The sequence below is a fragment of the Leopardus geoffroyi genome, chromosome B2 (assembly GCF_018350155.1).
Source record: "Leopardus geoffroyi isolate Oge1 chromosome B2, O.geoffroyi_Oge1_pat1.0, whole genome shotgun sequence".
Classification (NCBI taxonomy): Eukaryota; Metazoa; Chordata; class Mammalia; order Carnivora; family Felidae; genus Leopardus; species Leopardus geoffroyi.
In genome coordinates this window covers 67,992,621-68,248,843 of record NC_059332.1, presented here as the reverse complement: position 1 = coordinate 68,248,843, position 256,223 = coordinate 67,992,621, and the positions used below count along the sequence as shown (strand labels likewise).

The following is a 256,223-nucleotide window of genomic DNA, read 5'->3' as shown; positions in this document are numbered from 1 at the left end:
GGTGCTTGGGGCAGTTGAACAAGGCTCAGATTATATAGTCAACTTCTCTCTGTTTCCTACCACTTTCCATCTTTCAATCCTCAAAAATGATATTTTTGGAGCTTGCTTACTAATGAGGAAAATGTTCACAAATTGTTAGGAAAAGAGCAAAGGTAAAAACTTGCACATTTATTATGATCTGTGTAAAAATTATATTTGAGCAGAATGTTGGTGGTGGTATTAGATGATTTCTTAAAACTTTCTGTGTATTCTAAATATTAAAGATTACTTACAAAATTTGGCTTATATTTCTTCTTAAATTTAATGACCATGGTATGCATATGCATAAAGTGTAGAGAGCTGGTTACCAGGAATGTTATTACATTCCTTACTTGACCTCTACTCTACACCAGATGAATTTTTTTCCTGTCAATTTCACCTTACTATATTTGTGCTTATGAGACAGAAACATATATTTTGCTTATATATTAATTTAATCAACCAATGTTCAAGTTAAATATTTGCAAAATTTTATTTATGTTTGATCATTTTTAGTTTTTTTAATCATGAAAATTTTTTTCCAGCTTATTAAGATAGAATTGACATATAATGTGTTAGTTTAAGGTGTACAATGTGATGATTTGATACATGTATATATTGGGAAATAATTACAATGTTTGTAAAATTTTAAATTCAAACAAACTTTTTTCTCTGTACATTTACATAAATATTTTCCTCACAATCGAAGAATCGAGATTGATAGACTTTAAATCCTACAAAAATACAGCCACTCCTTTAGTGAAAAACAAAATCTGACCTATAGTGTATAATTATATTATATAACGGCAGCACACAAATATTTGAACAAATAAAATTTGAATTATTCAATAACATATTGGATGGGAATTTAATGTTTGATTTTACCCAGTGTCTAACCTAAGATTATTTTAGTGGAAAGTATCAAACTTGCTGGGGCAAGATTTAGCAAGGAGGGCAAATTTATTATAAAGATATCACTTAAAAGTCAAGGGCAGGGTACAATTCCGACCATTTTCATATCTTGAACCAAGAGTTGGAAAACCATTAGGACTCCGGGGAGCCTGTTCCTCAAGAGAAAATTCTGTTTCTCTGGAGACACATGGATTCTTTCATCTCTGCCTCTTTCTGCTTGTTTTTTTGTTTTTGTTTTACCTCTGTAGGCAGGCTTTTCCTGTTTATCTGTATGCATGGCTACCTTGCCACACAACAGTTTACATTCTTGGCTCAAGTAGACATCTCAGATTAAGGAATATATCAAAATTTCCAATGCAAATTTCTAGAAGAAAAGAATTGATGGGCCCTGCCTGAGGCAGGTGTCCAACTCTGGGTCATGTATTATTGACCCAGAGTGTCACCCAGAGTGACTGGAGTCATAGACTACTAATACAGTTGTCAAAGGTCTATATCTGGGGAAGGAGCATTTCTTACAGAAAACATTTAGTAGGAATTGATGTCTCTGTTTTGTGTGCCTTCCCCATATCTACTAACCATATTTATTGTAGACCTGTTAACATTTTGAGTTTTTTTGTTTGTTTCGTTTTCCTTTTTCACTTCTGCACCTTGTGCACAAGGACAGCTTGCTTAATGGCCTTGTCATCTAGCAGACATGAAATTAGGCAATAATAGGAGTTAACATTTATTTAGCATTTCTATGCTTTTAATTTTTAAAAAAAAATTGTTAAAATATTTATTTTTGAGAGAGAGAGAGAGAGAGCGCGAGTCAGGGAGGGGCAGAGGGAGAGAGAGGGAGACACAGAATCTGAAGCTCTGAGACACAGCTCTTAGGCTCCAGGCTTTGAGCTGTTAGCACAGAACTTTACCTGGGGCTTGAACTCGGGAATGGTGAGATCATGACCTGGGGTGAAGTCGGATGCCTAACTGACTGAGTCACTCAGGTGCCCCCTTTCTATTATTTTTAAAAATTTTTTTGGCACAAAAACAGACACATAGACCAATGGAATAGAATAGAAACCCCATGGGTTTCTCAAACGTATGGCCAACTCATCTTTGACAAAGCAGGAAAGAACATCCAATGGAAAAAAGACAGCCTCTTTAACAAATGGTGCTGGGAGAACTGGACAGCAACATGCAGAAGGTTGAAACTAGACCACTTCCTCACACCATTCACAAAAATAAACTCGAAATGGATAAAGGACCTGAATGTGAGACAGGAAACCATCAAAACCTTAGAGGAGAAAGCAGGAAAAGACCTCTCTGACCTCAGCCGTAGCAATCTCTTACTCGACACATCCCCAAAGGCAAGGGAATTAAAAGCAAAAGTGAATTACTGGGACCTTATGAAGATAAAAAGCTTCTGCACAGCAAAGGAAACAACCAACAAAACTAAAAGGCAACCAACGGAATGGGAAAAGATATTTGCAAATGACATATCGGACAAAGGGCTAGTATCCAGAATCTATAAAGAGCTCACCAAACTCCACACCCGAAAAACAAATAACCCAGTGAAGAAATGGGCAGAAAACATGAATAGACACTTCTCTAAAGAAGACATCCGGATGGCCAACAGGCACATGAAAAGATGTTCAGCGTCGCTCCTTATCAGGGAAATACAAATCAAAACCACACTCAGGTATCACCTCACGCCAGTCAGAGTGGCCAAAATGAACAAATTAGGAGACTATAGATGCTGGAGAGGATGTGGAGAAACGGGAACCCTCTTGCACTGTTGGTGGGAATGCAAATTGGTGCAGCCGCTCTGGAAAGCAGTGTGGAGGTTCCTCAGAAAATTAAAAATAGACCTACCCTATGACCCAGCAATAGCACTGCTAGGAATTTATCCAAGGGATACAGGAGTACTGATGCATAGGGGCACTTGTACCCCAATGTTCATAGCAGCACTCTCAACAATAGCCAAATTATGGAAAGAGCCTAAATGTCCATCAACTGATGAATGGATAAAGAAATTGTGGTTTATATACACAATGGAATACTACGTGGCAATGAGAAAAAATGAAATATGGCCTTTTGTAGCAACGTGGATGGAACTGGAGAGTGTGATGCTAAGTGAAATAAGCCGTACAGAGAAAGACAGATACCATATGGTTTCACTCTTATGTGGATCCTGAGAAACTTGGCAGGAACCCATGGGGGAGGGGGAGGAAAAAAGAAAAAAAAGAGGTTAGAGTGGGAGAGAGCCAAAGCTTAAGAGACTGTTAAAAACTGAGAACAAACTGAGGGTTGATGGGGGGTGGGAGGGAGGAGAGGGTGGGTGATGGGTATTGAGGAGGGCACCTTTTGGGATGAGCACTGGGTGTTGTATGGAAACCAATTTGACAATAAATTTCATATAATAAAAAAAAATAAATAAATAAAAATTTTTTAACATTTATTTTTTATTTTTTTGAGAGACAGAGACAGGGTGCAAGCAGGGGAAGGGCAGAGAGAGGGGAACACAGAATCCAAAGTAGGCTCCAGGCTCTGAGCTGTGCGCAAAGAACTTGATGTGGGGCTTACGAACTGTGAGATCATGACCTAAGTCAAAGTCAGATGCCCAACAGACTGAGCCACCCAAGTGCTCCTGCTTTTTCTTTTATTAACTTATTTACTTTTCATAGCAACTCTAGGGAGCAATGCTAATGTTCTTTTTTTTAATAAAAATGATTAGATGGAAGATGGTATTGACAATGAATCTTAGACAGTAACGTAACAATGATTATATAAATTATTTGGTCTACCAAATACCCTAAGTACCAGCTCAGCATTTTTTTAGTTACAGAGCTTATACCTTTTATTTATTTATTTATTTATTTATTTATTTATTTATTTATTTATTTATTTTACCACTTGGTGTCAGAGTTGCACTATTTGAATATATTGTTAAAAAAAATTTTTTTAATGTTTTGTTTATTTTTGAGAGACCGAGAGAGACTGAGCATGGGTGGGGGGGTGGGGGTGGGGGAGGTACACATAGAGAGAGGGAGGCACAGAAATCAAAGCAGGCTCCAGGCTCTGAGCTATCAGCACGGAGCTGGACATGGGGCTTGAACTCATGAGCTGTGAGATCATGACCTGAGCTGAAGTTGAATGCTCAACTGACTGAGCCACCCAGGCACCCCTTGAACATATTGTTTTATTTGGAAATCTTTTGGGGGTTTAGTTGTGTGTTTTAAGTTTTTTGCTGTTTTTTTAAGAATTTGTTAAAAAACAAATGTGTGTGTGTGCTTTGTTTTTTTGTTTTTTGCTTTTTGTTTTTTTGTTTTTTGGTTTTTGTTTTTGGAATTCACTGAGGAGAGAAAATGTTTCTCTTTGTCTTTCTTTGATATTTTTAGGTTAAACTGCATCTGCTACCGAATTAGAAGAAAAGGTTCCTGCCATGAGAAGTGCACACAGACTTTCTAAGAGAAGTCCTGGAGGCTCAAGGAACTTTTTCTAATCTTTCCAGGAGATGGGAGTAAGTTAGTCTCTCAGATTAATCTGCTATACAGGAACAAGCTGAATACTTCTCCTTCCTAGTGGAATCCAAGAGCATTTACCTCTCAAGGCTTATGACAAACTGATCTCTAATTGATGGGAGAAGTAGGATATAATTTTTTTTAAGTTTATTTATTTATTTTGGGGGGGGGGCAGGGAGAGAGGGAGAGAGAATCCCAAGCAGGCTGTATGCCTCACATGGGGCTTGATTTCACAAACCGTGAGATCATGACTTGAGCCAAAATCAAGAGTAGACGCTTAATGGACCGAGCCACTCAGCTGCCCTGAGAGGTGGGATAAATACTGGATGAAAGAGTCAAGCATTTAAAATATGAAGACAGTGCTAAATGATGACCAGAAGTAATTGACTAATTCATTCAACAGAGATTTATTGATGTGTTATAATGTACTTCTCTTCCCAGCCCACCCTCGGCTTCTTTCTATGCCAGTGTTCCTCACACATCCTGGATTTGACAAACACAGGGAAAAAATTGCCTGTTATAGAGAATCTCAGTCCAGACTTATTACAGGGAAAAGAATCATCTTGGTGCTCAGAATACTCCAGGTATTTTTTTTCTTTTTCTAAAATTGTGGTAACATAGACATAACATAAAATTTATTATTTTTGATATCAAGATATTCTTAAAATTTGACTATTAGTTTTAAGGGTTTTGCTGTGAAATTTTAATGAAAATGGAGGGTTTCTTTTACATGAGCAAACTTTTTTTTTAATGTTTATATTTATTTATTTTGAAAGAGGGAGAGAGAGAGCAAATACTAGCAGGGGAGAGGTAGAGAGAGAGGGACAGAGAGAATCCCAAGCAGGCTCTGTGCTGATGTGGGGTTTGAACTCGCAAACTGTGAGATCATGACCTGAACCAAAGTTGGATGCTTAACCGACCAAGCCACCCACGTGCCCCAAGAGGCCCATTTTTATATGTACTAACAAATTATTTAAACATTTTTGATGGTCTACATATATGTCTGTTCTTTAGATTCTTCTTTGAACCATTTGTAACATCTTTATGGCTCCCTCATAAATCATTGAGCTAAATCTTTGATATATGTGTTAATTTTTATTTGTATAATAGTCATAAGTTTACCTTTGAAAAAATAATCCTTAACAGTTTTGGTGATCTGCGATGACCAATTACAAAGCCAGGTAAACTGCATTGCTAAATAAGCATACCTCATGGGTTACATAATTTCTCAATGCCCTTGCTGTCCATAAAATGTTTTAACCTTCAAGATTCAGCAGAAGAATAACATAGGTTGAATGAACTGATGAGAAATTTATATTTTATTATTATTTTTTAAAAATGTTTATTTATTTTTTAAGAGAGGTTGCGGGGGTAGAGGAGGACTGCGTGTGAGGGAGGGAGGGTAAGAGAGAGAGGAAGACACAGAATCTGAAGAGGCTCCAGGCCCTGAGCTGTCAGCACAGGTGATGAACCAAGAGATCATGACCGGAGACAAAGTCAGATGCCCTGAGGTGCCCTGAGAAATGTTATTTTTATTATTTATTTATTTTAATTTAAAAAATTTTTTTTGTTATTTTTTTTGAAATTTATTGTCAAATTGGTTTCCATACAACACCCAGTGCTCATCCCAAAAGGTTCCCTCCTCAATACCCATCACCCACTTTCCCTGCCCCCCCACCCCCCATCAACCCTCAGTTTGTTCTCAGTTTTTAAGAGTCTCTTATGCTTTGGCTCTCTCCCACTCTAACCTCTTTTTTTTTTTTTTTTCCTTCCCCTCCCCCATGGGTTTCTGTTAAGTTTCTCAGGATCCACATAAGAGTGAAAACATATGGTATCTGTCTTTCTCTGTATGGCTTATTTCACGTAGCATAACACTCTCCAGTTCCATCCACGTTGCTACAAAGGGCCATATTTCATTCTTTCTCATTGCCACGTAGTACTCCATTGTGTATATAAACCACAATTTCTTTATCCACTCATCAGTCGATGGACATTTAGGCTCTTTCCATAATCTGGCTATTATTGAGAGTGCTGCTATAAACATTGGGGTACAAGTGTCCCTATGCATCAGTACTCCTGTATCCCTTGGGTAAATTCCTAGCAGTGCTATTGCTGGGTCATAGGGTAGGTCTATTTTTAATTTTTTGAGGAACCTCCACCCTGTTTTCCAGAGTGGCTGCACCAGTTTGCATTCCCACCAACAGTGCAAGATGGTTCCCGTTTCTCCACATCCTCTCCAGCATCTATAGTCTCCTGATTTGTTCATTTTAGCCACTGTGACTGGTGTGAGGTGGTATTTCAGTGTGGTTTTGATTTGTATTTCCCTGATTACGAGCAACGTTGAGCATCTTTTCGTGTGCCTGTTGGCCATCTGGATGTCTTCTTTAGAGAAGTGCCTATTCATGTTCTGGCCATTTCTTCACTGGATTATTTGTTTTTCAGGTGTGGAGTTTGGTGAGTTCTTTATAGATTTTGGATGCTAGCCCATTGTCTGATATGTCATTTGCAAACGTCTTCTCCCATTCTGTCGGTTGCCTCTTAGTTTTGTTGGTTGTTTCCTTTGCTGTGTAGAAGCTTTTTATCTTCATGAGGTCCCAGTAGTTCATTTTTACTTTTAAATCCCTTGCCTTTGGGGATGTGTCAAGTAAGAAATTGCTACGACTGAGGTCAGGGAGGTCTTTTCCTGCTTTCTCCTTTAGGGTTTAATGGTTTCCTGTCTCACATTCAGGTCCTTTATCCATTTTGAGTTTATTTTTGTGAATGGTGTGAGAAAGTGGTCTAGTTTCAACCTTCTGCATGTTGCTGTCCAGTTCTCCCAGCCCCATTTGTTAAAGAGACTGTCTTTTTTCCATTGGATGTTCTTTCCTGCTTTGTCAAAGATGAGTTGGCCATATGTTTGTGGGTCTAGTTCTGGGGTTTCTATTCTATTCCATTGGTCTATGTGTCTCTTTTTTTGACAATACCATGCTGTCTTGATGATTAGAGCTTTGTAGTAGAGGCTAAAGTCTGGGATTGTGATGCCTCCTGCTTTGGTCTTCTTCTTCAAAATTCCTTTGGCTATTCGGGGCCTTTTGTGGTTCCATATGAATTTTAGGATTGCTTGTTCTAGTTTCGAGAAGAATGCTGGTGCAATTTTGATTGGGATTGCATTGAATGTGTAGATAGCTTTGGGTAGTATTGACATTTTGACAATCTTTATTCTTCCAATCCATGAGCAGGGAATGTCTTTCCATTTCTTTATATCTTCTTCAATTTCCTTCATAAGCTTTCTATAGTTTTCAGCATACAGATCTTTACATCTTTGGTTAGATTTATCCCTAGGTATTTTATGCTTCTTGGTGCAATTGTGAATGGGATCAGTTTCTTTATTTGTCTTTCTGTTGCTTCATTATTAGTGTATAAGAATGCAACTGATTTCTGTACATTGATTTTGTATCCTGCAACTTTGCTAAACTCATGTATCAGTTCTAGCAGACTTTTCGTGGAGTCTATCAGATTTTCCATGTATAATATCATGCCATCTGCAAAAAGTGAAAGCTTAACGTCATCTTTGCCAATTTTGATGCCTTTGATTTCCTTTTGTTGTTTGATTGCTGATGCTAGAACTTCCAACACTATGTTAAACAACAGCGGTGAGAATGGACATCCCTGTCATGTTCCTGATCTCAGGGAAAAAGCTCTCAGTTTTTCCTCACTGAGGATGATGTTAGCTGTGGGCTTTTCATAAATGGCTTTTATGATGTTTAAGTATGTTCCTTCTATCCCGACTTTCTTGAGGGTTTTTATTAAGAAATGTTGCTGAATTTTGTCAAATGCCTTTTCTGCATCGATTGACAGGATCATATGGTTCTTATCTTTTCTTTTATTAATGTGATGTATCACGTTGATTGATTTGTGAATGTTGAACCAGCCCTGCATCCCAGGAATGAATCCCACTTGATCATGGTGAATAATTCTTTTTCTATGCTGTTGACTTCGATTTGCTAGTATCTTATTGAGAATTTTTGCATCCATATTCATCAGGGATATTGGCCTGTAGTTCTCTTTTTTTACTGGGACTCTGTCTGGTTTAGGAATCAAAGTAATACTGGCTTCATAGAATGAGTCTGGAAGTTTTCCTTCCCTTTCTATTTCTTGGAATAGCTTGAGAAGGATAGGTATTATCTCTGCTTTAAATGTCTGGTAGAACTCCCCTGGGAACCCATTTGGTCCTGGAATCTTATTTGTTGGGAGATTTTTGATAACTGATTCAATTTCTTCACTGGTTATGGGTCTGTTCAAGCTTTCTATTTCCCCCTGATTGAGTTTTGGAAGTGTGTGGATGGTTAGGAATTTGTCCATTTCTTCCAGGTTGTCCAGTTTGTTGGCATATAATTTTTCATAGTATTCCCTGATAATTGCTTGTATCTCTGATGGATTGGTTGTAATAATTCCATTTTCATTCATGATTTTATTTATTTGGGTCATCTCCCTTTTCTTTTTGAGAAGCCTGGCTAGAGGTTTATCAATTTTGTTTATGTTTTCAAAAAAACAACTCTTGGTTTCATTGATATGCTCTCCAGTTTTTATAGATTCTATATTGTTTATTTCTGTTCTGATCTTTATTATTTCTCTTCTTCTGCTGGGTTTAGGGTGTCTTTGCTGTTCTGCTTCTATTTCCTTTAGGTGTGCTGTTAGATTTCGTATTTGGGATTTTTCTTGTTTCTTGAGATAGGCCTGGATTGCGATGTATTTTCCTCTCAGGACTGCCTTCGCTGCATCCCAAAGCGTTTGGATTGTTGTATTTTCATTTTCATTTGTTTCCATATATTTTTTTATTTCTTCTCAAATTGCCTGGTTGATCCATTCATTCTTTAGTAGGGTGTTCTTTAACTTCCATGCTTTTGGAGGTTTTCCAGACTTTTTCCTGTGGTTGATTTCAAGCTTCATAGCATTGTGGTCTGAAAGTATGCATGGTATGGTCTCAACTCTTGTATACTTATGAAGGGCTGTTTTGTGACCCAGTATGTTAGAGAATGTTCCATGTACACTCGAGAAGAAAGTATATTCTGTTGCTTTGGGATGCAGAGTTCTAAATATATCTGTCAAGTCCGTCTGATCCAATGTATCATTCAGGGCCCTTGTTTCTTTATTGACCTTGTGTTCAGATGATCTATCCATTTCTGTAAGTGGAGTGTTAAAGTCCCCTGCAATTACCACATTCTTATCAATAAGGTTGCTTATGTTTTTAATTGTTTTTTATATATATTATATATATAATTGCTCCTGTATTTGGTGCATAGACATTTATAATTGTTAGTTCTTCTTGATGGATAGATCCTGTAATTATTATATAATGCCCTTCTTCATCTCTTGTTACAGCTTTTAATTTAAAGTCTAGTTTTTCTGATATAAGTATGGCTACTCCAGCTTTCTTTTGACTTCCAGTAGCATGATAAATAGTTCTCCATTCCCTCACTTTCAATCTGAAGGTGTCCTCAGGTCTAAAATGAGTCTTTTGTAGACAGCAAATAGATGGGTCTTGTTTTTTTATCCATTCTGTTACCCTATGTCTTTTGGTTGGCACATTTAGTCCATTTACGTTCAGTGTTATTATAGAAAGATATGGGTTTAGAGTCATTGTGATGTCTGTAGGTTTCATGCTTGTAGCGATGTCTCTGGTACTTTGTCTCACAGGATCCCCCTTAGGATCTCCTGTAGGGATGGTTTAGTGGTGACGAATTCCTTCAGTTTTTGTTTGTTTGGGAAGACCTTTATCTCTCCTTCTATTCTAAATGAACAGACTTGCTGGATAAAGGATTCTCAGCTGCATATTTTTTCTGTTCACCACATTGAAGATTTCCTGCCATTCCTTTCTGGCCTGCCAAGTTTCAGTAGAGAGATCGGTCACGAGTCTTATAGGTCTCCCTTTATACGTTAGAACATGTTTATCCCTAGCTGCTTTCAGAATTTTCTCTTTATCCTTTTATTTTGCCAGTTTCACTATGATATGTCATGCAAACGATCGATTCAAGTTATGTCTGAAGGGAGTTCTTTGTGCCTCTTGGATTTCAGTGCCTTTTTCCTTCCCCAGATCAGGGAAGTTCTCAGCTATTATTTCTTCAACTACACCTTCAGCACCTTTCCCTCTCTCTTCCTCCTCTGGAATACCAATTATGTGTAGATTATTTCTCTTTAGTGCATCACTTAGTTCTCTAATTTTCCCCTCATACTCCTGGATTTTTTTCTCTCTTTTTTTCTCAGCTTCCTCTTTTTCCATAATTTTAACTTCTAGTTCACCTATTCTCTCCTCTGCCTCTCAATCCGAGCTGTGGTCATCTCCATTTTATTTTGCAGTTCATTTATAGCATTTTTTAGCTCCTCCTGACTGTTCCTTAGTCCCTTGATCTCTGTAGCAATAGATGCTCTGCTGTCCTCTATACTGTTTTCAAGCCGAGCAATTAATTTTATGACTATTATTCTAAATTCACTTTCTGTTATATTGTTTAAATCCTTTTGATCAGTTCGTTAGCTGTTGTTATTTCCTGGAGATTCTTTTGAGGGGAATTCTCCTGTTTCGTCATTTTGGATAGAACTGCAGGGCACTTCCCCTCTGCCTTCTTGAATAACTTGCGTTGGTGGGCGGGGCCGCAGTCAGACCTGATGTCTGCCCCCAGCCCACTGCTGGGGCCACAGTCAGACTGGTGTGTGCCTTCTCTTCCCCTCTCCTAGGGGTGGGATTCACTGTGGGGTGGCATGGCCCATCTGGGCTACTTGCACACTGCCAGGCTTGTGGTGCTGAGGATCTGGCGTATTAGCTGGGGTGGATGGGCAAGGTGCACAGGGGTGGGAGGGGCAGGCTCAGCTCGCTTTTCCTTTGGTGATCCGCTTTGGGAGGGGCCCTGCGGCACCGGGAGTGAGTCAGACCTGCCAGAGGGATGGATCCACAGAAGCACGGGGTTGGGTGTTTGCAAGATGCAAGCAAGTTCCCTGGAAGGAACTGGTTCCCTTTGGGATTTTGGCTGGGGGATGGGCAAAAGAGATGGCACTGGCGAGCATCTTTGTTCCCCGCCAAGCTGAGCTCTGTCATCCGGGGCTCAACAACTCTCCCTCCCATTGTCCTCCAGCCCTCCCACTCTCGGAGCAGAGCTGTTAACTTATAACCTTCCAGATGTTAAGTCCCACTTGCTGTCTGAACACACTCCGTCCGACCCCTCCACTTTTGCCAGCCACACTCGGGGTCTCTGCTTGGCTGGCAGGCTACCCCTATGCCCAGGCTCCCTCCCGCCAGTCCGTGTATCATGCCCCACCTCTCCGCCCTTCCTACCTTCTTCCGTGGGCTCTCATCTGCACTTGGCTCCAGAGAATCCGTTCTGCTAGTCTTCTGGTGGTTTTCTGGGTTATTTAGGCAGGTGTGGGTGGAATCTAAGTGGTCAGCAGGACGCGGTGAGCCCAGAGTCCTCCTACGCCGCCATCTTCCTCCCCTCAAACGAGAAATTTTATTTTTAAATGAAATAATAGAATATCATTGTTTTCATGTTCTACTTACTGGACATAGGAGGGAACTCTTTATCTCTCTTCTTAGAGATAGGGTTAGCCCTATCTCTAATTCATAATTTATTAGATTGTGCTGTTGTAAATTAAATGAAATGAAATATTTAAAAATGATATCTGATTCTTATGGACACCCTATTTGAATTAAAAACTTACTGAGAACTAAAACTATAAGACTAGTAGAAGAAAACATAGGTATAAATCTTTATGACTTTGGATTAGGCAATGGTTTCTTAGATATGACATCAAAAACACAAGCAATAAAAGAAAAAATACCTAAGTTGGAGTTTATCAAAATTAAAACTGATTGTGATTTCAAGGACCCAAAAAAGTGAAACATTTTTTGTGAAAAGTGAAAAGGAAACAGTTTGGAAATTCCTTGAAAAGCTAAACATAGAGGTATCAAATGACCTAGAAATTCTACCCCTAGGTATATACCGAAGAGAAATGAAGACAACTGTACATACAAACACTTGGGTACAGGTATTCATAACAGTGTTATTCATAATAGTGAAAAAGTAGAAACAGCCTAAATGCCCATTAATTGATGAATGGATAAGCAAAATGTAGTGTATCTATGCAATGGTATATTCAGCTACATGAAAAGGAAATATGGATTCATGCTACAACAAGATGAACTTTGAAAATATTATGGTAAATATTATGGTAAAGCCAGACAGAGCAAGCTACATATTATATGATTCAATTTATATCAAATGTACAAAATAGGCAATATTTAGAAACAGAAGCAGATTAGTTGTTGCCAGGGGCTGGAGGTGAGGGAAAAGGAGAGCAAGTACTAATAGATAAGGTGTTTCTTTTTGGAGTGATGAAAGTATTATGGAATTAGATGGTGGTGATAGTTGCACAACTTTGTGAATATCCAAAGCTGCTGAATTGCATATTTTGAAATAGCATATATATGACTTATATCCTCCCCCCACCAAAAAATATAATAAGGTTAAAAAATGCAATAAAACTTTACTGAATCTCCTTTTCATGGAAAAATATTGTTTGCATGTATTTGATAAGAATCTATTCTCTTGGAGTGCATGGCTGGCTCAGTTGGTAGAATATGTGACTTTTGATCTTGGGGTCATGAGTTCGAGCCCCATATTGGGCACAGAGATTACTTAAAAATAAATAAATAAATAAACGACCATACTTAGAAAAAAAAAAGAAGAAGACTATCCTCTTCTTTTTCTTTTTTTTAGGTAGGCTCCATGCCCAACTTGGGGCTTGACCCTCATGACCCTGAGCTCAATAGCCACATGTTCTACCAAATAAGCCAGCCAGTCACCCCCATCCTCTTCTTTACCAGAATATAATTAGACAAATTATGCAACAAAGGCCCTAGCTAGAATGTCATTTTTGAGAATAATGCTTACTTAATCAAGTATGATAAGCCACTTTAAGGAAAATAAGTTAACTTTATTTATGGAAGAAATGCCTACAAAACCCTCCAAGGAAACTTAGCTTTGTGCCTAGTTTATAGTATCCTAAGTCATAGTTGATAAGGAAGGTTACTTAGGCCAGGAACCTAAGATAATATTTGGGACCTCAAGAAAGAGACTCACCGAACTCATAGATATTGCAGGTGTAATGTGGTAAAAAAAAAATTTCCTGGGCTTTGTTTCATAGTTTCAGGATAGCAAAAGAGAGGCTTTTAGAAGTTCAGTTCAAGATTCCTTATGAAAACTTCCAGGCAGAAGTTAATGTGGTGGTCTTAGTACTGTTCAATACCTATGACTACAGATTTGTGAAGCAATCTCAAGGAGGCCTGTATGGTTAATTAATACTCGTTGCATCTTTATAAATAATTAAGCCAAAACTACTGAGACTAGCTCTTTTTTATGTGTACAAAAATAAATTTTGAGATTATTATGATTATAAAGGGGGTAAGGGAGATCATTAGAGAAAATCTTTGAATTGGGCAAAAAAAAAAAGAGATTACTGGGTTTATTTTCAATAAATACTGGGTGTTGTCTAGTGTACCTTCCCAAGTTATCTTTTTCTACAGGGTTTTTCACCTTTTCTTTTTTTAATAGTGTTTATTTATCTATTTTGAGAGAGAGGGAGAGAGTGAGCACAGGGGAGGGGCAGAGAGAGGGGAGGGGGGAGAGAGAATCCCACGCAGGCTCCATGCTGTCAGTGCAGAGCCCCATGCATAGCTTGAACCCACAAACCATGAGATCATGATCTGAGCTGAAATCAAGAGTTGGATACTTAACCAACTGAGCCACCCAGGCACCCCCACCTTTTATTTTCTTTAAATGAGCAATTTCACAACTCTGCAATTGTAGAAAACAGTAATTCAAATGTATTTTTTAAATCACAAATAAGAGGGGAGAAGTAACAACAAACATCACAGAAATCTAAACAATTATAAGAGAATATTACAAAAAAACTATATGCCAACAAATTGGACAACTAGAAGAAATGGATAAAATCCTAGAAATGTATAACTTACCAAAACTGAGACAGCAAGAAATAGAAAATTTGAACAAACTGATTACCAGCAAAGAAATTGAATCAGTAATCAAAAAACTCCCAACAAACAAAAGCCCAGGACCAGATGGCTTCACAGATGAATTCTACAAAACATTTAAAGAAGAGTTAATATCTATTCTCCTCATACTACCCCAAATAGTAGAAAGGGAAAGAAAATTTCCAAATTCATTCTATGAGGCCAGTATCACCCCGATACCAAAACCAGATAAAGACACCACAAAAAAAGAGAACTACAGTCCATTATCTGTGATGAATGTAAATAACAAAAATCCTCCACAAAATATTAGCAAACTGAATCCAATAATAAAAAACTATTTAAAAATTTAATAAAATTAATAAAATAATTATTCACCACAATTAAGTAGGATTTATTCCTGGGTTGCAAAGGTGGTTCAATAGTTTCAAGTCAATCAAACACGATGTCACATCAATAAGAGAAAGGATAAGAACCATATGATCATTTCAATAGACTCAGAAAAGCATTTGACAAAGTACAACATCCATTCTTGATAAAAACCCTCCATGTAACAAAGGCCATATAGGAAAAACCTATAGCTAACATCATCCTCAATAGGGAAAAACCGTGACCCTTTCCCCTAAGGTCAGGAACAAGACAAGGATGTCCATTCTCAGCACTTTTATTCAACATAGTACTGGAAGTCCTAGCCACAGCAATCAGACAACAAAAAGAAACAAAACGCAACCAAATTGGTAAGGAATAAGTAAAACTTTCACTTTTTGCAGATGTCATGGTACTATATCTAGCAAACCCAAAAGACTCTACCCAAAAACTGCTAGGATTGATAAATGAATTCAGTAAAGTCGCAGGATACAAAATCAATGTTAAAAAATCTGTTCCATTTCTATACACCAATAATGAAGCATCAGAAAGAGAAATTAAGAAAATAATCCCATTTACAATTGCACCAAAAATAATAAGATACTTAGGAATAAACCTAACTAAAGAGTTGAAAGACCTGTATTCTGAAAACTATACAACACTGGTGAAAGAAACTGAAGATGATACAAAGACATAGCAAGATGTCCCATGCTCATGGATTTGAAGAAAAATATTGTTAAAAAGTCTATACTACACAAAGCAATCTACAGATTTAATGCAATCACTTCCAACATACTACTAGCATTTTTCACACAACCAGAACAAACAATCTTAAAATTTGTATGGAACCACAAAAGATCCTGAATAGCCAAAGCAATTTTGAAAAAGAAAAAGCTGGAAGCATCACAATTCTGGACTTCAAGTTATATTACAAAGCTGTAGTAATCAAAACAGTATGGTATTGGCATGAAAATAGACATATAGATCAACAGAACAGAGTATAGAACCCAGAAATAAACTCACAATTATATGGCCAATTAATCTTTGATAAAGCAGGAAAGAATATCCAACGGGAAAAAGACAGTCTCTTCAACTAATGGTGTTGGGAAAACTGCAACATGCAAAAGAATGAACCTGGACCACTTTATTACACCATACACAAAAATAAATTCAAAATGGATTAAAGACCTAATTGTGAGACCTGAAACCATGAAAATCCTAGAAAAGAACACAGGCAGTAATTTCTCTGACATTAGCCATAGCAACTTTTTCCTAGATAAGTCACCTGACACAAGGGAAGCAAAAGCAAAAATAAACTATTGGGACTACATCAAAATCAAAAGCTTCTGCACAGTGAAGGGAATGATCAGCAAAACCAAAAAGCAACCTGTGGAATGGGAGAAGATATTTTTAAATGACATATCTGATAAAGGGTTTAGTATCCAAAATATATAAAGAACTTATAAAACCCAATACCCCAAATCCAAAAAATCCAATTAAAAAATGGGAAGAATACATGAACAGATGTTTCTCCAAAGAAGACATACGGATGTGGGAATGCAAGCTGGTGCAGCCACTCTGGAAAACAGTATGGAGGTTCCTCAAAAAACTAAAAATAGAACTACCCAACAACCCAGCAATTGCACTACTAGGCATTTACCCACGGGATACAGGTGTGCTGTTTTGAAGGGACACATGCACCCCCATGTTTATAGCAGCACTATCAACAATAGCCAAAATATGGAAAGAGCCCAAATGTCCATCGATGGATGAATGGATAAGGAAGATGTGGTATATATATATATATATATATATATATATATATATATATACACACACACACACACACACACACACACACACATACATACATACAATGGAGTATTACCTGGCAATCAAAAAGAATGAAATCTTGCCATTTGCAACTATGTGGATGGAACTGGAGGGTATTATGCTACGTGAAATTAGTCAGAGAAAGACACAAATCATATGACTTCACTCATATGAGGACTTTAAGAGACAAAACAGATGAACATAAGGGAAGGGAAACAAAAATAATGTAAAAACAGGGAGGGGGACAAAACAGAAGAGACTCATAAATATGGAGAACAAACTGAGGGTTGTTGGAGGGGTTGCGGGAGGGGGGATGGGCTAAATGGGTAAGGGACATCAAGGAATCTAGTCCTGAAATCACTGTTTCACTATATGCTAACCGATTTGGATGTAAATTTTAAAAAATAAAAAATAAAATTAAAAAAAAATGACAGATGGCTGACACATGAAAAGATGCTCAACATCACTTATCATCAGGGAAATGCAAATCAAAACAACAATGAGCTATCACCTCACCACTGTCAGAATGGTTAAAATAAAAAACACAAGAAACAACAGATGTTGGTGAGGATGTGGAAGAAAAACAAAACAAAACAAAAAAACCCCTCTTGCTCTGTTGGTGGGAATGCCCACTGGTGCAAGCACTCTGGAAAACTATATGGAGTTTTCTCAAAAAGTTAAAAATAGAACTACTCTATGATCCAGCAATCACACTAGTGGGTATTTACCCAAAGAAGACGGGTAACACTAATTTAAAGGTATACATGCATCCCTATGATGCAGCATTATAGTAGCATTATTTACAATAGCCAAGACATGGAAGCAGGCCCTGTGTCCGTTAATTGATGAATGCATAAAGAAGATGTGGTTTATACACACAGTGGGATATTACTCAGCCATAAAAAAGAATGAAATCTTGCCATTTTCAACAACATGGATGGAGCTAGAGAGTATAACGCTGACATATCATATGATTTCACTGGTGTGGGATGTCAGAAAGAAAACAAATGAGCAAAGGGGAAAAAGAGACAGAGAGAGAGAAAAACCAAGAAACAGACTCTTAACTAAAGAGAACGAACTAATGATTATCAGAGGGAAGGTGGGTGAGGGGATAAGTCAAATAGGTGATAGGAATTAAGGAATGCACTTGTGACGAGTACTGGGTAATTAAAATAAACTTAAAAAAATTTTTTTTTCTAGTAGAGGTCAATTTTGCATCTATTAGTGAATTCATTTTAGCATTTTTTAAAAAAAGACTTTATTTTTAAGTAATCTCTACATTCAACGTAGGGCTCGAAGCCACAGCCCTGAGATCAAGAGTCGCATGCTCCACCAACTGAGCCAGCCAGGTGCCCCCATTTCAGCATTCTTGATTGCTTATATGGATGCCTGCTCTTTGGCTTCTCCTTTGAACTGGTTGTAACATCTTAATCATTCTCTCATTAATTAGTATGTTAAGTGAAATATTTGATACATATTTATTGTACATATTTGCACAAGAGTCATGATTTTACCTTTGTCACGATGTGCTGGGACAATGAATTAGAAAACCTTTTTTTTTTCTTTCTTTTTATTTGAGCATAGTTGATGCATGTTACAGTAGTTTCAGGTGTACAGCATAGTGATTTGACAAGTTTATACATCATGCTATGCTTTCTGCAAGTGTAGCTACCATCTGTTATCATATAATGCTATTACAATATTATTGACTGTATTTCTTATGCTGTACCTTTTATTCCCATGACTTATTCATTCCATAACTGGAAGCCTATATCTCCCAATCCTCTTTACCCAGAAAGTGTTTCTTTTGTCTTAAGTAATTGTTCGGGAATTGTGCTCTATGCTGGTAGAAGTTTATTCTAAGGAATGACTTTAGTAGGAATTATCTAGCAGTGTTGGAGGAGGAAAGTGCCATCTGTGCCTGTGATAGTATACACAAAAACCTGGGCACAAGTCAACTTTTGAGACATGAGATAAAACCATGCTGGTATTAGCATGGTATTGGAGTGAAGTGCAGTTTGGTGCAGTTTGCGTGTTTAAGTTAGCAGATGAAATATACTCAGTGGGAACTTCTTTGGGACCTTGAGTTGATCTAGTCCCAAAGCTGGCAGCACAGATATGTCATTCTTAACAGGCTTACATACCCATACATTTGATGGATTAGGCTATGATCCAGAAAATGTAAGATGCAAGAAAATGTTTGGTAAGAGATTGTTTACATTTTTCTGGTTAAAGAGGGAGATTAACATGTTTGAAGCAGGAATGTTTCCTTACAGAGGGATTTTATTTTATTTTATTTTATTTTATTAATTTTATTTTTTCACGAAAAAAGATAATTTTTCATTTTATTTATTAAAAAAATTTTTTTAATATGAAATTTATTGTCAAATTGGTTTCCATACAACACCCAGTGCTCATCCCAACAGGTGCCCTCCTCAATGGCCATCACCCACTTTCCCCTCCCTCCCACCCCCCCCATCAACCCTCAGTTTATTCTCAGTTTTTAAGAGTCTCTTATGCTTTGGCTCCCTCCCTCTATTTTATTTTCCTTCCCCTCCCCCATGGTCTTCTGTTAAGTTTCTCAGGATCCACATAAGAGTGAAAACGTATGGTATCTGTCTTTCTCTGTATGACTTATTTCACTTAGAATCACACTCTCCAGTTCCATCCACATTGCTACAAAAGGCCATATTTCATTCTTTCTCATTGCCAAGTAGTATTCCATTGTATATATAAACCACATCTTCTTTATCCTTTCATCAGTTGATGGACATTTAGGCTCTTGTTAAAATTTGGCTATTGTTGAAAGTGCTACTATAAACATTGGGGTACAAGTGCCCCTATGCATCAGCACTCCTGTATCCCTTGGGTAAATTCCTAGCAGTGCTATTGCTGGGTCATAGGGTAGATCTATTTTTAATTTTTTGAGGAACCTTCACACTGTTTTCCAGAGTGGCTGCACCAGTTTGCATTCCCACCAACAGTGCAAGAAGGTTCCCGTTTCTCCACATCCTCTCCAGCATCTATAGGCTCCTGATTTGTTCATTTTAGCCACTCTGACTGGCATGAGGTGATATCTGAGTGTGGTTTTGATTTGTATTTCCCTGATGAGGAGCGACGTTGAGCATCTTTTCATGTGCCTGTTGGCCATCTGGATGTCTTCTTTAAAGAAGTGTCTATTTATGTCTTCTGCCCATTTCTTCACTGAATTATTTGTTTTTCAGGTGTGGAGTTTAGTGAGTTCTTTATAGATTTTGGATACTAGCCCTTTGTCCGATATGTCATTTGCAAATATCTTCGCCCATTCTGTCGGTTGCCTTTTAGTTTTGTTGTTCCTTTGCAGTGCAGAAGTTTTTTATCTTCATGAGGTCCCAATAGTTCATTTTTCTTACAGAGGGATTTTAACTAAACAAAAGAAGTATAGAATGTTTTGGGGTAGGTGAAAGAGATTCTTGAATAGATTAAAGTTGGCTACTGGTTAAGAAAACAATACAAATTCCTGTACTGTTTGTGCTCATGGTCATTCTCTGGATCCTACACAACATAAAGTCTAAGGTTGGAGAGGGGAATGGAAGATAATGTTATACTGTACTGCTTTGGAGCTTTTGGTTGGGGATATTAATCAAAAGGTAATAAAATCAAGGCAACCTGAATAGAGCCTTTGTACTCAAAACTAATTCTGACAGAGAGGAGGACAGAAACTTTGGGAGGCGGTACATGATGTACAAGTAGCTAAAGGGTAGCAGGGTATTGTTTGTGGAAGTAATTCTCAGAAGAATAAAGAGTTGATGAATTTGAACTTGTATTACTTTTTAAAAATTTTTTATTACAAAAAATTTTAATGCTTATTTATTTTTGAGAGACAGAGAGTGAGACAGAATGCAAGCAGGGGAGAGGCAGAGAGAGAGGGAGACACAGAATCTGAAGCAGACTTTGGGCTCAGAGCTGTCAGCACAGAGACCAGTGCAGGGCTTGAACTCACTAACTGCTAGATCATGACCTGGGCCGAAGTCGGATGCCCAATTGACTGAGCCACCCAGATGCCCTAGAACTTGTATTACTTTTGAAAAAAAAAAGGAAGAGAGGGGAAAAAAAGGAGCTGAATCAGTATCCAAGTTTTGTCACCTTTTGGCACTCTGGCCAGAAAGTGTCTTAGGAAGAGGAGACTCTTAGGAATTTCTTTAGAGTAGATGGTAAGGCTTGACCTGTCCCAAGTGGATAGAAGGTTGGGGACCTGGAGGTTTGTAATATCTGTAATTATTTTCTATCCTCATCTCTGATTGATTGAATGTTGTCACCAGGGACATTAATTCCTCTGCCCTTTTGGCCTGTGCCTGTGTGTGGATTGAGCAAACTTTTCAAACTTTAGAAAGCAGTGGGCAGAAAAGTAGAGAAACATGGGGCTGGTGGTTGAGGAGGGGTGGATTCAGCATGTACAGAAGTTTCTATCACAGCTGAAAATGAAATAAGAAGAGGGACAAGGGGGTACCAAAGTATCTCCTACAATAGCTTAAGTGGGTGATTCCATCCTGTGTTCTAGGAGTGGGAATATGATTTAACTGGAAAATCAAAATATTGCATTCTCCCTTCCCCCAAAATATTACATCTCTGAGGTGATTGGTTTAGGAATGGGCATGTCACCCATTTACACTAAACAGAGTCAGAAGTTTTGTTTGTCTACAGTGAAAAAGAAGCTTTCTTATTTGTTGGACAAGAAGCAGTAGAACAGTAAGCTTAGAGATGCTGATTGCCATCTTGCTATGAGGTGGAATAAATCTCCATGTAGAAAGCAACATACAGAAAAGAAAAGTTGAGAGATGGATCAAGAACAGGTCATATTGACATCATTTGAGTGTGGAATCCAGAAAGAAGGCCTTAAGTCTCATTTACATAGTCAGGAATTCCCTCTTCCTCCTCGCTCACTTTTCCCCATTCGCAACTCAGTTTTCATTGCTTATAATAGAAAGAAACATGACAGACACAGAATCTTTTCCCAATTGGGTAGGGCTTTAAAGAATGAATGAGAGGTCAAGAATGTCTGTTAGTAGAAAGGAGACCATCTTGTAACTATGGGACCTGGACTTTTTCTGTCAATCAATTAAGTCAAGACCCTGCTGAGTTGTAAAATCTATTCTTGTCCACCTGCAAATTTCCTTCCCTGTAGCTGTAGCATCAGGTCATTTGATTGCCACTTGGATTTTTTGTTTCTGGTCCTTTTTTGTGGAACTTGACTGTGCATTAAAAAATGTTTATTACATTTGTCTACTATTTCTAAATGTTTGTAGCAGAAAAGTTTTCTGTTTATCTTATTTCGCTGAGACCATTATTTTTCTCTTAATAAAAATTTGTATTTATTTAGAAACATTCAGAATGTCAACAAAATAGCTGCAACATTTTTTTTTGTAATTACAAAGTGGTATTCAGTTAATAGAACAACAATTATTTCACATAAGCTGCATCAGAGACAACTGAAGATCAAAAAACTACCATCCCCCTACATAAGTAGTTTCTACCATGTACCAGTAAGAACCTGCTTTAAATTTCCATACCGATTTAAAAAAATTTTTTTTTAACGTTTATTTATTTTTGAGACAGAGACAGAGCATGAACAGGGGAGGGGCAGAGAGAGAGGGAGACACAGAATCAGAAGCAGGCTCCAGGCTCTGAGCCATCAGCCCAGAGCCCCACGCGGGGCTCGAACTCACGGACCGTGAGATCGTGACCTGAGCTGAAGTCGGATGCTTAACCGACTGAGCCACCCAGGCGTCCCATAAATTTCCATACCGATTTTAACCCCTGTACTGTACCAGACAAAGTTAGTGGTTACTGCAAATACATCCAGAACAGGGCTACCTAAAGACACACTTGGTAGTGTGTTAACTATACAAAAAAGGACACTGTACAGTTTAAAAACAAATCTTACATAGCCTTACATTTCAATTTTTTTTCTTTAAAAGGTATTAGTTGTGTACAAGGGGGTTAAATGTTTTGTAGACAAGAAAAAAAAACTGCACTAGAACCAACTTATTCATCATCATCATCTTCTTCATCTGCATTTTCTTCATCTTCTTTCTCCTCATCTCCTTCATCTTCCTTGTCTTTCTCCTTTTCTTTCTTCTCACTTTTTTTGGCCTTGATGACTTCCATTTTTGCTGCTGCATCAGGTTTTCCTTTAGCTCAGTATGCAGCAGTATCTTTTCCATAGTTTTCTTCAGCTTAGCAGCCTTCTTTTTGTAAGGCTGCTCGTCATCTGTTGCAGTGTTATTATTCCACATCTCTCCCAGTCTCTTTGCAATGTCACCAATGTCACCAATGGATAGGCCAGGATGTTCTCCTTTGATTTTGGGGTGATTCTCAGAACAAAACAAGAAAAAGGCCAGAGGAGACCTCTTGGGTGCCTTGGGATCCTTGAAATTCTTTTTTGTTTCCTCTGTAAGGGGGGCGGGTAATAAGTTTTCATTTCTCTTTTGTAATGGGCCTTGTCTGCCTTTTTCATGTCTTTAACTTTTCTTTCTGTTTAGCAGACATAGTCTTCCACCTCTCTGAGCACTTCTTAGAAACTCTGAGAAGCTGACTGAAGCATCTGGGTTCTTCTTCTTGTGCTCCCCCCAGAGTTTGCATAAATAATGCACATGATGGGCATTGAGGAGGGCACCTGTTGGGATGAGCACTGGGTGTTGTATGGAAACCAATTTGACAATAAATTGCATAGAAAAAAATGCACATGATGACAGTTGCCTCTTGGCTTCTAAGGATCTCCTCTCCATGTTTATTTTCCTCAGTGAGGCACAGAGTCACCAGGTGCCTGTCTGGCTCTCACTTGCCACAGCACTGTCTCTATACAACTCATTGTATACTGCAATGGCTATGAGACCACTATTTATTAATTGATTTATTCATTCACTTTGTAGTAGATGCCACTGATAGCTTCTTCACATCCCCTTGGCTCAACTAAATTCACCTACAGCAGCACACAGTTTTTGACACTATGTCTGTCACTGTTTTTCTTTCTGAGCACTTTCCTCTGTACCAAAAGTGCTTGTTCCAGTGAAAGCAGAGGTGACTCTACCTTCCTTGTTCTCTGGTGGGATGCTTTTTGAAGTCTATTTTGTCCAATATTAATATAGCCACTCTAGTCTTCTCATGATTATTATTTGTATGGCATATCTTTTCCTTCCATTTCCTTTCAACCTGTGCCTTTATATTTAATGTGTATCTCCTGTAGACAGAAGATTGTTGGGTCTTACTTTTTTATTCATTTTAGCAATCTGTGCCTTTTTTTTTTTTTTTTTTTTAATTTTTTTTTTTTTCAACGTTTATTTATTTTTGGGACAGAGAGAGACAGAGCATGAACGGGGGAGGGGCAGAGAGAGAGGGAGACACAGAATTGGAAACAGGCTCCAGGCTCTGAGCCATCAGCCCAGAGCCTGACGCGGGGCTCGAACTCACGGGCTGCGAGATCGTGACCTGGCTGAAGTCGGACGCTTAACCGACTGCGCCACCCAGGCGCCCCACAATCTGTGCCTTTTAATTGGAGTATTTAGTTCATTAACAGTTAATGTAATTATTGATGTGGTTGGACTTAGGGATGCTATTTTATTATTTTCTGTTTGTGTTCTCTATTATTCCTCTGTTCTTCCTTGTCTGCCTTTTTTTGATTATTTGAATATTAAAAAAAAAATTTATTTTAGTGCTCCTGGGTGGTTCAGGTGGTTAAACATCCAACTTCAGTTCAGGTCATGATCTCACAGCTTGTGAGTTCAAGCACTACATCACGCTCTGTGCTGACAGCTTGGAGCCTGGAGCCTGCTTCAGATTCTGTGTCTGCTTTTCTTTCTGCCCCTCCCCACTTGCATTCTGTCTCTCACTCTCTCTCTCTTTCTGAAAAATAAATAAACATTAAAGGGATGCTTGCGTGGCTCAGTCAGTTTAGCATCCGACTTCAGCTCAGGTCATGATCTCATTGTTCGTGAGTTCGGGCCCCGTGACGGGCTCTATGCTGACAGCTCAGACACTGGATCCCACTTCAGATTTTGTGTTTACCTCTCTCTCTGCCCTCCCCCTGCTCACACACACTCTCTCTCTCTCAAAAATAAATAAACATAAAAAAATTTAAATAAACACTAAAAAAATGTATAAAAAATTTATTTTCTTAACAACTTTTTGGCTAGACCTCTTTGCATTATATATGTATATGTATATATATATGTATATTATATATGTATATATGTGTGTATATATATATTATATAAATAGGTCATGATATATAGGTATCTGCTTGACATAAAAATGTCAAAACCGGGGTGCCTGGATGGCTCAGTTGGTTGAATATTCAACTCTTAGTTTTGGCTCAGGTCATGATCTTATGGTTTGTGAGATCAAGCCCCACATTGGGCTCCAGCACGGAGCCTGCTTGGGATTCTCTCTTTCTTGCTCTTTCTGCCCCTACCACACTTGCTGTCTCTCTCTGTCAAAGAAAATAAATTAAAACTTAAAAAAAAATGTAGTACCCATGCAACTTTATAGATCCTTTTCCATCTTTTATGCTACAGATGTTGTAAGATTTACATCTATATATATTATAAATTGCACAAGACAATATTATATTTGCTTAAGAGAGTCATTTTTTTAATGTATGTTTATTTATTTTGAGAGAGAGAGAAAGCATGAGGGGAGGGGCAGACAGAGAGGGAGAGAGAGAATCCAAGCAGGCTGTGCATTGTCAGCACAGAGCCCGATGTGGGGCTCCATTTCATGACCATGAGAACTTGACCTGAGCTGAAATCAAAAGTCAGATGCTTAGCTGACTGAGCCACCCAGGTGTCCCAATAGTCCTATGTTTTAAAAGAAGAAAAATAGTCTCATATTTATCTATAGTAATCATTTCTGAAGCTCCTTATTTCTTCTTGAAGATTTGAGTTTCCACTGGTTTCACTTTTTTTTAGCCCACAGAAATTTAGTTTTACTTGTTTTTTTTTTGCATTTCTTGTAGTACAGTTCTTTCAGTTTTCTGTTACATGAAAATATCTTTATTTTAACTTTATACTTGAAAGACATTTTCAAGTATATCAAGAAAGATATAGACTTATGAATTGATAGTTTTTTTTTCTTTCAGCACTTTAAACATTGTTTTACTGTCTTCTGATCTCTATAAGTTTCTGATGAGAAGTCAGTTCATAGTCAAATAGTTATGCCCCTATTGGCAATGTTTCATTGTTTTTCTGACTGCTTTAAAAATTTTCTCTTTATCATTGCTTTTTAGCAGCTTGCCTATGATGTGTCCAGGTGTGGTTTTCTTTGCATTTCTCCTGTTGAGCATCTTGAATCTGTAAATTTTTGTCCTTTACTAAATTTGGAAGATTTTGGCTATTATATTTCAAATATTTTTTCTCCCCTTCTCTTTCTGTGCTTTCCTTTGGGGATTCTGATTCATGTATGTTAGACTTCTGTTATTGTCCTAAAGTGTTTTGAGATTTGATAATATAAAACAAAAAAATTTTTGTCCTTCAGATTGGATAATTTCTATTGACCTATCTTCAAGTTCACTTATTCTTTCTTCTATCATATCCAATGTGATGTTAAGCCTGCTCATTGAGATTTTATTTTCAAAAGTGCATTTTTATCAGTTCATGATTTTTCTTCTGGTTCCTTTTAAAAATAGTTTCTATTTTTTATGCTGCGATTCTTTGTTTTTATTAATACAGGAATATTTTCTTTTATTTCAATGAGCAGAACTACAAAATCTGCTTTAAAATTCATGTCTGCTAATTTGAACATCTAGATCATTTTGGGATTGGTCTTGGTTAATAATCTTGTCTGTTGAAAATAGGCCACACTTCTCTGATTTTTTATAAATTGAGCAATTTTGGATTATATCTTGGACATTGTAGAATGTTATGTAGTGAATACTCTATATTTCTCCAAAGATTGTTAATCATATTTTTAAGTGGAAAATTAACTGGCCAAATTTAAACTGTAAACACTTTTTTCTTGGGCAGCAGCTCAAGTTTTTGTTCATTCCTTTTGTCCTTAGCTGAGGTATTGGATTCTGCCCCATTCATGTGTGGTTCAGAGACTTGGGCAGAGTTTATAAATGGAATTCAGGGCTCTTCCTTTCTGGTTGACTTATTTTTCCCAACTTACCAGGATCTGTGGCTGCTCTAAATTCCATCCTCTGATTTTCAGGCCAGAAAGACTGTTTTGTATTAGATTTTAGACACACTGTTTAGTGCTAATGTTACCCTGCTCTCAGGATAAAATCTGTAATGATGGGAAACTCATCTCTTTTGATCCTTCTTCCAAGTTTTGATTCTTCTAAAATCCACTTGTTCACTTTTTTGGTTCACTTTCCAGTGACTTTGCTTCCTTTTTTTTTTTTTTTTTCGGTCTGGGGTTTGTTGTTATTTGTGAAAGGGTTGGGCCTGATAGGAACTTACTTGACCATCTGATACATATTCCACATATACCTATCTTTGTGGGATTGAGCCCATTTCCCCAAATAGTAACCTAATCATTTTATTCACTTTTCTCATTCTCCACCTCATTTCCCCCACTTTGTTACACGTGTTTCCTAAACTACCCACACCAAGTCTTTATCTCAGGGCCTAATTTAGAGATGACATAAATTAAAACTCACTAATTTATTAAATTATTTGGTCATTCACATTATTTAATTTAATCCTTCCAACAGCCGTTAGAAGTACAGTGAGAATATGTGACTGAGTTCCAGTGAGATTATATTATGCCTATGATACTATATTCAGTAAGTGACAGAATCTAACTTCAAAGCTAAATGTGTCTGATTGTAGAATTTTACAGCATTGTGTGTTTTGGATTAGTTACCTTATCTCTCTTATTCTCATTTTCTCATATGTAAAATGGGGATAATAAAGTATGCTAACACATAGGATTATTGTGTTGGTTAGATGAGATATTGTGGATATAGGACATAGTACCTAAGAAATAATAGTTATTATATCAGTTGTCTTTCACTATGTGATAAGCAATCTCAAATTCTCGGCAGTTCACAATAATAAATATTTATTTCTTGTTCAGGTCCATATTGTCAGCTACTGGTTGGATGTTGTGATTGTTCTACAAACTGCAGGCTGAATTTCCTCCACATATCTCCTTATTTTAGGACCTAAACTAAAGGAAAACTTTATGTACAACATGCTTTTCTGAAGGTGGAGGGCATAGGAGGTAGGAACTTTTGGAATATTGCAATTCCTTTAAAAGCTTCTGTTTGGAAGTGTTACATACCAACTATTTCATTGGTCAAAGCAAGTCAAACACCAAAGTCCACACGGGTGGGGGTGGGGGAAACATTTTATTAACAAAGGAGGGAGTGGTATACACTTGCATTTTCCCACAGCTGCAGTAGAAGGTGAATCATAAAAAGACATGGCAAGGGTACAAGAGAGTATTTTATTAAATACCAAAAGAAGAGTTCATACAAAAGCTGCTATGGGCATTCAGACAGAGCTAATGTGTGAACCACAAGGACTAGGAAAGGTCTTATGAATGAGAGAGGGCTTGAGCTGGGTGTTGACAGATGCTTAGGATTTAGACAAAAGTCATTCTAAGCAGTTGTAGCAGGATGAGCAAAGTACAGAGGTGGACTAGTTTGGCCTTGTTATTGGGGGGCTTTTGGTGGGAGCAATCACTAAAGTTGGGCTGGACAGCCTGGCTGTCAGGCAAAAGACAAAAGGAAGACTTTTGGAAATTTTGAGCAAGATTCAGAATTCAAAGTTATGTTTCAGAAAGATTGGCCTGGCTATCCTGTAGGAGGGAAGCTGGATAGCAGGGAGTATTTTTCCAGCATTATACACAGCAGTTATTCTTCTTTCTTCAAAGTTGTACACTGGCTCTGTGAGACAAGTATATAACAAAAATGTGGTGAGCATGACAAATATTTCTTCAATGCAGACTTGACTCCCACTAGTAAGAAAATGAAGATTGCCTTACTTGTTTTTCTCTGAATCTTCTGTTTGACCAAATAAAGAGCATGCTTTGGTAAGAGACATTACTTCCCACACAAAAACATAGAGTAACATGTCAGATAGACTGGATGGATGTACTATGCAACTTTGCAAACTGCATGAAAATATTTGTGCACTATCATTTTATTTTGCTTTTGAAATAACCATGGAAAGACAATTTGACCACAATTTTCTGTTTTGCACTTAAAAAGAAAGAAACAATTTTGAAAAATTTCCATCATTGAATTCCTTAGCAAAATACAATGCCCAGAAGCTTTTGGAAAGCAGTGACAGTGGCTGTGGTAAGATCCCTACCTATTATTATTTCATTATTTTTCTATTTTTATTGTTGTTTTTGACTCGTTAATGGCCTCTGATAAATATTTGTTGTGTTAACGTTGCTTTATTCTGGATTTGAAAATTAGTAACAGGTTCAGATGAGATCATTTGATTTTCAAAATTGGATTTTTGACTTACCTAAGTGAAAAAAAAGTGATGTATGTGTTACCAATCACCTAGAAATTAAGATTTCTCTTCAGATCTATTGGGTCACCATTCTTTATGCCATGAGAGTAAATACTTTCATAATTAATATGGTATGGAAAGTAGGTGTCACAGGAGAAAAGCACTTTAAAAAACTTTATAGATTAACATCTGCAATCTTTGAGTGTAGAATTGAGGGAGAAGGCAGAGACTGAACATTTATTTAGCTTTTTCTTGTGCAGACACTGCATTAAGTGTTTTACTCATTTATTGTGGCAGTAATTCTGTAAAGCCTTTATTATTGTTCCCATTTAACAAATGAGGAAACTCAGGTTCTGCAAGGTGAAGGAGACTGCTCATGACTTCACAGCTAGAGGCAGGTAAAGCCGGTACTCAATGTGTGGGTTTGGCCCTGTGACCAATCCCTTTCCACTACATGTTTTCCATATTGCCCCTCTCTCTTATTTCCTAATCCTGTGTAGGGACTTGGGTTCCACCTAGAGCCTACAATATCTATTTTAGTTAGTGGATGGTTTATGGTGTCAGTGATCTTGATTTTTATTATTCATATTAAGAATATTGAATTAGTACCATGAACCAGAGAATTACATTTATAATTTGGCACTTAAAATATTTACTTATTATAAAAACAATTTTATTATAGCAACAATAATCAGTAAAAAATGTTCGAGGGGCGCCTGGGTGGCTCAGTCAGTTGAGCCTCCGACTTTGGCTCAGGTCATGATCTTGCGGTCTGTGAGTTCGAGCCCCATGTCGGGCACTGTGCTGATAGCTCCGAGCCTGGAGCCTGCTCAGATTCTGTGTCTCCCTCTCTCTCTGCCCCTCCCCTGCTCATGCTCTGTCTCTCTGTGTCAAAAATAAATAAACATTAAAAAAAATTTTTTTAAAACTTTGAATACTACAGTAAATAATCTCCTGTTTGTCCATGTTCTCTTTTAGTTTTTGTTTATATGCATACATGGTTTGGAAACAGTTGTGTTCTTTAATTAAACATTTTAGGGCACCTGGGTAACTCAGTCGGTTGAGTGTCCAACTTTGGTTCAGGTCATGATCTCACGATTCATGGGTTCAAGCCCCACATCAGACTCTGTGCTGACAGCTCAGAGCCGGGAGCCTCCTTTGAATTCTGTCTCCCTCTCTTTTTGCCCCTCCCCCATTCACGCCCTGTCTGTCTCTCTCTCGAAGATAAATTAACATTAAAAAAAATTTTTAAAGCCATTTTAATAACTATTCCACTAAATGGACATATTATCATTCAGTAAAGCATACCTAGATTATTTAAATTTTAGGTTGTTTCAATTTTCTACTATACTGCAATTAGCTTTTAAATTAAGATATGGCTTTCTTTATTTCATTATGATTTCTTTAGGATATATTTCTAATAGATATTAAGTTGAAGGGCAGCAGAATGAAAAATTAATACAGAATGTTTTATTTAAACAATATTTAAGCTTACTTGAATTGGAAGCCACACTGAAAGTGTAATGTTGAAATGCTGATTGTGTCAAGGGTCTCCAAGACCAACCTCAGATTTGATGATTTGCTAGAAAGGCTCACAGAACTCAGAAAGGCTGTTATATTCATGGCTATGGTTTATTACAGTGGAAGGATGAAGATTAAAATCAGCATTGAGAAAATACACATGGCTGAAGTCCAGGAATGAGCTTCTAGGTGTTGTCTTTTAGTGTAGTTGTAGTTGGATGCTCTTTTCTCCCATCAATGATGTGTGACATGTGCAAAGTAGTGAACCAGGGAAACTTTCCTGAGCCTTGGTATCCAGTATTTTATTTTGGGATCAGTCAATTGGGGATTAGTATTTTTATGTGGGGATCCAGCCTCACAAAGGCCAAACTGATGCAACATGTCCCAAGGCCTGAGGTATATAAAAACCCTCTCATCTGGCAGGATATCCCAAGGCAGAAGTAATTTTCCAGGGCCATCAAGGGATTGCCCTTTCTTTGGAATGGGCAGGGTTGAGTAACAACCCAAGCCTGCTGAATTAACCTTTTACTGCATAGGGATGTAGAAATATTTCAAGAAACAGGATTTAAAAATCATGGTATTATAATGTTAAAGGAGATTAATTATTAGTCCAAATTTTACTTTTCACAGACTGGGTAGCTGTGGCCCAGAGCAGTTAAATTATTGACCCATCACTCTGCTAGTTAGTAGTAACAGACAAAATGCATAAGGATTAAGTGGGAGGTTTTTAATTATCTAAAACATTTTGGAAATGTATACTGTTAAACATTTTTCTTATTAAAATTCTACCCTATTTGTTCTCAGCTTTTAGAATGTAGAAATAATGCCTGTGGTGCTTCTTTCTTTCTTTTTTAAAAAAGAAAAAAAAATTTAACATTTATTTATTTTTGAGAGACAGAGACAGAGTGTGAGTGAGTGAGGGGCAGAGAGAGAGGGAGACACAGAATCTAAAGCAGGTTCCAGGCTCTGAGCTGTCAGCACAGAGCCTGACATGGGGCTTGAACTCATGAACCATGAGATCATGACCTGACCCAAAGTCAGATGCTTAACCAACTGAGCCACCCAGGTGTCCCTGTGGTTCTTATTTCTAATGCAGCTATCTGTGACCCACCTTTAGAGATTCTCATTTGATAAATTTGGGTAGGACTCAGGATTTTGCATTTTTAACAAAGTACCCAGATAATTTCTGATGTTGGTGGACCTAGGACTACACTTTTATACACTGATGACTGATAACCTTCCCACAACCCAAATTAAATCATGCCATTGTGTGCTTGTTTTTAAAGCTGGTGGCTCTCCACTTTCTACCTAATAGGTACCACTTTCTTCTGCCTGACGTTTCACTATTTTACTAACTTTCACAATATAGCCCCAAGTACCTTTTCTCTCATTATTCCCTGGAACCCTACCAGAACTGAGTTTGTACTACTTCCTGAATAGTTCATATGCATTTTTACCTTTATAATTTGTTCCTGTTGTTTACTCACTGTAGTTATTACCTCTTTCTTTCGTTTTTGTCTGCCTGGTGTTCCTTTTCACCTTCATCTTAGGGAATCTGCCCTTATCTTGCTCCATGTGGTTGGTGGGGTTGAGGGTAGGCAGGCAGGAGTGATAGGGCTGTCAGTTACGTGTCAGCTTACTAGTGGACAGTGGGGTTGCACGTGACCCAAATCTGGCCAAATACAGTGTTCTGACCCTCAGGCCAGGTTTTGTTTTTTGTCTTTTGTTTTTTTGTTTTGTTTTGTTTTTTTTACATGATCTGATCTGGGACAATCAGTAACCTTCTATGTGATATTACATATGGACACTAAAAGGGAGGTCCTCTGTTTTCTTTAATGTTGTTGAGCTGAGTAGTAGTTCTGGAGTTTCCTTGGCTGTATCCATCCTCTGTGACATGAAGGAAATCTGTCTCTAAATAGAAACACAGAGACCCTCATACAAAGAGAGGTACAGCCAAAATATGAAGAGAAATAGTAAACATAATCTGAGTTCTATTCCAGTGGTACCTGAGACCTGTTTCAAGTCTCCACACCTGCCCTTTCCAGTTATATGAACTAACAAATCCCTGGTTCCTATTTTTGTCCAACCATTGTTTAAAAAAATTTTTTTTTAGTGTTTATTTATTTTTGATAGAGAGAGAGATAAAGTGCGAGCAGGGGTGCGAGTGGGGGCAGAGATGGAGGAGACACATCTGAAGATGTGTGAAGACAGAATCTGAAGCAGGATCCAGGCTCTGAGCTGTCAGCACAGAGCCCGACATGGGACTCAAACTCACAAACCATGAGATCATGACCTGAGCCAAAATAGGATGCTTAACCGACTGAGCCACCCAGGTGCCCCTATTTTTCATAGACCGTTTTTTTTTTTTTTTTGTAAAGGTTTTTAAAAAATATTTATTTATTTTTGAGAGACAGAGAGTGAGCAGGAGAGGGGCAGAGAGAGAGGGAGACACAGAATCTGAAGCAGGCTGCAGGCTCTGAACTGTCAGTGCAGAGCCCGACGTGGGGCTCAAACTCACAAACAGCAAGATCATGACCTGAGCCGAAGTCAGATGCCCAACTGACTGAGCCACCCAGGTGCCCCATAACCATTTTTTTTAAAAAACAATACGAATTTATTATTTTACAGTTCTGTAGGTCAGATGTCTACTGTGAGTTTCACTGAGCTAAAATCAAGGTGTCATTAAGGTTGCATTCCTTTCTGGAAGCTCTAGGGAAGAATTCTTTACCTTGCTCATTTAGATGCTTGGCAGAATTCAGTTCATTGTAGGTGTGGATTGGAGCAGTCACCATTCCCAGCTGGCTATCAGCTGAGGCTGTTCCAAGCTTCTGTAGCTGTCCATGTGCCTTGGCTCATGAACCCCTCCATCTTCAAAGCCAACATTTCTGCCTTCTCCTTTGCTCAATCAATTTTAAATTTAAATTTGAAATTTGTAATGATTGAGTTATATATGCATTTCCTCATTTAGTATGTTCTTGGTTCATCTCAAATGGGAAGTAGGACTGCTTGGCATATAGGAGTTGCTCAATAAATGGATTAATGGAAACCACTATGGATTGTATACTTTAGATTTCACAGCTTTTGCACTAAACATTTGTTGAATTTGGACAAGCCACTGAATCTCTGAATCAGTTTTCTCATCTACAAACTGAGGAGGTTTAGTTAGGTGATTTCTAAGGTCATTATTAACTCAAAATCTTTTCATTTAGATATGCAATTTTGGGGGCACCTGTGTGGCACAGTCAGTTAAGCATCTGACTTCGACTCAGGTCATGATCTCACAGTTTGTGAGTTCGAGCTCCACATCAGGCTCTGTACCAGTGGTTCAGAGCCTGCTTGGGATTCTCTCTCTCTGCCCCTCCCTAGCTGTACATAAAATAACTTTTATAGCTGTTTTTGCTTTTTTGGGTATGATCAAGATTCATACATCATATTTTGTTGCCATGTCTCTTTAAACTAGAACATTCCTTCTACCTTGTTTAGTTTTTCATGACATTGTAAATGTCTCACATTATGAATTTGTATTATGATTTCCTTTTGATTAGGTTTAAATTAAATATTTCTGGTGAGCCTGAATCATAGTTGATGTGTACTTACTACATGACATCAGGAAGCTCAGTAGGTCAGTTTGTCTTCCTACTGGTGATGCAAAATATATAATCATTTGGTTAAGGGCAGACTGCCAGATGGCTCCTTTCTGAAGGTATATTCTCTTTGAAATTAGTAAGTATTTCATAGGGTACTTAGAGACCATGTGAATATACTGTTTCCCATCAACGTTTAAGCAATAGTTTTATCATCCATTAATCATTCTCACCTAAGTCAGTTATTAGGCTATGGAAGATAAAGTGATTAGTTTAAGAAAATTCTTTCACTCCTTTATAATTATTAGCTGTCATTCCTCTATCAAGAAAAGTTTTTCTTCCTGTCAACATTCTCCCCACCTCTTTTACCTCTCTATTTCTTTTGTGTGCCATTAGGAACTCTATTTTTAACTTGACCTTTTAATCCTTTACTGTTTTTGGTCTTCTTTGATGCTCAGATTATCCCAGATTTAGCTAATGGAAGCCTCTTCTAATCAAGACATGCCCTCACTAGTCTTTGAGCATTTCCTTGCCTTGTGGTGTAAGAGGTTCCAAGTTTGCTTTATATTATCTCTGCCCTAGACCTGGAACCAGCTACTTCTCTTTTTTTAGAGTGAAATGGTATTTAGATTAACATAGTCTAAGCTCCAGGGATGCTCATTACCAATGATACAATCATTGTTTCTGGCCTTTTCAGTAGAGAAAGCTAGGAATTTCTTTTTAAGAAGAATTATATCCTCGATTATACTGAATAGTACATCCAATAATATATCCTGAATAATACAACCAATTCAAATTTAAGACTGTAGGGTTTTTACTAAAAGCTTCTGTCTTACATTTTTATTTCTTTTCCTCCATGCCAAGAACCTTGGTTCTCAGTGACACCAGGAATGAAAGAATTAGCATATCGCATAGTCATTGGTTTTATCCTGAATAACAATTTCAGAATAACACTATTGTCTACAATATGATTACTGAAAATAGTTACTTTTTTTTTTATTTTGCAGTTCTTTTCATCCTTAGGGTATATTTCTGTAGAGATATGCAATCACATTTTATTTTTAAAAGTTACTTGGAAAAATTCTTTTCTATGTGATTGTAGTTTCAATTGGATATACTTTTATTTTTATGGGCTAAGAGATTGCTTTGTTTTAATTTAGTTTTTAAAATATTACGAATTTAACATTTTAGGGTTTAGCTTTGCTTTTGTTTAATATATATGCTTGCCATATATATATATATATATATATTATATATAAAAAGTTATATGTAACTTTTTTACACTGAAAATCTTGGATCATAGTAACAATAATACGTTATTTACAGTATCCTACCATAGAATAGTTTTAGAGTTTTAATACAATATGACTACTAAGAGTAGTATAGTAAGTAAATATTTCTTTTCTTTTTGTTCATAGAATATATCCCACTAAGGATGTATAGTAGGGGCACCTGGTGGCTCAGTTGGTTAAGCATCCAACTTCTGCTCAGGTCATGATTTCGTGGTTTGGGAGTTTGAGCCCTGCATTGGGCTCTGGGCTGACAATTCAGAGCCTGGAGCAGGTTTCAGATTCTATGTCTCCCTCTCTCTCTGCCCCTCCTCCACTTGCACTCTGTCTCTGTCTCTCTGTCTCTCTCTCAAAAATAATAAAAAAAAAACATTAAAAACATTTTTTTAAAGCATGTATAGTAATGTGTTCAAAAGTTACTTGAATTAATTCTTTTTTCTGTTTGGTTATATTAAATATACTTTGATATATTTGGGTCCATTTATTTGTGTTTATGGCCAATTTAATTTTTTTTTCATACTGTCATTTAATTTTTGATTATGTAAAAACATTTATATGATTCAAAGGTTGAAACTATGTGAGATGGTGTGCTCACAGAATGCCACTCCATCCTTATTTCTTCCATTTCCCACCTGTCTTCTAAAGGTAAATGTCTTCATTATTTTGTTTATTCTTCATTTCCTGTTTTTGGCAAAACAAACATGTATTTCTCTTTCTTTCTTACACAATAAGGAGTATAGAATAGACATTTCAGACCTTGTCATGTTTACTTATCAACATATGGTGGAAATAATTTCGTAGTAACTCATAGAGATCTCTCTTATTTTCTTTTTTATGCTCACATGGTACTCCATACTATAATTTATTCAACCAGTCTCCTATAAATAAGTATTGGATTATTTCTGATATTTTTCTATTATAAATAATATTGTGATTCATGATTTTATGTATGTGTTGCTATATATATAAATTTGCCACAATGTAGTTCTTAACTTAAAAAATATCTGGATACTAAATTTTTTTATTGAATTGCATGGAACTGAGTGAAAAAGGAGCTATTTGTACCCTTAGTTTGTCTTCTGGGGAATGGGACAATGGCATACTCTTAGCAGAGCCCATGAATCAAAGATTCTGCAGATGGACCAGTTCTTGCCTTGTTTTAAAACAAACATGTAGACTCTAGAGTTGCTTTATCTTTGTCACATATATTGTTTTCTTAGTGTGTTCAACACAATGTACTTTCTCAGAGATGAAGAAGAAATAATTCTCACCTTTCAAGAACAGACAATCCTTTACAAAATGACCTGGCTCAGTTTACAATCACCTGGAGAGCTTTTAAAATTTACTGATTCATGTTGCCCCATTCCAGACCTATCATAGCAGATTTTCTGGGTTTGGGCCTCCGTCATTTTTTAAAAAACACTCAATATGATTCAAATAGCATTCAAGATTGAGAACCACTGATCTAGAGGCAGCTGTGACTGCAGCTATAAATAACAGGGTAGACATCACAAAATGTGAAGAATGTGTAGAAAATGCAGAGTCTCTCAGGCTGGGAATATTTGGACTTGAACATACAGGATTTGAACTAGTATGAAGAGGATGAATATGAAATAAAGATATTATTGTGTTATGAGGTTCAGGATGCTACAGTCTTTGAGTAGTCGATCTATCTGTCTGGCAAATAATGTCTTATTTTAATTTGGCATCTGGAATGCCAGGCTGGTGCAAGGGTTTTCTCAGGCCCAGGATCAAAGGGAAATCCTGCTGTATGGAGGCAGAGAGCCACCAGGTGGCACTCAAGCACAATTCATCGATGTTAAGAACAACCTGATCATTTGCTGAAGCAAATGATTTTGTTGAAAAACAAATGTATTAATTTTAAGAACTTTTTTCTTCAGATGTAAATGAGGCCTAACGTAGAACCACAAACCCCATTGTTAAAATCCATTTAAACTAACATGAAATTCTATTACTTACCTGCCATGAATGCATATTTCATTTCTCTTGCATGTTATAAACAAGAGATATGATTTAGTAATTATATTATATATTATTGACCAGATGCTTGAAAATATGTATCAACAAATGCTGCCTAAAAACCTCTGTCAGAAAAATGTCCAGAACTTCTGTGCAAAGAGGAACTATAGACAGGGTTACTGAATTGTTAAGATGCACCTGTATCTGGGATTTCTCTGGGATTTTTCACCCCAGGGGCTGTCCCACTTTGTAAATCCCTTCCAAACATATGGAAAATGATAGAGATGAGACTATTTTACTTTTATAAAAAGATCATATTTTTAGTTCCAAAGTTGACTTTTTATAAATACTTTAAGATAGCTTTTGAACATATTTAAGAAAGATGTAGTTTCCATATGTAATTAAAATCTTTCAGATGCATGCTAAATTAATACTATCACAGAAAGTACCTAATATGGTCATTGTAAAGCATAAAACCAAAATTACACCATCTCTATTGATATAAATTGCTGTATCTCACTGTTACTGCTCCTAACTTTCTCTTTTAAATAGAGACTGTGTGATTTTTATTCAGTTAATATTTTTCTTGTTTTATGTTTTTATAATGGAAATTTAAAACATATATAAGATGAGAGAAAATAATATAATGAGCCCATTCATGCTCATTTTCCACCTTCAATAATTATCAACATTCTGCACTGTTGTTTCATCGATACCCCCAAACTTTTATTTTTTCCAAAGTATTTGAAGCATTGTAAAGCAGACCCAAGAGATTGTGTCATTCTGCCTGTAAATGCTTGTTATATCACCAATAAATGAGAACTTAAAAAAACAATAATAATCACAATACTACTATCCCATTACTGATACTCTTAATGTTTAACTTTGTTTTAAAACTCAGGCAATATAACATTCTCAATGAAATAATATTTAAGTCTTGAGAGCTTAAAATGAGGATATGTTATGGAATGTTGAGTATTTTTTTTTAAATAGGCAAAATTAATTTTAAGATGAAATATGTTTGGTATATATATCTTCTACATTTCACGACTTAATTAAACTTTATGCAACCTCATGTGTGAGTCATTAGAGAAATGAAAAGCATGTACATTTCTGGAGACAGGCAAAGTCCTTTTATTTACATGTGTACATAAAATGTTATACACTTTATGAGGTAGATAAATATATTCCAATGTGCATATTTCTGTTTTATTGCTGTAGTCTGGATAAAAAATTCTATGAATATGACTACATTAGCTACACTGTCTGCTGTGAGACTTAAGACTTTTTGATGCATGGCTCTGTTTATTCTGGCTTCCATTCTTCTTCAGACTTTATGTGATGTAATGTTCCCTATAAAAATCTGACATCAATAAGGGTAGGAACTGACTCATTACATTTTGTGAAGATAATAAGTGTTTTGGGGCGTTTAGTTTCTCCTCCGTGCCTGTCCTTATTGACATTAGCTTCACTTGAAACAGGCATGACCACAGGGTTCGTTTACCTCAAATAACCAAAGCTTACGTTCATGTTGCACAGTTCAGCAAAGACCAGGAGAGAAATGCAATTGCCTAGGCTGAATGTAAGTGACACTGCATATCCTTTCAGGGAAGTAATGTTTAGATTATATCTCGTGGTGGTGAAGAGTAAACAGCTTTTTTCTCTGAGATCTCCTAACACTTCCATGCTATTTCCAACATTCTATTAACCTGGTATATTGCCCGTGTGTGACAACTTTGCAGGGTGTTTCCTGGCAGACTGTTAACTTAAAATCTAAAAAGAATGCACAGATTAAATTGCTAATACAATACATGGTAAAGAAACTGTCATTTCCTTAAATTTTCATGATCCTCTCTGTGTGCCTGCTTCCTATAGAATTAGTCTTAAGAGTACTTGCATTAGGGAGAGTGTAGGAAGGTTAACTTTGTCTCATCAAATATCTCAACATTTATTTGTTGACTGACTTCTGAAATCCTAAAACCAAAATTCTATTAATTCCATAGGTAGATTGATTAATTGTTCAGATACAAAAATTCCTGAGCCCCAAGCCTTATGAATTATTTATGTCATGATGTGTATTCACCTACTACCTACCGTTTTCTCTATTAAAGTCTTGATAAGGAAGTGAGTAGAGCTAAGTTGCCAAATGAAAGAATCTATACAGACTCTTAAGAAGTAGATTTATTCAACCAAAGTAGCTCTGGTGAGGATTTGACTAATTTAAATAGGGCTACATAATATGTACTAGCAAGCAGCTGGAAATTGCTTTTTTTTTTTTTTTCCTGTTCAGGCTAAAAAATGTCTGTTTAACAAAAAATGTTACCAGATGTCTTTTTTAAAACACAAAATATTATAAGCTAATGTAGAATCTATTTTGTCTAATTTCCCTGAAAATATATCATCCAATCATAAAACTTCCAACATCATCATCTACTGAAAGTTGAATCAATAGATAATTAGAAAACTTCCAGTTCTGGTAGAGCCTAGTATATTGGAACGTGCAAAAACTTATGAGTGAGATAGTCCTGAGTTCCAACTAATTCTAGTTCTGACACTCACCTTGGTCAAGTTCCTTACCTCTCACAAGTTTTATTTCTTCATCCATAAAAATAACATAATACTATCTAATAATAAAGACTATATTGAAAAAATTGTTTTGGCTGGGCGCCTGGGTGGCTAGTGGGTTGAGTGTAGGACTCTTTAAAAACAATTTTTTTAAGTTTATTTATTTTGAGAGAGAGAGAGAGAGAGACAGAGTGTGCTAGGTAGGGGTAGGGGCAGAGAGAATCCCAAGCAGACTCTGTCAGTGCAGAGCCCAATGTGGGGCTCAAACTCACGAAATGCAAGATCACAACCAGAGCCAAAACCAAGAGTCAGACGCTTAACCGACTGAGCCACTCAGATGCCCTGGGGTCTGTCTCTTGATTTCAGCTCAGGTCATGACCATAAGGTTGTGGGATTGAACCCTGCATCAGGCTCCGTGCTGAGCATGGAGTCTACTTGGGATTCTCTCTCTCTTCTGCCCCGCTCCCCAACTCGTTTGTGTTCTCTCTCTCTCTAAAAAAGAAAAAAGAAAAAAGAAAAAGAAAAAAAAAGAATTGTTTTAGCTGAGATGGTGAATATGAAGTAGCTGGCTATGTTAATTTGGGTTCTCACAGGCAACTCCAAGGCAATGATTTGAGTGAAATTAGTTTTTTTGGGAAGTTCAGAAATATGGTAGGGAAGTAGAGGCAAGTGACTGAGTGACTGGAAGACAGCCAATAAAGAGTGCATGGATAAGCCAGGTACTACAAAAGGTACCTGGAGCTTAATTCTATAGAGAAACTCTGCAAAACTGGTGCAAAGCACACACCTTAAAGCCATTTCACCCAAGCTGTGAGGGAGTGGGGATGTTAATACACCAACTCCTGGGAGGTCATTGGTTAATGGCTGCTCTTGAGGATATTAATTCCTTAGCACTTAAGTCTGCACCTGAAAGAAGAGCACTGAGGCACAGGGATGCAGATAGCAGCAGTTGGAATTTCACCAGAGCACACTGAAAAGTCCCAGGAATATGGGATGGCCACTAATATGGCTTCTATGCTAGTACAATGTTCAGCTAGGGTTCAGTAAAAGATAGCTATGGAAAAAAAAATTAAATTTATCTCCTTTTAGAATATATTGTTATTGAATACTATACCCTTCCCTTCATAATATACTTTCTCTTCTGAAACAGTCTGTGTAAGGCTAAGCTCCTATAAAAAAGAGAACCCAAAGAACTCACCAAACTCCACACCCGAAAAACAAATAATCCAGTGAAGAAATGGGTAGAAAACATGAATAAACACTTCTCTAAAGAAGACATCCAGATGGCCAACAGGCACATGAAAAGATGCTCAACGTCGCTTCTCATCAGGGAAATACAAATCAAAACCACACTCAGATATCACCTCATGCCAGTCAGAGTGGCCAAAATGAACAAATCAGGAAACTATAGATGCTGGAGTGGAGAGGATGTGGAGAAATGGGAACCCTCTTGCACTGTTGGTGGGAATGCAAACTGGTGCAGCCGCTCTGGAAAACAGTGTGGAGGTTCCTCAAAAAATTAAAAATAGACCTACCCTATGACCCAGAAATAGCACTGCTAGGAATTTACCCAAGGGATACAGGAGTGCTGATGCATAGGGGCACTTGTACCCCAATGTTTATAGCAGCACTTTCAACAATAGCCAAATTATGGAAAGAGCCTAAATGTCCATCAACTGATGAAAGGATAAAGAAGATGTGGTTTATATATACAATGGAATACTACTTGATAATGAGAAAGAATGAAATCTGGCCATTTGCAGCAACGTGGATGGAACTGGAGGGTATTATGCTAAGTGAAATAAGTCAGGCAGAGAAAGACAGATGCCATATGTTTTCACTTATATGTGGATCCTGAGAAACTTAACAGAAGACCATGGGGAAGGGGAAGAAAAAAAAAAAGGTTCGAGAGGGAGGGAAGCAAAACATAAGAGACTCTTAAAAACTGAGAACAAACTGAGGGTTGATGGGAGGTGGGAGGGCGGGGAGTGTGGGTGATGGTATTGAGGAGGGCATCTGTTGGGATGAGCACTGGGTGTTATATGGAAACCATTTGACAATAAATTTCATATTAAAAAAAAAAAGGTTGGGAGGACAAAGAAGGCTAAAAGAGAATCAGAGAAATGATACTACCTGAAAGGATTCTCTTCATCCCTGGTGATAGTCTTTGCTCTGACATCTACTCTGTCTTACATGAATATGGCCACTTTTGACTAGTGTTTTTATGGAATATCTTTTTCCGTCATTTTACTCTTTTTTTTAAGTTTATGTATTTGTTTTGAGAGAGAGACTGCGTGTGAGTGGCAGAGAGAGAGAGGGACAGAGAATCGAAGCAGGCTCCTGACAACAGACAGCCAAATGCGGGCTCAAACCTATAAACCATGAGATCATGACCTGACCCAAAGTCAGATGCTGAACCAAGTGAGCCACCCAGGTGCCCCATTATCATTTGACTCTTAAACTATCTCTGCCCCTATATTTAAACTGAGTTTCTTGTAGCCAGTATACAGTTGACTATCACTTTTTTGTCCAATTTGACGATCTTTGACTTTTAATTGGGGTGTTTAGGACATTCATACTTCTTTTGACTGTTGATAAATTTTGCTTGTTCAGTGCTGGGTATTTTTGTATTCCTATAAATAATCTTGAGCTTTGTTTTAAGAACATGGTTAAGCTAGGAACAATAAACTGGGAAAAGTTTTATCCTCTTAAAGAAATAAAAAATAAAATAAAAAAGAGAACCCAGGGGTGCCTATGTGGCTCTGTCGGTTAAGTGTCTAACTCCTGATTGTGGCTCAAGTCATGATCTCATGGTTTGTGGGCTCCACACTGCATTGGGCTCCACACCGAGCATAGAGCCTGCATGGGAGTCCCTCTTTCCCTCTCTCTGCCCCTCCACCACTTGTTCTCTCTCTCTCAAAAACAATAAAATAAAACATAAAAAAAAAAAAAAAAAGCCCAAAATACAGTGGTTTAAAGACTAGAGAAGTTTCTTTAGGTGAGAAGTTTCTCACCTAACAGTCTAGAGTTCAGTGGGACAGATCTGTGGGACTCAGATTCAGAGATTCATGTTTCTTTTACTGTAATGTCTTTGTTTATGTGGTCAAACTAGAGTGTGCCATGTCTAGGTTCCAGCAGTGGGAAGGGGAAGAATGGGGACGACCTTATGTCCCTTGTCTTAGGCCCAGATTCAGAAGTGGCATGCAACATTCTCGCTCACATGGAGAGAGCTTAGTGAGGAGGCCATATCTAACTGCAAGGGACTGTGGGAAATACCAGGGTAATCAGAACTCAGCTATTACACAATTAAAGGAAAAAGGAGAATGGGTTTTTGTGGGCAGTCAGCACTATCTTTCAGAATTTGGTTGTATAGTATCTATTTTAGGCTTGATTCAGCTTTTTGTAAATCTCAGTAATCACACGAAGAGAAAGGATATGAATCTGCTCACCCATTTGGTATTTTTCACTGAATTTGAGTCACAAAGCTAATGACAAAGGTGTGGATTTCACATCTCTTTTCTTTACTCAACCATATACCTAACTAGAACTATTCCTACTTTTCCTCATATACATTTGTATACTTCAGTGTCTTGATTTTTTCAGCAATCTGTGTTGGAATTGAGGCTTATCTATTTTTTAATATTTAATTTAAAATTTGCCTTTCTTCTATCTCATACTGAATAACTCCTACTGCTTCACTGATAAAAGTGAAACGGGAATGAAGGAAAGTCACCACAGGAGTCCCACAATTTCATATGTAATAACTTTTAAAAGTTATTTTAGAAAATAAAATACAATTTCGGAAAATAAAATGTCTGAAAGTCCCTGGTATGCTCATGTATTACACAAGGGATTCTATTCTCAGAGTTATAAGAAATAGTATGCAATCTCTAACTGTGTTAAAAAAAAATGCTGCTTTTCTTGAATCTAAACAACCCAGATGGTAGATGAGGATCTTTAAAGCTGCTGGGACCTCTGCTGCCTGTTCCCTGTGTTAAGGATGGTCCATTTTCCCATGAGTCTGCTGCTCCTCTGTAGCAGCCTGAGCAGGTGGCTGTGTAGTCAGTATGATTTAAATCTCACTATCAGGTCTCCATACATTTCTAAAGCAGAGATAAGGGAAAAGGCCTTTTGTTACCCCATCAACATACCACCATCTGGTGCACATGTGACCATCTACTATTTGCTTGATGCTCCTTTGGAGATGGAAAAAAGGAGAGGAAGGTGGAACATGAGGTTGCTTGGAGAGATTGTTTTAGGGGAACAAAACTTTTGGCTTCTGGGTGGGGCTATTGAGAGCTCAAGAGAGGAGCTCCAGAAGTGGGGTGGGTTCTTAGGCTTGCTAGAGAGGACATCTGTGACTTTTTACCAGGCATGAGATGGAAGGTGGGAGGGACTGGTGGAGAGTGCATCTAAAGTCATAGGTTGGTCCCCACAAACATGGGTCAGTGAGAGATCCCCTACTTGCCACTGTAATGGTGGCCAGGCCTTTTCTCCCAGCAGTGCACAAAATACTGCCTTATATAGCCTATATAGCTTAACATAATTTTTACTCAAGAGGTGCCTGGGTGGCTCAGTTGGTTGAGTGTCAACTCTTGATTTTGGTTCAGGTCATGATCTCTAGGTCGTGGGATCGAGCCTTGCATCTGGCTCCACAATGAGTGTGGAGTCTGCTTAAGATTTTCTCTCTCTTGGGGGCGCCTGGGTGGCTCAGTCGGTTAAGCGGCCAACTTCGGCTCAGGCCATGATCTCGTGGTCCGTGAGTTTGAGCCCCGCATCGGGCTCTGTGCTGACAGCTCGGAGCCTGGAGCCTGTTTCAGATTCTGTGTCTCCCTCTCTCTGACCCTCCCCCATTCATGCTCTGTCTCTCTCTGTCTCAAAAATAAATAAACGTTAAAAAAATTAAAAAAAAAAAAAGATTTTCTCTCTCTTGCGAAAAAAAAAAAAGATTTTCGCTCTCTGGGGATGCCTGGGTGGCTCATTCGGTTGAGCGTCTGACTTCGGCTCAGGTCATGATCTCACAGTTTGTGGGTTCGAGCCCCGCATCAGGCTCCGTGCTGGCAGCTCAAAGCCTGGAGCCTGCTTCGGATCTATGTTTCCCTTTCTCTCTGCCTCTCCCTCATTCATGCTCTGCTACCCTTTCTCTCAAAAATAAATAAACATTAAAAAAATAAAAAAAGATTTTCTCTCTCTTCCTTTGCCTGTCTCTTCTACTCGAGCTCTCTCTCAAAAAAAAAAAAAAAAAATTTTTTTTTTTTGGTCAGGTGATTGGCAAAACTCTGATTTAGACCCTATCATTTAGAGAAATTAATGTATGATGTATGAAAGTATGGGATTTTTGAAATTTGACTCTATAAAACTTGAGGATCTCACAGATGTATTTCAATCACCTACACAATTTCTGTCCTTATAGTCATGAATATTTTGAGATTGGCTAATCTCCACTTCGTGGATGCAATGCATGCTTTTTGTATCTACATCTATCTGAATCTCTGATTTACTCAGACCCTTCTAAAAAAGTTTCTCTTCCTTATAAGCTCTTGCATTAGAGGAGAATATTTATGATTCTTTGTCCTAATCCTATTATATGTTGCTCTAATTATAATGTGTGTATTCTAATTATATATCTATCACATTAACTAGATGAAATATCTTAAAAGAAGGGACAAACATAACTTTTTACTTCTAGGTACAAGCCTTGCTCACTGCTGATACTCAGTGAGCATGTATTGCTAATGTTATCATTTATAAAGCAGACTGTCTCCTCCTTTACTTGACTTCTTAAGCCCCTTTTCAATCATATGAATAATCTCAAGAAATTTTGCAGAACTATCCAGATTTCCATACAGTTTCCTTTTGTTAAGCTCTGTCTAATCTGGATATGCAATATGGAGCTTCATTTCTGGGAATGTTTAGTTGTGCAAATTCCTAAGAAGTTACCTTGGAAATCCAAGGGTTTAAAGTTTGGGAGGACTAGCTGGAGTTGATGAGTTAACAGAAACCCTTCTAAACTTGTCAAACTCAACCCTCTCTTCTTTTCTATATAATTTATTGGGAGTATAGGATTCCTTTTTCCCCCCAGTGAGATGCTGCCTCACATACTTTACCACTCTTTGAAGCACAGTTGTTCTCCAATAGTTCATTCTTAACATTTCAAAGAAGCTTCAGATGTTTTCCTTAGGTTTATTAATCATAAAGGCATTATAAAACCTTTCCAGACAAATTCCACCTGGCCTCTTCTTGTTTGGTCCTTCCATAACCCTGATTACTCAGCATCTGTGTATTTTTCTGCTTATATTTAGAAACTTGCACATTGGTAAAGAGAATGTTTTTAAGTTAGGGTTATCCAAAATCAACTAAAGTAACGGTATACATAAGATGCAACGGTTGCCAGCGCCTGGCACTAAATAGAATAAATAGAACAATGAACCCATTAGAATGCCCCTGTGAAACATCACGAACTTTGGGGACCTCTCAAGAATCCCTCATCAATATTGGAACACCATTTAATGCCACTCTAAAACATTAAGACTTGCAGTTTAGATTTGAGACACTTAAATGAGTAAGCAAAGCCCTAAGTGGAAACCTGATACATGATACTTTTTGGCCTTTCAGAGATAAAAATCACAGAGCCATAGAATATTCAGAACGGGATCTTAGATCCAGAATCAGCTGAACTTTGACCTCTGGAGAGCTACTCATTCTGAGTATCTTACAAAAGGCATTTGTTTATTCATCTCATCAAGTCTGTGTTAAGAATCTTAATTTTGAATGACATTAAATACTTCTTTGACTGTAGGCAGAAATGATGGAGAACCAGAAGCCTTCAATATGTTAGTTATTTTATTTTGCAAGAACTAAACCAATGCATTTTATTTTCCACATCATCTCTTAAATCATTTTTCATTTGCAGTCTTTTACTTCTAAAGCTGAGTCTTAAGGCTCAGAGGTTGAGGATAAGAGGGCAGGCACTAGACTTCTTACCAAGACAATAGCGTTGAAAGCAAGGCTTTGTGAAGTTGAGAGTTTTGTTTTTTCCCCCAGTCTCCTTTAGCTTCAGATTTAACTTACCAAAGGGAAAGTGTGGAAAACTTGAGTCACAAAATTTTCCCATAGTGAAGAGAAGATACCTCTTCCCCTGTAGCATTTGAGCCATTTCCCTTTCTGGGCTTTCCCAGAAGAGGAGCAGGTGTGTGGGGGGCTTATTTCCATTTAGGATCTGAAAGAGACTGCCTTGTGGGCTCACTGAGACTAACATGGGACTAAACCCCATTATTCTGAACTTGATTGTGCAATGTTGCTAGGGAGAGACCTCAAAGTTGAGCTTTCCTGGACCTCTCCTCCATCCTGTGCAGCATAAATACAACCCAGGAGTTATTGAAACTTCTGGAAGGGGAACTTGCAAAACAGCTAGTTTGAGAGCCAGGATCTACTCTGTGTCCCAGCTTGAGACTGTCCTAGTTTACCCCAGTTGTTCCACTGTAGTTATAATATACCTTCCTGTCACTCCCACAAGTGTCTTGATTTGGATGGTAAATTTTATTGTCAGTGTAGCCCTGGAGCCTACTGAGACAGGAGCAGTTCTGAAGCAGAGACAGGAGATGGGCTGTTGGGCGAGGTGGCTGGATGTAGGAAATGTCACAGATGTGGGGAGCTTTACAGAACTGCCAGGGCTCCATTAACTAGGGAATACTGTTCAGTTTTTAGTCAGCTAAGAGACCAGGATCAAGGATGATTCCAGCAAAGGAGTTTAGCCATAAATGCCAGCAGAGCAGCAGCAAGCAGATGGACCTGGAAATCAAGCCCATGATTGGGGAACTTCAGTGGTTCTCTGTCCACACATAAACCACATCCTTCCCCCATCCATTCCAACACCATCTTGTACGTGCATATGTGCTGGTTCACATGTGTGTTGTGGAAGGTTGAGAAATCCACATTTCTTTTCTAGACAGGTCAAAACATTACCTAAGAGACTGTTTCAAATACTGAATGGAGCTAAGTTTTAAACAGTCTGGAGGACACTTTAATTCCCTTTCCTCTATCCAACTGATAGAGGCTTCTGAGGAAGCAATTTCAGCCAAGTTAAAGGAGTTACATTTCTCTTTGCACATCTAAGTTGCAGTAACCCAAGTAACTTTGTGACTCCACTAAAGGTATATAAAGCAGTCTAGGGCACTCATTAAACAAATGCCTAGTGGAGTCAGTCCACTTGGGTCCTAACGTCAGTTCTGCCAATTACAAGCTCTATGATCCTGTACTAGTTACCTAACTTCCCTGAGTTTCTATTTTTCCATGTATAAAATGGGAATGACAATAGTGCTTAATTCCAGGTGGTATTGAATGAGATGTATGTACTGGGTATGTAATATACCCTTAATGAATGTTACTATTACTCTAATAGTTACAGTTGTCTACTACATTGTATAACTTATAAATACATATATTTGCATCAATCCTACTTCTACTAATAGAATTCAAGCTCCTTAAAAGCATTAGAGTTACTTTTATTTGTACCCCCCACAATACAAGTTCTCCATGTACTAAGGATTATCAGTAAATGTCCCTTCAGTGGTTGACCACAAAAGCCTCAAGTTCTTTATAATATAGTACAAGTCATTTTTGATTATCTCTCTCACATTCAATATAGAATCTATCAAAAAATACTGTATTTTCTTATTCCAGGCACACTTTAAATCCAACTACTTCTCTCCGTTTCCATTGCTCAGCATTCCATTTCAAGCCACTGTAATCTTTCACCCAGATTCATGCAATTGTCTCCTCATTTGTATCCTCTTTTTCATTCTTGGTTCTCTCCAGTCTATTTGCTTTTTTTTTATTTTTTATTTTTACAATGAGTGGAGTATATGTAAATAGATCATATCATTCCCTTGCTAAAACTATTTAAAGGGTTTAGAATAGGATCTAACTTTTTAAAGGTTTGTTGATTCATTTTGAGAGAGAGAGAGAGAGAGAGAGAGAGAGCTCACATGTGCAAGCAGGGGAGGGGCAGAGAGAGAGGAAGAGAGAGAATCCCAAGCAGGCTCCATGCTGTCAGTGCATCATGGGGCTCGATCCCATGAACTGTGAGATCATGACCTGAGACAAAATCGAGAGCTCTGTTGCTCAACCCACTGAGAGCCACCCAGACGCCCCAATTATTTTTTTTTAACCATAACTTATGAAGTCCCAAATTAGGAGCTATAAATTCAAACTCCCATAGAATCTAAATCAGAAACATAAGTGAATGAAAAAGACTGGGTTGGGATGGTAAACATGAATGGTAAACATGAGGTCACAGACCTTGCCTCGAGGAGGTAGATCCAGCTGAGGAGTGCTATGTAAGAATACAAGCCCACTGCTGACAGATATTTTGAATTTTTTGAAAATCCAGAAATTATTATGTGATATCTGCTTACTTTCAGCTTTGGCAACTAATGTAAGAAAACACACACACAGCTGTGAACAGAGTCCAAGACTAAGACCTCTGTTCTACATGACTGGGCATGCATCTGTCCAGACTTCCCTCTGCCATTACCTTCTTTATGTTTCTTGAAGATTCTGTGCTCTGTTCCACATCAGAGCCTTTGGGCATGCTGTTCTCTCTACTGGATGACTCTTCCCCTCAAAAGTTTGCATAGGCTTCTTATCCTTCAGGTCTCAGTGTAGAACAGTAGCTCCTCAAATAGGCCTTCTCTTACAAGAGTCCCTAACTTAGTTTGGGTAACCTAGAAGGCAGAACCCATGACAAAGATTATGTAGTACGTTTTATTTGCTAGGTATAATCTCAGGGTTTTATGAAGAGATACAGCTGGTCATAAGGGATAGACTGCATGCATAAACTGTTAGGTATTCTGTGGGGATTACCTATTAAGGGCTTCTTATGTTAAAATTCTAGATTGGGGATTTTCAGACAACATGAGTGTACATTTGCTCATCGAGCCTACTAAAACCTGGTTTGTGGTAGTGAATTCTTAGCATAGGCCATTTTTTGCCTTTATCTGGAGTCAGGCCAAGATGGATAAGTTTCCTTCTTATTTTCCTATGTCTGTAATTTTTTTTTTTTTTAAGTCCAAGGGTCTTAGCTTTATTCAGAGGTCTCAGTTTCAGATTCTAATCTCTGAGACCTGAGGCTGCATGTCCTATTCCTACCTAGTCACCAAAATCTACTGGTTTCTGAGACTAATTGCCCTCCTCCTCCCCAGACCTCAGGGACCTCACTGTCAGTTTATACTCATTGTTCTGTTTTTCCCTTTTTGTTTTTGGCCCTTACAGCTTTTCCATAACTTCTTTAATGTTCAGCTAGGTTTCAGAAAGCATGTTGGTGGTATTTTAGCAAGAATTTCTAGGTGTTTTCTAATAGGGAGGTTTTTAGACTTTCCAGTATTTTTGGAAACAAATCACACACCGAAATCATACATTTGTTGGTCTGATTTTTTCCCCTCCCCCAAATGGCATTTCTACAAGAGCAGAAAACTTGCCTGTTTCAAGTCCTGTGCCACACAGTGTTTGATATATAATTGGTACTCATGACATATCTGAAGGAATGAATCTTGATAATGTTAATGTGGAATTAAAGATGTAACTCCGCTCTGAGTTCCAGAGAATAGTGGCTCTGTTTTACTCAGCTTTGTCTTTTTGGAGAACTTAATACACTTTCAAGAACAGAGGGGATGTCTTCTACAAGTATTTGGTGGTTAGTTTATCTTTATTGATGTAAAAAAGAATTATAAAAATTAATAGTGCCTTAAAATTAAGTTATTTTAGGGATGTTAAGATAGATACATATAGTATCATTTTTCAAAGTTTTCCCTGAGTCCTGAAGCTACAAGTAATTTTTTCTCTGTGTATTTCTTTTCGTTTTTTTAAGGGAGTTTTTTTTAAGGTTTATTTATTTATTTTGAAAGAGAGCACAAGCTTGAGCCAGGGAGGGGTAGAGAGAGGAGGAGAGAAAGAATCCAGGCAGGGTCTTCATTATCAGCCTAGAGCCCAATGTGGGGCTCAAACCCATGAACCATGAGATCATGAGCTGAGCCTAAATCAAGAATTGATGATGAAATGTGGGGCTTGAACCCATGAACCACAACATCATGACCTGAGCCAAAGTCAAGAGTCAACGCTTAACTGACTAAGCCACTCAGGTGTCCCTCTGTATATTTCTTAGAGCTTTCTTGCTTTGTCCATTTTGCTGTGTATCTGCCTCATCTTCATTGCTAGACTAAGCTCTTGAGGGTGGTTCTTGTTTGTGTTACTCTTTTTTTTATCCTGTAGTGCACGCAGGGGTTCCAACCTTGGCACTATTGACACTATGGCTGGATAATTCTTTGTTTTGGGCAGTTGTCCTGTGCATTGGAGGATATTTAACAGCATCATTGGCCTCTACCCACTGGATGCCAGTAGAATCCTCAGTTGTGAAAACCAAGTGTCTCCAGACATTGCTCAATGTCCTTGGGGAGACAAAGGTACTCTCTGTTGAGAACCATTGCTTCTGAATGCCTTACACAGAGCACATGCTCCCTGTTTATTACTGAAATTCTATAGCAAATTTTGATTGAATCCCACAAAGGCAAACATAGGATTCATATTTTCTTGAGGAAAGTGGTCTAGTGTCTTGGACTAGCTAGTGGACTAGCCTTCTTGTTTGCAGGTCTGGCTCACCACTAGGATAAGTTATGCTCCTGTCACCACTCACTGTCACCTCCCTCCTCAAAGCCTTGTTTTTATACCTATGTATTTATACCTGAAAACATCTGGAGGTTTATAGTTTTGGTGAGTAGCTTATGTCCATTGCTTCCATAATGCTGTATTCATTTTCTGATAAATGCTGTCAGTCACATTTACATTGAACTGCACTTGCTTTAAAGAGGACAGAATTTCTAAAATGTACCCAGACCCAGAAGATTAGGATACTATTTACTGGCATAAATGAGCAAAATTAGGCTCTGGAACCATAATATTGTTTCCCCTTTAGCAAGACTACAACTATTGTAATCAGCATTTTTGAAAATAAACATTCCTGCTTTCCTATTTTTGCAATTTTTACAGTGTTTTTAATAGTTTAGGATTATGTATAAAAACCTAAGCAATAAATTATGTTTTGTAGAAAAAAAAAGATGTTTATATCTGAAACAAAGGTTATAACAAGTAACACATTTTTAGGTAAGAGAAATAATTTTAAGCAATAAAAATAATTTTAGATAATTAATTTTAGCTGGCAGTGGGCCCCACGAATGCCTGTTGCCTTTCTTTTTTCTCACACTTCATTCCCACTCTGTGACACTGGCTCCCCATCTTCTTATGTACTGTGACTGGCAGTTGCCGAGGTGGCGGTGGCGGTGGTGGGAGGTCCAGAATGGTGGTGGGGTGTGTAGATTAAACTCCATTATCTGTATTTGACAATTGAAGAAATAGGCTCAGAGAGATGAAGTCATTTTTAAAAATTATCTTGCTAGTTGAGGTCAGAGAAAAGTCTCTTTTTTCCCAGGGCTCTTTCTGCTATAAGACATATTCAGATAGTGATGTCGTATTTCAGATATTGCTGTGGGAGTGCAAAAAGTGTTTCTCCATCCCCTATCACTTAAAGTCAACAACAGCACAATGGCTGGACACTTTCCTCAGGTAAGCTCTAAAGGTGAAAACATTTCCCCTTTTCTGCACTATGCAGAATGTCTGCACTCTGCAGAATTTCCAGGAAGAACCCAAACACAATCTATGGCTCAGAGGGAAAATGCCAGAGGAGAAAGTTATAGAAGCAAGCATAGTGATGTAATGTTATGAAGAATTAAAACATTCGCAAGGATGAAAGAGTAGAAAAAGCATGGAGAGCAGAGCAACCCTCGTTCATTTTGAAGAATCATGAAAAGATGACCTTTTTCTTTTTCTTGTGAGCAAATATTAAGAGGAATTTAATAAATGAAACTGAATGCCAGACTCACACCAGACAAAATTCAGCTGTGTTTGTTTAATTATTACATTATCTTGAGGCAAATTCACTGAACTCCTGAATAATAACAGGAAAGAGAAATCAGGCCAAACACAGGTCTGTATGTTTCTACCTCCGCAAAATATTGGAAAACCACTCCAGTGAAAAATAATTTTAAATAATCTTATTTTCCTACTACAAAAACAAAATGTCAATTAAAAATTTTAGAAAATATATGGATGATAACCATGTAAGTATTATGGTATGTATTACAGATATAAATATACACTTACATGTATATACATATATGTGTGTATTTATATATTTCTGTAGAAATACATATGCATAGTATGTGAGGAAATACCTATATCTATATTTATTTACCAGTTTCTATATCCCCATTGAAATAATACTAATTCATTAATGCTATTTATTGACTAATATCTTCACTTAACTTTCAGTGAGCTTCTTTCAAGTCATTAAATAATTTAATATTCTGTAATGTTATTAAAAACATTTTTTTAATCTTTATTTATTTTTGAGAGAGAGAGAAAGAGACAGAGTGTGAGTGGGAGAGGGGCAGAGAGCGAGTGGGAGACACAGAATCTGAAGCAGGCTCCTGGCTCTCAGCTGTCAGCACAGAGCCTGATGCGGGGCTCAAACTCATGTACCATGAGATCATGACCTGAGCCAAAGTCGGATGCTTAACCAACTGGGCCACCCAGGCGCCCCTGTAGTGTTATTTTTAATGGCTAAAGAGTCAATAAGGATACTGTGATTGTCTTAAAGAGTTCAATTTATTTTTTAAAAAATTACTGCTTTGTAATTTTCATTCACTTTTTTATTATTTTGCTCTACCTAATGATTCCAATTTCTACATTCATTTTATACTCGCTGAACACTAGGCTTTTGAAAAAATTTTCTTCATCATTTCCTCATATGGTTAAATTACCTCATGGTCCTGAAGATGGGTGACCAAAAGGAAAGCTTTGAGGCACAGAAATTTTAGATTATTTCATTATTTCATTATTTAGATATTCATTTTCCTGTCCCTGATTATAATGTTTCAGCTCTCCCAGGAAGTGAGTGATGACCCATTTTCAGATGAAAGAAGTAAAGAATGCAAATATTAAGCACACAAGGCCTGCTCAGCTGTAAAATGGATATTAAATTCAAGTATTTCTGAGCATTTCTCACCCTGAACTTTTCACCCTGAGTGCTGAACCCTTGTGATCACATTTCCTCTTACTAACTGCTTGTTAGCTGTTGGCCCACAGCTTTTGCTGCCTAGACATCTTTATTTCTTGATATTTTTCTCTTTCATTATCAGATAGAATAACATGTTAATGAGTTTTGCTGATAAAAGCAAGAATGAAGCCTATTCTCCCTGTGGTTTTTAAGACTAATTTGCTTCAGGCAGTCCTTCCTAGTTTCCTTACTTTTTTTTCTTAATCCACTAAAAAAAATATATATATATTATATATATAATATAAAAAATATATATTTTATATTATATATATAATATATATGTTATATATATATTTTATATTATATATATATATATATTTATTTTGAGAGAGACAGAGAGAGAGAGTGCATGTGTGCTCAGGGGAGGGGCAGAGAGAGAGGGAGATAGAATCCCAAGCAGGCTCCCTTGCTGTCAGTGCAGAGCTCCATGTGGGGCTCAAACCCACAAACTGTGAGATCATGGCCTGAGCTAAAATCAAGACTTGAACTCTTAACCAACTGAGCCACCCAGGTGCTGGGTGATTTCCATGTAAAGACTTGATTGGATTCAAAGAATTCAGTTTGTATAGATATTTTAAGATGACAGCCATATTAATATTCATAATTAAAATAATAAGTAACATTTATAGTAAGCACTATTTTGAAGAAATTGTATGAAAGTAGAGAGAATAGTGTAATGACCACCTATTACCCAGCTTCAATAGCTGTCAACTTATGGGCAATCTTGTTTCATTATTCTCTTGACAACTTCCCTTCCTTTCCTCACACTGGATTGTTTTCATGTAAATCCAAGACACTATATTATTTCATCTGTAAATATTTCAACAGGTAAGGACTCTTAGATATTGTGTATTTTAAATAATGTTTAATTTTATACTTTTTATTAAATTATAACACAAAAAATTTTTTAATTAAATTATAACAGACAAAAATTCTAGCAAGAAATAGAATGTTACCAATGCCACAGAAGCCTTCCTTGTGCCCATGTCCAGTTGTGTCCCCACCTTCCAAGGGTAACTGCTATTCTAACTTCTAACACCATAGATTTATTTTGCCTGTTCTTGAACTTGGTGTATATGCATTCATATAATGTATTGCTTTGGGTCTGGTTTCTTTCATTTGACATTTTGTTTGAGAGATTTATCCATATTGTTGCATATAGTTGTAGACTGTTCATTCTCCTTGCTGTTTAGCATGCCATTATCTGACTATATCATAATGTACCCATTCAATTGTAGAAAGCACTCAGAGAAAGTTTCTAGTGTTCAGCTATTATAAATAGTCTTAAATTCTTTTATTACTCTTACAGAAGAGGTAGTCTTAGGTGAAATAAAGTAATTTTCTAAGTTCACACAGGTAATAAATAATGGAGTCTGAATTCAAACTAGTTTTGCTTGACTCCAGAATCAGAGGTCTTAACCACTGTGTTTTCAAGGCAGCCTGTTTTGCAGAGTTAACTGTAGTTTATCTATATAGTGTATACATACAAACCCATAAGCTCTGTGGAAAAAGGTGCATTATTATTCATAGTTCTCTGCCCAATCATTGGTTTCCCAATTCAGAGTCTATTTCTTGAAGACTTGTAGAAAATTGTCTAGTCGTCTATTACAAGTAAGAATTAAAGCATTGAACATGAGTGAGGAATGACTCTGGAATAGGAAGGAAGAAGGAAATACACTCAGGATAATGTTAGCTGACTCTGTTGTAAAGTAGGATGCTTGCGTTCTTTCAACGTCTGCAGAATATGGTCCTATAATAACTTTCAGAATTAAATTCTGTTCACCCAAATTCAAGCACATAAACAGGAAGTGAGGATTTTAATGTCTAATACAAGCATGTAAATGCTTCCTTTGCTCATGTAAATACAAAAATATAATTATCTTATAACTTCCTAAAAACCTAGTCTTGGCTCTCTTTTCTCTGAAGCTGTTGGGAAAATAAATGATTTAATTGAATATTTTATGAATAAATGTAGGTGTGACACAGTATTGGTTTTATAAATGAACAGAACAACGTAGTTATTTTATTATGAATATGTGTAGATATTACAAAGTAATAGCACTATTTCTTTTAAAGTTTTATAAGATCTAAATAGAAGCATATCTATATTAATAGAAAATGCAAGTATTTTTAAATTGTAGAACTTGACTATAGCAAGTATAAAACAATATCATTCTGATATCAAAGAGCTAGTTAATGTATGAGGATTCCTCCTGCCATCACCCATATTGTCTTTCTAAAAAAAATTTTTTATTTTTGAGAGAGTGCAAGCGGGGGAGGGGCGGAGAGACACGACAGAGGTTCCAAAGTGGGTTCTGCACTAGCAGCAGTGAGCCTGATGTGGGGCTTGAACTTACGAACCATGAGATTGTGATCTGAACCGAAGTTGGACACTCAACCAACTGAGCCACCCAGGTGCCACCCCTCATCCCCGCATATTATCTTATGTTTTTTCTTATTGTTGGTTACAGCTTTGAGAAGTTTTGGTTGTGAATGCATAGCTCGTAAACATTTAAAAATTGCTTATCAAATGATAGTCCAAAATTATATTCTTAGAATGTAATTTTAGAATTTCATTAGGCAGTGAACTCATTCATCATAGAACATCATGCATTGTTTGTTTTAGAGAGAATACTGAACAGCTCATATCCTTTGCTTAAAAATAGACAAGCAATTTTTTGCTTTTTTTTTCTCAAAGCAATTATCTTCTTTTCAGTCCAATTTTCTCTTCTCTGGTATTCAACAGGACTTCAGTTCCAATGAGCTTTCATTTTACTATGCTGATCATGTAGTTATGCCATTTTTTTTTTTCTATCTGCCTCAGAGCTGTAGAATTTTAAATATATTTTTTTGGCCAGAAGCATATTTATTCAGGTATAGCAAAGCCTGTATCTTTTGACTCTCAGTGATTGCCAAGAACAGGATACTCGGACTACTAAATGTAAGGAGGCAGTTACGTAGTTAGGAACACAAATTTTTGGAACCAGACTCTCTGGTTCAAATTCTGATTCTGCTACTTATTTGCATGCAACCTTGATCAAGTTACTTAATATCTCTATGCCTCAGTTTTCTTGCCTGTAAAATGGGGGATAATAATACCTGACTTAGTGGGTTATTGTGAGAAGTAATTGGTTATTATATATATGTTAAGCCCTTATAACTGTGCTTGGCACATATTAAGTGTTACATAAGCATTTTTATTATTATCCTGACATCTATTAACTTTCCCTTGAAATTTTAACAAAATTCAAAATAATTCACAATCAATGAATTTCTTTCTACAACTTTTATATGCAGGTAATAATGACCCAACTGTGTCCAGAGAACCTAGAAACATTTTCCATAGTTTTGGATAATATGCTCTAAGTTTTCTTCACCTTCATATGTTCATTTTCTCATTCAATCATTCCTATTTACTGAACGCTTATTGTGGTGCTTGAGTAGTCAGTAAAGAACAAACAAGAAATAGTTTCTACTACCTGGGAGCTTATATTCAAGTCTTATATCCAGGCAATCAACGTCAACAGAGATGTTTGTTTGAAAAAAATGTTAAACTGATTAATTTTTTACTTAAAAAAAAAAATCACTGTGCCTCTTTAAATGCACCAATGCAGTAAACTTTGGATTTAGAAATGGATGTAGAGATAATGTGCCAACTCTCTTAATTCATTTGCTTTTTTCTCATTGATATTATTAACCTCTCTTCATGTTAAAAAGTTTTATCATGACTCATTCTTGAAGTTGGGAAATTCAGCTATAGTTGTAAGTATCAGATGTTCTTAGAATGCTCACACTTAAGACTGTGGGAAAAAGGTGCAGCTGAACGGTAATATATTAACAATATGTGTTGAAAAATCAGTTCCTTGTTGACTGTATACAAAACACAAATTTCTAATAGCTCTTAATGGCACTACTTCCTCTGTGGATTATGTAGGAAATTCTTTTGTCTGAATAATTGTTCCCTGAGGAAAGCTTTCAAAATAATTTCACTTTATAAAGAGGGATAGAGAATCCAAGTGTATATATGTGTGCACATGTGCATGGGTGAGATAGAGAAAGAGAGGCTGATTATTGTGGAATACTGAGTTAAACAAGCACATGTGCCAGTATAATTAAAGAACATAATTTGAAGGTAGCAACAGTATCTAATTATATAAAATACTCTGTATGCTGTTGCTTGTGATCACATTGTTTAAAATAAACTAATGGCAATAATGGACGCTAATCCAAGTGTTATAGAAAACAATGGTGGGAGGACTAGATTTTCACTAAAGAAAAAAAAACAAAACAAAACACTGAGAACCCTAATTGTCTGGATAGTTAGAGAGGAAATAGCTTTCATGCTCATGATGGAATTATCTAGGCCCATAAAGGTAAAGTGGGCTATTTCCTCTCAGTTATCTTGGCTTGAGCTGTAAGTTCTCTGCTTCTATAATGTGAACTTAAAAAAAATTTTTTTTAATGTTTATTTATTTTTGAGAGAGACAAAGTGTGAGCAGGGGAAGGGCAGAGGAGAGAGGGAGACACAGAATCTGAAGCAGGTTTCAGGCTCTGAGCTGTCAGCACAGAACCTGACACGGGGCTCAGAACTCACAGACCATGAGATCATGACCTGAGCTGAAGTTGGACACTTAACTGACTGAGCCACCCAGGTGCCCCTAATGTGGACTTTTAGTAAGAGTGAAATGATACATTCCTGGAGTCCTCTGCAGTGAAATGGTTCTCAACCTGGTGGGCTATGTTGTGTGCGGTATGTACATTTTTGAAACAATAATCTCTCCACACCCCTTTGTAATTTTTAAAAGTTCTCGTGGTGATTCTGAACCATGTTCTAGCCCAGTCACACACTTCTACCTCCTATCAGAATCCACTTTTTAGGAACTGTGAATAGATTGTTTCTAAGAGATCCACTAGTGTTCTAGAAGAGTCAATTAATTTCACATAAGAACACTTCCATCTTAATAGAAGCCTTTTTAAAAAATCAAGCTTGACCTAGACCCAGAAAGACTAAGAATCCAAACAAATGCAATTTTATATGTGAATAGTAGTAAGTAAATTAAGAGTAAAGGATGAATACTGTTAGTGTGGTGGCTGGGATGGGAAGAAGGAAGATGTTTTCTAATGGGTTGAGGTATGGGGGGGGGGTCAGTGAATCTTGGAGGTGAGGGTAATTGTTTTAAAAAGAAGGACACAGACACACACACACACACACACACACACAAACCCCTCTTGTGAAAAGTGGTAGCCTTTCCCAGAGAGAAGTTAAGTGTTATCAAGTATATTGAGCACTTCTCACAAATTTACAATGCTCAAAATATTAAATCCATGCCTTTACATGTCTCCTTGGTCTAGTTTCAGTTTGCATGTCAAAAAAAGAGTATCATTAGACTGATAAACTGATATCAGGAAAGGGACCAACCTTTATAATGGTGTTAGTGAGGTTTTTGTCAGGGCAGTATTCTAGTGTGTTAACAAATAATGGCGTGTGTGTGTGTGTGTGTGTGTGTGTGTGTGTGTCCCTTCCTACTTTACCTGTGCTAAAGGGATCTCTCTCAGTGCCTCTTACATATGTAATAAATAGTCCCCAAAACTAGTTTAGCACACTTTTTTTCAAATAAGTCTAAATCTTGGCAGATTAATACTATTTTAGGATATAAGAATAAAATATCTTCAGACATTCTTCATGTGAGAGTGCAGAGTAGAAGTGACCCTTCTCTGGTTTTGGAGACTGCAGGGTTAATGATGAGGCAAGTCTGTCAACAGCTAGAGGTGTTTCAAGCCCTGGTTTTCCTGGAGGGTTCTCCATTTCTTACTTTGAATGAATGACCTGAGTGAGAATGCTAAGATTTTCCTTCTTAACCTTACTCCTTTCAAAAACATAGTATTACAGACATTCCTTTATGTTAACCTTATTTTAATAACATTCAGGTATTTAAACTGATCAAGTCTGATATGACAGGGTAGGTCATCTAGCTATGAAAGTAAAATACCAGTGTAAAACACTGTCTGGAATGATCACTTTCTGTGAAATTTCCCAACAGTTGTGATACATTTTAAAAAGGCTTTTTAAATTTAAGAACATTTATCTGAGAATGCCTAATTGAGAAAAGTACTGCACATTGGTAAATTGCTCTGCTCAAGACAACTGCTGCTATTTCTTCATCATATTTAAAGTCTCAAATCACAATTTGTATTTAAGAGCTTCAAATAATAATTACCTCTGTGTAATGAGCAGAAGTCCTTAAAAGGGTCTGCCGGTTTCCCTGAAATCTTTTACAGGGTGAGCAGAGCTATATCCACTGATAACCCAGCTGCCGAGGAACTGAGTAAAGCCGGCTCCAAACTTCTCAGCTGTTGACAGGCTTGACTTGCTGAGAACACTGGTTAAATATAGCACGCGCGAGCTCAGCTCCTCAACAAAGTCATTGCTCCGACAGTGTTGTGAAGGGAGCAGAAGACGAGAAATCTAATCTCAGAACCCAACAACACCTAGCAACAGTTGAAAAAACTTTTAAACAAAAGTCTGGGTGGGAGATATACAACAGCCTCCAATTTCTGCTGATCGGGATTTCAGGGAGAAGAAGCTGCTTTCTTTCCCCTTCTCTCTACTCAGTTTCCTGCATGACTTCAGCTATTGGCCAGTCCTAGGAAAGAAAGTGGGAAAAGCTTTTTCCTCTGTATTCTTTTGGGTTGGATAGTTTTCCAGGACTCCAGTCTCTCTTGGGCTGTGGGACAAGCCACTGGGTTCTTCAAAGGATAAACTACCTCCATAAAGGACATACTCTTGGTTAAACAAGCTGCCGTCAGGTAAGACCAAAATAAATAGCTATTTACTGTCTTAAGAAATTTCTGCTTCTACAAGAAGTGTTTTCTCTCAGATTCTGTGTTGTCAGTTTCCTTTGATTCTTACTGTTTCCACTGTGTGATAACACATTTAAGGAATTATCATAATTATTGTGAATTATTTTTAAAGAATCAGTACTGTCATCTCTCTCAGAATTATGCCAATTCCTTTTTAAACACAAAGATTGTTATAATGTTTTAATAGCCATCACAATATTTCTGCCAAGTTATCATTCTTTGGCAGGTAACAGAAATATGGCAAAGGACAAGTTCACAGCTCCTTTCACAGTTAAGACGGCTAAACAGTGGAAGAGATCTTTTCCCTAGGAGCAAAATAACGTTGATTTACTGAAACTAGCTGAGCAGCTTGTGTGGTAAATGAGAGGAGAGTCCTGTATGGTGTTTGTATTGCTATACTTAAGACGCCCTGCTATCTGCTTTTCCCTTTGCTTGATTCTCTGATTACACTGGTACACCTTGTGCTGGTTCTGACCTGGTTACGTTACAGTCACCCCAAATGCTTCTGACTAGGCACAAAATATGGCTGCTGTAAAATCACTACTTTTGCAGTTGTTGAATATAAACCATTCAGGAGAATGTTTTTTTTTTGTGTGTGTGTGTGATTTGGAAAATGATAAACTGAGTAATTGCTTGTGTATAGATAAAACAGATTCTGGTTTCTAAAATGGAAATTGAATTTATTAGAAAAAAATTCTTTCTAAAGTTGTATATGTGTGTATATGAGTGTATTTACTATCATGTGAAGGAAATCCTCCTTTTATCTGTTGGTATATTGTCTCCCCCTCCATGAGTTGCCATGCGATTTTATCAGAAATGCTTAGAGTGATCAATTTCACACTGATTCTGACAAAAGTTGTGGCTGAATGTTGGGATATGGTTATTGAGACGTGGTGTCTATAACTGGGCTAGATTTACATAAGAAATTTTGTTCCTTTAAGTGAACATGATGATTTGGATGAATGTTCTAAATCTAAGGATAATATAAAACATACAGATGCACATTTTGAAAGGGAATTATTTGAGTCTATATTGTTAACTTAAACAAAGAATTTACCCAAGACCAGTTTTGAACAGGTTGTTTATTGACATTAAGAATGTATCAACCTTTCAGTAAGTGTTCCTATGTTAAGAAAAATTCATTAAAGCTCATATATCGAATATGCAGGTAAATGAAATAGTATATACATTTCAGTATGCCCAATGCTTCATAATTCTGATTGCATGATTAGTTTATGAAGTAAATGAAGCTAGTCATATATAATGAATGTATACAAGTAATAGTGCAAAATGCATTCTGGTAACCTTGGTATCAGAGAATGAAGCTCCTGGTGCTTTAGTGGAGATGAAGTATCTTCGTCTTGAAAAAATTTTGAAAAGTCAGAACAAAATGCTTTACATTTTTCTTGTTTTTATCTTGGGAAGGGTCACATTGTTGGCTTACAAATGTATGTGTAAAGCCAAACTCTGCCATTAGTTCTAGGCATGTAATTTCTTTTGGAGTTAATGGAACACTGTGCAGATAACTGAGTACAGCATTTGGCCTTGAGTGAAATCTATTCTTCAAAATGAATCAATTTCTGAGAATCATTGTCTTCATGGCTGTAAATTTACTCATGAGAATAAAAAATAGCTGAAGTTAGACCGTGTGCTTCCCTCCAGTATATGAACAATGAAACCCTCCATGAACCGTGCGGATTCTGTTCTCCTGATCACTCAAATTCACGTTTCTATGTTATTTCGCAAACTACCCTTTCCCCTTTACCATAAGGGTTGTTAGATTCCATTGTTGTATCTCCTACCACACTAAGACCTCTTCCCTTTACTCTCAGTCTGGATTGTAACAACGCTGGCCCCCCTACCACCCCTTCTTGCCATCCAAACCACTTTGCCAATGACCACAGGGTTAATTTTCCTAAAACATTCCTCTACTTGTTTCTCTATTCTTCAGTTATCTTCTGGGACTCCTGGTTGCTGCCAAACACCTAGGCTGGGTATTTTGAAAACCTTCCATCATCTGGCATGTACTTAACTTTTCCAGTTTCACCTCCCATTACTCAACAAGTGTCCTTCTGCTTCAGATATTTCAGATTTGGAGCCATTCTCCAAACACATACACAGTGTGCATTTCAGTGCTACACCCCTGCCTGTTTCATTCCCCCTGCTTGGAATACCTTTCCTGCCTTTTCCTGTAGATACCTTGTCCACTCTTTAAAGCCCAGATCAGTGTCTTCTACTTTCACAATGAGTCTCTGACCATGCCTTTTAGAAGTGATTCCTTTTTAGTTTAGACAGTTTGGTGCTCTGTTAGAATTAAGGAACGTTGGGACACGGTTTGTGTTTGTAAATTCAGAACAATTTGATGAAGCAATTGGGTGCAAAGCGTTGTCCTAAGCATCGCTTGGTTATGGAGCTTTTTATCCCCATGCACACTGTGGATGTTCTATCAACTTTTTTGGCTCAAGATTTCTGATGATGAATACATGACAAAGTATAAATAGGTATAAAATCAAGAAAAGCCACTTACAGTGCAATTAATAACTTTTTATCTCAAAAATTTCTCAAGGCAAGTCTTCATAGTTTTATTATGCACAGAGAAGTTACAAGTAATTCTAACTATGCTCATGTACCTGATTGTGGAGATGATGTACCTCTTGAGAATAAAATAGAAACAACTATATATAAAGACTGTGTATATATATATGCTTGTCCTATGTATGCATCTACCCACCTAAATGCTATAACTCATAACTTTTATCATCTTTTGGTACCAGATTCAATTTATAACCACCTTTGGTACTGCTCATTCAAGTCATGGTATTTTGTGGATCGTCATGGATAACAATCTGGCTTGGAACATTAAAATATTTAAATATCATGTTGTGATCCCTTTTTTCTTTTTTCCCTAGATATTTAAAAATAGAGACATTTTTCAGATTTATTTTTAATCACTCATGAAGACCATAAGTAAGGCACTGTATGAGATAAAACATGAATTATGATTTTGAAGCAATTTTTTCTGTGTCCACCAAAAGAAAGGCATTCTCTTTATACTTTCAGATAGCAAAGGAAGTTAAATTTACTCTTCTACATGTGTTTAGCAAGAATCATTATAGGATTTTACCAATGAAATTTGTGAAATATTTAATATATTCATTTAGCAATGGTTTTCCTATGGTTATATTTTAAATTTATTTTGTTAGAAGCAAAACTTGGTGGCAAAATACACATTCTAAACTAATGCTGATGATGTGTTTCTTTTTTGGAAGATGAACATGTCTTTGTAAAACAGGCGCCTTAAGAAATAAGGTTTTACAGAGCTTGCTTAATCCATATTTTTACTTATTTGTCTCATGTAATTTCTCTATACATGAGGATTTTAGAAAAGCAGCAGCTTGAGAAGTGAGGGGAAAGCTTAGGTTGAGATCTGTTTTAGCAGAAAGATTTCAGAGAGAACACTGGTAACACCTTGTTAGAAATATGACATGTAAAAGACTGCAACATAAATTTGTTTATACATTAATTATTTTATTTTATTTTATTTATTTAAAAAATTTAAAAAATATATTTATTTATTGTTGAGAGAGACAGAGACAGAGCTTGAGAGGGGGAGGGGCAGAGAGAGAGGGAGACATAGAATCCAAAGCATGCTCCAGGCTCTGAGCTGTCAGCACAGAGCCCGATGCGGGGCTCAAACCCATGGACAGTGAGATCATGACCTGAACCGAAGTCGGATGCCCAACCAACTGAGCCACCCAGGCGCACCTAATTATTTTAAATATATATAGCAATCGAAAGATAAGCTAATAAAATAAATTTTGTTTCCTTAAATGTGAATTGAAAATACAGCAAGGATATTGGTATGAAGGAGGAGGTAAGGAAGGCTAGTAGCACAGACAAGTCAAATGGCCTGGATTCAGATCTTCACTCACTACAACCCCGGGCAATTATTCTCTGTGCCTCAGTTTCCTCATCTGTAAAATGAGGATAACAATACTATCTTCCTCATAGAGTTGTTTTGAAGATTAAATGAGTTAATAAAAGTTAGTTGCCTGGTAGACTTCTCAATGAATTTAAGCTATTATTGCTTTATTATCACATCTTAAACGTAGTTATCTGTTTATTTTAATCTTTGTTGCATACAAAATTCTTAGATATAGATATTCTGTGAACTCAAGTTCATAGATCATAGGAAAGGCAGAAGAATGTATTGTTTAAATTTGGAATCTTGTTTGGGACATACTTTGCTGCTGGGTACTCTAAGCAGACATAGTTTGAACTCCGGCCAATAATTTAGTATGGAATTTATGTTTCAAACCCTCTCTTATCTCAGCAGTCTGCTGTCTTATAGAATCATTACTAAAAAGGCTAAAAAATCACCCACAGCATAGACTCTTCTACGGTTTCTAAATTTGCACTTGGAGATAAAGTATGTTTATACATAGTGCTTGGGTGCCTCTTTTATAGCCTACAACACTGGGTAACGTATGGCAATGAAGATTTCCTCCTCCATAGAAAATATACTATTAAATTTATCACTCTTTATTTCTTCACTTAGATGTTTTGTTTTGTTTTACTAACCTAGTAACAGATAAAAATGAAAAGACCAAAAAAGGTCATCTCACGCTAGCTTTAACCTTACCAAATGGAAATGAATTCTTGCTATTCATTGTCCTTAATCCTATTCATTCTTAAACATGACAAGAAAGTATATTCCAAGGCAAACAAACAAAAAAAAACCCCTTATATCATAAAGATGTGTGTGTATATTATAAGGTACTTATATTCTGTATATTTAATTTAGCAAAAATATTTGAAACACTCTTATAAACAGGGAAGTTTCTTAGTAGCTTTAGCTCCAACAAACCTTATGCCGGGTAGTTATGGTTTCAACCCGACCCTTTGCTTTATTTTTCCCAATTGAAAGGGTGAGTTTCTAAAACATAAGGCAAACTGAGTTTTAGAATTGTCATTCTCTAATGAAAACCTTGCTATAGAAATAAAGTAGGAAGAAAAGAAGAGAAATAGGAACTTTTCCTGGCTTTACAGAATACATTATTAAGACTTGAGGGTAAAAATATAGGAACCTCAGGAAAATACATTGAATTATGTTCTTCTTTTCCCTTAAATGGTCAGTCCTACTCTTTGGCTAATCAGTGAAGGGGAAAGAGTACTAGTGCTTTCCCTGTGGCAATAGCTGACGCAGTTTGATTTCAAAGGCAAGGCAGGAATTATAGAAGAACTTGGAATAAGGAAAGTCAAACGTGAATTGAGCAGTTAGCGCTAGCTGGCCGCTAACCAGCTGATTGCAGAACTTGAGAAACTCCCAACAGAAATGAAGTAACAGGATGTTAACCAGCACCCCAGTCCCTGAGAGCTTTGTTTAAGCCACAGCAACACTGAAAAGTCAAAAGAAGGTTGGTGTTGCTTTTCCTTTTTGGGAAATGGTGTCAATGTGCATAATATTGGGTGATTTATGTGTTTCTGAGGTCTGTGAAAGACAGACTAAAAAACTGTAAAGCGAATGCAGAATTGATCTCAAGTGATCTGACTGTAATTGAGCCCTTAGGGTTAAGGGATATTTCTGTTTTTGCTTTCTTGCTTAAATTCTGCCACCTACTTCTTTTACTCAAATATAGATGAACATGATTGTTACCCGACTGGCCAAAGACCTTATATGTCTACACTTGAAAAAAGTCTTTTTTTTTTTGCAACAACTAATTGTAACTACCATCTTCCCAAGTTACTTTGAAGAGATGAATTATCTGCTGCTTATCTTTGTAAGGAAAAGGTGTAAGAAATCCATGAACTGAACACATCAGACTTGGCCAAATTCATTCTTTAAAAAATGATTTGCTGAAGATTTAATGCTGAAAGGCAATTTGATTAAAAACAGTAGACTGTTGACATCATCAAGACAATCAAGTTACTGCCAACTTGCCTTGTTTGTCTAAGAGATCTTTATAAAAAATAAGGTTTTTAGGAACACCCACACATACACACACAGAAATACATTCATAGGTGATATGGTAATAGGGATAAAAGGATTTTATTTTTTTTTATATCCCTTTAATATACTTATGTCTTAACTAATTCACTTTAGGGCCTGCTTCTTTGAGGTACCACAGCACAACAGGAAAGGAAGAGGCATTGCTGAGTTCATAATGCTATTTCAGTGTGGCAGCCTAAGTACATGAGGAAATGACGCCCTGGGCCTGTATTTGGAGCCTCACAGTTACTGTGACGACAACACACACACTACTGGAAAACAAAGATGGTCTGCTTGCCAGGTTGAGCCAGGAAGAGTTTGCCAGCTCAGATTTTTCCTAATTATTCTGTAAATCTTGAAATGTGACATTGGAGATATGCAAGCCTCTTTGTATTTCAAGAACTGTTTAGTAAGTGATACATACTTGAGCAGCATGGTGTTTGGATGAGGGAGGGGTCTTACACATAAGCTTAACTTTCACATGTTGTCTTGATAGACACCATCTTCTGGTTTGGACATCATCAAACCAACTGCTTTGATCACAGGCTGTTGTTTGCTATGGTGCATAAGGAAGCCAACTGCATTGGTAGAATTCACTCCTTAGGGGCTTCTCAACTTTGGGTTACATATCTCCACCTTCTGTATGCTGTTCATTTCAGAGATCATTGACCAACATACCAGGTGTTCCTACCAATGACTGGGCATCTGAATCCCAATTCTTATATAATGATATAATCCATTATATAATAATAATAACTGTGTAAAATTCACCTCATCTATATAATGTATATCATATAGCTATACATAATTATTTACTATATACAGATGATGACAATATTGGGTAGCATGTACTGGAGATTATTGTGCCAAGCACTTCACATGGATGATTTTATTGACTTCTCATAACAAGCTTGTGCGACATTAGTTTTCTCTCTGTTTTATGGATTGGAAAAATGAGGCTGGTAGATGGTAACAAACACGCCCACTGGTAAGGTGAACATTCAAACCTAGGCAACTTGACTTTAGCTAGCCATAATTTCAACCAGTTTCTTGTAATGTAGGCACTAGTTCAAGGAAGACCTCCACCTAGGTGACTGTGAGATGTTTTAGTGAAAATTGTAGAATGTAACACTGCAGGGAGTCAGGTGCTTCTGCAGTCTGAAAAGACTCACCAAGAGCAAAGAACAAAGAGATTCAGGGCCAACTGGCGACTCTTCTCCCAGATCCAGAAGTAGAAACAGAAGGGCTTCAGTGGCCCCTGGAGTTGGGCAACCCAGGAAAAGCCAGGCCTGGGTACTGGAATGCATAAGTTATTCTTCCACAGTTATTGATAGGGCAGTGTGATTCCCTGGGAGAGGGTGGCATGGAGCATTTGCTTTTATGAGTTATTAAGGCTGCTATTGTAGCCAAATCTATTGATACTATTGGGGTTTTGGTTTCCTTCTTGCCTCTGTTGACAACTCAGAACTCCACTTCCTTTTTTAAAAAAAAATTTTTTTTAACGTTTATTTATTATTGAAAGACAGAGACAGAGCATGAGCAGGGAAGGGGCAGAGAGAGAGGGAGACACAGAATCTGAAGCAGGCTCCATCTGAGCCATCAGCACAGAGCCCGACACGGGGCTCGAACTCACAAACCACGAGATCATGACCTGAGCTGAAGTTGGACGCTCAACCAACTGAGCCACCCAGACGCCCCTCAGAACTCCATTTCTGTAGTAACATTTGAAATGCTCTGCAAATCTCTGCCTTGGTGATAAACATTCAGTTTGTTAAGTGTGTTCAAAAGAGAGTCCTACAAAATACTTATTCCAGGTGTTGGTGTTCCTTGAAGAAGTCTTTGGTGGTGTGTGTATATTGGTTGGAGGAGGCAAGGAAGGAGAGGATAGAACGTTTTGCTTTATATAAGAGCATTCATAGGCTCCCCAAGACTTTGTTTAGGGAGTGAGTTGTCAATCTGGCATCATGTTGTTCCCTCAGAAAAAACCAGAGAGGTTGCTATAGTTTAAGGAAAATTATCCGATGCTTCAGCCAGTGGTTTGCTCCTGTGGAACAATAGTGTGAACTATTTTATTGGATATTTGATTTAATTCTTTTATCTTTATTAACCAAGAGTTAACCACTAATGATGCTAAGTGTCTGATCACTTGGATATAATTAAAATTTTTGAGTTTCTATTTACACGTACGGCATGGATTATCTGAAGTAAAAGGAGATAAATTCTAATAAAATTTTGATGGAACAGATAATGCTTTGCTTTTTCTTATGCCAGTGTCCATAAATACTCTATGTATCTAATATCCCAGGTGATGAGAGTGAATATTCCAGTAACGTAAATGTTTCATGTGAAGTGAGCACATAACAGAATGAATCTCTACATCTGAGAAATTTTATTCTATGAATTGTAGACAGTATCTTGTCAGAAATATATTAGCACACCTTGACCCCCCGCCTCTTGCAACATATAGATAAACATTCATTACTGGTCAATACACAGGACTTATACTACTGCTTACCTGACGGACTAAACACTCTTTGCAAATACACTCTTTGCACAGGTTTATTTAATCCAAAATAAAAGTACTGACCTATTTCATCAAGGTCCTCTGTTTCATTCACATGATCTCTCCTGATTTCCTTACAACAAGTAAACTCAGAACTTCCCTTTTGTCATCTCTTGTCTTTATGTAAAAAGGTGTACCAGTATCAAAGGAAGAAGAGAATTAGTGCTATATCCATTAGAGACAAAGGGCTTGACTGTTGGCTTCTGGAAGTTATTTTTTTCTTTTTTCTCATTCAGTTATTCTAAATTTCTCTTGGCAACAAAACTGAGATAGCCTCTTAAATGGAAGATATTAACAATTTATCATATTAATGCAAGAGCTATCTAAAACATTCTGTAAGAGCTTCTAGTTCTCTGGGTACTTTTGTACCTGGTCTGATTTCAAGCAGGAATGGGGGCTCTGAGTCTCACACTGTTGAAGATTATATAGCTTTGGTCTTGAAGCCAACCTTACCCAGCAGGAAACTGAACTCTGAGTTCACTTGGAATGGTCAGAACATCTAGTCTTGTGGTTCTCAATACTCTTTTGCATCAGGCTCACCAGGGATGCTCTAAAAATTCAAATGTCTGGGGATATGCTCCAGAGGTTGTGATTCAAGCTCCTGAGTAGGTGCTCAAGTACTGATCTATTTTGGAAGCTTTTATGTGATTGTAATGTACATCTGGGGTTGAGAACCAGTTATCTAGTTACAACCTCATCATTTAAAAGAAGATAGTACTGAGGTGAAGGAAGAGAAGTCACTTGGCAGAAGTTACAAATTCCTCTGAGTACCAGTCTACTACCCTTTTTATCACATGATCATTATAAATAATAATGTAAGTAATATTTTAATTTTTTTATGTCTATGTATTTTTGAGACAGAGACAGAGCATGATCTGGGGAGGGGCAGAGACACAGGGAGACGCAGAATCCGAAGCAGGCTCCAGGCTCCAAGCCATCAGCGCAGAGCCTGACGTGAGGCTCCAACCCATGAACCATGAGATCATGACCTGAGCCAAAATCAGATGCTTAACTGATCAAGCCACCCAGGTGCTCCTAAAATAGCTAATATTTAATGAGTGCTTTCTATGTATTAAGCACTAACACCTCCACAGGGCAGATACTCATATACTCTACATTTTACAGGTAAAAAAGGCTGAAAGAATTGTCCAAAGTCCCCTAACAAGCAAGTGGCAGATCTGGGATTTGAGTCAAGCAATTGGACTCCTCAGTTTGTACTCTTTTATTTTATTTTCTAGTTTTTAAAATTTACATCCAAATTAGTTAGCATATGTCAGTTTGTACTCTAAAGCTCTTCATTGCTTTGCTGTTCTGGAGCTAACTCTGAGACTGTAAGGTGTTAAATGGTAGCTGCTTCCCTGTTTCAGCATCAGCGATCTTGTGGCAGCTGACCTTGGTGCTATGATAACTAACTGGACTTTCTGCTTGACTAAAGATTGGTTCCTTGCTTTCTCTATTTGCCCAATAAGTGGGCCAATTGGAGACAACCCATTCTCTTAGACACTGTTCCAGGTTGCTCCATTTCCCCAGTGACTTTGTTTCTGTAACTGTATTTTCTTGCCCTTGTTCACTGATATAATATCTTCTGCCTTACTTTTGGGCACATATTCTTTTTATCGTTCCATGGAAATTCTAACCACAGACTCTAGTCTCCTGTTCAGACCCTTGACTTTTCCCCTAGTCCTGTGGCTTTGGCTGGTTTCACTTTTTTCCCTGGGATTCCCCTATCGGGATGTACATACCATCCGTTAACTTCTCATGATAGCAGCAACAACAGGAAGGGATTAATTACTTGACTTCTTCTATGACAGCAGGTGCATTGGAAACAAGCTGGTCTGTCCCATGGAACTGACTGGTCCCACAGCCAGTGGGTTAAATACCCTGAAGACCTTTGAAGTCTACATTTTTAGGCAGCATGTATAGAATTAATTTTCTGATTGATTCTGTAAGTTTGAAGTTCTAAAGAGCAGGATTTTTTACATGTAGGGGAAAATCTATAAGCATTGTCTGGTTAAATGAACCTTACCAAGATGAAAGTCATCAATGGCAAATCCTGTAACACAGATTATTCTAAGCAATAGAATCTAAACAAAAAGTCAGAGATTATAATTATTCTGATTAGTATTTACTTGTAAATTTTAAAAATAAACATGATAAATAGATTGAGATATGATTTGGCATGATCTTTAGAATCACATTGCACAAAATAAATGCTCAATAAGCATTTGTTAAATTGAATCCATTAAATATCATGAAACTGAGAAAGCAAACATTACTGACAAGTTTCCATTGATTGGATTTAACATGATTGTTTTTTATAAACATAGGAATAACAATCAGTGACCATGGGTGATTATCTCTCTGCTTCTCAGTATTCTCTTAACCTTATTGGTCACATGTTGCTTTTATTACGATACAAATTAAAAATCAACAAACACTTAAAATGTCCATTAGAGTATCAGAGAATAACCAACTCATAACTAACTGAGTGGAAGCTGTACTCTAGCTATGATTAGTAGGATATAGATGTATTTCCAATAAGAGACTAAAACTCTTCCTTTAAATATAATGGTATAATGGGGCAGCTGGCTGGCTCAGTTGGTAGAGCATGTGACTCTTGATCTCAAGGCTGTAAGTTTGAGCCCCACATTGGCATAGATATTTACTTAAAAAAATAAATATAGTGGTATAAGACAACTATTGACACAGACTAATTGCAAATATTCACCACTTATCTTTTCACTCATGCACTGAAAAACTCATGAAAAAAACATAACCAGGCTCTTATTGTGGTTTATTAGCTGGAAATGTTCTCATCCTCGGAAATCTATTTTGGAGTTAGGATTGCTCCACTCCCCTACAAGTGGTAAAGCAACAGCTGCCATTTAATTAATGTGTCTGCTGACAGCTCCAGCTGATGAATACCATTGAAGTTCCCTATCAGCATCAATACTACCCACACATTACTCCAAAAGGAAATATTGATCATAGTTGCTTGATTTTGTCTTAATTTCACCATAGCTTTCTTCCCTGCATCACTTCCCCCAAATTCCAATGATGCTGTTATTTACATCACCATTCACATCTTCCAGGGAATAAAGTCCCAGTGGAACACATGTGTTCCTGGTGATGTATTGCGATGGAATCTCACCAAAATGAACACGTGAAATGCTGAGCTCAAACAGAGGAGAAGACAAGGGAGAAAACCAGATGAAAGTGACTTGTGGTTTCTCGGAAAGTGAAGAATTTTGTCCTTTTGAGAGAGAGAGAGAGATTGGAGGGAAAAAACAGAGCTTTTCTTTTTCCACATAGTATGAATGCATAGTTAAAATCCTATGACTTGATTTATGTCTGGCTTACTTTAATATCTGTTCCCAGACACTTTCATAGGAGTTGGACTTCCACAGTACCGACACTAGTTTTGTGTGAGAATTGAAGAGGATTTGGGCTGTGTGAAAGCAACTAATTATAGAGTGAAATTCACTCAGTCTGCTCATGTTGAAAAATATGTTTTGGGCTCAAGCAGGCAAGGCCCATGTATATAGCTGGAAGAAGGGCTGGAGTGGTCCTGAACTGGGAACAGGTGGAGCACAGGATCCAAATGGCATGGGATTAGGTGATGAAGGGTAATCCAAGTTGGCAGTGGGCACCAGAAGGTCTAACATAAAGTTATGGAGTGTCCTGGCATGCAGGTAGAGCATGGCTGTGTCCGATACAGGTAGAGAGTCAACATTCAGGTAAGCCTGTGAGCAGGACCAGGGAGGAGAGCAGGGGGGTGAGATTTAGGGACAGGATAGTTCTGGTGGTGGAGTAGTCCTAGAGATTCTGAGTGAGATGCCAAAATTGTAATGAAATGTCAGAATAACTAAGATGATGCTAAATCTGAGAGTACTGGGCTAGGACATTCTGTGTCCTCTTTCACATTTAATATGTAGCAGTCACCCATTCACAAATATTTTAGATTCATAAGTGTCAGGCATTGAGCTAGAGATTGGAATACAACAGTGAATATTGTATTATTTCTACTCTTTAACAGGTGCTGAAGGTAAGAACAATGGCAATTTTGATGCCATGTGACCAGTGAGTAAATGGTATTGTGAGAGCACCCATCTGGTTTTGGGTAGTCAGTGATTGGTTTAGCAATCATAGGTGGGATGAAGTGACTCTTGCTGTGGGGAAGACGAACTTTTGAGGCTGAAAAGGAAATAGGGCCTGACACACAAGGTCTCAGGGAATGCAGCAGAAATGAATGTGATTAAAATTTCAAATATCTGATTTGTTGCAACAAGTCCACATAGCTTTACAAATGGTGGAGAATTTGTAAATTACATTCTTTCCACTTATATGATAATTTTAATGTTTTTTGAGAATAATGTGATGAAGAGGATGCACACTCTCTATATATTTTCATTATACTTAAATCTATGGTGGCCATAACAAGCCAGCCAAATATGCATCTTGTGGGCTAGAAAATTCTTGACCCTCGCCACCATCCACACTCTTTCACAACAGTGACTGCTCTTAATGTATCTAAAAGGGGTGATGACCACTTCCTATTAAATTATTTGCTTTAGGGCTTTCACAAGCTTGTGTACTTTGAAAAATTGTTACATATATTCAAACTTCACTTCAAGGGCTTAACTGCTGCTGGAGCAAGAAATCTGTGTGAATAGCCAGGAAATTTTTGAAGTGCAAGTTGGGAGGATTGCCTCACCACATATTAAAATAAATTTTGAAACCACACTCATTAAAACACTTTGGTAGTGGTGTCAGAATCAGTTCATATCCGATGAGGATATCAAGGGAAAATAATAGAAAGTCTAGAAAAACAGACACCTCCATATAAGAAGTTTGTGCTGGGAAGGAGAGACATTTCAAATTAGAAAAGAAAATACAGATTTTTCAATCAATGCATGTTGAAATAATTGAAAAAAAAAAAAGAAATTAATTATCTACATCATACCTTATACCAAAATATATAGTAGATGCACCAAAAATGTAAGTGGAAAAAATGAACCTGAAATACTTGAGAATAGATAGATAGATAGATAGATAGATAGATAATAGATAGATTGATAGAGTGGGGAAGATCTTCCTAAACAAGACAGAAAATCAGTAAAACAAGACTAAAATATTTGACTCCATAAAAACTGAAAATTGGGGCGCCTGGGTGGCGCAGTCGGTTAAGCGTCCGACTTCAGCCAGGTCACGATCTCGCGGTCCGTGAGTTCGAGCCCCGCGTCAGGCTCTGGGCTGATGGCTCAGAGCCTGGAGCCTGTTTCCGATTCTGTGTCTCCCTCTCTCTCTGCCCCTCCCCCGTTCATGCTCTGTCTCTCTCTGTCCCAAAAATAAATAAACGTTGAAAAAAAAAAAAAAACTGAAAATTTTACACAGGAAAAAACCTATCTCATGAATCCAGTTACAATACAAGCAGCAAGCCAGACAAAAATATTTTTGACCCAAATAGTCAAGGGCAAATATTCTTAATATAAACAGCTCTCTTAAATGAATAAAACAAAAGAGATACAAAAGAAACATGGGCAAATAACATAGGTAAACAATTTATAATAAATGTGTGGAAAACTAACCTCACTGATAATTAAAAACTCAAAGGAAGGTAGTATTATTTCAACCGACACATTGACAAAGACTGTAAAGAATACAATGCCTTGTATAGTGAGGATGTGAGGAAATGGACACTGTACACTGCTGGTGGGAAAGTCAACTAAGGAAAGCTTCCTGAAAAGCAATTAGACAATATGTGGTAAAAATCCTTATAATTAGAAGAAAAATAAGGTCACTTCCATTTTGAAAAATAGAAGAGTTAAAACACATGTGATGCTTTTGAGAATGCATTGTTTCTTTTCCTTCTATTGTTCCCAAATATTGTCTATTGACTTCTAAAAGTTTGGCAGACCTAGATGGCCTTATTAAAAAAAAAAAAGTCCACATACTTCTTCCTTAGTAGTTTGATAAGATTTCCTAGGAGAGACCCTGCTTCATCAGAGTTGTTGAAATAAGCCTGCCCAGTCCATTTTGCCTATCATCGAAGTGCCAAGTACATCTTAATGGCAATGTACTTCCTGAGTAATGATATTACCGAAACCTAACCTGATAACCAAAATGGACACACTTCCATTGACTGGATCATGAGGGTGAGGGATCAAGAAGCAGGCAGATGAAGTGCGGCAAGGCAGTAAGCTTTATGAGAGATGGGGAAGCTGAGACCCAGAAAGTTTGACTTTCTCAAGGTCATATAGCTTATTAACTCAGGTGTATGAATTCACAGATAAGGCACAGTATTGTGCAGCCTATCTTTCTGGAATTTAGAACATGACCTGTATTGGATTATTTCCCTAGATATCTGTTGTATAAGAGATCAGGATTTCTCTGTCTCATCATGTCCTTGGCACCTCCAGATGTTGGGCTTTTCGGAACATCAGCAACTCTCCTCATCAATTGTGCCTGTCATTCCAGGAGATGGAGGGAGGCTAGTTCCAGAGTGGTGTGTGGTGTGCATGTGTCCTGAGAGAGGTCTTGTGAGGCTGGGACATACTGCAAACGATGCCTAGCTGCTTCCCACTCACTGGTCTGAGAGCAGGGGCATTTTGTGAATGGGTCAGGAGCAGTGATGTGAGTGAATCTCACCCGAGACCTTGTGTGCTAGCATTCTTGTTCTTTCTTCTGGGAAGCCCTTTTTTTGGAAGAAGCCACTCCTGAAAGGTTGCACAGAGGGAAGGTAGGCACTAAACATTCTAAACCAAGCTGATTATCTGGATCATCTCTTGCTGTTTGGTCCTGCAAGATGTGCTGAGATAAGCGGTGGTGCTTATCACTTCGCTTGTCCTTCCAGGTATTCTTCTTCACACACTGGGCTTAAGCAAAAGAGTTCCCTTCTCTCGTACTCACACATGGAGAGGAGTGAGACCAACATTACCTGAATACATTTTATGGTACTTCACTTGGCTCACTTTACTGCTTTTCACAGATATTGTGGTTTTTTATTTTATTTATTTTTAAAATTTATTATTATTAATTATTATTATTATTTTACAATTTGAAGGTTTGTGGTAACCCTGTGTTAAGCAAGTCTACTGGCACTATTTTTTCCCAACAGCATCTGCTCACTTCATGTACTTGTGTCTCATTTTGGTACTTCTCACAATATTTCAAACTTTTTCATTTTCAGTATGTTTGTTATGGTGATCTGTGATCAGGGATAATGGCTCCCTAAATGCTCAGATGGTGGTTAGCATTTTTTTTTAGCAATAGAATATTTTAAATTAAGATATATGCTTTTGGGGGGCGCCTGGGTGGCTCAGTCAGTTGAGCGTCTGACTCGATTTCAGCTCAGGTCATCGTCCCAAGGTTGTGGGATCGAGCCCCACGTCAGGTTCCATGCTGAGTGTAAAGCCTGCTTAAGATTCTCTCTCCTTCTCTCTCTCTCTTACCTTCTGTCCCTCTCCCCTACTTGCATGCTCTCTCTTTCTCTCTGAAAAAAAGATATGTACTTTTTAAAGACATAATGCTATTGCACACTTAATAGATTACAGTATAGTGTAAACATAATTTTATATACACTGGGAAACCAAAGAATTCATTTGATTCACTTTAGTGCATGATATTCACTTTATTGTAGTGGTCTGGAATGGAACTTACATTATCTTCGAGGTATGCCTATATATACAATTCTGTTAATTAGAATTTAAGTTGAATAATAGCAACAACAGTGGTTTATTTCTAACTTCTTTCTGGTGATTGCTAGACCAAGGAATTTAACAATGCATTATTAGGGGTGCTTGGGTGACTGGCTCAGTGGTTAAGCATCTTACTCATTTAAAAAAAAAAATTTTTTTTAACACATATTTTTTAGAGACCGAGAGAGACAGAGTATGAGCAAGGGGAGGGGCAGAGAGAGAGGGAGACACAGAATTCGAAGCAGGCTGCAGGCTCCGAGCTGTAGGCACAGAGCCCAATGAGGGGCTGGAACTCACAAACCGGAAGATCATGACCTGAGCTGAAGTTGGACGCTTAACCGGCTGAGCCACCCAGGCGCCCCAAGCGTCTTACTCTTGATTTCAGCTCAGGTCATTATCTCACAGTTGTGAGATGGAGCCCTGTGTCAGGGCGTGGAGCCTGCTTAAGACTCTCTCTCTTTCTCTCTCTTTCTCTGTCTCTCTCCCTTCCCTGAAGGCTCTCTCTCCCCAAAAAACAAAACAAAACTATACAAAACAAAAACAAAATAAACAAAAACCCACTAATGCATGACTCAACAAATTCATCACATTGTCCATTTCTAGCCCTCTGTTCATTAAACAGCCAAGCCAATGATATTCTCTTGTCCTTGCTTCATATTGTTCTGTATGTACATTCTTATATACTCACTGTGATCATGGGAATTCTCTTTCTTTCCTCTTCTTCCCTTTCCACATGGTTTCAGACCTTGATATGTGTGCGTTTTTTCCTCTCCCTCACATGAGGGCCATCTCCTTCAGGCTTTCTAATCAACTTTCTGTGCTTCCTGGGCTTATTCCTTATTGTCTCCTCTTTTTCTTCTTTTGAGAACCTTCTTTCTATTATTCCTTCTGCTTCAGCCAGTCTTTCTTTTTTTTTTAATTTATTTTTGTTTTTTTTTTTAATTTACATCCAAGTTAGTTAGCATATAGTGCAACAATGATTTCAGGAGTAGATTCCTTATTGCCCCTTACCCACTTAGCCCATTCCCCCTCCCACAACCCCTCCAGCAACCCTCTGTTTGTTCTCCATATTTAAGGGTCTCTTATGTTTTGTCCCCCTCCCTGTTTTTACATTTGTTTTGCTTCCCTTTCCTTATGTTCCTCTGTTTTTTCTCTTAAAGTCCTCATATGAGTGAAGTCATATGATTTTTATCTTTCTCTGACTGACTAATTTCGCTTAGCATAATACCCTCCAGTTCCAATCATGTAGTTGCAAATGGCAAGATTTCATTCTTTTTGATTGCCAAGTAATACTCCATTATGTGTGTGTGCGTGTGTGTGTGTGTGTGTGTGTACACACCACATCTTTATCTATTCATCCATTGATGGACATTTGGGCTCTTTCCATACATGTTGATAGTGCTGCTATAAACATGGGGGTGCATGTGCCCCTTTGAAACAGCACACCTGTATCCCTTAGATGAATGCCTAGTAGTACAATTGCTGGCTCGTAGGGTAGTTCTATTTTTAATTTTTTGAGGAACCTCCATACTGTTTTCCAGAGTGGCTGCACCAGCTTGCATTCCCACCAACAATGCAAAAGAGATCCTCTTTCTCCGCATCCTTGCCAACATCTGTTGTTGCCTGAGTTGTTCATGTTAGCCATTCTGACAGGTGTGAGGTGGTATCTCATTGTGGTTTTGATTTGTATTTTCCTGATGATGAGTGATGTTGAGCATTTTTTCATGTGTTGGTCGGCCATCTGGATGTCTTCTATGGAAACGTGTCTATTCATGTCTTTTGCCCATATCTTCACTGGATTGTTTGTTTTTTGGGTGTTGAGTCTGATAAGTTCTTTATAGATTTTGGATACTAACCCTTTATATGATATGTCATTTGCAAATATCCTCTCCCATTCCGTCAGTTGCCTTTCAGTTTTGCTGATTGTTTCCTTCACTGTGCAGAAGCTTTTTATTTTGATGAGGTCCCAATAGTTCATTTTTGCTTTTGCTTCCCCTGCTTCAGCCAGTCTTAGAGAGAATCTTTCAACATTCATGTACATGAAAGTTATAGAAATCAAGATACTTTTATTAATGTTATAGAGAAAAAATTGTTACCAATAATTAATCTTCAACCTCAAGATTTGTTATCAATTCCAGTCAAAACTGTTAACCCCAATCATTCTCTAAGAAATATACACTTTGGAGGAGGGACCTGCCATTTTTTCTAGATTATTGTATAACAGAGCAGAGTTTGAAGTACAAATTACCACTCAATGTAAGGGTCAAATCAGATGCTTGGGAACTGGAAGATTTTTTTTCAAGTTCATTTATTTATTTTAGGAGAGAGAGCAAGAAAGAGAGCACGACAGGGAGGGGCAGAAAGAGAAGGAGAGAGAATCCCAAGCAGGCTCTGCACTGTCAGCTTGGGGTCCGACATGGGGCTCAAACCCATGAACCATGAGATGATGATCTGAGCCAAAACTGAGAGCCAGACACTCAAGCAACTGAGCCACCCAGGCACCCTAAGGGAACTGGAAGATGGTTTGACTTGAATTTCTTCTCAGTTTTTTTCTTTTAAAATAGGCTTCAGGCCCAACATGGAGCTTGAACTTAGGACCCCGAAATCAAGAGTGGCATGCTCTATTGACTGAGCCAGCCAGATACCCCTCTTCTCAGTATTTTAAATTTGTTTTTCTTTTTTTTTTAAGTTTATTTATTTTTGAGAGAGAGAGCATGATCTGGGGAGGGGCAGAGAGAGAGGGAGACACAGAATCCAAAGCAGTCTCCAGGCTCTGAGCTGTCAGCACAGAGCCTGACGCAGGACTCGAACCCACAAGCTGTGAGATCATGACCTGAGCCGAAGTCAGAGGCTTAACCGACTGAGCCACCCAGGTGCCCCTATATTTGTTTCTCTATTCTGGAATTTTGTGCCTTAGGGGGGAATAATGTCTAATACATGAAGAGATTGAAAGAACATGGTATGAGTACCATGAATGTAAAGGTGTTTAATATACTCAGAAAAGGTCAGAATCTTGGTTACATAAAGACCTCAGCTAAATTCCAAAAAATTTTCATAAGTGCTTTATTTAAAGGATCATTATAAATTGTAGATTTAAAAAATATATATGTGGAATGGATTGAACACAATTTTCTAAAATATTCTTCAGAAGATTCGATATAATGATGGTGTGAAATTGCTTTTTGTAAAGCCCAGCTTAGTTTCCTCATTAAGAGTGGTTCATGTATTTGTTTAATTTGGTTCAATCCAAACTAAAGTTTAAAGTTTACATATAACCTCTTATGCTGTATATGATCTGGACCTAACTACAAAAGCAATTGTCTATGTATTTTTCTGTTTAACAGCCCAATTAAAGAGAATGGCAAACTAGGAATAATATCATATTTAATAAGATAAAAGTTGGTTACTTTAAAATAACTTAATGGATTAGTCACATAGCCAAATAGATAAGGAATATTCCACTTAAATCAAAATTCAGTAAGATATTATCTGGAGGTCATAATGCCAAAATTGTATGGATGTGTGTATGTATGTATGTATGATGTATAGCCTACCTTCTTCCATAAAAGATTTAAAAGGTTATCATATAGATTTGATAGGGATTGTTATGCATTGTCCCAAATAAAACTGTAATGTTGCTATATTTTTAAATAAAACATTTCTTGGCTAGCAAATGCATGGGCTTTTTGCTTTCCCTAAAATGCATTTGTTTTGTTTATTTATTTTTTTTTTTAATTTGATACAATCACAAACTTAACAGAAAAGTAGGAAGTACTTTTTCTTCCTGAACCATTGGAGAATAAGTTTCAAACATGATGTCCTTTCACCCCCAGTTCTTTTTCTTTTTAATGTTTGTGTATTTATTGTGAGAGAGAGAGAGGGCACTCACCTACATGCATGCAATTGGGGGGAGGGGCAGAGAGAATCCCAATCAGGCTGCATGCTGTAGTGCAGAGCTGCATGGGGGCTTGATCTCACCTACTGTGAGATCATGACCTGAGCTGAGATCAAGAGTTGGATGCTCAACCAAGTCAGATGCTCAACTGACTGAGCCACCACCAGGTGCCTCTCCCATCACCCCCAATTCTTTCTTTTAAAGTTTACTTATTTATGTTTGAGAGAGGGAGTTGCACCAGTGCACATGGGCTCATGCACGTGTGCAAGTGGGGGAGGGGCAGAGAGAGAGGGAGAGAGAATCTCAAGCAGACTTTGTGCCGTCAGCATGGAGCCCAGATGTGGGCTCAATGGACCATGAGATCATGACCTGAGCTGAAATCAAGGCACACTGGCTGGCGATCTACCCCCAATTCTTTAATGTACATTGCTACAACAAGGATATTTTCCAACATAACTATGACATCAACATCAAGATTAGGAAATTAACATTGATACATTACTACCATCTAACCCTCAGGACTCATTCAAGTTTCCAGTTGGCTCAGCAATGTCTTCTATAACAAAAAGATTTATTTCAGAATTACATATTGCATTTAATTGTGTCTCTTTAGTTTATTTAACTCTGGAACATTTCCCTAGTTCTTCCTTGGCACTTTTGAAGCTTGCAGGCCGTTTGTTTTGTAGAATATCTTCTCATTTGGGTCTGATGTTTCCTCATGATTAGATTTAGGTTCTACAGCTTTGGCAAAGCATTTGTTTTTAATGTCCCCAAATGTCTTCTTTGATACCAGAATTATAACTTTATTGACACAAGAAGGCTATAATATAAATTTAGATTTTCATATGATTCCATCCTCTGTAACTTCAACATCATTTTTGACCTTTATCTAGCCTGTTTTGCTGCATGTGTTGTGGTAGACAGTCTCACCATTTACTGCCTTTGGTGGTCTGACTCAGGGTTTCTCAACCTCAACATAATTGACATTTTATGCTGGATAATTCTTTGTTGTGGGGGTCTGTCCTGTGCGTTGTAGGATATTTATCCTTATGTATCATTAGCCTCCATCCACTAGACACTGGTAGCATTTCCCATTCTAAGGTGTGACAAGCAAAAATGTATTTAGACATCGCCAAATATTTTCTGAGGTGTGAAATTGTCCCTGGTTGAGAATTCCTGGAGTAGCACATTTCTTTCATTGGTCTGACTTTTATTGGTATTCAAATCCTCATGAAACAGAAACAATACTTCAGGCAGTTTCTTTTCTTGTAATTGAGTTCCATCTTTAAAATCTAATCAGAATATTTTATCACATTCTAACAATGGTATTCTCTTTAAATACTAAATATGCCTGTTCTCACTTAGTTTCCAGTGGGCCCTTGGCAGCACATGAGACTTACTTGACTTAAGGTACCAAAAGAAGACTTTTTTGGTGTTTGTATCTCTTTAAACCTTGTGTATCTTTCAAAGTCTACTAAGAAAGCAAAAGCAGATACCTCATGCTTTCCTCCATAGTAAATGGGACTTTCTACTTCCATTGTTCTCTTCATTCCTTAAGGGCACTTATTGTTTGGTCTATACATTTTAGCAAGTACTTATTTTCGGTTTAGCATTTGCTTTTATGCCTTTTTGTTTGCTTGCTCATTTTCAACTTACTGTTTTGTATTCCTATCTCACTGGGGGCTCTTGAAAGCAGAGATCTACCTCCTTTGTGTTCTCCATAATTCTGACATATGACTAAACTGTGTGGAGTGAATACTCAATAAATATGGGATTCAATTCAACTGCTTTTGCCAGAAGTGGTTAAGAATTGTGTATTTTAGAATACGATAGATTCCCACCAATCTTACCTCTCCAAAGTGCAGGAGAGGTAAGACTGCAGGAAAGAAACTTACTTAACATGTATCAGCTTTTCGAGTATTTTCTATTTGTTAGTTAGCCTTAGTATTCTCATGAAACAAATGGAAGTGCTATCTGTTCTGTTCTGTCAATGGAAAGGTGGGCTTATCTCCTGTAAACGATGTTACATGGTAAATACTCTGACTCAAACTGTCCTACTTTGAGGGGTTCTTTTCCCCTCCACAGTTTTTTCATTTTATGAACAAAATTGTGGCTACGTGCTTCTCAACAATTTCAGAATATATATGTCAGCACTTGAAAGTTACCATCATGACCAGCTGGATTTTTCTGTCACTTGGTTAAGTTTGGTTAATTATAACATATTATGGTTTTTTTCAGAAGCAATTTTTACCTTTCACCAAGTCCAGTATGCTCATTGTTTTATTGACTATAGAAATGATAAGACATTTCTCCAAATTTTGACAAATACAGGTATCATATAAGATTTAGTTGTTATCATGGTCGAATACTTGGTCAGAAATATATTTGTCAAAAAACATTATTTTGAGTTTAGTGAGAAAAAGACACTTTATTAAAATTAACTACAAACCCAAGCAATTCTTCCAGTACCAAATTGGCAAGCTTCCTTTCAGTGCCTGTAGTATTTTGTAATAAGTATTTTTTGAGATAAAACCTAGGTGTAAACGTAAATATGTTTAGTTATTCCAAATGCTCAGTAAATAAATCTGATTAAATTCTTTTTTAATAAGTAATGAAGTTGGTAAGAAAATGTTCTAAGAACATACTGTTGTTTGTAAATAGATAGGAATAGCTCTTAGTATTTTAATAAACTTAGATGAACAGATATATTCTCCAAGATGGTATTTTTTTTATGTAGCATTATGCAATCTTAAATACAAACCACTATTGTTACAAACAGTGATTTCAGAAATATATCTTACGCAGGCTTGGGGCTTAGGCTGGTTGGCCAGTGCTGTACCTGGAAAATGAATCTTCCTGATCATGCAGTAAACTCAGAAACAGGCCTGGTGGTCACCAATCACACCTGTGCGCACAGTCATTCCTCTAAGACTCCAAAGCAGATTGGAAGAAATAGCACATTGCCAAGTTCAGTCTTCAGGTTGTATTTTTTTTTTAAGTTTATTCATTTTGAGAGAGAGAGAGATATTGAACAGGAGATGGGCAGAGAGAGAGAGAGAGGGAGAGAGAGAGAATCCCAAGCAGGCTCTGCACTGTCAGTACAGAGCCCGACTCGGGGATTGAGCTTACAAACTGTGAAATCATGACCTGGGCTGAAATCAAGAGTTGGAGGTCTAACCAACTGAGCCACCCAGGCACCCATTCAGGCTGTATTTTTATTTTTCTTTTCTCTGCAACTATTCCAATATTTCCTTATCTTTGTAACTAAAGTTTACATTCCTAAGGGAAGGGAGTGAAAGCAAGAGGGTAGAAAATACCTTTAGAGGTAGCAAATGGAAACATGTTAAATGACCCCCAAAAGAGCTAGACACCTCTAGAGGCATCCAAGACCAGGAAATTTGGTGCAGTCAGTAGGAGAGCTTCTGGATGCCCTGCCCTGCACAGCAGTCTTCAAACTCTTAAATTTCTGTATTCTTCACTTACATCAAGGAAGTTAAAGGCCCATAAATCCTTTGTTTGTCCTTATTAAGATTTTTCTAAAATTAAACCACCTTTACATTTGGAGGCCTTAGTGGTGATTAAAATTTCTCCAAGAAACTGTTGTATTAAGGCAGGGAAAGCACTTAAGATTCAGTTTCTACCTATATATTTGGCTTTTGTTTATTTTAAATGGAAATGGGTTTTGAGAGAGGCTCCATTACTTTCTTTTAAGTGTAATATAATGAACTCAAATGCTTCCATTTTAATTTTAAAAATCAATTTTCTACTTATTACTTTTCCACTGCTGATAAAGAAGTTTCTTTTTCTTAAAATTCCATTGAATATTTAGTCATTTTCATTTGGATTTTGCTTTCATTATTCATTTATTTGACATTATTTTTAAGGACCTACAATGTTATTGTATCATAAATAGGCACTGTGGGGGTAGCAAAGAAAATTCAGATATAATCCTTCCTTGAGGTCTTCTATAAAGTTAAAAACAACACATGATCTCAAGTTTAGTCAGTTTGAAAGTAGCCAGACCTGATTTCATATCCAGACTCTACAGACTGAAAAGGCTTATGCTCTACTGCTCCCACAGTTTTCCCTCTAGAGTATAGACTTTAATTAGAAGGGTAGAAAAATATTAAAAGAGTTGATGAGAAAAGAAAGGTAAAAATATGGTTAAGAGACTTTGAGATTTGGAATGTGCTGTTTCTTTCAATCTTTGTGGGGCTTGAGATGGGGTTTTTGGAAGAAGTAAGATTTATGATGTACTTTATATTATGTCTCTGTGACCAATATATGTGTCGTGGAGATAATTTGATGCTTTTAGTTCTTTAAATATTGCTTCTTAAATAAATCCAGTCAGTCCATTAACCATAGTTAATGTTTTCCCACTGGTTTGTACATGTCATAGCTAAAGACCAATGTAGACTAACAGGGAAGGAGAAAGAAAAATTAGTACATTCATGAATTATTCTCTGTTCTCACTTTAGACAAGTTAATTTTCCTTAAATTATCAGGTTCTGTCTTAATCATAGGCCACTTGTGGTTATCAAGAAATAAATGTTTATATACTTGGCCTTCACAGTTTTACATTTCATACTAAAAGCCCAATTCAATTCATCCTTCAACACTCTATCACAAAACAGTCAATGTGGGAATCAAAATTCTAAAACATGGATAATTCTTAATTATAAAACTTTTCTTCCAATGAATATTGAACTAAGACTGAAGAAAGACTATTCTGTTAAATTAACATTCAAATGTTATAATTGCATTAAGGGGGTGACTCTTGTTTCCAGAGTAATTATATTAGAAATTACAGAGCATTTATGTCACCACATCCTGGATGGGTAATTCAAACTTCACCCAAAAAACAGCCACAAAAAATATAGGTCCACCCAAGATTACCTTTCGTTTTTTAAGACTAGAAGGATATGGTGTAACATGCAGTTTCTTTTGATTCCCTAGTAGTATGAATAAAAGGAAGAAGTAACTTAAATAAAGGAGAAAATATCTTAGTCTGTTGTTTCACTGACTTTACTAACTTTAAGCAACTTTGCTTACAATACTTCACTATAACTTCATCACTTGTTTTCCACATGTATGACACATATTAAAAATAATTTGTGCATGAGGGGTGCCTGGGTGGCTCAGTTGGTTAAGTGTCCAATTATTGATTCCAGCTCAGGTCATGATCTTTCCATTCATAGGATCGAGCCCTGTGCCAGGCTCTGCACTGACAGGACAGAGCCTGCTTGGGATTCTCTCTCTCTGCCCTTCCCCCACTCATATGCATATGTTCTCCCTCTCTCTTTCTCTCTCAAAATAAAATAAACATTAAAAAATAATTTGTATATGAACAATAATTTAAAATTACCTTAGTAATGGATTCTTATTAAAAAACTAGAATTTAACAGATTAAACGGAAGTACTCTTTGTTCCCCTCTCCAATGCCTTCTACCTTAGTCTTCTCTGCTGGAAATGGTCACTATTAACAGTGTCTAATATGCTTCCAGACCTTTCTCTGTGGGGATAGAAAAGATATCTATTTGTGGATATATTTTAATATAAGTAATGTATCTTTTATTTTGCATAACAATATGGCTTAAACATTTTTTTCATTTTAGTAGATGTAAGTTTGCTTCATTTTAGAAAATTATAGCATGGTCTTCCATAGAAAGGGTGCCCAATTATTTATTTAGTCATTCCTGTTTTTATGAATATCTAGGTGTCTTTGAAGTTTTCACTGTTACAGATAACACTGCTGTGAAGCTCTTTATACATGCCTCCTTGGGCACACAGGTCAAGTGTCTCTCTGGGGTAGATATCAACAGTAGAACTTTAGGGTGATGAGTTGCACAAGATGACCTCTTCAATGCTTATGTCTATAGACCCTTCAACTGTGTCTGAGTATACCCACTGAATTTGAATTTCCTCCATTAAAGTGGGGTTGAACACCAGTTTATATAACTCGACCATTTTTATGATTTCTTCTGTGAATTACTGTTTATATTCTTAGCCCGTTTTCCAATTAGATTAGTTCTTCTTTCTTTAAATTATTTGTTAATTCTAATTCTTTGTTGTTGTACATGTTGCTCATCTTTTTACTTTTTTTTTAATTAAAAAATGTTTATTTAATTTTGAGAGAGAGAGTGCAAGTGGAGGAGGGGCAGAGAGAGAGGGAGACACAGAATCTGAAGCAGGCTTTAGGCTCTGAGCCGTCAGCACAGAGCCTGATGCTAGGCTCAAACTCACGAACTGTGAGATCGTGACCTGAGCTGAAGTTGGATGCTCAACCAACTGAGCCAACCAGGAGCCCCAACATCTTTTTACTTTTAAAGTGCTTTGGTCAGTCAGGTGTTTAAATTTTTATGTAGTCAAATTCATTATATTTACTTTTAGAACTTTTGCTTTTTTGTGTATTATTTCAGATGGCTTTCCTGACTCTAGTCCTATACATATATGCCCACATTTTCTTCTAATAATTTCTTACCATTTAAAAATTTAAGTCCTGATTACAATTTTGTGAGAGGTATAAGTAAAGATGTAACAACTTTTTAAAAATATTTATCCAGTTCTTATCAATTTGAAATGCGATACTATTTTTTTCTCAATGATTTGAAATTCCATTTTCTTCATGTTTCGTATATATGAATATATAGATATGCATATACATACATTCATATTTATCCTCTTAACAAAAACGTTAGGTTAATTCCATGGTTACTCTTTACTTGACAGAGAAAATGAGGCATAGAAATAGAGTAACTTGTCTAATGACACATAGTCATGTGGTGGTGAAACAAGAAATCCAACTCAAGGGTCTGGATTTTACAGTCTGTGAGCTTACCGACTACAATCTATAAAATCCCTTTTTATGTGGGTCTGTTTCTGGAATCTATTCTGTGTCTTTAAACTACTTGCATAGTGTTGTATTAATGTCATGTAGTCCTAATTACCATAGATTTATAATATGTTTGATGTCTGTTAGGGAAAGTCCTTCTTTTTGTATTTCTTTTTCAAAAGATGACTTTAGGGGTGTCTGGGTGGCTCAGTTGGTTAAGCGTCTAACTTCGGCTCAGGTCATGATCTCACAGTTCATGGGTTCAAGCCCCCTGTTGAGCTCTGTGCTGATAGTGTAGACCCTGGAGCCCACTTTGAGTTCTATGTCTCCCTCTATCTCTGCCCCTCCCCTGCCCCTGCTCACACTCTGTCTGTCTCTCTCTCAAAGATAAATAAACATTAAAAAATTTTTTAAAAAGATAACTTTAGTTACCATTGTTCATCCAATCTTCTGTATACATTTTAGTATTTTATAAAAGATTCTATTTGTATTTTGAGAAAGATTGCATTGATATTATACATTAATTTGAAAAAGAATTTACATTTAAAGAGTATTGAGGTTTTTATCTATGAATGTGGTATATTTTTTCCTTTATTAAGGTCACCTTATGTTTTTTCAGTTAACTTTTATATTTTTTTTTTCCATAGAGGCTTTTTTTATTTCTATTAATTTTACTCCTAAGGACCTTATACTTTAATGTCTGTTGCTATTAGGAATGTGATTTTTTCACCAGTTATATTTAAAAAAAAACACTGAAGTTTGATGTACAGCAAAGTTGTTCATCTTTTATGTTGATTTTGCATTTTGCCGTCTTGCTGAACTTCCTTCTTATTTATAGTAGTTTTTCATTTGATTATGTTTAATTTTCTAAGTAGATCATCATGTTTTCTGAAATTAAAAGTAGTTTTTCTCTGATTTTCCACTCCTTATACCACTTAATATGGCTTTACTTATTTAATTCCATTGGCAAGGACATCCAGTATGATGTTAAATAGTAGTAGTGTCATTCTTATTTTGTTCCTGACCTTAAAGACAATATTCCCAATATCATGTTTACTGTATTTTGAGGGAGGGGGTAGATACCTTTCGTCAAATTAAGGAAGTTTCTTTTTGTTCTTAGATTTTATACACACACACACACACACACACACAGTCACATATATATCTCCACAATTGAGATTTTGGTACATCATTTGAATTATTTTTTTCCTGATTCATATGAATTATGTTAGTGAATTACATTTGTTGTTCACTATTAGAAAAATCTATCTTTGTATCCCTGAATAAAACTTGCCTGATCATAATACATTATTTTTTAAATAGATTGCTGAATTTACATTTCTGATATTTTTATTTAGCATTTTTGTACTGATGCTTGTGAGATTGGCTCTCAGGTTTCTTTCCTTATGCAGTCTTGTTTTGAATTTTTAGAAAGCTTATAACACATACCTAAATGGTTTAGTGACTTCTCATATTTTTCCATTCTTATTTGTTTAAAATGTGAATTTTTAGTGTTTTAAAAGCATTGGTAAGAGTTGCCCATGAAATATTGTGGGCCTAGTAATTTGTGGGGGAGGTTGTAGATTTGAGTACTTCTTTTTCTGCCTTTTTTGGATTGATTTAATTTTCTTCTATTTTTTCTGATGGTATAAATTATAAATTGTAATTGTGTTTTTCCAGTAATTACTATTCAATTTTTAACAAATACAGCTAAAATATATTCTCTATTAGTATCCAGAGTTAATTAGTGTTTTTCTACATTTATTGAACAAAACAAAATTTCTATATGTTTCCATTTTACTTGAAGCATTCCCTTTCATTACCATTTCCTCCCATGTTGAAATCATTTGGACTTTTAGTTCTACGTTATTATTTTTAAAATTGTTATTGTTGTTGTAAAAAATAACATTTAAATATAATTATTAATGTTATTTAATGGATTTCTTTTCACCATTGCTTCTCAGAGCTTCCTTATTACTATATTAATTTTTTATTTTGGATGGCATAATTATTTCAAAGGTACTACAGATGACAAACGTACTTGTTCTTTCATGTTTCATTTTTATCTCGAATGATAGTTTGGTTGGGTATAAAATTATGGGTTTAACACTTTTTTTCTTGCTCTTTTATTTCATTCTTGCATTATCAAGGAGATTCTCTGTAGATCATTGTTTTTTATTTTCCAAAGATCTTTAGATTTGTTTCATTTGTTCTTGGTCTTCTGAAATGTTAATATAATGTTTAAGTGTGGGTTTTAAAAATTCAGCTCACTCAGCACTTGGTTAGTCCTTAAACTGTGACGAATGTATATATTACCTTCTTTCATTCCCCCTGATATCTCTTTAGGCACTCCAATTATATGGATGATTCAATTTTGAGTCTATTTTACTTGATTCCTAACTTTTATTTTATACTTTATATCCCTTTATCACTTTTATTGCATTTTGGAAGAAGTTTTTGGCTTAACATTCTAGTTCAGCAATTTGTTCTTTGACTATGTCTATTCTTTGACCCACTTATTGAATATTAGACTTCAATGATCAAAACTTTAATAGTTGTACTTTTTAACTCATAATTTTTTAATGGATTTAATATCCTCTTGAATAGCTCTATGGATATGAATTATAGTTATTCTAAAGTCCTAATGTCTTCATTAGTTTTGGTTCTTAGGTGTAAGTTCTTCACTTTTTTAAGACAAAGAACTCCATTTTATCTCTTTTTAATAATATTAGCCTTTCTCCAATGCTTAGTGATTCCTAACTAAGTGTTTTTGTAGCTGAGTCTTCTTGTTTGGCAGTCTGTTCTCTGTATTTCTGCAGCGCTTAGAGACAGGGGCAGGATTTGCTGCTGGAACTTGTATTTCAGTCTGTTCTCAAGAGTATGTGGGAAGGATAGGGCTGCCACTGGGCAGGATGCTTTGGAGGCTAGATTCTGGTGAATGAGGGGATATCTCTTTCCTCTTGGGTAGCTCCAGCCATCCAGGGTATCTGGGATGCTCCTTTGTTTCTTTGAGCTAAGCTCCAATACCCATTGTTTCCAGGTGAAGTCACCAACTTATGTTGCTGCTCTTTGATTCAAAATGTGGCCCAGGTTGATAGAGGGCAAGTGCCCAGTTTCACCTTGGCTGTTCCTGCTACTGTCCTCTAACAGTAACACTTGTCTGTTGTCCCAGCCTCTCTCTCGTTAGTATACATTCCTAACATTTTTGGCAGCACTCTCCTGTTCTTGTTTTGAGCCATGGTTTTAAAGCTTCATTCTGATTCCATCTGCTTTTTGTCTTCCAGTGTTTTCTCAACGTTACGGTCCTCCAAAGGTTGATATTATTTTCTAGTTATATGGATAAAAAGCCCTTTCTAAGATTTTAAGGATTTGCAGTGGGAAGGGGAGGCTACAATCTATTTCTACTCTACCACCTTGAAACAGAAAACAGAGTGTAATATTCAAAACCTTAGTATTATATTTTAAAAATGAATTTAACAGACCAATTTTCAGGACTGCCATTTGTGGTTGTTTATGTTGTTTGCTGTGTGAAGTCACTGCTGAAGAGATAAATAGAGCTGAAATTGAACTCACTGTTTTTTACTATATTGTGAATCCTTGCATAGGAAAGCTTCTGCTGGATCAAAGGTTCCTTTCCTCCAGTTTGCACAACCATTTCCTATGGGTCAGCAGTGGTTCTGGTCATTTGAGCTTTAAATTACAATATGTGTGGTGATGGTTCCATGGATGTATACTTATGTCAATACTCATTGAATTATTCACTTAAAATATACGCAGTTTTTTATACCTCAATTATACCTCAATACAGCCTTGAAATAAAGTTTAAAAAGTAACAGAAATTATGTTATGTAAATAGTGAAATAGTGAAAATGTGCTATTGGATTTATAGGATAAATTCTGAATTTTTTTTATAAGTTGATATAAATTTGTATCAATAAATTGGTTGATATAATATAAAAGTTTTACCTTAGCTAACAAAATAACAATAATTATGAAAGAAGACACATTCATGAACCACATAAAGATTAGTTAACAAGATATGGTAACTAGCTGTTAATATCTTTCATGGGGAAAAGAAGTGGTACAGTTAGCAACCTGCATTGGGCATCTTAAGGAAAGTCCTAGTTAGAGGCAGAGGGATGAACTAGAGCTGTATTGTCCAGCATAATACCCACTAGCCACTACTGAAATTTAAATTAATTAACATAAAATAAAATAAAAATCCAGTTCTTCAATTATACTAGTTGCATTTCAAGTGCTCAACACTTCATGTGACTAGTGGCTACTATACCAGACAGCATGGATATAGACCATTTCTGTTATTGTAGAACACTCTATTACACAGTGCTGAACTAGGTAATCTCTTAATTTAGGTCCTTTCCATCCAATTGTTTTATCTCCATAAATGAGTACATCCAATGTGATCTCAGATTTTGTGTGATTGTCTGATTGTCTAGTGGGACAATGGAGTATAGATACACACTAAGTACAGAATAGGTACTCGGTGACTGATAAAATTGTTGGTGAATGGGTATATGAATGGATATGTAAATGAAGATTGGCAGTGAACTCCCACTATTTGACAAAGTACTGCATTCCTTCGTCCATTCATTAATTCAATGAATATTTATCAAGTGTCTACCAAGTGCCAGGTACTATTTCAGGTGCTTGGGATATATGAGTGTACTAAACAGACAAAGATTACTTCCCTTCTGGAGCTTACATGCTAGAGGTGGGGGATATTATAAATAATAAGCATAAATAAGTAAGTAATATCACAAATTTTAAAGTGATAAATGTTATGAAAAACAAAATGCAAAGCAGAGTAAGAGGAATCAGGAGTGCTGGGTGTGGGTAGAGAAATGAGGATTATAATTTTAAGTGAGGTGGTCAGAGTACATTTTAAATAGGGTGGTCAGAAGGTGACATCTGAGACTTGAAAGGGAATAAACCATGTGAACATCTGGAGAAAGATCATTCTAGGCAGACAGAACAGCCAAGGCACAGACTTAATTTGGGAGCATGAGTGTCATGTTTGATGAATAGCAAGATGTGTGGCTGGAGCAGAGTTAGCAAGGAGGGTAGCTGGGGAAGAGGTCTGGAAGGTAACAGATTGACAGCTGAAGTAGGGTCTTGTAGGCCATTGTAGGAATTTAATTTTTATTCTGAGAAAGTTTGGAGGAGAGAAAGAACATGATCTGACTTAAGTTTAGAAAGGTTCAATCTAGCTTCTGTGTTAAGAAGACATTGTAGTAGGACAAGGACAGAAGCAAGAGGACCACAAAATCCAAGTGGAAGATGATGGTGGCTAAGTCTGGGGTGGTAGTGGTGAAAAGTGGTCAGATCCTGTTATATTTTGTAAGTAACAACAGTAAGATTTCTGGGCGGGTTGGATGTGGATGTTGGAGAAAGGGAGTAGTCAGGTATGACTCCAAAGTTTTCAGTCTAGCAGCCAGAAGGATGGAGTCACCATTAAGGGAGATGGGGAAGGCTGAGGAGGAGGAGTTTAAGAGAAAGACCAGGAATTGAGTTTTGGACATGCTGAATTTAGGATGTCTGTTAAAGAAGTTGAGTAGGCTGCTGGATGCAAGTACAGATTTGGGAAAAGAATCTGTGATGGAAATAGTGTTATTGATAGGCAAGCAAATTTGTTAATGAGCAGTAAGTTTTTGTTATATCAGAAGATATGAATTGGCTGGCTGTGAGGTGGAATAAAAATGTCATCATTTTGTTCTTACATGAGCTAGGAGAATACCTGCCCATAATTTTTGCTTTGGAAACATTCACAAAATGTTTAGGCATTAATTTTGACTTGAAAAAAGGAAATGTTTCCCTGCAGGCATGGATGTTTAGTGTACAAAGGCTTCCTGTGATTTTTGCAGAAAGCACTTTAGCTTTTTTTGTTAATATCAATGCACTATGATATATGCTAATATTTTTTTCCCAGCCCATACTGTTTTTAGCAGTGAAACCCAAATTACTATACTTTACCTATATTTCATTTATCACTGCTACATAAACATTTTATTTTTAAGCTACAGAAAAGAAAATCTTACTATTAATTTAAAAGAATGAAATAATTAAACATAAGTATTTGAGCACCAGGCCAGGGTCTCATAAAAACAAGTTAATCAAAATTGTGGAGCTTTATAATCTTAAGGATGACATCAAGGATATGATTCTTGAATTCTTAAGGGCAGACGTGGAATAGCCCACCATCTGTGCCAGAATGACCTCTGTGAAGCATAATATTTCCTTTTAAATATTTAGACATCACAATATCTTTCCGCAGTTTTAATTCATAAAACATGGATTTAAAAAAATGCCACAGAAGCATAACATTTTTTTTCAGCTGCCCCCTCCTTTCTTTCTACCTTGCTTTTAACCCCTGTTAAATAAATACTCACCAGTACTAATGTGAACAATTCTATTAGCACTTTCTTCCATAAATATAACCATTTACAAATATCTCTGGATAAGGAAATGAAATGATAAGGAATAAGTTCACCAACTCTGAGTTAGGGTCATGAAGTTTAAAGGAACTAATATAAATAAACTAAGATAAGAAACACTAGATAGCTTATTCTGGGTTGAACTATGTTGCTTCCATAATGCTTTTACTAATATTTCTCTTCTGTTAAGACTCTTATCTTTGGCTGTTTTCCAGGTCAAACATATTGTAGTAGCCCATGTTATTATGCACAAGGATCCTTGTTTTAATGATACCCAGAAAAATGTTTAAGTTTTGGAAGTTTCAGAGGAGTCATGTGAGTTAACATAGGGAACTCTCATTCAGTCTGTTTATCTTCAGTGGATTTGCTTTCTTAATTGAGTAATCCAAAGCTGGAAATATTTACGTTAAAACAAAGATATTTAGCTATGTTTGCACGTGAGCAACGTTAGTTTTTTTTTTCTTTCTCTTTAGGTTCAGCCCTACCCCCCTAGCCCCCAACACACACACACACACACACACACACACACACACACACACGCACACACTAACCAATCAGGTTATAATGGAAGAAGATAATTCAATGCTTATTTTGCATACTGGATGCTAACTTCCAAGCAGTAGTTATGTTTAATCAATTAAATTCCTTCTTTCCATAAGAGCATAATTTAGGGAAAGGAGGTATGGAACATGTAGGGTGCACAGTAGTGAGCTTGAGTTGTGCACTGACTGTAGCAATTTTAAGATGTTCAAATGCCCCAGGTCATGATACTAAATGCAGACACTTTGGTCTTAAGGCCCTTTGCTCAGTTATGTACTTTCTTCATCAGTCTCATTTGTTTATTCTCTACCAAGAGCCAAATATTCAACTTGACGTTTGTCACATAAAATGTGCTTTTATTTTATTCTATTGCCACTGTGAAGATCTCATGTACAGATGAAGTCATATGACAGTAAAAAAATAAATGTCTAAGTAGCCACCATCTTTAACTCCTACCACCCACTTCCCAAATTATCCCACTAGTGTCCACCTGAATGGCTCTTGGGCCATTGTGGTCCTGATGTAGGTGGTGAAGAGAAGATGCTAGAAAGGTGGACCAGGTAAAGTGATGGTAGGTAACATGGTACATGGAACTGACCTGCCTTTGCTGTTGAGGATCATGGGGTAACAGGAGAGTAAGAACAGAATCTGGGTTATAGGCTGGCTTGGATTGAGTTTGAGAGACATTTTTAGTGTTTAGAGTAATGGAGGAAAGAAATTTGTTGAAGCAGCTACTGTGCTAGCTATCTATGTCTGTATCTGTGTATTGATATGTGTATGTACATATATGTGCACACATTATATATATGTGTATATAAGATTTAATCAATTAGGATTTAATCTTATTTTCAACTATTTTTGTTATCTTCAGGGTTTCTATTGAGTTGGTATAAACCAGGATGGGCAAACTAATTGTTTACAGTTGTTACATGTTTTGGCTGAGCCAGTGTGCTTCCATTTAGCTGGGGACTCTGCCATTACAGCTGTGTGGCCCCTATCCTGGGTTTCTTTGGACTTCCCCACAATCCAGGTATAAAAATGTTCAAACTGAGTTCCATGGGGCCTAGAACCTCACTTTAGCACTATGGCTGGCATCATTCTGATTGTCAAATATTCAAAATACCACTTCTGCTTGTTACATATCTGGAGGCAGGTCCTAAAGATTTGAGATGCTTAGAAAGGGCAGGTCCACATGGGATTCCCATTTGGTAGGGAGAAAGAGAAACCATAAGAAATGTTATACCAAATATGGAGTATGAGGAAGGAGGCTGAAGGGTGTAGGCAGAGAGGTAAAGATTTACTTTCTCAGAGGCAAAGGCTGGTGAAAAGGCACTGCCAACAACCTCACCTACATCTCCATTGCCTTGGAGGCTGGCCATGCCTTTGCATAAGCCCCTATTCCCACTTGAAAGTTCTTGTAGGTGCCTTCTGTTGCCCTACCTGATTTCTCATGCCCTGTTCTTTTCTTCCACGGAGCATGTATGTCACATGCATACACTGCTGAAGTGGTGCTCAGTAAGAATTCTTAAGTGTTTGTTTTCCAGTGTGGGTATCCAGGCATCTTAGTGCATAGAATCTGAAGATAGCCTAATTTAACACCCTTATTTTGAAAATCACAGACTAAAAGAGGTCCAAAGAAATTGTTACCCATGTCCCTCAGCTCTAGGATCAGTTTCTAGTTCAGGGATGACTCGCCTACTATACCATGTGTCTCAAGCAGCAAGTTTCCTGAGGGAGATTGTATCACAATCAGGACAAACTTCTCAAATGGCTCTGTGCTTTGAGAGCAAAGTTTTTTTTAGTTTTTCTCTTTGCTCTATGAGGCTTGGAAAAATATTCATAATATAAGGATTAGCAAAGAAAGCCTATATGATCCCATTTAAAATATGTATATGAACATAATTTTAAGCAAGGAAACATTCTATGCCTAAGTCCATAAATATTCTTCTACGGTGTCAAGAGAGGCTGTAAAAGAATAGACTTTGGAACCCAACTTCCGGGACTCACATTCTAGCAGAGCAATATTACACAAGCTACTTAACTTCTCTGTGCCTCAAATTCCTCATGTGTATAATAGGAGAGATAATTATATCACTTCATAAGGTAGTTCTGATTATTATGCAAGATGATTTAGCTTAGAGCAATGCTTAGTGCATAGTAGGGCTGTATGTGTTTGTTTTTCTTATTATTATAAATTTTTATGGGCTGAGGTTCTTTACAACCCAGTTTAAAGAGTAAAAAAAACCCTGATTTTGTGGAATTAGATTTGATGAGATGACTATATCTAAGTAAGATAGATACGGAGGTTCACAGTGGGGAGTGGTTTAGTAACCACTAAAGTGGTATAGTAGTGGTATAGTGGTATAGTAAACCCTACATGAGTTAAATACCCAAAAGTCGGGCCACAGAAAAAATTGAAAGTATTAAATATTTCTTCATAAATCAGCTTATTTGGGCCAGTTCTATTTTTATCAGCATGTCTTATCTCTCTTATAAACAAATCATATCCACCAAAGCTGGGAAAAAAAGGAAAAAGCCAACAAGCATTCTAATTCAACAGATTTTTTTTTTTTTTAACACCCAGAGAAGCTCAGTCTTTTATAGTGTCTTTTGGCTGTATTGCCTTGGTTACTTTCTGAGCTGAGATGTATAAAAACATATAGTTATTTTGTCAGAATGGAATCTCAGAAACAGGGGATAAATTCTCATTTCCAGAAGGGGAACTTCAAACCTAGTTATTAAATCAAGCCATAGTGGAAAATGAAAATCATTATTCATAATTATATTCCCCTAAGATAACTGAAGTTCTAAGGTAATTACGCCATAAAATAACTTGTTGATACCAAATTCTCAACCGCAGAGATAATTTAATATTTAATATTAGTCCTAGACAAAATTCAGCTGTTTGCTTTAGGGCATGATAGATTTTCCTCAAAGCAACATTGTTTCTTTTTTTAAATATGTAAATGTACATAAAATTATCTTAAGTCATAATAAAGGTGTATAAGAGCTGAGTGCCTTTAGAATGGCAGAAGGGAGCCTAAATGTCTATCAACTGATGAATGGATAAAGAAATTGTGGTTTATATACACAACGGAGTACTACATGGCAATGAGAAAGAATGAAATATGGCCCTTTGTAGCAACGTGGATGGAACCGGAGAGTGTTATGCTAAGTGAAATAAGCCATACACAGAAAGACAGATACCATATGTGTTCACTCTTATGTGGATCCTGAGAAACTTAACAGGAACCCATGGGGGAGGGGAATAAAAAAAAAAAAAAGAGGTTAGAGTGGGAGAGAGCCAAAGCATAACAGACTCTTAAAAACTGAGAACAAACTGAGGGCTGATGGGTGGTGGGAGGGAGGGGAGGGTGGGTGATGGGTATTGAGGAGGGCACCTTTTGGGATGAGCACTGGGTGTTGTATGGAAACGAATTTGACAATAAATTTCATATATTAAAAAAAAAAAAGAATGGCAGAAGGGTGGCTTCTTTCGAAGGATGTTAAATTCTGGGAGAGTACCTCCATCCCTTGTATATCTTCATATATTTGCTGAAACTTAGCAAAGACATCTTGATGGTTTAGCTAGCTTGATGTTGCCTTATGCTTCCTGAAGAAGGTTGTAGTTGTGGAGACTGTACAGATAGTTGTGGTTCTAACCAAAAACTCCCTAGACCTGCTCTAAGTTATTGGGCTGAGGAGATTTTCTATTGTCTTTTAGGTCCAGAGCCATTGACAGAAGGAATTCTGTGGACTCCTTAGTCATAGAATTACTGCCATGTCTACTGGCTGCACTGGGGCCCAAGTGCTTTTCCAAATAAAATGAAAATTAGGGCCAGGTGTCAGTAGCATTTCCTCTCTCAAAATAACATTTGATTGAAATTACTTATAATTACTTAACTTACTTTAAGTGATTAATGGAAGTATTTGGGAAAGTTGGCTTCCAGAAACACATAAGTGCTTTGAGGATTCTGAAAATTATCTTCTAATTCTCTTGAGAAAACAAAGTGTGTGGATAACCTAAATATTAAGAGACAGAAACTATTTGACAATTGGAAGGCTGCAATCGAAATGCATCCCTGTTAAATTAGTGGATCAAAACAACAACAACAACAACAACAACTAGAATTTATGTATCCATGAGGGAATGTGGATGTTAATATAAATAACAATGACAGGGCTGTTGCTCCAAGAGGATTTTATTTTTTTTTTTTAATTTTTTTTTTTTTTTAACGTTTATTTATTTTTGGGACAGAGAGAGACAGAGAATGAACGGGGGAGGGGCAGAGAGAGAGGGAGACACAGAATCGGAAACAGGCTCCAGGCTCTGAGCCATCAGCCCAGAGCCCGACGCGGGGCTCGAACTCACGGACCGCGAGATCGTGACCTGGCTGAAGTCGGACGCTTAACCGACTGCGCCACCCAGGGACCGCGAGATCGTGACCTGGCTGAAGTCGGACGCTTAACCGACTGCGCCACCCAGGCGCCCCGCTCCAAGAGGATTTTAAAAAGCAATTGATTCAGAGGTTAGCTGTACCAGGCCTAGGAATGGCAACATTAATGGCAAAGTCATATTTCCTTTGAAAGGTTCTACAATGATTAAATGATGGGGCTGAGGGAACTGAGAAGGAAGAAACTCTTTCCCTAAATCTGTAATAGTATATGCCCTTCATAAATTCATTTATATATTTCATGTAAAAATTATTTTAGTAGGATGAATATTTCCTTAGTTAGATGTTGTGGTTAAAACAATTATTCCTCTTTAGTCCAGTCCTGTCAAAAATTCATACTAATAATTAATAACACGCTGAATGAATATTTTAAAAACTGCATTTTAAAAACCTCAACTCATAATTTAAGAAAAATTTTCAGTAAGCAGTGTCAGGGAATCATTGCAGACACTCACAGAAAAGAAGCAATAAAAATTGGTCTGTTAAAATAAAACCAAGCAGGATCAGAGACAGTGTATAGTGTCATTAGATTCTTAGGTCATTAGATTATCTTGGCTAGCTCTTTACTTAGATGAGCCATGCTGCTTGCTTTGGGGCCTCCAAGCAAACCTTATGTGGCAAGAATTGACGTATGAATACATTTTCAGTACACCACTTCGTGTTATTTCACAGGCCTCTGACATTTGGCCACTCCCCAAATAATCTCTAGTAGGTTTCATCAATGCCTTCATTTTCCTTTTGTAATACTTAATAACTTCTTCGGGCTGGTTTCTACTTAAGCAATTTTCCCACATCCAGGAGCCAGGAGATCCTTGAATAAGGAAAGTTAACCTCTCCTAAAGACTCAAACAATGTGTCTTTGTAGGTCAAAGGAAAAGTGGGAGCAGGGCAGAATAGACATGATTGGAACTCATTCCAAGCCAACAGTTTTACTCTTCCCTTCCGTTCCTATAAATAAAATTAACGTTGGGAAAAAGATTTGGAAAAATATTTGAACAAAAATTTTGTCTCGAGCCCTATACCTCCTCTTCCTCCCAGGCAGAGGCCACCCAAGGGCTTGATTGATGTTCTCTATGGGGGAAATCTGAAGGAATACACTCTTGGATAGCTTAAGTGTATCTGCTTTAGTAGGTAATATTTCCGGGCCACACAGAAATGGAACTGGTTTTCTGGGTTTGCCTCCAAGTTGACTGGATTTGAAAGTAATTAGCTGTGAGTCTTAGAGCACATTACGTTAGCTCTTCTGGGTCTTCTTTTCCTCTCTGATTAAAAGAAGATGGCAGATTAGATATTCTCAAAGGTGATTCTAGATCAGGATTTCTCAACATTGACATTATTGACATTTTGGACTGAATAATTCTTTGTTGTGGTGAAGTGTCCTATATATTGTAGGACATTTACATCATTCCTGGTCTTTACATATGCCAGTAGCATCCTTCCTTGTTCTGACACCCCAAAATGTCTCCAGACATTGCCAGATGTCCCCAGGAGATAGGATGCCAGATTAAAAAAAAAAAAACACAGGATACTCTGTGAAATTTGAATATCAGATAAAAAATGAATTCTTTTAAAATATGTCTGAAATATTGAATGGGACATATTTACATTAAAAACTTATTTTGATTATGTGGAAGAGTATGTTCTGACTTGGTAAATATCAGAATATGCAAGCCACTGGGCTCTGGAGTCATACCTGGATTCAGGCCCATCTTTTCCCAGTTTTGTGTCGGGGTAATCTGTTTAACCTCTCTAAACCTTGGTTTCCATGCCTACATTTTAAAATTGTCATGGGATTAAATAAGTTATTTTATATGAAGTGCTTATAAAAAACCCTTTTTTGTTTTTTATTTGAAATTCAAATTTGACTGAGAATCCTGTATTTTTATTTGCTAAATCTGGCAACACTATCTGGGGAGGAAAATCACTTTCTCCTTCACCCCATTGAAAAGCACTGCTCTAGGGGCGTCAGGGTGGCTCACTCAATTAAGCATCGGACTTCAGCTCAGGTCATGATCTCACCTCGCGAGTTCAAGCCCCCCATCAGGCTCTGTGCTGTGCTGACAGCTCAGAGCCTGGAGCCTGCTTCGGATTCTGTGTCTCCCTCTCTCTCTGCCCCTCTCCTGCGTATGCTCTGTCTCTTTCTCTCAAAAATAAATAAACGTTAAAAAAAAGAAAAGAAAAGCACTGTTCTAGGCAAACATTTTAATGAAGATGTGGTTCTATTTTCCCTAGATTTTTTTGGATTAGTTACAGAGATAGGCCAGACTTTCATTAGATGTTTGGAGATGTTCTTATTTGGTAATTTTGGCATTCATTAGAAATATATGTTCTAAGGGAGCCCAGGTGGCTTAGTTGGTTGGACGACTGACTCTTGATTTAGGCTTGGGTCATGATCTAGTTTGATGCACTTTCTAAGTTTTATCTCTTGAATAATTTACATGGTATATTCATACAATTAGCATTATACTGAATATACAGTTTCATATTTAATTCTTACTTTATATGTAATTTCCCATCAAATAAATAAACCATAATTTCGTGGTTTGAGCCCTGCATCGGGCTCTTTGCTGACAGTGTGGAGCCTGCTTGGGATTCCCTCTTTCCCTTTCTCTGCCCCTCCCCCACTCACATTATCTCTTTCTCTCAAAATAAATAAACTTAAAAAATAAAAGACAATTATTATTTTTAAAAAAAGAAACATATGTTCTAAAAAAGAAGAAAAATTTTCAAAATTAGTAGGCTAAGGATGTCAGACAATGACCATTTCTTTCAGCCACTGATGATTTCTCTATTGGAAGACTAAGCATATGGTGAGGGTGTTGCTAAAATAGGAGATAGAGAAAGAGAGAGAGAGAGAGAAACATTTTGTTTGAAAGAATTAGACATAGTTTAGAAGCACCAGTGTAGAAGTAGATGCTATATGGGAAGTTATAACTTGGTTGAACTTGTTTTGAATTCCATATGGGAGGAGTATGAAGGATAATCTTTTCAGTGCTGAAGGCATTTAGAGTTTTTAACCCTGTCCTGCTTAAATTGTACCCCATGTTAGCCATAACGGAAAGTGTAAGAATTGCTGCAGGTACCTGACTCCTTCTTTCTACTCTTAGCTCGTGAGAAGTTATACAGAGAGAACAGAGTACATGAAGTCTGCATGTGGGGAAATGGATGATAAACGAAGTAGAGATTTAGGTACATGTCTGTGTTGTGCCAAACTTGACACACTCCTTTTTCAACCTGAGTCAGATTCATCCAACCAATTTAGGATTATGGCATTTTGTTTTTCGTTGGGACTTCATATTTTCATGAAAGTAAGGAATTTGAGGATGTAGCATAAAAATGAGGGCTCTTACGGATATTGGAACTGGTGAAATGTGACAGTGAAACTGTGAACCTGGAGTGCTCATTGTTACTGAAGAACAGAAAAATATTTTATCAAGAGACTTTTTCCAATAATTACATAGGTATGGAATCAAACATTGAAGGAGATGCTGACTAGCATAAAATTGTTACTCTCATTTCCAAATTTCCAAATTGTTTGTAAAAAGAATACATGAAGACAGAGAGAATGTAGCAAAAAGATAATAAAATCTATGCTAAATGCCAAAAGAATGTTCACACATTCAGTGTTGTAGTTCAGAGGAGTTTCCACTTTCTTCTAGTACAGGGTGGCTCACCCTTAGCATTATTGACATTTTGGGCTGGAGAAGTCTTTGTTGTTGGAGTTTTCTATTCATTGTAGGGTGTTTAATAGCATCTCTGGCCTTTACTCAGAGAAGCCACTGCCTGTTGTGATAATCAAAAATTTCTCCAGACATTGCCAAATATCTCCTGGGGAAGGAATTTGCCCTGGTTGGGAACCACTGGTCTAGTATTGTGTGGGGAGACTTCCTAAAAAAGATAACATTTGGGCTGGGCCTGAGAAGATGGGTAAAGTTTTGAAAGAAAGAGGTAGTGATGGTTGAAAGCATTTTATTTTATTTTATTTATTTATTTTTTAATTTTTTTTTCAACGTTTATTTTTTTGGGGACAGAGAGAGACAGAGCATGAACGGGGGAGGGGCAGAGAGAGAGGGAGACACAGAATCGGAAACAGGCTCCAGGCTCTGAGCCATCAGCCCAGAGCCCGACACGGGGCTCGAACTCCCGGACCGCGAGATCGTGACCTGGCTGAAGTCGGACGCTTAACCGACTGCGCCACCCAGGCGCCCCTGAAAGCATTTTAGTTGTGGGAAATGCCATGCATAAAGATGCCAAGGTGGAAAAAAAAATCCAGGGGAAGTTTGGAGTGTAGAGGGCAGATGAGTTTAATTATAGTTATTGTTCCTGTGGGAAATAGAATATATTTGAATAAATAAAACATATTTTCTGACTGCTTATGCTCACAGAGCCCAACAGTGTCTTGACCTTAGTAGCTGTTCAGTAATTGATTGGTGATTTGATTTGAAAAGTAATCTGTATCAGGATAAGAAAGGCCTTAAGTGAAAGTCTAAGAGATTTAAACTTTTTTTCTGATGGGCAATGGACAGCTCTTGAAAGTTCTTTGAGCAAGGGAATGACATGATCTTGAGAAAGTCAACATGTTCTGGAGTCCGTTTTCTCACTGGTGAGATAAAGGAGTTGGAATTGAGAGCAGTAATAGCAACCAGCTTAAAAAAATCTTTTTACTTCACATTTACAAAGCACCTTTGTCTACATTTCTAAATTGTTCGCCCCTCCCCCACCCAATATTAACTGTGTAAAAAATTTTTCTTTAGTTATTTTTCTTCCCAAGAAACACTGGTACTTGGACATTGCAGTGGAAATGGGCTTTGAATACATCTCATGCTAAGAAAAAACTCCCGCAATTTTATTTTCCTCACCCCTCAAGATGTGATGTCATTAGCGGGCTTGGGCAGCTGGTTCACCTTGTAGGCAAAGACGAAGTTGAGTGGCACTCTGTCCTTGGCAGGGAGGGGCGTAAACCTGGGCTCCTTTCTGTGTCTGGGATCAGGGTTGAAAGAATTTCCTTTTGCCTCCTCAGATGAATAAGTGGCACTGTACAAGCATTAAAAGAGCTGTCTGTCATATGAACTTGGCATTGTCCCCTCCACAATCTCTTGAAAGTCTGTTTGTGGTGTCACAGGATTAGTCCTTGACCACTCTGTTCTTTCCATTCCCAAAGAGGCAAGACAGCTTTCTTTCTACTGCTCCCACCACCCAGGTGCTCTATTTACTGCAGGATCTGATCTTGTCCCATGGACAAGTTACATAATTGAGGGTGTTATGAGGTAATACATAGCTTGGCTCTCTCTTTTTCCAACCCCCAAAACAAACTTCTCTTGTTTCTTGGGTTTCTCAATGTCTGACTGATGTTAGAACAAAGATGAGAATAAATTAGTTGAACCAACAAAAATGGAACTTGGGTAATTAGGAGAAAACTTAGCTATGGCTAAAAGTGGTTTCTGCTAATTAAAAACATTGACAAGCAAAAGATCGTCAATGTGTTTTAGATCTGGTCATCAAGGAATGAGGCGTACAGTAGAAATGTTTCTCATGCGAAGAAAAACACATTGGGGCCTCTTGACATTCAATTAGATTTCTTGAGTTGAATCCATAATTTCAATCTGGAGTGTTTCATGCAGTTGTTTTATTAGTATTTGTGGTAGGCAGATTGGCCCCCCAAATATGTCTACACCTCAATCCCTGACTCCTGCAAATATGTTATGTTACATGGCAAAAGAGACTTTGCAGATGTAATCAAGGTTATGGACCTTAAGATGGGGAGATCATCCTGGATCATTCAAGTGGACCTAATCTAATCCCATGCATTTTTAAAAACAGAGAAGTTTCTCAAGCTGGAGGGAAGATAGATTCCAACTGTGAGAAGGATTCAATGCACTGTTGCTTGCACTAAGATATAGGGAGCTGTGTGCTCTAGGGAATAAGGGCCTCCCAGCTAAAAGCCAGGAAAGAAACAGAGACTCCAGTCCTTCACCTTCAAGGACCTGAATTCTGTCAACAATCTGAGTGAGTTTGGAAGCAGATTCTTTCCCAGAGCCTCCAGTAAGGAATATAATCCTGCAGAGACATTTGTTTTATTTTTGTGAGACTCTAGGACCGAACCAAATTACACTGTACTCAGATTTCTGATGCACAGAAACTGTGAGCTAATAAGTGAATATTCTTTTTAAACTATGAAATTATGTTAATTTGTCATGACAGTAATAGAAATAAAATACATTGTTCTTTGTCATTGTTTCTTTCTTGCTGTCACTGCCACTGTCATAAATTATTGTGGATTTACATCACATATGATGTGGCATCAAGCAAACTCTTGAGGGCAGGAATTTTTTTTCTCTCTTTCTTAAAAATTTCATCTCTATATCCCTAGCACCTCAAACAGTGTCTAGCACATACTATGGGTTCAATAGATATTTCTTAAGTGAATGAATAGAGCCACAAAATAATTTTCAATGTTATCCCTTCCCCAGTAGAGTTTAAAAATCTAGTTGGGGCATCAGAATCTCTGTCTGAGAAAAGAACCCAAAAGACAGGACAATGTAATTTAAGTGCCAAATGAGAAATATGGATGATACATACTCTCGCTTCCTAGTGCGATAGAGATGTGTTGAGATGGCGAGAGATTGCATGGAGGAGATAGGTCTTCAAGTAAAAAGAGGACTTAAGGAAGCAAAGTAGAAGGGAAAGGACAGGAGAGAAAGGCACAGCCCCAACAATACACAGAGTAATACAAGGTGACCAGCTGGTGTGTGTACTCGCCTTGGCTTGAGCATGGTGGGAAGGCTGCTATGTCATCTGCACGTGCCTTGCTGGGAATTACTGTGCATGTTTTATAACACATTACACCTGCCGCTGGGGACCAGCGTTTCAGTTATCAACATTCTTTGTCAATCCTTTCATTTTCTTTCCTTTCCCTTGTAATAATAAGACATCTTCATATTGAATGATGTCATATCTTACTTTTTAAAAACAAATTCTAATGCAAAAGTTACATATGTTCCATCTAGACCACTTAGGAAAAAATAAGTATAAAGAAAAAAAGTCATGCATAGTTTCACCAACATAAATAACTGCTGAATAGTTCGATGCACTTTCTAAGTTTTATCTCTTGAATAATTTACATGCTATATTCATACAATTAGCATTAGACTGAATATACAGTTTCATATTTAATTCTTATTTTATATGTAGTTTCCCATCAAATAAATAAACCATAATTTATTTAACAATTTCCACACTATTGGTCATCTAAGTTATTTCCAATATTTTGGAATTTGGAATCTAATACTATTATTAAAACTTTGATAAAAATTCTTGTCAATAAATTTCTGGTTGCATTTCTAATTATATCTTAAGGATAAAGTCCAAGAAGTTGGGATTATTAGATATAAATGAATGACTTTTTTAAGGCTCTTTATACAATTTGTCAAATTACTTTGCAGAAAGAAAAGGAATTTATTTTATATGCTGCCTCATATCAATTAACATTTTTGTGAGTTGTAAGAGTGTTCATCTTATTAAACCCTTACCAGCATTCAGTTTCCTAGCTCTATCTGTTAATGATATTTTATTTTTGTTTTGTTGTAAAATTCACTAATTTTATACATGTACTTTTTATACTGATGAAGTTAAATATATTTTCACATTAGAGTGGAAATTCACTTACCTTCTTTGTGAATCACTTACTGATGCCTTTGCCCATTTTTTACTATTAGTGTTTTGTATTAACTTATAAGAGCTCTTTATATATTATCATTAATTATTGATATTTTGATTGTTACGTTAATGATCAGTGTGTTAATGATATACTTGTATACAAATACAATAATGCAAATATGCAAATAATGTTCTCATTCTGTAGTTTGCCTTTGAATTTTGTTTATGTTTATATAGCTTCAGCATTTCAAAGTAATACCCCAACTTAAATATCATGGCGAGTCAGTAGCTTTTTATTTTAATTGCCTTAGAATATGTTGTTCTCTCTCACTCCCCACTACTCAACCCTATCCTGCTGCCCCAAAAGGAAATAAAATGTCTACTAGCATTTGGATTTAAATTATTCCCAAAGTGGAGGAGATTCATTACATTACTTATATCAACTAATTCTTGAATTCAAGAAGTGTTCTATAAATATTTTATGATTGTTTAATAAGCCCACCAATGAATTCTCTTTTAGAATAGTCATATATATCAACTTAGTAATCAGAATTATGTGTATTTAATTTGGAGTAACTGGTTATCATATTGCTCTGAGTGAAATCCCAGACTCCAATGGTTATTTTGAATGAGTTAGAATTTGAGTTAAATATAAGCTGGAGTTGAAGGTATAACCACTTATTCTGGGGAGTGGCTTTGGGAGTAAGTGTCTCAGAATTTCTGCCATAGCAGTCAAATAAGCATCGTTATTTTTGGAACTTATTTCCTCTACTGTTCTACTCTTGTTAAGGTTTGATTAGCTTTGTGTTTAACCATGCTATGTAGGTTTCTATTTTTGAAAGGATTTACTTACTATCTCATTTATGTAGCAGTAGCACATAAGAATGAATCATGTTTTATTTTAAAAGAATTGAGAGCAGAAATGCCAAACACATATCCTTGTGAATAGGAACTCTGATCTGTTAGTAGAGATTGTTTGGGTGATGTGTTGAGAATTCTGGGAATGTATTCAGGCTCAGCAGCCAAAGAATGCCACAATTAATTAGTGATCTGGGAGGAAGGTGTGACAAAATTCATGCTGTGTATTTACCAGCCCAGGTTAAAGTTAATTTAACTAATATGAAAGTTCAAATACAAAGAGATTTTCAAATTTATTTAGTATCTGACATGCTATCTTTGATATAAAATTACAAAGATTTTTTTTCCTCATCTGTTTTGGAGGATGTTACTGTATTTGTAGAGAAGCTCTCTTTGGAGATAGTTTAATATTATGGTTATTTTATGTTATTTTTTCTATTTGAAAAATGCTGATGAAGAATCCTGAGAAAATTCCCTTTCTTCCATGTTGACACATTGTTTGATTTCCTCAAAGGCTCAACCTTCAAAGAACAGGAAGAGGCCTGATTTGTATTTGTGACAATATTTGGGTCTGTGTAAGTTTTAAAATACAGTTTGTTTTTCAGATGAAGACTTAGTACATGTAACCTTGTATAGATGTTTAACAAGGGCACAGTAGAAAGATCTTGAGTGATAAAAATAAAGATCTTTCCAAATCTTCCTTAATCAAAAACCCATACACCTGCAGAGCAAAAATAAAAAATAACTTCAACTCCTTGTAGTTCTAATCATTAACTTTCAAGCTTCACTGTCCTTTATTCTCAGACAACTAGCCTCCATCTTTTATTCTGTCCTGTGAATGTTTAAAATGCTCTCGACTCGGTAAAGCAGATCTTATATCTACAAACCTAGTGATGGAAAGCACTGAGCTCCATTTTTCTTCAAATGGTTGGTAGAACCCCACGGCTCCTGCAGTTTCCATTAGGTGACACTGACTTTATCCAAAGTTTCAAGATTTGAAAATCCAGTTCTTCACTTAAGCTAACATGCATGGTGAACTATAGTTTTCATTGAAAATGCTTCCTGCCAATTAAAAACAAAGGAAAAAGAGAAATTGCAAATAATTTTCAGGGAATTAGCTTTGTTTCATTACTAGTATTTCTTGCAGGAAAAAATAATTCTTAAAAAAAATCTTAAAATAGGGGTGCCTGGGTGGCTCAGTCAGTTGAGTGTCCAACTCTTAGTTTCGGCTCAGGTCATGGTCTCATGGTTCCCGGGTTCGAGCCCTGCACTGGGCTCTGTGATGACAGCACGGAGCCTGCTTGAGATTCTCTCTCTCCTTCTCTGTCTGCCCCTCCCCTGGACATGCCCTCTCTCTCTCAAAATAAAAATAAAAGAAATTTTAAAAATCTAAAAACCTTTTTTTCATATGTTTATAGCCATTTTCTCTCTTATCTCCCTACCTACATTGAAACCTCATTTTAGATAAAAATATGTATAGGTTCTTAGCACCACACAAGTTTATAGACCAGCTATGTTCATTCCAACTTTGTGTCTCAATCATTTCTTTTTTTGACTAAATATCTCCTCAGAAAAATATGCTACTTTTTTGGAGACAAGTCTCCTCCTTGAGGTTGGTGACTTCATTTGATATGACACCAATGTTAACCAAGGAAATGAGCATAAAATATTAAAAAAACAAAAGGGAAGGTGTTTTAAATCGTTGGGCAGACATTTGGCACCAGCTTTTTAGAAGCAACTGGCTCAATTAGCCAGTTCAGGAAATGTGCCACATTGTGTGTAGAGAATCTGACTCTCCAAATTATAGAACTGGTAGAACGTTGTACACCCGGTTTACTTTGCTGGGGAACGTCATCCTTGGCTCATATTCAGTGAAAGATTCATCATCTTCCCAGGTGACACTGGGGCAAACCGAGGTTTAGTCTCCTTTTATTGCCAGGGAGAGATTGATGGCTGTGGGTAGAAAACTATGCAAAAGCTGGCAGTTCTAGCTGGCTGAAGCTTTCAGGTTTGTCCAAGTGAAAGTCAAGGGTGTGAACCCAGGTAAACTAAATGTTTACCACTGAAGAAGCCACCATGGGTTTGAAACCACTGAGGTGCATAGACCCATTCACAGAGAGCACACCATTCTATATAGCCACAATTTTCTCTGTGAATGACTGTGAAATGTAGGGTTAGCTCATTTAAGTTTTGGGCTAAACATGCAAGAGGCAGATTTTACCAAGATAGGTAGTGGTTACATCCACAGCATTTAATTAATAAGACACATAGTTATGTCACTGTAAAGAATTCAGGCTTGGGCTCATTAAGTGTAGGAATTTGTTATATTTTATAATGATTGTAGCTGCAAACACTGCTTTTCCATAGTGGTTAGCAGAGCACATGTCTTTAGCTGTGAAGAGCGGGATTTAAGTGGTAAGTGGAACAAGGTGGGGACTCATTCTCATAAGAATCAAGTTATATCAGTGCCTCCAGAAAATAAAAATTTTGTGATTTTTGAAAACTGGGTGATTATAAGTAAATCTCTGAATTTAAGTTTTATCTTTGTAATCTAATCAGGCTGATGCTACGCTTTGAAATTAGTTCTCAAAGTACTGTGTGGCATGATCATCCTCTAAATTTCATGAGGAATATACTATGGTACATAAAAGGTTTTTGTATTTGTAAGATTCAGCAAAATAATGACCTTACCGTGTTGATGGGATCAGATAGTTTGCTGTTGCTAATAGGTATTAAGCACAACAGATGGACTGTCCCAAAGGAATAAATAAAGAAAGCAAAATGTATTGAGAAGAAAGCTGTGCAAAAATACACTGTTAATTACTTGTACTGGCAACAAGAACAGTCTTATGACTTTGCAGAATGGAATCTACAAATATGTAGGCTATGGGAAGTAAACAGGTTCATTTTTTCAATATTTAGCATATATTCAGTTGCCTACAATATGCCAGGCACTGTATTAGCTGCTAGGAGTAAAAATATTTAACAACTTGGTTCCTGCTTTCAAGAAGCTCACACATAGGGAAATAAACATGGCAGTTGCCATAGTTATATGATCAACATTCAAGGAGAGTAAAGAAAGCAGCTAAAGTTTTCCTAAGGGAACCAGGGAAGAGGAAGTAATTCTTGAGTTGACACTTGAAAGAACCACAGGACTAGTGGTAGAGAAGAGAAGGAGAGAGATCCGGAGGCCTCCAGAAAGGGTGATATGTTCAGGGAGCAGAGACGAGTTGAGCTTGATTCTTTGCGGGGAGTGGCTTGACAGCGTCTAGGTCTTGTAGCACCATAGAATCTACTTTTGGGTAATAGCAAATAAGAATCCTGAACAGAGGATTGACACAAAGACCCTTTTGTGTTAAATGTATTTTTCTGAGAGCTCTGCAGAGTGTGGGGGGGAGGGGCTGACAGTGCAGGAGAACAGTTGTGGCAGAGATGGAGGAGGGGGCATGAAGGTTGGGGTGGAAGTCAGACTACACTGGTGATAGCAGTTTCCCTCTGGCAGTCTTGGTCCTATCTGTCTCAGCTGCCACCTTATGCTGAACTGGAAGTTGATGGAAGGTCCTGTATGCTAGCCTGGTTTTCTTTAATGGGTTATAGGTTCTGAGGTACTATAAATAACACTTAAACAAATACAAGTAAAAATCTGAAGGGTGTACAAATTATTTTATTTTTCTTATGTTTTGTTATCTGAAGTATTGTGGGACTAGAACTTACAAACGTTTTTTTCTCTACACAGTGACAGTATGTGCAAATCATATTTAATTTAAAAATGAATCTTTTAAAGTATGGGCAAATCTGTGCCAATCACATACTGGAACAGGCCCATTTAAGCTCCATTATTAATAAAAGAGTCTGATACATGAAGTGTGTGGCTGGGGATATGGGCTAGTGAATAACAGGAGATTCAGTATGTATGAATGACTAAAGAGCAACTTGAAATGGTGAGGACATTATGACAAAAACTCCTCTGGGGCCTGATAGAACTCATTTGTGGCCTTTATATGAATGAGAAGTAAGCTCAGCATGAACTCTTTTTTTTTCAACGTTTTTTTTTTTTTTTTTTTTTTTGGGACAGAGAGAGACAGAGCATGAACAGGGGAGGGGCAGAGAGAGAGGGAGACACAGAATCGGAAACAGGCTCCAGGCTCTGAGCCATCAGCCCAGAGCCTGACGCGGGGCTCGAACTCACGAACCGCGAGATCGTGACCTGGCTGAAGTCGGATGCTTAACCGACTGCGCCACCCAGGCGCCCCTCAGCATGAACTCTTTATTAAACTGGTTATGTGTATTTAACAATAACAACCAGTGGTAGACTATGACCTGGCAAGTGCAATAAGTAGGATCGAAACTTACTTCAAATCAAATATTGATGGCTGGCTCCAGAAATGGAGACTATGAGAACCAAAGACACTCAAAGAACACTGTTTTCTTTTAATTGGGTGTGTCTCATTTGGGAACCCCAACCTGTTTAGTATTTAATTTTTAAAAATTTTTAAATATTTATTCACTTTTGAGAGAGAGACAGAGCGTGAGTGGGGGACAGGCAGAGAGAGAGAGACACACACACACAGAATCCGAAGCAGGCTCCTGGCTCTGAGCTGTCAGCACAGAGCTCCACGTGAGGCTTGAACTCACGAACCATGAGATCATGACCTGAGCCAAAGTCGGATGCTTAACAGACTGAGCCACCCACCACCCCCAACCTGTTTAGTATTTACTGAACAAAATGCATCTGAAAATTAGAGGCAAGTAGTTGATTTTTTTGCTGGAACTAATGGTGCATTCAGAAGAGAAGAGTCAGCATGTTAATTTTGATTTAGATAGAATTGACCATTATAGAATTGTATTTAGGGGCGCCTGGGTGACTCAGTCGGATAACCCTGCAACTCTTGATTTTGGCTCTGGTCATGATCTCATGGTTTGTGAGTTCGAGCCCTACATCTGGCTCTTCCTTGACATGTGGAGCCTGCTTGGGATTCTCTCTCTTTCCCTCTCTCTGCCCCACCCATCCTCTCAAAGTAAGTCAATAAACAAACAAACAACAACAAAAAAGAATTGTATTTGAGTCACTATGTTCACTATTATATCTATTGTTACCTCTACTGTCTGTTAAGCTCTTTCTACACACATGGCATGTGCTGAGAAATCGCCACTCAGTATTTCATTTTGTCTCTCCAAAGCTCAAGTGGTAGTCAGATGTTATCAGTATCCCCATACTCAAGTAAATCTGAGGCTTTGAGACGTTAAATGGACTTTTTGCTATATGGCTCACTCTAAATGTGAGAATGTTAGAGCTGAAAGAAACCAGAAGTAACATAATTCACCAAAAATTTAGATGCTAAGCAAATAGGCAGCTAATGCAACACCAAGAATCCATGCCTAGCCAAAGGGGATAGCTGCCATTAGCTTCAGCCTTTGTTTTCACATGGGAATGTAGTCTCTGTGCTGCCAATGTTACAATATTTAAAAAGAAATCAGAACTCTGGATTTCAATGAGAAATTTCCCAGTTTTTAAAACACGCTAGGCATACAAGGTATGTCCAAAGACTGGATGTGGCCAAAGAGCTATTAGTTAGCAACTTCTCACCAAGTACAATCCCATTATTTTACAAATGAGACAGAGAGGTGAAGTGAGCTGCCCAAAGTCATGCGGCAATTCAGTGGTATAGCTGGGAATCAATATGCAATACATATTCCTTCCACTTTTTCTCCTTAAAATCATATTAGATTACATGTTACTAAAACAGTTCTTTAAGCTTTTCAGAAAAATTGAAGTATGTAGCTGAAGAAATGAACTGGTGAGTGACAGGGGATAGACTGACCATAAGTTTTTGAAAGGTATTTAAAAATTGTTTACTTCCTTGATATATTCTATTGAAAATTGATTGATATTTGTAGTGCTAATGCTTGTGGCATAACTATTTATAAATATTTGCTCTTCTTTCTGCTTTGCTTTTGCTTAATATTTTATTTTTTATTTTTTTCCCTTTTTGAATTTAAATTTTAGTTAGCTAACATACAGTACAATATTGATTCCAGGAGTACAATTCAGTGATTCATCACATACATACAATATCTAGCACTCATCACAAGTGCCCTCTTTAATACCCACCCCCCATCTAGCCCACCCCCCCCACCCTCTTCCCTCCATCAACCCTGTTTGTTCTCTATCATTAAGAATCTCTTATGGTTTGTTTCCCTCTCTTCTCTTCCTCAACCCCTCCATATGTTCATCTGTTTTGTTTCTTAAATTCTACATATGAGTGAAATCATGTGGTATTTGTCTTTCTCTGATTGATTTATTTCACTTGGCATAATACATTCTAGCTCCATCCATGGCATTGCAAATGGCAAGATTTCATTCTTTTTGATGGCTGAGTAATATTCCATTATATATATATATATACCACTTATTATATATATATATATATATATACACATATATATATATATACACACCACTTATTATATATATACCATATATATGATATATACACTACTTCTGTATCATATGTGTGTGTGTGTGTGTGTGTATACATACACCCCTTGTACCCCTTTGTTTCTGTATTTTGTATCCTTTGGGTAAATACCTAATACTGCAATTGCTGGATTGTAGGGTAGTTTTATTTTTAGTTTCTTAAGGAACCTCCACACTGTTCTCCAGAGTGATTGTACCAGTTTGCATTCCCACCAGCAGTGCAAGAGGGTTCCCCTTTCTCCACGTCCTCACCAACACCTGTTGTTTCTCTTGTTGCTAATTTTAAGCCATTCTGACAGGTGTGAGGTGGTATCTCATTGTGATTTTGATTTGTATTTCCCTGATGATGAATGATGAGCATCTTTTCACGTGTCAGCCATCTGTATGTCTTCTTTGGAAAAGTGGCTATTCATGTCTTCTGTCCATTTCTTAACTGGGTTGTTTGGTTTTTGGGTGTGGAATTTGATAGGTTTTTATAGATTTTAGATACTAACCCTTTATCAGATAGGTTGTTTGCAAATATCTTCTCCCATTCTGTTGGGTGCCTTTTAGTTCTGTTGATTGTTTCCTTTGCTGTGCAGAAGCTTTTTATCTTGATGACGTCCCTATAGTTCATGTTGGCTTTTGTTTTCCTTGACTTCAGTGACATGTCTGGTAAGAAGTTGCTGTGGCTGAGGTCAAAGAGGTTTCTGCCTGTGTTCTTCTCTAGGATTTTGATGGTTTTCTGTCTCACATTTAGGTCTTTAATCCATTGTGAATTTATTTTTGTGTATGGTGTAAGAAAGTGGTCCAGTTTCATTCTTCTGCATGTTGCTATTCAGTTTTCCCAACACCATTTGTTGAAGACACTGTTTTGCCTTATATTTCATAAGGAGCTTTAAATAGTGTGATTTGGAGAATAAAATTTCTAAGGAAAAAAATCTATGGGTTGATTTTTAATTTTTGCTTAATAGATGTTTCAAGAGTATAATAAATTCTAACTACAAATTTGCTAATATTTTTATTTTTCATTTGATGTAAAAATTAGAGAAATCAGTTAGGAAATATTTTATTCAAATAATGAAGAAACTTTTTGCTTTCACTTTAAGATTTTTCATTGTGGACCCTAGCAACTATAGAGTCATTCTATAGCTTAACTTGAAACGTTTTCTCCCTTCTTTCTTTCCTTTCAAATGTTTAAAAAAATGACTCTTGTGGGAATTCCTTAGTCTTCCATTCATTGGCTGGGTTGTCAAGGAATCTTGGATGGGCTACTCCACTGATATCTCTGGCTGAGGATCCTGCGTGTGTGCAGACATGGATTTATATGAATGAGTGTTTGGGGAAGGAACATAAAGGAAATGAAGTTGGAGAAAGGAGGAAGTTTCACTCTTCAATCACACCATTTCTTTTCTTTTTTTTTTTTTTTAATGTTTATTCACTTTTGAGGCACGGAAGGAGTCAGAGTATGAGCGGGGGAGGGGCAGAGAGAAAGGGAGACACAGAATCCAAAGCAGGCTCCAGGCTCTGAGCTGTCAGCACACAGCCTGACGTGGGGCTTGAACCCATGGACTGTGAGATCATGACCTGAGCTGAAGTCAGACGCTTAACTGAGCCACCCAGGCGCGCCTCTTTTTTTTTTTTTTTTTTTTTACGTTTATTTATTTTGAGAGAGAGATAGAGAGAGTGGGTGGGGCAGGGGCAGAGAGAGGGAGAGAGAGAGAATCCCACGCAGGGTCCACACCTGTGGATCTTCACCAGGCTAGATCCCGTGAACTGTGAAATCATGATCTGAGCTGAAATCATGAGTTGACACTTAGTCACCTAGGCCCCCTAGTTTCACACATTTCCTAAAAGAAGTTAATGGAATCAAAGGCTAGAGAAAATTGATTGAGGGTTTTCCCAGTGAGTCCTCACCTATGTGGTCTCATGGAGTCATGTGATTCCTGATCTCAAGAAGCTGATCTTGCCTGCCATTACACTTCATAGATGAGTATCAGCATTTCTCTGTTGCTAATTTGCACAGCTTTCAATAGGACAAATGTTAAATATCTTCAATAAGTCTAACCATAGTGAAAATTCTCTTCATCTGCAACTTCTCCTTTACCTCCTGCAACATCATGGCCTGGCAGTAAACCTATTTGTCTTGCCATGAAGGTCAGGGAACACAGGTTGAATCCTGAATTTCTAGGTTCTTGGGATTTTACTGACGTGGAATTTAGCATTTTAAGCGATCAACTCATATGTCATAGTGCTTATATGTCATTTTCATATTTGCCACAGTGTGTTCTTTTTACTTTAATTTTGAAATAATTTTAGACTTACAGAAAAAGTTGCCAATAGAGCCCACAATATATTTTCAAAATGAATTTCCTTTTAAAAAACTCAGTAGTTATTTCCTTGTATTATTTATAACACCTACTCAATACAATTATATATATATATATATATATATATATTTTATCTTTGTTGGGAAAAGCAAATCATCATAGCAATAATATATAGCCATGCAAATGCATATATTTTCCTATTGACACAAGTGAGGGAGGATATCTATAACGCTTTGCAATCAATAGGTTCTCAAGAAATATTTGTTGAATGGTATATATAATAGGAAGGATTTGCTGACATAAATTAATTGAGAATTACTTAGTCATGGCCAAATTTGTATTTCAGTATTAGGAAAACATTACCATGCACGAGTTCAAATGTGTGGTCCCTTTAAACCAGGGTTTTGTTTTGGACAAGGGTCCTGTCTTAATATGTTTGGGCTGTTATAGCACAGACTAGGTAGTTTATAAGCGATAGTAATATATTTCTCACAGTTCAAGAGACTGGAAGTTCAAGATCAGGATGACAGCATGGTTGGGATCTGGTGAAGGCTCTTTTCTGGATTGTAGACTGCCAACTTCTTTCTGTGTCTTCACATGGTGGAAGAGACTAGGGGAGTGCTATGTGGTCTCTTATAACAGCACTTATCCCATTAAAAATTTTTTTAATTTTAAACGTTTATTTATTTTTGAGAGAGAGAGAGAGAGAGAGAGAGAGAGAGAGAGAGACAGAGTGCAAGTGTGCTCTGTCAGCACAGAGCCCAATGCAGGACTCGAATTTGCAGACCAATAGATCATGACCTGAGCGGAAGTCGGACATTTAACTGACTGAGCCACCCAGGCGCCCCTAAAAAAATTAATGTTTATTTATTTATTTTGAGAGAGAGAGAGAGTGTGTGTGCAAGCAGAGGAGGGGCAGAGAAAGGGGGAGAGAGAGAATCCCAAACAGGCTCCTTGCTGTCAGAGTGAAGCCTGGAGTGGGGCTCGATCCCACAAAATGTGAGATCATGACCTGAGCCAAAACCAATAGTTGGATGCTTAACCAACTGAAATCACCCAGGCTCCCCAAGAGCACTTATCCCATTTATGAGGGCTCCATCTTCATGACCTAAGCACTTTCCAAAATCCCCTCTCCCAATACCATAACATGGGGCATTAGGATTTCAACATATGAATTTTGGCAGAATACAAACATTCAGCTCATAGCAAGTCCCCAGTGACCTTTTTGGAAGAGTATGGCAATTGCTCTCTAGGAAATTATATTTGAAATTAGTTATGCATAACTATTTCCCAACTTATTTTTAGTATTCTATTATACATTGATCATCCATTTATTTATCTAAATCCCTTTGAAATCCAAGATGCTTGACTAATTCCAAGGGGTGAATATTGTTCTACAGTGTTAGGAACAGCTTACTTTTTATTAGCCCTGCTGCATACTTTCAGGACTTTTATATTTGCACACTGTAGCTATTGTTTTATGATTTAAGAGACAGAGAACATGGCTTTGCATCCTCCAGTTATGACCATACTTGCTTACTGTCCCTTTAATCATGTCTCAGAGCTTTTAGTAGCTTAGATTTTCTCCTCTCAACAATCCTAGGAAATTGCTATGATGTCGGACTTCTGTGTTAATGTGCTGAAGATAAAAATTCAGATATTTGGAGACATTTCATTTGAGGTTATTTGAGGAGAATATAATATTGGCTGATCACATTGTTCAGCAGCTTGTTTGTAACCCCCATCTCTGGCAAAGGTTTCCTATTGGAGTCTTTCCAAATTTATCTAGTTTCTGAATCTTTTAGTCACTTTTTGGCTTTCCTGGTTTCTCTGTAACATTTCGGAATCCTATGAATTCTCCATCTTCTTAATAAAAAACCCACGAGTAGAAGCAACATTCAGAGGTCCTTATGATTTCTGAGGACTTTTAAGAGATCTGTCTACATTTTTTCCACATTCTTCAACTTATTTGAGCCAGAATGGGGCCACCTTTTCCAGGAGATCAAGTAGAGTATGCTGGTGCTATTGCATTTTCTCATACACTGCCTTTTCCCCACTTAGTTTAATCTAATTACACAAAGATGTATTGCTCATACATTTTGTGTGATTTCTGTGCTAATTGCTAAAGGGGTTACAAAAGTGAGTTAAATGATTTTCCCCCCAAAACAGTTTATGATCTTGTGGGATGAAGGAAATGGTAAAGACACCACAGCTGTGCAGACCATTTCTGCTTCTGTTTTTATTTTTTACTTGGGTTAAATTTATATAAAGACTTCAAATCAAACCTCTGTGGAATAAAAGAGAATAAGAAGAGAAAAGCAAAGTCCTTGGGCTGAATATGCTTATCATGTACTATGAATAGTCTTGCTCCAAAGGATGAAGTCCAGATGTTGGACTTATCCCGTAGTTCAGTGAATGACAAAGTCATAATACTATATCTTTTATAGCCTCACTATTTATACATAACCTGTGATGAAGCATTAACCCCCTTTGACTAATCTTTTCTGCCTATAAAGATCCACTGGCAGGCATACATTTAAGCCCAGTTGGAAGAAGCATATTCATGGCAGTAAAACTGGTTGTCGTTAGACAGTCACTGTGCCAAAGTAATAGAATGTAACAGAGATAATACAGGAATTGTTACAATGCAACATGACTAACATAGCCATCATATGCAGGACCTAGTCTCTAAAATCTTTCTTTTCAACAAATTAATTCATGAAACCTTATAGCTCACCTCTATGAAAAGGAACAGTTAGTGATCATCTGTCTTAGATGGAGAAACTGAGGCACAAAGCAAGCAGTCAATTTCTTTGAAATGTCCAGTGAGCAGTTAATTTCTTTGGAATGTCCAGTTAGCCTCTTAGCCAACATTACTGATGACTAATTCTTGGTTCCTGACAACAATTCTTCCCAAGCTAAAATATGTTCTCAGCAAATCGTGAAACTCATGACCAATGAGCACTGTTCTGCTTGTTCCATTAGAGATGCATTAGAAATCTTCAAGGTCACTGTTTGTTTGTATATATCTGTGACATCATGTTTTGGACTGTGCTTGAGGCAGTTACCTCATAGCGAGTAAGGAGAGATCCCTGACTGTATCAACACATCAGTAACTGTTACCGAAATACCACAGACCCAGGCTCTCCCATGAGGCATCGCTGGCCAAGAGGATTACTGAAATGAGGAGCGTGAGGAAGATGAGAAAGCCAATATGCTTATGAACTAAGCTTTATTTCTAATAAAAGAAAAGAAAACAAGAACAAAACACTGACTTCAGTTCAAAATCCAGCTTGTTTTCTTTCAGAGGCTATTTAAGTGTGTCCATACAAACTCATATTTTTCTCCCTAGCTTATGGTCACGTACCTTAAGAAGACAAATTGTTTCCTTCTGATTCTTTTCTTCCTTCTCCCTGCTTTTCCGTCTGCTTTGAAAAACCATGATACTGTGGCCTGGGACTTGGCTGGTCAGAATGTACTTACTCTTGTCAGGCAGAGAGAGGGTTAAATGAGAGGAAGGAGCACGGGATGCTGAGGTTTATCTGACATATCCATTTTGCCTACTTCTGCCTTCATAGTATCTTAGGAATGTGGGGAAACCTCTCCAATCTGATTCTGCCTGCATGGAAAAGTAAGAACAGGATCTTGAGGCTACAGCAGTTACTTGGCCCTTTCTCAGTGGTGTGCAGAAGCCAGCTGGCACTGGCTTGCAGGGGCCGACTGTGCTCATCTCCTCTCAGCTCTGCATTCAGTGATGTCATGGTAGCTTGAAATTGGCCATGATGGGGGTATTTATGCCATAGAAATCTGCAAATGCTGCCTACCAATCAGGGATTTTTATCCCCTGTAGAGCTAGTTCACCAGCATATCATTGCCCTTTAACCTATACCTGAAGGATTTCTGCCAGTGTCCAGTAAAACTTCACCAAACATCTGACACAGTGTGAGCTCAAGATGACAACTCAACACGAATTAGGAAGAGATAAATTCTCTAGCAGTGTCAACATCAAAAGATAGCTTGGGGACAGAGCTTTATCTGTCCTATAATTTGTACGAGCAACTGCTTAAGGGTCCACCAAATAAGTAGCAATATATGACACAAGTGTGCCTTCTTTCTTTTTTTAAAGGCTTATTTATTTATTTTGAGAGAGAGAGAGAGAGCGAGCATCTGTGCAAGTGGGGGAGGGGCAGAGAGAGAGAATCCTAAGCAGGCTCCATGCTGTCAGCACAGAGCCAGAGGCGGGGCTCAATCTCCCAAAGTGTGAGATCATGACCTGAGCCAAAATCAAGAGTCAGATGCTTAACCGAATGAGCCACCTGGGTGCCCCTAAAAGTGTGCTTTCTAAGCAGATGAAGCTTCAAGATAATCTATAATCCTTTGTTCTCACTTTCAACCAGATTAAGCCACTAGATCTGTCTCCAGCAAAATCTTAGCAAGCCTTGCTGCCAGCTTTTGGTATATTCATAGTTACAGGTGAAGGCTTTTTGCAGCAGTGATTTCTGTGAGTCTATGGTTTCTGTGATCCCAAGGACTTTTAAAAGGCACCAGAGGGGAACACCTGGGTGGTGCAGTCAGTTAAGCGTCTGACTCTTGGTTTTGGCTCAGGCCATCATCTCATGGTCTTGTGAGTTCGAGCTCTGCACTGGCAGCATGGAGGCTGCTTGGGATTCTCCCTCTCCCCCTTTCTCTCTGCCCCTCCCCCACTTACACTGTCTCTGTCTCTCTCAAAATAAATAAATAAACTTAAAACAAAAAAAGGCATCAGAGATTTTGGCCCCACCATTGCCTTTAGTGTGTGGGGAGTTTGACTAGTATCTGAGTATTGGGGTAAACCCTGGAGGCTTCTGGACTTCCTGAGATCTCTTCTTTTTTGCCTTGATAACATGTCAGCAGCTTCAATGATGGCAGGAGAGGCCACTGGCAGCAAGAACAAGAGAGAAGGAAATATCTGAGTCTCTTGGTAGCTATCAGGACAGCATCAAGGAACACAGTTATTCACCCTTTTGTCTCTGGGACTTCTATTTCTAGAAGAGTGAGGGTCTTTGAGGAGAATCTACAGGTCCCCCAGTCACAGGTATGAGCAGATTTTGAGAGACCATAATTTTACTTCCAGATAACTGTATTCCAGGGGGCATGATTTCAAGTTCTCAATCTGTGAAATGGCAGAGGCATAAAAATGTGGAGTCTGAATTCAGGCAGACATGATTTAATTGTTGGTTAAGCCCCTAACAATCACTTATCCATTCACTCATATTTCAAGATAAAAAAAAGCAAAGAAATCCCCAATGACTTTACATCCTTCTCTGAAGAAAACTGAACAAAGTTATAGAGGCCTCTGGACATATGATATAATTTTGTGCTTTGAAAAATAAACTGCTAGAATACAGAGTACTTTAAAATTTTTTTGAAAGATCACATTAAATATTCACTCTCTTTGAGTCATTGTGGATGAAACCTATGCCATCTTGTATAGGGAAGGTGCTTAGTAACATTTTTGTGGAACTGGCTTTGAGATAGGAATATTGATTCATTTTTTTTTTATAATACATTAAAAAAAAATTGACCTGGAAATTAACTCATTCAGCCAGTCAGTTAGCACATGCAAAAGATCTTATTAATTCCTCCAGCTCCCACGGTGACTTATCTATTCAACCAGAACAATTTTACTGTGAGTTCCATAATGACACAAATCACCTACAATTATTTTCTTTACCCAGTGCTTTGCACTTTGAAATCACCTAATAAACATATATTGAATGAAGATAATACAGTGGATCCTGAAAATAACTTCACTAATGATAGTCATATGAATTTTGTCTTTAAATTTAGTTTTGAATAATAAACTTTAAAGTAACAAAGAAAGGTTTATTATAAAATTTCCTTTTCAATGACACATGCATGTGAGGGTATTGTATTTATAAATATACGTGACAAGGTGATCTGACGAAAACAGTGGGACTCTTTTATTTATTATTTTCTTCTTTTTTTAAAATTTCATTTACTTATTTTGAGAGAGAGAGAGAGAAAGCATGAGTGGGGGAGGGGCAGAGAGCGAGAGGGAGAGAGAGAATATCAAGCAGGCCCTGCTCTGTGGGTGCAGAGCCCAATGCAAGTCTTGAACTCATAAACTGCGAGATCATGACCCGGACCCACATGAAGAATCGGATGATTAACCGCCAGAGCTACCCAGGCACCCCCAGTGAGACTCTTAGTAAAATCTAAGCAGCCTACCAAATGTAGGGTGTGATTGGTTTATAATCTAAGTGAAATCTATAGAGAAAGAGAAACCCTCTGTGTTGCTGTCTAGGACTTTGGCTCAAGCAAAACCCAGCTATTTATAATCCTTGAAAGAGAAAGTATTTTCACAGAATTTCTATATGTCAATATCTTTTACATAGTTGTGAGAGGTTTTTAGAGAGTAGTGCTCTTATCTTCTGAGGTTTTCTTTTTTTTCCCTCCATTTTATATTTCTTCTTATGCTCCCACTGGTCACTGGGTACATTTTGCTAGAGCAGAGGTATGGAGAGGACAAAGGGGTGATCAGGCTTGTTAGCTCCTTTGGCCCACGTGTCCAATAAGGCAGGCTGCTTCTCTGCCTAGAGCAGCTGGCTGTGGCTGGGCTGGAGGAAAATTCTCTGTTCACAAGTTATGCCACCTCCCTGCTCGGTTCGTCAGCTGCCTGGCAAAACTTTGTCTTTGGCCACAAGTGTCATTAGATGAGAGAATACGGATGACAGAAAGCAAACACATCACCACTCCTAGAAAAGCAATTCTCAGTTTGTGTTCTGTGGATGGTGAGTCATGCTGGTATACTAAGAACAGAGAAGCACAGAAAACAAGGGGAAGAAGAGTAAAGGATGCCCTCCCTGGTTGCAAATTTGGAAAATGCTCACTTTGGGCATTTTCGTTGGCTTGAATGACAGCTGATGGAAATGAAACGTCAACAAAATAGGGAGGTAGTATTGAATTACTGAGAAAGTATTTTTTCTCATGGCTGCATGAGAAACAGACTTTACTATTTATGTACATCTTAATTTTCAGACATTAAAATTATAGGAACATAGCCAAAATTAAAAATAACCTGTGTTTTGTACTTTCTTGATGTGTAACTATAGAATGTTCCTTGACCTTCCTCTGCCCTTGCTCCCACTATTTAGTTACCATAGTGACCACCAAGGTTCACTCTTTTTTTCTGATGTGGAAGAACAACACTACCATATGAGGGACAAACTGAAGGCTGGACATGCAAACACAGAGTACAGTCTTATTATAACAAGCAACTTGCCCGAGTTAATCCGTTGTGTTTTGTTACACACATAATTAGTATTTTGCTGCACTTGTCCTCCATTTTGAACTTATTCTAAGTCCACATCAGGCCACTGAACAGCTATGCACTTTTGTTTATACTCTTTCTTCAGCCTGGAAAGAGCTCACTCATCCCCCAGACCCCAGGGGAGTACTGCAATCTGAGAAATGCTGCGTCCTCAAAGCTTGCCCCTCAGTCCTAATCTACAGCCATTTGTCTTTGCACGCTTCCAATTTTTTTAATGACCTTTTTCAGGATCAGATCTAGTTATTTTTTAGATCCAAGACTGCTACTAAAGTATTTCTCAAGATGCCTTTTATTTTAAAAATCCATCTAAATGTCTATTTTGTAGAGCATTTTTTCACATGAGAAGTCATTAGGATATGAGCTTCCATTATATTTATTTATAATGTTTATCAGTATTTAGTTTTTTTCTATTTTGGGATATAATTATAATATGCCTAATACATTAAGAGATTAGCATAACACACTTCATAAATAAACATACAAATGTTTGGGATAAGTGATTACAGTCTTAGATAATAGATTGAACTGTCAAAAAAATGTAGGGACCAATATCTTGGACTATGACATTCTTGAGGGAAGGAACAGGTTTTTTTGTGTGTGTATCCTTGCATCTGGCATAGTTCCTGGGTGCTTGTTACTTGGTATAGTGGTTCACAAAAAGTTTGTGGAATGAAATATAACCCACAGTTCCCAAGTTGAGAAATCCGGGGATTTAACAGGAAGAGATCAGTGTGATATTTCCTTGTCTTAGTTCCTACCTAAATTAGTATAGAACCTTCACTTCACCTCAGGTTAATTTCAGAGGTGATCCCCAGAGGGTGTCTATTGGCCCTCCAAATGTTGTCCTGTCCCTGGGCTGGCTTGAAGACCTATTGGTGCCAGTGCTACTTCTGCTGGTTCCAATAGTGACCATGCACAAGTTCCCCAAATCCTCTCCATGCTTCCTGCATGGCCACTTCTCAAAGCAAGGCCTCAGTTCCTTACAGAGCCTCTCTTTTCCATTTATACTTTCATTGTAGGCCCCTGTCAGCCTTATCTTTTGCCTGCATGTCTGTAGAGGCATCCCTAAGAGCACATTCCCTGCTATGCATAATATTCCCTCTCCCATTGCAAAGGGACAATTGTCTTTGGATCAAGCTTGTGATAGACCACACCTCCTTCCTTTTAGATAATTTCTTTGCAGGAGGGTTCTTTAACCATCCTGCACACAGAGTCTGCTTCTTGTCTCTACTACCCCCCTCATTCATTTCTGCCTGCCGTCTAGGCTAGTCCAGACTGGACCCAAACTCAAATGGTTTCAAAAGACAGGCAGATAATAAACAAATGAAACTGGCCAAGTGTTTATATATTAAACCCATAGGAGTAGTCATTACTAAATACTCTCTTTTTTTTTCTCTTGATGTTGCTTTTGTTTTTATCCTTAGATACAGAGAAGAGTTTCTTTACTAGAAGAAAGCCATAGTGCAATTGTAGTGGTAAATATATGGCAATTAACTCTTTTGTCTCAGTGTTCAAGAGGTAACAGAGAGTAGTAAGGACTGGTAGTGAGCTAGCAAGTTAAGTCCTCTATCCACATGGGTCAGCCATGATTCAACTCCAATGAAAGGTAACTATGTGGGAAGATGGGGTCCCTTGTGCCAGATATTCTGATTTTTTCAATAAAACCTGCATATCTAGATTATTTTTTGAAATCTTCTGCAAAAAAAAGTCCGATTCTTTTTTATGGCTGAGTGATATTACATTGAATTTATATACTACATCTTCTTTATCCATTCATCAGTCAATGGACATTTGAGCTGTTTCCATAATTTGGCTATTGTTGATAAATCTGCTGTAAACATTGGGGTGCATGTCGATGACATGTATGGAGCTAGAGAGTATAATGCTAAGCACAGTAAGTCAGTCAGAGAAAGACAAATACCAAATGATTTCACTCATATGTGGAATTTAAGAAACAAAACAAATGAGCAGAAGGAAAAAAGAGAGAGAGGCAAATAGATTGTTAACTATAGAGAACAAATTGATGGTTACCAGAGGGAGGTGGGTAGGGGTATGGGTTAAATAAGTGATGAATTATTAAGAAGTGCACTTGCGATGAGCACTGGGTGTTGTATGTAAGTGCTGAATCATTAAATTGTACACCTGAAACTAATATTACACTGTATGTTCGCTAACTGGAATTTAAATAAAAGCTTTTAAAAAAATGAAAATTTGCAATAAATAAATAATATATAGTAAAAAAAAAATCTAATTAATTGCTCTCCCCACCCCGTATCTGCAAAGAGATTTTGGCCTATAGAATATCATTAAAAAATTTATTTATTTATTTATTTATTTATTTATTTACTTTGAGAGAGAGAGAGTCCACATGTGCATGCTCCTGCACAAGTGGGGGAGGGGCAGAGAGTGAGGGAGACAGAGAATCCCAAGCAGGCTCCATTCTGTCAGCACAGAACCTGTTGCGGGGCTCAAACCCATAAACTGAGATCATGACCTGAGCCAAAATCAAGAGTTAGATTGCTTGGGTCTTCTGGGTGTCTCAGTCAAAAAGCATCCTACTTTGGCTCAGGTCATGATCTTGCAGTTCATGGGTTCGAGCCCCACATCAGGCTCTGTGCTGATAGCTCAGAGCCTGGAGCCTGTTTTGGATTCTTTGTCTCCCTCTCTCTCTGCCCCTCCTCTGCTCATGCTCTGTCTCTCTCCCTCTCAACAATAAATAAACATTAAAAAAAAAAAAAAAGAAGAATTGGATGCTTAACCAACTGAACCACCCAGGCATCCCTAGGACATCATTTTTTAACCTACAAATCTGAATCCTCAAACAGAGACCCTGTTGGAGGATGAATGATAATTAGGCATGTAATTAGTAATGTAAATGGTTACAAACAATATATATTTTTCTAGTCAAGTCAAATATTTCTAGTTTAGTTATGGGAAGAGCAGAGATCTTCTAGTTGAAATAGGTAGATATTTTGAGGCCTCAGCAATTTTCTGGACCTATCTTAGTCCAACCTTGTCCTTGAATGTTGGTTCTTAATGTGTAGTCTGGGAGCAACAGCATTATCACCGCCTGGGAATTTGTTAGAAATGCAAATTCTCAGGACCCACCCCAGACCCATAGATTCAGAAACTCTGGGGGTGGGAACCAACAATCTGTGTGTTAAAGAGCCCCCGGGGTGATTCTGATGTACTTTGAAGTTTGAGAACCAAAGAGGCTTCCTTTCAGAGGGAGCCTCTCTTCCCTGCGGTATGCTCCTAGAGCCCTGGCAGCCTGTATAACCTTAGTCTTCGGGCTTCCTTCGCCTCAACCCCAGGTTTTAGGAGCCAAGATATGTCTGCTATGTGAACTCTGGGTTCAGCTTGGCTCTCCAAAAAAGGGAACTGGATTAAGACACAAAAGAGGACGTTGGTCCTTAGTAATGGAGGAAAATGGATTTGAAAATTAAGCGTGTTCAGAGGGGGAGAGGAGGAAAAATATGTCCCCAGATTTCTTCTTGGACTCCCTCTGCCATGGCTTATCTAGTGGTATGATTTAAAGAAATATTGTCTTTGCTCTACTTTTAGCCTCTTAAAAATGGCTACTTCTGTTTTAATTTCGAAGACTCACTATGGTTCATAAAGACTGAGGAATACAGAGTTAGTGTAGTGACACTACTATGTGACTTAAATTTAGAGAGGTTGATTTCTTAACTCCATCTTGAAATTCTGGAAGAGTGAGAGTTCAGTAGATGGGTGAGAGGTTATGTTTGGGCTTGGGATACACTTCAGGCAAGTCTGGGCTGGGAAGGCCCCTTGTGCAGCAGAATGAGATCACTGGGATCTTATTTTTATAATTTCAGTGAAAGGCACAGGTGAGGAACACAGATGGGAAGGCAGGAAAAGTGCCTGAAAGAGAGGTTAGGAAGGGCGGAGAAAGGCAATGGATAGCTTTGGGGCAGAACACCTCTGTGTCTTTCCCTCTTTTCAAACGCTTCTCATCAGCCTCCTCTCAGAGATGTGCAATAATTTCATTGCTGGAAAGTCCCTGAGCTCTGGTAACCTCCAGGCCCCACATATGAATCTTACTTGCTTTTCTTTCCCAAAGCTAAAGCAGGAGCAGTGGTGATTTAAAGGGAAACTCATTTATATATATTGCCTGAAGGTCCTGTAGCACTTATGGTTCATAAACTGTATCCAGTGTTATATTTCCCAGTTAAGACACCCCAGAAAGTCGAAGGACATAATTCTAATACTTTATTTGTTTAAAAATTTTTAAAAATGTTTATTCATCTTTTGAGAGAGAGAGAAAGACAGTGCCAGTGAGCACGGGGGAGTGGCAGAGAGAGAGGGAGACACAGAATCCAAAGCAGGCTCTAGGCTCTGAGGTGTCAGCACAGAGCCTGACACGGGGCTGGAATTCACAGACTGAGAGATCTTGACCTGAGCTAAAGTTGGGTGCTTAATCGACTGAGCCACCCAGCTGTCCCTCTAATACTTTATTTCTTTGTGACTGAATTCAAATTTACTCTTTAGTTACTTCCCTTTATACTCCTTACCTCCAATACCCGCCTCAGGTGGAGAACTTATCCTGGACATTTCCTGGTAAATTCAATTTTATCTGGTGATATTTTTCTTTTCTTTTCTTTTCTTTTCTTTTCTTTTCTTTTCTTTTCTTTTCTTTTCTTTTCTTTTCTTTTCTTTTCTTTCTTTCTTTCTTTCTTTCTTTCTTTCTTTCTTTCTTTCTTTCTTCCTTTTAAATTAAAGTCGATATATATAGCTCAGTCCTAGAAAAAAATCAGAATTCTATTTCAGTCTTTCCTTTCCCTCCTCTCAAGCTCCCTTCCTCCACATTTTGGGGTATCACACAAACACTGTGCTTCATCTGTGGGAGGCAGACTTACTAACTTCACAGTCAGAAGTTTGCTAACATGACTAGGTTGGTGGGAGTAACAGGGTGGGAGAAACTCCAATATCTGGCTCACATTGACTGCCTTGCTGCAGTCAGGACTGGCCACGTAATTTAGAGGGCCCAGTGCATAATGGAGATGTGTGGCCTCTAGTTCAAAAATGATGAAGGATTTCAAGACAACAACAGCAGAGCATTAAACTGAGTGCAGGGCTCTGCAATTGCATGGATCACATGCTTTATAAAGCCATCTTACCTATGTTCTCTTGTCATCTCCCAGCCTGGCTTCAGGTAAAAGTAGTGGCCACAGCTCTTTCTGGGGAAGTGTCCTCCTGTCTGTCCTGCTGTCTTAGAATCCTACCATAATTCTCATAGGTGTTACAGATTCCCTGAAATGTAGCTATGCCTTTTGTCGCATCCTCTCTTTGGGTGGTGTGCTTTGAAGCCCTCTGCCTTGGTAACTCTTCTAGTAGCATCTCTCCAAGATACCTTCCACCCTTGCTGGGCACTCAGCCACTTGTATATCTTATACTTAGTGGGTATCAGTCTCTATTACCCCCTTTGTATGCACACATGCTCCTCAATCTCTATCATCTGTCTGCATATCCCATGGCATGACTGATGCCAGTGGGAATCCTACTCTCAAATTGTAGTATATCAGGTTCTCCCACCTTAGATTCCTCAAACATTGTGAAGGAACTTTTTATATTTATGTTCTTCTTCAAATTGTCTGGAGGAGAAGAAGAGGATAGATAGACAGGCAGATGGCATGGCTACTGTATTATCTTTTCCCTCATTTTTTTTCTTCTTTCTTATTTTCAGCCATTTTTCTAATGACTGTAAACTGGGGGAGGGAGTGGGGAGTAGCAGAATCCAGCTCCATTTCTCCCAGTTTAAATGCACCTACTAATTATAATTGTCACCAAGTCTAATCGGGGTTGGCAAACTAGAGGCTAGGGGTCAAAGGTGGCCACACCCATCTGTTGATGTATTGTCTGTGGCTACAGCAGAATTGAGTAAATGCAACAGAAACCAAAAGGCCTGCAAAATCCCAAATATTTAATATTTACTTCTTTACAGTAAAAGTGGCTGACTCCTGTGCTAGACAACCACAGCTGAAAGTAAAGTGTCTGTCTCTGGTGGTAGCTAAATGGGGGTGTTGAGAGGTGTTGGATGATCTCAGTAGTTAATCTGCCTCAGATGAATACTTCCTGCATTACTACCACTAGTAAATATTCTCACATACATACAGAGTAGAATAGGCATTATGATTTCACATATACGTAGTGGGTAGAACAAACATTATTATCCTCATTTTACAGATAGGAAAGCTACCAGTTGGAGAAGTGAGGTAGCTTATCCAGGGTTACAGAATAAGTGAGTGTGGGGTTAGCACTGGGGACATGGCTTTATTGATTCCTTAGGGCTAATGACAAACATCTCCAGGAGGACTCAGCATGTTAGGAAAACACATGCTAAGGATGTTGCTGTATGAGGTCGTGGGACCCCTTAAGGTCCTCTGTGGGGTTGGGGTATGCTGAGGTAGCACGGCTGGAAGGTGGAGAAAAAGAAGTGGTTTGGGGCCATTATTCCAAAAGGTGGTGACTCATTTTCTTACATACTTCCTGCCCACACAGTGTCTGAAACTTGTGTATTATGGTAGCATGACATTTTCTATGGGTTAGATTCCTGATGCATCATAATTAGCTAGTCACAAAGTTCTATTTACTCTTTTTACCAGCCTTTGCATCCACATGGCAACCAAGCTTTATGAAGATTGGATGATTGATGTAAATTCATAGCCTCCTCACACAGTATCAGACTGATAAGAAGCTGTAAACATCAGATAAATATCTCTGACAATTACGTGGCTTCTGTTGCATTCATAGAATGTGATTCAACAGAAATATCTTTTACTTTTTTCTTGCTTGGTGTATAAAGTAGCTGTGCTCTGTTTTCAATTTAGGCTCCCTATACTCTGATCTAGCCCAAGATGAGGGATGTTCAGGGGTAATTAGAAAAGACAGAAGTCAGGAAGAGTTCAAAACAGACACAACCCATGACTCACTACATTACAACAGATTTTAATTTGCTCTTTTATGTTAAGAAATGGTCTAGAGACTGAAAAGAAAAGGCATTTAAAGGACACCTGAATACAATTGACATATGGGCAGGCAATTAGAACACATGAAGTCATCATAAGCACACAGATGGGGCGATCCATGCAGTATTTCGTCTTCTCCCTTGGTAGCACGAAGCAGTGATGTCCAGACCACTGCATGTGTTTCTCCTCGTGGAAGTTAACCCATCTTGTTGACATTGACCAGTAGTTGTGATTTGCCTCACATTTCTTGCAAATGCAATAAAATTATTTACGAATAGTTGCTGCAGAAAGGCATTTTTTTTCTAAGAGAAAACTTGTCCAGTTAGTTGGCTTACTAAAGCAATCAACTACTGAGCAAACTAGAATTTTTTTTAAATTTACCTAATTAAACAAATCTTTTTGATTCATATCCAGTCGTAAAACAATTGTCATGCTCCTGGAGTCTTAGTTACTTTTTCAATTCAAAAAATTAGAAGTCAACGGTGCAAGGGCAAAGTTCCTCTTCAGCTTTCTTGAAAACCTCAAGCACTGAGAAGTAGAGGCAGCATAAGGGGAGCAGTGGAGGAAGAGAATGTGGTCTTAAGAATAAGGTATGACACCAGTAGAATTAGAGAAAAATATCCGCTGGAACAGCAGGATTCTGAATTAATTATTGTTATTTGGGACTATTTAGTGGATGTTAATATCCTGAGACTGAACTTTTAGTTCCATAACAATGTGGCTATGGATTCATTTGTATTGCGGTAGTCCCGGTATGATGGGAAAAGCTTCCGTTCAGATTTCCCCCTGCATAAGGAGAATCCAAGCAGGCTTGCATTCTAGCTCAGGCTTTCCCAGGTACTTGGCCATGTTATTTTGGGCAATGTCTAAATCTCTCTAAGCCTCATTTTCCTTATCTTTATAGGGGGAATAATTATAGTACCTGCTTTATGGATTGTTATCAGAATTTCATGAAATGATGCTATATATGTCAGGTAGTTAACCCAATGCTGAGACCATAATAAGCTCTTTAGTAAATGTCAGTTATTATTTCTGTGAATAGACGTAGTATCTAAGAACAATTCATCAACTATAGACTGCTGAGATATAGTCTAAGGTATTTGTCTTTCTGTCTACAGATAGATCTTTTGTTAGTGGAAGGGAAATGACTGATTCTTATACTATTCTGGGGCTGGACCATTCCAGGAGTGATGAAATGCAGGAAGGAATTCTGGTTCCAGCTAAGCAGGAGTCTGGTAATTTTCCAGAGATGTTCTCTTTGTCACATGATAAAACCAATGTTTAGCAATTTTAATTAAACTAAATAGTAACACTTTTTAGAGGCCATAGGTACTGTTAAAATGTCTGAAAAAACTGTAGGGCTCGAGTAGAAAGAATATAAGGAAAATTAACCAGAAAACCAAAGCGTTGTCTTAATCACTTACATTTTAGGCCTTATTCTTTCTTGGTAATCAATGACTATGTATTATATACTATGTCTAGTAGAACAGTGACATGAGAATTACAATAATAAGTATTATAAATATAAAAATACTTAAAATGTATTTGAGGTTCAAGAATGAGTCATTAATGTTGAAAATGCCAGAAAAATGTGATGTCGTTATGTCATCATTTCTTTATAAAATAGTATATTTCTAGATAGTTAAATGCTTTTCTCTTTTATACAATTGACAGTACCCTTATTTCTTTTTTTTTCTTTTCTTTTTTCTTTTTTTAATGTTTATTTCTGAGAGAGAGAGAGGCAGAGACAGAGAGAGAGAGACAGAGAGAGAGAGATAGACACATGAACATGGGAGGGGCAGAGAGAGAGGGGAGACACAGAGAGAGGGGAGCCGAAGCAGACTCCAGGCTCTTAGCTGTCAGCACAGAGCTTGATGCGGAGCTTGAACCCACAAGCCATGAGGTCATGACCTGAACCGAAGTTGGAGGCTTAACCGACTGAGTCACCCAAGCGCCTTGACAGTATCCTTATTTCTGTGAAGGAAGTGAAAAGAACAACAACAGCAAATCCCAAACTTGTTAGGATAATAGAAGTAAGTATAAAGAGGTGAACTGACAGTTGGCAAGGCAGGTCATCCTATTTTGCATTCAAAGTTTTAAAACCCTCACATTGTACATTCATTTAGACTCAAGTATCCAATTATGAAATATTTATTTCATGGCAGTTCCCTGATCTATTATTTTATTATTTTTTTTCTGGAAACTTTTTTCAGGTTTGCTTTTATCTTCCTTGAAGGATATTAAACAGAAATCTATAAAATATTTCACCATGGTTTTAGGCTAGGGTAGAATAATATTTTGCTACAGTTATAATATTTTCCTTGAACTTTTGATTACAACATCACTGCAATGACTCCAAGAGAATCCCCTGTCTTGAATTCTAACATTTTGTGGCATTATGTAGAAGAATTTTCAGTTGGTCTGGATATATCTGCCTTAGTAGAATGAAAATACCTTACTTAAACAAAAAACCTTGGTTATTTTGAAGATTTTATGAGTATAGATAATGGGCAGTGAAAAATCATTTAACATGGCTTGTTTCTAAATAGGATGAAGAAAATGAAAGAAAATCATAAAGGAAATTTAAGAGTAAACTTAGGAACACTTGTGAACAGTTTGTGTCACTAGAATGAATGATCATCTCATGAGAAATGTTTGAACATTTCATGAGTTGAGCTAGTTATAATTTGACTTAACCAAGTAAATAAGATATGCAGAGGGAGTACTCTGGCATTGGTAGAGAATAAACTAGTTGATTTGATGGGTCTTTTACATTTTAAAATTCACGTAAAACTAGAACAAATGTTTTCTTTTGCCTTTAGTTTGGGCGTTTGGGATATTGTCATTTATGTCCAACAGAAAGAACCAGGACAGTTCCATGCTAATGTTCTGGAGGCCCCACTTACAGCAGGCCTTTTGCCAGGCCACACTGTAAAAAGTAGGCTTTTCTGTAATTGTGTGCTTTCCTTTTTACTATGTACTATAATTTTTCCTTATAATTCTATAAAATAATTTAAAAATAGAAATTGTATGAATAAAATTATTGTGACATCTCACCCTATGCACTAGGTAAGTTCTTGGAAAAGTATATAGATAAAATAAAAACAGAAACAGACAGAGGCTGGAGACATGAGAAGCATAGGAAATATGCCAAAACCTAATTTATACAGAAAAAAAATTCTCTTGGTGGTAGGGGTGGGGAGTATTGCAGCCAAGATTGAATCGTAACATGAAAAGACAAATCTGAAAGGAGGCAAGAGCAAGAGTGAGAAAAGGGAAGAGGAAAATTCAGGGTCAAGACTTGCAGAAGCTAATGAAGGTAGGCACTAGAATGGGTATTTCATTGCTGTAGACTTTTTTTGTTTGTTTTTTCCTTGTTCAACTGCTGTAGAAATACTTGTTACTTCAGCATAAATGGCTCAAAGTCTTTATAAACATTTTCTGATTCCTAGGATATTATTCACCTGACAGTATGCTCTGGTGATTGCCCAATATAATGGGGGGCGGGGGACGAAGAAGAGGGATGGCCATAGATAAAAGAGGAAGGTTTGAAATGATATTTGATATTTCTTTTCACACCCTAGTCAGCAAATTCCACTCAAAGTATTGCTGACTAATTACTATGAAAGGAAAAGTAAGTGTATTTCTTGAACAGTGTTAAGATAATTTACTTATTAAAAGAGGAATTTGTGCCCCAGATAACATTGATTCATAAAAAAGGGCGGGATGGTTACAAATCTGATGTGAAGTTTCAGTTTATACCTTTTACTTAAGGAGAACTTTCTTCAAAGGATGTGTACTGGGGTAAAGCAAAAGTATTTTTGGCTTCTTTCAGAAATTTTGTTGTCTGTATGTCCCAAACTGGCAGCCATTCAACCAACTATTGAGAGCCTACAGCGTGCCAGATGCCTTTTCTGTTACCTACCTGATATTTCTGTAAACACAATGGGCAGGATTTGGCCAATTCTGATTAAATGTTTACTATTGTTCGGCTCCGGGGCTTTTAACACAAATGATCCCTGTTCAGACTTCACATCCTGTTTTCATAACCTGTATCCTTAATATTTAGCCAGGTTGCTTCTTGGGAAGGTTTAAAAATGATTCATCGTTTCACAAGTTCTATAGCAGTTTATGATTTTAGCAAAAGTGTTTTCGCTTAGCAAACTAATTTCAATTGCTGGTGTGAGTTTTGCATGAGTGTCTGTGGAAGATGAATGGATTTCTCCAACTCTATAATGTGAAGTGAAAAGCATTACCTTAGTAAGCATTTGAAAATTTTTCTGGATCATCTGATTTACAGGGCATTCCCTGACGCCTACAAATTTGCATGTGTTTAAGAACTTGGAGGAAAGCCATATAGTGAGTAGGTATATAGAATAAGACCTGGGTTCAAATCCCAGCTCGTCTATTCACTAAGAGTAGTTGAGTGATCCAGAAAAAAGATATTTAATCTCTTTCAACCTCAGTGGCATATCTATAAAACTGAGAATAATAGCACCTACCTCCCCAGGGTTTATGTGAATGTTAATCTAAATGAAATGCCATATGTAAAATGCTTAGCACACTGTGTAGCACTTAAACATATGTGAGAGCTGTTAGAATAAGGAAGAGCATGACTGTCACTAAATGTGATACATGGAAGTCATTATTGTCTTGACATTTTCTACCTACAAAATAAAGTAGTTTAAAGTGGACATTATTGGGGTGCCTGGCTGGCTCAATTGGAAGAGCATGAAACTCTTGATCTTGGGGTCATGAGTTCAAGACCCACATTAGGTGTAGAGATTACTAAAAAAAATAAGTAAACTTTAAAAATAAATAAGTGGGGTGCCTGGGTGGCTCAGTCGGTTAAGTGTCCGACTTCGGCTGAGGTCATGATTTCACGGTTCGTGGGTTCAAGCTCTGCATCGGGCTCTGTGCTGACAGCTCAGAGCCTGGAGCCTGCTTTGAATTCTGTGTATCCTTCTCTCTCTGTCCCTCCCCTGCTCGTTCTCTGTCTCACTATGTCTCTCAAAAATAAATAAATGTATAAAAAAATTTAAAAATAAATAAGTAAAATAAACAAAGTGAACATTATTGATGGCAGACTTGGTTATACTATTGATAGATTATGTTTTTCTCTTTCGTATATGGTGTCTACTTCCTTCCTAAAACATTTCTAGTTTTTTTATCTCTGAGTGCTTTTACATTCTTGAGATAGGATAGGTGCTGACTACTGACTTTGTTGTGGAGATAAAAACAGTAGACCCTATTTGGATCACTAAGAAAGGGCTAAAATCCATGTGCACATATCAAAGGAAAAGCAATTAAAGTGAAATTTCAGTATCACAGAGGAAAAATATTTGCTAATACAGAATTAACATCGTGGTCTAGCACGTGAGATTTTTATTTTTAATCAAAGTGAAATAATACGGAAGAGAATAGGTAACTCAAGATTTTGAGCTGATTAGAGATATAAAATAATTAGATAATTCTAAAATATGTGGTTTTTGTGTAAAAGTAGTAAGTTCTGTAACTGATTATTTCTATAATCAAAATTAATGAATAGAATTCCATTAATTCTGTAAAATCTATTAATACTACAATATAATTTATTTCAAAATATGTCAGACTGAAATTTTTTAGCAAATACTAAATATAAAGATAGTTTTAATAAGTAAAGGTCACTTTCTGTATATTTGTAAATATGGTTGAGTAAATGCATATAACATAGATAATTAGGCATTTGTCCTAATTTGGGAATACCCAAATGCTGTACATCCTACAAAAGATATAAAAAGTCCAGGGAAATAAGACACCAACACATGCTATAGTCAAATATAAATGCTGTGTATGATTAAGGCCATGTATGATTAAATTTAAAACATCACCACCTTACTTCCTGTGCTTTGGGAGCTATTGTCTGGAATTTTTTATTAATGCATCATCTAAATTGACATTGTCAAATCAATATCGGATGCACCATCCCAAAGAGCCTTAAGATTTTATAGAGAAAATTATTTCAGATAAAAGGAATTCACATGTGGTATAGAGTTGTAGGGAGTCACAATTTAGTTTGGGAAGCCCATGTGTCTTAGTTATGTTGTATAGCAGGTAAAAACTTAAATTTGCAATTGTTGGGCAATTTTTCCTCTACGCTTTTAGGTTCTTGGCTGATATACTCCTATAACAAAAAGACAAATTAATAGGAAAAAAAACAAACAGAAGTTTAGTAACATGTATACCTTTTCTATACATGGCAGAGAAAGTCTCAAGCCATCACCTTAATATGTCCTCAGCTAAAGACAAAAGAAGATTTGGGGGTGAGAGGTTACCTCCTGGGAGGTTACCAGGAAAAGCACCGTGAATAAGGGTAAAGTGTGCAGATTTAAGTCCTTACTTTCTCTACTGAGAAGATTTTCTAGGAATTTAGTCATTCTTCTCTTCTTGGTACAGAGAGGGAGACACCCTTACAAATGGAGTTTCCCTTATAAATTTAATGTTTCTTACAAAAGGGTAACTTCTATTCAGTTTTCAGAGCTTCACCTGTGTCTAACATTTCTTAAATAATTGATATGCCAAAGAAGCGTATTTTGTTCCCCTTCAAAACTTTCTATTCATTATCTCTCTCTCTTTTTTTTTTTTTTTTGGCTGGGAGATTAAGTCAGTCCTCTCTGCCCACAAACTGTGATGAAGCTAGTAGGTCTGTGCCGAAGTGCTCTGGCTTCCATTACAAAGAGACATCTATTCTTTCTTCACCAGGAAACACAAAAGATGCTCTAAAATTTCAAGAACCAATCACTGAGTGAATCAGAAAGTAGGGTGCCAGTGTTAAGAACCATTTCTTCAGTTTATATTGTTCAAATTCAGGGTGCTTTAGAAAGTTCACACACACACACACACACACACACACACGCACACCAGGGTCCATTTGGTTATAAGAGTTCAGTTCAAAAAAGGAGCATGAATGTAGATTTCAAGATTTGTTGGGAGAATTGAATATGCACTATCTGAAAGGAAACATCACACTATATTTATTTTTCTATTATAAACTAGTGTTTTGAAAAGCTTTCCTTGGTTTCTTAAGTATGGTTGGGTTCATAAAGGAAATTAACTTTCAGAAAACAGGTCTCTATTTTATCTGGAATGAGTAATGAAAATCCTGCTGCGTAGCTGTTTAAGGGAAGGACTATTTATACTATGAGTTTTAAATAAGTGCATGTGCTATGCTACTATATTTGAGGGTTTAGGCAAATTTTGTAGTACAGCCCCCTGGATATTAGAGCTCTCTTTCCTGCACTTTGAGTCCTAGGCCTTGAGTTCATTTTGTTTGTTTGTAACATACCTGTCGGTCAAGTTCTTTTGCTCAGAGACTGACAGATAATCTGGAAAGCATTCATAATGGAAAGACCCAAATGCGCTACCCACGGGAGTAGTTATCTGCTGCTTTATCTTTTTTCTTTATTTAACCTAAAAATATTTATTTTTTTATTTTGAAATTGATCTGTTTTCTCCAATTCTTTGTGCTCTTATTCTTATTACTATAAATGGCACAAAAAAGAACAAAACAAAACAAACCCCTGATTTTGAAAAAGAGGTTATGGAAAAACAAAATTCCATATCACTAAAAACAACACCACCCTCTTCCCTTTGAATTTCCCTTTTCCTCTCTCCATTTTAAGTTCCCTCCACCCCATGTGGATTTTTCTGTACATTGTGACATCCAGCTGGTTCCTGGCAGGGTTTGATGTTTGAATTTTCTGATAGACTTAATTTAGAATCACTTTTTATTTTATTTTATTTTCCCCCCAAACCACAATTTATCTATCTATCTATCTATCTATCTATCTATCTATCTATCTATTATCTATTTACTTATATATTTTTAATATATAAATCCAAGTTAGTTAACATATGGTATAATAACATCTGTTGTTGCCTGTGCCGTTAATTTTAGCCATAGAATCACTTTTTTAAAAATTCATGTTTTATTTTATAACACCTTTTGATTCAGAAAACTATTGCAAACATAATACTGAGGGTTCCAATATATCCCATACCCAGTTTTCTCTGTAGTTAACATCTTACACTAGTATGGTACATTTATTATAATTTATGAACCAATATTGATACATTATTATTTTTTGATATGTTATTATTGACTAAAGCCCATGCTTTATTCATTTTCCTCAGTTTTTCTTGATAATGTCTTTTTTCTGTTCCAGAGTCCCACCTAGGGTGCCATATTGCATTTAGCTGTCATGTGTCCTTAGGTTTCTGTTGGCTGTGACAGTTTTTCAGATTTTCTCTGTGTGTGTGTATTTTTTTAAAGTAGGCTCCATACCCTATGTGGGGCTCGACTCACGACCCTATCAAGAGTTGCATGCTCTACCAACTGAGACAGCCAGGTACCCCAGACTTGCTGTGTTTTTGATGACCTTGATCCTTTTAAAGATTACTGCTCAGCAGTTTTGTAGAATGTCTTTCAATTGGGGTCTGCCTGATGTTTTTCTCATTGACTTGGGTAATGTTTCTGGGGAGGAAGACCACAATGGTAAATTACCATTTTTATCCATCATATCAAAGATATATACTATCAATATGACTTAGCACTCTTGATGTTGACCTTAACTGCTTGGCTTGAGATGTTTGTCAGGTTAGAATCACATTTTCACTTTTTCCTGAAGACTATCAAAGCCTTTCCCTGATGATTTTAATGGCATTCATTAAAGCTATAAGGAAGCTAACTGGGACTGATCTTTTGGTTTTTACTTATTAGTGATGTTATGAAGCTGCTAAAATTTTCTAAGTAGTTAGACAAAAATAATTTCACTGGTAGTAAAAACATCTTCTCTTTTTTCATGTACTGTAGGTGGGAATGAGATCCCGAAACCAGGGTGGTGAAAGTTCATCCAATGGGCATCTCTCCTGCCCCAAGTCCTCTATCATCAGCAATGCTGATGATAAAAGTTTCTCAGAAGATGCAAAAAAGAAGAATAAATCAAACAGAAAGGAGGATGATGTCATGGCCTCAGGAACTGTCAAACGACACCTAAAACCATCTGGAGAAAGCGAGCGAAAGAATAAGAAATCCTTGGAGTTATCCAAAGAAGACCTTATACAGCTACTCAGTATAATGGAAGGAGAGTTGCAGGTAGAGTCAAATTTTCTCAACTATGTGTCTCTAGTTCCTAAGCTATAAAAGTGAGAGACTATGAATCCATCTCCCTCACTGGACTGTGAACCTCATAGGGAAAGGGGCTATGTTTTTCTTATTAATTTCAAAATCCCTGCCACAAGTTTGTACCAAATAAATATTTGTGGAATGAATGAATGAATGAATGAATCAATGAATAGATGTCGATTCCAACTTCCAGCTTCTCTAGCAGCAGACAATTTCTTCATAATATGATGAACACAGGATCCTGTCCTTAGTAACCAGTGAGGTTATCTAATTTAGCCATTGACTGTGGTTGAAAACTTTAGAAAAGTCATGATTATTAGAGGGCGGAGTTTAGATCAATGATTACTTTTGCTTTTTTCTAAAAGGCAGATTAAAAGGGAGATAAAGAGATACAGGCAAAGAGAGAAGGAGAAAGCGAAAGAAAAAGCTTTGTTTAAACCAGCCTTACTCTTTTCTTATTTTTTCGTAACTTTCAGGTTTAATTTGCTACACCGTCACAGGAGTTGAGATGCACACAAATGAGCAGAGCGTGGTATTGTGAACATGTAATATTTTCACAAAGCACTTTAAAGTCTATTATCTCATTTGATTTCAACAAAAATGTGGGTATTATTATCTATATTTTATGAGGAGGAAGTTGAGGCCCAGAAGAGTTAATGGTTTGTCCAGATCTCATCTTAGTCCTCCTGATTCTGGTCCAGTGCTCTTTCCACTGCCACCCTCACCACACTTCTGTAGCTGCCATAAACCAGGTCCCCCTTAAATGTATGCTTTTAGGGATCCAAGAGAGAGTTGGGATTCTTTTGAGTTTCTGAGCTCTGGACAGTTATGTTTCTGAAAATGGGGGGAAAAACTCTTTTTTTTTTTTTTTTTTTTTGGAGGAGAAAATGACTTGAGTGAAGTTGCTGTTTTCCTTTTTGTTTTTTTCAGACTCTTAGCCTGTATGAGCCTTGAGGGGAATGCTAACAATTGCATGAGATGAAACCTTTGTTTGGTGCTATTTGCATCAGGGATATTATTTGCAACTTACCCTAAACTAGGGTGGGCTAGCCTAATCTGTTCCTGTTCTCATCTGTGTGTGCACACAGATAAGGAAACCCCTGGGGAAAAGAGAAATAGAAAACATACAAAACTCAAATTTTAAACAAAGAAACAAACACAATTGAACTTATCATTTATGGGCTGAGAAAAATCACATATACATTTCACCGGGAAAGATGAGATTTTCCAGAATACCACCATTATTAGAAATAGCTTCACCACTCCCAGAAAGATGATTGTTTTGTCTATTAACATTTATTGTGTAAGGAGACAGAATATATTAGTCTAACTTTTTAAGCTGCTCTCAATCGACAGATACTGACCTGAATGAAAGGTACAATAGTTGTCTTGGAAATTTTCACAATGCAATGTCATCAGCTCCCTTCTCGCCAAGCATGGTGACTTGTTTGAAGCCTGTGGCTCTTCCAGATTCTAATTTCTATAGAAGGCTGTTATAGTGGACTCTGGAAGGTATTTAAGATTCCTGTGGCTTTTATACTCATGGTGTTGCCAGATATGGTTTCAGAGCCTAAGCATGCAAAATATAAGCCCACATACCCAGAACATTAAGGAAATTAGCCAGAAGGTGCCAAAGAAATGCATTTTGCTCTCCATTTAACTTTATAAATACTGGATACTTTACCTTACATAATAGATATATTCCTGAACAGCAAGAAGTAAGTAAAAAGTGTAAGATATATGTGGAGGAGGCAGTGAAAGAAAAGAGAAATGAAGGACCTGGTATTTTAAGAAGTTTCATGGTGAATTCATTTGCAAAGCAAATAATCTATCCCCCTATATATTTCTATGCACACACATATATATGTAAGTGTATGTACTTGTAAATGCAGATTTTGCAATATTAGGTTTGTTTAAAATGAGAATGTTCCTGTATTTAGAGCTGTAGATCTATGTTCTTGTAGCAGAAACCTGTCCTTTATTAGCATTGTCATGTGAGAGAGCGTGTGTGCTGTAGCTAAGAGTGGAAGGCAGTTGGCCTTAGCAAATATGAGCGGGCTGGTGCAAATGTGGCAGCTGTGTGCCAGGTTTGCCAGACTAGAGATAAGAAAAAAATCTATGTAAAGTTCTGGCGCTTTGAATAGAGGGAGGGATATGCCTTGAGAGGTAAGTTACCTTCAGCTCAGGCCTCTATGCCATTCAGCTTGAACATTTAGCGAGTTGTCTTCCAGACCTTCAAAAGGCCACCCATTCTTCTCCCTTTATGGAATGGCTAGAGCTACTGTTCCAAGATTATATAAGATATTGGGGCCGATAGGCATCTTTGAGGAGTCTTATTCACCTTATTTATATTAAAAATGTGAAACTGATACTCTGACAAATTATGTGACTTTCTCAAAGTTGCATAGCAATTTAGTTAACATTTGCTTATTTCCAAATTCCTTGTCTCTCAGTTCAATCTTCCTCTCATTATATTATTTACACTTGGGGATGTTCAAGGGTAAGATACAAGACCTTTATATTTATTCTTCATCTTGAGAATTTCTTTCAAGTAGTCTTCCAGTGTGAACTCCGGGTGCCCAAACCATTTTTTAGGTAAGAGAAATTGAGGACGGTTTCTTTCACATCCAGGTGGTAGAGTATGATCTGACCTTGAAGTTTGGTGTGATCTGGATCTTGAGAAAAATGGCAAAGGGCAAGGGTGCCACATGGCCATGGTCTGGGCCCTACACAACTTTGGGAGGCTTCATATTCACTAGGAGGGCTGTGCAGCAGCTTAGCCTTGGAGAGACTGGAACTATTTGTCAAAAGAAGTAGAGTGACACACAGCAAAAAGGGGCTTGTAACATTAGGGAGATAGACCAAGATCAAGTCTGCCTTTAGGAGAAGTACCTTGGAAGTGACTTGGGGACAAGGAGGAGATGGCAATTCACTCTTGTATTCATCTCTTGTATTCTCTCCATCTTGATATCCAGGGTTTTGGACATTATAAACAATTAGGTGTGTTTTCTGGTACCAGTGGTCTGCCGTCTTTGGAATCTGTTGTGTGATCTATGGGAATTTGTTTAGCCAACATTAAAACAGCATGACCTTTATTGTTAGCATTGGCTCTTTGAAAAATTTGCAAGTTTTTTGTTTTCTTTGCCAGTCCAGGTATCCAGTGAACTCTTGCAGTGCACTCTTGATGTGTATTGGAGATGGAGTTGCCCTTTTCAGGGATTTTGGCATTTTAAGGAGTCTTATCTAGAACTGGTGATGCCATGACCCATGTTTTGGAGAGGTACATCTTCCAGGCTTTTCAAGCCACACCTTAGCAGATGCAAGCCTGTCATTTCAGCACAATAGCTGGCCAATATTGCCTGCATAGAAGTAGCTGGGAATGGTTTCCATTATTATTCTTCTCTCACTGACTACTTCCAATAACAAGTACTTTCTAATAAATTGGAACATTTTTACTCTCTGGGTGAAAAACTGGTTACATATTTTCCAGACTAAACTGAAAATAATGAAATAGTATACCCAGGCTATCACTTGGGCACTATGATTAATTTCCCCTCGTATTTGTCCAAAAACAGCACTTTAAAGAAGCCAGTTGAATTGGCTGTACTAAAAACGACAAAAGTTCAAAGGAAATGCTACTCACATCAAAAAGCAATAACACAGAAAACTTTGGCAGAAGGTTATTCTTGTAAAATGATTCAAAAATAGGATACTAATTAAATCTTTTCTTGATGCAAAAAACATTTAGCTATTTTATATAGTAAATTTCCTTGATGTATCCACTTGAATACATTTTAGAAAAACAACCTCTGAAAAGTTTTCATCATTTTTCCCTTTGTTCTTATAGTTAGTTCTCTTTTACCTATGCAAAAGGAGGCTCGGAGAAATCTAGATAACACAACTAGATAATGAACCACCATTCTATTTGGCTTTGGTGTTTGCCAGGCTGAGTCAAGACACAGAATCATCTGCACTTTGAAAAATCTACCTTTGTCCCATGTGACTGGCAGAAGAAGGTGTTATATTTCAAATATACTTACAAAATAGAGAATATGCCTGTGAATTACTAGAAGTTTTCTCTATTCTCTCCTTTTGGAGTTCCTAGTCATTTTCTTTTAATATTGCTGATTAGTTTTTCTTTACCTTTCTACCACCTACTGGAGATGAGCCCTGTACCTGTTCTTCTTTATTACTAAGAGAGTTCATTTATTCTTAGGGCATCAGTTCATTAATTCTAAATTTATTTTACAATATTTAAGAAATATTACTGTTCTAGAGATCTGAGTAATGCAAAGATGATGAATAATAATATGTGAAGCTAAAATATGATGAGCTCCTACTATGTGCCAAGCATGGTTTTAGGCACTGGGTACTAGAGCAGTCATGAAGAAAGAGCTCCTGACCTGGTAGTATAAATGAGAATATGCAGGAATGAACATTCTATAGGATAATCACAATGAAAATTATAGGAGTACAAAGGAGCTAAAGAAAATCTCAGGAGATGAATGAAAGCTTTGCTAAAGAATTGGACCATGAAGAATTGGTAGGCTTGGACAGGCAGAGATGAGTAGGGACCAACACGAACAAATTCAAACACAGAATGGGCAGGAAAGTGTGGGTTATGTTCATCAGTAAATTGTCTTCCTTCAGTGGAGAAGTGTTTGGTGGAGGTAAAATTACACCTGAATTTGTATACTATAAATAAGACATCTGAATAAAAACAATAGAATGATGGGGCACCTGGGTGGCTCAGTCAGTTGAGCATCCAACTTCAGCTCAGGTAATGATCTTGTGGTTCATGAGTTCAACCCTACATCTGACTTGCTACTATCAACTTGGAGCCTGCTTTGGATCCTCTGTCCAACCCCCATCCCCTGCCTTTCCCCCATATGACCTCTCTCTCTTTCTCTCTCTTTCTCTCTCTCTCAAAAATAAATAAACATTAAAAAACCCAGTCAGAAGGAGTGAGGATCCCAGGAAAGTGGAGTGATGCGGAAGTCAAGGGAGTCAAGATTAAAGAAAAAGAGAGAGATTATGTCAGTCAAATCAGCAGAAAATTCAGTTGTATATGACTGAAGGGTGTTCTTTGGGTTTGTGGATCTGGAGATTATAGGGAGCATTTGCCAGAGCAGTTTTAGTGAGTTTAAATCTATTTTCAGTGGTTTGAGAAATGAAGTGAAGTTAAACAAATAGAATAACATGTTCTGTTGAAAATCTAAGAATTTAGAAAATCTTTTGTTTTTATTTTTGGTAACAGTTCATCAGAATTTTGTGGGGGTTTTTTTGGACATAGTCAAAAAAGCGAAATTTCCCCCCCCCCCTTTTTTTGGCATACCTGTAAATTATTTATCTGACACAGAGTAAGCCCTTAGTGTATATTGTTGACCTCCTGCTTTGAAATCACTATGTTGCTTTTCTCTACTTTCGGCTTTAAGTGAAACATAAGGTTATTAAAAAGTAGGGGAGGCTAGAGCAGTATGAATGCCAAGTCTTATGGGGGAGTGTTGTAGAACCCCAAAGTTTTGGTAGTTGATCTTATTAGTGTTGACTTTGGGTCTCAGTTTACTGTCTGTATAATACATATACTTCCTCCTTTCTGGAGTTGTTGTGATTACTATACTCAGTGAATATAGATGTTAATGAGTGGATAACTTTGGATAAGAAAGTAGAAGAAAGACAGGATAGTAGCTAGTGGGAAACTCAGATCAGTGGAGGGTTTCTAATGATGAAAGAGAGTATGTGTTAATGGGTTAAAGGATATTAATACCAGAAAGGAGCGAGGTCAATGATATAGGAAAGAACAAGGATTTTTGATGAAACAGAGTCTTGGAGGAAGCAGAAGGGAGGGAATAAAAGGTATGGTTTGGGTGTTGATCTTGGGTTTGCCCTTGAAAAAGAGGGACTACCTTTATCTTCTGTGACAGAGGGAGGAGAAAGAATGAATGGGGATGAAGATAATGTTTGTAGTGGAGGGGTGAGCAGTTGAGGGAGCTCTCCTGAAAGCCTCAACTTTCTCAGCAAAGAAAAGACAAAGTTATGTTCTGCTGAAAATGGGAGAGCTGGGCCAAGTGGCGGTCTTAAGGATAATTACAGAAATGCCAAATCACTGCTAAGGGGAATGTTAGAGGAAGGTGATTGTGGACAGATAGGAGCAATGATAGGTGAAGTTTAGGATTTAGGCAGCAGAATCCATGTGTTTGCAGTGGCATTTTTTTTAATGTTTATTTTTGAGAGAGGGAGAGACAGAGAGAGAGAGAGAGAGAGAGAGAGAGAGAGAGAGAGAGAGAGAATGAGCAGGGGAGGGGCAAGGAGAGAGGGAGACAGAGAATCCAAAGCAGGCTCCACACCATCAGTGCAAAGCCCGACATGGGGCTCGAACCCATGAACCATGAGATCATGACCTAAGCCAAAATCAGATGCTTAACCAACTGAACCACCCAGGCTCCCCCACTGGTTTGTTTAGAAGCTGGAGTGTAAAAGGAGAGATATATTTTATAGCACTGGATCTAGGGTTGCAGTCATCTGAGTAGGTATAGTAGAAAGACAAAGGTAGAAGAAAGTAATATGTGTTGGTGAGACGGTGCCCAGCAAGGAAGAGATAAGGGGAGGAACGAGCAGGTCATTGGGAGGCCAAGCATGAGAGGGCTGGAAAGACTTGAAGTTGGGCCATTTGCACTTAAGTTTTCTGTGTTGTGCAGTGTTACCTAATGTATGGGCCTGGGAGTGGAAGTGTAGGCAATCAGAACTCATGAGACAAGGAAGAGTAGAGTTAGGACATTAGCTAAATCTCCCCCATGAATGTTAAAATCTCCAAGGCTGACGATAGGATTTGGGATGAAGAACATGTCTGTATCACAATAAATACAGAGAGTTGGGGGCTGAGTGTCAGCAGATAGCTGCTGCCAACCTACATTTTTTCAAGTGTTTCTCTGATCATGTCATTCTGTTGCTTAGGAATTTACAAGAGGCCTCTAGACTCTTTCAGATTTATGTCTGCATTGCTCAGACTGGCCTACAGAAGCTATTTATTAAGTGACTCCCCCTTAGCTATTGCCATTCATTTTTGATATTCCCTAACATGACCATTCCTATCCAATCAGGCAGTCTCTACATTCTTCCCCAACCTGACATATACACATGCACAGAGAATCTCAAACATTATCCCCATCCCAGTGTTTTTTTTTTCCCTTATGTTTCTTTATATTTCTCCTACCTTGAGAGTACTTACAAGACAAATATTGGGGCTCTTTAGGAAGATTCAGTATGTGTATTTGTCCTTGTTCCATCCATACCTCCCTCATGTACTAGTCAATATGTCTTTTCTCTTTTTTTTTTTAATAAAGACTTTACTTTTTAAGAGCAGTTTTAGGATCACAACAAAATTGAGAGGAAGGTACAGAGATTTCCCATATACCCTCTACCCCCATGCGTGTACGGTCTCACCATTATCAACATCCCTCACGAGAGTGGTATGTTTGTTACAACTGATGAACCTATATTGACATATCATTCTCACCCAAAATCCATAGTTTACATTAGGGTTCACTCTTGGTGTTGTGTGTTCTATGGGTTTGGACAAATGTGTGCTGACACGTACCCACTATTGTAGTATTATATAGATTATTTTCACTGCCCGAAAAATCCTCTGTGGTCTGCCTATTCATTCCTCCTCCAACCCCCCACCATATTTCTTTTAGGGACCGCCACAGGCTTATCTCCTTTGTCTTTTTCCTGTCCTGAAATCTCATGTTATTCTGGTATAAGCGTAAATCATAGCATCCCATAAATACACATTCCCTGAGTGTTTTATGTATTTACTTATCTCTATTGTCTGAAATAACTTGAGAGAAAGTGTTGTGTCTCTGCTTCTTTTGTATGCCTCATTATACCTAGAAAAGGGCTAGGCATATCATTGGTTAGTTTATTGGTAAGTGCTAATTAATCTTGGAATGTCTTAATACCTATACCTTAATACCTATGAGGCAGCCATAAGATTAATTTTTTTAATGTCTAAAAAAGACTTTGAACTATATAGAGAAAGTATAAGTATCACAGTATAAATAATGCTATTGAATTAAGAGGAATGGTCCCAAATATTTACAATTTAAATCCTACTACAATACTATGATTCTGCTTTTCTGTCATCTTTAACAAGAGATGTCATAACTCCATTGGTGATGGTGATAACCAGTTCAGATGGAATTACCTAGTGCCACCAAGCACAATAGGTTTATCCTACGGGGGTACCATTTATCACTTTTTTCTTTGGAGATGGCTTTTCTTTTTCTAAGTGAGCTCCATTTGTCACATGGTAAGGCCTTCTGTGGAATCTCTGTGCCTCTAAAGAATGAGGCTTTTAGTTACTCTGCATGGCTTTTTAAATTGATGACTCACCTGCACTTAATACACTCCATCTTTAGAATCTTAGGCTGAGGTCACCCTGAGCGAGGCTGCCCAGTGAAACCTCACACCACCAAAATGGTCAGCATGCTGAGAATGGTATGTCTTTGCTAAGTTTAGGAGGCAGCAAAGAAGACAGGTTGCTTTCTGATTAAAATCAAGACCAGATCTCATTCTTTGTTGAATATGATGCCTCAGAATCTCATGTGTCCAGTAGTATTGTCAGTATTTTGGCAGAGACCACTGGCGTCTGATTTTCATTGTTGAGGCAGAATATTTTTAGTTCTTCTAATAGAATCACAAAGTCGATTTCTCTATGGTGAGAATAGCATACTCATTGGCACTATGGGGGAAAACCTTGGTTTTACTGAGAAATGTATAAAAATATATTAATATATAATAGAGAAAATGTCCCATAAATAAATCTATTTACTATTTTATGAAACTCTAAACATGGGAAAATACTATAGAGGTACTATGTAAAAGATGGAAATCCCCCCCCTAAATGGCTCTAGTTTATATTTTTCTCAATGAAAATGACCTAAATATTCAATTTACTTATGTAAATATTTCCTAATTATTTGGGCATGTGGTCTTATTACATGGAGCCTTTTAAAAGTAAAATTAGAGTTTATACAGATAACCATTATGAGAAATATATGTTAAATGGAGTAGGATTTGAGGCATAATGAATTTGTGATTCTAGGACTTCTAGGAAAGTTGTCAGGTAGAATACTGCCAGGGATGAAGATCTTAACTCAGGGGGAGAGGTAAGATGTAGAGCTGTGGGTCTAAAGGAATTTTCTATGCAGAAGGAAATGTTCTGTATCTGTGTTTTCCTGTATAGTAGACACTAGCCACGTGTGGCTTGTAAGCACTTGAAATATGGCCACTTTGGCTGACGAACTGAATTTTAAATTATATTTAATAATAATTTAAATTTAGATAGCCACATGTAGCTACTGTATCAATAGCACGGATATAGAGGAACAGACATGGCACTCATCTGAGGAGACTAGGAATAGAGAATAAAAGAAAAAAGTCAAGTCCAAACACAGAGAACACCTGGTGGTAAAGGTGGGGAAAGAGAAAAGAACTGGCCAAAGAGGAGTAGAGGACAAAGGGAAAGGGAAAGGAAGACAGATGAGAACCACAATGTACCATGGATGCAATGGAATAGAGAATCTCATTAAGAAGACATTTATAGTTCTCAGTGCTGCTGAAAAGCTGGAGGATAAAAACTGAGAACAGGCCATTTATTGAGTTGGCATTTGAAAAGTACAGTTTCAAAGGAATGGTGAGTGTTGATATCAGATTGCTGATGTCCAGAAGTGCTTGGGCAACTTTGCTCTTGAGACGTTTGTGGATACAGAATGATGGCAGGGCTGGATTTGAGGGAATAGTAAGGGGTGGGGAAGGCTTTTGTTTAGTTGTGTTTTATTTTTGGAAGGAGACACTTAAACAGGTTTATCAATGTTAGATACACACTTCTTTCATAATTCCCGTCCTATCCTTGTTCCCTTTATCCCCCCACAGACACTTTCATCTTCGATTTTACTTAGGAAATTAGGTCTTCTCAACATCTTTCCATCCCCAAAGTTTTTATCAAAGCCAATTCTGCTGACTTGACCCTACCCCCTTCCCAGACTAAGATGCATATGCTTTACCTTTCCTTCTCTCATCCCCAATCTCCTTCTCTCCTCTCCCTACTAGCTCTTCTATGGTCTTTATCACCAGCTTGTAGGAGGCCTGGAAACCTTCCACATAAAAAAATTGAGACTGATCAAAGCTCCTGGGGCTCTTTAAAATTTTTTTTTTTCAACGTTTATTTATTTTTGGGACAGAGAGACAGAGCATGAACGGGGGAGGGGCAGAGAGAGAGGGAGACACAGAATCGGAAACAGGCTCCAGGCTCTGAGCCATCAGCCCAGAGCCTGACGCGGGCTCGAACTCCCGGACCGCGAGATCGTGACCTGGCTGAAGTCGGACGCTTAATCGACTGCGCCACCCAGGCGCCCCTCCTGGGGCTCTTTAGACATGGGAATTATTGTCAGCAAGGTCTCCGTCCCCCAGGGATCTGGACATGGCATATATAGGACCTCCTTTTAAAAATCTTCTGACTCCATACCTACTCCCCTTCTCTCCCTCTGCCCTATTCAGGTACCTATATTCTTACAGAGGTAAATTTATCATCATCATTTTCTATCTCGTTTGACTACTTGAAGCAAAACTCCTCAAAAAACTTGTCTATGTTTTTCTTTTTAAGAACTATTTACGTTACAAATTCCTAGAGGACAGACTTTATCTCTGAAACACTTGATAAGTGCTTTTTTGGAAATTATTTTGTAGTTCCAGTTGGTTAATAAAATGTTTTTTTTTTTAAATAAAACAAAAAAGTGGATTGCCACTTTAATTGTTTCTAAAGGTACTGCACATTAAAAATGTAGATTGACCTTCAGGATAGTGACCAAGAGTGAGGCTGTTTCAAGGAAACATCAGGTGACAGTGAAAATTTTGACTTTATTTTCTACCTGCCATGGTATTTTACCCCCTGCATGACTTCATGTATTTTCTCGTTGGAGGTGTTAAGCCAATATTAGTGGCAGAACTCTCTCTCAACCAGGGACCAGATTGTGCCCTACCCTGAAAACACTGTCATCATAATCTCTTTATTGTTGAGTAAAATGATAAGATAGATGTCTGGAGTTTCCTTTAAAATTTCCTCTAAAGTTTCCAGCCTCTCCTTCCCACAAAAAGTATGTGAGGAGGTATGTAGGTGGTTCATTATACTTGTTTGTTCACTTGGGTTTATGTTTAAAACTCTCCCATAATTCAAAGTTAAAAAAACAAATAAATGACAATGAAATCGCAAAGGAAAAATAATTATGTCTATATTGCCCATATGTCCTTCCTGTGCTACCTACTATATACCAGCATCTTCATTATTTTATTTAATGATCACAATAGCCCTAAAAAGTTAGATGAGTGAATAGAAGCTTAGATGGTTTAAGTGAACTCCCTCAAGAATGCCCTAGTAAGATGTACTATACCTTGCTGACTCCAAAGACTGTGCCTATTGTATGCCAGAAAAATAATATACTACTATTGTTTTTGTAATTCAGATGGAAGAGCAAACTTGCTGGAAAGAGAAACCTAATCTACAGATAAGAAGAAGTGTCTATTATTTGCCAACAAACTTTTTCCATACAAAACAATAAATTTTGAAATATACAACTTGGGATAACTTTTTGGTCTCTAAATCACAAATTGATCGTTGGGTTCCTTTTAGTAGACTGCCTCATCTCTTTGCCGGCATCTTGCTTTCTTTTCATGCTTCTCAGTAGGATTATAACAAACTGAACCATAGAATCACTTGTAATGAATCCAGTTGTGACTAACGAAAATGCCATTGCTTAATGGGTGATTGAAAACATTGAAAAGCAAAGTAAAGTCTTCACTTTAAGTTAGGTGTATTTTTCTGATTTACACTGTTAAACCACATAAAACAATTTTATAGTTGTTAAATGTTTTTTAAAAATGTTTTATTAAAAAAAACGTTTTATTTATTTTTAAGAGAGAGAGAGAGAAACAGAACATGAGCAGGGGAGGGGCAGAGAGAGAGGGAGACAGAATCTGAAGGAGGCTCCAGGCTCTGAGCTGTCAGTGCAGAACCCAACACAGAACTTGAACTCCCAAACAGTGGGACTCAAACTCATGAACCTTGAGACTGTGACCTCAGCTGAAGTCAGATGCTTAACCAACAGAGCCACGCAGGCGCCCCTAGTTATTAAGTGTTTCTTAGAGTAGAGGTGCCTGGGTGGCTCAGTTGGTTGAGCAACCAACTCTTGATTTCAGCCTAGGTCATGATCTCACGGTTTGTGGGAACAAGCCCCACATCAGGCTCTGCACTGATGTCATGGAGGCTGTTTGGGGTTCTCTCTGTCCCTCTCACACTGCCCCTCCCCCATGCATGCTGTCTCTCTCTCTCTCTCTTTCCCGAATAATAAATAAATTTTTAAAAATTAATGTTTTTAAGAGTAAAGTACAGGGGCACCTGGGTGGCTCTGTCAGTTAAGCGTCTGACTTTAGCTCAGGTCATGATCTCATGGTTCGTGAGTTCGAGCCCCATATTGGGCTTGCTGCTGTCTGCACAGAGCCTGCTTCAGATCCTCTGTCTCCCTCTCTTTCTGCCCCTCCCCTGCTCATGCTCTCTCTCTAAAAAATAAACATTAACAACAAAAACAAAAAAGACTAAAATATAGAACTGCATATCTAGACCATGGTGAGTTTAAATTGATGGTATCCAAGTTACTGAGATGTTTCTGTATAAGCACTGCTTATAACTGCTAGCAACTTGACGTTGTTTTTAAATTCCAGAGATAGCTTTTACCTCTTTTTTATTTCCTTCTCTCTTTTGAGCAGTTCCAGGGACACTCCTCAAAGTCACTGGGCAAAGACTTTGTAGATAAAGAATGGCCCTTTTTTCGGCACTTCCCCATGATCTTCCTTTGTTTCAGCCCCAGTGGTCTTTAGGAGACCTTTCCATATACAGTGGTGATGAAGGGCTTGTTCTGAATCTTCTGTGACCTGAGGCATCCTTAGGTTTGCCAGCTAAGGTTAAGAGTGCAGACAAAGTGTGGAATATTTTTCTTTGCAAAGGTAATCGGCCCACGTGAGATTTGAAATTTGGCTTCATAGGCATCATGTCAACTAGTCACAGACTAGCCTCGAAACACATGATGGGCTCAGAGACTCACATCACATGGTTGTCAACAGAAAAATACTTTTATCCAAACTGTCTGTATTTAAAAGAGAAAGCAGGGTGCTGATGAAAAATTTTGAAATCATTTCCCTGTGATATTAGTGCATAACTGAAAGAAAGTATATAAACTGATTCAAAAAGAGCATTGTCACTTGGTCTTTTCAGCTAACACATAATTCTATCTGTGGATACCTTCTTGTGCTTCGACAATGTATACATTTGTATTGGCAGGAAAGAACTTTTATTGACCTTTTGAATAGCAGCCATTAATCTCTAACAATACTTACTCCCACATTAAGCATTTCCTGATCAAGGGTCTGAAAGGAAACAAAAAACAATGTGTGTAAATTTTAGCCGACTCTGCTCTACTCCTGCCTTTTAAAAGTTATAATAATAAAAGCACATTTGCAGGTCCATGGCTCTGTGGGGAATAGCTAATTTGTGAGGAAAACCAGCAATAAACCAGGGGTTTGTATGTTCCTAAGCAAATGCAAAAAATGGTCTGATGGGCTCAAAACCAACTTGTACCAATGAAAATGAGTGTCCCTTGAACAGTGGTGTTACTGTTTCTGAACCTTAAATGGATCTTTCCTGAGATGGCATATTGTAGTACCTGTCAATTTGGACTAGTGAAAAAAATTTCGTATGTGATAAAAATAGATACTATATGTGATAAATGCTATATATGAGTGTGCACATTTGGCTGTATATATAATTTTTTAATTAACAATTTTTTTTCTTAACCTCAAAGCAATGTGTAAAGTGAACTATGTTCTGAAACCACCAAAATGCACGTATCTTGTTTTCTTTAATGGAATGTTAATTCCTGGTGTGGCGTTTACTAAAGACAGTCATTTGAGTGCACAGTTGAATACACAGCTTGAGCCCTGAGTATTTGTTTTTTTTGCAATATCTGACTTGTTTATAGGTGCCTGTGGTGTAACATGTCAGCTTGAAGTGCCAGGTATGCTGACTGCAAAATACCTGGGCAAAGACATTTCCTGGAAAAAAAAACAAACTTACACATCCTGACAGGGAGACACTTCCAGGGTCACTGAAGAGTTGCACACAGGAAACTCTAACCTTTGCACTTCCTTTCTTTCTCTTTGGAGCTATAATTGCTCAAGTGGGAAGGGATACTGGGTAAGGATATTTACCTTCTTCACCTGTGAGGCAACATGCAGGTGGATAAGATCCCATTTCCCTCTGAGGTTCACTGTCACACACAATGATCACACATACCACACTTTTATCTATGTGCAGTGAAGAGTGGATCAACAATCTGGTCATTCCTATTGATTATCTACCACCATATGATAGTTGATTCAACTGACCAAGGAATAATTGAAAGCAGTTATGGAATGCTGACTAGGTAGTGGAGGGAATGCGAGGGGAAGGAATAAGCATAGGGTCCCTGACCTCAAATAACTGGAGAGACATGATCTCCACTGTCCTTGCTTCACTTCAGGCACGCTCACTACCTTTCACATGGTTTGTTGCCGTAGCCTCCTAACTGATTTTCCCTTCCTGTGGTCTTGTCACCCATCATTCTCCGTATCACAGCCAGAGTCTGCTTTTTAAAATACAAATCAATCGGGGCGCCTGGGTGGCGCAGTCGGTTAAGCGTCCGACTTCAGCCAGGTCAGATCTCGCGGTTCGTGAGTTCGAGCCCCGCGTCAGGCTCTGGGCTGATGGCTCGGAGCCTGGAGCCTGTTTCCGATTCTGTGTCTCCCTCTCTCTCTGCCCCTCCCCCGTTCATGCTCTGTCTCTCTCTGTCCCAAAAATAAATAAACGTTGAAAAAAAAAAAATTTAAAATACAAATCAATCAAGTCTTTCCTCTGCTTAAAATATTGAGAGGCTCCCTATTGCTCTGAGAGGCTTTCATGGACTGGCACCTACTCACCACTCCAGCCTCATCTTTCACTGCACGCCTCCCATCTGTGGTCCCACCATACTGACATGTCTGTAGCTTTTGAACGTTTCCTGTGTTAAATAGTGTTGAGAGTCTCCTCTTTCATTGTGTATTATGCAAATGATCTGAAGGAAAAGGCACTAATATTTCACATGTTTCAAACTGATGAAAGCCATACATTGATTCTATTCATTGATTTTTGTACTACTTTATTTTTAATGCCATTTCCACATCAAGTGAGGGTCATTAGGCAAGGAAAGCAATTCTCCATACAAATACCTACTATTAGGCTAATGCTTAAAAGCTATTCCATTACTTGTTATAACTTGCTCACATGTTTTTTCAAGGACTTTATGGGAGAGGACTTCTGTTCTGTCCAGGTGTTCAGAGATTTTTGTATTTTGATAGAGTGTCATTCTTGTATCTCTTCCAAAGTGGTGGAGTCTTATTGTAATTACATGTTCAGGAATCATGTTGTAATTTATAAGTGTATGGATGGAGTCATGCTCTGATTTAGTAAATCCGAAAATCAGGCCAAACATAAAATAATTCTAGGGGTAACTTTATATATTTAAAAAATTGATGTTAAAAATAATTTTTGTGTGATTTAAAACAATTTTATTATCTGTCCTTTTTTTGTTGAGGTATAATTGTCATATAACATAGTAATTTCAGGTGTAGAACATAATGATTTGATATTCATATGTACTATAAGCGATCATCACAATAAGTCTAGTTAACTTAGAATATTTTATTAAAAAAAATTTTTTTAACGTCTATTTATTTTTGAGACAGAGAGAGACAGAGCATGAACGGGGGAGGGACAGAGAGAGAGGGAGACACAGAATCGGAAGCAGGCTCCAGGCTCTGAGCCATCAGCCCAGAGCCTGACGCGGGGCTCGAACTCACGGACCGCGAGATCGTGACCTGAGCTGAAGTCGGACGTCCAACCGACTGAGCCACCCAGGCGTCTCTTAGAATATTTTATTTAAACATTTGAATGAATAATTTACAAATGTGGTTGAAGAGCTAGAAAAAGGTATAATGTACACAAGTATATATATTTTCTTTTTTTTAATATACAAATGGAAGATACTATGTACACTGTTCTGTAACTGGCCCTTGACAGATATCAAATATGACTTGGAAATCTTTTCCTATTAGAACATATGGAGATTTTACATTCTTTTTAATGACTGTGGAGGGTACAGTAGGTAGTTGGGTATGTGGCTTAGTGCAGTCCCCTGTTGGTGGGCATTTAAACTATACCCAGTCTTTTGCTATGACAGTCAATGCTACATGAATACGTTATACACATATCTTATCACACATGTAAGAGTATTTCTCTTGGTCATAGTCCCCAACAGTCGGAACTGCTGAGTCGAAAGATATATACATCTGTGGTAGATTTTGCTTAATTGCCTAGGTCTATTTTCTCACACTTTTGCCAACACAGTGTATTAACATGTTGCTGATTGGGTGTTTTACTTCCTTTGCCAGTCCAAAAGGTGAAATGGGTATCTCCTTGTAGTTTTAAGTTACATTTCTCTCCTGATTGAGGTTGAGTATCTTTTCAAATGTTTTTTAGAGGTATTTGTGTATCCTTTTCTGTAACTAGTCTGTTTCTAGCCTTTGCCTGTTTTGGCTGTTGTACTGTTGGTCTTTTATTGATTAATAAGAGCTCTTGATATAGTAAAGGAATTAATTTTTTATCTGTGATATGAGCTGTAAATGAAGTATTTTTCCCACCCCATTATTTTTATTTTGACTTTGCTTTTGGCATTTCTTGCTATGCAGAATTTCTTATTACTATTATTAGTCAGACATCAATCTGTTATGGCTTCTGATTTGGATCAAATTTAGAAAGCCCTTCCCACTTTTAGATTATGAAAACTTTCTTTCAAATTTTCTTCTGGTCCTTTTTTTTTTTTCCTTCCCGTTTTTGCATTATTTTACCCATCTAGAATTCATCTTTGTTTATTTTTTTTTCAGTATCAGTAAAACATCTTTATTATACTTCATTTTTGAAACAGCTTACTTTTTTTTATTTTAAATGAATAAATTTATTTTATTTTATTTTGTAATTTATTATTTCTTTAAATTTATATCCAAATTAGTTATCATATAGTGCAATAATGATTTCAGGAGTAGATTCCTTAGTGCCCCTTACCCATTTAGCCCATCCCCCCTCCCACAACCCCTCTAGTAACCCTCAGTTTGTTCTCCACATTTATGGGTCTCTTATGTTTTGTCTCCCTCCCTGTTTTTATATCATTTTTGTTTCCCTTCCATTATGTTCACCTGTTTTGTCTCTTAAAGTCCTCATATGAGTGAAGTCATATGATTTGTGTCTTTGTCTGACTAATTTCACTTAGCATAATACCCTCCAGTTCCATCCATGTAGTTGCAAATGGCAAGATTTCATTCTTTTTGATTGCCAAGTAATACTCCATTGTGTATATATATATATATATATATATATATATATATATACACATCTTCTTTATCCATTCATTCATCAGTGGACATTTGGGCCCTTTCCATGCTTTGGCTATTGTTGATAGTGCTGCTATGAACATGGGGGTGCATGTGTCCCTTCAAAACAGCACACATGTATCCTTGGATAAATGCCTAATAGTGCAATTGCTGGGTCGTAGGTAGTTCTATTTTTAGTTTTTTTGAGGAAACTTCCATACTCTGTTTTCCAGAGTGGTTGCACCAGCTTGCATTCCCAGAATTCATCTTTGTTTAAAGTGAATCACTTTACTTTTTTGTAGATGGCTGTTGTATCAGTTGGAGTCTAGTCAGGAGCACAGAAACCACTCTACATATTTCAAGCATAAAGGAGTTTATAAAGGGATTTAATTATACAAATGCTAGAAAACTGAAAGAGTAAAAAGAGAATGCTGAGGTAACCAGAGATAATAACTGCCTGCCTCTAGAGCTGGGGAGACACAGGGAAGGGGTAGAATTGCTAGAACTCGTTGTGCAGAGGGGGCACCTCTCTGAAGAGGGAGCACCTCTCTGAAGAGGGAGCACCTCTCTGAAGAGGGAGCTTCATGGGCTGGTTCTAGGAGGTCTGAAGAAGCTGGAACTGGAACAATACTGTCAGAAACAGGACAAAACAGAAAGGTACCCCTCATTCTCCCCTTCCCACCTTTTAATATTCCTCTAGTGACTCCTATTGGCAGGCAGAACCCAATAGGAAGCAGCAAGCATAGGACTATAGGAAATGTAATTTGCAGACTTTCAGACTCAGTATCACAGAGTAGAATAAAGATAATTGATTTTACAACTGAGAAATAATAAGTAAATAACCATTAATTGATTTTTTACTTTTCCTCCTGTGATTTGAAGTGTCACTTTTGCCCTATCATATTTAAATCCATTTCTGAGTTATAGTTCAGCACATAGATTTCTCTGCCTATTTCATGCTTTAGTATCACATTGTTCTAATTAGTTTAGCACTATAATATACTTTTGTGTGTGAAAAGACCTGTCCTCTCTCACTACATTGTTTCTAAATTTCCCCAATTATTCTTATTTAAAAGAGATGGCTTTATAATCAAAAGATCTTTAAAGGAACTTAAAAATCAGGATTTGTGGGTTTTTTTTTTAAGATACTTTCTTTTTTTGTATATTTTTCATTGTTCATAGTAATCAGAATCTCTCTGTATTAGGTTCTTAACAAATATTTGCAGCTATCTAACGTTTAAAATGTCATTATATCTTTTTTTATTGCATTCCTATGACCTCCAAACCAGTTTTAGTTTTAATTTTATTGTATTGACAATGATTGAGTGTATAAAGAAAGCGCAGAGATCTTTTCCTTTGTCAGCAGTTCTTTATTTACTTCTTTGCTTCTGTGTTGATATGAACCACCAGAAACGGGGTTTCTAACTAACAAGCTTTATCCAGACTAGAGCTGGTGGCTTGGACTAACGTGGTAACAGTAGTGGTGGTGGTGAAAAGTGCTCAGATTCCGTACAAATTTTGTAGGACAGCAGAATGTATTTGATGGCAGGTTGAGAGTGGGATATGTAAGAAGGAGGTTATCTAAAGCTGTCTCCAAGGTTCTTTGGCCCAGAAAATGGATAACAGAAATTGTCATTTACTAAGATGGGGAAGACTGCAGGTGGGGTGGAGTAAACAGGTGTTGACTGACAATGTAGTTTTACACATGTTATTTTTGAGATAATGTTAGACATTCAAGTACAGAGAGATATCCAGTAGGCATTTGGATCTGAGTCTGGAGTTCAGGGAAAAGGCTGGGCTGGGGTTATCAGTTTGGGAATCACCTGTGTGGAGATGGTATTTAATTCCATGAAACTGGGTGAAATCATGAAGATAGTAAATGTAGAAAAGGTAAAATGTCCAGGTTCTGAGCCCCAGGAAATTTTACCCCCAGAGGTCAGGAGGATGAGGAGGAATCAGCAAAGGAGAATGAGAATGAGCAGCTAGAAAGGTAGGAAGGAAATTAGCAAAGTAGGGTGTTTTGGAAACAAAGTGAAGAATTTTTCAAGGTGGAGAGAAAAATTAAAAGTATCAGTTCCTGCTGGTGGATCAAGGAAAATGAAGAATGAGAGCTGACTGTTGCATTTAGTGACAGGAAAGTCATGGTTTGTTTTAATAAGAGAGGTTTCAGTGGAGTGATAGGAGTAGAAACCTGATTGGAGTGGCTTTGACTTGGTGGTACCTAAAGTTCCAAGTGCCTCCACTTTAGCAACTGCAATTTCAGAAGTGCCTGGTTGTTTTCTTTCTTTATGGCTTTGGTGAGTCTTTAGGAGCTGTGGCTAGAAAAAACAATGCAGGCACATCAGGAAGAGATGCTTCAAGTGGTTTTGCCATGGTTAAGTCATCTTGGGACATAAGCCTTCAGAACTGATCTCCATGAATATGACGCCAGCTGTGGAGTGACCCCTAGGACTTCAGCTGGAGTGAATCCATGTTGTTGCAACCCCATGGTGTCTTGCTAAATTAGCTCTTGGGATTAAGCATGTGTGAGGAATGGCTGCAGAAAGAGGGCATTCAGACTACATGCTTGTTGACCTTGAAGGTCATGGAGAAATTGGAAGGAAATTTAGGGATATTCTCGTAATATTATTTAAAACTGGCCACTGCTGAATATGAAATAATGAGTTCAGCATTGAGAAATCTGGCAGCACTGGTTGTCTGATCTCATCCACCTGCCTCTTCTATTTAGTCATCTCCGCCATGCTTTCATTTGGCCATTGGCCTGTGGATAATGAAGCATGTTAATGACAGCCCAGATAAGGCTGCTAACCACAAAAACTCAGTAGAGGTCAATGCATATCAATTGTCTGAAATGACAATGTTTGGCAATTTGGTAACTTCAGAAAAGGAGCAGGAGTTTGAAATAAACCAGGAAGACTATGAACCATTTTGACTTTGTCATGACCAAGAAAATTCTCTCCCTGAAAGTTCCCAGCTATTAAAATGAATCTTGGCCAGTTGTTCTTGGTCATTTATTATAAAAAAGCTGATGCGTTGAGAACATTATACAATCTAGTAAGGCATAGATTTTTAAACATCAGAATCAATGTCAGGTTATCAGATAAAGCTCAGGCTTAGGCTTAGGAATGAAAAAAGTTCCCAACAGGTGGGCTGCAAGTATAAGACCATGGTATGTAAGTCAGAGTGCTCCCAACTTTGAATGATGATTGGTTATTGGTGGTAGTCGTTGATAAGCTTATAACAAAATTAAGTTTTTCTAACATTTTCCCTCAAGAAGACTATAATGAAATTGGTTGACTAAAAGATCTGCCATGGGAAGAAAGTATGCTACAAATAATACTTTAGATATGCCCTGATCTGAAAATTAGGGTAAAAATACTGAATCAAATATTTTGAACTCAGTAACCACATTCCTATTGCTAATGGACAAATAATGTATTTGAATACAAACTCAAACTTCAATGAAATGTCAGTTGCTTTTTTAGGGCATTGATTTTATAGCATGCCAGAATTCCTTCCAAGTGTGCCCAATGACATTTAAATGCTTATTATCATCCGGAAACTGATCGCTGAAGAACATTGCTTATTTCACATTTTTAAAACAAATTAATTAGCATATGGATTAATTCCTACTTGAGATTGTTGCAATGCATTTATTAGTGATTTTAGTATAGTGAGAGATCTCTGGTCCCAGAATCAGGAGACCTGGATTCTAATGTATAATCAATAACCAATTAGCTGTACCTCTTGGAAAAATCACTGGCTTCTCTGAAGCTGTTTCCTTAGCTGTAAACTAAGCGGCTAAAGTTCTTTCTTACTCTAAATTCCTGTGATTCTATAAATAAAAAGTCCTGCTATCACTTGGCCAAAAAACTGGAATTGAAATTACTCATTCCTTATGATTTCCTTATGTTATGCCATGCTCTAGGACTTTCCTCCCATCCTTCCATCCAAAAGGTTCAGAATGAACAATTAATTATAGGAATCACCTCCCCAAATCTCATTCTTACTGGATTATAAAGTCATGCAAGCATGGGATTATGTCCTATTCATGTGGGTTCCATCACAATGACTAGCAGAATAGCAACTTTACACATGAATAAATGAATAAATTAGTAAATAAATGGAAGAAGAAAGGGAGGAGAGAGGGAGGAAGGAAGGAGATAACTAACTGCTCCATCTATGGTGTGTTCTGGTGCCAGTGGAAAGAGGAGTGGTAGACAGCCTCTTCAACTTTCAGCGAAAGAAGGAAGAAAGACCAATCAAAGAGATATTTGGTAAAGGTTTGATTTAATTTCTATAGTAGAGATCTTTAGTTTAAGCAAATTCAACACAGTGGAATTCTAGTCTAACACAATTATTTTATCTTTCCCTTGGATTTTTTTTTTTTTTTTTTTTTTTTTTTTTTTTGTATTAGAGCTTGATCTAAACTTGGGTTAGAGAGTCAGGTAAGAACAATTGAGCAAACTGAAGAAGACTCAATTGAGAGATGGATGTATGAAAAGAGAAGAGACTCAATGAATTTATTGATTTGAAAAACAAATACACAAGGCATACCTGTTAGTTCTGGTGAAATGAGTATTATTAGCACCAGCAGATTTCATCCTTCTTGAGCTTTCTGGTGTATTTGAATAAAAAATGAAGTGTTTCATATTTGAGAGGTTCTATATTGATAGATATATATGGAGAATTCATAAAGTATAGTATTAAGATTGCCAGCCCTGGAGTTAGACTACCTAGATTTGTGTCCTGACACCAGCAATTGTTAGTTGTGTGACTTTGGATAGATCGCTGAACTTCTTTGCACCTGTCTCAGATACCTCATCTAGAAAATAACGATAATAGGGGCGCCTGGGTGGCGCAGTCGGTTAAGCGTCCGACTTCAGCCAGGTCACGATCTCGCGGTCCGTGAGTTCGAGCCCCGCGTCGGGCTCTGGGCTGATGGCTCAGAGCCTGGAGCCTGTTTCCGATTCTGTGTCTCCCTCTCTCTCTGCCCCTCCCCCGTTCATGCTCTGTCTCTCTCTGTCCCAAAAATAAAAATAAACGTTGAAAAAAAAATTAAAAAAAAAAAAAAAAGAAAATAACGATAATAATAATACCTATCTGATAAGGTTATTGTGAGGCTTAAATGAGATAATATTTGCAAAGTGCTTTGCATATTTTCTGGCATATAGTAAGTGCCCAATAATATGAGGGAGAAAGAGAGATGGAAAGAGAGACAGAGAGAATGTGTGTGTGCTGACATCTGTATATATGTATCTAGAGAGAGAAAAATAATTCTGAAAAGATCCACCTCAAATTATCAATAAAATTAGATCTGGGGAGTAGATTTGGGAGGATGTGGCATTACCTTCACTTTTTCTTTAATATTGATTCTGTAATGTTGATTTTTTTATAATCAACTTTTATTACATTATAACTTTAAATTTTTAAAAATTTCAGTAGTAGATCTAAAGAAATAATTTGCCAAACTAAATTAATCTAGAGAGAATACAGTTTAAACTAGTTTATGCAGAATCAAGGTAGCAGAATAGACCATAAACAACAATTCCTTTGTCGGGGGTTAATATTAATATGCACATTCAAATCTATGGTCTTAGGATATTACTATCTCCACCAGAGTTGGGAAAGTTCAGAGATTTCTTGGATCTTACTTTATCACTCACCTGAAAAGCACGGCCAGAACTCAAGTGCTCTGATTCCAACAGAGCCCCTCTACTACTTATGACATCTACAGTGTTGATCCACCCCACCAAGCCCGTTTTTAAGAGATAAGTAATAGCTCATTTACATAATATTGAAACCCAGCAGAGTGGAGAATGATATTTTCTGATGAGCGTGCTAATTTGCTTTAGATCTTGTAAAGATATTGATGAAAACTCTTAAAATATATGGTCACCATTCTGGTAATTTCTTATATCTTGTAAAGTTTACATAAATTGATGCTTTAGGCTGTTGTGGGTGATAAACAATCTTTCACCTTGTGGATAATTCAGCGTGGTTAGCTTTGGTTGAGATCTCATTTTTCTGGCTGCAGATTCACAAGATCCCCCAAAGAGTCTATTCAGTAATTGTGATGCATTCCTGTAGCATTTAAGACTAAGCCCTAAAAGCTTTGCTTTGTATACTTGATCTGTAGCGACCTTTAGATTTTGCTGCCCATTGAACCGAAGGTCTTCCTTGTGAAATCATAGAATAGTGCCCCAGTTCACTTTCTGTTACTTGATATCACTGAACAAAAATACCATTATCAGTGTCTGAGAAAAGAAAAAAAAAAGATATGGTACCCTGTCTCTTTAAGAGTTTAAGAATACCAAACACAGTAGAGTTAATTCTTTTGGGGGGCTGTGCCTTGAGAATTTTCTGGCCCAGAATCAAGCTACAGATAATTAATTATGTCAGTGAAAAGCTCTGATGGCCTGCTCTCTTCAGAGAAAAGTGACATCATCCATAGAATTCTCTGGCAATAAAGAACAAAGCTGTGAGTGCAGGAAATAACAGACAGATGTCCATGAGTGCATATTTTATCTACTTCAAAGTGCATTGCAAGAAGTCGTGCTCTAGGGCTGTCTCCCAGCAGCAGTGGCTTGGCAAGGGGTCTTGGAGAATTAGAGAAGTAAGTTTACAGGATTGGCTTCACTGCCTCACATCCTCTGGCCTGACAATAGCAGTGCAGCATTTTCAGGGAAGTTACTAAAAAGATGATAATGCTCAAAAAATTGTTGGCAAGATCATGGCAAGCCAATCAAGTTATGTAGTGTGAGGAAATTGGGCCAGATGGTGGTGGCACCATTTGTGGATGAATGTTAGTACAGGAAACATTACCCAGAGAATTGAATTCCAGGGCCTTCCTTTGCTTTGTAGTTATGTCGTATTTTCATATGTAACTTGTAATGGAGAGAATAAATATCTTGGAATCAGATACCTCTCTTTCTTATGAATCCTATGACCTTGAACAAGCTACTTAATTTTTTTGAGTCTTATTTTCATCATCTGTAGAATGGAATTAAGAGAAATGATACCCCTGAAAAGAATTTTGTCCATACTAAGGTGCAATGTAAGTATTGGTTGTTATTAAACTCAACTCTGTCCTTCCTTGCAAAATATTTTAGTTTCATATTATGCATACAGACTCAAATATATTAGCTAGAAAAGATGTTTACTTACACAAAAAGTTTTAGGCATAATAGAAAGATCATTGTCTCAAAATTTCAAATTCCAGAGGACCAGAAATTCTCCTATTAGAAATTTATTCTGGGGCACCTGGGTGGCTCAGTCTGTTAGGCGTGACTTCAGCTCAGGTCATGATCTCCTGGCTTGTGAGTTTGAGCACTGCATTGGACTCTATGCTGCCAGGGCAGAGCCTGGAACCTACTTCAGATTTTGTGTCTCCCTCACTTTCTGCCCCTCCCCTGCTTGTGCTCTGCTCTTTCTCTCTCTCTCTCTCAAAAATAATAAATAAACGTAAAAAAAAAAAGAAATTTCTTTCTCTGAGTTGAAACTACCTATGCCAGAACTTTCTTTAAATTTTTTAAAATCTGGTGATCAAAGTAAAACCAGTTCAATACAGGTCATTGAGAATATGCATTCTTGGTGAGAGTGCTATTGTTCCCAAGAGTGTGAAAATTGATTCTTAGGGGAGGCAAAGAAATTTTAGATATTACAATGGTTTGTGGCCCTCAAAAACACCACAGTACATAAATAGATATACAATATGGCTGTGGTATTAAAATTTCATAAGTGTGGTGGTAATTACAAAAAATAATGTAAAAAGTCTTACCAGAAGAGAACAAGTGAAAAAATTTTGAGAAACACTTACTTAGAAATATGAAAAGTTACAAAGAAAAATACCAACCACCCATAATTCTACCAGCTTGAAGGAATAGTAGTGAATATTTGAGTATTTTTCTTCATATGTGTTTCTTATATAATTGCAAATGCAGTGTATACCCAAATTTGAATACATATTTGTTATAAGCACTTCCCATATCCTTCAACATCCCTCGAAATGTAATTTTTAAAGTCCACAAAATATTTTATCATATGGAAGTATTGTATTCTATTCAAATATTTTCTTATTGAGTATTTAGGTTTCCAATGCTTTTATTGTCATAAATAACATTGTAATGAACGTATTTGTGCACCAATCTTTGTCCTCACAAGAAGCCTTAGGAATTTTCTCACTGACATACCTGCACCCTTTATAGCTGAGGATAGTTACCCCATATCTGTCATAGTTGTTAACAAATACTTCTCTTTTTTTTGCCATTTAATTGGCTATGGGTTTTTTTACACATAGAATTTCTTATCTTTTTCTTTGTCATTTCAGAGAATGTCTTTACCTCATTCAGAAGTCAGATAACTACCCATGTATATTCATTCATTAATCTTTGAACAGAAAAACACATAAAACAAGGTCATAAGTTAACTAGGTGATGAAAATGTTGTGATGAGGGGCTTGTAGAAGCCTAACTATATTTTCCCTGGGAACAATGATTCAGTATTTTCTAATTCAGTGTTTCTGGTAACTTCACAGAAAATAACTATTGCAAATAAGAATCGACTGTTGTTCATTTCTATTTGTTTCTTGTATGCAAGAAGGAACCTGAACCATGGAGAGATTTTACAGGGATTTCATGAACATACTGAGAGTAATAAATCAGTATCTTGTGGAATCTGAACTTCCTCTTGTGAAAGATAAAAGGTGGATTTTTAAAAAGCAGTTCTGTTCCCAAAGGAGAAAATGTACATGCTTAGAAAAAGGGAAAAACAGGAAATTGTTGTTGGGCAAGTAGAATATGTATACACAACACACACACATACACATACACACACTTTATTCATACATTTAGCAAACATTTATTGAGCAACCACTTGTGTCAGTCACTGTGCTAGGGACTAGGGACACAAAAGAAAATGAGAGGCTTCTTCCCTCACTGTGTTCTCAGTCTTGTGGAGAGGGAGAAAATGAACAATTGAAATTATGAAGTGGTGAGTATAGTAATTAAGGGAAGTATCAGGCATCAGAAATGACAGTTTGTAGGCCCATTCTCAAATTTCAGGTATCACATAGCTTCTAAACACTAATGGGGAGGTAATAATACACATGAGAATTTCTGGTTTAAAAAAGTTTTGAATGTGCCCCATTTCTGATCCAATATAGTGAAAAAGCAAAATATTTGTATGAGCAGATGCAACGGACTATGTTTTCTCTTTGAACGAGTAGATTTGGCATTTCAAACTGAGACATTGCACTAGAAGGCCAAATATCGCCCATTAAAAAGCATTTGGCAAATTAAAAATAGAAGTTTTAAAGCTTTCTCAGGATCTCTTTTCTTTAAAAAGGGCATTTCAAGTAGGAGCTCTTATAGGAATTCTATTAAACATCAAAGATGCAATTTTTAAAAATTAACGTTTCTATTTTTGGGGACTTGTTTTTATTTATTTTCCTAAATCAGAGTGCTTGACTTTGCTTGCACCTTCATTTGTAGGCAATGCCTGCTTTTCACATGAGTGCTAGTAGAAGATGTGTTCTTTAACATTCTTACTCCTGCCAGGCTTTAAATAGAATACTCAGAAAAGTTTAAAAAAATGGTAGGTCATTTCTGCTGCAATATGATTTTTTGACATGGTGATGAAGGAACTACAGACTCTAAAGTAAACAGTGCAGTTCAAATTCTTGAATTAGAGAGAAAGCTGTTCCTTCAAATTACATCCACAAATAGAGCAGGAGGCTCAAAAGCACAGGATAAGCCAACATGGCATTGCCGGCAACCTGTTAGGTTTGTGGCATAGGAATCACAGATATCGTTACGAGTGGTTTGTACAGTCACAAAATATTGAGAGGAACAAGGATGAGAAAAACTGCCTTAGTCTTTGATTTACTGAGTTAGTTTGCAGGAAGACTTTTGGTTATGTTACTCACTAGATGCAGCTGTCCCACATCAGCCGATTCACCTTCATAAGAAAAGAAAAGAAAAGAAAAGAAAAGAAAAGAAAAGAAAAGAAAAGAAAAGAAAAGAAAAGAAAAGAAAAGAAAAGGAAAAGAGAAAGGAAAAGAGAAAAGAGAAGAGAAGAGAAGAGAAGAGAAGAGAAGAGAAAAGAAAAGAAAAGAAAAGAAAAGAAAAGAAAAGAAAAGAAAAGAGAAAATCACCTTTTATTGAGCACCTACGGTATTCCATAGGTACTATTAGGCACTTCACATAGATTTCATTCTCATACAGACAGGAAAACTGAAGTTCAGGGCTAACTGGCCAAAGAGCACATCGCTATAGGAAACTGCACAGCCATGATTTGCCTGTTCGGCTCCCAAAGGGCAGGGCAATTAACATTTGCCAAGGATCTTTACACATCAGCTCATGTAGTATCTGTGAGGTAGCTACTGCTATGGCCATTTTATGGGAGAAGAAATTGAGTTCAGAGAAGCTAACTTACTTAAAGTCACACTAGCAGTAGTAGTGATAACGCACATTTCTATCTTGAGATCCCCAAGCACATGCTCTTTCAATTACATTGCTTGAGTTGTAGTAAAAAATAAGCATAAAACTAGTGCTCAGTTTACATCAAGAACTTGTTTAAAGATGAAAAACAAGTGTTTTGAAGAACCACGTAAGAATATACATCTTCAGTGCACCAGAACAATTGATACTCAGAATGACCACCCCGAGTTCTTGAAAAGACGGTAACTTACATACATTATATTCCTTTTAAGAGGAGAGAGACTTTATAATTCATTTGAGGATGCTCCTATTCCCAAGCCCTTAAAAAAAAAAAAAAAAAAAAAAAAACTCTAATGTTTAAAGTACTAACTCTCGATTACTTATCCCCAGTGTGATATTCCCTGTAGGTTAATAATGGCTGAGATTTTCTTGTTTTTTTGTTTAAAATTTAAACTCTAGTTTTTCTAAGTTGGTCAAATATGTGTTATAAACATAGAATTCATTAAAATCAGAGGCTGAAATGAATATATATAAAAAACATACCAAATCTGAAGGAACTCAATGATGTAGTCTTATCTTGTTGGATTGAAATATTTCCTCTTTTGAAAAAAATCTTACTTATATTTCCCAGCCCTCAGCAGTCACAGGATAAAAATAAGATCAAAGAAACTAAGCTATCTTCTCCCTCTCCGGCCTCTACCCCCACCTGCTCTGTGGGAATGCCGGGCCCCCCTTAGGTTCCTCCCATAATATGCTAGCAGTCCTCAGAGGATGACCCACACATGTTCTGCACACTCCTCTGGGCTACCATTTGGCATTTGCCATTTTGCCCTTGTTCCTACTCCAACCCACTGTGGTAATGATGGCCGCCCCTGTAAGTGCCTGCTGAAAGCATAGCCCACACTGTTGTCTCTTCTGTTTATATCAGCTGATGACTACTTGGAGGCCGCTCAGACTGGTATCTACACTGAGAGCATAATGCTAGATAAATAGAAGGCTGCTCTTTCCTGCCTCCCCTCCCCTTTTACTACTGAAGCACGGTGTCTTGAATTCTAATTTACCAATTCCTCTTAGTTTTATTTAGGTCTTTTATGGCAGTCCCTCACCCTGAGACTCAGGCATGGCTTCAGGGAGGTGGGCTGGAGGAGAGTCTGAGTGACAGACACCATGCTGCACTCAGACTCACCCTTCCCCTCTGACCCTGCTTTATTGTCCTTCAACCAAAATGGTGCCCTTCCTCCCTTGGGATGAGTTCTTTCCCAGGAGGAGCCTCAGTTCCTCATGCAAATAGCCCTATGGCAAGGCCACCCTGCCAGTCAGTCCTCCAAACAGGATTATATTGCAAGATTTTGCTCATGCTTGAAAAATAACTTTTGGAGATAATCTAAAAAGGTGACAATCATAGAAAAAAGTAAAGAGGTGAAGAAAATGTAACTTAATAAGCAAAATTGTACCAGAGATATCTATACAAAGATGTCTGGTACCAGATCTATTATAGATGCTTTACTGCCCTGGGTCTCATCTAGCTGGTTTTTGTTGAGGGGATTAAATTTATGGAGCTAGATAAACAACCACAGTGAGAAAATAATCATCTAATTATGCCTTAGCAAAGGCTTATTCCATAGTTTAAGGAATTCAGCTTTTCAACTTGCTCACGGAAAGCTGGACTCTATCTGCTGGACTGATTACATACAGGGGTGGGCAATTTAAAGGCTTTGCTGGAGTCTTTATTAACACTTAACAAAAAGCTTGTAGTGTTTTGGAATTTAAGAAATTATACACTGTAGCATCACAGCACTTCATGGGGGAACCTGTGACCTTATCTAATTTCTAATCTGGGACACAGCAGCTGTTGTACTATTAATATCCCAATGTGTGTAAAAAGAAAAAAGAAGAAAACCACATAAGTAGTGAAAATGTATTTAAATCCATGGATGACTCTGACATTCAGCTAACTAATCATAAGGAAAATATGACTGAATTTTTATAATTTATTGCATGGAATTTTACTTTTTTTTTCTTAAAGTGTTAATCTCTAAAGGATTGGGAATGATTTTTCTTATTTGAATTATTTTGGAGGCAAACAAGGTACTCTTAATTTTTTTTCAATGTGGTAAAATATACATAATGTAAAATGTACCATTTTAACAATTTTTAAGTGTACAGTTCTTTGGCATTAAATGTATTCACTTTGTTGTACATCATCACCATCCATCTCCAGAACTTTTTGCATCTTCCAAACCTGAAACCCTGTATCCATTAAAAAAAACTTTTTTATTTTACATTTATTTCTGTTTTTGAGAGACAGAGAAAGACAGACTTGAGTGGGAGAGGGGCAGAGAGAAGGAGACACAGAATCCGAAGCAGGCTCCAGGCTCTGAGCTGTCAGCACAGAGCCTGACATGGGTCTCAAACCCACGAACCAAGAGATTATGACCTGAGCTGAAGTCGAATGCTCAACTGACAGAGCCACCCAGGCACCCCTGAAACTCTGTGCTCATTAAACAAGTCTCTGTCTTCCTTTCCTCTCTGCCCTCGATAAGCACCATTGTTCTATCTCTATGAATTTGACTATTCATATAAGTGGAATCATATAGCATTTGTCCTTTTGTGACTGGTTTGTATAACATCCTCAAGTTTCTTCCATGTTGTAGCATGTGTCAGGATTTCCTTCCTTTTAAAGGTCAAATAATATTTGCATTGTGTATATATACCACATTTTATTTATCCTTTAATCCATCAATGGGCTGTTTCTACCTTTTGGGTATTTCCAATAATGCTGCTATGAACATGAGTGTCCCTGCTTTCAATTCTTTTGGGTATGTACCCAGAAATGGAATTGCTGGGTCATATGATAATGTACTTTTAGTTTGTTCAGGTACCACCATACTGTTTTCTATAGTGGTATATATTTTACATTTTCATCAGCAGTGCACAATAGTTTACATTTTCTTCCACATCCTTGCCAATATTAGTTATTTCCTGTTTTGTTTTGTCTTTTATGATAGCCATCCTAACTGGTAAAAAGTGGTCTCTGACTGTGGTTTTGATTTGCATTTCCCTAATGACTAGTAACAACTGATCATTTTTTCATGTGCTTGGTGGCTATTTGAATATCATACTCAGAGAGATCTCTATTTAAGTCCCTTGTCCATTTTTTAATCAGGCTGTTAGGTTTTTTTTTTGTTTTTTGTTTTTTTGTTTTTGTCATTGAGTGGTAGGCATTCTTTGCATATTCTGGATGTCAATCTCTTAACAGATAATTGATATATGATTTGCAAATACTTTATCCCATTCTGAGTTGCTTTTCACTCTGTTGATTGTGTTCTTTGACACCAAAATTTTAAATTTTGTTGTAGTTTAATTGATCTACTTTTTCTTCTGTTGCCATGCCTTTGGTGTCACATATAAGTAATCAATGCGAAATCCAATATCATGAAGTTTTTCCCCTACAGTTTCTTCCAAAAGTTTCAGCTCTTCCATTTTATCTTTGATCACTTGGGGTTGATTTTTGCATATGGTGAAAGATAATGGCCGGACTTCATTCTTTTGCATGTGAATATTCAGTTTTCCCAACATCATTTGTTGAAAAAAACTGTCCTTTTCCCCATTGAATGGTATTGGCATTCTTACTGAAGATCATTTGATCATACGTGTGAGGATTTATTTTTGTGTTCTCTATTCCATCCCACTGGTGTAGATGTCTGTATTTATGCTAGTACTACACTGTTTGATTACTGTAGCTTTCTAGTAAATTTGAAATCAGAAAGCCTAAAACCCCCAACATAATTCTTCTTCAAGATTGTTTTGGTTCTTTGGGATCCTTTGAATTCCCCACTGCATTTTAGGATGCATTTTTTTTTATTTCTGAAAAAGCATCTTTGGGATTTTCCTTTAAAAGGTTCAAGCTATTATATTGATAATAATAGCAAGTTTTAACATGAAAATAGCATCTGCTTTTAACATTTTAATGAAATCTTTCTTTTGGATGATATTCAGTCTAAAGTGCTAGAAAGGAGTGATCTTTCATAAACATAAGTATAGAGACTTTTAGGCACTATTGACCATATATTTATGGAAAGAAATTTCTCCAGAGAAACCAAAAGATACACTTTTAGTCCCAATGGCCATTTAAACTAACCATGTTTGAATTTTCTCCTTGTATGTTGTTATGTTACTAATCATGTTCACTTTGCTTTCTAAAATTCAGGAGAGAAAATGGATTTAATTTCGGTAGTAATAGCTAATATCATAAACTATGTAGCATTTTTTCTTCCACTATATTTATAGCTTATACCTAATAAGAGTAAATAGTATAATTCAATTTGTATGAGATTTAAAGATAGTCCATTTCCTGTTGCAACATTCTGGTAGAATGTACTGTTGTTCCTTATTCCGTTTACATATTTTCCTTTTGGAATAAACTTAAGAACAAAATGACTCCTAAATTGTAGACAAAAATGTCAGATGAAAGAGTAGAAATTCACAAAATGTAATTGTTTAGATCTTTTAAACAAGACTAAGTAGTTAAGGTTGTTCTGAGATTTTCAGTGCCAGTTTATGCCTCTTTGACTTCACATCATTTAATTTTACTTTACTTATTTGAACAAATATTTACTGAATTCTTATCACATGAGCAGGCACTCTTAGTAGACACTGAAGACATGTCTTTGTCCTCAAAGCAGCTCACAGACTAAAAAAGAAATAGGCAGTAAACTAATAAATTGCCTTATTTAAATAGATACAGAACATTGAATTGAGTTCCCAGAATAGGAAAGCATTAACAGGATGGGCATGCATTTGTCTTCCAGGACCATCTTTTCTAGAGTTCCTTGTCTTACTGAGGCATAGGACCATATTTAGGTAGTTAACTAAATAATACAGAGAAGCAAGAGTGTTTAGGAACATTGATGTTCTGGTGTTCTTCCATAGACATAGAAATAGAAATAGAGGGGCACCTGGGTGGCGCAGTGGTTAAGCGTCCGACTTCAGCCAGGTCACGATCTCGCGGTCCGTGAGTTCGAGCCCCGCGTCAGGCTCTGGGCTGATGGCTCAGAGCCTGGAGCCTGCTTCCGATTCGTGTCTCCCTCTCTGTCTGCCCCTCCCCCGTTCATGCTCTGTCTCTCTCTGTCTCAAAAATAAACGTAAAAAAAAAAACAAAACAAACAAACAAAAACATTAAAGTCACCTGGAGAGAGGGGCGCTGGGTGGCTCAGTAGGTTGAGCTTCTGACTTTGGCTCAGGTCATGATCTCACCGTTCGTGAGTTTGAGCCCCACATTGGGCTCACTGCTGTCAGCACAGAGTCCCCTTCAGATCCTCTGTCCACCTCTCTCTCTGCCCGCCTCTCTCTCTGCCCCTTCCCTGCTCACACTCTCTCTCTCTCAACAATAAATAAACATTAAAAAAAATAAAATCACTTGTAGAGATATTTTATTTTATTCCAGTGTAACTGATGTATAGTGTTATATTCGTTTCAAGTGTACAATACAGTGATTCAATCATTCTATACATTATTCAGTGCTTACGAAGATAAGTGTACTCTTAAATCCCCTTCACCTATTTTATCCATCCCACTACACACCTCCCCTCAGGTAGCCATCAGTTCTCTATACTTAAGTGTCTCTCTTTAGTTTATCTCTTTTTCCCTTTGTTCATTTTTTTTTCTTACATTCCACATATGAGTGAAATCATATGGTATTTGTCTTTCTCTGATTTATTTCACTTAGCATTATACTCTCTAGATCCATCCATATTGTTGCAAATGCCAAGATTTCATTCTTTTTTAAATTTTTTTTTTTTTTCAACGTTTATTTATTTTTGGGACAGAGAGAGACAGAGCATGAACGGGGGAGGGGCAGAGAGAGAGGGAGACACAGAATCGGAAACAGGCTCCAGGCTCTGAGCCATCAGCCCAGAGCCCGACGCGGGGCTCGAACTCACGGACCGTGAGATCGTGACCTGGCTGAAGTCGGACGCTTAACCGACTGCGCCACCCAGGCGCCCCAATTTCATTCTTTTTTATGGCTGAATAATTTTCCATTGTGTGTGTATGTGTATATATATATATGCCATTCTGGCTGGTGTGAGGTGATATCTCATTGTGATTTTGATTTGTATTTCCCTGATGATAGATGACATTGAGCATCTTTTCATGTAACTATTGGCCATCTGGATGTTTTCTTTGGAGAAATGTCCGTTCATGTCTTCTGCCTATTTTTTAATTGGATTGTTTGTTTTTGGGGGGTATTGAGTTGTATCAGTTCTTTGTATATTTTGGATACTAGCCCTTTATTGGATATATCATTTGCAAATATCTTCCCCCAGTAGGTTGCCTTTTAGTTTTATTGATTGTTTCCTTCACCATGCAGAAGCTTTTAATTTTGATGAAGTCCCAAAAGTTTATATTTGCTTTTGTTTCCCTTGCTTCAAGAGACATACCTAGAAAGATGTTGTTATGGCCGATGTCAGAGAAATTCCTGCCTGTGCCATCCTAGGATTTTTATGGTTTCAGGTTTCAGGTTTAGATCTTTAATCCATTTTGGGTTGATTTTTGTATATGGTATAAGAAAGTGGTCTATTCTCATTTTTTTGCATATGGCTGTCCAGTTTTCCCAACACCATTTTTTAAAAATACTGTCTTTTTCCCATTGCATATTCTTGCCTTCTTTGTCATAGATTAATTGGCAATATAAGTGTGGGTTTATTTCTGGATTCTCTACTCTGTTCCATTGATCTATGTGTCCATTTTTGTGCCAATACAATGCTGTTTTGATTACTACAGCTTTGTAGCCTATCTTGAAATCTGGGTTTGTGATACTTCCAGTTTTCTTCTTCCTTTTCAAGATTGCTTTAGCTATTCTGGGTCTTTCGTGGTTCCATACAAATTTTAGAATCATTTGTTCTAGTTCTGTGAAAAATGCTGTTGGTATTTTGATAGGGATTGCATTAAATCTGTAGATTGCTTTGGGTAGTATGGACATTTTAACAACATTTGTTGTTCCAGTCCATGAGCATGGAATATCTTTCCATTGTTTGGGTCATCTTCAGTTTCTTTCATTGGTGTTTTATAGTTGTCAGAGTACAAGTCTTTCATTTCCTTGGTTAAGTTTACGCCTAAGTCTTTTTTTTTCGGTGCAATTATAAATGAGATTATTTTTTAATTTCTCTTTCTGCTACTTCATTATTAGTAAATAGAAATGCAACAAATTTCTCTATATTGATTTTGTCTCCTGTGACCTTACTGAATTCATTTATCCATTCTAGTAGTTTTTTTGTCAAGTCTTTAGAGTTTCCTATCCATAATATGTTATCTACAAATAGTGAAAGTTTTACTTCTTCCTTACCAATTTAAATGCATTTTATTTCTTTTTCTTGTCTGATTGCTGTGGTAAAGACTTCCAGTACTATGTTGAATAAAAGAAGTGAAAGTGGACATCCTTGTCTTGTTCTGATCTTAGAAGAAAATTTCTCAGTTTTTCACCATTGAGTATGGTTTTAACTGTGGGTTTTACAGAGATATTTTAAATCACATATCCTGGGCTGCACCAATATACCTGTTGATTTGGAATTTGTTCCTTTTTAACACCTTTAACAAGATGAATGATCCTTCCGGCACACACACCTGACCATGTCACTGTCTTGCTGCTTAAAAATTCTAAGGCTTCTTGCTATTCCATGAGAGAATGCAAACTCTACCTGGTTTATAAGGCTTTTCATGAGTTGTCCATTATTTATCACTCTGGACTTAGGTTGTTCCAGCCCATGCATCTACATCTGTTTGGCTTTTGCCTACAGTTTTTCCTTGGCCAAGAGCACTCTTACCCTAACTCCCCTATTTTCTGGGCTCAAGTACTCATTGTGAGTTTTTTGGGTCACTTCCTCTATGAAGACTTTTCCTTCGCTTATATCCAAGTCAAGTGTATTTTTAGATGAAATCCTTAGCCCCCTGTATCTCCTCCATTCTAAGGCTTATCATGTCAATGCTTTCAATTATTTGTTCATATCCTTCCAGACTTTAATCTCTGAGGATTATATTTCCAACTACTGAACACAATGCATTGCTCAAAGTAAATGTGCACAAATATTTATTGAATGAATGATTGGATTTAACCCATTTTTGGAAATATGCCACCTGTTGTGTCTCCACCTGCCCTGTGTCTTATTCTGCGTCCACCCCACCCTCATATCCCCCTCTCCCAGAAAAACCCAGATACCCTCTGTTGACTTTATAAAATGAATCACACACACTTACCTGTTGGTAGAGTAGCTCTTTGCTGCCCCCACATGTTTTTAATCAGTTCCTTATGCAGCCAGTTGAGACAACTTCTTGCTCCATCTAGTACAGTTTCAGTTCTGCAGGGACATCTTTGTTCTTGGCTTCCATATACTTCCTTTATCACAGAGAGGAACATGTAGGATGGAATAGAAGACTGTGTCCCCTCTATGTCTGTTTTTATACCCTAATCTCGTATTTATTCTCCTTCATCATCAGGACTAAATAAATTGAACAATTTTATGTAGTCTCTTCCTCCTCTTCCCCCCCCCCCTCCTTTCTTTTTTCTTTTGTCTAGAGTCCTCTTCAAAGTTTTCTTCCCTCTGGGTCCTTTTACATATATTTGAATACAGTGGTCTATTTAGCACCACTGCAGCACCCTAAGAATTTAACTACTTGCTTCTGATAAACCTTTTGTGTGAAAACAGTTAATGTTTAAGGACAGGAACTTTCTTACATTTTGAATTTTTATTCTTTTATACAAAAATTAAGAAGTTTCTCAAAATGGAGATATAAAGTGGTTTTATCCCCAAAATGTAGAATATTATTTACATAGATTGAATCATATTTAAAGTAGTTAAAAATTTATTGTGATTACATAGATATTTAATTAATCCATTGATTAAACAGACACTGCAATAATAATGATTGATTACTATATTAAACTACTTTAAGTAGCAGTAATTTAAAGGCAACATTTGTATTCCTTCCAGGATTATTATAGCAATTAAAAAGCTTTTAGTAAGTTCATGATGAATAGTGTGGTTTTAAATATACAATTCACAGTGTTATATCACCATAACCTCTTTTTCTTTAGTAATTAGTGCCTAGGGTAATTAAACTAAGAATGAAATGTGTGGTATATGTAATGTAGCATATCACAATTTTTAAAAAATGTTTATTTATTTTGATAGAGGGAGAGAGAGGGAGAGAGAGAGAGAGAAAGAGGGCCCATTGGTGGGGGAGGGGCAGAGAGAGAGGGAGACACAGAATCTGAAATAGGCTCCAGGCTCCAAGCTGTCAGCACAGAGCCCGACATGGGGCTTGAACCCACGAACCGTGAGTTCATGACCTGAGCTGAAGTCAGTTGCCCAACCAACTGAGCCACTCAGGCGCTCCAGCATATCACAGTTAATACAACTCAAGCATAAGCACATTTTACAGAAAGAAGAAAAAGGTGTTTCATATCAGTTGGAACAAAAGAAACTGTTTTCTTCTAAGAGAATTAAGATTTGTTCCAGAAGACAGATACTAACAATATTTACATATTTTTAAACCACATAGCTTCAACTTTTGAACTGAAATAGCTACCTATTTACATTTCTAAAAATTCCTTATTTATATTATCTGCCTGAAAACCAATAACCAATGACAGACCTTATGCTCCTTCAGTCTGCCACCATCTATATGGAGTTATGCCTTGTATAAGAGTGCCTGGCAGAAGGGATAGATAGAGGTTGACATACAGCACTCTCTTTCCTTGCTAGGTAAGCTGCACTCTGACTCAGGGCTGTATGTCCTGGAGTGAGTGGGCACTTTTTTCTAAACTGCACAGAGAGCCTGTACAGGATACCCTGACTGCATCTATGCTTATGTCCTTTCACTCCGCACGGAAACACATTGCCTTTCCATTAAATTATTTTCTAACTTTAACTTTCTCGTGAATTCTGAACTACCAGTTTCTTCAAAATTAATATTTTCCATTTTTTTTTGTGTGTTGAAATGAGCACATGTAAATGTGGCAAAGACAACTTGGGAAAAATCTGCAAATTCCAGTCTATTGACGTTTCTGTAATAAATTAGTCTTTAGCCATCTGGAATTAGATTAATTTGGAGACTATGAAAAGGCAATAAAAGTGAGAAACCTCAAGAAAGACCAAACTTTATAATGGTCCTGTCCCAGAACTGACTAGTTAGCTCTGTTGTTTAGAATACTATGATAATGAGCCAGGTTATAATTTCAAACGCATAGTTAGTGTAACACAGGAGAAAACTCTATTCTATTGCCACAGACTGAAACTCTTGCCAACCAGATTGTTCTTTGGTAGAAGTTGGCATGAAGTCAGGATACTTTATACCCATCACCATTACTGGAAAAACAAGTATATGACCAGATGGGAGTCCATTTAGCAAATGCCATCTGCATCATAACTAGAAAATTCATCACTATTAACCAGTAGAAAATATATCCAGAGGTATTTGCATTATGTAATGAGTTCCAGAGTAAATATGATATAAAACCTATAATCATCTGGTTTTCTCAGGAGCTTAACAAAGTGCTGAAGTTTTGCTGAGAAACCCAAAGAACAACCTTGACCCCACCAATCTGACTCATGTGATTGGCTGTCTGGATGTTAGAGGAGTTAAATATCACCTTTGGTGTGAATATATTAAATTGAAAAGCTCAGCCCAGCATCAAGTGAATTCTGAACCATGTGTTTCTGCGCAAAATGAATCACCTGACGGGAAACAGGACATCACTAATAAAGGCTGTTTTTGTTAATTACACACAGAGTTATAACTAGAATGGGGAGAGCAGGGTGCTATTTCAAACCAGATTTGAATTCTTCATTGAGAGTATACATAGAAAACTAGAAAATTTCAAATTGTCCTTGACCTCATGTGCACTGAAATGGGATAAGTATCCCAGGTGCCCTTGATTCAAAAGCACTCAGAATCTTTTCTACTTAGATAAAGCAATTTTTGTGTAGTTAATATTAGCGCAAACCCTTTTTCTGCTTGTCTGCTTCCTAGCAACCTGAAGCAGAGTATCTGCTTGCCAATCTGCTTTTGATAAAAAATAAGAACAAAATACCCAGTGAATTTGCCAATAGCCCCGAAGAGATGGGGATGTGTTCAATAAGCTTTGTGTTGATTTTGTGAGTCTGGCATGTGATTTATGTTGTCGACTGTCTGACCTTGCTGCACTCTACCCACAGGCCAGGGAAGATGTGATCCATATGCTGAAGACGGAGAAAACCAAGCCTGAGGTTCTGGAGGCTCATTACGGGTCTGCAGAACCAGAGAAAGTGCTCCGAGTCCTGCACCGAGACGCCATCCTAGCCCAGGAGAAATCTATAGGAGAAGATGTCTATGAGAAACCAATTTCAGAGGTAAAAATACAACATCAACAAGTCCCCCTATAGAAGGGTACCTCAGAGTGATAGCTTCACATTCTTCCATTTTACAAGCTCTAACATTTTCTTTCAAAGGTGAAATTTTTATGACACACTAATATTGAAGTAAAGTGTAATTACATAACTCATGAATTATAGTGGATACATTTTGATGATAAGAATTTTGGAAGCATTTCCTTAAATATACTTAAAGCCTAAAATATATTTCTCATGTGATTATGCTAGTTACAGGCTCTTGCAGCCTGTTATTCTTTCATTGCTTTCAGAGGTGATGTGTGCAAAAATTTGAAGTGCTTCTCAGTTTTGGCATAGAGTTGTGAAGATCGTTATCAAACTGGTAAAAGAAAATTAAATTGATTCTTGATATTATGTTGATGGATATTTTATTATTGATATTTATAAAGGTACTGTGTTTTAGTATCTTATAGACTATCATAATTAAATGGTCTCATGTGAGTTGAGGCATACAATGGTTGAGGCAAAATCCCAATGGAATGCTTAGGGTAATTCTTTAAGATGAAAGGAAACCTAAGAAGGCTGTATTTAATCATTTTTATATAATATTGTGTTAGGAACTATTTACTATTGTTATTAATTTCCTATGATACTACATGTTAAAAGTATTCCCACATTGTAGTAGAAGTTAGAGGCTGAATTATGGAAATGGATGCTGGATCTAGCCATATTAACTCTTCAGAATTCATGTAAAAAAATTCATAGATGTAAAATTAGTATCATAAATGAAAAAAAGAACACAGAAATTAAAAGTCTGAAGCAACTGATCATAATTTAACTTTTATCTTATGTCAAGTGTTTGTAGCAGCTCAGTTTGACAGATCTCAGATGCAATCTGCTTACACAGTATTTACAACAGGTTGATGGTCCCATAATTATCTAATTTCTGCAACAAGGATAAGCCAGAGCTCTTGTTTTCATCTTTGCCTAAAATATTAAGAGATGATTTATGACGGAATGCAGTCAACTGGCTGGATCCACTTTCATGTTTGAGAGCCATGGTTATTAGCTGCACTAGGCTTTGGGTGGGTCACTTCAGCTCTCTAAGCTTATTACCGTATCTGTCAGGTGGGAGTAACAAGAGTGCATATCTCAGAGTTGTCGTGAGGATTACATGAAGCAATGCCTGTAAAACTTTTAACACAGTGTCTGGTACATACCAGGTACTCAACAAATACTAACCATTAACATTTGCTGGGATGATATTTGCTGGCATGATACTTGCTTACACCTTTAACTAGTTCCAAACTTGGAGGGGTTTGAGGAGGAAAGATATAATGAAGTCAAAATATTCATTAAATATTATTATGATAACCACCGGATTGGAGAACTCAGTTTGGATAAATTATATCATTTAGGTTTCCTAATTCTTTTCCCTCAAGTTAGAGCTCGGGATGACACCTCAAAGGAGAGATAGATCTGCAAATCTCATACACTTACCCAAAATCAATGCCTCTAATCCACTGAGTTATATGGAAAGTACACAAAGAGAAGAATTTCTGACCTACCTTCAGAAAGTAGGCCTAACCCAAGTGTTCCTATCTCATGGACAGAGTTGTGGAGAAGAACATACCCACCCTGTGGGTGGTCCTTTTAGAACTAAGTTGGGCATGCTTTTTGACTTCTTTCTCCCCTCAACTCACAGTTGGAAGAGTTTTTCCTCCCTTAGAGAGGAGTAAGGAGGTAGAGAGAAGGACAGGAACTACTTTTCCCAATGCTGACAAAATGGTGAAGTCCTGCTTTGTAGGAGAAATAGAATGCTAGAAAGAGAAAAGATTTATCTTGTATCTACACATTTTGGGACTCTTAACCTTTTGAACTTAACAATCAAGTTGTCATTATCAAGGAGCAGGAGTCCTTCTTCCAACTTCATGAGGCAAGGATACCAATACAATCACTGTTCTGTTAGCCTCCTAGGACTATGAGCAGATAGTCTAGCTCTTCTTAGAAGCTATCCTGCACCTCAAGCCAAAAACCCACTGCTCATTTTAATTTGCATGCCAGATTAGGCCCAGCTAGGTTATTCAATGGAATTTATCAGAGGTTAAACAATGAACCCCATGTGGTGGATCCCTCTCATTTGCCAAATATCTGGGGAGAAATTAAGCAGCAAATATTAAATCTCCCTGAGCTTCTTTGTGAATTAAAGTCCAGGATATCAAAATTCATAATTCTTCAGCAAAATTCCAAAGAAATCAAGGTTTCAGTTTCTTTCCTTCCCAAATTCTTATTCTGCTTAGCTTGAGGGATCTTAGTCTTATGCATTTTCAAAGTTTAATTAATATGCCCTAAATTCCCCCTATTCCCCTTTTATCAAAGTGTCCAAAGACTTATTAGAACACATGCATTTATCATAATACCAACCTCACACTCATAAATTTAAAAAATGCAAGAAAATCCTCAGTTCCATGGTCAATTTATCTCAAGCAAAATGACTCAGCATAATGCAGGCCCATGTTACCCTTAGCAAGACTGAAGTAGAGACTTAGGGGATGTCTAAGGGAAGAAAGATAGGCAGAGAAAATCTGTAATTACAACAGGATTCTGGTCAGTCTGGGGCAGTTGTCCACATCAGACAGAGCCCGTTACCATCAAAGGTTAGTAATAATAGAAACTAGGGGCGCCTGGGTGGCTCAGTTGGTTGGGTGACCGACTTCGGCTCTGGTCATGATCTCACAGTCTGTGAGTTTGAGCCCTGCGTCGGGCTCTGTGCTGACATCTCAGAGCCTGGAGCCTATTTCAGATTCTGTGTCTCCCCCTCTCTCTATCCCTCCCCTGCTCACACTGTGTGTCTCTCTGTCTCTCAATAATAAATAAACGTTAAAAAAATTTTTTTAAATAATAATAGAAACGGTGAACCCTAGGTTGGGGGGAGGAATCTGTTTGCATGCACTATCCTTGCCTTCAGTGAGTGGCATTTAAAACATACCTGTCTTTTCAAAAGTTTAGGGATTTGCAGTGGTCACCTTCTCTGTACCTAGGTTTTGTTTTAGGTTCTCTATTTTTCCGCCTGCATGTTTCAAACTTCTTTAATTGTTTTCTTTTTTCTTCAGTAAGAAGACTCAACTGAGGGGTGCCTGGGTGGCGCAGTCGGTTAAGCGTCTGACTTCAGCCAGGTCACGATCTCGCGGTCCGGGAGTTCGAGCCCCGCGTCAGGCTCTGGGCTGATGGCTCAGAGCCTGGAGCCTGTGTCCGATTCTGTGTCTCCCTCTCTCTCTGCCCCTCCCCCGTTCATGCTCTGTCTCTCTCTGTCCCAAAAATAAATAAACGTTGAAAAAAAAAAAAATTTAAAAAAAGAAGACTCAACTGAGTCTTTGTTTTGTTTTGGTTTTGTTTTTTAAATGTTTATTTATTTATTTTGAGAGAGAGGGAGAGAAACTGAGCAGAGGAAGGGCAGAGAAGGAAAGGAAGAGAGAATCCTAAGCAGGCTCCATGTTGTCAGTGCAGAGCCTGACGTGGGGCTCAAACTCACAAACTGTGAGATCATGACCTGAGCCAAAATCAAGAGTCAGATACTCTACCAACCTAGCCACCCAGGGACCCTTGTTTTTGTTAACATTTTGACTAGTTTCTTCAAGTGGTCCCTTCTTTTTCTCACTATTTTATGGATCTTATAGTGGTTTTTATTTGTTTGCTTCTTTTTCCCTATGCTTTCTGACCCAGACATTAGTTTTCCTAATATTACCTTCTGTGTTCTGTATTATGTGCTAGAAGTAAAATCAAGGAGTTATGAACCTTCCAAGAAGATACTTTAGTCAAGGCAAATCTTACCTACATTTATGTCCTTGAGTTGGATAATCCTCACTGAAGGATGAGTCTTTCCTCATTTCACTTCATCCCAAGTTTGGACTGTTTATGCTACTGTCCTATGTAAATACCCCTTTGTTTGTCTCATCTTTCCTCCAAACTCTACATCTTTATGTTTCTTGAGCGTGTTCACTCAGGGCCCATCAATATTAGTGGGCACCTTGAAACTCACCAAATAATGCTTCAAATTTTCTACCTTGATCTTCTCAGAATTTAATTCTTAAATCTGTCTATATTTTATGTATCTACTTTGAATAGCTGTGGCAGCCTTCAAGAGAATGGCTCCCAACTGATCTCATGAAGAACTGTCTGCAATTTTATAGCATGCTTCTTAAACATTTCCTGGATCCCAGTACCTTTTCTATTGGGGGTGTCACATTGCTCTGTTCTCTGTGCTCTCCTATCTGTACTTCCTCTGGACACTCATTCTTATCCAATAATGACTAAAATATCTCCCTTCTGTATAGCCCTATCTTTAAGAGCACTTAGATCCATTTCTCTTTTGTGTAAGTCCAGTTTGGCCTTTAAGACATCATGTTTCCTCTTTAGTAGATTTCTGTCTTCCTAAATCCCTTAATACTTCTCCAGTTAGTATTATCTGCTGATAACAGGGCTAAAATCACTTCCTGAACCATGATTCTTTTGTCTAAAACATGCTGAAATTTCTCTCCATCTCAAGTCCTCAAACTTCTCCATCAACTTGATTTAGTAGAATAAGACTTCCAGGTATACTCTCCCTAGTAAATTTTGGCCTTTGGTGTTATGATGATCTCATTCAATTTTCCTTCCACCTGTCCAAGTGGGAGCTATATTTCTAAAGTAATAGGTTCCCATTTCACTTTCACTGTTCATTAATAAAAGCAAGCATTCCTCTATGGTTGAGCCACAGTTTGGATCCTGAAAACCAAAAGTCATGGACATAGTATACATGATTAATGAATCTACAGAGCCATAGTTATGGGAGCTGGTCTTCCGAGCTTCTAGACAAGCCACATAGACCTGAGAGGTTAGCCCACCTCAGTTCTCTCCTGGGAGCTCTATGTAATTCCAAACGAAATGACAAGACACAGGTCTTGTACAGCTGATATTTTGCTACCTATGTTGGTTCTTACATCTGGAATTTAAAATTAAAAGCTAGATCCTCACACACTAATGATTTATTACTAAAAAGGAATTTGCTACCTTTACAGTTTAATGTCTGGGTCTGCAGTGAAAATCAATGCACACACCAGTGTCTCGGCATCCTTTCAATGCATTAAGAGACAAAAAGACTATATCTTTGTGATTATGTAATCATTGCTGGGGTCAAGCTCTGCTAGTGTAGGTTAGTAGAACATTGCCCACTGAGACCCCAGCATCTACTCCAGTTGGCTAGCCCCAGGATTGTAGCTGCTGAGAGCAACCAATCTCAAAGGCCCACAGGGGCAGAACATATTAAAGCAAAGGCCTATCTTCTACCTAGGCTGCCTTAGAACACTTAATATCAAAATACGCTGTTTTTCTCCAGATGCCCTTACAATGTGTATCTTTCTGAATAGCTTAGCTATCCAATTAATAATGCCCCCATCTTCCCCTCAAGAGTTCCTTGAAGGCATTGAGGGATAACTGCAGGAGTTGGATAGATGAGTTGAAGTTTGTAATCGTATTGGTCTGAATAGATAAATGAACAAACACCACTGGGCTTTCTATTACTTTACTCCTAGTCTCTGGAGAAACCACTCGAAGGAGATTTGGGGCCTTCAGAGCATGATGTACCATTTTATGGCAAGCAGAGTAAAAAAATAAGGAGTAAAAAGGCTGAACTACTTATACCTAGTTTCCTATCCCAAATACAAGTTTCAAATAAGTCACCCCTCCTTCCTTAGGGAAGTGGGGGCGGGTATGAAGAAACAGGCAGAAGTTGCTCTTCCAAATACTTTCAAAAGGAAGGAGAGTCCTATGATAAGTAGAAAGGATCAAAAAGGGAAAGAGCTGCTCTTTCTACATTGATGATGATGATGATGATGATGATGATGATGATGGTATTTTAGAAATGCTTGACACATTCTATAATGTATGATGAAAATCACATTGTAGAAAGATAGGAGAGTTCCTGAGGGAGAATATTTTATAGTAGGGAGATATTCCAATGAAGGAACTCTCTCGTATAAGATTACATAAATCTATCAGAACACACAAAAGTACCATTTGGTAATCCCTGATGATATCAAATGTATCATTTGATGGTATCAGCCACCAGTTAACCTGGGCTTCTCTACCAGTCTGTCTGATCCCCTGCTCTTAGGCAAAGGGGGGATGAAAATCTGATCGGAAACACTGAGGATTATCAGGACAGTATCTTTTATCTGGGGCGCCAGAAATGATCTATTCACAATGGAGATATCATGCAACTGTAGAGGGAAACTTAGATCCTCCGTATGACTAAGGGACAAACATGGAGAACCCAGGGAAAGAATTCAGATGCTGACACCCATGGAGTGACCCCATTAGGTTTTAGGGAGTAAATAGTGGATTGAGAATGGATTTTAAATATGTCTGTTTCAATGAAAACAGTGATTCTCAGCTTGGGGTGAGCGGCAGTGGAAGTGTTTTGCTCTCCAAGAGACATTTGGCGATTTCTGAGGACAGGTTTGTCACAACTAGAGGCAGCTCTGCTGGCATCTGGGGGGCAGAGGCCAAAGATGCTGCTACACATTCTCCAATGCACAAAACAACCACGCAAAATAAAGAATTATTTGGCCCAAACTGTCAGTAGTGCTAAAGTTGAGAAACCCTGAACTGCAGTTTGAAGAGGAGAACAGGATAGGGAACTATCAATATTATAAGATTTGGTCCAACTTAACAAACATTTACTGAACACTTACTTTGTTCTAGGCACTGTGCTTGACACTAGGGACTAAAAACATAATCAAGGCACCCCTTAAAGATCTTTTAGCCTGGGGGTGCCTGGGTGGCTCAGTCAGTTAAGTGTCTGGCTCTGGATCTTGGCTCAGGTCATGATCTCCCAGGGAGTTCATAAGATCCAGCCGTAGGTCAGGCTCTGTGCTGATAGCTGGGAGCCTGCTTGAGATTCTGTCTCTCCCTCTCTCTACCCCTCTCCTGCTCGTGCATGCGCACGTGTTCTCTCTCTCTCTCAGAATAAATAAACAAACTTAAAAAACAATAAAAAAAAAAGATAGCCTGGTCAGAGAAATAGGCACAAAAAGTCCTGTAATAATATTTGATAACATCTCCTTTAGTCTGAGGTATGTGCTCTCTATAAGTTCTGAAATCCTCCCTCTATTTAGCATACTTGAAAAGAGCGGACTGTGGATCCTTCCTATACATTTCCTAGAAATGCAAGTAACTGCAAGTCTTAAAAACAGATTGTGATTATGGTAATTACTTCCCACAGGAGAAGTTTGGTATATGTACATGCTGAGCTCTTAATTTTTCTGAGATCAGGAGGGCCGTTATCCTCTTTCTTTCTAAGTATAGGGTTTTATGTCATCTCACTAAAATAGTGAAAGAGTTTGTTCTCTTGCAAGTTTAGGAACCATACATCTGTCCACAGAAAAAGGGCCAGAAGGCCAGAAGTTACCGCAGCCTTATTATGGCTAGTTTACAAAGCCAGTTGGCCTAGACAAAATGAGGGAATGGGGAAAATGGCAGAGAACACCAGACTCAATGTTCTCTCTTTCAGATAATAAATCAGTAGACTAATGTAATATTTTGAGTCATATGCAAATCAAATAAAATATTAAGCTCTTTCCCATGTTTGTTTACTCAGCTGGACAGACTTGAGGAAAAACAGAAAGAAACCTACCGGCGCATGCTAGAGCAGCTGCTGCTGGCAGAGAAGTGTCACAGGCGCACCGTGTACGAGTTAGAGAGCGAGAAGCACAAACACACTGACTACATGAACAAGAGCGACGACTTCACCAACCTGCTGGAGCAGGAGCGGGAGAGGTAATGAGCACCACACTGAGATGGCCCAGTCCTTTCATCTCTGTCCCTCCTGCCTGGGGTCACATGCCAATCCAGTGACACCACAGACAGGTGCCCGATTCTAACTCTGATTTCTGAGTGGTTGGTGACCTGAATGAGTCAGATTTTTACCTGGAATTGTTCATATGAATATGTTTGGGGGTGCACAGAGTGGGACACCAGATTCCCGCTAGCATGGTGAGAGCCATAAAAGCATAAAGCTGGAAACAAACTCCGGGGAGCTAATATCTGATCAGCGAAGCCACCTACATCTGAAAAGCTCTCTCCCGATTTCCTTCTATGGGAAATAATCTACTTTTTTTTCCTTTGAGGTTGAAACCCACTTAGTCAGGAAGACAAATTATGAAGCTTAACCATTTAAAATTGAATCCTGTTCATTCTTAATACCACTATAGAAAGTCTTAATATTTGGTTGTGTAAAAGTACTTAACAACTAGAACTACCTGCTTTCTAAGGGTTGCATAACTCTTAAAACACGGTGTAAAAAAAGGAACCAAACCAAAACAAAACAAAACAAAAACTCTGCATGTGGAGCATGGATATCTGTCCTGGCAGGTAGTTTTCTCAGACCAGGGATCACCACGTTTGATGTAGAGACTCCAAATTGAAAAGCTTTGTAATTAACTCTTCTATACTCTCCAGTTTTTTCAGCATCTTCTTTTTAGTTTATTCTCTTTTTCTTTCCTCAGCTGAATGGTTATGTCTGTGAATTCCACAATCTTTGAAACCAGTGACATCCAAGCCTGATGCTTTGAGTTACTGAGCGTGTCTGCTTCTGTATTTAGGACTTGCAAATTAAGAGCCACTTGGGAACAGCTTTACTAATCCCAGCTTTATTATATACTTAGTTACAAGAAAGAAACCTGGTTTTCCTAAATTAGTTTGCTTATAAGAAAAAGCTGTCACAAGAAGAGTAAATAAAAGCATGAAACAAGTTTTTGTTAAATTTTTAAAAATTATTGGTAAGTTTTACTTATTATTGGACTTGGCACATCCCTTGGGGAAGGAGAAATGGAAAAGAGAACAATGGCTGGAGTGTTGCATACCGATACTCTCAGTTTACGGCTTAAGCCTGTCTTCTGCTCCTGGAAGCTAAGGTTTATCAGCTTCGTATTTGAACAAACAGATGGTCTAATTTGACTTTGTTTTGGACAACCACACAGTGAGAATAAACTCCACCTCCTCAGTCTCAAGCACAGATCTTGCAAACAAGGTTCTGAGGGCAGTGTAAATTGTGAATCTCTACAACAGCCATCTGGTTAGGTGTTCTGTGTTGGAATGTGGTCAGGTAAAGGAGTAGCAATTTGTTTGATAGTGACTTCTTAAAAGATCCGAAATCAAATAATTTTAAAGAATACCTGTGTGAATGAATTGTTTTCTGCTCACATTGTAAATTATGTGGTTTAGAACCAGACCTGTCTTTTCTACAATTTCCCACGTAAGCTAACTGTCTGAAGTGGCACCATTTCACTTACAGAGTTGGTTTAAATGAAGCGTGTGGATGGAAAGACTGTACTTACCTGGGCTGTGTCTTTCTCTTTTTGTCTTCCTAATTTTTGTGTTTTGTGAGAGTAATTCAAATAATAACCCACAGCGAAGAGCTTTATAGTTCACAAAGTACTTTTGTATTTATTATACAATAAGCCTATCCCAGATGTGTTTATTTACAAACTTCTTGTTCATCGACTCTAGAGGAACAATTCCAAAGCTCTGTACCCTTTTGGAGTTGTTTGATTTTACTAAAACAACCACAGCAAACATTTCTCTTGAGTAAAGTGCTGGGTAGAAGGTTTTAAAAATTAAAGTAAAAATTAAAAAAAAAATACCTTAAGATGCTTTCAATACTTTGATCAGCGTTGCTGGGATATGTCCTCAAACTTCACTAAGAGACCTTTGATGCTCACTTAACATATCAAACTGCCTTAACGTTTTGAAATAGTTATTGTTGACTTAACGGGTTATACTTTAGAGCTTTATATTTTCCACTGTCAGTGTTTTTTCCCCAGATCAATCCCCTGACTGACCAGCAATGCACGCCCCTCCAGACACACGTTATGCTAAATTAAACATCCCCACTAGGACCCTGATAACTTAAGTTGGCATCCCTGAATGTCTTTGCGATCTGAGGAGTCCACCGTGACTGGCTTGCCGAGTTCCCGGGGCAGTGAAGCCTATAGGATTTTCTCAAAGGTCAGGCCCGGGATTCCTGCTGCCCTTTGGAAACTGCTCTGCTAAATCTGCTTTGGGTTAAATCCTCTTTTTGAAGTCAGCGGTCATAATTAGATCTACTGATGGGAGCTGGCAGTTTGCTGACCCCATGGCTTTCTTTCCCCTGGCCAAGTCGCCTGGGAGCCCCTCCCCGCCAGGTGCCGGGACCGCGGGCGAGGCGCCCTGTCCCTCCAACCTCGGCCGGGGTTTGCGGAGCTCCTAGCGGCCGCAGCACTTGCCGGGGAAGCTGGGCGGCAGCTAATAAAGAAACGGCATTGCTGAGCACAAGTGGGAGTCCTCCTGTAGAACGTCCCAAGTCCTTTGTTTCCTTCTTTGTTTTGCATTCCCTTCCCCCTCTCCGGAAAAGTCCCTTTTGTCGGGGGCGGGGGGGGGGGGGGGGGAGGGGTAGCGAAGAACTTTACTTCGGCATCATTTCCCTTTGTTTCTACCGTGAGCAAGAAAAAAGGAAGGAAGAAAGTGAGATAAGCCTAAGTGGTTTGCCCGTATAATCTCATCCAGCTTCTCCCACTGAGTGTGCAACTCTGCAGGTGTCTCCGCCCCAGACAGGTTTTCCTTTGGTGGGTGGGAGTGATGAGAGCGGATGGGAGGAAGCTAGGGGCTTCCCCCGCCATCTAGCCCCCTACCTGGGGTAGCATCTAGGCTTGGTTCTCTGTAGTTATCCTGCTAGAGTTTTTCATTTCCTGAGGGAGAATGGTTAAAGATAGCAAAAAGGAGCCAGGTCTACGGGATCAGTAGCAAGCGTTGAGAAGCAATCCAAACTCAGACTTTGGATGAGACCAGGAATCCCAGGCTCTGAGCACTGCAAAGGACTTATGAGATCAGCCCTTTTGAGTCCTGCATTCTATGGATGGAGAAATTGAGTCCCAGAAAAATTATGCAGCTCAACTCAGATCACAGTGTATAGTGGTATAGCACTTTTGTGCCAATGAGTCCCTTGTGCAAAATGGCTTGTTTTTTGTGTTCTCTCTATGTGTGTGGGCTCCCCACCTCCATGCTCTCATGGCCAAACTATGACATAAACTCTTACAAGGCAGAATGATGGTTATTGGGAGGATATAAACAGAGATATTCAGACCAGTGGTTTCTAGACTGTCAAGATAGGAGAAACTTTGAGACAGCGTCTGTTGGAAGGAGCAGCCGGGGGACTTGTTTGGAGTTGGGTTTGAATAGCATACACAGGCCTCTACTTTGGTTGGATTCTGTTTGGGGTCGTTATGATGGGAGGCTGACGATGGTTATGAGGAGGCTAAATAAAGCCCCCCCCCCAACCCCCAAGCCACGACCTTGTTATTGCCAGTGACCTAGACCCTGCAAGTGTAAAAATAATAGAAACAGAAATTACTTTTTAACATTTCAGGAGTTATTAAATTCATCTTATATAAAAATTCCACAAATTGAGAACCTAAAATGGGCAACATCTTGTTCTGGGCTTCCTTCATTTTAAATCTGCAGACTGTGATCATAATTTATTACCATCATTTACTGCATATTTATTTTTACAAATAGTCATATTCCCAAATTAAAAGGATGAAATAGCATGAAAAAATGCATTGCTTAACTAGCATTGTTAATAATAAAGAGGAGAATATCCTTCATTGAATTAGTTAAGATTGGGTAAAGAAAACTCCCTTTCTAAATGCTATATTGTTTGGTCCATATTTTAAGTCAACTTGACCTTTAAAGGCTTAATTCTGAGCACATGAGATCACCTTCAGAGTTTATACTTTACTCCCTGTCTGAACTGCAAGACTTGTGATTTTAATCTTAAGCTTCACTAGAACTGCTTCAAGAATGTCAAAATAGAGAGAACACAGTTACATCAAAAAGTGGTCTGAAACTTAAATATTTGAGGTGTGTGTGTGTGTGTGTGTGTGGGTGTGTGTGTGTGTGAATGATGTGGGGGAGTGCTGTCTAAATCCATAACTGTAATTGTAGATTTTAAAAGTTTTGGATTCTATAGGCTCAGCTGTGACTACATAAATAATTACATCATCATATAATATTGCAGCAAGCCTTCCAAGTATAAGTTCATTTTTTGTTTTTTTTTTTTAGTACAAATCAGCATCTCAAGAGAAATCTCTTAACTTATGAAGCAGAGAATGCAGGAGTGGGGGCTTGAATGGAAGGGAAGCTTTCAAGCCCCATTTTGTCAACGTGAAGGGGAATGGGCTTTGCCTGGTGACTTGTGGGCCAGGCTGCACTAATACACTTGCCTAAGATGGGAAATGACCAATCAGAGCAAGCTTTTGGAAAGTTTCTGTTGGCTTGGAATCCTGGGAAATATTATCTGTCATCTTTATAGAAAAAGATTCACACTTGATTCCTTGGCATAATATCCATTAAGATTTTTTAGATTTAGATGTCTTATCCCTAAAATATGGTAATAAAACTGATTTTACTCACTGGTAGCTTGGCGAGTCATAATAAAGCACTTGGTAAGAAAAGATGGTAATGATGTATAAAAGGATCAAGACTTATCAAGCAGAAAGTAATCAATAGATGGAATATATTAGCAAAAAATAACTGAGTCCTCTTCTCTGTGCTTAGCACTTTGCTAGAGGCCACTCAATAGCAGAGTTAGTTTTTATTAACTTCCCCAATATGCTGGACACATATACATCCTGCTTAATACTTACAAAACTATGTTATACATAATTACTGTCCCTATTTGGTACGTGGGTAAGCAGACAGCTTAAGCTCCTTAGATTCCTTAGGTTACTACCAATACTTAATTGGAAGAATTAATGTGTGAACTTAGTTTACAGTAAAAAATAATAATCTTTTCTACTTTCAAATTCTTACCTTTTGATTAAAGTGAATGCTTCACTTCCCCATTTCCCCAATGCACGGAGGAAGAAAAGATGATTCGGAAAGTTTGCCAGTGACTTTGTGGACTGCACATCCATTCTAATGTTGCAGATTCAGAATTTGAGTAACAGACCTTAACTTGGTCACGAGATATGCCACCAACTATCAGTATCCTACCGGCCAAGACGATTGCTAAGAATAAACAGTTTTTAAGAAAGGAGAGGAATTAGAATTTAGAGATTCCATCACAGAAGGAATATGTTTTACAGTTGATTTTCTGAAAGAATGCCAGGATCAAACTCCTCCTTCTAGTTCCTCTTACCCTGGCAATATGCAAGTCCCACTTGCTACTGGAAAATGTGACCGAAATGAAAGAGGCGAGGTGAGGTAGTGTTACTCCTAGCTCACAGCTGGGTATTTGTATTGGAGGATGGGATAAGTCAGGATGATATAAAGGAAGCGTTGTTGCATCTTAAAGGGACCACAAAATTGGTGACTCAGACAGTTTCCTAGGGTTGGAAGTTTGGAGTTAGAAGAAGTTAATCCTCTTAATAGACCCAGCGTATTAACATATCTACTTTCAGCCCTGTAGAAGTAGGGGCATGCGACTCATTCTGAAGTAGGCGCTCCCTGGATTAAATACGACTGGGCCCATTAAAAATGCCCCTGCAGTTCATTTCACCAGATCCCACTATACATAAATGCTGGGTCTTAGGTGGATATGATCCTCCCAAACCTCATAGCACCCTCATTCTCAAGATCACTAAGTTAGCAGCCTCTGATCTAAGACTCTTCAGAGTCTTAGTATTATAACTAACAGACATGCCTAGGAAAACAGGTTTTCTGATCAACAGAATTTTCTGATTAATCAAAGGTTATAATATAAATTAACTTACTTTTACTGTTATGGAAAATATGTCTCAAATGCATTTTAATTTCCTGTAAAATTTTTAAGTATAGTACAAAATCATATTTGATGACTCAGGATCTTGTAGTGCTGCTATGTGGGTGGCTTTACAACCTTAGAGCCTATTACACTATATTCAACTCTGAATGTTAATTCCTGTTGCATTTTACTGTAGATAAGGATGGTGAAGATATTTTCCAGATCTTAAGGCTTAACCTGGCTAGCTGAGAGTTTTAGTTAATTAGATTCAATGTATTTGGACTTTTACAACAATAAGAACAGAATTTGAACCAAGAAAGACTCTAACATTATACAAAGGGGTGGGGTAATAATCAAAGAGAACTGGCCACTGAAAAGGAAATGCATTGAAAGGGAGAGCCTGAGAGACAATACACAAGAATCACACTTTACTGTTTCAAGATTTTTAACACATAAGAATGCCTCATTCCTGGTATTTGATATCCCTTATTCTGGAAAAATCCTAGGGGAAGTAAGAATGGAGGACAGTATTTAGAATTTAAATATGAGAGGTAAAGAACGAGAACCCAGTAATGGGAGGTGATCAGGTTGTCAGAGTCTCTCTAGATCTGAACTGATTGTTGGGTTGCTCTCTTTCAGAAAGTTTTCAGGAAATTGCCAGACGGTTCCTGAAACTCTGAGCACCTGATTCACAGAAGAGGCCTCTTCTGGGAGAAATCGAGGCAACTCCTTTCACATAACTGTCATTCTTTCTTTTCTGACCAGAGGTCAACTGTCCTGGACAGAGGTCACAAAGGTCTCAATCGCAAACACCTGCAGTGCTAGGCAGTCATCAAAAAAAAAAAGCAGATCCTTTAGCACACATTGCATGAGTGGTGGACCACTGGGCTGGAGATAGCAAACTGTGACACCAGGGAAAGTCCATTCAATTCAGCTCAGGCTGACTGACTCAGATTCAAGTTGTGATTCAGTTGCCACATTGTTGCCAGTTCTGAATTTTAGGGAAAAGACAGAAATCTGATTTTAGTAAAATCTTCTGGTTTTTCAATGTTGCCTCAAATTTATAACACAATGTGCAGTGAGCAAAATTCATCTGTTGGCTATGTATTCTGGAATGCAGCTAGTTTGCAACATTTGATAACCTAGACATCAGGGAGGCTGAGGCCTATGAAGTAGCCTGGCAGGAGAACACTGCCAAATAGTGAGCTCTGTTTGATGGGGACTGACTAACCCACTGAGACACCTTCCCGGGGCATATGAAACAGAAAGACATAAAGACCACAGAAACCAAGAAAAACCCAGCAGAGACAGAGAAATTCTAAGAGTGAAGAAGAGCCCACATCACAGGACTGGGGTTGCAGTGGACACCTGCTTTTGAGAGGATGACAAGCATTAGATCATATTCATTGCTGCCGGATTACTAGACTGTAGGTATATAACACAAAATGATGCATAATATTCCAGTTCTCTCCAGGCCTGATCAGCTGTGGAGACAGTTTTCTGCTTCAATTTACTATGAGGTATTCTCACTAATAACTCCATCCTCTTAGGTAGTCTGGGTGAGCCTGTCCCTTACAACCTCAAAGACTAAGTAATTCAATTATAATATTGTTATAGCTTTGACATTTTCACCTGCCTATACTCCATTATAAAAATTTACTAGAGTATGATAATAATTAGATTTTCTAACCTAATATTTTCTATTATCCTGTGTCCTGTCCTTAGTTGAACAGCCAGCCAAGAGCAACCACTGCCTCAAGGAAAAGTTGCCACTGCTGAAAGCGAGAAGAGAACTCAATATCTTGTCTTTGGATTTCAGAAGCAAAGATCTAGGCATAGCCTTAGAAAGAATATGTAATCAAGTGGATCCAGTTTTTATCACACCTCTTCTTTTCTGTTAGATAAGATGCTTGGGGAAGTGAGGAAGCAAGAACAATCTATGTTGTTTGTGGGAGGAGGTAGTGCAAAAGAAGAGGCTCTGTTCTGAGCTTTTTTGGGGGAGTAGAGGGTGGAGGAAGGGAAGGTGAGAGTAATATAAACCACAGATAGATGTGGTGTGGAGAATTTGAGAGTAAAGAGGTTACTAGGTTGAGTCCAAGGGTGTCTTAGGTTGCCTGACTGTCATAACTAATAGACTAGGTGGCTTAAACAACATGCATCTATTTTCTCACAGTTCTGGAGGCTGGAGGTTTGAGATCAGGGTGCCAGCATGGTTGGGTTCTCATAAGGCCTAACTTCCCGGCTTATAGATGGCCACCTTCCCTCTGCATGCTCACAAGGCCTTTCCTCTGTGCACGTATATGGAAAGTGAGAGATCTTCTTATAAGGCCTCTTCTTTTTTTTTTTTTTTTTCAACGTTTATTTATTTTTGGGACAGAGAGAGACAGAGCATGAATGGGGGAGGGGCAGAGAGAGAGGGAGACACAGAATCGGAAACAGGCTCCAGGCTCTGAGCCATCAGCCCAGAGCCCGACGCGGGGCTCGAACTCACGGACCGCAAGATCGTGACCTGGCTGAAGTCGGACGCTTAACCGACTGCGCCACCCAGGCGCCCCTAAGGCCTCTTCTTATAAAAGCCTCTAATCCTTTTGGATTAGAAGCTTACCCTTATGACTTATTAACCCTTATTACCTCTCAAAAGCTGCATCTCCAAATATAGTCACATTGGGGGGTAGGACTTCAATATATGAATTCTGGGGAGACAAAATTCAGTTCATTGCAAAAAGCATGGCAAAACTTGTCGCTCTCCTTCTACTAAATAATTCAGGAGAAATAGGGTAAAAATTGGTGTCTGATATGTAACCCTAAAAGGAATGTAGATTTTCCCATGTCCCTGAAAGGCCATGTGAATAGCTGAAGCCATGGCTGGCCATGAGGATAGAACTGTGACTCGTTTATATCAGCAATCTGAGCAGATTGACACCTGTGACAAGAGACAACAATGTGCATCTCAGAGTATGCCAGGTGGAAGAAGGCTGACTAGATGACCTCTTACCCACCTTCCTGATGGTCAAGGGACTTAATCTTAACTCCAGAAACGGGGTCCTGAAGCCCTAGAATTAACTCAGGAGACCCTGACTTGAATGAGGAATCTTTAAATTTATTAAGGGAAACCAGACTCGACTTAGCTTACCCAGAATGAACTAAGATAAAGTATAATGGGAACCCATATTGAAAATTATAAGAGATCTGGAAAAATGAAGGTAATTGTGTTTCTTGCACGTATAAGCTTGAGGCCTGCAATTAGCACCCTCTTTATTAGTAAAATAATCCAGATGTGTGCTAAGGAGAAATCATGTGGCATTGTGGTGGGTTCCAGAGTGCTTATGATATGTTTATAAATGGTTTATGACCTTCAGAGGATCATCTGAGCTAAGTCTAACCTCTTTAACTATGGTTAACTCCTCCCTGGGTTACTCTAGCTATAGCGTGCCAGAGCCCCTCAAAATCTGGAACCTAGAGACAGATGTTTTCTCAGTCTCCTGCATTTCATTTGGAGGCAAATAGCTCTGACTTAAAATTCTGACTCTGCTACTTCCTGTTCTGTAACCTTGGACGGGTTTTCTAATGCCTCTAATTCTTGGTTTCTTCATCTACAGAGTGGGTATAGCTGAGTACATATCTCACAGAGTTAAGTTCATGAGATAACAAATATAAAGTTCTTACCACAGGTATAACTTCTAATACCTAAAAGTGAACGTTTCTTCTGCTCACCCTGTATTGAACACTAAGAACAAACATAGGTGAATTTCACGAAATCAATTTACAATGTATCAAACTAAGAAATTTTTGAGAACAATGCAAAGTATTGGAAAAGTACACTCTTCTATTGTTTGGGTGGAGGTAGCTGTTTTGTACTTAGATTGTGGGTAGATTCAGGAAAACTACAAACCTGCTGCAAATAATTAGAGAATTCAATAAAGTGAGTTGGCAAGGTATAAAACTATATAGAATCAAGAGTCAAAAATCAATAGTTTTCATCTTTCCAAATGACAAAAAACAAAACTACATTAGATATAAACTATCTAGAAATAAACTTAAGAATGTGAAAAAATTTGGGGGCGCCTGGGTGGCTCAGTTGAGCGTCTGACTTCAGCTCAGGTCATGATCTCACTGTTTGTGGGTTTGAGCCCTGTGTCAGGATCTGTGCTGACATCTCCGAGCCTGGAGCCTGCTTCAGATCCTGTGTCTCCCTCTCTCTCTCTGTCCTCTTCCACTCATGCTCTGTCTCTCTCTCAAAAATAAATAAACATTAAAAATTAAAAAAAAAAGAATGTGAAAAAATTTAAATGCTACATGGAGATATGAAAAAGTCTGGGACCAATGGAAAGGTTTTACCATATTGTAGGCCTGGAAACTCAACATCATAAAGCTCTCTTCTTATATTAATCCACGAGTTTAATGTGGTCCTAATAAAAATATCATTAGGATTTTTCTTAAGATATGGGAACTAACTGAAGTGATTCTAAAGTTTGTATAAAATATACACAAGCAAGGGGCACCTGGGTGGCTCAGTTAAGCATTGGACTTCAGCTCAGCTCATGATCTCAGTGTTTGCAACCTGTTAGTGAGTTCAAGCCCCTCATCGGACTTGCTGCTGTCAGCACAGAGCTAGCTTTGGATCCTCTGTCTCCCTCTCTCTGCCCCTCTCCTATTTGCACTTGCGCTCTCTCCCTCTCTCTCTCTCTCAAAAATAAATAAACATTTAAAAAAATCCACAAGCAAGACTAGTCGAACTTTGAAAATGAAAAGTAGTAGAAAAGTTTCCTACTAAAAACAAAAACTCATTTAAAAATTATAGTAAGTAAAACAGTATTGTATTAGTACATTAATAGGTAGGTCAATGGAGCTGATAAAAATTCTCTATAATAGAGAATTATTATAATAGATTATAGTAGGTATAGAAATTTAATATATGTTAAAGATGGCATTCCAAATCAGTTGGAAAAAGTTGGGACTCTTAGTAATGCTTATTATCATCATTTTTATGTATAGGACAGGTAATCTTCCATAAATATGTGAGACAGCTGACCTTATTTTAATCAGGGTCATTTCTCTCTGGCCTCGTTTGGTTTCTACCATTTTAGGAGAACCAAAAATATAACAGTGTGGTTTATGGTGAGGGGAGATTTAGCATTTATGTTTTAAGTTTCCAAAGGACAGATAAATCTTACATATAAAATAAAGTATACTTGAGGAGTAGAATGTAACTATGAAATACACATCTGGAAAAGGATGACTTTCTTTCTATAAAAATAATAGTATTATGATTTTTAGCCATATATAATTTTATGAGAAGTGAAACATCTAGTAATATAGGCATCTTATGGAAGAAAAACTGCTGTAGTAACTTTGCTAACTTCATAAATTTAGTGCTGTATTTCTACAACTATGCATATTCAAAAAAATCAGTAAATTAAAAAGAAGTGAAAGAACACATTTTATATCTTGAAAAGAATAAAAGTTTAAGCTCAGTTTGGACTGACTTATAGAATAGTCTTGGGGATAATTATTTTCTTTTCCCAACAGCTGCATAAAGCAAACTACTTTGAATGAGGAAAAAAAAAAAAAAAAGAATCTGAAGTGTACTAGTGTACCAAATTGAAGGATTTAAATGCATGTATTTTGCACAGAAGTTATTGCAGGTTATGAAATGAAGTATAGATACAAATTCATTTATTTAGAAAGTCTAACACAGATTTACTTTATAACTTCTGGATAAAAAAGTTGATAGTGAGGGACACAGTATACGTATGCAAATAAAAATGTATGCCTATTTTTAGTATTAATCAGAGAGCCCTCAGGAACTGGAGCAGATGGGAAGTTGTTTTTTTTTTTTAATTTTTTTTAACGTTTATTTATTTTTGAGACAGAGAGAGACAGAGCATGAACGGGGGAGGGTCAGAGAGAGAGGGAGACACAGAATCGGAAGCAGGCTCCAGGCTTTCAGCCGTCAGCACAGAGCCTGACGCGGGGCTCGAACTCACGGACTGAGAGATCATGACCTGAGCCAGAGTCGGACGCCCAACCGACTGAGCCACCCAGGCGCCCCTGGGAAGTTTTAAGAAACACACAGTGAAGATCATTAGGAAATAACAAATAGACCAGCTAGAAGGGCACTTTAACAGGCAAATTTTTAGTCAGTAGTTACAGCTTCAGAATCTACCAAAGTGGCAAAAAATACAGTTAATAACTGGTGCTTTATAGTGACATATTAAAAAAAATTTTTCTGATCTATCAGTACTCTGTTACTGGCAATTGTAATGTCAGGCAATTGATCAAGTCTGATAGGCTTTCTGTATATTAGAAACACAAAACCAGAGTCTCTTGTAGATCCTTTTTGAACTAATTGAGTTATTACTGAGATATGTAACTTTCAGAGAAAATGATTGAATCTAGGTTGCAAAAGCAACTGAATTCAAAGTGAGAATTTCTAACAAATGATTGGGAGTTTTTGGTCCCCAGATTCCAAACTAGTTGGGTTGGGTTTTTCACTAAGCTGATGGTTTATTACGGCATCATGGACAAAATCAGGTATTGGAAAGTAATAAGTAAGATTATTCTTCCAGAGTGAAAAACCTTGGGAATGCTGCCCTAAATTGGCAGCCATTTTTCATCACGTTAAATACCAGGCAAATGCTATTTTTGCACAAATTTATATACCAAGAAAGAGTTAAGAAAGGAAAGTGCTGGAAAAATGTGTTGTCTCTTAGCACCACAGTGAATATTCAGGTCCATCACTTTGATATTTTTCCCTTTTTTCCAGGATGGAAGAAGGTACTCAGATTAGCATTACAAATCCTGGACTCCAGAGAGGGAGTTGGAACTTGGGAAGGTGGTGTTTTCAGTGTTTGGAGATTGCTCCTTTCTGGCTCCTTGACTGAGTATGCACTCTTTTTCCAAGAATGCTTGTGTTTGGAAAGTACTTTGTGGTGGCGAAAAGTTTGAACAGAAAAGATTAATCAAAGGTTGGGTCTTTTATGCTCAGTGCATAACATATTCAGCTCTTGGATGTGAACTCTTAGCCAAGAAACTATTCAAATTATTCAGGGGCTGAATGTGAGCTTCAACTGCAAACACACCAGAGGTCAACTTTATTTAATCTCAACTCATTGCTCTTGACTTCAGAAACACTGTGCCTTAAGAATTTGCTTTATATTTTCTGCCTACCTCTCAATTTCCTAGAGAAGTTTATGAAGAATTATTTTATTCTTAAATGCTTAGGGAAGTATATGTATCTGATCTGAAAAGTGAAGGGAACTAGAAATGGTGGACTATGGCTACTCTGTATCCAGTGTGCTGTTGGAAGGGAGGAATGCTTTGGTCTACCTAGTCTTTGTCATTTGTTACAATGTCACTAAATCCTGTATTCTGATCACAGAAGTGATCTTATGTTTCCCACTTATTTACACCTACCATCCCTTCCTCCAATATTTTCTGATTTACTTGGCTCTCTAATGCTTACAGATTTGTCTGACTTCTGGAATCTGTAACACTTGAGAAGTTTGGGATTATATTTCACTAAAGGAAAGAGACATAATTATGTGCAGAACTACTGCCCAGACTTAATACACCATTACCAAATCTCCAGGGAGGGATCCTGGAAGAAAGGTCTCCACCCCTCCCCTGCCCCCAACTAAGGAACGCAAGTGTAGTGCTGTTAGCATATCCTATGACTTGTCCTTGCCTGCCCACTCCAGTTCACCAGTGCACCCACTTCTCACAGTTTTGGAGCACAACCTCCTCTGCAGCAAAAAATGTCTCCTGAGATAAAAGCACATGGAATTGGCAAGACCAGTAACCGCCCACATGTTGAGAAACTTCCCACTTGCCATATGCTGGACTAGATCTTTCTCAGAATGTGCAGGAAAGATGTCCTCTTTGTCTCTCCTTTTCTTGATCAATTTGAATAAGAAGCAGTTGTGAGAAGATTTGATTTTAAGAGCCACTTGCTCAGGTCACGGTGCTCAGTGGCAACAGGATGCTTAAAGGATGCATCCTAGATGGTAGCCTAGATACTCTGTCTCTGGGATGCAGCACTCTAAGAAGTTATGACTGTCTTAGGAGATCCCTACTCATGGTGGACTTAGGACTTGGCCTATGGACCCATAATCACAATAATACTTTCCATGTGAGTAAATTAAATAGGAGTATACAGTTCAGTTAAGACATGCTAAAATTTTTGAGAAAGGGAAGGTCTCCATTTGATTGTATGTCATTCATAGAAAAGAAAATTACTAGTCTTCTTTAAACAAAAATTTTCATTTGGTTCATTGAGTAATAACTGAGTGAAAGTCCATACTTGACCAGCCCATTTGGATGTTTAATAGGCTTCTCAAACTTAAGGTATCTCAAAATGGAACTCTTGGTTACTTTCTGAAAACCTAGTTATGCTTATCTCAGTTAACAGTACTTGTATCTAATCACTCAAACTAAAATGCAATCACCCTAAATCTTGTCTTTCTCTCAACCTTCCAAAAGTAACCACCAGTGAGTTGTATTCATTCTGCTTCCAAATTATATCTGGAATTTGTCCATTTTCCCAGAACCATTGCCACTGCCCTAGTCCAAGACAAACTCTTATCTAAGCCACCTTCCCATTGTGTATCGAGGCTACCACAATAGCCCTTTGAGACATCTTCCACTCTTGCTCTCCCTGCCCTCAGGTACATTCTCTACACGTTAGTCATATAAATCAGGTGTTTCAGAATAAAATCCAGCTCTTTACCATGGTGTGGCAAATTGGGCCAAGTCACCTTGCTTTTTTCCAATTGTCAGATCTTATTGGAAGATACTGGTATCTCATGACAAATGATAGGTCATAATGAAAGCAGGTCTCCAACTGACTTTTGCCACACATACAGTTACTAGTAAGCAGTACTTGGAGACTTGGTAAAGTCTCAACCCCCTGACCTGTGGACATGCTGACAAGATCCCTGCCTGAAAGGTTGGTGCATGAAAAGGCAGATGCAGCAATATTCTAGCTGCAGGATCAACTCCATTTCTGGTTATATCAGGTGATGGAATCCTCTCCTAAGTAGAGGCCTGGGTCTAGAGCAGCACTACTGAAGACACCAGGCTGCTGGGTTCATCAGGTTCTTATATCTCATTTCTACAAGGATGGATGCCTGACACATCTTCAACCATTCATTCATCAATTAAACAATGATTCTTCACTTTTCTTATGCTGAACAGAGGACCCTCTAGTACACATTGAAGCCCTGGTAGCTTATCAGAGCTATCTCTGGAGCACATGTTCCAGAAAAGGATACTTGAAATGTTAGTTAATGGATCATTCAAATGGATCTTGTAATTCTCTTCTTTCACTCTCCATGCTTTGATCACAAAGGACTTCTTTCCGTGCCTAGAATCTCCCATGCTCATTACGACTCAGAGCCTTTGCTCCTGCTGCCTCTGCTCTTTGCATGGATGGATCCTTTGATTCTTTAGTTTCAAATGTCCCTGCTTTAGAGAAGGTCTTTATTAAGCAGGTCCCCAGCCCTCAGTCACCTCCTTTGAGAAAACCCTACTCTCTTTCCTCAGGGTATGTATCCTTGGAGTGTGACCTCCACCGGGATAAGGACTTTGTCTTGTTTACACCATATTCCCAGCTCCTATTAATGCCTGGTTCTTGATGGGAAGCCAATTATAAGTGGGTGAATACATTAATCATCAGGGAAATGCAGATGAAAACCACAAGGAGATATCACTTCATACCTGTTAGAATGGCTGTAATCAAAAAGATAAGAGATAATACAGTTGGTGGGATATGAAGAAGAGGGAACCCTGGTGCATTATTGGTAGGAATGAGAACTGGTTCAGCCCCTATTGAAAACAGTATGGAGGTCCTCAGAAAATTAAAAATAGAACAACCATATGATTCAGCAATCCCACTTCTGGGTATATAGCCAAAGGAAATCAAAACAGGACATTGAAGAGATATCTGTACTCCCATGTTCACTGAAGCTATTATTTACGATAGCCAAGATATACTCTGGTTTCTCTTCAGATTGTATAAATCTTTCCTCTTTTATGGTAGCCAAGACATAGAAACAACCTAGATGTCCATTAGTGGATGAATGGGTAACAAATTTGTGGTATTTGTATACAGTGGAATATTATTCTGCCAAAAGAAAGAAGGAAATCCTGTCATTTGCAACAACACAGATAGACCTTGAGGGCATTATGCTAGATAAAATAAACCAGACAAAGAAAGACAAATACAACTTGGTGTCCCTTATATGTGGAATCTTAAAAAAAAAAAAAAAAAAAAAAAGTCAAACTCATAGAGTAAAAAATGTTTGCCAGGGGTTGGGGGTGGGGGAAATAGGGAGAGACTGATAAAATGGTACAAACTTTTGACTATAAAGTTGGAGGAAATAATATGAAACATGGTGACTATAGTTGATATAGTTGGTGATTGAAATTTGCTGATGGTAGAATCCAAATATTCTAAAAACAAAAAAAAAAGTTAACTATGTGAGATGATGAGTGTCTTAATTAATTAACTAGATGATAGGAATCCTTTCACAATGTATATGCATATCAGATCACCACAGTGTGCACTTTAAATATCATACAATTTTATTTGCCAATTATACCTCAGTAAAGCTGGAATTAAAACAAAAGGTGAATATAAGATATTTCTGAATATAGAAAGACCCAGAAAGATGTGGTCCCTGTGCTTCAGGATATAATAGTGGAACTTTGCAGCTACTGCGACTCTAAGGAGGGTTCTATGACCCATTTAATCATCTCTTCTGGGTTCCAAGAGGCTCCTTAAGTAATGTCATTTAGCCAGGGAATCTTAACTAATTATGACAAATACAGCTATTTTAGGTGAGTCTTAATAGGAGGACTAAGTTAATTTTGAATGTAGCTATTTAGTAGTACTAAGCAGGGAAGGAAAAAAAACACACCTGTGATTAACATTTATTGTATTTGTTTTATTAAAGAGTTTTCAAATGTATCTGAAACATTTCCTCTTGCTATTATTATGTTTCTAAATAGTGATTTATTGGCCTTGAACATAATCAATGCCTCCCTGGGGCTGTACCTCAAGCTCGAATCACCAGAAGCAGACTGAATGCAAGATGCCCTTTGATTATATATAATCAGTCCTGACCCTTTGCTTCTCTTTTTTTTTTAACATGAATTTATATCGTCTGTGTCAAAATGAGACTACAAATTTGTAGTTTTGCAAAGTGCCTACCATTATCAAGATGTATAAACTGTATAAATGTATTATTCAGCATTTATTGCGGGCCCACTATGTGCCGACTCTGTGGCCTTAAAAGTGCATACCATTATCAAGATGTATAAACTGTATAAATGTATTATTCAGCATTTATTGCGGGCCCACTATGTGCTGACTCTGTGGCCTTAACCCTGCAAGTTAAAATCCGTATCTCTATTAGATAGTGGAGTAAGCTGAAGCCAGAGGAGTTAGAAAGCATCCTCTTAGCTATCTACCCAGTAGGTGCCAAGACAAGATTCCATCTTGGGTCTTTCAATTGCCAAGAAGCCCCTTTCCCCAACACCAGGGCAGCCTTGCACACAACACATGGTGGCAGCAGTTTCTTCCTCAGTTTTGGTTTTTCCCAATCATTTAAAAATTGCTGGAAAAACTCCTCCTGACTCCCCCCCCCAAAAACCCCAAAAAACCAAAAGCATCAATTAATTGGCTCAATATCTGTAATTTTACCTTAACAATAAGTGTTGTTTTATGTAAATTTTACCAAAATCACAACACTTTATTCAGAACTGCAACCCTGAAACATGCACTAATCATTGTTCTAAGTTCATACTGTTAAGAAGGTAGACATGTTCACAAGGCAAGACGTGATCGAACATTACGAATGTAGAAAAGCAATTATCTTTAACTTATTTTTCCTTCCAATTCTTTTCCATGCATAACATAATGGTTTACATTTGTATAATAGGAAAGATATCTGAGGACTTAAACATGTTCTCCAAACATTTAATTCTGCTAACTTTAAAGTTAATCTGTTAAAGTTAATTTAACTAATTTATCTGATACTATGCTTGTATTCTGTAATTAAAAATGGAATTTCTTAACATAAATGATATATAAATTATATGGATATGTATTAGAAAAAAATTATACAGGAACCTCTGTTACCTAACTAATGTTACCTTGACTAAATTATTACTCACAGACTCACACAGGAAAGAATGAATGATGGAAGGAAACAAGGAAAAAAAAGAGAGAGAAAACTAGTTTAAGGCGATAGGGGATTTTGAGAAGATTTGTATGATTGACGATATAGACATTCCTTGAAATTTGGCTGACTATATTCACTTGTTCATTTGGGTGGACAGCACTTTTTTTTGCCATTTCAAAACACTTTTAGGAAAGCAATAAATTTAGGTAAAAAAAAATTTTTTTTAAGACATAATGATCCTTAAACTAAAGAGTGCTTGCATTCTGCAGCCCACACTGCAGTGTTTTCATTTAGTCACACGTAAGTTAACTGGCACTTTGGTTGAACATGAATTCCGTCCCATTGGCTGACTCACAGATTAGGCTCTAGTGGGATCCTTATTTAAATTCTAGTGTGTGCTAAACATTTAGCTAGTTTGAAAAATCAAGAGTGAGGCCCATTTGACATCTTATGCATATCTTTTCTTTTTCTCACTTTTCCTCCCCAACTTCCTCCCCTCCCCAGTGCATTTTCCTCTGTGCGGAGCATAATTCCGTTCACTTTCTCTGCTTCTTAAGATCAGCCTTCCCTTCCAGTCCCGGGCAGCTCCACCCCTTTTCACAGACCAAAGTAAATCTGCACAATAATGAACCATATAAGGGAGGAATGACATCATCAGTTAGTGGTCCCAAGCTGTTTTGCACAACATTCACCTTTCATTGTTCTGATGACAGGGCTGGAATGTGACGGTTAATTCCCTGTGGAGTAGGGGGCTGAACAGGGCCTGCTGCTGTTGAACAAACTTCAATTACCCCCTTGTAAAAAACAAAAACAAAAACAAAAGCTACTATGCTTCCTAGTATTAAGGTAAGGAAGTCAAGATCTGTTTTGATTTAAGCAACGTTGGTTATTACTTTAGTCCATGCGCATTTCATTTGTTAATAGGCTTACTTGGCAGTAAACTCATTTCTAAGTGATATTGCAAAGAGCATCTTAGAAGCTGGGTTTGGACATTTGTACAGCCTGACTAATCTGACAAGGGCTGTAAAAACCCGACAACCTTTCAGCTCTTGACTACAGGTTTTACTGAGTGTGGACGGTGACAACCCTTGAAAATGACCAGCTTATTGTGACTTTCCTTGATACCTCAGAATCCTTGATTGGAATGGCCAAGATGCACCTTGTTGTGGTATGAGGCATGCTCCTGTTTTTCTATGGAGGGAAAAGTAATCTCATCCTACAGAAACTTGGGGAGTTTGTATAAGAATAGAAAGATCTCGTGCTGCCATCAGTCGTACTAATGTGTTTTGAAGGCTTTTAACAGAACAGCCTTTCCATGGGCTGTAAATGTATCCTCTAATTAATAATTTCTTGATGAGCAAAAATTAATTGAAGGTACAAATATTATTTTCAAAATTTGTGGTCATTATGTGGATTGTCTGCAGATCTCTTTGCATATGTGGAGAAGGCTTGTAAAAGTTAGCAATGAATTAGAATGTATAGTGATCCAAAGAAAGCCGTGTTTGTTCTGAAACAGGGTGGCTGTGATAACAAGAATAATACAGAAAATAGGAGGTTTGATTTCAAAGTGGAAATGGAATTAAAGTTTCTACTATGTTAAACAGTTGTGTAAAAAGTTCAACTTTAGTAATTTTTCAAAATGCCAAAAAAACATTGTCTGAGTTCAGCAGAGTGTATCAAAATAAATAGCTTGCATTTAGCGCTCAGTAGGGCTGGAGGGTAGTGTGAGTCTTTCACAAAAGAACTGCACTTGGCCAAAACCAAATTTTTATAGCATGATTTCAGATTCACATGACCCGTTTTATAGAAATTTGAACATAAGGGCAGATGGTATGGTTTTCATTTGTGTAGGTTTAATTTTGTGTAACATTGATTGTTAATAATGTTTTGTCTGTGTTTAAAGCGATGAAAATCTTGAGTTCAACTGAGATGAAAATCTTGGGTCCATTACATTGATCTGCCCAGATTCTTAATTCCATGTGATGGCTGAGCTTCTGTTTACTTGTAAAACTAAATATTCTTTCCACAACGGAAGGGTGCTTGCATTTCTTTTTCTCTAGATTAACAATAGTCAGCGTCAATACAAATTAAGTCTTGGGGTTTTGGAGTTTTGTTTATTGTTTTGGCTTCTTATATGTTGCATTAGCTTTAAAGTTGTTCAAAAACTGGACAAAATGATTGTTAGATACATGTTAACATAATAATTTAAAAAGTATTTAGTGAAATTTCAAGTATGTTTATATTTAAAAGCTTTTTAAAAGACCTCTAGATACCAGGGCAATAAATTCCAATGCCATTTTAAAGAGGGAGAGGGTTATTTTTCTGAGTAAATAAATGCAAGGGAGTGTACTATCAGTGATTCGTATACTTAATTTATTACTTATGTAACAAATGTAATTTTACTTACTTTAAACAAATCTTCATTATGAAAACAAATTTACCCAAGAGACAAATTAGCTTAATAATATCTTAGTAAAAGGCTTTACAAAAGGGTATGTTTTTATATTGTGAGCTCCCATAATGTATAAGCTTAAAAGCCTAATATATAAGCTAAAAAATGACTTTTGACCAGCACTCCATAAATGCATGTACAGAGTAAAATGAGGGATATTGCACCTTTGTGGACTGTCTTCAACTTGTTTGAATGTCTTAGCACATCTGATTCATGCTCCCAGCTCCTCCCCTCATGTTCTGTATCACCACAAGTGCAGCTCACAGAGGAGAGGCCTCTGTACTTAAACACATGGGAGGATACCCTCACATTGTGATTGCAGGGACCTAAAAACCCACCTGCTTCAAAATATCCTCCCACTTTCTGTCTTCCCAAGAGAAGCCCCCTCTGCCCCCCACCCCCCATTTAGCTTATTTTCTGAGGGAGAGAGTTACTTGCGATAATGCACAAGTGTTACCTAGATGAGCATCTGATAATTAGGTGTGATGAACTTGGATGATGTATTCTTTGGGAATGGGCTAAGAAAGGTCTCTTCCCATCAGAGTAAGGGAAGGTGAGGGTGCCACTGGGAAGAACAAGGCCACATATTTAGGTGACAAACTTTTCTGGCTTTTTCTGTTTCTCATGAAAATCGTTAAGTAAATTTGTTCATCTGGCTGATTCTTTAAAAACAGAATCAAAAAGAAAGAATAATATCTTCTTTCTACTCTTTGAAAAATATTTCATCTGATCAAGCTGAGGGTGTTTGAGAAGTACTTTGAACAACTTAGGGGATATGAAAACACAACAAAAAGGCATTTAATTGTGGGTACAAACTACTCATCCATGCCCACAAGATGAACAACAACTTTTTCAACTTTAAGAATGAGATCATGTTTACATGGCATCAGTAGATGTACCTCCCTCTCCATTATCTTTGAAGAGTTCATTCCAATTAGAATTAATTAAATTAATTGATTTAATTAATTAAATCGGCAGTAAGTTCCAATTTAGCATTATTATTAATAGAGTCTAACATTTATTGAGAACCTAGCCTTTTTACATAGAATAATTCCTGTGGTTCTGACAATGACCCTACTTATTATCCTACTTTTATAGGGGAGGAAACTGAGGAAAAGCTAAATTAAGAAACTTGCCCAAGATGGTAGGGGGCAGGATTAGACACAAACCAGGTAGTCTGGCTCTGGAGCACATACCTGAACTACTACACTGAGCACTGAACGTTAGCTTTGAAATGACAAAAAAATACCCTTGTTTTCAGCCAATGAAAATGACTGGCATGATTGACTAACATAGAGATTTGTTTTCTCAACAAATTATTATATGTGACTTCATATTTGGTCCTCTGTCAGGAGTTACCCATATTTTTCTCCTGAATATTCCCATGCAGCTTTTAGTATTTGTGGTCTTTCTCTTTTATCAACCTGAAAATTTCTAGCTCTAAAGAACCTCAGTGCAAAATGAAAAAGGTAGAGAGCTAGGCTTTAGGATTGTTGTCCTGGGATCCAAGGCAAGGCCCTTCCCTGCAGTCTACCTTTAAAATGAGGCTGGAGAGACCGATTCATGTCTGGTCTGAGGGAGAGGAGGAGCACTATTCTGTCTCCCCTCTTCTGTCTTCAGCTTTATTTCTTGTTCCTGCTTTCCACTCATAGCAATGTGTATGTGTGGCTATAAGCCTGTCATACTTCCTTTTTTCTCAACTCTTATTGACCCACTCTTAGCTCCAATTATCTGTGACTCCTTTCTTCTTAGATTTGTCCTATTATCTCAAGCTACACATTTGTCTTAAGAGAAATCATGATGCATATAAAGTATGCGTTGGATGTAGAGAAGGGAAAAATGATCCTGAGCCCTGACATTTGCATATTGTCTGATCTATTTAGGGTTACAGCAAAAATCCCAGATGAGTCAAATGGGGTAACTTAATGTTGTATATGTGTGGGTGGGAAGCTAATAAGGGATAACATGTTTCCCTAGGGCTAGTAATTGGGGGAGGGGCATTTGGAGTGTGGGAGTGTGTACCTCTTACTACCCACTAATTGGGGGGAGGGAGTAGTTCCTGGAACCCTCAAGAGTAACTGGATCTGTAGGAGAAGGCTACCTAAAGGGACGATGGCCCTTAGTAGAAGGATGAAGCCAAATATCCAAGATTCAGGAGGGAATTAATACCTCATTCTCCAATCTCCTGTCAATGTCTCCTATTGACAAAACCAAACTTGAAGCTAGAAGAGGCTTTCAATACAATGGCTCAAGATCAGCCCCCCAGGATGGAGAATGGTGGACAGTAGAACTGGAGAGGTAAATGGAAAATATGCAGCACAAAGGATAATAAGTAGAAGTATAAAATTAAATAATACAATATACAAATTAATAGCTTGGTAATTTAGTAACTTCAATAACTTTTTTTTACAGCTGTATATAACATTTATCTCATAAAGTGAGTTGATGTCCCTATTCAAAACCACTTCCTACCAAGAGGCTCTCACAAGTTTGTAAGAGACAACTATACTTATTCTTCAAAGATGAATAAAATTGGGATTTATAAGACCACATTTCAAAAACTCATAATTCTAGAAAAAACCTAGAAGTTTATCTTGTCTCTGCTGACTCATTTGAGATGAGTTTTTCAACAAGATAGCTTTGCCCTCTGCTCAAGTCATTAGTCCTGAGGAAAAATTGGGCAATTAGTACATCAAAACTATTTCCCCTAAGATTCCACATGGTACCACTTAGATGAATTGTCTAGATTGTGATGCTAATGGGGCCATGATGGTGAAGGAGGACACTATCATTCACATTGTTACCCATATCAACATGCAGGAATAATCTTGGGGCACGTGGGTGGCTTAGTCAGGTAAGCCTCTGACTCTTGATTTCTGCACAGGTCATGATCTCATGGTTCCTAAGAACGAGCCTCACGCCAGACTCTGTGACGACAGCATGGAGCCTGCTTGGGATTCTCTCTTTCTCCCTCTCTCTCTGTCCCTCCACTGTTTGTGCTCTCTTTCCCTCAAAATAAATAAATAAACATTTAAAATCATTTTAAAAATGCAGGAATAATCTTATATAATTCTTTCTACCTTAGCCTTCACATTCAGGCACCAAAACCAGATATTTCTATATCCTAATTATTCCTAAAATCCCCTTTTTGGGGTGTCTGGGTGGCTTAGTTGGTTAAGCATCCAACTTTGGCTCAGGTCATGATCTCTCAGTTCCTGAGTTCGAGTCCTGAGTCTGGCTCTGTGCTGACAGCTCAGAGTCTGGAACCTGCTTCAGATTCTGTGTCTCCCTCTCTCTCTGCCCGTCCCCTGCTCACACTGTATGTCCCTCTCAAAAATAAGTAAAACATTTTTAAAAATCTCCTTTTCTTTTAATGTCTATTTTTATTTTTGAGAGAGACAGAGTAAGAGTGGGGGAGGGGCAGAGAGAGAGGGAGAGAGAGAATCCCAAGAAGGCTGTCAACACAGAGCTGACTCCACTTGGGGCTCAACCTCACGAATCATGAGATCATGATCTGAGCATAAATCAAGAGTCAGCCACTTAACTCACTGAGACACCCAGGTTCCCCTCCCCTTTTCTTGTATTTTAATTGTAATCATAGTTTAGTCTTTTTTTTTTTTTTTTTTTGCCTTGGAAAATTTTAATGCTTTCATAACTGATCTCCTTGCCTCTAGCACTGCCCGCTCCCATAATCCATACATCCACATTGTCATTAGAACATTGTAATATACAAATTTGAAATTATTGCTAATTTTTTTATTAAAAATTTTTTAATTAATTAATTTTTTGAGAGAGAAAGTGCATGTGTACTTGAGCCGGGGTGGGGGCACGGGGGAGAGAATCTTAAGCAGGCTCCATACTCAGATGTGAGACTAGATCCCATGACCCTGGGATCATGACCTGAGTTGAGATCAAGAATCAGACACTTAGGGGCGCCTGGGTGGCGCAGTCGGTTAAGCGTCCGACTTCAGCCAGGTCACGATCTCGCGGTCCGGGAGTTCGAGCCCCGCGTCAGGCTCTGGGCTGATGGCTCAGAGCCTGGAGCCTGTTTCCGATTCTGTGTCTCCCTCTCTCTCTGCCCCTCCCCCGTTCATGATCTGTCTCTCTCTGTCCCAAAAATAAATAAACGTTGAAAAAAAAAAAAAAAGAATCAGACACTTAACCAGTTGAGCCACCCAGGTGCCCCTGATATTTTCACTACTCTTAAAGTCCTTACAGAACTTTGTGTAATTCTCTGGATGGAGTCCAACTTAGGATAACAAACAGACTGCTTGATGATCTGACCTCCACCTTCCACTGGAGTCTTATGCCTTGATGTTTTCCCACTTCCTACTGTGTGCTCTGCCATTGACTCTGCTGTTCTGTTTCTTGCACTTGTGTCACTTTCCCCTTTATGTGGCATACTGTTTCCTCATTCTTCATCTGGATAACCTTTGTTTATTCATTCATCGACCAAATATTGATTGAGAACCTACTCTATGTTAGGCACTTTGTTAGGGGGCTGGTGTTCAGCCATGGACCTTGCTCTTATGGAGCTTTTGCTCTGTGGAGAGGTGGGGAGACAGACAATATCTATGTAAACAAATAAATGAAGGAGATGATTTCAGATAATAAAAGTTAAGGGAAAGAAAGAAATGGGGTGGTATGATGGAGAGCAGCTGGGAAACTATTTTCAATAGTTTCAGAGAATGCATCTCTGGGGAGGAGACCTGTGTGCTGAATGAAACCTGAAAGATAAAAAAGAAGAGCCCATAGGATTATTGTGTGTGGTTGTGCAGGTTATAGCTTGCCGTAGAACCTATCTAATGAAAGAATAGGACTGAAATCCTGTTCTCATTCAGAGCATCAAGCCAGGCAGGGACTGTTTCTCTAAGGAGGGAAACCCTTATCTAGTTCTCTCCAAAGGGTCATATGGGCTGTAGTCCTGATAGCAGGGGAATGGCATTGGGAACCAGTTCCTTCAGTCATATCCCCAGCCTTGGGTGACCCTCAGTAGCCTATGTTTAAAGCATAAATGGTACTTTTTACATAGCATTGCAATTTATTTTTTTATTACAAGTATCTAGTATAGTATTTGACAATGGTGGGGCATTCAACCCATCTTTGTTGAATTGCTGAGTGAATTAATGAATCATGGTTACATTTCTATGAGTCAGGGAGCTTCATACTAGAGTGTATGATCAGGGAGCTCCTTCTCAAATAGTTATTCTCAAATATAGGCCTCCTGATGGGCAGCAAACTATCAGAAGAAACAGTTATTTCTATGTTTAAATGAGCAAATGACAAATAATTCCCTAGACTTTAATTTCTACTACGATTAAGAGCAAGTTACTAGTAATATACAAAATGATTTATTTTAAAATATAGCATTTTTAAATTTAAATTTGCATGTTATTGGTTTTTTTTTTTAATGTTTATTTATTTATTTTGAGAGAGAGGCACATGTGTGTACGAGCAGGGGAGGGGCAGAGAGAGAGGGAGAGAGAATCCCAAGCAGGCTGTACACTTAGTGCCGAACATAACATGGGGCTGGATGCAGAGCCAGATGCGGGGCTCAATTTGGGGCTGGATCCCACAAACTGTGAGATCATGACCTAAGCAGAAATCCGGAGTCAGACACTTAACCAGCTGAAACACCCAGGCACACCTGTCAGATTTTCTTAAAGACTAAGAGGGTATTTTCCAGTGGAGTCTGGCTATTACCAAATGCTGGCAACATGTGCTCACCTGGTAGTAGGAAATCCCAAAATCTTCAAGAAGAATAACTTATTATCCATGATGAGCTTTTCATGGTTTTCAGTTACTACCATCTGTGCCTTTTAGAGATAAATTACTATTGGTTAAACTTCATAATCAGTTTAATTTGTTATGGGTTGTTGGGCTAACCTGCAGAGGGCCAATAATGCATATCCTTAGTTTATGATTTTCAACAGCTAGACTTCAAACATGTCATTAATGTTCCCATTCTAGAGCAAGATTATATCTAATCCTCTCTGATGAAGAATAAAACTTCATTTGTGATAACTTGCCCGGTATATGTGTGTGTGTGTGTGTGTGTGTGTGTGTGTGTGTGTTTGCATTACTTGGATTATAACATCAAAGTAAATGTAATGAGAGTCCTAGATTATTTTTAAATTTACAGGCTACAGTTTTATAATATAAAATCATGTGTATAACTTTAGGGTCTTCACTTGCAAAATAAAAGCAGTTCATAAAAACTGCTAGCAAAAAGTTTACTGATTATCCTTTCTTTTCTTTCAAATTTTTATCACCAATTTCTTGAGAATAGGTGAGAAAGACCTCTGTCCCACTCTACTGGACCTGGGTCAAAAAAGTGTGAGATCAGGTGTTCCACAGTACTGCTGGTTTTCACAATAGGGAAAAAGTAAAAAGTGTACAAAGCCTTTTATAAATTCACCCCCACTACTTAAAAAACACAAAAGAAAAACAAAACTTAAAAGTTTGTGTCCTGGGGCGCCTGGGTGGCGCAGTCGGTTAAGCGGCCGACTTCAGCCAGGTCACGATCTCGCGGTCCGTGAGTTCGAGCCCCGCGTCGGGCTCTGGGCTGATGGCTCAGAGCCTGGAGCCTGTTTCCGATTCTGTGTCTCCCTCTCTCTCTGCCCCTCCCCCGTTCATGCTCTGTCTCTCTCTGTCCCCAAAATAAATAAACGTTGAAAAAAAAAATTAAAAAAAAAAAAAAAAAAAAAAAGTTTGTGTCCTGCTATGAAGGATCTGCCATTTACTTGTACATAAAGAAAATGATTATCTAGCACTCAGAGCTCAGGGCTGGGACTAGGGTGAGGCAAATGAAGCTATCACCTTAGGCACAAAATTTAAGGGGATATCGAATAATTCAGTAAGCAAGATACACAATATTTTAATGCATTATTTTTTAAGGTAAAAATCAATGCAAAAAAATCAATGATGAATTAAATGTCAAAATTTAAAATGAGGACAAGATTTAACAACCCAGCCTTATTCACCTCACCCTAATCCCAGTCCTATGCAGGATATCAGGAGGTTAGATTAATTCTGAATAATTATTATAATAGACACCATCTTGAGGAACTGGGGCAATTTATGAAAAACTAACACTTCTTTCTGAGTCATTTGGTAAAACCATGTCCTATCATGTTACCAAGCTGCTTAGCTCTGTTCTATGCTCTAGCTGGGAAAAAATGCATGTGATTAAAGACTTCTAACTGCATGCAAGCTTGACTCTTTTGAGGTTCATTCATCTTTAATTACTATCATGCCCTTGCTAGTTTTAACCTGCCTTTTCTCTTTTATGAGAGAGAGGCATACATACAGGGGGAATTGAAGAAGAACAGGAGAATAAAAATAGTGAAAGGGAAGGGAAATAGTGAGAAGGGAAATTAGCATGATCTGGCTCAGAAACAAATGTAGTTAACTTTTAAAATGACATCAGCATTTCAAAATGGGTTCCAGAGGATTAAGATGGTAACAAGTGACATCTAAAGAAAGCAAAGAGAAAATTGCTGCTCTGGGGCTAATGCTGATAAATTTGGAGAAATAATAGAAGTGAGAGTATAAAGAAAGTTGGGGAAAAGAACCTGTGAAATCTTATATGGTTTACTTTCGGAGGACAAGGAGTGAGAATCGTTATAGTCAGGTGTGGCCCTGGGTCTTTAGGAGTACAGATCTATAACTGTTCTAGGAAAGGTGTTTGTTTGTCTCAAGGATGGATAACCAGGATAAGATTTAAAAAACAAAACAAAACAAAAAAAACCTCTCATTTCCCCTCTCCCCAAAACAACAACAAAAATTGTACTTAAGAGGAAAGATAAACTCATAAATACCTGTGGAACAGAACACAGCAAGGATGCTTTTTTTACCATAAATTTGACTAAGCATCAAATGTATCCCAATGAGGAAGAAAGGGTAAAAGTCTCTAATATGCTTAATTTTATAAATATGGAAATGAATGGAAGAATCACTCACAATTACAGACAAATACGAGAGATACATGGAACTGTAAAGAAAGTAAAAATTATGACCAGATATCAAAGGAGTTGAAACTTGGTGTGGGAGGGGGGATGTAAAGATCTTAAAGGGGGTTAAAAAACTTTATTATGGAAAATTTCAAATATTTACAAGAATAAAGAGAATAATATAATGAATGCCCATATATCTGTCACTTAGCTTCAACAGTTAATTCATGACTGGTCTGGTTTCATCTATTCCCATTGCCCTGGGTTTGTTGTTTTTTTTTTTTTTTTGGCCCGGAATTATTTTATTTTTATAAAAGTTCCAGACATATCACTTCATTCATAAATATTTCAATATATATTTCTAAATGGTAAGGATTCTCTTAACAATATCCTTACACTACCTAAATTTAGTAATAATTCCTTATAACATAATTTTCCTGTTGTTTTAAAAATAGCTTAAATAAGAATCCAAATGTATTATAATTGGTTGATACATCTTATAAATTTCTTTTAATCTATAGTTTCTCCTCCCCCACTCTTTTTCGTCTTGCAATTTATTTATTGAAAATACTAGGTATTTTATCCTCTGTAGTCCCCTACATTTTGGATTTTTCTGATTGTATCATCACAGTATCATTTAGTATGTTTCTTGCCCATGTCTTTCCTTAAACTAGTAAGTAGTTATAGGGGCTTGATCTTATTCAGGTTTATTTTTTGGGTAGGAATATTTCTTGGTGGAAGTATGTACACATGTATACAATGTTTGGCTAGCTCTCTTCAGAGACATTGATGAACATTACCTACATCCATCATTTCTTTGGATATTGCAAAATAGTGGTCTTCTATAATTACTTCTTTATTTATTAATAATGGCATTCTATCATTATTTACTAACTAGATGATTTCCATAAAGAAAAACACCTTTAGGGGCGCCTGGGTGGCGCAGTCGGTTAAGCGTCCGACTTCAGCCAGGTCACGATCTCGCGGTCCGGGAGTTCGAGCCCCGCGTCAGGCTCTGGGCTGATGGCTCAGAGCCTGGAGCCTGTTTCCGATTCTGTGTCTCCCTCTCTCTTTGCCCCTTCCCCGTTCATGCTCTGTCTCTCTCTGTCCCAAAAATAAATAAACGTTGAAAAAAAAAATAAAAAAAAAAAAGAAAAACAACTTTAAATTTAAGTGGGAACATGCTAATATTATATATATATGTAATCTCATATATATACACATATATATATACATACATATTATATATATACATACATATATTTATACATATACATACATATATACATACATACATATATATACATATTGGGATTTGGGGTGGGTTTTTAAGAATGCCTTGAAATAATATTAGGACTAGAGGTTTTCTAGTACCTGAAACATGTTTACCCCAGAACATGTTTTCCTACCAGCTTCCCCAACCCTAGCTAAAAATGTTAGACATCTTCTCGTTAGTGTTCCCACCTCTGCTTTCACATCTTTCTGCCTTAAGCTTAATAATAATCTATTTTATGTTTTCTATTATATTTTAAGTCACTCTCATAATATTTGTTTGCAATTTTTTTCCATTTCTCTGACATTTGGAACACTTTCCAGGGCCTTTTATATTCTTTTTATCGCTACATTTTTTTATTGAGATATAATTTACATAAAATAAAATTTACCAGTTTTAATTACACAAATTGATGCATCTTGACTAATATATATACCATAAACAATCATAGAACATTTGGGCTTATACTTTTAAAGTCTTCTAGTTGAAAATATTAAATTTCTGAACATTTGTAAATGGTAAAGTCTCAAAATAAAAAGATCATGGTTTCATTTAGTATGAAAAGAAAAATGAGGAACACACTTAAGAATAGTTATTAAGAAAGACAATAGAATTCTGAAAATCTATTAGATTGTGTATTTGTCTTCCTTTCATCCTTTAAACAGGATAAAATGCTTGTTGAAAATTAAGAACTTGCCAAGAATAAATTTGATTTCAGGGTATCAAATGCCTGTAATGCTGATGAGAGTCGGGGTACTAATTCATCTTAGTCTTGGTCTTCTGGTTTGTTTCCTTTTTATGCTAATCTTCCTAAAATCAGGGCATGGTTGAAGAATGGCAAGATGGGCAGAGAGGAGGTGGTAAGACCAGTCAGCACAAACAACACCTACACCCTTTCATTCTACTCCTTAAATAGCATAATTACATGGCAACGGTGCCTAGTAATGTAAAGCAAATGAATTGTTTAAGTACAGTGACATTGTAACTATTAGGAAATTGTTTGAAAAAGGAGACATAACCTGCCATAGTCATTATCTATTGTGAATAGTTATGTGGTGATACTTTTGAATGCTTGTTTAATATAAAAATGAGGATTTTTAGATAGAAGGGGAGAAAAAAACCCATCTGAAGTAGAAGGCTAAATTGACTAGGGAGGGAGGTAGATGAATGGAAAGCAGCGCTCTCTTCCTTTGGCACTCCAGTGTTGCTCCTAGTATATCTCCCTCCTCTTATCTCTCCTGCCAGACCCTTCACTAGCTCCTCCTCATTCTTTCTTCTTTTTTTTTTTTTTTGTAATATTTATTAATTTGTGTGTGTGTGTGAGAGAGTGTGTGCATGCGCTCAAGTGGTGGAGGGGCAGAGAAACAAGGGGACAGAGAGAATCCCAAACAGGCTGCATGGTGTCTTTGCAGAGCCCAATGCAGGGCTGGAACTCACGAACCACTGTGAGATCAAGACTTGAGACAAAATCAAGAGTCAGAGACGCTCAGTGGACTGAGCCACTCAGGCGCCCCTCCTCCGCATTCCTTTTTACCCCTTAATTTTAGGCATTTCCCAAAGTCTTTTCTCTTTTACTTTTTCTCTTTCCACATAGTTTCTCCTTGGAGATCAAATTCATTTCCACATCTAAGGCACTGTCACCACCTCCTCCCTCCACTTACTGAAATGAAAATCCAAGAATTACCAAGCTTTAGCACTATACAAGTTTCTATGTAGGAAGGGATGGGTGACAAAAGAGCCCCAAGATCTCCAATAACTTTCTTTCTTCCTGAAGCTTCTCTCACTTTAACTACTACTATTCCTCCCAATAGACTCCAGATGTACACTGCCCCAACATTCTGGTCCAGCTGTGGGTAAAATACCTCCTCTTGTTTCTCTGCAACAGAGGTTGGAAACTTTTCTTAAAAAGAACTAAAACAAGCAAGCAAACAAAATAAACAAAAAGCACGCCAGAACCTATGAGAGAGACACAAAAGCCTTCCTTTAGTCTGGTCTAAAAAGTATTGTTTAAGGTTCTAATATTCCCAGAGGCACTTTATAGGTTATCTAGTGGTTGTTCATCATCTGGTACTAAAGAGAGATATTAAGTGATACCTTCCCATCCACACAGAGAGGGCTCGATCTCTCAGCTTTGGTTTCCCACTTAGGAGATAACACCTCTTTCCTAGGTAACCAATGACTAGAATGACCACAGTCTTCAAGAGAGGCCACTGCTCACTAGATCAGAGCCACTTGTCATCTAATAACCACTATTAATATCAAATTACTGGCCCAATTACAGCCACGATATCCATTCAGCAAAAATTTATACTCAGTATTGTGAGGGACTTTAGTTCACACATCTCTATAGAAGATGACTTGAGCTGTATTTCTAGATCAAGCTTATTTATTCTTTCATTTATTTATTCACTCACTATTTTTTGAGCACTTCTGATGTATCAGGCATTGTGCCAGGGGGCAAACAAGACAGACATGGCCTGTATCCTCATGCAACTTGTGTTAACAAAGTCAAGGGGTGCCTGGCTGGTTCAGTTGGAAGAGCATGAGACTCTTGATCTCGAGGTTGTGAGTCTGAGCCCCATGTTGGGTGTAGAGACTGCTTAAAGATAAAGTCTTTAAAAAGTTGTAAGTTGATTAATGTTATAAAGGTTTCAGGGTATTGTGGGAGTCTATAAGAATGTATAACTTAATCAGGTTGGTCCTGGAAGGCTTCTGGAAGAAGTGACATTTAAGTGAAACTTTGGAAGGATGAAAATCAGCTGGATATTGTGCCAGAGTGAATGGAGGAGTGGGGAGGAAATACTAAGCAGAAGGCACAGCATATTTAAGGAATGTGAGCAGCTTAGATAACAGGGGGAAAGACTGGCTTCAGAACCTGCCAACATGGTCAGGAATCAAATCATGCTAGGCCATGTTATAGATTTTTCACCTCTATTCTTAGAGCAACAAGAAGGCATGGGAAGTTAGAGTTCCATTATAGCCTGTGATTATATTTAAATTTGGGTGAGAGTAAGTAATAATAATTATTATAATATAAACATAGCCAAAAGTACACTTGCTATGGGCCAGGCACTGTTATAAGTGCTTTTCCATATATTAACCAATATGCATCTCACACAAACCCTATGAATCAGGTACTATATTGATGCCCGAGTTATAAGTGAGGGAATTGAGGTATACAGATAGGTTATATAAGTTGTCCAAGATCACACAGCTAACAAGTGGCAGGGCTCGTGAGGAGACCCATTAGCAGGCTGTTGCAGAATTATCAGCAGAAGATGCTCAGGGCTTTGGACAGGAGTAATGACAGGAGGAAGTCATTAGGGTAATGGGGTTAAGATGTATATGAGCTGTAAAATGTACAGGATTTACACCAAAAGTACTATATTTCTAATTGCTTGGTATACTGAAAAAATTATCTCATTATGGAAAGAACATTTAACATGAGATCTACCCTCTTAATTTTTTAAGTGTACAATACAGTATTGTTAAGTATTGCCTGGTACACTTTTAAACTTGACTATCTTGCTATTACCTCAATTTTCTATCAATACTATTTCTCACCAGTTTTTCCCATTCCTGTTAAAGGTATTATTTGTAGTTGTGCAGATTAAAAGCATCAAAGTAATTTTTTTCAATTTCTCTATCCCTTTTTCCTAGCAAGTGAACAGTCACAATGCCCATGCCAGTTACCTTTTGCAAAGTCTTCACAATTCATCCATCTTTCCCATCCCCGGTGTTCTCCCTGTAGAAATTTAAATGCAAGTCTGTTTGCACAGAAGGTTATTGGCAGGCTGTCCTGACTGAGTCACACGACTTTACCTTGGTTATGGATCTAACCCTCAGCTAAATCAAAGCTGTAACTGAATTTTGGGAGAATGCAGAGAATGGGCTGTGTATTGCTGTAAGAGCCACTTTAACTGAGAGATGGGAATAATTTAAGAAGTGATAGAAGAGGGAAGGAGAAAGCTTAATGGGACAAAGAGAAAGGGGAGAAAGAGAAGGAGAGAGAGAGAGAGAGAGAGAGAATCACAGCTAAGAGGACATGAAAAAATGTGGTTTCTTGGAAGCCAGATTCCTTCGATGGTCATGCTCTAGCTCACAGGATTTCCTACTCATGAGAGAGCCTTCTACTTTTCTCTGGCTGAAAAGTTAATACCCCAGGTTTTACACCAAAGTTACTGAAATGAAAATATTTACAGTGTAAACACAAAAAGCATTGGACAGACTTTTCAGATACATACTCTTTAGTTCTTATATTTATTTTTGTGTTTTATTATATCTGTGTATAGAGTCTGTATGTCAGTCACTTTACTTCTACTATCTCAATTTTGAGAACAATTCTATGAGGTAGGTATAACATCCTTGCTTTACAAGTGAAAAAACTGAGGGTCAAAGAGTTTCAGCAATTGGCCAGAGGTTACAGTCAGAAAATGACAGAGCCAGGATTCAGATGCAGCTGTCTGATCCCAAAGCCCATGTTTTAGTTACTCCAACCCACTGTCTGTAATAGCATAGAGGCATAGAATATTTAAACAAATATCTTTAGAAATTTTAACATTTTAACTTAGAGTTGAAAGCACTGATGTTTTCAATGAATTACCTTTGATAGTCTTGTTAAGGCTAAGGAATTTGAAAATATCCCCAAAAGTATCTCCCACTCTATAGTTCTGTGACATTATTTCAGTTGTTTTGACTTCAAGTAAAAAAGAAGATGATCAATAAAATTCTCTTTACACATGTAAGAACCACACTTAATGAAGCGATTACAGTATTACTCATGTGAACCCAAAGGATTTGAAAACAATCTTTTTCTTCCATTGTAAGAATAAAGTCATAATGGGTTTGGGAAATTATGCATTTAGTTAATAGATGCTTAGACACAAGGATATGTTTTGTAAAAGTAAATTCCATAAAAAATCTTTATTATATCATCAGAATCATTTCTATAATAATTCTTTAACACCACAAATAGCTTCAATATATGTTCAGTCATTTCTTGTACAATGCAATGTGAGACTATTAGCTTCTATTTACTTGGTTAACAGCTAATCTAGTCATAAATATGAAATAAATCACTTTAAATAAGTAAGGTGCAAAATATATTGAAAGAATAAAATATTCTTAAAACAAATACAGGTTGTTTACAACTTGCTTCTCTGATATAAATATTAAGAAGCATTCTTATACTATATAAAGTAAATATGATTATTTTATTTTATCTTATTTTTTATTTTTTAAAATTTACATCCAAATTAGTTACCATACAGTGCAACAATGATTTCAGGAGTAGATTCCTTAGTGCCCCTTACCCATTTAGCCCCCCAACCCCCCCCCACAACCCCTCCAGTAACCCTCTGTTTGTTCTCCATATTTATGAGTCTCTTCTGTTTTGTCCCCCTCCCTGTTTTTATATTATTTTTGTTTTCCTTCCCTTATGTTCATCTGTTTTGTCTCTTAAAGTCCTCATATGAGTGAAGTCATATGATTTGTGTCTTTCTCTGACTAACTAATTTCACTTAGCATAATACCCTCCAGTTCCATCCACGTAGTTGCAAATGGCAAGATTTCATTCTTTTTGATTGCCGAGTAATACTCCATTGTATATATATACCACATCTTCTTTATCCATTCATCCACTGATGGACATTTGGGCTCTTTCCATACTTTGGCTATTGTTGATAATGCTGCTATAAACATGGGGGTGCATGTGTCCCTTCAAAACAGCACACCTGTATCCCGTGGGTAAATGCCTAGTAGTGCAATTGCTGGGTTGTAGGGTAGTTCTATTTTTAGTTTTTGAGGAACCTCCATAGTCTTTTTCAGATTGGCTGTACCAGCTTGCATTCCCATATGATTATTTTAATTCCATTTTTATGGATAACTGAAAATAACTATTAAAATTGGTACAAGTTATGAAGGGGAGTAGGAGATACAGGCTTCCAGTTATGGAATGAATCAGTCAGGGGAATAAAAGGTACAGCATAGGGAATATAGTCAATGATATTGTAATAGTGTTGTATTGTGACAGATGGTAGCCACACTTGTGGTGAGCACAGCATAATGTACAGAGTTGTTGAATCACTATGTTGTGCACCTGAAACTAATGTAACTTTGTAACTATACTTCCATAAAAAAAAATTGGTGCACATTGATTCATCAACACAAGGATAGTAAATAGTTATTCTGGTGTATTTATATTCCTACTTTTTTAATGCTATACATAAACACCATAGAGAAAATGTATTTCATACATGTAAAACATAATAATTCCTGTAGCTGCCACATTTTTATATTGATAGTAATTGATTTCCTCCCAACCTAGTTCTCTATTTAAAATTTTTGTTTAAATCCAGAAACTGAGCCAAAATTCTGTGCCAGTTCTTCATTAGCTAGTTTATGTAGATCCGCTTTCTATCAGAAAGCTTGTCTTGCTTAGTTCCTATCAGGTGATAGTTGCATACATAATTAAAAAGTCCCAAGGTTCTTTTTGTTCTGCACCTTCCCTTTGACTTAAAATAAAATTATATATATATATATATATATATATATATATATATATATATATTTAATGTGTATTCATTTTTGAGAGAGAGAGAGAGAAGACAGCACAAGCAGGGGAGGGACAGAGAGAAAGGGAGACACAGAATCCGAAGCAGGCTTCAGGTTCTGATCTGTCAGCACAGAGCCTTGACATGGGGCTTGAACCCACAAACTGCGACATCATGACCTGAGCTGAAGTTGGAGCCTTAACCAAGTGAACCACCCAGGTGCCCCATAAAATAAAATTATATTTTGAAGTCATAAGATGTAGAGGTGAGGAGCAAGAATTCTGGATCCTGAGGATCCAGAAGGATTCTTCCTGAGTCTGAATCCCAGAATTGCCACCTACTGACTGTGGGAATGTGCAAGAGCCCTGTCTCACATTCCTTATTGGGATGACAGTAGCAATACATGTCTCAGAGGATTGCTGTGAAGATAAACACATAACACACATTGTGCTTAGAATACAGATAACACTATTTAAATAGCCACTATTATTGTACAACCTAAGTGTTACTCAATGGTTATGTTATTGAAGTATAATACATTTGCAGAAAAGCACTCATAAGTGTTCAGGTTACTGAAATGTCATAAGCTGAACAATCCTGTGTAACCAACACATAAGTCATGAAACAGAAACCAGTACCTGAAGAGTCCTTTTCATGCCCACTTCTGGTAACTACCCCTCCCCAAGGGGACCAAATAACCTGACTTTGGATTAGTGTCCTTAATGACTATCTGTTAAAGCCTTGATATTGGAGCAGTTGGTGGGTATTTATTGTAATAGCATTTCAGTTTTTATTTAATATCTAAGACAAACTTTTTTTGCTGATGAATCTTTTAATATGTATAAGAATAAATATATATGACATATGTATAATATAATAACAAACTATAATATCTTAATATATTTTGTTTCCTAGGTTGAAAAAGCTCCTTGAACAAGAAAAGGCTTACCAGGCCCGAAAAGAAAAGGAAAATGCTAAGCGACTCAATAAACTAAGAGATGAGCTTGTGAAACTCAAGTCCTTTGCACTCATGCTGGTGGATGAAAGGCAAATGCATATTGAACAACTTGGCCTGCAAAGCCAGAAAGTACAGGATCTTACTCAGAAACTGAGGGAAGAAGAAGAAAAACTCAAAGCCATTACTTCCAAATCCAAAGAAGACAGGCAGAAACTGCTCAAGTTGGAAGTGGATTTTGAACACAAGGCTTCGAGGTTTTCTCAAGAGCATGAAGAGATGAATGCTAAATTGGCTAATCAAGAGTCTCACAACAGGCAACTTAGACTCAAGCTGGTTGGCTTGACTCAGAGAATTGAGGAACTGGAAGAGACCAACAAAAACCTTCAGAAGGCAGAGGAAGAACTTCAGGAATTAAGAGATAAAATTGCCAAAGGCGAATGTGGCAACTCCAGCCTTATGGCTGAAGTGGAAAATCTCCGGAAGCGCGTGTTAGAAATGGAGGGTAAAGATGAGGAGATCACTAAAACTGAATCCCAGTGCAGGGAATTGCGGAAGAAGCTGCAAGAGGAAGAACACCACAGTCGGGAACTCAAACTTGAAGTCGAGAAGTTACAGAAGAGAATGTCTGAACTGGAGAAATTGGAGGAAGCATTTAGCAAGAGTAAATCTGAGTGTACCCAGCTACATCTAAACCTGGAGAAAGAAAAGAACTTAACCAAAGACCTGCTAAATGAGCTGGAGGTGGTCAAGAGTCGAGTTAAAGAACTGGAATGTTCTGAAAGTCGATTGGAAAAGGCTGAATTAAGTCTAAAAGATGACCTTACAAAGTTGAAGTCATTTACTGTGATGCTGGTTGATGAAAGGAAAAATATGATGGAAAAAATAAAGCAAGAAGAGAGAAAAGTGGATGGACTCAATAAAAATTTTAAGGTGGAACAAGGAAAGGTTATGGATGTAACTGAAAAACTAATTGAAGAAAGTAAGAAGCTTTTAAAACTGAAATCTGAAATGGAGGAAAAGGTGTACAATTTGACAAAAGAAAGAGATGAGTTAATAGGTAAACTGAAAAGCGAAGAAGAAAAATCCTCTGAATTAAGCTGCAGTGTTGACTTATTAAAGAAGAGACTTGATGGAATAGAGGAAGTGGAAAGGGAAATAACAAGAGGAAGGTCTCGAAAAGGATCTGAGCTCACCTGCCCAGAAGATAACAAGATTAAGGAACTAACACTTGAAATCGAGAGACTGAAGAAACGCCTCCAACAACTGGAGGTGGTTGAGGGGGATCTGATGAAGACGGAGGATGAGTATGATCAGTTAGAGCAGAAATTTAGAACTGAGCAGGACAAGGCTAATTTCCTCTCTCAACAACTGGAGGAGATAAAGCACCAAATTGCCAAAAATAAAGCAATCGAGAAAGGTGAGGCTGTGAGTCAGGAAGCAGAGCTGAGACACAGATTTCGGTTAGAAGAAGCTAAAAGTCGAGACTTAAAAGCCGAAGTACAAGCCCTTAAAGAGAAGATCCATGAATTAATGAACAAAGAAGATCAACTTTCTCAACTTCAAGTGGATTATTCTGTCCTTCAACAAAGATTTATGGAAGAAGAAAATAAGAACAAAAACATGGGGCAGGAGGTCCTCAATCTGACCAAAGAGTTGGAGCTTTCAAAGCGTTATAGCCGAGCTCTTCGACCCAGTATGAATGGGAGAAGAATGGTGGATATTCCTGTGACATCAACTGGAGTGCAGACTGACGCGGTGAGCAGTGAGGCGGCAGAGGAGGAAACACCAGCAGTATTTATACGGAAATCCTTTCAAGAAGAAAATCACATCATGAGCAATCTTCGACAGGTAGGATTGAAAAAACCTATGGAACGATCCTCTGTTCTAGATAGGTATCCTCCAGCAGCAAATGAGCTCACTATGAGAAAGTCTTGGATTCCATGGATGAGAAAAAGGGAAAATGGGCCCCCAATCACTCAGGAGAAAGGGCCTCGAACAAATCCCAGTCCAGGGCACCCAGGAGAACTGGTTCTTTCACCAAAGCAAGGCCAGCCTCTGCATATTCGAGTGACACCAGACCATGAGAATAGTACTGCAACTTTGGAAATAACAAGCCCAACATCTGAAGAATTTTTTTCTAGTACCACTGTCATTCCTACCTTAGGGAATCAGAAACCAAGGATAACCATTATTCCATCACCAAATGTCATGTCTCAAAAACCAAAAAGTGGAGATGCTACTCTTGGCACAGAACGAGCCATGTCCCCGGTCACGATTACTACATTTTCTAGAGAGAAGACCCCAGAAAGTGGAAGAGGTATGTTTGCAGACAGACCCACATCCCCCATTCAGATAATGACAGTGTCTACATCAGCAGCACCAGCTGAGATTGGAGTCTCTCCTGAATCCCAGGAAATGCCCATGGGAAGGACTGTCCTCAAAGTCACCCCAGAAAAACAGACTGTTCCAACTCCACTACGGAAATATAACTCCAATGCCAATATCATAACCACGGAAGACAATAAAATTCACATTCATTTAGGTTCTCAGTTTAAACGATCCCCTGGGACTTCAGCTGAAGGAGCAAGTCCAGTTATTACTGTCCGACCTGTCAACGTGACAGCTGAAAAGGAGGTTTCCACAGGCACCGTCCTTCGCTCCCCTAGGAACCATCTCTCATCGAGACCTGGTGCGAGCAAAGTGACGAGCACTATCACCATAACACCGGTCACAACCTCATCTACTCGAGGAACCCAGTCAGTGGTGAGTAGAAGAGGCTCCAGAGTGGAGGCTGAGGGAGGGAGAAGTGACTTGTGAGAATCACCCAGTGCCCAAAGTACAACAAAAGCACATGCCTCTCGCTCTACCTGAGCCCACTAGCAGATGTTTCCTAGGACCAGCTACACCAAGACATGAAAAGAAAAAGTGGCCTAATGTTTTAATAAATTGAACTCATTTTGAGGGAAAATTTCTTTTTTTTATGTAAAGTATGAAGACCCCCCAAATTCTTGCAAATATGGCCTCTTTATAATGTCAGCATACGATAATAATCAGGTTTAAAGTTTAGTTTTTTGTTTAAAATACTTTTAAAAATGGAGACTGAGAGAAATGGTCAATATGCAGGAAGAATTAAAACTGCCTCCTGGGTTATATTTCTATAACCTAAAATATTCAATATGTGGTTATGTATGGCCATAGTCATATTTTTTTCCAAAAATAAGATTAAAAGTTCTTAATATTAACTTTTTTAAAAGTAAAAAAAAATGGGTTTATATGTCTAAGCACTATATTTTATTAATAGTATCTTTCAGAGAGCAGATGCTTGATAAACATTTATTTAATAACTAAAAGGCTAAATGAGTGATTATGAAAAAGCATGTCTCAGATATAAAAACCAGAGCTTAAAAATAAATTCTGTTTTTAGAAATACTTCCAGTGATTGTCTTCATTTACTTGGGACAAATTAGTAAATTAAATTATAGAAGAACATGTACTGTTTAGATTTTAATTTAAACCAATAAACTAGAAATTACTATTCCTAGATTCTGAACAAATTCTGTCCCATGTATTAGAAACTCTTAGGAAAGACAGGAAGCTTATTATTTAAGTATAGAAACTGTGGCTTATTGTCCCATATCCTCAATTAAATTTCCTTTAATTTTCTGTGTACCAACACAGATTCAAGACAGACTTCAAAGTGTGAATTACTAATTGCTTTGTTGGTAAAGCTTTTCATTACTGGCTCTATAGGAGCCAAATAGCATTCAGAATTGCTCACACTTCTTGAATGGTTCAATATAATATTGCTTTTTAAGCAACACAGAGCATAGTTTGCTTGTGCATGGTCACTTCTCTCTAATAATTTTTATAAAAAGATAGTGGAGGTTTAAGTTGTAGCTCAGAGCAGATTTTCTGCTGAAACATCTTAGTACCATTTTAAGGGTCAGATCAAAATAGCTTTACTTTCTTTAGCAACATTGTTGGCTACTGATTAAACCCATATACAAACAAGATTTCAAAACAACTGTTTAGGATTTATAGGCCTAAAGGATGGCCCACTTAATTCAGATATGTCAGATTCCATAAAATCAAGGATAACAAAAAGTTTGGGATGCCTCTCTTAGAAATAGAATAGTGAGAATAGTTCATTTGTGCATGTATTTATTCAACATTTATAGGGTGTTTAGCTACACTCTGGGCACTGGGTTTGGTGCCCAACTGCAAAGAGTACCTTTAGAAGTTCCTAGCTTAGTGGGAAAGGCAGGATTGGAACCTACCTAGTGGTTCTATGATAGAGGTATGTACAAAGGAACCCAGAGAAGACTTCCTGGAAGAGGAAGTTTTCACAGATAAGGAGAATTTTTTTAAGAAGGAAAAGGGAGAGAGTATGTAGAGAGAACAGCCTGTGCAAAAGTGTGGCTCTGTGAAGAAGCCTGACATGTTCCAGGAAAGGTGACCATTCCCATTGTACTGCAGCAGTTGGGTGTAGGTACATAATGCAAGAACAGAAAATACAGAGGCAAACTGGAGTCAGATACTGAAGAGAGGTATGTGGCTTATTATGAAATTGACATTTGATCTCATAGAGTAGACAAAGGGAGCCATTGAAAGGGTATTGATGATTAAAAAAAACTGCATTACTTATGTTTTAGAAACATATGTCTATAAAACAATTTAAAGATAAATTGGAAGGGACAAAGGCTGAGGACAGGGATACTGTTGCAATCTTCCAGGCTAGAGATGGTGTAGGCTTGAACTGTGGTAGTGAAAATGAGGACAGAGATATCTTAAAGATAGGATCGAAGATTTCGTGACAAACTGAGTATAGAGGGTGGCTCTGAAGTTTCTGGTGTGGCTCTATGGGTAGATAGGATGAAAAACATAGGAAGGCTACTCTTTGGGGACAATATAAGTCATGTTTGGGGCATTTATATTTGAGATGCCTGCAAGACAGTGGAAATGTCTGGCAAGTGGGAAATATAGATGTGTATTCCAGAAGATCATTGAAGGGACTGGAGCTCATCAACACATGGGGTGACAAATGAGGTAATTCTCAGGGTAAATGTGAAAAATTAAAAGAGAGCTGAGAATGGAGCATGGTGACACCCACGTTTAGAAGAAAGGCAAGCTATGACAAGGAGCCAACCAGAGATTGAATAGGAGTCATCAGACAAGAGGTGAATGTGTGAGACTCCAGGAAGAAGGTATCACGGGCAAGAGAGTTTTAAAAGAACTTCAAAAAGAAGGGTATGGCCAGCAGTAACCGTAAAAAATGAAAAGAGGGGCACCTGGGTGGCTCTGTCTGTTGAGCGTCTGACTCTTGGTTTTGTCTCAGGTCATGATCACAGGGTCATGGGACTGAGCTCCACGTTGGGCTCCGTGCTGAGTGTGGAGCCTGCTTGAGATTCTCTCTCTTTCCCTCTGCCCTCTCCCCTGCTCACATACTCTCTCTCTCTCTCTCTCTCTCTCTCTCTCTCCTTCTCTCTCTCTCTCTCTCTCTCTCTCTCAAATAAAAAATGAGGGGCACCCGAGTGGCTCAGTTGGTTGAGCGTCTGACTGTAGCCCAGGTCATGATCTCACAGTTTGTGAGTTCGAGCCCTGTGTCGGGCTCTGTGCTGACAGCTCGGAGCCTGGAGCCTGCTTCAGATTCTGTGTCTCCCTCTCTCTCTGCCCCATCCCCACTCACCCTCTGTCTCTGTCTGTCTTAAAAATAAATAAAACATTAAAAAAATAAATAAAAAATAAAAAAAATAAAAAATAAAAAAATCTTTCAGGAAAATGAGAATCCAACATCATTAAGAGGTGGAGGGAGAACTGCTTCATCCACTCCAAGAAAGTGCAGATAATTTGGGGGACAGTGGGAGTAAAGTTGCCTGAGTTTATGCCAGATGGCTGTATTTTCTCTGTGAAATAGGAGTTAAGGTCACTTCTGGAAGGGTAGATAGAGGAAGTGGGTCAGAGGCTTGAGAAGAGAAGGAAGTTTGGCGTAGGTGTTTCAGGACATGGAAAAGGGAGGCAATCAGAGTGGATTAGATCCCGACTGCAAGTTTCTAACCATTTTATCTGGGGAGGTGTCATCTGTGGGCATTCCTGTCTTGCTAATGCTCAGGTTGACGGCAGATCCAGGCAGAAACTCACCAGTATCTCCCTGTGTCTCTATATTTTCTCTCTTACAGTCAGGACAAGACGGGTCATCCCAGCGACCTACACCCACCCGCATTCCTATGTCAAAAGGTATGAAAGCAGGAAAGCCAGTAGTGGCAGCCCCAGGAGCAGGAAATCTGACCAAATTCGAGCCTCGAGCTGAGACTCAGTCTATGAAAATAGAGCTGAAGAAATCGGCAGCCGGCAGCGCTACCTCTCTTGGAGGGGGGAAGGGCTGAGGGCAGTGGCTGAGGGGGTATGTTGTGCAGATGCTACTGCTGCCGTGAAAACGGACCTTCGTCTGTTTGTGCCAACTCTCTACATGTACTAACAAGTTTTAAATATCTTGTTTATAAAATAATCGACTAATAGCCATGTGTGTTTCCTATTTTGTAAATTTGTTTTGATGCTAGAGAAAAGAACTAACCAGCAGAGCTACAGTTTGCTGTGTGCTTTGTTGAGGATGCCGGGCCTGAGGCAGGGCCTGACTTCTAGTCCCATTTTTGCTCTAGAAAGTGGACCCACCAGTTAATCCATCTGAGCCTCAGTCTCTTTGTCAGTAAGATATGTGAGCTGGATCTCATCATCTCCAAAGACAGATCCCATATTTCCTAATTGTAAATCAGATTTAATAGGCCTATCTCCACAATAATTGATTTTTCAGAAATTCTATTATGAAATAGGAAATAGTTTAACAATTGTCATTTGCCTCTATCAGATCCCGAGTTTGCTTCATGTGCTGGAAAAAACATCTCCTAGCTCTCACAGGGCCTGGACCTCTAAAGTTTTGCAAAACTAAAGCCTCTGGGATGATTTCAGGAAATAATTTGAATATGAAATAAAATGAAAATGAAATATGGAATCCTAAAAACAGAGTTTTACTTATTTGTGTGTGTCTGTGTGTACTAAAGAGGTTTTGGCCATCTCCAAAACATTCCCAGAATTTTAGAGATGATAATTTTAGAACCACTAATGTCAAACTCATGCTCTATTCAAGTGTGCAATTGATTTAAATTGTGGAGCAGTTTGAATAGAGCTGCCAAATGGCCCTTCTATCCATTACAACCTCAACAGAGGTTGTAATGGATAGAAAATAGAAGAAAGTAATTGTGATACACTAATGCCAAGAAAAAAAATGACATCATGCACAGCTTAATTGAATTCAAATATTTTCCTCAGTTGAATGTGGACTTTACTTGCAAATACAGAACCAGTTCATGATTGTGGTGTGCGTGTGTGTGTGTGTGTGTGTGTGTGTGTGGTGTGATGAAATGAATTATTATTCCTGTCAGTTTTACTTATATTTGTATTATTTTCATTAATTTCAAGCATGTTTTAATAAGCATGAAACTGTGTGAATGCAAAATGCCAGGTGCCTTTGTGAGAGGATTAACCATGTTATTAAAGTGGACATTGTGCTTCCTGGTCAAATAACCACAAATGAGCTCAAGGCTAATAATCCGCAGCTTAGCATCTGAGGTCTCATGTAGGCAGCACCTTTGTCAAAATTTTTAAGCCAATTGAGTGAACTTTATAAAAATACAATAACTATAAAGTTACAGGTTGTTATTTTTCCACTTCTGAATTGTGAGGGTTCCAAAATTATTTGTATAGTACCTGCTGTTGATATTTGGGGAAAGATAGATTTTTAAAAAAAAGATATTTGATTAGCTTTTATCATTAAATCATCATGCTTCATGATAAAGAGGCTCTTCTTTGAGTTCTTTCCATACCAATTTCCTATCTCTTGCAGAACTTGGACTTGAATTGTATATGATGGCGGTAGATGCCTCACAGAATTCATACATTTTTTTTAATGTTTATTTATTTTGAGAGAGAGAGAGCACAAGCAGGAGAGGAGCACAGAGAAAGAGAGGGAGAGAGAGAGAGAGTCTGCACTGTCAGCACAGAACCCAACATGGGGCTTGATCCCACAACCTTGGATCATGACCAGAGCCAAAATCAAGAGTCGGATGCGTAACTGACTAAGCCACCCAGGTGCCCCCACATTCTTTTTAATCACGTATCTTATTGCCTGTAGCTTATCAGTTCTCAGCATATGTATTAAAAGATGTTGAGTAACCATGCTAACATGCCATAATAATGGGATTTCAAGGTAGCAGGAGAGAGACTGAGAAAAATGATTTTATAAAATGTGATTTTGAGGGGCACCTGGGTGGCTCAGTTGGTTAAAGGTCTGACTCTTGATATTTGCTCAGGTTATGATCTCCTGGTTCCTGAGACCCAGCCCCTGGTGGCCTCCACACTGACAGCACAGTGTGGAGCTTGCTTGGGGTGATTCTCTCTCTACTTCTCTCTCTCTGCCCCTCTCCTGCTTGCACACTCAAGCCTTCTTTCTCTCTCAAAGTAAATAAATAAACTTTAAAAAATGTGATTTTTGGGGGGCACCTGGGTGGCTCAGTCGGTTAAGCGTCCGACTTCGGCTCAGGTCATGAACTCGCGGTTTGTGAGTTCGAGTCCCGCGTCGGGCTCTGTGCCGATAGTTCAGAGCCTAAAGCCTGCCTCAGATTCTTTGTCTCCCTCTTTCTCTGCCCCTCCCCCACTCATGCTCTGTCTCCCTCTGTCTCAGAAATAAACAAACTAACAAAAATTTTTTTGATGTAATTTTTAACAAGTTTAAACAAGATATCTTTCCATTTCCAATACTGACTTGTATTTTCTTAAAAGGAAAATTTTCCCTTTTATAAAGTGCACAACCACCCCTTTAAGGAAAGAAAAAAAGGATATTCACTCTTTTGAAATGCTTCTTTGGCATTTAGGGTATTTAGTGTTACTGTGAACAAATGGTGTCAAAAATGAAAACTGAGACATTATATTACTTCTGACTCTACCTGTCATTCTCCAATGACTTTTATTATAATCTATTGTCACCGATGCTGTTTTTTGCTTTTACCCACTCATACCATGCTTATTTCATTCCTGCCTGGAAGTCCATACCTGCCATCTGCAGGGAGAGTGCCCTGAAAGGCTTAGCAGTGCATGTACAGGATGTTTATACATCTGGATGCTGGAATAGAGTCATCTACAAAGTACAACTGCTAGGAAAACTTGGCAGAACAGCACATTCACTTTTAAGAAATGGTAAAGAGCAGCCATGGCAGTGTTTCTTCGTAATTTTATTTTATTTATTTATTTTTTTAATGTTTACTTATTTTTGAGAGAGAGAGAGGAGGGGCAGAGAGAGAGAGAGAGAGAGAGAGAGAGACAGGGAGACACAGAATCCGAAGCAGGCTCCAGGAGCCTGACGTGGGGCTTGAACTCACAAACCATGAGACCATGACCTGAGCCGAAGTCAGACGCTTAACCGACTGAGTCACCCAGGTGCCCCTATTTTAGAACCAATTCTACATTTATTGGATAGCTTTGTTTTTTGTTTTTTTTAATTTTTTTTAACGTTTTATTTCTTTTTGAGACAGAGAGAGACAGAGCATGAATGGGGGAGGGGCAGAGAGAGAGGGAGACACAGAATCAGAAGCAGGCTCCAGGCTCTGAGCCATCAGCCCAGAGCCCGACCTGGGGCTCGAACTCATGGACCGCGAGATAGTGACCTGAGCTGAAGTCGGACGCTTAACTGACTGAACCACCCAGGCGCCCCAGGATAGCTTTGTTTTAAGCCACATATTAGAAATGAAATCCACTGAGACTAGGAAGTAGAGGATTAAATGCACTCCAATTCCAGCTTCCATTTGTGGGGATAATGTTTTTACAGTGCAACTTGATGGGCTTTTATAAGAATGAATGGGATTAAAAGGTTAGAGTCTTTTCCCTGTCCTGGAACACAGTATTGTTCCAGGGCCTCACCAAGGCTGCTGTGTACAGCTGCTCTGCAGGTCCCACCCTAGGGATGGGGGGAGTGTGATGGCTCCCCCTGGGGTTGTGCAGGGCACAATCTGCACAGCTACACAGGAAGCACTGGTCTTCCCCTCCAGAGAATAGTTTTTATGGGTTGACTATTTCAGCACGCTATGATGGTGGCCATTTAGCATGCATGGTATAAGAAACGTTCCTGGGGCGCCTGCGTGGTTCAATCCATTGGGCATCAGGCTTCGGCTCAGGTCATGATCTTGCAGTTCGTGGGTCCGAGCCCTGTGTCGGGCTCTATGTTGACAGCGCAGAACCTGGAACCTGCTTCAGATTCTGTGTCTCCCTCTCTCTGACCCTCCCCTGCTTGTGCTCTGTCTCTCTCTCTTTCTCTCTCTCTCTCTCTCAAAAATAAACATTAAAAAAAATTTTTTTTAAAGACATGTTCCTGTATGGGACATGGCCCTAAGGGTATTTATCATTTCTTGAAAATGACCTTTCTGTCTAGGTCACTTGCTTAAACAGACATATTCAGTTTCTGCTGGTAATTTTGTTACATTTTCAGTGAGGGCAAGTTAACGGATAGCAACCAGACTCCAGAGGTTTTAACGTATTCATTAACAGCAGGTCTTACTAGATCTCTTACTTGAATGTCTTCAAGAAAGAAGTGAAAGAATGGCTTTGATGTGTCATGTGGGAAGAGTATAGTTGCAGGGAAATGAAAACATATCCAAGAATATAAGATGTACAAAGATTTGAATTTCTCATTTCCTCATAGGTTTAGAACACTGAGGAAAGCATGAGACTTCCCTGATCAGAAAAACCCAGGGATGTTAGATAAGAAGACTGCACTTATGTGGGAGGTTGGAGGGCAGAGAGAAGGATGGACACAGAGGGGGCTTCCCAGTAAACAGGAGCATACAATTCCAAATTTTCCCCAACCCAGATGGAATTCAGGGTTTCCCCTCCACAACCTCCTCTAGGGTTTCATTGTTGGTTATGTCCTCATCCTCTGCTGTTTCAGTTTCTCCTTTTTACCTGCTACTTCCGCACAGGACATAAATATGCTCTGGACTCTTCCATTGGAGCACAATTCTTCCTTCAGCCATGCAGTCCTCTATAGCTGCTGCCCTGTCTCCTTTCTGCCCAGTTAAGCCACAGACCAAACACTCAACCTTTTCTGCCTCCACCTCCACATTTCCATTTATTCCTTAACTCTTTTTTTTTAATTAATTTATTTATTTTGTGAAACAGGGAGAGAGAGAGAGGAGAGAGAGAGAGCAGGGGAGGGGCAGAGAGAGAGGGAGAGAGAGAATCCCAAGCAGGCTTTGCACTGTCAGCGCAGAGCCTGATGTGGGGCTTGAACTCATGAACTGTGAGATCATGACCTGGGCTGAAATCAAGCATTGGACACTTAACTGACAGAGCCACCAGGCGCTCCAACTCCTTTAAAAAATGTTTAAAAGTTTATTTATTTATTTTGAGAGAGAGAGAGAGAGAGAGAGAGAGAGAATGAGCTGGGGAGGAGCAGAAAGAGAGGGGGACAAGGGATCAAAGCAGGCTCTGTGCTGACTGTGGAGAGCCCAACACGGGGCTTGAACTCACTAAACTGTAAGATCACGACCTGAGCTGAAGTCTGATGCTTAACTGACTGAGCCACCCAGGTGTCCCTCTTTTAAAAATTTTATTAGTATAATTCATATACAGGGGCACCTGGGTTACTCAGTTGGTTAAGCATCTGACTCTTGATTTCGGCTCAAGTCATGATCTCACAGTGTATGGGTTCCAGCTCTGTGCTGACAGAGAGGAGCCTGCTTGGGATTCTCCCTCTCCTTCTCTCTCTGCACCTCCTCCACTCACTTGAATGCATACTCTCTCTCTCTCTCTCAAAAACAAATAAACATTTAAAAAAAGGTAATTCATATACAAGGTTAAACTATCAGTCAGCACTAAAAGAAAATTAAAACCATTCTTCCTTATCTCATTCCCCTTTTCCCTAAGTTTTACTCCCTGGAAAACATCATTTCTAACTCTTAGCTGTTTTTCTGGTGTTTATCTACATATTTCTAAATAATATACTTGTATTCTTTGTCAATTTAGACATTACTTTCTGTCTTCCCATTATTGCTTTGATGGTTGAGGATGCTCTCATATGTCACCTCTGTCCCTTTTCCCCATCCTCCCAGTATGATTACAACATGAATTTTTTGATAAATTATCAGTCAGCATTTATATGTTTATGTATTTATATGTTTGCAGTGTAAATTTAAACACTGTTCCCTGTTGGGGCAACTGACTGGCAGAACTCATGACTCTTGATCTCAGGGTTGTGAGTTCGAGCCCCATGTTGGGTGTAGAGATTGCCTAAAAATAAAATCTTTAAATAAATAAATAAATAAATAAATAAATAAATAAATAAATAAATATTGTTCCCTGGTGAGGCATATAGTATACTATGCTTGTGTTTCCTTTCTCTTGCCACTTTTCACCCATCAATAGGATAATTATTTTAATTTTTCATCTACTTTGTTTTCTATGTATCTATCTTTTTTTAAAATGCTCCTATAGATCTGCCAAACACCTATCAATGATTTTTCCAAACACTTAAACACATAAGTTTCTTAATTTTGCCTTGGGGCTTTCCTAGTTCAGCCCGTTAGTTTCCTAGTTTAGCTCTCTGCTTCCCTACTTAGCCTTGGGTTGGTCATGCTCTAGGCCAGGTTATGCTATTGTCCTATTGTTCTTTTGCCTAAATTGAATCCTGTTTCCTGCATTTTTTCTTAGCATTTTGCTTACACGTCTATCTGCATATCTATCTATTGAAGTACGGTTGATCCTTGAAAAATATAGGAGTTAATGGCATTGACCTCTAGTGCAGTGTAACTTTTGACTCCCCAGAAACTTAATTACTAATAGCCTACAGTTGGCTGGAAGCCTTACCAATTGCATAACCAGTCAATTAATACATATTTCATATGTTACATGTATTATATATCGTATCCTTACAATAAGAGACAAGAAAATATTAAGAAAATCATAAGGAAGATCAAATACATTTATAGTATTGTACTGTATTTATGAACAAAAATACACATAGAAGTGGACCTGCACAGTTTAAACTTGTATTGATCAAGGGTCAACTGTACATCTTCCAGTAGTTTTTGAAGAAAAAAAATCCCTCGGCAACCTTCTTGGGGCAGGCTACATGTATTCTGGGAATAGATCAGGGAAGGTGAGATGAAGAATCTCACAGTAAAGTGTGCAAACATTTTTATTCCCTTGCATTTAGTCTATGCTTCTCTTCATATGCGTAGGTCTAGAACTTCCTAGGTTAGTTTTTTGTTCTTTGTTTTTTGTTTTTTGGTTTTTTTCCTAGAAAAATAAACCTTGGGTTCTGGTCAGGTGACTAAGACATCTAATCTCTTTTGGTTTTCCTTTGATCTCTCTGACCACTCCACCTCAGTCTCTTTTTCTGGCTCCTTATTTTATGCATACAATCTAAATGTCATTGTTTTCCTTATCTCTCCCAATTTCCTACAATACATGCTCATTCTGGTTATTTTATGCACTCCCATGGCTTCAGTTAATCACCCATATGTTGATGGCTACCAATCCTCTATCTCCAAGTGCTTATCCAACATTATACTATATATCTCCAAGTTAATTTGTTAGGAAACAATTCTTGGGGTACCTGGGTGGCTCATTCGGTTGAGTGTCCATCTTCGGTCCAGGTCATGATCTCATGGTTCATTAATTCAAGCCCCCCATCAGACTTGCTGCTCTCAGTGAAGAACCTGCTATGGATCCTCTGTCCCCCTCTTTTTCTGCTCCTCCCCTGCTTGAGCTCTCTCTCTCTCTCTCAAAAATAACTAAACCTTAAAAAAAAAAAAAAGCAATTCTCAACACCTCCTCCATCCTTCTTCCAAGTCTTCTTCTCCTTACTATTCTGCATTTCAGAAGGGATATCCTGATCCACTCAGTCACCCACACAAGAAACCTGGTAGCCATTCTAGCCTTCTTCTCCCACAACCATCAAGTAGACTCATTCAGCAAATCTCTCACAGTCTGATCCCCTATCACTTCTATCAGCTGGACTCACATCTCCATTTCCCCTGCTACTGCCTAAGTTGAGGTTTTAATTACTTCTCATCTGGATTCCTCCAATGTGCCCCTAACTGGTCTCAAAATCTCTAGCTTCAAAACTCTCAGATTCATTTTTCATTTTGTTTTCCAAAGTTCAAGTTGATCATATCACTCCTCTATTTGAAAACGCTCCAAAGGCTCCTCATTACCTAAAGAACACAATGCCAACAACTCCATATGGCCCTTGAGGCTCTCTGCGACCCGGCTCTATCCTTCCCTGATCTTTGAGCATCCCTCCCCTTCCCTTTCCCTTGCCTGGACTCCTGTTCCCCAGCTGGACAGAATGGCTTGTATACCAGGCCAGTCCACCTTTCCTTGACTTGTTCAATTTGTCCCTTCTCCCTACTTTTCCTTCTGGTGGTTGTGGCCATCTCTGTTTAAAATTTCTTTTAAAAACATTGCCTCTACTAGAAAGACAAGCCATTATTTCAGAATCTAACCTGGGTTTTAAAGCCTGTCCACTTCGTAAAAAACTTGGCACTTTACTGTAGAGAAAGAAAACCAGAAGTTGAAGGATGGCTGGAAGTTGCAGAAGAAAGAGGTGTTCTCGCTTCCTGCCTTTGTCTGCAACGCAAACCTGTGAGAATGTGGAGGGTCCTGACAAATCATGCGTGAGAACATGGACATAAAGAGATGGTGAAATTAGAGGAAATTCAGGTACTGCCATTCTGGGTAGTGTGAATTATGTCTATTTCCCTTCAAAGTCATGATAGGCCCATAATGGGTGCAGAACAGCCAGGGATCCTGGACTGGAGAGTTGTCATCTCTGAAGCCATCACACTACATGTGGAGAACTTAGGAGCACTGAGAGCTTTTTAACATAGACAGATACTTGAATGAATTACAAATTGCTCTTTCCTCACCCTCTTGAACTCTCCCAGAGGCACATGAAAGACACTTCTGGGAAGAGAAATTTTCAGGTGATTTTTCACGCTCTTCAGGTTCACAAAGGACCTTCTAAAATAGATCAGGAGAGTCTCTTGTTTTAAAGGACCAAACAACATTACCAATAGGCAGGATTTAGATTTAGGATAGATATTAAGGTGAACACCCAGAGAAAGTGGATTGCTGAACAATGGACTAGATACCTGATATAGACCTGAAAACCTGGAAATCAGAGTAAGGTTGTGTGACCTTTGGCAAATTGACTTACTTTAGCTTATGGTTTAACATTTAGCTATAACCATTTATGATTCTGGCATTCCTCCTTATAGTCAAATGATAGGCTTCACTATTTAGCAAGCAACTTAAAACATTCTACCATAGCACTTTTCCTAAGGACTAATAAATAATTGCTTATCTGGTAAATGTAGTTTTGGCCTTTCTACTTGTGCTAATGTTATATATGTATGATAGAATTGCAAAATCAGTGCTGGTAATAGTGGAACCAGACTTTAGAGGTCAAGAAGATAATTATCTCTATGATTAAAGATGGAAACAAAATCAAAACCAAGAACAAAACAAAAAAACTCCAAGGTTTAGAGGCGTCCAACCATCTTATTAGTGATGGTGCCAGGTTTTCCGTGCATTATTCATTATTTCATACGAGAAACAACCTCAGGTGAGCGAAGTATGTTTTCATATATAGACTAAAACATCCACACTCACTAGGCCAAAATAATGTTGCCAAAGGATTTTGAGATATTGAGATAGCTATGTAGAAGCTATATGTGTCAAAGTTTCCATAACAGTACTTTGATAAATATTGTTGTCCTTATCTAAAAAGCACAGGCCATTCCCAACTTTCATATATAATATTATTTTCTATGCTATTCTGTGACCAGCCATAGACTGAGATCAACCCAGGCATTTAGCATTTGTGTCCAAAAAGGTAGAACATAAGCAATCTTAACTCAAATGCTTAACTATTTTCCACCATTGAACTTTGACTTATAGTTAATGTTATATGTGAGATAATTAGTTCCAATTTACTTGTATCTAGAAATAGTAAACTATGTGAGAGGTAAGGATTAAGTTGCCTAAAAAAGAAGTTACCAGTCATAATTGATATTGGTAACTCTGCAACCTGGAGAGGTAAGGGGATGGTTTGGGCTGATGATGGAGTGGGAAATGTTTTGGAAGGAAGCAAATAAACTATTAGATGGTTAAGAAACCCCAAGGGAGTGTATTTCATCTGGTTCAAAAGTTTCCTCAAGCAAATGACAGAACTGATTAGCGGAAGTATTTTTAATTAGCTGAGCTGAATCCAAAAGAAAAGAAGGAATACAAGTCCAAGTCAACAGAGGAAGTTTATTGGACTTCCTATTTAAAACAGATGTTTTCTCAGAACTCTGATTAATTTCTGAATGTGATAATAACAGGAATGAATACTGAAATAGTTTATTAAAATGAGAACCTTAAAAGAAAACAATATCTAGGCACTTTAGAAAACAATATCTAAAAGGTCTAGGACATTTTTTAGGTGAATAAATCACTCTGCAGACAGCATGTTAAAGCTGGTGTTGGGTCCTAGTGGAGAGGAAGAACAGCACAGCCCTAAGCCTGTGCACTGCCCTTTAGGCAGAGCCCACAGGGAGTAGGGAGCCATGAAACAAGGGAAACAGGTCATAAGCCAGCCAAACTGAAGCAAAATCCAAGAGGAAATGTTTTCTGCAGTAATTTGGTGTGCAGTTTCCTGTGGATAAAGCAGCCCTCCTTTGCAGAGAGAAAGTCCTGCTATAAATTGAACTTCTATCTTAGTCTTTAGTGTGTGAACTTAGAGGCTATCTATTAAAGCGATCTTGTCTCATTTACTAGAATAGACTTTTAAAATTCAGAGCTCAAGTGTCCCCTTGCAGAGAGTTTGGCAGAGTATAAACATATGTACTGCTTGGGAGGAAGACATTGACTTTCCAGGGAATACATCTTTCCTACTCCACAGCCAAGGAGCTCTCCTGGGAAGAATCAAACTTGCAATTTTTTGCCATGTTACCACACTCTAGCACTCAAGAGAGAGTCTCCCCCAAACTTCTCCCCAAATCCCATCTTGCATATACAACTTTGGATCTCAAGTCATTTGGCTGGCCAGTAGTTTGGGATTACCACCCAAGGAGCATGAAGAGTAAGATCAAGTGTAATTAGGAATTGATAATATGTTGAACTTCCTTTCCATGGACATCATCTAATAGCTGGTGTGTTCATGTTATGAATTCATGTTATTGTGAAACATCTTTTCACAATAATATCATAATTACAAATAATGTATTAATGTGTTACCTGAGAACACATCAAGATAACACTTGAAAGAAACATACAGAGGAAAGTGTCTCTAAGGGCTTTTGGTAAACTGTTAATGTCAAAAATACATAAAAATCCAATGTCCCCATGTGTGTATGCTGATTAAGATTTACAGTTTTCTCCTTCTTCCAATTAGGAAAAAGGAAATGATGTTATTAACTGTTGGCACATCAGAAGGCCCTAAATTTAAGTACTTTGCTATTTTGAGTTTGCGATAGAAGTAGAAATTAACTATGGCCTTTGGTCTCAACCTGTCTATTATATTCTCTACAAATTACTAATGTCAGAAAAATGGTGTCTGTAAAAAGAGAAACCTTATTGAAGAATTATACCTGATTTTACTCAGGTTACTTCAGAGGCCCCAAATGACCTGTATTTGGGTCTAATTCTGAGACGAAATGAAGACAAGCAGGAAATGGAATAAGATTTGCTCACTGACTTTGTAACTTCAGTAAAATTTATATCATTATTTTATTGTACTGAACCATAAAAAAAGCCAAGGAAAGACTTGAAACTCTGTCCTTTAAAAAAAAAAAAAAAAAAAAAAAACATAAATAATGGCATCATCCCTAAAGCATTTTTTTTTTCTTCTGACAACCAAGGACTCTGTATGCACCAGATAGTTTCGCTGTGTAATGAGTCACCTCAAAATCTACTGGCTTAAAGCAACATTTCTTTTTAAAGTTTATTTATTTATTTTGAGAGAGAGAGAGAGAGAACATGGGAGAAGCAGAAAGAGAGAGAGAGAGAGAGAAGTAACATGTTTTTATCTCTCACAATTTGCTGTAGTGGCAGGGTGATTATTTTCTGAGTCAGTTTACAGACTTGGGGAAAACAGATAATAAGCAGATGTAGATTTAATAAATATGTTTAGTACATTTCAATTCATAGAGCTTCTATTATATAGATATTTTTTCACTATCTCTAGAAACAAGATGAACTGTTTTCATGTGTATAAAACAAAATAACTTGGGCTTGATTGTATTCCTTTAAATAAAGCTTATGTATATAAAAATAAAGTATCTTCTTTTATTATTAAAGTAGAATAAAATAAACTGTTACTTAGCATTGTCAAGTATTTTTAAGATAGTCGTTTTAGAAAGCAGACTGATTAATAGCGTTAGTATATATATCATGCGGGATTGTTAGTTTGCTAATTTAAATGTAATAATAAAATGTAATGGTCCAACCAAGACATTGTTTCTTCTATGTATGGACCCTTTTGCCATATGTATTTTCACCAATTACTGAAAATTCCGAATTCTGAAAATTCTAATTCTGCAAAGCTATTATTATGATGAGGATTGCAAAATGTTAAGATTAAGGCAACTCTAGGAATTTTGAGGTTTGCACACTCAAGATGAGAGAAGGTATTCTAGTAACACAAAATATTTACACTGCAAAGGACTTTAGTGATGATCTCTAATACCCTCATTTTGTGGTGAGGAAACAAAGACATGCCCGTTCTAAATCACATCTAGGATAATAACAATTCTGGATTTCACTCTTTTAAATTTAAGTTCTCCATGCTTTCCTAAGGGAGGAAAATGGGCCAGATACTTTAATTCTTTTAGGGAGACTTGAGATCTGTCTTTTCACTCTTTGAAAACTTCTACAGAAATTTTAAAAAGGAAAAAGTGTTGAGTGAGAAATAGAATTTGAACCTTAGATCCTGATTTTTGACTGCATAGTATTTTAACTAGTGCTTTTAGTTTTTGGATGAAGATTTCAATATATTTTTAGGCATTGAAAAAATTTAGAGATAGAGCAATTTTCCAATGAGAAAAATGAGATGATTTTTAAGGGTTTCTCATTGTGAAAAATCATATGTGGGTCTTAAAAGCATTACAAAGCCTTCATTGCTAAATATTATTAAATATATAAAACTTTTATTGATTTCATTCTACTTTGCTTTCCCATCTGTTTTATCCCAAATTCAAATCGAAAGGTTGAGGGAAGGAATGGGAATATCTCCATCTAGTGGTCAGCATGAAGTCAAGTTAATGAAATCAAATTAAACTTTTTGACAAAGGATCCTCCACTGTATATAATTAGCACAAATCTATAGGTCTATGATATAATGTGCTTTAATTAATGTTTACTTAGATGTTAACTACTTAAGTAAAAATAAAATGTAAATATTAATTATTTGATATTAAAGTGAAAATAATAGATGAAAATGTCCTTGTCATTGACTAACCCTGACATTAGTTTCTACCCTTACCACACTGCCATATGCTGACAGGGAGGTATTACATATTTCAGGTGAAGGAACCATTTGAAGCTTAGTTATTTCTTTGCTCTGTTCTTTATAATCTCAGCAAATGGCAGGACTCTCTCTCATTTTGATCACTTGTATAGTTCCATGCTTAGCACAGCGATGGACACATAGTAGTGCCTAATAAGCAATCCTTGGGGGCACCTGGGTGGCTCAGTTGGTTGAGCATCTGACTTCGGCTCACACACCCATAACATGGCTGGTACTATCTCAAGCTATTTTTTTTTACCCTTATAAGAATGAATCTAGATTTAAAAGCATATACATAACTTTGCAAAAAGAAGTAGTCCAAGACAAATGTGAGTTGTCTGTGTTTAGTGACTTCTTAGGAGTAGATAATGACTATTTCCTTATTAAAACTCAAATCCACACACATAAAAAAAGAAGTAAAAAATATGTGAATATTGCTCAGATTAGAAAGAGTATGGGGGTGCCTGGGTGGCTCAGTTCGTGGAGAGTCCAACTTTAGCTCATGATCTTGCAGTTCATGAGTTCGAGTCCCGTGTAGGGCTCTGTCCTTACAACTCAGAGCCTGGAGACTGCTTCAGATTCTGTGTTTCCCTCTCTCTCTCTGCCCCTCCCCCACTCACACTCTGTCTCTCTTTCTCTCAAAAATAAGTAAACATTACAAAAAAAAAAAAAAAAGAAGAAGAAAACGTATGGCTAGAGGAGTATAGTTATTTCTGGAAAATAGTCTAGCTTCCCAGCATGGGGCTTATATGCAGTAATTAATATCTTTGTGTTCAGTTCTTTCCTGGGGGTAAAATCAACCGAATATTATTAGAATATTAGACATAGTTTCTAAAAGGCTTTGAGAATTTTGGAGGTAAACCACATATGTCAATATAAAGAAATTACCCAAGACTAGTAAAGAACTGCAGGAGAAGCTATTGGGCTCATGTATCTGTTTTTGTTTGTTTTGTTGTTTAACATCTAGTCTTTAAGTGAGATAATGTAGTATTGATCCCACATAAACTACTGAGTTTTCAGTTTAATTGAAAATACTGTCTTTCTTCTCTTTATAGAAAGCATCGTCATTCACCAGTTACGAATGAACTCCAGATGAAATGGTAAACCAAGCACATACTGGGTGTGTGTACTTCCTCTGAATCCCTGTTGAATGAATAGTATTTCTACAGCCCTTCATCATCACTAAGGTCCTCTGTGCTACTGATCACTACTGGGAATAATTTTCTACTTCCAGTGATTTTTTTTTTTGAAGATATAATGTAAAAGCTGAGAATGGCATTGCTGATAATATGAAAATAGGTAGCAAGAGCAATTCACTCTTTGTGTCAAAATAAATTTCTCTGCCTTTTGTAAAGCTTTCAGGTCCATGGGCACATGCTATGTAATTTATTTTTATAATATACTTTGTAATGTGATTTTTTCCTAAAGTGTTTCCTTTTTCGTAGTCTATGGCACATATACCTGTAGAATACACTGTCAGTTATTCAAAGTATTGGTACTGGTGCATTCAAAATGGAAACCTATAATTATTTTCCTTTATCAATTTGTTATTTTTCTGAAGGAAAAGAAAGTACAACACTCTATATATTTCCTGGGGTAAATTCAAAACATAAAATAGAAGCAGGAGATTCTAGAAGACATTTTATTATTGCTGTACAATACTGTGTCTGATCATGGCTCCACAGTAATAACGCTGATTTAAGAGTTTAATTTTAAATACCTAGAGCCAGTTTTAAAAGTCGCTCTTTCTAGTGTTCTGTGCCAAAACCCCTGGATGAATTGAATTTCATACGGAACAAATTAATAAAAGGAGATATGTAAGTTTAACCAGTAAGCGTTATGGGAATTGCTTTGACTGACAGTTCAGTTATATTTCTGTTTTCATTATTTGCTTATGTATACAAGACTTATATTAAGGACTGTGGTATCAAGATATTTCTCACAGTCTGCCCAAATGAAAGCCCGAAAAATAAAAAATGACCTAGGTAATATCTGCATCTTTTAAAAAAATGGTAAGAGAAATCTCATGATAGATAACATTTTTTTTTCTCGATAGGTAGGATTTAGATATTTTTTCATAACTGCATATAGGTTGCAGAATATATTCTTTAAAGATAAAAGCACAATGTGCTTTACTCAAATCTCAGTGTCAGAGCTGCTGTCGAATCTAGGTTTATGGAAAAATGTGCATCTAAAGTCTACTTGAAACCCTAATAACACAGGTTTTTAAAAAAAGACTTTGCTAACGTGGATATGTTTTCAATAAGGTGTTTAAAAAGATAACTTTAAAGGTAAATGAAGAATTGACATACTAGTTTCTGAATGTAGAAATCATATATCATGTAACTCTACTGAGATTAAAGAAAGAATGCTTTCCAGTGTCACATGAATACCTAAAAACCACTGTTGGCTCATTTCTCTGGTTGACAGGTTGTATCCAGGTTATAAGCCCATGGAGGTGAGTCCACAATGAGTCCCTGGAATAGAAAAATTAATTTGACTTCCTCCCCCTAGGTACCTTTGGAAGGTTTTAAGGTATACTTTGTGGAATTAGCAATCATATTTGGTAGATATTATAAATTAAATTATATTTTATGTAAAATTAGTTTGATTTTTGTAAGTAAAAGAAATGCTATGGTAGGCTTGTCCTAGCTTGAATGATTGTGAAAGTATCACATATCCTTCAGAGCTTTTGATTAACGATTAAGCAAACTAGAGTGTGTATGTGTGAAGATTTTAAAAACTGTTGCTAGGAATTTTGTTTTCTGAAAATGTTTCTGAACTGTAAAGGCGTTTTCAATTAGAAAAGGGTTTTATCTTGTATTGTTATCTTTTTTTGACACACAGTTAAGTTACCTATTTGCCCATGGTTATACTTCTGATGGCAAAATATTCTGATATATCACAAATTAGCATTTGAAGCAATAACTTTTTCTCAACTTGTGGGAATTTTATTAAGCTAACAGTGAAAAGGCTAGAGAATGAGACTTTACCTCTGGAATTTAAAATATTACAAGTAATACACTTGGATCTGAAGTTTTAATTTCTCTTGACTTTATAAAAAAATTTGGTACTTGCGATGCAAAGTATGGTGGTGCGATCAGAGTCACTTAGATGGATGCTGAGACCTTTTCCGCTCATGCTGTGATTAAGTCCTCTGTGCAAACCTAAATGGAATCTGAGTGACAGATGAGTAAAACTAATAAAAATTAATAAAAAAAAACTGTTCTGAAATAAAAAAATATTAAAAATTAACAGAAAAGTGAAAACACCAACTAGTTGTATCCTTATCTAATGAATAAACAAATAAGATCATAAATAGTCTAATTCCAATATCCACATCCAACTGAAAAAAATTGCCTCCATGTGCAACCCTGGAACCATCCTAGACTCACATAATTTCTATATCTTTCATTGTAAGTAAATCTCCAATCATCAATATGAAAGATAATCAGTTTTGAATGGAAGAATTGTATTTTCTGAAATGATTCCACTTTAAAGTGCAACAATTGAACTACCCATTATTTTACCCTTTTTTTTTGATAAGAGCATTTTTTGAGGTATCTTCTGTAGAGATTTTTTGAGGTATCTTCTGCAGACAGTGGATAAATTTTCCAGATGATAGATGCCTAGAATGTTCACAAAATGTGAAGAATTAATTGTCTCTTAGGACAACCATAAAAAAAAAAATTCATGATGTGGAATACCTAGCTTAAGCATTAAAAAAGACACTAGCGCTATTGAAATAATTCACAGGTTCTAAAAACCAGTGGTAGAGCAAGAGTAAATGTTGGATCCGACAAAATGACAGACAATATTTTGATAATATCAGACGATATTTTGTCAATATTTTGACAATTTCAGACAATATTTTGTTCTTTCTCTTTTTGCTGTGGTTGAATCTTCCTGGAAGTGAATAAAAAACAGCAAAAGTTGGGTGTGTTATGAATCTGATGAGGAACAATTCTAAAATAACAACAATGCAAAATGGAAGTTAAAAAAATCCCACAACTGGCACCTGAGGCATACAACCCCCCTTGGACTCCAGTGCTAAGCTCCTGCTAAAAATACTAATTAGAAGGCAAAGAGGAAAACAATGAAAATTATTGTAATAAATTCATAAAAATTAGGAAATTTTCCTGGAATTAACTTTGTTTAGTGACCACTAATATTTTATTGTCTTACATTGTCAACATTTACTCCATAACTATATGATAACATAGGGAAACATATGATACATAGGGAAAATGTTATAGATTAATAAATTTGAATAGAAATGTTTATAGGTGCCATCACATAATACTTTTATTTTTTGGTGTTGTTTTTTCATTTACATCGTTTAGGTAATTTTGCCTTACCATTCACAGATTTTGTTATTTTTACCAGGGCAGATTGTATTTATTTAGATTTTGTTTAAAAAATATCAGATGTCAGCCTCTCCATTATAAGAGGCTTACATTGTGATCAGATATTCTTACAAGTCTTGCAGTTTAATTAATGGATTTACGAAAGCAAAAAAGTACATTGAAAAATTTTGGTGTAACATTATATTTTCACAGCATTATCAATTTTGTCTCCTTTAAGTTTTATTAAGTACATGAGAAGTTTGTTATTTTTCACTACAGCCAAGTGAATTTATGGGTATCTACTTGTCTTTTATATGAATGTAATATCTTGCTTTCAGTTCTTCAAAGATTATTGAAATTATTTAGCCAACTAAGGTGTTCTCTTTGTGTTATTTCCAAAGTCAACCATGTTTATCCAAGTCTCACTAGAGAGTGAGAAAAAGAACAATTGTGATATAAAAACATTGTGCAATATTCTTTTTTGAGTTGGAACATAATATTCGTAAAATTAAAATCATTTAAAACGAGGATTCAACTTTCACCTTATTTTTATTTAAAATTATTTGCTTTAAGATAGTTTTCACTTCTGCATTTCATGTTTTCTTAAAAATATGATGTTTTTCACAGTGAATAAGCAGAAGTGGTACAGCAGATCTGCCAAAATGAGATACTTTTCCTCTGCGTTACATCATAGTCTGATTCTTTAGTAAGATGAAAACTGCAAGACACCAAGAGATGGAACTGGTTATAGGGTTTCCCTCAGCCCTTTATCCTCATCAAATGCAATGCCAGTCAGTATTCAGATTTTCCTCTACTACTTTCTGCTGTCAATCTGAAGGTAGATTGCTCAGTAGAGCAAATGCTCCTGAGGTTTTGCCAGCAATCCATAGCCCCTCTTCCAGAGAGGCAGTTGGGTAATGCTTTCAGCAAGGTGGGCCAGGGGGACAGTGGGGCTATTCTCCGGCCCCTTTTATAGTGTCAGAAATGGTGGTCCGTAGCCAATCTCTACTTATCTTTGCCTTATTTGGAACAAAGGAATGGTTTTCTCCTGTTTATTATTTAAAGATCAAAAAAGCAGGCAAGGATGATGTCTAAACAAAGATGCTTTCTACAGGAAAGTTGCAGATGTTAGGGGTCTTACCCAAAAAGCAGCTCTGTGGCCCTTTTTGGAGGAGTGGAGCCCTTTGGTGAACATAGTTTAAGAGCACTGGCCAAAAGTGATCATCTGTTTATTTCGTGACTTCCCAGGAGAAGGAAGGTCTCAAGCTTTCTACCATATTTGCTTAAATAAATTTGTTCCCCTTGAGCCCTGGGCTAGAGTTATTTTTTTGTTTTTAACTGTTTATTTTTGAGAGAGAGAAAGCAAGAGCAGGGGAGGGGTAGAAGGAGGGAGACATAGGATCCAAATTGGGCTCCGTGCTAACAGCAGGGAACCCAACATGGGGCTTTAACTCATTAACCTTGAGTGAGATTGTGACCTGAGCCAAAGTCAGAAGCTCAACCGACTGAGCCATCCAGGTGCCACTAAAGTCACTTTTAATGAGCACCAGCCTATTCTCCTGTACACAGAAACTGGAACAAGTTCCCCAGGCTCCATGCATGTTGGAAATAGGGTACATTGGATCATACTTGTTTTCTTTTTTTTGCATATCATTAAAATTTACTTTTGAAATTTGTATTTAACAGTATCCCACGGAACCTATAAAAGATGTCAAGCTTTGAGACCTCCCCTCAATTCCCTTTGAGATCAACCCTCACTGCACAGTTCCAGGGATAGCTACCTGATCCACAGATAATGGTTGGGTCCCAGTTCCCTGGAGTTCCCAGATAAAATTTTTTTTTTTTTTTTTAAAGATAATCAGTCCTTCTTTAATTTCCCCTGGAATTATCTTCAGCATTTCTTTCAGAGATAAGCATCTCTAAGAAGAAAATATTTTTTTCCTTTCTCTTCAGTAGTCCATTTTCCCATTCTTATATTGCCTTATATTGACTGGTATTGGTGTACAAAGTTATTCTCCAGTTGGCCTGTAAGCTTCTTAAAGACAGAACTTGCATATTCCTCATAGTGAATCTAAGATACTGGATAAATGTTTGCAAAGGGCAATATAATTCCTTCTAGGGAGAGGCCTTTTCCCACTTTTCTTCCAGATGCTCTATCTCCTTTTCCCCAATCTTCACAGACCTTTTCCATGGCCATCATCATTCTCATTTTTGGCTTCTGGCTCCTAGGACACATTTCTTTCTCCTCTTTGACAGCAGGATATATTTAGTCAAAGTGGCAGGGTGTTTTGTAGGCACCCAATTACTTACTTAACCCTAAAGGTTGCTCCTCTAGGAGTAGTACCTTAGCGAAAGTATTCTGTGCCAGATCTTCCTTACCAAATTATTCTGCCTGCTGATCCTTCCCTTGTATAAACTTCTGTGCCCACTGAAGGTTTTAGATGCAGAGTTTAGATGCAGAGTATTAAACAAGACTCTCCATCAGTGATCTTAAGGGAAGATAGGCTCTCTGCAAAGACAAAGGGCTTTCATCTTATCAGACTACCATATGGCCTATGCCATTTTAACAAGAAAAGTGTGTTCAGTCATTTTCAATTCACAAAGGGGCCAAGCATTCGTTCCCACATGGAGCGTGGTTGCAAGTAGGTAAGTGGGACAAATGGACATAAGCTAACAGAGTATTTCCCCAAAATGGAGGGTACCAGAAATCTTGGTTTCCAGGGAAACAACCTAAGCCCCTGAGAAAAAGCACATGATCAGCTAGGGTATGGAGTCCTGCAAATCATTAATAATGAGTGTAGTATAAGGTTCAACTTCCTCTATGTTCTTTTATTTTTCATCCTATTCTTTCCTGCATGGAGAGCCAAATGTCACTCAGGCCTTAGGACCCACTTCCTCACAGTTTAACTTTTGACATCACAAAGAGGATGAGGTATGGCATCTCCTGTAACTCCTTGTGCATACATCTTATATGGCACTGACCTCTGTATTTTTCAGTTGTTTGTTGCCAAGATGTCTCTTCCACTAAAATGTGAGTTGAGCATAGGTCAGGTTAGTTCAATAGGATTTACTGAATACCTTTAAGACCTTGGCATTTTTCAGGTACTGTAAATATCGAGACAAATAAAAAGTCTCTGACCTTGAGCAGCTTATAATCTAATAGCAAAGACAGACAAAAACATATTTTTCTGTACTACAGTTAAGTGCAAGAATAGAGGTATGTACAAGTTGCCTTGAACTCAGAAACTCTTAGCTTAGCCTGAGGGACAAAGAAAGACTCCTCAAATTGGCTACTGTCTTGCATCTTGAAGGATAAGTAGGAATTAGTTAGCAAGGCCGCTTCAGCAGAAGTGGGGTCTGAAGTGGGGGAGCAATAGGTTGGACAAGTTAGGAATTGAACACAGTGAGTACAGATTCTTCTCAGAAGATTCCGTGAAAATAAAAAATGTTGTGAACAGTCTGTTGAACCCCTACCTTGTCCCTCACCACATACTGGTCAGAGGGAGGTCCTAGGAGGTCTTGGCTATTTGTTGTCATAAATATTTAGTTCCATTGACAAAAAAAAAAAAAATTGTTTCACTTCTCAGTCTCAATAGAAGTTGACTTCCACATTTAAGTTAATTTTGTGAAAGTCATCCTTCAAAAATATGTTAGAGCTATTTTAAAGACGTGACCCAAGTGTTTAAAAAAACAAATAATAATGAAATGCCTGCTAATTCTCCCTCCCCTCAGACTTCCCATAATTTAAAACCTGGAAAAACAGAAAAATGTAGGTATGTCTAAAAATAGTCCAAACATGATTTGTAAGAGGTTTTTTTATTTATTTTTGAGAGAGAGACAGAGCACGAGTGGGGGAGGGGCAGAGAGAGAGGGAGAGACAAAATTCGAAGCAGGCTCCAGGGCGACTGAACCACCAAGGCAGCCCAAGAGGTTAAACATTTCCCCCGTATCTCTCTATTCTCATGGAGTAATAAGTCTCTTCCTTCTTTTGACTGTCTCCTTTAAAAACTAATTTCACTATTATACATGTAACATCTGTCAGTTGGCCATCAACTGAGAGATGGTAATGTCATATTTGAAGGAAAGACCTTATCTATAATTGATGGCACCTATTGGAAAATATATCCCATGGGATGTAATCAACTGAGAGAGTCTATACAGTGGAAGTCATAAAGTCTGAAATCTGACTAGGGTTATATTTTTTCATTTAAATAAAGTGTGGAATTATGAGAAATGAAACCTTATTTCCTTCCCTAAACAAAGTTCTTAGGCTGTCTACTCTTTCTTCTAATGAGACTAACCATTAAAATATTTTGTTTGACTGTGTTTCTGACTACTATGATTATTATTCATGAACTTGCAAAAGCTTTCAGCACAATGACCTCAGGCTAACCAGATCTCTCAGTGTGAAAACAAAAGAATTTTCTTAAATGCCTAACTGAAAAGGTTTAATAAATACACAACAAAAAAGGCAGGAAGAAGTCAACTTTAAAAGTAGTAATTTTCAATGTCATTTGGAATCAATTTCTGATGCAATAAATATAACAAATTAAATTTATTTTACAAATTCTATATGATCTTTTTCCTAAAAATCTTATCAATTAGGAATGAATATTTAGTCCCACCAAAGTTCTCTAAAGTAAGCTGCCATTAACTGAATAGAAAAAAATTTTTTTTGCTTCAAAAATAAACAAGCAAAAATACTACACAGTCACGAAAAACAATTCAAACCACTTCCAGTCTCTAAGAACTTTCTCTTAAATTCATGCTGGTAAAAATTATAGCACATTTCTTAGGTCTCTTTAACTTGAGGTCTTGGAACATTGTTATACTACACATGGGAATGAAATGGCTTAAATATGGCTAGAAGCTAGAGAGCTAAAGCAGACTCAAATACTCAAAAGAGTCTAATGAGCAAATCTGGCACTTTGGCTAAACAGTAAAAAGCCCAGTTTCAGTTTCCTCTTCTTCATTCTTTAAATTACTCAATAATTATTCAATATTTTTTACCTTAATGTTTCTGGTTAACTAGTTCAGTAACTCGAACAGAGCAATTGAGCTAAAAAAAAAAAAATATCATAAAACTACCCTGCCAAAGGCTATTTACATACATCTTTTCAGATCATGGGGCTTGACTGCTTTATTGTTTTGGATTTACTTTTATATTTGGGCTTATGCAATCATTGCATACTTATTACAATGATCTGGTAGTTGGCATTAATCAAAATCATTTAGCCACATAAATTCTTTTACTAGGAATCAGCAAATGAACAATCATTTGAACAACACAAATGTTATCTAAATGTATCAATACCCACACATACACACACACACACAGTCATACCTACAGTGAGAAATGCATATACTGGTAATCCACTATGAGAACAACCACTGGCTTTTGTTACCCTAGAAATGCTGACTAACATTTTCCTTTAAGAATTTCTACTTTATGGGGCACCTGGGTGGCTCAGTCAGTTAAGCGGCCAACTTCAGCTCAGGTCATGATCTTGTGGTCCGTGAGTTCGAGCCCCGCGTCGGGCTCTGGGCTGACAGATCAGACCCTGGATCCTGTTTCAGATTCTGTGTCTCCCTCTCTCTGACCCTCCCCTGTTCATGCTCTGTCTCTCTCTGTCTCAAAAATAAATAAAACGTTAAAAAAAAAAAATTAAAAAAAAAAAAAAGAATTTCTACTTGATCAGATTAAATTAAAAAACAAAAACAAACAAACAAACAAAACCTACCTGGTAAGGAGTATCATAAAACAATGTGTAACTACGGAAATTATAAAATTGAGTCCCCTGAAATAATGATGTGGATATAAAAAAAATGTTAGCTCGGTAAAGCAGCATATTGTGACGGCACAGTACAAGGAGGAAAAGGAACTTTAAGAGCAGAAACCTCTTTGACCTTGGCCAGAGCAAGTTCTTACTAGACATGTAAAGAAAAGTAAAAATGAACTATTGGGACTTGATCCAGAAAAAAGGCTTCTGCACAGTGAAGGAAACAATCAACAAAACTAAAAGGCAGCCTGTGGAATGGGAGAAGATATTCGCAAATGACATATCTGATAAAGGGTTAGTATCCAAAATCTCTAAAGAACTTATTAAACTCAATACCCAAAAAACAAACAACCTGGTTAAGAAATGGACAGAAGACATGAATAGACCCTTTCCAAAGAAGACATCCAGAGGGGCTAACAGACACATGAAAAGATGCTCAACATCACTCGTCATCAGGGAAATACAAATCAAAACCACAATGAGATATGTCACACCTATCAGAATGGCTAAAATTAACAACACAAGAAACAACAGGTGTTGGTGAAGATGCAGAGCAAGGGTGACCCTCTTGTCCTGTTGGTGGGAATGAAAACTGGTACAGTCACTCTGGAAAACAGTATGGAGTTTCCTAAAGAAACTAAAGATAGAACAACCCTACAATCCAGCAATTGAACTATTAGGTATTTACGCAAAGGATACAAAAGTACAGATTCAAAGGGGTACATGCACCCCAATGTTTATAGCAGCATTATCAACAACAGCCAAATGATGGAGAGAGCCTAAATGTCCATCAACTGATGAGTGGATAAAGATGATGTTGGTGTGTGTGTGTGTGTGTGTGTGTGTGTGTGTATACACACACAGTGGAATATTACTCAGCTATCCAAAAAATGCAATCTTGCCATTTGCCATGATGTGGATGGAGCTAGAATGTATTATGCTGAGCAAAGTCAATCAGAGAAAGACAAATACCATATGATTTCACTCATATGTAGAATTTAACAAAACAGATGATCATACAGGAAGGACAGGAAAAAAGAATAGAGGGAAACAAACCACAAGAGACTCTTAATGATAGAGAACAAACTATGCGTTGACAGAGGGAGGTGGGTGGGAGATGGGCTAGATGGGTGATGGGTACTAAGGAGGGCATTTGTTGTGATGAGCACTGGGTGTTGTATGTAAGTGATGAATCACTGAATTCTACTCCTGAAACCAACATTGCACTGTATGTTAACTAACTAGAATTTAAATTAAAAAAGGAAGGAAGGAAGGGGGGAGGGAAGGAACTCTAAGGTTATCATCAAGAGATTTTGAAAAAGGAAAATGTAAGGAATCTAAGGAAGCTTTCAGTTTTACAACTCTTACAGTCAAAATAGAATTTCTAATAAGAAAAAAAAAGAGACAAGTTGTTAATCTTTACTATGACAAACACAACTAAAAAAAAAAGCAGATAAACATATTGCCATCATTCAGATCACTAGAACTGATAGGGAAAAACCTGTTATAAGATGGCCAACAGGACTGATAAGGGAATTGCAGTCCCTGCCTGAAGACTCCCCTTCTGGATTTTTCTTCCCACCCTGCTCGTGGCTGGCGCCAAATTACTACTAATGAAGAATGTGGAAGTAACAGACTATCAACTGTCCCCTCTGTTGATGCTCTGGACCCAGACCTCTGAAGAATGATCTCTGAGCCCACCGGTGTAAAATAAACCTCCTGCCTTCCAAGA

The 256,223-nt window shown here is 37.6% G+C and overlaps 1 protein-coding gene and 1 pseudogene across 2 annotated transcripts; one reads left to right on the top strand and one right to left on the bottom strand.

The window, feature by feature from the left end:
• Positions 1-22,576: 22,576 nt before the first annotated feature.
• Positions 22,577-33,406, bottom strand: LOC123609913 (annotated as a pseudogene).
• A 27,161-nt stretch (positions 33,407-60,567) lies between these two features.
• On the top strand, positions 60,568-249,241 carry FILIP1 (filamin A interacting protein 1). Of its 2 annotated transcripts, none has more exons than XM_045498800.1 (7): positions 60,568-61,006; positions 139,957-140,238; positions 179,471-179,644; positions 187,260-187,438; positions 224,729-227,534; positions 230,948-231,171; positions 245,421-249,241. In XM_045498800.1, the coding sequence occupies exons 2-6, from the start codon at positions 139,963-139,965 to the stop codon at positions 231,152-231,154; spliced, it is 3,642 nt and encodes a 1,213-aa protein (XP_045354756.1). In that variant the 5' UTR covers positions 60,568-61,006; positions 139,957-139,962; the 3' UTR covers positions 231,155-231,171; positions 245,421-249,241. The 2 variants fall into 2 exon arrangements, with proteins under 2 accessions (XP_045354756.1, XP_045354757.1); XM_045498801.1 differs by having other exon boundaries at positions 60,570-61,006; positions 230,948-231,005.
• Positions 249,242-256,223: the final 6,982 nt, after the last annotated feature.

Coding starts and splice junctions, on each gene's coding strand:
- FILIP1 (XM_045498800.1), top strand. CDS start 139,963: ATGAGATCCCGAAACCAGGGTGGTGAAAGTTCATCCAATGGGCATCTC. Junction 140,239..179,470: donor TAATGGAAGGAGAGTTGCAG/GTAGAGTCAAAT, acceptor CTCTACCCACAG/GCCAGGGAAGATGTGATCCA. Junction 179,645..187,259: donor ATGAGAAACCAATTTCAGAG/GTAAAAATACAA, acceptor TTGTTTACTCAG/CTGGACAGACTTGAGGAAAA.